Source organism: Homo sapiens, chromosome 9 (assembly GCF_000001405.40).
Source record: "Homo sapiens chromosome 9, GRCh38.p14 Primary Assembly".
In the NCBI taxonomy this organism is placed as follows: Eukaryota; Metazoa; Chordata; class Mammalia; order Primates; family Hominidae; genus Homo; species Homo sapiens.
In genome coordinates this window covers 103,081,789-103,370,146 of record NC_000009.12, presented here as the reverse complement: position 1 = coordinate 103,370,146, position 288,358 = coordinate 103,081,789, and the positions used below count along the sequence as shown (strand labels likewise).

Here is a 288,358-nt window from a genome sequence, read left to right as displayed (position 1 = left end):
GTCTTATAATAGAGTTCAATATCAAGTCAAATGATTAGATTATTACAATCATATGCTACGATTAATCATGTAATAGGCTGTACCGAGGTCAAACAGAAAACACGTCTTTATGCTTTATGATAACAAGCATGCTCTTTCCTTTGTGCTCACAGATACAAAAGTCACCTATGGTTTGCCTGACCCAGGCAGAGAAACATTTTCAGACTCCCTGTGACCTTGGCTTAGCTCCAGCTATAGTTTGGGTTCAGGAATACTTGACATGCCCCCACATTCTCTTTGGCCAAGCAGCAACCCGGACAAGTTCTCCTCATGGTACAAGTCAGAAGCCCAAGTGTAACATCTGATACCTCTCTAGGCCTTGATCTGGAACTGGCACACTTTCACCCACCTAGGCTCCACTGGCAAAAAGCAAGTTGAGTGGCCAAGTCCAAATTCAACATGGGTGAAGAACTATCATTCTCTCTCTGTAGGAGGAAGACATTAGGGAAAGGATGTAGATGAATAACATTAACAAAGAAAAGGTGTGAAGAATTTTTGGATTCAATTCACCCCAGAGGTGGAACTAGAACAGCAGAAGCCCCAACATCTGGAGCTGCTAAAATCTCAAATTAAGTAGCCAACAGTGCCAGTGACCATTGCCATTCTCTCCTTACAAGTTGTGAATCATGGAGGAAAGCCAAGGAGACTATGTTGCTTAAAGTCAATGTCATCATTTTACCTTTGTAGTTCTCTCTCTACATATATATGTATATGTGTGTATATATATATATATATATATATATGCACACATAGATCAATTATATCACAGCCTTAGCTATCAATCATCCTAAATCATGATGGAACCATCAAGAAGTCCTTAGAGGAGCCACACGAAGAGCAGAAGAAATATTTTGATGAAACATCTTGTTTGCTTAAAGTTCACTTATGCCAAAACCTAGTAATCTATGATTAACTTTTCCCATAGTTCACCTATGTTTTCCAGCGTGCACTCTTTTATTTTCTCTTGGATTTTCTTCTTTTTGGCTTTTTCTTATTAGAATTACTCTTTTTTTCCAGGTGATGCACCAGCATTATTTTTCATTCATTTTTTTTTTAATGGCAACTTTGAATGCAAGCAAAGTCAGTGGAATTTCATGGGGTATTGGTGGGTAGAGTAACATGCTTTTGATTACATCAGATACATAAAGGAAAAAAGACTGCTTGGTTTCTTGTTTGGTAGAATCCCTAGGGCATCTAAGTCAGGCAAAAGGCAGTGAATAAGGGAGGTAAATGGAAAGAAAGTGTTAATATATTTTCTTGCTTTCTTTAAGGTTTTTCACTTATTTTTCTTCTAGTGGTTAAATACATGTCATTACTATTCATCATTTGTAATTCCCAGTTTAGCACAGCTGGTTTTCTAATTACTTGAAAAAAAAATCCAGGGTTTGGGTAAGCAGTGACCAGTTTTTGATTTTTTAAAAATAATATTTATATGAGCTTAAAAAATCATTTTCTGTTTTGTTTTACTCACAATAAATTAGAGTAATTGGCAGGCAATAAGAATTTAATGAATAATAAGATATCATGTTGTGGAGCATACATCAATTTTAGCTAGTAAATAGTTGCATTTATTGGTCCCATAAAAGCTCAGTTAATAGTTTACCTCCATATTTTAATAAGTGGGTAGATTTAGGATACCCATAGTTTAGGTAAGAAAGAGTCTCATTCTCAATATTACCTTAGCCTGGAAATTTTATTTAACTATGCACAAGGGGGGTTGTTAATTTCTGGAAAATATTTTCAAATAGAGTCAATTTTTTTTCACAGTTGAAGATTTAAATACTGCTTTAGAATTTTGCTTGTCATTTTTGTTAATAAAGCTACTATATCATAGTTTAAGAATTTAATTTTTAAAAATATATTGTCTCTTTCAGACCCATGAGAAACCTATGAACAATATTATTTTCACATAAGTAAAGTATAACTTAGTAGTCCCCTACTATCTACGTAGATCTACATAGAAACAAAATGATGGTGGGCTGTGAATAAAATTTGCCTTGTGTTATAAAATAATACCCATTCCTTTTCTAATAAAACTGCTTTTGTTTGTTACTAGGAAGAAGTTTATTTTAGAAGACAAATTTTTCAGCACTGTGCTCAAGAAATATATCTATGGTTGAATTTGTGAATGTTCTGAAATCACCTGGAATTATATCAAATGCTTACTTCTAAATGTGAAATTATTTATACAAATTATGCTGCTTCTAGTTTGTCACTTACTAGTTATGTGACCTTGAACATGTTACTTAACAGCTCCGTGTCTTCTTTTCCCTATCCATTAAATTGACCTAATAATTGTATCAATTTCAGATATTTGCTATACAGGTTCTATAAGTCAATATGTAAAAAACACTTCACACCAGGTCTGACACATAGTAAGTTCCACATAGAAGTTAGAGGTTATTATCCATTTTAATACATTTTTAAAGCATGGAGTCAGTACTTGGATCAGGAATAAAGGTTGACATTATGTTTATGTGGTCCTTGAAGACAAGAATAAACGATGAAGTCTTAAAGGAAGTAAACCAAAATTGGTTCCAGAAAAAAATAGGGGAAAGAAAAAGATTATAAGGAAGGATTTAATCTAGGCTTCCTCTTTGTGTCATAAAATCAAAATGAGAAAATATAGATTGCATGTTTATAGATGTCTGAAAAATGGAACAAAGTCTAGATTTAGAATTTATATAATAGTGACTTCCTATTAAATACTAAAGATTTTCCTATGTATATTCAATTTTTGTTTTCTAAAAATTGCATTCAACAAGCAAATATTGATAGGAAAATGGTAACTGGTCCTTAAACACTGGTCCACATTCTCATTATGATGTACATACAAAACAACAACTCATATAAATGTCTCTCAAGTCCATAAAATAGTTAAAAGATCAGCACAGGTAGTTGAGCTTGAAAATGCATAAGGGGGATTATAGACTGCATTGCTCACAGTTAGAACACAGCCATAATTACAGCTGTAGCTCTTTTTTTTTTTTTTTCAGCCGTAGCTACAAACTGGCCTCAATGGTTTTTCTTATTGAGTACACCGAGCAATGACGTAAATTTCCAATTTATTTAATTCTGTGGCAATGTTTGGATTAGTAATAAACCTTTGCAACTTTGTTAGATTTGGAAAAGTATTTTAGAGAAACTATGTGCAACTACTTAAGAAAAAAATAAAACTCCACCTTAAGAAGCAGTATAGGAGTACCAAAGGCAATGAAATAGTCAAAATTGTTTTTTAAAAAATGGAGTTGAGCAAAACTATATGAATTTTTTAAAAATGTCCAGAAAAATATTTTGGTTCCAGATAAGGGTTAAGAGTTAATTGGTTTTTCAGATGTTTTTTTCCCCTAAATGTTTCAGAGAGATCTGCAGGGACATAGGTATAATAATTTTCTCAAAGAGCTACACATGTGCCACCTCTTGAATCCAAGAAATTATCCCGTCCCTCTAGATTTTAATAATTGCCTTTCAATTTTGAATACTTCTGTAGCGAGCATATCAACTGTTTTAGTGATATTGTCCAGGGTTTTGGTAAATAATGTAATTACAGCATAGAAAACTTTATGTACTTTTTGTGTTCCCCTTATTGCTAAAAGAAAGAAGGTAGTAGAGCAGAAAACAGTACCACAGTATTCTCTTGGGATGATCAGATTGTCTAGGTTTATATCTAGTGCTTAATCTTTCCCTTCCAGAGTTTGATCATTTTTATTAAAGAGAAATTTGTCTACCTTGCCATAATCTGAACTCTGATGTTGATTGACATTGTAGCCCAGAGGACTGTAAATCTTTAAGAAAACTTTGAGAGATATCAAGAACATAATATTAGTTGGAATGAACAAGAAAAAAAATAAAACATTCCTGCAGTTTCCCTTGAGAGAGTTCTGCATGGCTGTTTCTTTAACTCATGGCAAAGCAGAAATTTCCAGCTGAGGTATATGTGGCCTGAAAAATACATATTGTAAAAAAAGGATTTAAGATAGTTCGAGGAAACACAGCTTTTCTTATTCAAGAATTCCATTAATATTTTCAAAAGTATTTTTCTCCACTATGCATTATCTTTTGGTATATTCCCAAAGGGAAATACTTTTTTTTGGTTCTTCTTCATTAACAAATGACTATGCAAACATTTAGCAACTCACAATTTCCTTAGCAATGAGTAATACTGAATATTGTCCTGTGATATCTCTACTGTTTTAGTGTCAGTTTTCAATATTTTTCTAATTGATTAATTTATTATTTAAGGAGTGCACTACATTTTCAAACAGATGGATTTTTACAGATATTAATGTGTCTTGCATCCATTTCACAGCCAATTTCAGCCATAGAAAATACACAAAGCATCATTAAAAAGCAATCAGTGGAAATACACACACACAATTATATATTTATATAAACGACATGTAAATATATATTACACATAAATATATAATATGCAATTCAACAGGGTAAATACCATGTTTATTTACTGAATTGGTATTTTCCTTATAAATGTTGACTAAACGCTCATACTTTGCTGCATTTAAAGCCAGTTCTAGTTATTTCTTCACACTGATTGCTGGAAAATTATGTTAGGCATTATGAGGGCATGTGTATTTTATGTGTATGGTACTAGGCATGATGTCAAATTTGTAAGTAAGATTTGACCATCAGACTCTGCGTTATTTCAAATTAGAGTTGTTAATGGGATTGTCTTTCAGACTCACAAATCATAATGATAAAGACATTTTGAGAAGAAAGAAAAGGAGGCAAAAGACAAATATGATAAAAATAAAATGTTAAGGTGGCTGCACCCCATCCTTGTTATTGAATGACAAACACCTTTAGGAATATTACAGAAAAATATTTTTATCAATAGAATCTGGAGGAATTAGACCAAAGGGAACTAAATGGATTATCAGGAATCAGAAGATAAAATAAACATTTGCATAACATTCTGTATTCTATCTATTGTTTTGGCCCTAATAAAGGCTGAATTTAAAAACAACAGGTTGGCATGTAAGGATTGATTTTTTTAAGTATGTGTATGTTTCTTTCTCTCGCCACAGGAATGCCTTCTTTTGCTTCTTTAGCTGCCTTGACCAATGTAGTGATGCTGACAGAGGCTATAAAAAATGTGGCTCTCCAATCTTGGGCACTTTATGTAACCTTGCTCCTGGGAGGCCGAGCACATATTCAGCAGGAAGGAACTTGCTGGCTCAGTTACCATGATTCATGCCAACAAATCAAAGGTATGTATCAGAGAAGGAAATGAAAGATGGTGAGGGAGAAGGAATAGATAACAGCTCAATTGGGTAATGTTGTTCAAAAGGCCTTTGATCAAGTGTCTTGTTTTGGTGAAGAAAAAATAAATAAATAAATAAATAAATAAATAAATAAATAAAATGTTTTAAAAGGCCTTTGAAGGATTGAATAAAAAAGAAGAAAACTAACACATTTTTATGGAGTTGGCAGCTCATTACCAATATTCAGGGGGTGAGGATACTCTCTGGCTTCATCCCCTCTCTTAAAACCCTACTTTCTATATAAACTAGGCCTGGAGAAATTAAAATCCAACATTCAGGATCATGTTCTAGAATGTAAACTATTTTAGAAGGGGACTGAATTTATCTCTTCACTTGAAGCCATAGAATTCTGAAAAAGCTTGACTGAGAGGTCAATATTTGCTGACCTAACCCCTAGTAAAGAATTTTAGATCATGTTATGGAATGAATGTGTGTGTTCCTCTCCTATTCATGTACTGAATCCCTAACTGCCAGTGTGATGTTATTTGGAGATGTGGTCTTTGGGACGTCATTAGCATTAGGTGAGGTCATGACAGTGAGATCCTCAAAGTAAGATTGGTGGCCTTTTAAGAGGAGGAATCTCTCTCTCTTTCTCTGTCATGAGAACACATTGAGAAGGTAGCTGTCTGCACGCCAGGAAAAGTATCCTTTCCAGAACCTGACCATTCTTGCTGTCACTCTCATCTTGGACTTCCGGCCTCCAGAACTATAAGAGAATAAATTTCTGTTTCTTTAAGCACCCAGTCTATGGTATTTTGTTATAGTAGAGCTAAGACAGGACATAAGCAACAATTTGATTAAAGGGCCAGAAGTGGTATACATTATTATTATTATTATTAGATCCTAGCACTTAATTATCAGTGATCTGTAAAGAGAATAGAGATGCTGATATGAAAGAGCAGAAGGTAAATCTGGGAGGGTTTAGAGGCATCCATTGCCAGGGACAAGCTGAAGGTTAAATTATGAATTGCAAGGTATGATTGGACAAATTATTCTGTGGTTACATCACTGAATTCATGATTGGGGATATTCTGGGTAATATATTCAACCAATTCTAGATTTTAAGAGTAGCATCCCTATACATTTAAAGTTAATAGAAATGTTGTATATTGATATAATATTATGTTTCTTTTTCCTAATTTTTATGTGGTCAGTAGTATAGTGTTAATCAAAATGAATGTCACGGTGGGCCAAATGAGTAAAAATGTACTTCTCAAAGATGCCCACACCTTTATTCCTGGAATCTGTGTATATGCTGTATTACATAGCAAAAGAGACTTTGTGATGTGATTTCAAGTTCCATACCTTATATGAGAGATATTATCCTGCATCATCTCAGTGGGAAAGAGTAGAAGATAAAAAGAGTGTCAATTATTGTAGAGTCAGTGTCTATTTTCATTTTCTATTGCTGCCAAAGAAAATTACCACAAACTTTGAGGCATACAACAACACTCATTTTTAAACATCTGTTTTATGGATTTAAAAAATCCCAGTAAGGCATAGCTTACTGGGATCCTCTGATTAGAGTCTTACAAAGTCAGAATCAAAGTGTTGCTGGGCTGTGTTTCTTTGTGAAAGCACTGGGGATCTGCACTTCTAAACTCATTCAGTTTCTTGGCAGAATTCAGCACTATTTGGATACAAGACTAAAATCCTCATTTCCTTACTGGTTGTCAGCCAAGGGTCATTTTTTTTTTTTATTTTTAGAGACCTCCCACACTCCTTACCTCATGCTCCACTTCTTCCATCTTCAAAGCCAACAACAGAGGGACAGTGCTCCTCACATTTTGAATATACCTGACTTCCCCTTCTGCCCCATCTCTCCTATTTCCAGCCAAAGTAAATTCTCTGCATTTATAGGCTCATGTGACTATATTTAGCTCACCTGGATAATCCAGGAAAAATCTCCCCATTTTAAAGTCCATGACCTTAATCACATCTGCAAAGTCTCTTTTGCCATGTAATTTAATGTATTCACAGGTCTGAGGGTTGAGATGTAGATATCTCAGTGGGTGGAGGGTGATCCTGCCCACATCAGCATCAATTCCAGTTATACTCATTTTTAGACTTCTGATGCTGATCATCCTCAGAGCAAGTGGAAGAAATAGACATTTTATCTGTTACCTGGCAAAACTTTGGAATCTTTCTAGGCTAGTGAAAAGTAGAAGAATGAGCAAATATGCTGTTATCGCTCACCCTATAGGAGACCCATACATCTGAGCCCCCTAAACCCAAAAATGTGTGGGTCAAAAGAAGCAATAAATGTAAATGGGGTAAATTATGGGAAACAAATGGATGCTCATAAGTGAGTTTCGATCTCAGTAAAGAATGCCACCTACACTATTTATGCAAAAGTGCCTCAGAGCAAGAGAATAAGAGTGTTAGCCATCTCTCCCAAATCTGGCATTCACTAGTGACAGATGCTAGGAGAAACCTCTGGATCTCTTCCCTTTAGAAAAGAGAAATTGGACTCTTGCTAATTTATGAGCTCTGCCCTGAAACTCCACCTGGATAATTTGGCAAAAAGAAGTGATGCATTACCCCTGATAACTCAACTTATCAATAACCAGCTAGTACTATTTGCTTCACAGTTTATAGTCTATATGTACCTTTCTGGTTATTTTTTCCATGACCTGAGAAGAATGCTGCTAATGAATCACAAAAGGTGGAGAATGCTAAACAGCAATGCTTCTGTCACTCTGTTGTGGCTATTAATCAAGATGATGCATTGCTAAGACAGCTGCCTGGGTATGACAGGAAGCAAATTGCTGTGTCTGCCTGTCAGAAGTTTATTTGCTACTTTGAGTATATGGAACATGAATGTCAACTGAATGTATTTAAAGAAAGTGCAAATTAAACATGAAGATCTTCAAAGGGGTCAGTTTGGATTTTATTTGGTGTCCTGATATTACCAATAATATTTCTCTGGAGACACGCAAGGGAAAATTATGTGATGCCTGCTATCATAGCCAGATGAGGATGTACTGAAGGATCAAATACACCTAAATGACAGTCTCATGGGGTACATAATACTTTTAGGTGCGTACAGTTTCCAAAGTTGTATAAAAACAATAAATATTCAATGGTATTAATATATTCAGTGACTTGATCAGAACTGGCCATGCAGCACAAGATATTCTGTGACAGTTTAAGTAGTTGGTCTTGGAATACTTACCAAGAGCCTTTAACTTACTAACCTAGTAGGAACACTAGATGGACTTCCTATTTCAGGAGAATGACCATGGCTGGAATCAGCCTGGAAGGTTTAACAAAGATATAAGCAAATGAACTAGCTGAATAATAATTCTCAAATAAAAACATACATTACCATTAACCATACTGGGAAAAACATTATACTCTCATATAGAGACAACTAGTGAGTATTCTATCATTTGTGGAATCTCACATAAAGGTCAGTGATTATTAGACCTAGAAAACCAGGACAGGAAGTTGGGATTTGTTCTACAGATAAATTAATGCAGATTGTAATCGGATATTGGGGCTGTTATAGTCGTTCTCCAGTAGCTTTTGTACACAAGATAAAATGGAACCTTTCTTCTCTATGATGCAGCTGGCTGGGATTGGATAGATCATATAAAACTGTTTTCACTATTGCAGTATTACATAATGGCACCTGGAAGCCAGGACCTGTAAAACCTGTATTAGGATATCTAAAACATGATTATGATCATGAAGAATATGGAGTCCAGAACTGACTGAAATAGGGCCTCTTGTCAACACTCCAATCAATGAGAACTTGTAGTACATATAAGAAGGTAACTTCTGCTGGAAAGGAAGTACCATGCTCTTTTTTCTGTTGCATGGTATGTTAAATGCTACTTTTATCTCCCCACCATAGATATATGGTATAACAAAAGGGTTGGTAAATTCATTGACAGAACAAAATGAAAACCAAATTTATGCAGATAATGGCTTAAGAGTAATAACATATTTCAGGAGATAGATTTGAATCACAATATTGATGAAATAGCTATCCATTGGACAGAAAAAAAGGTGACTTCAGTCTTTAGAAAATCAAAAAAGATACCCAAGTAAATGTTTCCTTCAAAATATCTTAAAAAGTTGATCTCATAGAATTAAAGAGTAGAATGGTGGTTACCAGAGGCTGAGGTTATTAGGGGAGAGGAAGAGATGGGAGAATATTGGCCAAAGGATATATAGTTACAGTCAGATAGAAGGAATAAGTTCAAGAAATCTATGTTAAAGCATGGTGACTGCAGTTAATGATAATCTATCGTAGTCTTGAAGAGTGCAAAAAGGGCAGATGAGGTGTTTTACCACAAAAATGATAACACAAAAATACCATGTGAGATAATGTATTTGTTAATTAGCTAGATTTAACCATTTTACAATGCATATACACTTCAATACATCATGTTATAGTTATCAATATCTGTCAGTTAATAAGTAAACATAAGTAAACAAATAAAAATGATATAAGAGGTCCTGTTTCTGCCTAGGATGTAGAAACCTGTGAAAAAACCTTACCTCCCAAAATAATAGCATGGAAGCGATAGATGACATATAAAATGATAACCTATCTTAAACCCACTAGTTAGCTGAAGTAACAAGGAAAACAATTACATAGTTGAGATCCATGAAGAAACAAGATCAAAATACTGACTCATCTCTTGATAAGTTTGGGAAGAGGTGCTGGGGATGATACAACTGGGAAAGAAAAATATGGGAAAGTTTTAATGAGTTACTGAAAGTTTAGTCTGGTCTAGTGTACAGACTTAGAACCCATGAGCGTCAAGGAAACACACGTAGTTTGGACCCACAGGCAGGCCTCATACAGAGGCCTCATACATAGACCTCAACAGATCATGCAGGATAATGATTGGGAGACATGAAGGAGGAGTAGATAAATCATCTGTCAATCATGCATGCCTGAACGAAGGAAACATGGCTGTTAAAGAAAGATACACTTTGGGAGGCTGAGGTGGGCAGATCATGAGGTCAGGAGATCGAGACCATCCTGGCTAGCATGGTGAAACCCCATCTCTACTAAAAATACAAAAAATTAGTCGGGCGTGGTGGCGGGTGCCTGTAGTCCCAGCTACTCAGGAGGCCGAGGCAGGAGAATCACTTGAACCCGGGAGATGGAGGTTGCAGTGAGCCGAGATTGTGCCACTGTACTCCAGCCTGGGCAACAGAGCAAGACTCTTCTCAAAACAGATAAATAAAATTAAATTAAATAAAAATAAAAGAAAGATACAAAGCCCCACCATGACTCTGCTATAAAACAAAAGCCTTAAGCCACTGGGAGAAGAGCAGCAAGACTGTAAACCTAAGCACACAGGTGAAGACACACTGCCCCTGAAGGAAGAATTTTTAAAAATCTCTCTAACTGTTGGAGTGAGAAAGAAAACCATGCTGTGTTTGATTCATTGGACATTTCCTACTACCAGAGAAACATTAGGATCTTTGAGAAAGCCCAATTTTTGGGACCTAGAAAGATAAACATTTTTAAACCATGTTTCCTACCACCAGCTTAGGAAATGTGAAACAAATACCAAGAGCTCAGCTGAGCCTGGGGAGCTGACTCCTCAGGTGTCAGAATAGCCAATTGAGTCAGCAAAGCAGAATGAAGTAGCAGTAAAGCCTTTAATTACTTACGGCAATAGTATTGGCAAGAGGCTAAACTGGAGAAAGCAGCAAATCCTCCCTCTTCCATTTTTCCCCCATGGAATGGCCTGCCAATTGATCAGGCAAATCAGCACAGACACAGGATCCTCTCACTGTGGAGAGAACCCCAAATAAAACGCTGCGACAGCTATATGGACCCAGAAGTGGGGAGGAGCACGGGGAAAAGGCCTAGGAGTAAAAAAGTACTGAGTCCCAAGTCAGAGTGGAGAGAAGGGTATTCTAAGTTCTGCCTCGTCCTCCATGATATGGTTTGGATTTGCATCCCCGCCCAATCTCATGTTAAATTGGAGGAGGGACATAGTAGGAGGTGATTGGATCATAGGGGAGAATTTCCCCCTAGCTGTTCTCTTGATAGTGAGTGAGTTCTCACGAGATCTGGTGGTTTAAAAGTGTGTGGCACTTCCCCCTTCTCTCTTTCTCTCCTGCTCTGCCATGGTAAGACGTGGTTGCTTCCTGTTCTGCCATGACTGTTAAGTTTCCTGAGGCCTCCCAGACATGCTTCCTGTACAGTCTGTGGAACTGTGAGTCAATTAAACCTCTTTTCTTCATAAATTACCTAGTCTCAGGTAGTTCTTTATATCACTGTGAGAACAGACTGATACACTCCATCTCTCTAATAACAAGTTCTTGGTAGAGGCACCTGAGGAAGGCCTTTGTTGAAGGCCCCAGATAAAAAGACCTCTAATGGTAGGCATCTGGATTAGGAATGAAGATTTGTGTAAGACCCTAGTTGGCCACAGTGGGGCTGAATCCTTAACTGAAACTCCCTTTAGAAATGGCAATAAAAGTGACCACAACAAAAAAAAAATCTGAGCGCAGCTCAACTCTAATTAGTTTGGCTCAGCCCACAAACCAATAGCCTAGCACAAGAAAAGAAATGCCCATTTTCAGCAGTAATTATTATTTACAACTTTTTTTTTCTGTACTAATCATGACGTCTACTCTCTTATTTTATTTTATTTTATTTTATTTTATTTTATTTTATTTTTTTGTTTCATTGACCAGACTCTTAGTTTTATTTTATTTTATTTTATTTTTTTAATTCATTATTATTATACTTTAAGTTTTAGGGTACATGTGCACAATGTGCAGGTTGGTTACATATGTATACATGTGCCATGCTGGTGCACTGCACCCACTAACTCGTCATCTAGCATTAGGTATATCTCCTAATGCTATCCCTCCCCCCTCCCCCCACCCCACAACAGTCCCCAGAGTATGATGTTCCCCTTCCTGTGTCCATGTGTTCTCATTGTTCAGTTCCCACCTATGAGTGAGAATATGCGGTGTTTGGTTTTTTGTTCTTACAATAGTTTACTGAGAATGATGATTTCCAATTTCATCCATGTCCCTACAAAGGACATGAACTCATCATTTTTTATGGCTGCATAGTATTCCATGGTGTATATGTGCCACATTTTCTTAATCCAGTCTATCATTGTTGGACATTTGGGTTGGTTCCAAGTCTTTGCTATTGTGAATAATGCCGCAATAAACGTACGTGTGCATGTGTCTTTATAGTCCTTTATAGCAGCATGATTTATAGTCCTTTGGGTATATACCCAGTAATGGGATGGCTGGGTCAAATGGTATTTCTAGTTCTAGATCCCTGAGGAATAGCCACACTGACTTCCACAATGGTTGAACTAGTTTACAGTCCCACCAACAGTGTAAAAGTGTTCCTATTTCTCCACATCCTCTCCAGCCCCTGTTGTTTCCTGACTTTTTAATGATCGTCATTCTAACTGGTGTGAGATGGTATCTCATTGTGGTTTTGATTTGCATTTCTCTGATGGCCAGTAATGGTGAGCATTTTTTCATGTGTTTTTTGGCTGCATAAATGTCTTCTTCTGAGAAGTGTCTGTTCATGTCCTTCGCCCACTTTTTGATGGGGTTGTTTGTTTTTTTTCTTGTAAATTTGTTTGAGTTCATTGTAGATTCTGGATATTAGCCCTTTGTCAGATGAGTAGGTTGCGAAAATTTTCTCCCATTTTGTAGGTTGCCTGTTCACTCTGATGGTAGTTTCTTTTGCTGTGCAGAAGCTCTTTAGTTTAATTAGATCCCATTTGTCAATGTTGGCTTTTGTTGCCATTGCTTTTGGTGTTTTAGACATGAAGTCCTTGCCCATGCCTATGTCCTGAATGGTAATGCCTAGGTTTTCTTCTAGGGTTTTTATGGTTTTAGGTCTAACGTTTAAATCTTTAATCCATCTTGAATTGATTTTTGTATAAGGTGTAAGGAAGAGATCCAGTTTCAGCTTTCTACATATGGCTAGCCAGTTTTCCCAGCACCATTTATTAAATAGGGAATCCTTTCCCCATTGCTTGTTTTTCTCAGGTTTGTCAAAGATCAGATAGTTGTAGATATGTGGCGTTATTTCTGAGGGCTCTCTTCTGTTCCATTGATCTATATCTCTGTTTTGGTACCAGTACCATGCTGTTTTGGTTACTGTAGCCTTGTAGTATAGTTTGAAGTCAGGTAGTGTGATGCCTCCAGCTTTGTTCTTTTGGCTTAGGATTGACTTGGCGATGCAGGCTCCTTTTTGGTTCCATATGAACTTTAAAGTAGTTTTTTCCAATTCTGTGAAGAAAGTCATTGGTAGCTTGATGGGGATGGCATTGAATCTGTAAATTACCTTGGGCAGTATAGCCATTTTCACAATATTGATTCTTCCTACCCATGAGCATGGAATGTTCTTCCATTTCTTTGTATCCTCTTTTATTTCGTTGAGCAGTGGTTTGTAGTTCTCCTTGAAGAGGTCCTTCACATCCCTTGTAAGTTGGATTCCTAGGTATTTTATTCTCTTTGAAGCAATTGTGAATGGGAGTTCACTCATGATTTGGCTCTCTGTTTGTGTGTTGTTGGTGTATAAGAATGCTTGTGATTTTTGTACATTGATTTTGTATCCCGTAGTCTCTAATTTTAAAAAATCCAGAGGCAAAACAAAGCAAGAAAAATCAATGCACTGTCGATACACAAAGCAACAAATAAAATGACAATCAGAGAAAACTCACATATTAATGCTATCAACAGTGAATATTAAGTATCTGTGACTTATATGCAGCATGCTGTAGTAAATGAGAAATTTTATTGGAGAGATGAAGAGTATACAAAAAAAAATCAACTAGAAATGCCGAAAATGAAGAGCAGAGTAACAAAGATGAAGAATGTCTTTGATAAACTCATCAGTAGACTAAACTCTGAGTAAAGAATCAGTAAAGAATCAATGAACTCAAAAGTAGGTCAATAGCAATTACCCAAAGTTAAATACAAATAGAAAACAGAGTGGGGAGAAAGAGCAGAGAATGAAAGAGTTCTGAGAAAATGTCAAGCTCTTTTAGTGGTTGTTTTGTTTCGCTTTTGTTTTTTATTTGAGACAGAATCTCAATCTGTCTCCCAGGCTGGAGTGCAGTAGCCCAATCTTGGCTCACTGCAACCTCTGCCTTCTGGGTTTAAGTGAATTTTGTGCCTCAGCCACCCGAGTAGCTGGTATTATGGGCACCCACCACCATGTCCAGCTAATTTTTGTATTTTTAGTAGAGACAGGGTTTTGCCATGTTGGCCTGGCTGGTCTCAAACTCCTGGCCTGGAGTGATCCACCCTCCTCGCCCTCCCAAAGTGCTGGGATTACAGGTGTGAGTCACCATACCCAGCCAATGTAAAATTAGTTAATGACAGACATATATAAAAATATATATGGCGTCAGAATATCAGGAGGAGAAGAGAGATAAAGGGAGAGAAAGAGATTTAAAGAGATGAGAGCTCAGCTTTTGCAAAATCAATAAAACATGCTAAACCATAGATCTAATGATTTCAGAGAAACCCAAGTAAGATAATTTTTGTAAATGAGCACAAGACACATCATATTCAGCTGGCTAAAGAGCAAAGCAAAGGAAACAATCTTGAAGGCATTCAGAGAACATAAGACAGAATACATACGAAGAAGAAACAGAAGAAACACGGCAGACTTATTTTCAGAATCTATGTAAACTGAATGACCATAGAGTGACACCCTTGAAGTGCTACAAATAAAAGCCATCAACCCACAATGATATGAACAGTGAAACTATCTTTTAAAATTAAAGATAAAATGATATATTTTCAATACAATATAAACAAATTGGAGATAATTTACTAATAGCAGATAAGCACTGCAAGAAATATTTTCAAAAGTATTTCAGGCAGAAGGAATCTTTTTTTGATAAAACTTGAGTTTATACAAAAAATGATGTCTTGAAATGGCTAAATCAAAAGTAAAATTGAGGGATTATTTTTAATCACTTTAAAAGATGATTGCATTTTTTAAAGCAGGGATTACAAACTTTTTCTGTTAAGGGATAGCCAGTAAATTTTATAGCCTTTGTGGACCATATGGTTTCTGTTGCAACTACTTACTTCTGCTGTTTCAGTATGCAACCAGCTGCAAACAATAGGTGAACAAATGGATATGGCTCTATTGTAATAAAACTCGACTTGTGACAGATGGCAGGCCAGATTTGACCCACAGGCCATAAGTTGCTAACTTCTTCTCTAAAACTAGTTTCAATGTATTGTGGATTAACAGCATATGTAAAAGAAAATATATGTCACTGTTAGCACAGAAGATGGGATAAAGGAATAGAAAACATACTATAAGCAGTTTCCTTAACTCTATGTAAACAATATTATGTAAAAAAACTGATTAGTTAAAATACCTATTTTAAACACTAAGGGAACTACTTTTACAAAACAGATGTATACATACTGAACCAACAGTGAACATAAGATTGAATCACACAATTCAAACTAACCAAAGACAGGCAAAAAGAGGAAATATTAAGGAACAAATGATAACTAGAACAAATAGAAACCTGAAAAATCATATGTTTATGATATCTATTATTGTATTATTTGTAAATGGCCTACATGTATCAAATAACATAGTGATAGCCAGAATGTTTATTAAAAAACACAACTATATGCTGACCAAATGTAACCTATTTTTAATGTAAACACATACATACATTAAAAGTAAAAGAATGGGAAAAGATATATTACACAAACATTAATCAAATGAAAGCTAGGAAGCTCTATTAATGTTAAAGTAGACTTCAGAAACAGAAATATCTCTAGGGATAAGCAGAAACATTTAACAACTATAAAGAAGACATAAAAGTCATAAATATGTACATACCCACAATAGAGTTTCAAAATACATAAAACAAAAACTGATGGGACTGAAAATAGATGTGGCAATTTCAGTATTTTTTGGAGATTTTAACATTCCTCTATAGCAAAAGTCAATAGAAAATCAACAATATAGTAAATCTAAATGATGCAATCAAATAATCTAATAGAAATTTATAGAACATCTCTGCAAAATCACAGGATGTACATTCATCTCAAATGTACAGTGAATGTCAATGTAAACCAAATTTTGGAATATTAAAAAAGTTAAAGTATAAGATAATTTATATAAAGGATGTTGGACTAGTTAGAATTATACTGGAAACTATAATCAAAAATATATGGAAAATTCTCAATTATTTGAAAATAAAGCTGCACATTTCTGAATAACCCAATAGTTAAGTAAAAAGTCAAAAGAAGGTAAGATAGCCTTCCAGAGCAAAGAATTATTTGAACAAAAATGTCAGGGCTGAGGTTGAGAAACACTTTTAGAAAATAGAAGAAAAGAAAAAAATATGAAATTTTGATTTGATATTATTCAAAATTATGTCATTAATATCCAAACTGAGGAAGAACTTAGAAGAAAGCCAATAACTTTAAGAACATATACAAATGGAGGCTCAATAAATTTATTAAAATGTAATCTAGCAAAATGTAAAAAAGTTAATCATTATTTTCATGTGCCATTTATTCCAGAAATGCAAAGTTAATTACTTGAAAATAAACTATCATTTACCATCTATAAACTAAAGAATTAAAAATCTGTGGTCACATCAATAGATGCTGAAAAGTTGCTTGCAAAGTTCACACCAAGTAATCATGAAAACTCTGAAAACCAGTAATAGAAGGGAAAGAGCATCTATAAAGTAAATAACAACAAAAATGAATTTGATATTAATATCCTATATGATGGAGAAAGACTGAATGTTTTCTCCTTAATCTTGGAATTAGGCAAGAAGATTCACTCAAAGCATTTCTATTCAAAGATATACTAGAGAAATAAAATAGGAAAAAATACATGTATGGATTAGAAAGAAAGATATTAAACAGTTTCCATTCACAGATTAGAGAATTTATCTGCATAGAAAATCCAAAATAATCTACAAAAACATCAGGATTAATAAGTATGGTTAGTAAAGTTGCAGCATACAAAGTCAATATGCAAAATTCAGTTGCATTTTTATATACAAGCAATGAAAAATTAGATATTGAAAACAAAATATCCTTTATTTAGCAACAAATCACGAGAAATGATTAGATATCACTTTAACACAATATAGGCAAGCTCTCTCTATTGTGCTAAATAATGACCCTCATAGATGTCCGTGTCTTGAAGATTTGATTAAATTAAGGTTCTTCAGATGGGAGATTGCCATGGACTTGCACGTGTTCTTCTAAGAGGGAGGCAGGAAACCACAGTCAATGCATCGCTTAGATAATTCATATGTTATATCTGAAACAGAGTGTTGCCTATGTATCAAAAAGAACTTTGGGAAGAAGATTGGTGGTCCCACAATTTTCCTGTTTTGCTAATGGCTCCTGATTACTTGTATCTTTGAAATTACCAGGATTTGACAATGGGTAAGATTTCTGATTCTTTTGAGTCTGATTTGATAATCCTATCTTTTGTGCTATTTTAATAATATAGGCAAAACAAAATTATCCTTATGGATATGTATTCATTCACAAATATGGCTTAACCTAACAATTCAAACAAATCAAAAGTTTATGTATTGATCTATTTACAAGTGCAGGCAAAGGAATCCCAGATTAAAACTGCATAAATAAATAAGGAAAATTTCTATCACACAGGATAGTTCAAAGATAGAGTTGGCACCAGGATTGCTTGATTTGGCAGTGTATTCATAAGGACTTGGGTTCTTTATGCCCGAATGCACTGCCATTTCAGTGATTGCTGCATCCTCAGGCTGATGTTGAGAAAATTGAAATCCTCAATTATATCATCCAGGCAACATCTAGAGGAAGAAATATTTACTGTGGCTTGCTGTGAAGATTTAAGAAAGTTTTTCAGTTGCTCTGGAGCAGATTTCTCCTCTTTTCTCATTTTCTATATCCAGATTACATTCTCAGTGAGGATAACAGAAATAACATTTGAGCAATTAGATCTATTCCTGATACTGGAGATAGTGTCACCTTCACCAGGGTGCAGGGCGGTGAGGTGAGGGTAGATATTTAACAAAAGCTGAGTTCTATTGGGAGAAAAGAGGAAAGGATTAATGTGGGGCAGACAAACAGTATTATCTTTTATATAGCATGAAACAGATATGCAATTTGTAATTTGGGGGTTGTCCAAAATTCCAATGTTGCACTTTTAAAGCATAATTTGATGAATATGTACCATTATCAAAATTTGCAAATGATATTGAAATGATGTGCTACATACATTAAGCTACTTTTAAAAAATAACTTAGTTGAGATATAACTTACATACCATTCATTTCACTCATTTAATATGTCCAGTTCAATGGCTTTAGTATATTCAGAGTTTTGAAACCATCAAATCAACTTTACATTTCAGCACCAAAAAACTCCCATATCCCTTGGCCATCATCTTCCAATCCTCTTCCCCATCAACCAGACCTGGCAAAATTGTTCTGGATATGTTATACAAATAGACTTATTCAATATGTAACCTTCTTTAACATGCCATAATGTTTTCAATGTTAATTCATGTTGTAGCATGTATTGGTATTTAATTCCTTTTTATTCCTGAATAATATTTTATTTTTGTGGATATATCCCATTTTAGAAACCCTTTCATCAGTTGATGGATATTTGACTTCCTTCCATTTTTTGGCTATTATAAATAATGTCATTATGAATATTCATACACAAGTCTTTGTAAGGACATATGTGTTCAATTCACTTGGATATATACCTAGGAGTGAAATTGCTAGGTCATGTTGTAATTTTATGCTTAACTTTTTGAGGAACTGCTAGGTTGTTTTCCAAAGAATTGCCCTACTTTACTTTCTCACCAGCAGTTTAGGAGGATTTCAATATCTTCAAATCCTGCCAATACTTGCTATTATCTATCTTTCTGATAATAGCCATCCTAGGGTGCTTAAGAAGTGATAAACTCAATGTGGTTTTGATTTGCATTTACCGGATGACTAATGATGTTGACCAACTTTTTATGTGCATGTAGAGCATTTGTAAATCTTCTTTGATGAAATGCCTATTAAAATATTTTGCTCATTTTAACTGAGTAATTTGTCTTTTATGATTGAATTGTAAAAGTTCTTGGTTTATGCTAGATATAAGCGCATCATAAAATAGACATGTTTTGCAAATATTTTCTCCTATATTTTAGCTTTTCTTTTCACTTTCTTGATGTTCCCTGAAGCACAAAGGTTTGAAATTATAATGAAGTCCAATTTATCTATTTTCTTTAGTTGCTGTGCTGTGGTATCATATGTAATACACGATTATAAAATCAAACATTATAGAATTGAATCTCTACCATTATGCCAGTACCAAACTTGATTACTGCAGCTTTGTAGTATGTTTAGAAAGTATGACTTCCAACTTTGTTCTTTTACAAGATAGTTTTGGCTATTCAGGATGCCCTCAACTTTCATGTGGATTATTAAACTATCAATTTTTGCAAAGATTGAGTCTGTACATCAATTTGGAGAGTATTGCCACCTTAATATTATGTTTGTCAATCCATAAAGATGAATTTTAATTCATTTTTTAGATCTTCTTTAATTTCTGTCAATAATAATTAGTATTACTGAGTGTAAGTTTTGCACTTTTTGAGCTAAATTTATTTTTACTTTATTATTTTTGATGAGGTTTTAAATAAAAATTTTAAATTCTTTTCTCTTCTTATTTTTCATTGCAAGAACATAGAAATATGATTGCTTTCTGCATATTGATCTTGTCTTGTGGAACCTTGCTTAACTAGTTTATTAATTAGTGAAGTTTTTAGCAGAATTCTTAGGACTTTCTTGATACTATGTAGTGGAATCTGTGGTAGAGACTATTTTCTACTTCCTTTACCACCTGCATGCTTTTTACTTTTTTCTTATCTAACTGTCCTGTCTGGAAACCGCAGTAAAATGTTGAATAGAAACAATAGAGCAAATATCCTTATCTTGTATCCCAACTTAAAGAAAAGTATTCAGCCTTTCACCATTAAGTATAATGTTATCTGTGGAATTCTCTCTCTCTCTCTCTCTCTCTCTCTCTCTCTCTGTGTGTGTGTGTGTGTGTGTGGTGGGGTGGGGTTGAGGGGTGCATGTGAATTCCCTTTATTAGATTGAGAGAATTCCATTTATTCCTAATATTTTGAGCATTTTTATCACGAACAGGTTTCAGATTTTATCCAATGCTTTTGCTGCACCTGCTGAGATGAACTTGGTTGTTATATTCTTTGTTGCTGTTGTTAAATGTTGTGAAATGCATAAATTGATTTCCACATTAAACCAACCTTACATTTTTGAAATAAATCCTTATTGGTAATCATATATAAACATTTTTAAGTGCTGATGAATTCAGTTAGCTAGAATTATTGAGAATTTTTGGTCTATATTCATAAAAGACACTGGTCTCTAGATTTATTTTCCTGAGATGGTTTTGTTTGGTGTTTAAATAAACGTAGAATGAGTTGGAAAGAGTTTCTTTCTCTTTTGTAATTTGTATGAGCTTGTGAAAAATCATTATTAATTCTTGAAGCATATGGTAGATTTCAACATTGAAATAATCTGCACCTGGGAGTTTATTTCTGGGTGGCTTTTTACCTTCTAATTCAGTCTCTGCTTCATATAGATTTTCAGATTTGCTAATTCTTTTTGAGTCAGTGTCAATAGTTTGGGTCTTCCAAGAATTGATTTAATTTCCTGTAAGATATCTAATCTGAAATGGAGTTTCTATCACACTGAGTTAGGAATAGGGAGGAATGGAGGAAGGAGGTGGGTCATGATTGAAATGCCACATACTTTCACTCTTCTTGCTGAGTTTTTATAGTTTTCTTGTGTCTTCTATTCTCTTTTGCTGTATACTTTTAGGGTGTTATCCAGTGATTTTAAATAGTTGGATTTTTGTATAATTTTCACTAGTTATGCGTGTTTCACTGAGTTGCAGCTCTGTGGAAACTCTCTGGCTGCCGTTCTGGAATAATGGAACTCCCATTATTCTACTTTTAACATACGTCATGTCCGTCTCCAAAGTTCAATAGATCTGTCTTAGATTCAGTGCTCTTTTAGCGACTAAGTTTCTTTCATTTGACTACTATTGCTGTTTATACTCAAAATAGCAGTGTTTACTTAGTCCTACCATTGGCAGTCAGTCATTTTCAGGGTGGTCCACTTTCCTAGCCCTAAACTGACACAGAAAACTCTGAAATCATTAATCTTTTGCCTTAAGATATCTTGGATCATTTTGCCTTTTCTACACTAAGAATCACCATTTTCTACTCCTCAGAGCATTTTTGTTTTTATTCCTGACAGTGTATTAGTCTACTTGGGCTGCCATAGCAAAATACCATAGACTAGGTATCTTAAACAACAGAAGTATATTTTCTCACGATTTTGGAGGCAAGAAGTCCCAAGTCAAAGTTCTAGCTAATTGATTATATTTCTCGCGAAGGCTCTCTTCCTGGCTTGTAGAAGTGCCTTTTTGCTATGTCATCATGTGACCTTTTCTCAGTGTATGTCCATGGGTAGAGACAGAATGAGGGTGAGCTCTCTGGTTTCTCTTCTTACAACAATACTAATCCTATTGGGTTAAGCCCCCACCCTTACAAGCTTATTTAACCTTAGATACTTCCTTAAATGTTCCATCTCCAAATACAGCCAGCCATACTGGGGATTAGGTTTTCAACATATGAATTTTGGAGGGACTCAACATTTAGTCCATAACAAAGTATAAACAGTTTGAGCCACAACTTCTAGTGTTCAATATTTATATTTTTCACAAAATAATTATGACAGGCACCTCTAGTCATGATTTAGCTCCTGGTTTTAGTTTAACCCTCACTTTACTATGTATGTGTGTGTGTATATATATATATGTTTTTTTTTTCTTTTTTTACTGACTTAAGACCTTCTCAGTTCATGTCATTATTTTCCAATTATTCCTTCCAGCATCCCCTCCTTTAATAAATTGAATCTCCCCAAAGGCTGTAGAATTTCAAATACCATATTAGACCACTGGTAGGGAAATACCATATAATACCACCTAATATTTAGAAAAAAAATCATTCAGTTGCTAACTATTATCTGTTTTTCACGAAGCCTCATTGATGTGATATATCTGTTCATTTCTCCGGGTCAATAGGCCAAGTGTTCAGCTTGTTTTTGTACCAGTAATGAGCTCATATTTGTCTCTTAGCCTGAATTTTTCTCCTTTGCCTGTAAGGGAAATGCGCCATCACTAAATCTTGAATCATCTGACAATTTATAAACACATCACAAAGAAAGATATGCAATTTGCCTTTTCATTCAACCAAATTTCTTGCCTCAGAAACTAACCTTCTTAGCCGACTGTTTCCTCAGATTATGTAGTTCCTACATGAAAATAATGCCAAGGGGTCTGCAAGCATATTTTAGTTCCCAGTTCTGAAATAAACATTGAGAAATGTTGAAATGTTGTTTTATATGTTGAAATTCCCCATTATTCTATAATTTAGCCATGGCTTCACAGAACTCTCATTTTCCAAATCCTTCTCCAAAAAATCAGCTTTCATTTGATCTGATATTTCCTCCCTTCCTTTCCTCCTCCCTCTCAAGAGCAAATTCTCTCTATCAAAATTTTCCACTGACACTATTAGTTCCATGTGACTGAAACAGAATTATATATAATCCTTATTACCATCTATTATTAAAACAATTATGGTTGTGCAAATGGAGATCCCTACCTTCCACCCAAGTTCAGAATATAATCGAGCAAAGGGCACAAAATATATCTTCTTGAATAATAAATATTAAATTAATTTTTTGAACTAGTATCTACAGATTTTTCAAACTTATCCAAGGGTCCTTGGAGCCCTGAACTGCCATTTTCTCACATCACTATTATTTCATTCTTCCTATCTGTAGTAATAAGAGCAACTCATCAGGAAAATTACCCATACACATATAGAGGATAAAGTGAGGATCCCTTTGGAGTTCCCACAAAAAGCATCATGTAAATCTCTGTTAAAATATTAAAGGATACTGATTGTATTAATTGCCCCATCATTAAGGGAGAATGTGTTTTAGAACAATATCTAAACAGTTTCCCTAAAAGGAAATGCAAAAAGATCTTTATAAGTACTATTATTAAGGTTATGCTTCAAAGTTAATTTCTAAGGAAGAAATCAAACACTGGAAAAGACTAGGGATTCATTTAAGTGGGAAATATGTATTCACTTTTAGTTGGCTAAAGGTACAGACTATGGGTTTCAAATAAAGTTGTTTACCAGAAATTGTAGATCTTTTTTTTCCACGGGGGGTGGGTGTTGTAGATCTCTTTTTCTGGAAGAAGCCGGTTCTTACATAATTTGCAGTCTTGGTAAGTTTTTACACCATAAGTTCATAAATTTGGTTTTCAATCCTCAACATCCAAAATCAAAAAGTTATCAAGCTGCTTCAAAATCAACATTTGGGGGCAGGAGAGTTCCATCAGGCTTTCTCCCCACTACCATCACTTGATGTAATTGGCTCCAATTCTGTAAAAACTGGCAAGTTATTGCATACATGCCTAAGACCTTGTTCTAAAAAGTAATTCTCTTTGAGATCCTGGAGTAACTTAGAAGGAACTTAAGCTCTCAGAATTTTGGATATTTTATTGGTAATGTGATGTTTAATCTGATATCTTTGTAGCTAAGATACAAATGGACATTTTAAGCAAGAGTTACAAAGAGAGGGACAAAATGGCCTTATCAATTTTTAAGGACTAAATTTTGAACCTCAGTCAGGAGACCAGACCCAGTTTTTTGTGGTAATTTTATTTCAGGCAACTTGTTGCTCATCTGTATTTCTTTGTTCTCATCAGGGACACTTTAGTCCACCCTGATAGGCCTCCATAGGTTCAGATCTGGAAAGCAGACTCTGGAGTTTTTGTCCCTCACCTCTCAGAAGCACTGGATCTATGAATGGTGTTGCATATGTTACACTCTCCCTCTCCACCTTCCCAGTTCCCACAGCCAGCTTTGATGATTAGGGAATGTTTTTGCATCTCAAGTAATGTCCTTAATGAAGTCACCAAAGGTTCTTCCACAGCTTTCTCTGGAGGTCAATGAATGCTGACTCACTCAATATTTACATAATTAAGGGGGATCATTCAAGTGGATACTTGTAAAACACCTACAATCTGATTCAAGGTGATCTCTGTTCTTCCTAAAAGACAAAAGCTCCTGGCAACATAGAGCAACAGTTTTATTACCATTATCATCTGTGCCATCCAAGGTATAGATTCTCTAGGAGAGACGGCAAGTAGCCTGAATTAATTCAACATATAATTGTTGTTCTAGACATATTAGTAATATAAAAGGAATACATCAAATTTTAATTTTAGAAGCATCTCTCTAAAGATAGTGTGGAGAATCAGTAGAAGAAAAAGAAGGGTGATAATTAGAAGGTCTTTGCAAGTACACAAGTGTCTTAGTTTGTGTGGTGCTCCTATAACAGAATATCTGAGACTGAGTAATTTATAATGAACACAAATGTACTGGCTCACAGATCTGGAGGCTGGGAAGTCTAATATCAAGGCACTGGCAGGTTTGGTGATTCTGATTCCAAGATATTGCCTTGAACGTCGTGTTCTTCTGAAGAGAAGAATGATTCATTATCACACGGCAAAAGACGGACTGACAAAGACGTAACAAGGGGCCAATCCTGCCCTTTTATAACAGCATTAATCCCACCCATGAGGGTTCACCCCATCACCTAACCAAATCCTAACTCCTAACACTGCCATAATGGAAACTGAATTCCAACATGAGTTTTGGAGGGGACAAATATTGAAATCATAGAACCAAGTAAAAAAATGGCAAGAGCTTAGATTAGAGAATTGACCGTTTAAGAATATATAGTTTGGAAGAGTTTTAGAAAATAGAAACAACACAATGCATGCATTGATGTGACTGTTGTGGGAAAGGGATATATAACCAATGTAACCATAATAAGGTGGATAATGATGTGATTATCTTGGATATATAATATAGGAGAAGGAATAAATTTGGTAAGAGAATCATACACACTGTACTTCAAACAAGCTGAATTTTACATATCTAGTGGGACATTTGAAATAAATGTTAGGATTTTAGACATACAGAATTAAGTATTCCCAGCAGATTAATTGAAGTTCAATCCATGAGAATTTTAAAAATTTCAAAGACAGATTACAGAGAGGATATAAGGGTCAAGAACAGACCTCTGGGGTAACATCAGCCTTCACAGGGAAAAGAGATGAAGGGATATCCACAGAATTATTAAAAAGCGAGCTTAGGCAGATTGGAGTCATCAAACAGAAGAAAAGAGAGTTTTTTAAAAAAGTGATCAAACACTACTCAGAAGCTGAGAAAGAAAAAGAATAAAAGTGACAAATATTTTTGAAAATCATGGCTATGGTGCAAGTAGTTTTATTAGATTTGAGGGTGGCAACAATGAAAAATTTTTACATAATTAAAGAGCAGAAGTTTCTTTTATATGTCCTTAAATCTGAAGCTTTCAAGGTTTGCTTTTAGAAAAGAAATGGCTTTTGAACAATCAAAAAATGATGAAAATATAAGTAATCTAAATCAATAAAAATACAGAGAAAACATATTCAAGACAAAAAAACTTTAAACTTACATGAATTCTTCAGGTATAAAGAGTAAACTAAAGTACTGAAATGAATCATTCTGAACATTTCGAGAGTGCATTAGGGATCTAAATTTTGCCGTCGTACCCATTATAACCCTCAACTTACGAAATTTGCCAGCAAAAATACTTGATGTATTTAAAATCATAGTCACAGACAATCACCTCTGATTTCTTTTCTTTAGCTACAATTTTAAGAGTGAAACATTCCTCAAAGAACATTTTCTTTTATTCATGACACTTTAAAAGGAATTTATTTTCCTGTGAGTATAATTATATGAGCAGATCACTCAAGCCTTTTCTATGAACAAAATTTTGAAGTTGGTATACATAATGTCACTGTACTCATGTGCATGATGTTACAATGATCTTAGAATCCCTTTACATTGATCATATTTAGCAGTTGGGTCCTGAAAATTTACTTAAAATTTAAACAAAGTAATATATAGATTTAACAAAGAAAAATAGGAATTAATCAAATACACACATTCACTCAATCTTGTGTAACCTTTGACAATTGAGGATATTCATTGACCTGTATCCTAGAGGAAGAGAAAACGTTAATTTGTACCTGTGTTGTCAGAAAAGAGGTGTTACAGAGACCTTAAGAAGGAGGGTGATAGGGAAAGGGGAGAGAGAACATAGTAATTTAATACCTCTATGGGTACTTTTTGACTGAGGGATGCTCTAAGAAAATGATTGAGTATGTTAATGGAGGGAAGAGGACATACAGTTGAAGATACACCCCAAGTGAGAGAATATTCAATATGTTAGAGAGATGAGGGTATGGGTCACATGAATCATGTAGCTGGCCACTCCCAAAAGCTCCAGGAGGTTTCCTATTCCCAACTCAGAGATTATAAATAAAAGGTCAGATATTTACATGACTGGTTGGATTTGTAAGCAACTTGAGCTTCGGTATATCATCTCACATTTAAAATTTGTTTCCACATTTTATTTTTCCTTAAACTAATTTCATATGCTTTATTAATTACTGTTTATGGAGTAGGTGCCTACAGTTTTTCAGGTTATGAAGTGCCTCTCAGAGCATGTCAATTGAAACAAAGAAGCCCAAAAGAGAGCACTAGGCACAAGCAGCAGCAGATTTTTACAAGGAAATCATTAGACATGAAGCTCTTATAACCTTTTTGTCTCTTTATTCTGTGGACAAAAATTCCAGACTTCAGTGAGAAAGATGAATAACAGGAATAAACATAATCTGGGAAACAATTATATAACAAAAACATAAAGTGTGTGGATAGAAAAGCGAGTTTGGTGTTTGTGTACCTGAGCTGAAATCCATGTTCCAGCTGTAGTTTCTGTGACTTTGGAGGAGGCAATCCTCTCTGCAATTTAGACTTCTTTGCATGATCTATTTACCAGGAGATTCTATCTCCCTCCCTCATTCCTTCCTCTGCATTGTAGCTACTCCTTCTAATCTTTTATCTTCTTTAATGAGGCCTGCCTAAATCTCAAATCATAATACATTTTATTTTATTATATTCCTATGACAACACGAACTTTCTGTTTTAACCAATAATGATTTACTGTAATTATGTCCTTTCTTTAATAGTAATTCTGAAACTTTGTAGTATTTGTGAGGGCTAATGCCTGCCTTACTGTTCATTTTTTTCCCCTAGTGTTGGCATGTAAGTGCTTAAGAAATATAGTTAAATAATTTAATAAAGTAATCAAATAAAAATTCTACTCTATTATTTACTTACTAAGGAACATCAGAATAAACGATTATTTTTATACCAGGAGAGGGTAGTAATTACATTATCTAAGATTAATTTTGATTTTGCAATAATCCGTTTAAAGTTAACATGAAAGTTGGAGCACATAGTAGGATGTCTTAAGGAATAATTAAATTTTAATACTTGAATCTTCAACTATATGATAATTATGGATTATTTAACCATTTGTTGAGTATTGAGCGATTTTTTTGTTTGGTCCTGGTTAGGAAATAAAAAATGTTGAAAAATAAGTTATTGGAAAATCAATACTAAATTATAGTTATAAACCAGTAACATCCTTTGTTAAGTCAAGACTTTGGCTTCTTAAAATATGACATTGTCAGGCCGGGTGCAGTGGCTCACGCCTGTAATCCCAGCACTTTGGGAGGCCGAGGTGGGCGGATCATGAGATCAAGAGATCGACACCATCCTGGCCAGCATGGTGAAACCTGGTGTCTATTAAAAATACAAAAATGAGCCAGGCTTGGTGGCACTCGCCTGTAGTCCCAGCTACTCGGGAAGCTGAGGCAGGAGAATCGCTTGAACCCGGGAGGTGGAGGTTGTAGTGAGCCGCGATCATGCCACTGCACTTAGGCCTGGGTGACAGGGCGAGACTCTATCTCAAAAAAAAAAAAAAAAAAAAAAAAGACATTGTCATGTTAAACTATTGATTGCTGTCTGTCATAATCAAATGCTTGAATTTGATGATAGATTATGAGTTAGGTTTTTAGACATTTATTTTAAACCTGTATAATAAGTGGTGTTTGTGTACTGTGTCAGATGCGTGTGGATGAAAGGGGTAAAAGTGGAAATCTAACAGAGTGATTAAGGACTATTTAGCACTTCACACTTTGACTTTATTATCCAAAATCATCTATTCAAATTACATGAGATGAAAGTTTGGCAAACAAAAACTAGGCGTCAGTGGATTTTTTTTTCCAAATTTAGTTTAGCAGTGAAGACAGAAATGACTGGAAAATATTCTGCTACTGTCTTTTGCTAAATTACTAGGGTATGACCTAATAAGCCTTACGAAAGTGAACCTCTTGTACAGTGTCTGGTTCCCAAGAAACTCAGCCTATTACAATTGATGCCATAAATGAATTAAGAAAGTAGATAATGGGGTGATGTTTTGTGGCTGGGTTACTCACTGCCAGGCTGGCAATAACGGTCCCTCACTGACAATTCTTATTGGTAGAATACAGAGAGTTCTTAGTACAAGATAGATGTACAATTGTTAAAATTTTCACTTTTGATGAATTGGTATAGTATACTGGTGGAAGGTGATATATTAATTGGGGCAAAGTATACAGCATTTGAGAAATATGGAGAACATAAGAACTATTAGGACAATGGATTTGGGTAGCTATTTTTAAGCACTCTTGATGCTCTGGACAGAGAAAAAAATGTTGAGAGCAATTAATTGGCAAGTAAATTTAAGTTCAAAATCGAGAGAGTTGTCCTGGTTGCATACAGACAGATTCTTACCCCTATCAAGGGAGAACAGAGTAAACTGAAGCCCAGAGCCTGGAATAAACTATCAGATTGTCTGAGCTCCCAAGGAGGTAAGTCTCATATGTCAGGTAAGTCTGGCATGCTAAAGTCAGGCTCCTGGTTGGGAAAGAATGAGAACTTGACCCACGAAAGGAGAAATTTGTGCTAATGCACTGAGAAGACTTGAAAGTCTATATTCGGCCGGGTGCGGTGGCTCACGCCTGTAATCCCAGCACTTTGGGAGGCCGAGGCGGGCGGATCAGGAGGTCAGGAGATCGCGACCATCCTGGCTAACACAGTGAAACCCCATCTGTACTAAAAAAAAATACACACACATAAAAAAAAAAAAATTAGCTGGGCGTGGTGGCAGGTGCCTGTAGTCCAAGCTACTCGGGAGGCTGAGGCAGGAGAATGGCATGAACCCAGGAGGCAGAGCTTGCAGTGAGCAGAGATCCAGCCACTGCATTCCAGCCTGGGTGACTGAGTGAGACTGTGTCTCAAAAAAAAAAAAAAAAAGAAAGTCTATATTCTTCAGGACCTTCTGAGCCTGCAAAAAAGGACCAATATTCCCTATTAAATGCCGTCTCTACATTTTGGTTGAATGAGATGCAGAGACCTCTCCTAAGACAACATGTGAGACCCTCAGAATAGACCTCAATTCTATTCCTTGCCTGAACTCCAATAAATGGGGTTAAAGTACAACATGTTCTATCTAAATAAAAGGAGAGTCTGATAAGAAATGAAAGAAACTATAACCCAAAAATTTAACATGACCCATCTAGTGCACAGGAACAGAAGCCAGAAGAGAATGTATGGGATATATTTTCAAGTGTACTTGATCAAGGGGTCATGAATAGGAGGTTGGATAAATTAGAGGTTATCAATTTGTGAGTATCTTCTAGAATACAAGAATTAATTTTCTGAAAGAACCCTAGGAGATTGTGTAACATGCTACTAGGGTGGCTTTAAAAGCATGAGAAAAAAAATGGCCTGGTAACTCACAACCTTTCTGGTTCAATTATTAGTTTTAACAAGTTATCTTATAGATTTCCTTGGACTTTCTACATCCATGTTGCCTGTGAGAAAAAAAATTATCTTTTGATAATCAACATATATTGTATGATCCACCAAGTTCATCGCCATCTATTAAAGACTACATTTTCTTCATTGTCACTCTAAATTGTTTATCTTGTCCCTTTTCTTTAAATTGAAGATCCCTTTATGACCTTATTTTTCTGTCTCATCTACTGCCTACCTTAGCTTTCCTCTTTTTCCACTTATCTTATCAAAGGCTAAATCATATTATGTGGCTTGGAACATATACCCTCCTGCATGGAGGTTACTCTCCCAAGCCTTCTTTCTGAAATGGATATTTACTTTTTCTGAAATGGATCTTTTTCATTGCATTTAAGTACACTTAACTCTCTGTACTTTGACACAAAAATAAAAGACTTAAAAAATATTTTCTACTATCCTCTTATACTTCAAGCAACTACCTCATTTTATTTCTTTTTAAGTGAAACTTCTAAAAAATATCCAAAATGTTGGCCTTACTTCTCCACACCTCAGTCAGTCTAAAACTACTATAATGCTAATTCCAAGCCCTATTACTTGCCAGGATTGTTCATTCCAGGTCAGCAATAAACCATGTAACTAAATTCAATGGGGATATTTTATTCCTAATCTTGATACAGTCTCAAATATGAAACTCTCTGTTCCTTGGTTTATATAACAAATAATCTCCCACTTTTTCTCTTCCCTCTTTAACAAATTATTTGTGCTCTGGTTAGATGTGTTTTTTTCTCTATCCAATTACAAAATAGTTTAGTTTTTCAGTATATGTCCTGTGTTCTACCCTTTGCTCATGTTGTGGTATCCCTGGGAAATGTTCATATATGAATGGAAATTACCATTTATCCAAAGATATCCAGATTTTTATCCCCCACATCTATCTCTTCACTGAGCTTGAGGCTTATATTTAATTATCTACTTGAGTTCTTCTTCTAGATATTAAAACGGCAACTAAAATTTGACACATCAAAGCTGTGTTATTTCACTCCACTTACATGATTAGCTTCTTTTCATTGCTTTCTATATTAATCAATGGCACTATCATTCATCTAATGATGCATATAAGTTCTACAAAGATAGATATCATTCTGGACTCCTGATTCAACCATAATCACTGTGCTATATGCAACACTTTGGTAGACTGAATAATGGTTCAAATTCTACATTCATCTGTAATACAATTATATATCCACAACATTTCCCATGTTATTTACAGTGTTTTGTTCATAGTTGCCAACACCCTGTATGTGGTTTAGCTTGCCCTTTTGTACTCTGGTGAACCACCTTAAAAACAGCATGTCTGAAACAGTGGCACACTCTATCCTAAGCCTCAGAATGAAGGCACATAGAGCAAGCCTCAACCCAATCAGTAGTAGCCTAGAGTCCAGTAAATTTCAGACAGGTCGAGTCTAAACTACATAAATGGCAGTTAACTTGCAGACCTATGATCATGAAAATACATGTTTGCTGTGGCAAGCCAGAAGGATTTTGAAATTTTTTGATATGCCACAGAATCTTGATGATTAAAATAATCATTACTATATATTTCACTTCCTGTATATCTCTTGAGTTACTTTTCTTCATCTTTTCATTCCATCTTAGTCAAAGCTACTCTTCCCTCTTATCTAAATACTACAATAATTGCCTAATGACTCTACCTTTATCTATTCTTTTCTCTTTATGCCTTGTCTCAACATGACTTGCAGAGTTATCCTTTAGATGTACGATTTTGATCAAAATACTTTCATTTGCCTCCAATAATCTTTGATACTTACATTCTTTAATTGCCATTCTTTGCTTTTAATAAAATAGACAAAACTTCAAAAGCCTTTTATAATTGGGCTTGTTGGTCTCATTTATGCTCCCTGATACCCTCTGCTTCAATTTAGCTGTCTGTTTCCATCACCTTGTTATGTGTGCCTGGCATTGGAACTGTACCCATGTTTCTTCTGACTGGCACACACATCCAGTTTCTGCTTTTGAAGTTAACTCTCTGTTGCTCTTCAGATCTCAGGTATATTATCCCTTTCTTTCAAAATCCTTCACTTACTTCTTGACTTGTCAAAGCTCTATCACACCTTCTCATAACACTGGTTTTTCTACCATTGCCTCCAGAAGCAGTCTGCCAAAACTTACTTCTGCTACAAACTTTTACATTGATGTAGCACTTAGCCACATCTCATTCATTTTGAAATGAGACAACACATTTTTTGAAATTGTTGCTTGGTTTGCAGGCATATGGATTTGCTACAACTGATCTTGCATATATGCAATCAAAAGTTTTTCCACTTTGAAGATCAGCCAATTATGTGTTATTGTTGCCATTGATTGCATCGGCTTAGTGTTATTCATTTTTAAAAGAACATTTTCCACATCTCTTAAAATATAGCCTAGAGTAGAATGCTAAAACTTGAAGTTAAAGCCTAGTTCATTTCATTTTATTTTCATACCTGTTGAGTCTAAATAAGCTCTCATTTCCAACACCAGAAATATAATGACTTTATTTTTGAAATATTTGAGGCTTTATAACTTTATTCATTCATAAGATAAGAAAAATTTGAAAAGAAACTGAAAGGAAAATTTGTGGAAAAGTGCTATATAATAGAAATACTCACTGAGTATATATATAGACAATATTTTTTGAAATAAATTTTATTTTTATACTCTGTAATTTTTTCTTTTGTCTTTTCTGCTGTAAGATTAATGAGTTTAATTCTGTAGGAGGAAGGTTGATATATGCTAGAACAAAAATGTAACCATTGACCTTAACTGCCATTTAAAATCTTTTTTTTTCAATTTCAAGCAGAAAATAAACATCCTTTTCTGAAATTGGGTTTTAAAATTATTTAGCACACTTCAGTATGAGTCCATCTTATTATTCCTCCATAGTTGAAAAATCACGGTCTTTACAAACTTTAGGATGGGGAAAAAGTCAATGTTATGAGATGTCCCATTCAAATCAAAGTTATAGGAGAAAGTCCATATTTTTTTTTCTATTCCCGTAAGAGTAGAAAAAAAAGAAAGAAAACAACTGGAACAACAAAAATAAGGCAGGAATATACCAACTTATTTAAGCCAAAATCTAGTACAAGAAACAGAAACACTAGGGGGAAAAACGAAAGGAGGGAGGCTTTGGAACCCTGAGGAGGATTACCATTGCTTAAGGGAGCCCCATTTGTACACAATAATGGTGAGTGGTCTCAAGAGAGCAAGAGCAGAGGATGAAAAGTTCGTTGTAGATATGGCTGTTTGGTGTTTAAGAGATCCAGACATCTCTTTGCACTCCAGTGAGAGGAGAGAGAGAGAGAGATGTGAAGAGGGCCATTAGATGATCAGAGTTGTAGTGTACAGGTACAGACTAAAACCAAGCTTAGAAGTGGAGCACTTACTTTTATTTTTACCAATGGGCTTGATGAATAATTTGAGTAATTTACATTCCAAAGGTAATTAGACTTTCAGTTCCAGTTTGATAAGTTTCCTTTCTCACAACCAATAAGCCAAAGAAACTAAAAATGAACAACTTTTCTTAGCTCAATCAGGGAATTGAGGTCTCAGGACAAATCACTACCACCAAAACTGGATAGACAGGAGAATACAGAGAAACACAGTTTAACTCAAGCAGAAGCCACTGCTGGAGCCAACAACTGGTAGAAACACTTAGAGGGTAATCACTAAGTGCTGAAGACTGAGCCCTAGAAAGAGAAAGCCCTAGAAAGCTCTAGAAAGATAAAAACTTTTAGGGACTCTGGCTTAGGGAGGTCACACACTTTTGTGAATTTTCCTTCCAAGAAACTCACCAGTTTCTCAGGTTGACAATGAGAGAAAAATCCCCTCCAGACTCTGAGAAAAGGAAAAGTAACCTTTTAAAATATAGCCAGTTCATTCCGTTCTCCTTAAAAATAAATATTGCCATCAAAAGAGACCATTTTACCAGGGTTTATCTGACCTGGAAAAAGAGAAATACCCAAATTATCAACATGGGTCAAGGGGAAAATTGACTTCAGCCCTATTGTCAAGCCTTTCTCAACTAAGTGTTGGCAGTGGGGAGGGAGAACTGAATAGCACTTGCGAAGATCACAGCCCAAAAGATAAAGTCTTAATGAAAGATTAAGATTTAGCTATACAATTACAACTTTTCACCTCTCCCACAGCTTACCACCACATCAATAGGGCTTTTGTATAATAACAAAATTACAGCTGAAATAACTGCAAAGTTTAGTTTCTATTTAACAATGAGTCTCTAGGGAACTAAAGATCACACAAAAGGCAGAAACGAGGACGCTAGAAAAAAATCATCCTCTGATGCCTACAGCTACAGAAAACACTAACCACAATAAACACAGCCTAATATCTCTCCAGATAAACATAAAAACCTCACACTAAGGACCTATTTACCTCAATTTTTATTTTTCACCTGCTACGTCATACCTAGCTTTCAATGAAAATTACAAGATGTAAAGAAGCAGAAACACAGTCTGTGGAAACAAAGCAAGCAACAGAACTGGACACATATATGTCAGAGATTGAAATTGTCAGAATAGGAATTTAAAATGTCTGTGATTAAACTGCAAAGGGCTCTAATGAAAAAAAGTGGACAACATGTGAAAGGAGGTATGTAATGTATGCAGAAAGAGGAAAATTCTAAGAAAGAGTCAAAGAGGAAAGCTAGAATTGTTTTTTCAAAAGCTGTAATAAAAATAAAGAATGTCTTCAGTGGTTTTATAAGTAGACTGGGCAGAGCCAAGGAGGAATCAGTGAGCGTGAAGATATGTCAATAGTAATTTCTCAACTCAGAAACAAAGAAGAAAAAAATCATTTTTTTAAAAAAGCCCAGTTTATAAAGAACTGTGGGAAATAATATGTATAATGTAAGCACAATGAAAATTACAAAAGGAGAAGTAAGAGGAAAAGAAAACCTATTTCAAGTTATAATGGCTGAGAATTTCCTAAAATATATGTCAGATGACAAACCACATATAGAGGACATTTAAGAACCCAAAGCAGGATAAAATCCAAAAAAAAAAAAAAAATCTGCAACTAGGTATATAATATTCAAAATGTATAAAATCAAAGACAAAATGTTGAAAGCGGGCAATGAAAAGAAACACCTTATGTACAGTGGAAGAAGGGTAAGAGTTATAATGAATTTCTCCTAAGAAACTAGGTAGGCAAGAAAAGAATGGAGTGAAATATTCACCATCAACCTAGAATTTTATATCTAGTGAAATTATCCTTCAAAAGTGAAAGAAAAATAAACACTTCTCAAAAAAAGAAAACTTGAGGGATTTTGCTTTCAGCAAAGAAAGAGGTTTGCTGAAAGAGGTTCCCCTGAGGAAAGAAAAATGATATAGGTTAGAAACTCCTGTCTACATAAAGAAATGAAGAGTGTTAAAAAATATATGAAAGTAAAATAAATTTTTTGTTATTAATTTATCTAATAGATAAGTTTGTTCAAAATAATATTAATAATATATTTTTTATAACTTATCTATAAGTGAAATGAATTACAGCAATATTATAAGAAGTAGAAGAAAGGAATTGGAAATACTTTCACTGCCTTCTTTCAACATTTTCTTTGTATTTAACTTTCTACACTTTGAATATGAAATGCCTACTCATGGAGTTTTTTTTTAATTTATCCTTCCAACAAATGTTTATAGGAGCTTTACTCGTAATTGCCAAAAACTGAAAATCACCAAATGCACATCAATGACTAAGTGGATAAACAACCTGTGGTGTATCTATACAAAAAAAAATTCACCTTTATAAAGAAATGGGCTATCAACAATGAAAAGACATGAAAGAAACTTAAATGCATTTTGCTAACTGAAAGAAGTCAATTTCAACAGGGTACATGCTAATCCAATGTGATTCCAAATACGTAGCAATCTGAAAAAGGCAAAACTGGAGAGAATCAAACTAAAGATGAGTTATTGCCAGGGTTTTGTGGGGGAAAAAAGGAAGGATAGGCAGGTGGAACACATGAAATGTTTAGGATAATGAAATTATTCTGTACCCTGTAATGGTGGATACATGGCATTATGCATTTGTCAAAATCCATAGAATTTACTACACAAAGGGAAAATATGAATGCATACCATATAATTTAGTTAATAATGTAACAGTATTGATTCTTCTACTGTAACAAATAAAATACATGATTGCACTATTATTATATCACTTTTAAGAGTGATATAATAGTGAGGGAAACTGTAGGGAGCAAAACAGGTATGAAGAAGCTTTGTACTTTTCAATTTTCTATAATCTGAAAACTGCTCTAAAATTGTCTTTTTTTTAAGGTAATAAAAGTAGGGTGTCACGAGTAAAGATAGCATAAAAGAGACAATCACTATGGATATGTAAATTTTGTAAAATTGTGCTTCTGGATGAAATGGTAGGTTGGACAAGTCAATGCTCCTACTGGAAAAAAATACATTATAAAAGTAATATTTGCATTGCAATCAAAATGCTTTGGAAGCAATTAAGACTAAAAAGAAATAAACACATGAGTATCATCAGATTTATATAACAATTTAGGCCCTTAGTCATTGTTCTATCTTTTCAAATAGTTTCCTCTGATATAATATGCAGAGACATCCATGGCCACCATCTAACATCAAAGTCTTATAAGGAACCCATTGAAAGATACAGACTGAACTTTCAGTGTTTAATGTATATGGCTCTAATTGTTTCAAGCCTGTAGAACTATTCCACTATATGGGCTGCTTCTTCTGCTTTTTTATTTTTGCATCGAATCTAAATTAATAATTAAACTGTTTCGTCTGGCTGAACACGTGGCTGGAGTAACTCCAAAAGTGGCGGCAGGGATTTCCACACGGGATTGCCCCAAACCATGCCCAGATGGAGCCCGTTGAGATTCCAAAGCAAGAGGCACTAAATGCCAGGGGGATCAGTCCTAAGCTTTTGTTAGGGAAACTTACCGAGTGCTGTAGCAATGCTCACAAAGGACTGAAAGAGAAAAGGGGTGCTCTACCTAGTTATGTCCCTGGTGAGGGGGTCAGGGTAGGGAGTTTATATGAAGGTTTAAGGAGTTTGGCTGAGTCTGGGATGATGTTTGTGCAACAACCTAGATACTTTTATCAGTGCCTGGGAATGAATTGTCAAGGCCTTGTTTGGATTCAAGCCTTCAGGAAAAACCTGTAGCTCACTGGGTCACAGAGTGATCAAAGCACTCTGTGATTTTCAGTCAAGATGACACAGAAAGAAGGCGCAAGAACTGGAGACCCCAATATATAGGATTGAAACCGTCAACCAAATATCTTTATTGATCTGCTGGGACTGGAGAGAACTTTCATTCCAAAGTGAATATAGTGATATTAGACCTGGTTTGGGCAGTCTCTGAATATAAATGCCAGACTTCTGTTTCTCTATTAGATGGACTTTTTTTTTTTTTTTTTTTTTTAAGACAGGATCTCACTCTGTTGCCAAGGCTGGAGTGAAATGACGTGATCACAGCTCACTGCAGCCTCGACCTCCCGGGCTCAAGGCATCCTCACACCTCAGCTTCCTGAGTAGCTGGAAAAACAGGCATGTGCCACCACTCCTGGCTAACTTTTGTATTTTTGGTAAAGATGGGGTTTCACCATGTTGCCCAGGCTGGTTTCAAACTCCTAGGCTCAAGCAATCTGCCAGGTTCGGCCTCCCAAAGTGCTGGGATTATAGGTATAAGCCACTGCACCTGGACAGATTTCTTCTTCTTTAGCATATCATCCTTCCAATCAAACCTGTTAACAAAACATTTTTTGGTTAAATTTAGGGCTTCACTTGTATTGAAATGCCTATCATTTACTTTGTTATTTAAAAAAAAATTAATGAAGGTGATTCTCACATTTTTTCTATCAATAACCAGGTTTTGGAATTTACAAATTGAGATCCTGTTTATATTCAGATTAGAATTTAGAGCTAAACAGAAATAAAGTTTTAGGAATCATTACTGTGAATATGGATCAAAAATGTTACGTAATAAATTCCATTTGTTTTCCAGTAAAATGTGGTTTTTAAAGCAGAAAAAATCCAACTGTGAATAGGACAGTAAGATCTCTATAAGATTTGCAGTATCTTTGATTAAACACCTCCAGTTGGTTTAGTTTTCTACCAATATCAGCTACTCTAGAAAATTTAGGTTTCAAATCCATTGTGAGAGTCGTAGTCCAGCGATCCAGAGGTGCTAGCTTCATATGGAAAGCAAGAATCCACTGGCTTCCTTCTCTCCCCTGTCACTTTGTTATGTGGGTACTTAACACTTGAAAGAATCTCTCCCAGCCCTGTCCAATGATAGCCTGTTTTATCCTACAGAACAGTTTTATGTAGACAAAATCTTCTTTTCAATAGAGCTGGCAGACTTTTCCCAGTTGTTTTTTTCCAGAACCTTATCACTCTGTCTCAATTCTAGGGAAAGGAAAAGACCTTGAACGTGACTGAGAGAATTCCATTAAATCAGGTATAGTATATGGTCTCAGCCCAGAATTCATGGGACTCTCACACATAAATTTAAAAAGAAAGATCCCATGTATGCTTCGGAGTATCACTCTAATTTTTAATGAGGCTAGTAGTAAAGCTCTAGGCCATTTTGACATACTAGGTGGTTGACTCTTGGCCAATTAATTTGTTTATTTTGTTTTTTAGTTTGATTCATTTGCTCTATTTGTCCAAAGGACTATCATAGGAATCTGCAAACATCTGCATAATAGTTATAATAGAAATGAAATGACTTCCGTTGTCTTATTCAATGTGCTCTGGTATCCTAAAAGCAGGAATTACATGTATTAAGAGAAGCTATCACTGTCTGATTATTGGCTTATAAAGAGGGAAAGACTTCAAGCCATCCAGGCATCATGCAACCAGAACTTAATACAATCTCTAACTTTTTGCAAGGATTAGTTTTATGACTAACACCTGATTACCAGTAAAGTTGGTCAGGAAAAACTTTCTGGATTTATTTTGGGAATAACTTATAAGAATTCTGCAAACACATAACACATTTCTTAAATGTTTTGAATAATTTTGTCTTTTTGTCAGGCTTAGTAACAGTCTACTGCCTTCAAAATTCTCCTATAGTCAGATAATGTTGTTGACGACACAACAATACTAACGAAGCAAATAGGAACTGTGGTGTAGAAATTATTTTGTTTAGTAAATTCCATAGTCCAGTTAAATTTCTTTTAGCTTCTTTTATCATCCATTTGTCCATTTTCGTTTGTATAAAATATTTTTGAAAATGAATAAATGTTCCTTACTTTATTAAAAGGTGAATTTCTAAGCTTGGGATTTGCCAAGTTTATCAGCTTCTGCAGTTCTATAGCAAAATTATTGCCATTAGGTATTTCATCCTGTAGTACGTGAGCTGTATAATGAACTACTGATATCCAAGCAGGCAGTTGTAAAGCCTCTAACAACCTACCAATTTCCAATTTTCCAAGAGATACTCTGGTTGTCTTTGAAATAAAAAGAAATCCCCTCTTAAAAAAATTCCTCTCTTGCATGTCGTTGACATAAACCATATATTACTAGAATATATATTTACTTTAAGTCCAGTCTTAAAAAATTACTTTTTTACTAACTGCTATTAACTCATCTGCTTGTGCAGACTTAATTCTAAACAAAACATAAGGTTTTCAGGTTTTATAAGTCACAACTAGGAAGCTTTTATCTGGGCCATGTTATTTTTCCTGGGGGTATTATCAATAACTTATCAAATATGCAATATGAATATGAATATCAAATAAATTAGATTGGGATTTTCCAAATTTGTAACCTTTAAACCTGGTGGAGAGGCTATAGCCTATTTCAATTGTTCAAAAGCCTCTTCAAATTCTAAAGACCAAACCAGAGGATCTGGAGAATTATCAGTCAGTTGCTCCATAGGAGATGTTACCACTCTGCAAAAGTTAAAATTTACTGTCTATAATATCACACAAGTCCCATAAAGTGCTTAAGTTTTTTGTTTGTTTGTTTTTGTAGCAGGACATTTTATCTGCAAAATGAGCTGATTCTTGGACCTAACACACTAAGGCCTCTAGCTGATAACTCATTTCTCAACTACTTTACTTCAGTTTTGTAATATTGTGACTTGTCTAGTGGGGTTTTGTACACCTTTGAAGCAAAGAATTGTAACAAAGCCAGAGTGATCAATTTTGTATTACTCTCTAGTTTCTGAGGCTACTAAGAATCATCCACATATTGAATAATTATAGATCCTCCTGGTGCGGAAGATTTTTTTATTTTATTGTATTTTATATTTTGTGAATGACTAGAGAAAATAGTAGAAGAATCCTCAAACACTTCCAGTTTTTTTTTTCTGTAAATACTGAACTCTTTCATAAGCAAATGCAAACAAGAGTTTAGAGTCACCCATTAGAGGAATAAAAAGAAAGAAAGGAAGGAAGGAACCAAGGGGGGAAAGAAGGAAGGGCAATAAATTGCAGAACACATCTATTACAGAGAAATACTTTGCAGACAATGGTAACAAAGTCGTAAGTCAGAATAGTTGAAGGGTTAGGAATTAAAAAGATTGGTGGATAAAATCTTGTCCAAATGTATGCATTGGTCAACCATGTTCATTAAATTAACCTTTCTTCCTTATTAGAAGTATGGAGGTAATACAGGGCGAGTGCTTCTTCTCTTTTTTTTTTTTTTTTTTTTTTTTTGAGATGGAATCTCGCTCTATTGCCCAGGCTGGAGTGCAGTGACGCGATCTCGGCAAGCTCCGCCTCCTGGGTTCACACCATTCTCCTGCCTCAGCCTCCCGAGTAGCTGGGACTACAGGCGCAAGCCACCACGCCCAGCTAATTTTTTGTATTTTTAGTAAAGACGGGGTTTCACCGTGTTAGCCAGGATGGTCTCGATCTCCTGACCTTGTGATCCACCTGCCTCGGCCTCCCAAAGTGCTGGGATTACAGGTGTGAGCCACCACGCCCAGCCACTTCTTTTAAATATCATTCGTTGTTTAATTTTTTATAACCGGTTTCATTATTTTTTAATTAAGCTCTTGACAAAGAATACTGTTTTACACGTAGGCATAGCTTATACTTTTGCTGAACTATTTTTTATTGGTTCTATATTTCGAATAATAGCAGTATCACTATTTCCTAGGGCCCAAGGTCATGCAATGATTTGTCTTAGATCAGGATCTATGCTTTTCTAGCATAGTGTCAGACTGCTGTTCTCTGCCATACCCCTTTCAGAAGACACCTTGCAACCAAATCTGGGGTATTTTCCCCACGGAGTTTCTTCCATAGACAATCCATCGGGAGTAAAGAATACGACAGCCTTTATGTTGCACAAGTCTCTCTCCAATACATTTACTGGAGAATCAAGAGAAAGTAAAAACACATTTCCTTAATAAGAGAACCTATCTATATGAGAACTAGGGAGGGAAAAGTGGAAAGCTGACCCAAAATGCCAGCCATCTGTGTTGATCTATTACCACCAAATAGAAAATGAGAAATATCCAAGGAAATTACAGAATATCTGTCTATCTATCTATCTATCTATCTATCTATCTATCTATCTATCTGAAAAGACAAAGTTAGATTATCTTGAGGGGAAGTATTGACATATGTAGTTTACCAGTTCCTACCTCCAATATTTTTCCAATTTTGAGCCATATGCCAAGTATTCCCTACTTTAGACTCTTGTCTCTGCAATTCCTACCACCTTTTCTTTAACTTGGGTTTAGATAGCACTAATGTAGATAAGGAAAAATGAGATAAAGGTTGCTAAGACTAGAGCATTATTTTGATCTGCCTTTGGGTTCATACCAGTGAATTTTGAGAAAATCTCAACAAACTGCTTATGGAAGTCAATGAAGGACTCACCCGTCTTCTAGGTATATGGTTGCAATCTCTCCCAGCTCATCTTTGCCAGGAGGGGTTTAAGTATGGCCTCTGGCCACTGCTCTTGAAGCATCTCTAACACCCTTAGTTCTTCCATAGTTGCGGGGATAGTGGATAGCTGGTTTTCCTTGGCCACCAGATTCCTTGATGTAGTGATCTGCTGGACCCCATCACATTAGCTTGCTGGGATCTGAATGGAAAGGGCTGGGTTTCCTCAAATTGAAAAAAAAAAAAAAAGGTAAAATGCATGGCACTTTGGTTTCCCTTCCTGTTATGACATTCATCAGTTTAACACCTAGTTAGCTTGTCTTTTTCTTTTTTTATTTTATTTTATTTTATTATTATTATACTTTAAGTTTTAGGGTACATGTGCACAATGTGCAGGTTAGTTACATATGTATACATGTGCCATGCTGGTGTGCTGCACCCATTAACTCGTCATTTAGCATTAGGTATATCTCCTAAAGCTATCCCTCCCCCCTCCCCCCACCCCACAACAGTCCCCAGAGTGTGATGTTCCCCTTCCTGTGTCCATGTGTTCGCATTGTTCAATTCCCACCTATGAGTGAGAATATGCGGTGTTTGGTTTTTTGTTCTTGTGATAGTTTACTGAGAATGATGATTTCCAATTTCATCCATGTCCCTACAAAGGACATGAACTCATCATTTTTTATGGCTGCATAGTATTCCATGGTGTATATGTACCACATTTTCTTAGCTTGTCTTTTTCTAAGTGAGCAGTGCAGCTACTCTCCATCTTGTTTTTTTCATACAATGTCACAATCTCTGTGCAAGTTCTTCATTATTCCTTCCTTAGGTCTCTTTATCATATGTGCTTTGTAGCTACAAGATGTGCAGATATTAAGGGGCTCCTGGAGAAGGATTCTGGCCTAAGACATGAAGTGGCTCAGGACTAGGCCACAAGGCACACAAAACCATGTCCTCAAGCACAGCAGGTAATTCATTTCAGTTAAAGAGGCTGTGCCCTCATCTCTCTTTACAGAGAAATCTACCAAAGAGGGGAACAATCCATCACCTCCCTCTTCCTGGGAGTTAGCTTGAGACACTGGCAGTGGCTAGAGTTGGAGGCAGTAGGGGTCAGGGGAGACAAGCAGGAGAAGCAGAGGGAGCAGGGACACCCCAAAAGAGGAGCAGGAGATTTCTGTAAAAGAGAAAGTGTCTTTAGTTCTCCAATTTCCTCTCCATTTTTTCTCAATCTTTTCTTCTGGGATTCTATATCATTTTTTTCCCCTTAGAATTCACTTCATCGCATAAATGCCAGTAATTCATTTGCTTGGGATATGGCCTGTCTAAGAATCTCAGTAAATATGTTAATTTATCCACATAAAAGTAACTGACTTTTGTGTGGCCACAGACCTTCAGCTGTCCCTTAGTTTAGGGTGTTTCAGACATCCTTGTCAGAATTGTTGGGGAAATGTAATTAAAACCAAAATTTCCTTCTGGGCACAGTGGCTCACACTTGTAATCCCAGCATTTTGGGAGGCATAGGTGGGTGGATCATGAGGTCAGGAGTTCAAGATCAGCCTGGCCAAGATGGTGAAACCCCATTTCTACTAAAAATATAAAAATTAGCCAGGTGCGGTGGCTGGCGCCTGTAATCCCAGCTACTTGGGAGGCTGAGGCAGGAGAATCGCTTGAAACCGGGAGGTGGAGGTCGAAGTGAGCCACGATCGCACCACTGCACTCTAGCCTGGGTGACAGAGCGAGACTCCATCTTAAAAAGAAAAGAAAAAAGGATAAAACACACACACACACAAAATTTCTTCTCAACCCAGAAAACCTCACCTTAAAGTTAGAAAAAAAGAAAACAATTTTATTATTAAATAAGCATTAATCCAGAATATACTGTGCATCCTGGCCAATTTCCTAATAGATTGCAAAGATATAAAGGATTTTCACCCTTTTATATAATGAAACAGATACAACCCATTATATACATGTTTTCCATATAAACAACACCTAGTACTTGCTGTAAGAAATGGGAGTGTAGAAAGTCTCTTCTGTTTTCAACAGGGAGAATTATTTCTGATTTTTAACTTGTATTTCCCCTTATATGTCACACCATAACTTCCATGCTTTTCTCTTTTTTGCCTTTTATTCTGATTGATTGAATTTACTCTCCTTGAAATTTATCATGCATCTATTAATATACAGTGACTGAATTAATACTTTAACTTCTTCCAGAATAAAGGAGCTAAAATACTTCCTCCTATTATACCCCTTGTGATATATGAGCATTTTAATAATTTTTATTTGAATATTTTAGCAACATAAATAAGACTGCATTATAGCTTGTATACATTCATTGTTTGGTAAAATTTGTACACATGGCAACTTTTATTTCTCAGATATTTATTTTAGTATCTTTTATCTTTTCCATATTACTGAAGTATATTCTTAAAATTCCTTTAGTGGGGATACTTATGTGGTTGTCTCTAATTTCGTTCATAAAAAGTATTTTTGTTTTTTTCTTTTTTAAAATTAGTTTTGCTGGGTTCCTGATTATTTATTGATAAGTATTATAGAATTTTGAGGATATGATTTTACTCTTTTTTATTTCAGTTGATGTTGTTCTATAGTCTGCTGTTGGTTCCTTGCATATGAGTTATCTTTTTCTCTGTCTAGAGTTAAGACAATTTTTTTTCCTAAAATCCCTCCTACATTTTGTTTACAAAATAACTCTAACTGGATTTATTTTTAATTATAAGGCTCTGAGTACAATGTGTTCTCTTTATCTGTTGATTCATGCCTACCATCACGTTGTAAGCAAAGGTGTGACTGTTATACTGTCCATTTAACTGAACTTTTAATAGTATGAAATGCCTCCTTTATCTCTATGGCAGAGTCTACTGTGCCTGATACTATTACAGCCACACAAAGTTTCTTTTGGTTGATGTTTGTGTGATGTCATAGATGGAATTTTGCTACCCTCCGTAATACCACAATGACCTTCACCCCATAGTGTCTAGTATAGAGCTATGTTACATTGAATGGCAAAAGTGACTTTGTAGAGGTAAGTTGTTTAAAAATTTGCTTTATATACAGATAAGGAAGATGTGCTGAAAAGATACAACTACATGGCACTGTAGACTTATTTATTCTGTCTTCTGGGAATATAGCAGACAGTTGGCTTAGCAACTCTGAGTGGTGGGCTCAACAGAAGAACAAGCTGATAGAAGTCCTTGGGCTCTGAGGCTCCATTCTAATCAAAGTACTTCTCCAACCAGAGGACTTCCATTGATCAATAGCCACTCAGATGTTCTGTGTTTGCCATGAGTATCGGACTTCAGTCTTCTGGAAAGATGGCTGTGGTGCCTAAACACATCTGTGCCTGGCCTCACCCGCGGGTTAGTAAAGATTTGGGGGTTGCATGTGTTCTTCTATTTGGGACGAGGCCTATCTAAGAGGCCTCTATCTCCTCTCAAACATCTTTTTTATGTCTGTGCTATGTAACATTTCTGATAAGTGTCTGTGACTCCTCTGCCTCACAGCTATTCACTTTCTCTCTTTATAAAGAGGAGCCCTAATTATATTGTTTGGCTTTCTTTACACTTACGTTAAAGATTTTGTTTGAACAGAGGATTCTCTGGTTTTAAGATATTGAAAAAAAAAAGAACAGTTTATTAGACAAGCAAGACCAAATACAGTGGCTCATTTCTGTAATCCCAGAACTTTGGGAGGCCAAGATAATAGGATTGCTTGAGGCCAGGAGTGGAAGACCAGTCTGGGCCACAAAGCAAGATCCCTGTTTCTACTAAAAATTTAAAAATTAACCAGGCATGGTGGTGGCATGTGCCTGTAGCTACTCGGAGGAATCTCTTGGACCCAGGAGTTTGAGGCTGTAGTGAGCTGTGATCACGCCACTGCACTCCAGCCTGGGTGAAAGAGGAAGAGCCTTTCTCTTATTAAAAAAAAAAAAAAAAAGAAAGAAAGAAAGAAAGAAAAGAAAAGAAGGAAGGGAAGGAAGGGAGGGGAAGGGGAAGGGGAAGGAGAAAGGGAAGTGGAAGGAAAGGAAAGGAAAAAGACACCTGTTTGGTTTGGGGGAGAATGAGTTAGAAAACAAAATTTTAAAAAAGTAAAATAATGACACTACCACCATCTCCACCAAAAACACTAAAAAAGGTTGTGGGAAAATGGATGCAATAGTCCTTTAAAATAAATACATCAAAAGTAGTGACCTCAGGCTACATATTATTATATCATCTTTAATAAAATTTGAGGAAAATATTAAGCACTATTTAAGTGTTTGTAAAATAAAAATTAATAAGTGCATGAGATACCCTAAAGCTTTCGGACCTTTGACCTTCGAAAAGTTTACTCTCATCACTGTCCACTCATCAATTTAATTGTTTGTAATTTTAGTTTCACATTGTTTTTAGTTGCCAGAAAAATGGCAATACTTGTTTAAGTTATTGACCAATAGAATCCATGATATTTTAATATATCAACACATTTATCAAATTCTTTTTTTGACATTGCTTCTTATATCCTCATTTTTGCTTGTGGGTTCATTGATTATTTTTTCCTGAACTATGTCTTTTAAGTATTATTTGAACCATAATCTATGATTATATTAGTCTCCTGAAAGTATTATTGATTCACTTACGCCGTTCAGCTAGAGAGTACAGCTGGGTATACAAGTAAGTAGACAGCTACTTTTTCTCAGTACTTTAAAAATAAATGTTCACGCTTTATGGTCTCTAGTGGGATTTCACTAATTTGTACATATTTTATTTGCTTTTTAAGCTTTACATTCAAGATGTTTTAATTGTAATGATTCATTTCAATTTTATTGTTTTTCAACATTTCTGATTTTTTAAATTACCCTATTTTTCATTGTACTTTATCTCCCTTCTTTTTATTATTATAGTAATTTAAGCCACACTTATTTATTTCAGTTTTTGTTTGTTTGTTTGTTTGTTTTGAGATGGCGCCTTGCTCTGGCACCCAGGCTAGAGTGCAGTGGTACAATCATAGTCACTGCAGCCTGGAGCTCCTGGGCTCAAGCAATCCTCTAGCCTCAGCCTCCCGGTGTATGCCACCACACCCAGCTAATTTCTTTATTTCCTTTATTTTTGAGTGAAGGGGCCTCACTGTGTTGCCCAGGCTGGTCTCAAACTCCTGGGCTCAAGTGTTTCTCTGGCCTCATTCTCCCAAAGTGCTGGGATTACAAGTGTGAGCCATTGTGCCTGGCCCAGATTTTCTTTTACCTCAATTTTGTTTTAGCTCTCTCATGTTGTATGTGTGTGTGTGTGTGTGTGTGTGTGTGTTTTCCATTGTATGAAATAAAATTTTATTCGGAAGCTCCTCTTTTGCACAGTTGCTTTCATCTCCCTCCATATGTTTCTACACAAGTGGGGAAAATATAGCTACAGAGTAATTTTTTTTTCATTGACTTCTGAGAGTGTTGGTTATCTCCAGTACAATTCATAAGCCAATTTTCTTCATCTAGGTCTCTTGACTCATCAGAAATATAAATTGAGATTCCATACCCATGAAGCCATTTTTTCACTGAAGGCATTTTTTTAAAATACATGAATTTCTGAATTATAAAGAGTTTTCCTGACACTTCCTAAGTCAGTAGGTCCTATAATATTCCTTTACAAAGGAGAAGCCAACCTTTTTTGTAAATGTCTACATTTTTTGTGAATGTCAGCCTTTTAAAAGTACTTTAGCAAAGGGTCTTTAGTTCTAACACCCTCCCTTACATAAGCCTAATTCCACCTTTCCTGTCTTCTAATGGGTATTATCTTCTAGTTCCTATTGTTATTATTTGATCCTTATGAGCACCATATAATTAGTTGATATATTTACCACTAACTTACATCTCTCTTCATTTATGGAAGTTGGAGGCATCCTTTTCTTTTTTATATTAATTCATTTGTGGGTTAGACATCTTTACCTTTAGTCTATGATTTCAATATATTTGTATTTAGAGTGAGGGTTGTAGGAGGAAAAAAATGGGAGGAACATCTGTAACATCTCAGTAGGTCCTGGGATAGGAAAGAATCTGTAAGTAATTTTCTGTATAATGTATGGTGAAGCTTTTAGAATCCCTGTGAAGAAGACAGAAAGACCAAGAAAAGTACCACTCAGTTTTGCAAAGGAAAACCAGGGATAATAATTAGAACGAGAAGGGGATGAGGAACTATGATGTGTAGGAGCTAAAGAACTTGTGTAATAATAAAATGTTAAATCTGTTTTGGTAGTGTTCTGTTTTTCTATACTATGTATGTATTTCCTCAGAAAATATTTCTTTCTTAGAATGGATTTAGGCTGTGTTATGCCTGTGAAGTCATATTTATTCTTCTGTAAAGGTGAGTGCTTTGTGTTATATTGTATTGTTTTTGAGCAATTGCAGAAGACTACAGAAACTCTGTTCAGGTCTTTTCGCTACCAGAATCAAGAGGAAAGATTGATGAAAGTATCTGGAGTGGACTTAATAAGGATTGTCTTGACTGAGCAGATATTGGTATTATATAAGCTCTTGAGAAACAGGAAATATTTCTGGAGCTTCTCGCTCTTTAACTTGGAAAGAGTTTCAAATAGAAACTATCAATTTACATTTTGTTTGATTGGTTGAGTTTTTTGTTTTGGTTTTGGTTCTGATTGTGAATAATCTCTTTCCTTGGATTTTTAAAACTACATGATAAATTTGGTTAATATAGAAATAAATATTCATTCTGTCAAATATTTTTGGGACAAGAAATATGACCTGGGAAGTTGGATAGTATTTGAGGGTGAGAAGGAAATTTATTTTCTTCCTGCTTCCTTATTCACCCTGAACTACAGTCTGAGCAGATCATGTGTGCTTTAGGGTACCCAAAGGTGAAACTGAATTTTGACACTGAAAGAGTGACAGGACACAAGAAACCCCTTAGATTGTTAGAAAGACGTCTAAGAAGGTCTCACTACTAAATAGTCCACAGAACATTAGTAAACCAGAAGCAGCATCACCTGGGAGATCATACCCTACCTCAGACCACAAAATCTTCATTTTTCATAAGATTCTACAATGATTTATAATGAACATTTAGGCTTGAGAACCCTGCTGTAAAAACCCAAACATGATGTGTCAGAGTTGTAGATGTTAATTTCTGTCAAATCCGTTTGCTAATCTTAACTATTTGCATAATCCATTTAATAATATCCTTTTATTATCTTAGAATCTTTAGGAGAGTGCTATTAAATTATCTTGGCCTAGTCTCATAAGGACAGAAGAAAATTAAGCTATGCATGTTCAACTGCTTTGGGTCAGAGTGACAAAACTGAGATAAATGTTATTAGAAACCACTATGGTAAGAAACAGGAGCTTTAATAGTCGGTGTTAACTGCCAAAACTGCAGGAGTTAATGAGATGCTGCATGGTCAGGACCCATAGCTATATAGAATAGAAAGCATCTTAAGATCAAAGGTAGTTGCACAGACAGAGATCTGCATTGACTTGATACTGTGCTGTATTAATCTTGATATCTTTGTTCCTTGCACACTGCCATAGTGCCTGTTGTTGGGACTGGATAAATGTTTGTTGAATTAAGCTGAAATATGGTGACTAAAAGCTCTTGACATGATATATTATTTCATATTTTATTCATTTTATTCTTTAGTGGAATTATATTAAATCTACATGTCTGAGTCTTTTACAAATTGATTTTTATTCAACTCTCTGAAGGTTTACACAATAAGCCTATGTTCTTATAATAAAGCAGCCCTAAAATATTACATTATTTATTATGATAGAACAAGCTCAATTGTCCAACATCTTATTTCTTCTACATGTTAACTCCACTTACGTGTTTAAAATATCTAACCACTAGGTGTCGTTTATCCGGATGCTGCATGATTAAGACCACCATACTCTTATCAAGCATACAGGTGTTAATGTCTATTTTAAAGAGGAGAGAACTCAAGAAGTTCTGTAGAAACTGCTTTCTTCATCATATCTCAAAGGATTTGCTGAGGATTTCAGAGGTGCCACGAGTTGAGAGAAGTGAGCCAAAAAAACTCATCTGAAGTGTTTGGACAGATGAAATCAATGGCTGCTGATTAAATGAGAGGCACACAGCAAGTACACTGTAAAATAATTAAATAGTAATTGAAAATACCTGCAGAAAGTTTGATTAGCATCTGAGGAACTAACAAAAGTAGCCAGATAATAACAAATGCATTTCCAAAGCCTGTTTAATTCTATCAATGTACCTTAGTAAATATGTAGTTAGTCTCATTAAACGAATTAATGTAAATGCATTAAACTTTTCACAGTAAAAGTAGTGTTTTGGAAAACCTTGGGTGTACCCGAAGTTATTTTCCTTGGGGTTCCATAGGAATGGGTTTAACCTATATTTTGGAAATGTTTTAATTACTGTATTCGACTCATTATGTCATATTTTGCAAAACTGATAAAGTTAAAATGACATTTTTATTACATGAATTCAAATTATAGACATAGAGATGTTTCAGGTAGCCAGGTTCTATAAAGAATATTCCAAAATATTGTCTTGAAGCCCAGTGTAATTGAAAATTATATCATTGAACTCTGTCAAAATAAAGGCACCAATCTGTATAAAATACAAAGTTAAGTATATAACTATGTATAAAAAAGAGTAAAAATGTTCTAGGCATGATATAAGAAAGTCAAAGATTTAAGAAGTAGCAGAGAATTTCAAATATAGTTGGACAAAGGCAGCAATCAGCTAATGATGGCACTTTTACATGCTCAGACAATGAGAATATTATTAAGACCTCAAATCCCAAAATAAACAAATTGTTTCCCACTTAATGAAATTACAGCCTGTGATATGGATTTTCAAGGATATGAGCAAGAAGACAGAACAAAATGAGCCAAGATCAAGATATATGTATCAGAGACCCGGGGAGAAAGGATGAAAATTACAATCTCAAGAAACAACATAAACATGACGAGTTAATGGGTGCAGCACACCAGCATGGCACATGTATACATATGTAACTAACCTGCACATTGTGCACATGTACCCTAAAACTTCAAGTATAATTAAAAAAAGAACATAAATAAAGCATAGCAACTATAATATAGAAGTTTCAGGTAGACAGTCTTAATCGATGATCATTTTAGGTAGACAGAAAGACCTGGAACTCTACTAGCAAGGACTCAATGGGATGAAAAAAGGAGGGCGCTTAAAGAGGCAGACATGAAGATTAAGGTCCACACATGAATTGGGATTGGGACTGGGGGATTAGTAGTCAGGATATCAGAATTTGGGCAACCATACATGGAGGTCAAAATTTGGGTTCTAAATATAAGTGGAACTGATTTAGTTGTTAGGTACGCTTTTGAAAACTGGCCATCTTTTCAGACATCTTCTGAAGAATGTACTGTCAAGCTTGGTGTGTTCTATGAAGCTCTGGAGTCAATTTTGGCTTGGTCATCTTTATCCGTGTGTCCCTGGGAATGTTACTTAATTTCTCTGTGTGTGTGTGGTTTTTTTGTTTGTTTGTTTTTATGTTTTTGTGGTTTTTTTTTTTTTTTTTTTTTTGGTTTTTGGTACACCTCCAAAGTCAGAAAAATAATGTCTCACTCAAAATTATCTCAAAAGGGTTACATGTGATAATATAGTACCTTGTGAATGTTATCATTATTATGATGCTTTAAAGTGTTTAATGTAAAACACTGGCAAACGCTCTTTATGAAGAAAATTCTGGCATCAATTTCCCCAGAGAAAAAGCCTACTTAGAAAAATGTAAGATAAGCATAGGGAATGAGGGGAAGTGATACCAAGTAGTGATGTTTAGGATGGCTTTCTTCTGAGTCAAATAAAACCATCATAGAATGATCAGAATGATGTGATGGAAGCAAAAACCAATAGGAACAGCCTAATTCTTACTAGAGTAATAGAGTAAGCAAATTATTTAAAGTTTTCTTATGTGAGAAATTGTGAAGATTCCAGCCTGTAAAGTAATAGTATAAGCAAAAGCAAAAAAAGAGGAGAACTATTAATAAACCAGTAAACCAGGCTCAATGTAGTATATGGTAATGGAGATCCTAAAGGTCATGTTGGCTCCATGTGAAAATAGGAGTTAAGAAAAACTTGGTAGTGGAAATTTAGGAAGATATAACACAACACAAAAATTCTTTCACAAGGAAAGAATATTGACACGTCCATATTAAAATTTCTGGCTTATTAAGCACTATCAATCTTAGTTAAGAACATGAATTTCCTCTGTTAAAATTTGATTCCTTTTATGCAGCCTCCATGGAGACATATCCTTTTCTTTTTAATGCAGAGAGAAGTTCTTTTATTTTATCAATCTACTTTTTGATTCCTTCATGATTTATTTGTAGTAATGCATAGATTCCATAATGATGTAACTATAAGTATTGCTTGATTTACTCACCTAGGTTAACTTATTGTCTTATTTATTTAAGCTACAAATATTTCTAGGGTAGAAAAAAGCCTGTAAGAAACGAGTCTAGCAGGAAGAGTGTTCATTATTACCTAATTTACGACAAAATTAATTGTTAATGCTGATCAAAATATCTCTTGTCTTCACAGAAAACATTGGAAGTAAAAAACGTATATAAAATATGTGTTTCCAGCTAGTCGTATTACAATGTTCTTTTGAACCCTTGTAATGAAGACTTATGGGATCAAATTTTCTGTGTTTAACCTCCAATGCCAACATATAGTAGCTATGTGACCTTAAATACTCTATTTATGGCTCTGTTTCCCAATATGTAAATTTGGTATCTACTTCAAATGATTATTATGAGGATTAAATGACATATGTGAACAGATTCAAAGAGTCCATGGCACAAAATAAGTACACAACAAATGTTGAATATCATTATGATTTTAGTAATCAAAATGACAATTTTTATTTCCTTGAGACAAGGTGTGGCTCTATTGCCCAGGCTAGAGTGCAGTGGCCTGATCTCTGCTCATTGCAACCTCTGTCTCCCTGGCTCTCGCCATTCTTTCACCTCAGCCTCCAGAGTAGCTGGAACCACAAGTGCACACCACAACACCTAGCTGATTTTTGTGTTTTTTGTAGAGACAGGGTTTCGCCATGGTGCCCAGGCCGGTCTCAAACTCGTGAGCTCAAGCAGTCTTCCTTCCTTGGCCTCCCAAAGTGCTGAGATTACAGGCGTGAGTGACCACACCCAGACTAAAATTGTTTTTTGAATGGCATTAAATATTTTTCAAAATTAGCTCATCGCATTGTAATATAATTTGAAGAGCCATAGCATATTGAATCTTAACTCAATTTCGTGGCTTACTAAGATTCCCCTAAATTTTATTTAAAGCATTATACCTTATCATTGTTGGTGCCATATTACTGAGTAGCTATAAAATGCTTCTCATTTTCATATTCCACATTCCTCCATTTACAAATAATGAAAGATCATTTCACATTTGAAGCAAAAGCAAAACAAAGCAAAATTTAGATCATGTTTAGTAATTTATCTCAGTTAAAAATTGCTGTGACTGTGCAGCTAGAGCCTCTCAATATTTTCAATGCTCTAGAACTCCAGTTAGGCAATTTAAAATGAACAACAGTAGCTAGAAATACAATTAAGCAAAACTGTTCTGCTTATAGTCAGTTACAATCTCTCTTTCTTTCTTTCTCTCTGTTATACACAAAGACATTTCATGCGTATCTTTTTCTTCCCACTTCTAAATATCATCAGGGGAAATAAGTACTGAAATAATTAAGCATTTTTGTCGAGTGATCTTTTAATTCATTATTTTCTTCCCAGAACTCTAGTTTGTTGGCATATATAGAGCTGTTCATTGACTAATGAATTATTTCCCCCAGGTATCTGTGTGTGTTCACGTATAAGTGGCAGTACATACCATTTTTCCCTTCTTTTTGTACATCACTTTGAATATTTTGTGAACTGTATAGTGTGAAGTACAAAAGAAAAATCAATTAGCATATGTAGCAATATTCCTTAAGTGCCACATTACAGTTAAACTTCATTAAATTCTGACAAGGCTATAAATTTAATTATATTTAAAGGTAAATTTCTCTCTATGTATTAAAAGGGGAATACATAACACAAGTGGTTTTTATTGTTCTCATTGCTATTTTGGTTTTTTTCTAATTAATAAGCTTTAGTTTTTTAGAGAATTTTTAGGTTCACAGCAAAATTAAATGGAAAGAACAAAGTTCCTATAGACCCCCTGTCACCCACACATGTGCAACCTTTCCCACTATTGACATCCTGCACCACAGTCATGCATTTGTCACAATGGATGAACCTACAATGTCACCTCATTATCACCCAGAGTCCATAGTTTACATAAGGGTTTGGTTTTGGTGTTGTACATCCTATGGGTTTTGACAAATTTTTAATAACATCTATCTACCAGTGGAGTGTTTTTGTTTTGATTCATGGAAAATAACTTTCAGGCTGGCATGGGGGCTCATGCCTGTAATCCCAGCACTGTGGGAGGCCAAGACGAGCTGATCACTTGAGTTCAGGAGTTAGAGACCAGCCTCGGCAACATAGCAAAACCCCATCTCCACCAAAAATACAAAAAATTAGTCTGATATGGTGGCACAAGCCTGTAGTCCCAGGTACTTGGGAGGCTGAGGTGAGTCTGGGAGGTGGAGGCTGCAGTAAGCCCAGATCGTGCCACTGCACTCTGGCCTGGGTGACAGAGACCCTGTCTCAATAATAAAGAAAAAAAAAACAGAACTTTCAAAGTTTACACCTATATATTTTTCCATACCCTCAGGACTTCGGACATTTCACTTAATGCTGAAAATTCACTCTACTGCCACTACTCAGGACTTCTGATGGGCATGAAAATCCAAGCCTGCTTTATGATATTAACCTCTGAATTTCATAAACCGCTTAAAACTTTAGAATGTCCAGGTAATTAATTATTATCAGGTAAAAATGTCACAATTTAGTGTCTTTAAGCAATGCTGATTTATCATTTCCAAGATTCCGTGAGCTGGACAGGTGGGTCTTCTGTTGACTTATCTTGAGTTCATTCATTGGCTGAATTAGGCTGCAGAGTTGTCTGGACTGGAAGGTCAAAAATGACCTTGCTTGCCAGGGGCAGTGGCATATGCTTCTAATCTAATCTACTTGGGAGGCTGAAGCAGAGGATTCCTTGAGCCCAGGAGTTCAAGACCAGCCTGGGCAACATAGGACCCCCTCAAAATAAAATAAAATAAAGAAAGAAAAGTTACATTAAAAAAAATGACCTCACTCAAAAATCTGGCAGTGTACCTGGCTGTCATCTAGGACCACTCAGTTATCTTCCACATGGCCATTCATACTTCATTAGGCTCCATCAGTTCCCTTACACAGCATTCTGACTGTCGCATCCAAAAGAGCAAAGGCAAAAACTGAAAGATGTCTTGAGACTTAAGGTCTAGAACTCTCACAACATCACTTCTGCTAGATTCTATTAGTTATGAAAAGTGTTTGGACCAGTCAAATTTAAGAGGTCGGGAAACAGACTTCTAAAGTTAATGAAAAGAACTGCAAAGTACTTGTGGCCATTTAAATCTACCTCTATGCCTTGCTCTTGAAGTTAAAATGTCTTTAGAATGATCTTAGGGAATAATTTTGTGAAAAAAGGGCCAAAATTTTTAATGAATTTGTTTAGAAGAAATCACACATTGTCAAGTCTGTAAACCTCTTGCTGATTGTAAACATTTTTTTTTTTTTTTTTTGAGACAGAGTCTCTGTCACCCAGGCTGGTGTGCAGTGGCACAATCTCATTTCACTACAACCTCTGCCTCCCAGGTTCAAGTGATTCTCCTACCTCAGCCTCCCGAGTAGCTGGGATTACAGGAATGCACCACCACACCCAGCTAATTTTTGTATTTTTAGTAGAGACAGGGTTTTGCCATGTTGGCCAGGCTGGTCTTGAATTCCTGACCTAAGGTGATCCGAACTCCTTAGCCTCCCAAAGCACTGGGATTACAGGCGTGAGCCACCAGGACCAGCTTGTAAACTACTTATTCCATGATTCCTGCCTTCTTCACATTTCTATTCCTTCTGTTTAATATAGTTTTTGAGACAGAGTACGCTTTGAAAAGCACACTTTCAAATAACTGATGTTTTATAAATAACTGATTGAAACATTTATTTAAAATTATTTTTTTAAAAGTCATACAACCTCTAAATACAAAGTGTTGAAGCTTATCTACTCTTCTCAGGCCATAGAAACTCCAATAGTCTTACAGTTCTAGTTAAACCCCAAAAATTAGTAAGTAAAAGTAGCAACTGAATTCAAAAGGATTTCATAAATTCAATAAAATATATTTTAGATGTTTAATGAGTTACTTCAAATAAGAAGCTTTCAATTTAGTTGTCTTTCTCAGGTGGACAAAAATGATTGTCTACATTGGGGAACATCACAGAAGATGATATTTGAAATAAAACGTTCAGCACCCTCATTTAATGTTAAGATGTCACTACAAATGACTTAAAGTGTGTTATCAGTATGACCTAAAACCCTGCATCTTTTTGCAAAATTAATATTTATTCATATTGACTAGGCACGGTGGCTCATGCCTGTACTCCCAGCACTTTGGGAGGCTGAAGTGGGAGGATCACTTGAGGTCAGGAGTTCAAGACCAGCCTGACCAACATGGTGAAACCCTGTCTCTACCAAAAATACAAAAATTAGCCGAGTGTGGTGGTGGGCGCTTGTAATCCCAGCTACTCAAGAGGCTGAGGCAAGAGAATCACTTTAACCTGGGAGGCAGAGTTTGCAGTGAGCTGAGATGGCGCCACTGCACTCCACCCTGGAAGACAGAGTGAGATTCCATCTCAAAAAAAAAAAAAAAACCATATATATAATTCATATTAATATACACAATAGCAGATGATACTTTTTACTTTGTTTTTCTTAAATTATTAATGAATATGTTGGTAGTTACGTAGAGAAATTCCTAACTTTAAAGCTGTTAACAACTTTAAAAGTACAATTAATAAGAATGCAAGATCAGATAGTTGTAGATATGCGGCATTATTTCTGAGGGCTCTGTTCTGTTCCATTGGTCTATATCTCTGTTTTGGTACCAGTACCATGCAGTTTTGTTTACTGTAGCCTTGTAATACAGTTTGAAGTCAGGTAGCATGATGCCTCCAGCTTTGTTCTTTTGGCTTAGGATTGACTTGGCAATGCAGGCTTTTTTTTGGTTCCATATGAACTTTAAAGTAGTTTTATCCAATTCTGTGAAGAAAGTCATTGGTAACTTGATGGTGCTGGGAAAACTGGCTAGCCATATGTAGAAAGCTGAAACTGGATCCCTTCCTTACACCTTATACAAAAATTAATTCAAGATGGGTTAAAGACTTACATGTTAGACCTAAAACCATAAAAACCCTAGAAGAAAACCTAGGCAATACCATTCAGGTCATAGGCATGGGCAAGGACTTCATGTCTAAAACACCAAAAACAATGGCAACAAAAGCCAAAATTGACAAATGGGATCTAATTAAACTAAAGAGCTTCTGCACAGCAAAAGAAACCACCATCAGAGTGAACAGGCAACCTACAGAATGGGAGAAAATTTTTGCAACCTACTCATCTGACAAAGGGCTAATATCCAGAATCTACAGTGAACTCAAACAAATTTACAAGAAAAAAACAAATAACCCCATCAAAAAGTGGGCAAAGGATATGAACAGACACTTCTCAAAAGAAGATATTTATGCAGCCAAAAAACACATGAAAAAATGCTCATCATCACTGACCATCAGAGAAATGCAAATCAAAACCACAATGAGATACCATCTCACACCAGTTAGAATGGCGATCATTAAAAAGTCAGGAAACAACAGGTGCTGGAGAGGATGTGGAGAAATAGGAACACTTTTACACTGTTGGTGGGATGGTAAACTAGTTCAACCATTGTGGAAGTCAGTGTGGCAATTCCTCAGGGATCTAGAACTAGAAATACCATTTGAACCAGCCATCCTATTAATGGGTGTATAACCAAAGGACTATAAATCATGTTGCTATAAAGACACATGCACACGTATGTTTATTGTGGCACTATTCACAATAGCAAAGACTTGGAACCAACTCAAATGTCCAACAACGATAGACTGGATTAAGGAAATGTGGCACATATACACCATGGAATACTATGCAGCCATAAAAAATGATGAGTTCATGTCCTTTTTAGGGACATGGATGAAGCTGGAAACCATCATTCTCAGCAAACTATCGCAAGGACAAAAAACCAAACACTGCATGTTCTCACTCATAGGTGGGAATTGAACAATGAGAACACATGGACACAGGAAGGGGAACATCACACTCCGGGGACTGCTGTGGGGTGGAGGGAGGGGGGAGGGATAGAGTTAGGAGATATACCTAATGCTAAATGACGAGTTAATGGATGCAGCACACCAACATGGCGCGTGTATACATATGTAATAACCTGCACGTTGTGCACATGTACCCTAAAACTTAAAGTATAATAATAATAAAAAAAAAGAAAAAAAGAAAGACTGCAAGAGTGAGACTATGGTTTGGAATCTCAGCCAAACGTTTAAAGTTTGTATGATTTAGGGCAGTTCTATTACACTGTTAAATTCAGTCTGCTCATCTGGAAAACTGGAATGAGAATGGTTACCACAACATCAAGTAGGCTCAAGGAATAAACCAAGATAACTGATGTAAAGATCTAATTGGCATGACTGGAACATCAGTAATTGATACTTTATTTTTGTTGTTGTTAATGTTATATTTGTATTATTAACTCAATGTAGAGGCACTCGGTAAATTCTGTTATTCCTAAAGTGTTGACAAGATAAAGGAAACTCTAAAACAAAACATTTTAGAAGTATGTATTTTAGTTTTTTCTTTTATATCCTACCTGAAAGACAATTCAATAATTATAGTGCTAAGATAATTATGTAGATTAATCAGTAGTATTTGGCAGGCAGTGCATTTCTGAATGATAACAGCATGGCTCAGGTGGTCTTAAAGCATACCATGCTGAAGGCTATCAATTTTACCACCTGAGAAGTGTTCTAATTAACCAAAAATGCAGAACCTAAAGTGGCTGCTCCATTACTGCCAATGAGACTAACAGTTGGGTTCTTAGATTTATTAGCCTGCAAATTGGTGACTCTCAATTCCGAAGCACCAACTGTGCCTACTTTTTACAAATCTTTTTTTTTCCAATATTTATTTGAAATGTAAGGTCAGTTAATTATAAAAGAAAATATATTAAGTGGTAATAGAAATGCTCGGGCACCAGAATCAGACTTATCCTTCCTGAAAATCCACTGTATTTTTGCTTAGTGACCTTGGAAGAGTTAGTTAAAGCATGTTTCCCTACCTATAAATTGGATAAGGATAATTTCTTTATATATTGTAGTGACAATTAGTAAAGATACACTTAATGTGCCTAGAATAGTTTTTACACATGATTATCAAGAAATTTTTTCTACTTTGTTTCTCATCCTTTATGATATACAGAGGCATTTAGTCAAGTGAAGGGTCCCATGTTAGAGGACTGCATATGTTATTTCTATTTTATTAATTTAATTAGAGAATATGATTAGCCAATCTGCAACAGTACAGTGTTATTTCTTCTGTGTAAAGTATAACTATATTTTCAAATTCCCATTTTTCTCTCAACTGTATCAACAGGTTTATGGCATTCTATTGAGGGCTAAAGAATTTATAGTGTTTAGCAGACAGGCCCTTGACTTTCATAATGAAACTTATATTTTACTGAGCAGACAAGATGAACAAATATTTCAAACTTCATATTGCATCTAAAATGTTTACAGTGATACAGTGATACCTTTCCTTCATTGTTGTGTTCAATGATCCATACTATGAAACTATTTTATAGAAAAGTATGCTTTAAAATATTTCCAAGTCTGTAACTAAATCCTATCCTTTGAATGGAAAGTAATGTTCATCTATTTCTATGCTGTATTATTTGGAATAATGAATTCGGTTTTATGAAGTGATGCAAGTGTACTTGATGATCAGGAAAACCTGGAAATTATAGTATTGAGTATAATCTTCAGAGATAAGTAAAATGTGTGGACCTATGTTATGTACACGGTTACCACAGTTGTCATATAATACAATCAGGTTCTATAAAAAGACCAATAGCTCTATTGGAAAACAAAGTGTAATGTTCATTTGTTTTGATTTCATGATAGGTTTTTCATGTTGTTCTTGTTATTTTTAAAGTGAATCTGTTAAAACGCCACTCCCAAGATGGACTGGTATTGTAGAAATACAAAATGCATGCTTATTCTAGATTCCATTGTGTTATGTGATATAATTACTACTGGCTACATGTGGCCATTGGAGCACTAATATGTGGCTCGAGGGTGAGGAGTGCTGTTAGTTTAAAACACACATTCGATTTCAAATACTGAACATGAAAAAGAAGACTAAAATATCTCAAAAATAATTTTCTGTAGTGATTAATTATTGATCCTATATATTTTGGGTCAAGCAAATTAAGTTATTAAAATGGGTTTCACCTGTTTCTACTTACATTTTTAGAAAAATTAAATTTTCTCTACATTTCTAGAAAATTAAAATTACATATTTGCCTCATGTTACATTCCACTTGCAAATATATATATATATTCTTATTCCTTATTTGCAAAGTTTGCACTCTGTGCATATCCCACAGGGACTGAAGCCTGAGGTAGGTGGCTAGTGAAAAATCTGACATTGTAATTCTATGTTATTGTCTCACAATTTCTTTCCATTTTAGCAGTTTGATTTGTGACACCTATAGGATAGCAAATGAAAAACTAAATCTTTAAAGTCTGCAACATCTAGGGATAAAGCATACATTTTATGTATATAATCAATGCTACAGTTCACATGCAGTTGTCTGAATAGAATATTTAAATTACTATCAGAAATGACCTAAGGATGTCTTTCTTGACTGAGTGAATTATTGTAGCACATAAAAAGGACAAGCCTGACATCCATCCTGATGAACTGTATCAAACACTTGTAGATTAACACGTAAAATATCTAAACAGGCTCTGAGGAATGTACAGAAAACGAAAGAATGCTGAAATTCAGAAATCACCAATAAAATATACCCTAAAAAGGGAAGATCCTACTGAGTCAAATCATTGGAAGTGGATCGGACATAACTGCAAATCTGGGAGAAGACTCCAAAAGCATTGTCAGCATTGGAAATTGCTGTGGCACCAACCCTTTGTTTATGAAATTGACTTAAAAAATACAACCCCCCACACAAAACACATACACACACCCACACAGACCCACCCTCTGGACACACACACAAACACAAAACTAGACATTCATTCTGCCTTTTCAGTATGATATATATTCCAAGGTCACAATAAATTGAAAAGGGAAAGAATATAAAATTCCAATTTATAAATTCAGATGAAATGACAGAATAAGAATAATAACCATGGTTGGCTGTAAAAATAATCACAATTATCCAACATGTTCCTTTGTGATTATACTTTACAGACTTTCACATCAACAAGTGGAGTTTAATTTTCCACTCTGAATTCAATCTAGAACTCATGTGGGTTTGCGTACTTTTCTGTTCTGGGTTTGTGTACTCTAACACCAACATATGAACAAAGCCCTACAGTTTGAAGAAAGATCTCTTCCTAGAGCAGCCAGCTCTAGCCAGTCTGGCAGCTGAGCTCAAATACCTGAGCAAGCTCAGCTGTGATCAGTTTTGCCTATCTCTGTAGAACCATACAGCTGACCAAAGGCTCATGAACAATTACGAACGGTTATTGTATTAAGCCACTTGGTTTCGGGATAACTTGTTAAGCAGCAATAGATGACTAATTTAATAACCATTGTGAAACCTCCAATGAGATAATGTATCTAGGAAGTAATCAAATTATTCCGAACTCATGGATATATAATGAAAATGATGCGAGAAATAACTTTTGGGGTATCGGTAGGAATCGTGGGTCTATGTACTTAAATTCAACCATAGATAGTAATGGCTTAAAATATAAATTGGAGAGCTTGGCAGTTGCTAAACAATACTAAACAAATTGCAACTCACATGCGCAAGCATTACTGTTCAGCAGCAAAAATGAACAAACTACTAATACATGTAACAAGATGGAAGCATGTCAGAAGCATTATACTCAGTAAAAGAAACCAGACACAAAAGACTGTGTACTGTATTGTACATAAACTACATTCTGTAGAAGGCAAAACTATAGGGACATAAATCAGATCAATAGTTGCCAGATTCTGAAGGAAAGAAGAGATGGTTAACTTCAAAAGAGTGAAAGAACATGTTATGTCAACTGAAATGTTCCATGCCTTGTTTTTTGGCACTGGATGCTTGAAAAATATTCAGTTGCTAAATATATCAAAATATAGATTTAAGTAAATCTGATCTTAAACAACTAAACAATACAATATTGAAAGTTTCTTGCAGATTGTAATAAAATCATACAGACAAAAGAATAAGCACAAAATTTACCAAAATACCTACCTATGTAAAAGACAAAAGGAGAATGGAATTAGGGGAAATTGTGAATGGAAAGTTATTGGTTAACCTGGGTTTTTTAAGCTGGGTTGTTAGAAAATTATTTTGTTATCATTTTTATTATTCAAATTGTATGTCTTACATATAATAATAATTATGAATTATAATGCATGGAAATACAAAAAAAAGACAATGTCTGGGGTGGAGGTAAAACAGAAAAATATAGAGCTATAAAACCATACTAAGCTAAAATTCAGTAAGCCATGAGATAAACAAGATGGTCCAAAAAGTTAAAGTAAAATAGTAATAACAGTACACACCAACAAAAGTAATTTAAAAAAATAAATACTAAGTATTGACAATGATGAATCCCTCATCATTGGTGATATTGAACATTTCTTCATATACCTGTTGGTCATTTGTATGCGTTCATTAGAGAAATGTCTATTCAAGTCCTTAGCTCATTTAAAAAATCCGTTTTTGTTTTTTTTTGCCACTGAATTGTAGGAGTTTTCTGCACATTTTGGGTAGCTCCTTAGCAGATATCTGAGATATATGATTTGCAAATATTTTCTCCCATTCTGTAGGTTGCATTTATACTCTGTGGATTGCTTACTTCTCTGTGCAGGAACTTTTCAGTTTGACATGTTCCCATTTGTCTATTTTAGCTTTTGTGGCCTGTGCTTTTGATTTCATATCCAGGAAATCATTGCCAAGAACAAGGTTATGATGTTTTCCCCTTACATTTTCTTCCAGAATTTTTATAGTTTTAGATTTTAAATTTAAATCTTCAAGCCATTTTGAGTTGATTTTGTATATTATCTAAGATTAGGGTCCAGGTACATTTGTATGCATGTGGTTTTCCCAGCATCATTTGTAAAACAGACTCTCCTTTCCCTAATGTGTATTCTCAGAACCCTTGTCAAAGATCAGTTGAATATATATGCATGGGTTTATCTGTGAGCTCTCTATTCTGTTGCAATGTTCTATATGTCTGTATTTAGGCCAGAACCATACTGCTTTGATTTTGATCGCTTTGTAATATGTTTTGAAGTCAGAAAGTGTGATGCCTCCAGTTTTGTTCCTCTTGTTTTGGCTCTTTGGGTTTTTTAATGGTTTCACAGGAATTTTAAAATTGTTTTTTTTCTGTTTAGAATTATATTTTCTGTACAAAAAGTATTTTCTATTTGAATGCTGAAAAACTTTTCTATTTGAATTGCCAAAATCTATTGGGATTTTGACAGGGATTGCACTGAATCTGTAGATTGCTTTGAGTAGTATAGACATTTTAACAGTATTAGGTAATCCAATCCATTAATTTGAGATTTATTGTCATTTTTTTAGGTCTTAAATTTTCTTTCAGCAGTTTTCTAGTTTTCAGTGTAAATCTTTTACTTAATTAGTTAAGTGCATTCCTAAGTATATCCTTTTTTTTTTTGATGACATAGTAAATGGAATTGTTTTCTAATTTCCCTTATAGATGGATGATTATTAGTATATAGAAATTCATCTAGCTTTTGGATGTTGATGATTTTAAGCTGAAACTGTGCTGAGTTTATTAGTCTAATGTGTGTGTTGTAATTGATAAAGATTTTTATATATAAGATCATATTATCTGAAAACAGAGATAATTCTACTTCTTCCTTTCCCTTTCCATTTGAATGCCTTTCATTCCCTTTTCTTGCCTAATTGCTCTGGGTAGGATTTCAGTACTGTGCTGAATAGTGCTCTGAGACAGGCAAGACAGAAATCCATTCTTCAGTCAGCCCTTCAGAAAGCTAAAATACTGAATACACATTCTATGCTTCCCTTTTCTTCTTGAGGGTAAAACTGCCAAGTGTTATCAGCCTCTTTCTATTGTATTTTGGGTCCTCTGGAGTAGCATCAAGACACCCAGATCTCTTTTTGTTCTCAGCAGCCTCCAGGCAACTAGAGTATGCCAGGCCCTATACATGGCCCAAGTCAGGCAACACAGAAACAAGTCCCTTAGGCAGCCTCCCCAAAAGCTATACATTTTGACGCACGCTCCAACTATTTCTCTCCCTAGGGTAAAGCCAGGAGTTGGGGATTTTTCTCCAACTCACTTCATTCTGAATCAGGGAGAGAAGCAATGGTTAGTAAATATTTAGTAACTTAAACCATTGCTTTTGTTCTCAGTGATCCCAAATATGGTACAATTTTTTGTCAATGCTTAGATTCAGTCAAGACAGAAAACAGTGCTTTGAGAGTCCCACAAAATCCTAAACATAGACATATTCTAGTCTTCTCCTTCCCTCTCTATGGAGAAGTTTGGAGGTGGGAAGTGTGATATCGATGACATCATACTGTGGTAGGGGGAGGGACTCTGGCAAATGAGAGCCATGAGTTTTCCATGAGTTTACCATGAGAGCCATGGTACAGCTAGTTTTGCATAAGCCTAGTGGTACAGGAACCTCTCAACAGGTTTCAAGATTTCTCACAAAGGAAGTTGCTCCATGTATCATTTAATCAGTGTTGCCATGGGAAAATGAGGTCTAGGGCTTCCTATTCCATCACCTTGCTGACATCACCCCTGGAACTCTGACATGGTATTATTAGGAATTTAGATAGGTAATGGCTCACCTTTTAAAACAAACAAACACACTTGTTAATGGTTAACACTTGTGAAATCTGTGATCCAGCAATTCCATTCTCAGACATAGACACAAAATAAATGCGTACATATGTGTAAAATGTTGACTGTAGGAACATCATTCACAAGTGTCTTAGAGTTAAAATAGTCCATAAACAACAGAATGTATACATAAGCTCTGGAATTGTCAGAAAATATAATTATATGTACTGCTTTGCACTGTAAAACTGATCTATCTTACAGACATAATACGGAATGAAGATAAGCCTGATATTGTATGAATCCATTAGCATAAAATAGAAGTATAGGAGAAGTGAGTTTTTGGTAATAGAAACTGGAACATTCGTTTCTTTGGAAATATGATATTGACTAGAAGAGAAACAAAGACAGCTCTGGTGCTGTATTTTTTGATCTAGGTGGTAATTACACTGATGTATTGACTTCATAAATATTCATTAACTGTGTACTTAAAATTTTTGCATTTTGTTGTATGTACATAATACTTATATAAAAATAAATATTAAAACATTTAAATTTATTTGCAATGGAGAAGCAACATCAAAAGTTTGCTGGTGGTCAACATTAAAACCTTTTAACTATAGAATCACCATTAAAGAATAATTATAATTATATTATAGAAGGCATTATGGACTGAATGTTTCCATTCACCCCCAAATTAATGTCAAAATTCTAATTTCAACGTGATGGTATTAGGAGGTGGGACCTTTGGGAGGTCATTATGATAGCAGCAGGAGACAAATGGCTGGGCAGATAAGGGTAGGGCCCCAGTGAAACCTGACCTTCAAGGTGAAGATGGTGTAAAGCCTGGCTACAAGTTCCAGGTAAACCCATGGACCAGACTGAGAATATGTCTTCCCCTTTGGCATACTTTTCTCTGATTGATCCCCATCCTTCACCTGTATTACATATGCCTACCCTTTCTTAATTGGCTTTCTACATGCTGTGCCCAACTTTGAGTAGTGTCTTTGCTTTAACCTTTTTTTGCATTCTAACAAACCAATCAGCATGCACTCCTCATTCTGGGTCCGTACAAAGCCCTGGACCTAGCCACACTGGGAGAGAAACCACCTGACTGTGGGGGTGCGGGATCCCACGCCCCCTTTCTGCTGAGAGCTGTTCCACAGCTTAATACCGCCCATACTAGCCCTTCAAATCGTCACTCTATCCTCATTCTGTTTTTTTTTTTTTTTTTTTTCTTTTGAGACGGAGTCTCGCTCTGTTGCCAAGGCTGGAGTGCTACTCACTGCAACCTCCGCCTCCCAGGTTCAAGCGATTCTCCTGCCTCATCCTCCTGAGTAGCTGGGATTACAGGTGCAAGCCACCATGCCTGGCTAATTTTTGTATTTTTAGTAGAGACGGGGTTTCACCGTGTTGGTCAGGCTGGTCTTGAACTCCTGACCTTGTGATATGCCTGCCTTGGCCTCCCAAAGTGTTGGGATTACAGGTGTGAGCTACTGCACCCGACCATGTATCCTCATTCTTTTTGGATCCAGGACAAGAGCTCAGGACTGCTGAACATGGGAACAAGCTTTAACACAGGTGAACCAAGTGGGTACGGCGTCTCCAGTGGCAGACCCAGGGCTAAGCGAGGCCTAGGTGGTAGGGGCATACTGCTGGCTGTGGAGATCCCTGGTTAACAAAGTGGCTGAGAAAATCCTGTGTCAATTAGATGATGAGGGTGAAGCCCTCTTTAATTGAATTAGTGCCCTTATAAGATGAGACAGGTGAAAACTAGCTCGATGCCTCTCTCCTCTCTGGTATTTAAAGATATAATGAGAAGACAACCATCTGTAAACCAAAACAAGGTTATTTATCGAGAACTCAAACATGCCTACATCCTGACGTCAGATTTTTGGCCTCTGGTACTGTAAGAAACAAATGTGTGTCATTTAAGCCACTCAGTCTATGGTATTTTGTCAAAGCAGGCTGAACTGAGTCAGACAGAATGTGGTTGCTTAATTTATTTATGTTTTAATACAAACAACACCTAAGAATGTAATAAAACTGAAAAAGCATAGAAGGTATGATAGGATTAGGTGTTAGTGCTAATTTATGCTTCTGAAGTAACAACGTATCAATCAATACTGTCTAAAAATGAATGATCAAATAAAGGAAAAGTAAAACACATAAAAACACCAATATCTCAAGATGTTTGTAGTTAAATTTCTTAAGTTTAAAGGAAAATTTTAAATTAACATCCCCAATTGTGAAGAAAACCCTTATTTGAAATGGAACGAATTCCCCTATTTCACCCGTCTTATTTCCACCTGTAAAATTCAATTATACTTAATAATAATTTTTACATCAAAAGTAGCATAGAGAGTATTGACTCTTTTAAAAAAAGTCTATTTATTCCTCTATCTATATAATATGGAGATTTCTTAGCTAATGTTCCTGTATTTATTGACTTTTTTTACTCTTTTAAATATATACATATAAACACATATATGTATATTAATGCACACATATACACATGTGTATATATTTAAATAAGTCATGAATACAATAATTTGCACAAGATTCTTTGGTAGACTTTTATTAGAACAGTGTTTGTCTTTAATTTTAAATTACTTTAGTTTTAGATAATAGGGTAGAACATCCTATTAATGTATTTATGAATTGGGAGAAGAAGGCATCTCTATAATACATCATACTATAAAGAGAGAATTCTCATCGTTACTAGTATCCAAACACATAAATACTGTTTTATAATTCAATATAATAATAATTTATACAGACCCTCTTCTCACCTACGTTCTTAATGCTATTTCCGAAATCAAAGACGTTGTTTTATAAACTCTCACACAGGATATCAGAGTCTTCACATGGTACGCTTTCTTCATGTTGTTCCTCTATTCATTGTCTGTTTGCTGAATTTCAAGCCTTTCTTCAAGACTCTTCTCCAATAAAAGTTACTCTCTGAAGCTTTTCCTAACTCCATCAGATGAATTAATCATTTTCTTCTTTTTACTCCCAAAAGGCTTTGTACTCACCTCCTTGACTGTAATGAGATTTGTGTAATATCTAGCAAATAGCAGGCACTCAATAATGGTAATTACCTTTTGTATTTTGTGCAAGGGTACTCGTTTTCCATTACCTATACTACACATTGTTAAAAGGTCTTTCTCCCCTGCTCCTCTGTGACCTCTTAGTGTCAGTCTTTTTATTTCCATTGCTTAACCTAGCGCATAGCTGGTTATTCAATAAGTGTTTGCTCAAAAGAAAAGGAAATTAATGATGAATTTACAGAGTGATGAAAGAAGAAATTTATAGAAAACGGATCACCTATATTAAATGACTCCATTTTTACAAGAAATCTGATAGACAAAAAAATGTTATGTTGAAGGGATTTTTGTAAGGATGTGAGCAACAATGCTTTCCCAATTGAAAAAAAAAAAAGAACGTTACGATCTTTAAGAACATGGGGCGAAGCAATCTGCTGTTATTATTTCAATTCAACTTATTTCTGTAAAACTGAATTGATCGTCCATTCAGCATATTACATGTTGGTATCATGCTATTTGTTAGAGTAGGCAGAGAGGCAGGCATGAGCAGGAGAGGGGAGCCCCTGAGAAATGGGAGGTCTGGGGAATCTCACACCCCATCAACCAGCAGGAAACAGGCGTGCTCAATATGAACAGAGGGGAGGGGAGGGAAATGCCTATGCAGGAAGGAATGCCTATTAAGATGCCCAGTAATTACTCACTCTGGAATTAACCTGTCAGAATGTAGCTACTTGCTGATAAGGAGGGCAAAGAAGAAATGCCTAAGATATAGGCAGGCCTAATAAGTGGAATTTAACCACTATACCATCTTCCTGGAGTGGCAGTAATGAGCAATGCTGCCAAAGGAAGGATTTGAATCCAGCACCAGCCTGCACATGCACAGCAGTCGTAAGGGCAAGTCCCACAAGCCTGGTGGGGGAGCTAGGTGGGAACAAGGCAGAGACTTAAGACAGGAGTGGGTAAACTAAACAAAGGAAAAAGGTGGAAGTCTAAGACAGAGGCGGGAATTTTTTAACGTCCGACGTAATAAAAACCCAATGCAGGACCCGCAAGCTGTTGGATCACTCCATTCAGCAGCCCGCTCTGCTTCATCTTTGCAGAGTGTACTGTCCCTTTAATGTACTGTCTCTGCTCGCTATTCTTTTAGCATATTCTCTTTTTAGCTATATCAGTCCCTTGGGAGAATGCTTTCTCCAAGTAAGACAAATAACTGAGGATTCTTGCACTTCCCAGTAACAATATCTTCAAAGTTGAATGATTCATATGTTTTGAAATTACTTCTGGTTGGGAAGATAAGAGACATAAATAAAGGAAACAAAAATAAAAAAAGATAATAAGAGAGTATACTATTTGTATCATTCTCTTCTGCTTATTGGAATACAGAAGTTGATCAAGGAATACAGAGAAAATTAGCCGTAGGCGTTCCTCTTAACAATATTTTTTGTTATCTTTTGCCATTCCTTAAGAAAAGTAGGACTAAAGAGATTACATTAATGGATGTTGCCTACAAACACTTATTTGTTGTGTATATTTCTATATGTATGTATGTCTGTGTATGTGCATATATCTGTTCTTGTGTACCTAAATGTAACTATCTAGCTGTTTAAGGTAACTATTTGATAAACTTTGTGAATAAAGATATACATTTTTTTCAAGATAATATTTTTAGCAAATTACATATATTTTATTTATTGTGTACAACGTTATTTGTTGTGTACAATTAAACCATTAAATAATGTGGATTTGTTATTCTCAACTAAACATTGTGTTGCTTCTATAAAGTAAGATAATCCTTTCAATTGTTGCTATCTTAATCACAGATAGTAAGTTCAAATGACACCCTGCTGTTAGGAACTAGGTGTCCAGAGAGGACAGATTAGGTACTAATAAATACTCTCTTTTCCTTCCTGACAGGGCCATGTGTTATTCAAATGATAGAGATAGGTAACTGAACTTAGGAAGCCAGGCTCACAAGAGGTATCAAATTTAGTTTGTTTCTTAAAAGTTTAAATCCTGGGGAAACATCTTTTCCTCATTTCCTTGGGCTGCAAATGAAAATTACTTATATCCATTTATTTGAATATGCAACATCTGCTCAGGTAAGAAATAAGTATTATTCCCTCTGCCCCAGATAGTTCCAACAAGAATGAGATGGAGTCTCACACAGGATCAGAATGTGCAGGCCCTACAACCATCTGATCAGAGCAGCTGAAACACTCCTTCCAATGCTACTGCTTTCAGATTCTTTGCTGTGTTTAGGAGTCTTCCCCAAAGCATCATGTAAATTAACCTACCCAAAGGCTATTCACTTGACTCTCCCCTCTGTTGTGTCTTCAGTGCCTTAACTCTACAGATATTTTATTCATGAACAGAAAGTGGATACATTTCCTGCTGGATCTTAAATGATAGATGAAGTCATTAGAGATAAAATAACCATGTATTTTAACCTACCCAGAAAAGTTTTAGTGTATTCCTGTCAATCTGTTGTAATTATTAATAATATCCTTTTTATGCTCCAAAGTATCTCAGTTTGGAGAATAAATTACATGGTCACTGTATTTATAGATCTACTAGTGACTTCAGCACTTCTGAAATATGTTTTAAGAGGTGAGAGGCCTCAGTATGTCACTACTTAATTCAGAGGCATTCTTTTTTTTTTTTTTCCCTTTGGGACAGGGTCCTCTTTGTCACCCAGGCTGGGGTACAGTGCTGTGATCTCAGCTCACTGCAGCCAGAGACATCTTTTTTAGTCTACGTCCAAAGATTCCTACTCAAAACATGTCTATGCATTGTTACTAAATTAGTATATCCTAATCAAATCTGATTATGACATTCTCCTGCTTATAAGGATTAAAACCTTCCACAAAACCCATAGAATAAAAGTTTAATTTTGTTCTTTTCATATGAGGATATAAATAGTCTGAAAACATCTAAATGCTTCCTGCTCCATTCCTATACTTCCCTCACACATACACTGAACTCCAGACATGTTAAAATCTTGTGGTTTGTCAGTCATGACTCTTTCTCATGTTGCTGCGTTTTTTTTCTCCTACTGGTTCCTCTGTCTGGAGTTGCCTTCAGTCTCTTGAAGTTCTTTCTGATTCTGATTCTTGCTCTTTTTTTAATGTTTTTGAAACGGAGTCTCACTCTGTGCACACAGGCTGGAGTGCAGTGGTGCAATCTTGGCTCACTACAACCTCCGCCTCCTGGGTTTAAGTGATTCCCGTGCCTCAGCCTTCCAGGTAGCTGGGATTACAGGTGTGTGCCACCACACCTGGCTAATTTTTGTGTGTTTTTTTTTTAATAGAGACGGAGTTTCACCATGTTGGCCAGGCTGGTCACGAACTCCTGACCTCACGTGATCCACCCGCCTTGGCCTCCCAAAGTGCTGGGATTACAGGCGTGAACCACCATACCTGCTGGCCTGATTCTTATTCTTTAAAACTTAATTCAAAAATCACGTTTTTTATTCCTAAGTCAAGCATCTCCAATTTAAAATAATGGCATCATGCACATATTTCACAGTTGAAAACTTGTGATATGACTCAATTTAAAATTTATATTTTGTTTTTCACTCTAAACTGAATGACTTGAGAGACTATATTATTTGTTGCTGACTTTTCCAGAACTCATCATAGTGTCTGACATATGGAGTGCTTAATAAATGGTTCTAAATATGAATAATTCCCTTTCTTTCCAATTATTAATCACAATGAGTTAACGAGGCAAAATATAAAAATGATAGTTATCCATGCATAACCTGAGGGCTGTTTCTGTTTCAGTGGCTTTGGTTTAAAAAATAAAGAAATAAACAAAATAAAGCAAATATATAAAGTAAGCAAAGTTGTTTATTTTTTAGGTACTCTTTTTGACAATGGTAATTTTTAGTTTATTATGTTTATTGTTAATCAACTCACAAACTCTATCTGTTAAATAATTTTTGAATGCTAAATATGGATGAATAAGCTATCTTCATAATGTGTGGAACAAATGGATTTTTCCCTTTAATATCCACTCCGTAATCAAAGAATGAAAAATGGACCATTACTCACAAGAATTGCTAATAATGCAAATATCCTTGAAGTTAATCTTCAAGGAGAGAATATGAGCAGTTTGAAAATGAGAAAAGAACATCAATAGGAAACTCAGAAAGTAATTGTTAAGTCCACAAAAATCATGTAAAACTATGAACACTTCACTTATTAATACAGAAAAGTAAATTATTAGAACTTCATATACGTATCATTTTATTATCTATTAATTTGCAACATTAAAAATCAAAGGTGATAATATACTATCAAGTATGTGGCAAAACTGATGCAGAGTGTTGGTGGCAGGAAAAATTGGTACCTCTTGTGAAAATATTGTGGCAATGTACTTTAAAAAACATGAAACATTTAATAGTTTTTTTTCTCATTAATTCTACCTTTGAAATGTATTTTAAAATGCAATATAACATGAAGCTTAAAATATGAATAAATATGCTCTTTGGGGTGTTATAAAGTCTACTGTGTTGAAATATCTCTGTGTTAGGCTATTAATTGTGAAAAATCAATTTTATAGAATTGTAACAAACCCATTGCACTGTTAATTAGGACTATGTTAAGGTAGTTTTGGGGATAAGGAGAGCTAGAAATACAGAACTAATAATTTACGTTTGTGCTTTATATGGTCATACCTTTTCAAAACATGTATTAGTTTTTGGTTGCTACTGTAACAAACTACAACAAACTTTTTTTCATATGACACAGATTTTTTTCGTATGGCATTACACATGTATTGTTCATATGGCATCACCATCTTCCCCTTTTGCATGTAAAGTCCCCTTTTGATTACATTGGGTCTATCTGGATAATCCAGGATAATCTCTTTAAATCAGCTGATGAGCAATTTTAATTCCATGTGGGTAAAAATTAGCAAACTAGAAAATAAGGCATCTCTCAACTATAATATGCTATGAGAAAAACATATTTGTGCTGGCATAGAATATAAATTAATGGAGAGCAGGGGTAGAAGGGATAGAGACTGGGACTTACTTAGTCCTGTCCAAAAAAAAAAATGTTTTTGAGAAGGCAATAGTTGAGGGGGAAACCTGAAGGAACAGAAGCCTGCCAGGAGAGATCAAATGGAAATCCCACGCAGGTAGAAGAAACAAGGGAATTGAATGTTCAATGGCTTCATGTAAGAGAGTGCATAATGGTGCATTAATCAATTAGGATATAGTTTGGCAGAAATATAAGCAGTCCTACCCCCACCTGATCACTAAAGTCTGTGGCTCAATTACTAATTCAAGAGAATAGTTATAACCTTTGTGATGGCTAGTTTTATATATCAACTTGACTGGCTATGGTGCACAGAATAAACATTATTTCTGTGTGTATCTATGGGAGTGTTTCTGGATGAGATTAGCATTTGAATCTCTGAACTCAGTAAAGTAGTTTTCCCTCTCCAATCCATCCAGGGCCTGAATACAACAAAAGGCAGCTGAAGCAGGAATCTATCCCTTTTTACTTCCTATCTGCCTACTTAAGCTGGGACAATTCACTTTATCTTCTGCCCTTGTACTCATTCTGAATTACATCACCCTTCCTTGGTCTCCAGCCTACAGACAGTAGATTATTTAACAATTTCCCAGCCTCCACAATCTTGTGAGCCAATGCCTCGCAATAAATAAATCTACTGGTTCTGCTTCTTTGGAGAACCTTGACTAATACAACCTTTTTATGATATTTCAATAGCTTAACTGTCAATGATTCTAGTTATGCAGGATTTTATTATATCTATTTTTACATATCATCTTATATAATATTTTTCATGCTGTGGTGATTGGCCCATCAGTGGTTCATAAAGTCAATATAATTTGATAGCATACATTTAATAAAATAGAATATATTATAAAATATTATAAACATAATTTTTTCTTAAAATATCTGTTGGCTGGGTATGTGTAAATGTATATGTACATATGTTTTTACCAGATCATGATGTCGTAGGAGCCAAGGAGAACTTTCCCCTTGGCTCTCTGAAGGTTTGCCGAAAAGTCAGCTTTTATAAGAAAAATACATTAGATAAAAGACATACAAATTTATTTAATGTGGGTACACAGGGGACTCCAGAATGAAGACCCAAAGATACAGAAGAAATTGTCCATTTTTATGCATAGCTTCAACAAAGTATGAACAGCTATGTAGAAATGACAGCCTTGCTAGCAAGGCCTGTCTGTCTAAATTACTCTCCACGTCTGAGCATGCATTCCTTCTTCTCATTGTGGGGAAGGACTCCCTTTGGAATGGAGGCCTTATGACTTACAGGCAAACAAGGTGGGTCATATAATTTCTTTGTGACCAGTTTTTATGAAGAAAGGTAGAGGGAAAATTGAAATAATATTCTTTTGGCTTTATGACTGGCTTTGTGGAAATGTGCATTCTGGTTTCTATGACCTGCCTTGAGGAAGAGAGGTACAAGTTTCTATGGCTAGCCTCGGTAGAGAATGGAACTCAAGAGACAAGAGAATAGAAGGTCAGAGAAAAACTTCTGCTTCTGAACCAGCTTTTGAAGCCTTCATTTTGGAATATTATTATCTGAGCCCCCAAAATTTCCTGGTATAAAAACTATCCCAAGAAGTTTTACAGTCCAGAAAATGGGTTGGTGGATTGTCTTATAAACCATTGAACCAGTCTCTCAGTCTTAAGAATAGACCAGTCCAGTTAAACAGTTACTAGTTTTGTATCATTTCAGGCAGTGGTGTTGCATATGGGCTACCACCAAAGTCAGGCCTCCATGTGATTTGAACAATCAGATATATAATGAAGCATTTCTATGTAAACAAAATAAAAATAAAGCTTAATGGGTAGAACAAGTTGTAAACTCAGTTTTTTCGTCTAGAAGACAGCCCAATCATGTGGGCGGAAGATTACCTAGGTGCCAAGGCAAGAGACTGAAGGCACAAACTATTTCAGTATAATAAAGAAAATAGTTAGAATAAGAATAGTCATATTACAAATTAGATATAGAGATGGTCATGGACAATTATCAGTCATTATTATAAATGTTATTGATCATTAGCTTTTAATATTATTCTTTGTTGCATTACTAATATAACCTAGGAATAACTGGCGGGTATAGGGTCAGGTGCTGAAGGGACATTGTGAGAAGTGACCTAGAAGGCAAGAGGTGAGCCTTCTGTCATGCCTGCATAAGGGCCGCTTGAGGGCTCCTTGGTCAAGCGGTAATGCCAGTGTGTGGGAAGGCATCCGTTACTTAGCAGACCGCAAAAGGGAGTCTCCTTTCCTTGGAGGAGTCAGGAACACTCTGCTCCACCAGCTTCTTGTGGAAGGCTGGATAGTATCGAGGCCCGCCCGCAGTCATCCGGAGGCCTAAACCCCTCCCTGTGGTGCTGTGCTTCAACGGTCACGCTGCTTGTCCACTTTCATGTTCCTCCCGTACTCCTGATTCCTCTTTGAAGTTCGTAGTAGATAGCGGTAGAAGAAATAGTGAAAGTCTTAAAGTCTTTGATCTTTCTTATAAGTGCATAGAAGAAAACGCTGACGTATGCTGCCTTCTCTCTCTGCTTCCGCTACGTAAGAGGGAAGGGCACCCTATCCTGTAATCACGTGACTTGCTTCATCTTGTCAATCACTTAGAAGATTCACCCTCCTTACCCTGCCCGTTGTCTTGCATGCAATAAATATCAGTGAGCCCAGCCGTTCGGGGCCACTACCCGTCTCCGCATCTTGATGATAGTGGTCCCCTGGGCTGAGCTGCTTTCTCTTTACCTCTTTGTCTTGTGTCTTTATTTATTACAATCTCTCGTCTCCACACACGGGGAGAACACCCGCTTAGCCCCGTAGGGCTGGACCCTACCCATCAACATTTTTAGACATTGGGCTTGAAGGACCTTCAGATGAAAGGACAGCAGACAGTGGCACTCTGACAGATTTGTCCTGGTCTGCAGTTTGCATCAGGTCTCTAGTGAAATTTCTGAGTATTCTAGACATCAACAGCCATGAAGGATATTCATATATTAAGTTGCTATAGTGATTTTTTTCCAAAATTCGTATCAAGTTGTCTAGATTCAGCTTGTAGGGCTGCAGAAAAAAAGTAGTTTTAATTTAAATGATTTTAAGTCAGAAAAATAGGGAGAAAATGGAAACATTAGCTTGGAGACTTGTAGCCAGAGAAGAAATCAGAATTCAGTCCAAATTGCAGGCAAATAATAATAACTCAAAACCAATGAACAAAGCTAGAATCTAATAACAGATGTACTATAGTTTCATTTTGAGACATATTTTTTCTTTTTCCAGTTTCTCATTTCTATCAAAGACAAATCACAATAGGACCAGTTTATTTGCAAAATATATTTTAGTCTTATAATCCTCGTCCTGAATTATTTGCATAAAGTGCAGCAAAAATAGTGACTGGTCATATCAGCTTTTAAAAATTGGCTTTGCTGGAACTTTTGTAAGGAATTTCAGATTCGATTTTCAAAAGCCCCTTGAGGCTGGGAAGCCAAGCCAAGGAATTGCCATCAGACTGTGTATAAATACCTGTATGAATTGGTTGAATTTCTCTTTTCTCGAGGTCCCAAAGTAACTTGAGGTTCCTGGTCCTATCAGCAGGTGACATTCTTTACTTACCACAGGTCAGGAACCCTGTAAAGGAACCATGTATACAGGGTATCAGGCCAGTCTTTCCAAGTAGCTTTTTATTGGTTCTATAAAGTCAACTTTAATTCCTCAAAGCAATGTGAGCCTATCTGAAAATATATTGTTCCATTTAAACCCTTGGTAAAAATAACCAGTGTCTCCAATTGTGTCCGGTTATAAAAGAAAACAAATTTTTATTGAACATTTGCAAATAGCTATAGTTCCATAATTATAAATACAAATAGTTTCCAAATACTAGATAAATTGAGGCTATTGTTTTCTGTGCTTCAACAATGTAAAATATTTTTCTTATTTTTGATCACTGTCAAAAGAAGTTTAAGAGCCATTGCTTTAGCATCTATGTATGGACAATAAGGGTGATTCTTCAGAGATTAACCTGAACTATAACGTACTGGCCTCTGTGAAAATGATGGGCTTAGCTTTGTTCACATTGAAGGAATACATTTATAAGAAACTTAATGGATATTATTACTATGTTTAAGATGAAAACATTACCCTCTTCCTCGCACAATGATTATGTCTCTGTATTATAGCCTGAAGGAGAAATTATTTATATGATATCTGTAAAGAGGATAATTGCTACATTTTTTAGTAACTTTTGGATTGACATGATAGTCACAGAAATATTTATTTTTTTCCCCATGTGGCTTCTAGAAATCTTAGGACCAAGTATTGAATAATTTGTTCCAGGTATATAAGATTTCATGGTATTTTGCCTTCTAAATTAATTTATGCCATCCATCTAATTTTTCTATTTGTACTATATTTTTTTTCAGTTTTTTCACTATTTAAAATTTGTTTTTATCTTGTCATATTTTAATTTGTAAACTGCCTTAAATAGTTTTGGACATACTGCAACCAAAAGGCATAAAGATATGTGTTAAAGAAGAAATATACCTCTTTTCAATAATTTTCATGATCTACAAAAGTATCTGTTAGAGAAGAAAGTATTTTCTAACAAAGCAAACAACCTTCAAGTTTCAAGTATTTAAGTCAACCATATAAACATAGTTCATCTTTTAATTGAGTAAAATATATTTATTATTTATTTATTTCAGAAAATAGATGACTTGCCCAAGATACTATAACTAGTGAATTACTGAAGTTAGACTTAAACTAAACTGTTTTATGGTAGGTATGATGATTTGTTGTTTCTAAACGTGGGTAAGTATGTGTATGTTTAAATACTGCTAAACAATTAAAAACTACTCCAAAATTAATTGACATATTAGGAAAATAGTATTTGTGTGTGTGTGTGTGTGTGTATATATATATAGTTGTGTGTTTGTGTGTGTATCTATGTGTCCATACATACATGCACACATGTTTTTATCAAATATTATTGATTGAACATTTATTTTTTGCTCTTGAAACTCAAAATTACATTTGTGAGGTTGATATAGCCTTCTAGTAACAATATATATATATATATATATATCTTTTTAAATTTTTCTGATAACCTTTTTGTTTCAAAAACAAGCAAAGAAGTTGCTAGCTTCTGCCTTCCTTTGTAGTGCCTCTAACAAAACATAGATCTAACAATGTCATTCTACTTCTTCTTATCAGAAGTCTTAAATATCTCATTACACTCTGACTTTATGGTCTCTGCCTATTGCATTATAATTTCTTCTATTGCATGACTCAGTGATGCAAATTGCTATATATCTCTTCTGATTTCTCTTTTTGATTAGAAGGGACATTTTCATGACGAGTGTAAGTGATGCATCAAAATACAAATATAGAACAAAGTTTTGTGCAGAGCATAGGTTGACACACTGGAATGTGTTACATTTATTTCTTTGTGACTTTTTTTTTTTTTTCCCGAGACAGAGTCTCACTGTTGTCACCTGGGCTGGAGCGCAATGGCATAATCTGGGCTCACTGCAACCTTTGCCTCCCGGGTTCCAGCAATTCTCCTGCCTCAGCCTCTCGAGTAACTGAGATTACAGGCACCCGCCACCATGCCTGGCTAATTTTTGTATTTTTAGTAGAGACGGGGTTTCACCATGTTGGCCAGGCTGGTCTCGAACTCCTGACCTCAGGCGATCCACCTGCCTCGGGCTCCCAAAGTGCTGGGATTATAGGCATGAACCATCTTTAACACTACTTTTGCATATATTATTCTACGTTGCTTTAGATACATTGCAAAAAGGATGATTATAAGTTATTAATAAAATTAAGTCATTAGAGTTTCATTTCAATATATAAAATATGTCCTACACTTAGAAGATTTCTGAATATGGGAAAATGTCTGACATGGGGGAAGAGCAGTTTCTGCTCAGAAACTTCTTAAGCAGAGACTTAGATTGCCCGCACTGACAAATTTTTTAATCAGGTAGTGTTTAATGGATGGAATAGGACTGAGTGTTACTGACAAAGAAGTAAGACTACATTCTTGCCAAAATCTTGTCTATAAAACATTTTATGACTTTATTTGTAGAGTTTTTTGGATTATTTTTCCATAAAATAATTAAATATAAATAACCGTTAGTTTTTGCAAGTGAACACTTGTACTCGTCTTTAAATGGAGGAGAAATCAAATAACTAACAAATATTGTCTAGCTTAAAACAGGCAGAAAATATGTGCAAAAAATAAATATTACAACATAGTTATCTGCCAAGATTTCTAGAAGACCTTGTTACAATGGAAGTCATTTATTTATTTGTGTATCTCTAATTGAATTTAAGGAGTTCTTGTATATAGTTAGCTTATAAGAGGTTTTTCAAGACACAAAGGGCTGTTTAAGGGCTGCACATTTCTTATGTTCACATATATGTACCGTTTTCTAATATGAGTAGATGGCATTTACCACCTGCTTTGGGTGGCGTTCCCAAGGCACATTAACCTAGGCAGATCCAGTCCTCGCAGGCCAGGGGGCTCAACAGGCCTCAAAGGGATGAAAGTCTGGGCCTCCATAAGTAGGAGTTGGGCCCCTCCACCAGCATCTCCAGTGAGTGGTTCTTCACATTTCTGGTGGTATACCAAGTGTCTGGGATTCCGTGCTGAGCTCTTCCTTATTCACTCAACATTACTGAGGGAATCCTTGTTGACATATTTCCCTGTGCTGATAACATGCATAAATTCAGCATGTTGCCAAATCTAATCTGAGATTGTGAAACAATTATGTTTATAACATCCAAGAGATAATTATCAAAATTTAAGAAATAAATAAATTGCATTACAAATTACATTGAATTCAATCTTCTTTAATCAACTAAAATATTGATATAAATACCTTTTATTCACATTCAGAAATAGTAAGTAGTAAACAAAAATTATGGGGAAAGATGGCTTATTGGTTTTGGAGTTTCAGAAGACTATTTTTTAAACAAATAAATTGCTTAGACTTATGAAACTTCTAGTTCTGGCTGAGAAGCAAAGAAATGTTGAAAGTCTCTAGCACCTTTAAGTCAGACTGTCTCGTCTCTGTCACTGATCTCATTTTCTAAGTGGTGTAGGCAGTGTCAGTTCTAAATGTTTTATTTACCCTGATTTGGAATTTTAAAAAATCTTCAAAAGTCAGAGCAGCCAGATAGCATAGGTTTTAAGGTAAGTTTTTTTTTTTTTCAACTTTCATTTTAGATTCAGAGATACATGTGCAAGTTTGTTACCTGGGTATATTGAATGATGCTGAGGTTTGGGATACGAATGATCCAGTTCTAAACATAGTACCCAATAGTACCCAATAGTTAGTAAGTTTTGACGTTCGGTGGGGAGTATAAACTATATGAATAATTTCTAGCATCCTAGCCACTGAAATAACACAAACTCAAGGAATTTTTTCCCCTGGTTAAAAATAGTTTTATCTGTAATAGAAAACTTACATATAGTTAGTTGTTGGTGAGCCAGTAAACAGATCAGAAAGGAAAATGAACCACTATCAGAATAAGATCTACATCAGGCTGTTCTGCTACATGTCAGCATTTGCTTACCCTTTCTCTTTCATTATAGCATTGAACTACTGACATGCCCAAAGAAGAAAACCCATTCACAACCACTAAAGTCCATGGCCATTTAAATATGAAAATGGTAAAAACCGCTTACAAACTGCCAAATAGAAAGGCATTCAGAAATTATTACTTTTCTTCTAACCTCCTTTAAAACAATAAATTGTTCTCTTATTGGATGTCAAGTATGTGCTCAAAGCAAACAGTTTAGGACTAGATATTGGCCATGTTGTAATGACAAACTTCGATTTCATAAATCTTTACATTGAAACAAATTATCACAAAACATGAAGTACATTTGAAAGTTTATGTTACCATGCAATTGTTGTTTATTTTATATTGTGATTATTTTTCTTCAAGAAATTTCCACCTTCTCCCTAACAACCCCGCCCAAAATCACCAATCTTATTTCCTTAATAGATTATAAAACTGAGTTAAGAGAAGAATCTGAAAAATATGTAAGAGAGAATATTCAAGAAATGAGACATTTATTGATATCCCCAGGTTGGCTCAGGGATGGCTTTAACTATCACTTGCGAAATTTCAGTACCGCAATCTGCTTGTCAGGAACTAACAGACAGAAGAGATATTCTGAAGAGGCCGTGTATACAAAATTATGTTTAACCTGTGAGAATTATCTCTAATACTATAGGCCTGATTCTTGCATTGCTATTCAGATCACAGCCTTGACATCACTGGAACCTTGGAATTGTTTTTAATTCTGTTCTCCAGCCTTGCCATACCTTTGACATTAGAGGAACTCAGTTCTCTTGTCTTGACCAACCCCAACAAAATAGCCCTAAACTAATGTTAAGACAGAGTATGCAATTATGTGCTCATGTGTATAACTAATGTTAAGTTGTGTATCAAGATAATTTGTTTCTTTAAAATTATGTAATTTGCCAAACTTTATTATTATTATTATTTTATTCAACTTTTATCTTAAGTTCTGGGGTATGTGTGCAGCTTTGTTACATAGGTAAACGTGTGTCATGGTGGTTTGCTGCACAGATCATCCCATCACCTACTTATTAAGCTTGGCATACATGAGCTATTCTTCCTGCTGCTGTCTCTCCCTTGGCTCTCCAACAGACCCCAATGTGTGTTGCTCCCCTCCATATGTCCATGTGTTCTTACCATTCAGCTCCCACTTATAAGTGAGAACATGCAGTGTTTGGTTTTCTGTTCCTGCATTCAAACTTTCCTTTCCTTTTTTTGACCTAAAAAAGTAATAGGAAATGTTATTGCAATTTTTTATGAGCATGTGGAATTGCATACTTTAATGCTCTGTAATTTAAATTCTGCATTCCATGGCATAATATCTGAATTGATACCAATTTATAATAAATCCCTAGCACTGTATACATTTTCATGTTGGAAAACTGATTCTTGTTTCCAGGATTATTATTTAAATAGTAGGACAAATATATCATGAATCAGATCTTTTCTAGCTGGAATCTTTTTTGTGCAGAAGTTTGTTGGGAAAAGCTGAGTGTTGGGAGAAGCTGAGGCAGGGTTTGCATGTCTGACATAATGTAAAAGTCTTTGAACATGTCTGGGGTTCAGGGTCTAAAACCGCTTGTGGCCTTTGGAACACCAAGCTCTGTGCTAAAGGGTGGAAGGCTACCCGGATGTACCATAATCTAAGCCCAAGGCGTAAAACCCGTCGTGGCTTGGATAGAATCCAGGGCTTGTGGCCTCTGGAATGTGTCTACACTGGCTGACTCCTTGCTCCTTGCTCTCCTGGGATTGATTGTATCTTGAGTTAAAAGAACCGGCTCTCCATTATCTCAGGTAGCAGGGCACATGCCAAACCATCAAGCTGTAAATCATGTGCTTAATGCAATGCTCCCTTTCACCCCCACATTCTCACCACCTGTTTCTTTGTTTGATCACCAATAAATAGTCTGGGCTTCCAGAGCTCAGGGCCTTTGCAGCCTCCACACTCGTGATGGGCCCCTGGACCTACTTTCTCTCTCAAAGTGTCTTTTCTTATTCCTTTCACTCCGCCAGACTTCATCACCCCCATGACCTGGTGTTGGGCCCGATCACCCCAACAAAGTTTATTACATGTGTTTTGGAAGTTCATTGTATATACCTAGCAAATTCAACATGTCTGCCATGCTGAAGCCATACTGAAGTTATGACACAATTTGGTTCTAATAAAGAGAAACTGCCCCCTTCCAAACATGAAATGGAATACAAAAGAGACAGTCTTTTTTATTATTATTATACTTTAAGTTTTAGGGTACATGTGCACAACATGCAGGTTTGTTACACATGTATACATGTGCCATGTTCGTGTGCTGCATCCATTAACTCGTCATTTAGCATTAGGTATATCTCCTAATGCTATCCCTCCCCCGCCACAACCCACGACAGTCCCCAGTGTGTGATGTTCCCTTTCCTGTGTCCATGTGTTCTCATTGTTCAATTCCCACCTATGAGTGAGAACATGCCGTGTTTGGTTTTTCGTCCTTGTGATAGTTTGCTGAGAATGATGGTTTCCAGCTTCATCCATGTCCCTACAAAGGACATGAACTCATCCTTTTTTATGGCTGCATAGTATTCCATGGTGTATATGTGCCACATTTTCTTAATCCAGTCTATCATTGTTGGACATTTGGGTTGGTTCCAAGTCTTTGCTATTGTGAATAGTGCTACAATAAACATACGTGTGCATGTGTCTTTATAGCAGCATGATTTATAATCCTTTGGGTATATACCCAGTAATGGGATGACTGGGTCAAATGGTATTTCTAGTTCTAGATCCCTGAGGAATGGCCACACTGACTTCCACAATGGTTGAACTAGTTTACCATCCCACCAACAGTGTAAAAGTGTTCCTATTTCTCCACATCCTCTCCAGCACCTGTTGTTTCCTGACTTTTGATGATCGCCATTCTAACTGGTGTGAGATGGTATCTCACTGTGGTTTTGATTTGCATTGCTCTGATGGCCAGTGATGATGAACATTTTTTCATGTGTTTTTTGGCTGCATAGATGTCTTCTTTTGAGAAGTGTCTGTTCATATCCTTCACCCACTTTGTGATGGGGTTGTTTGTTTTTTTCTTGTAAATTTGTTTGAGTTCATTGTAGATTCTGGATATTAGCCCTTTGTCAGATGAGTAGGTTGCAAAAATTTTCTCCCATTCTGTAGGTTGCCTGTTCACTCTGACGGTGGTTTCTTTTGCTGTGCAGAAGCTCTTTAGTTTAATTAGATCCCATTTGTCAATTTTGTCTTTTGTTGCCATTGCTTTTGGTGTTTTAGACATGAAGTCATTGCCCATGCCTATGTCCTGAATGGTATTGCCTAGGTTTTCTTCTAGGGTTTTTATGGTTTTAGGTCTAACATGTAAGTCTTTAATCCATCTTGAATTAATTTTTGTATAAGGTGTAAGGAAGGGATCCAGTTTCAGCTTTCTACATATGGCTAGCCAGTTTTCACAGCACCATTTTCTTATTTGATGTGGATGAGACTTCTGGACATATGTTAACTTTGGATAAGAAAATGTATTTGCAAATTGTGCCAACATATTTATAAAAGCTATGCTGTGGTGTATTACAAGTTAGGTATACATAGACATATTTGGGCATGTTGTTCATCTTTGGGACTGTCTTATGCAGCATAATTCTTTGCACAACCTATACGCTCAATAAAAACATTTGTTATTTTTTTATGGAAATAAGGATCATGATTTATTTGTATACACTAGAGAAGTGTAATCATTAAATAGTTTGATAAAATTTTCTTGGAAAGTTCATGAGGATAGAATTAGGTAGGGGGAATCAATAGAAGGAAGATATCAAAAAGGACTTTGAAATAATGTAAATGTTAGATGAAGAGAACCTAAAATATAGAAACTATCTTGAAATCAATATGGATTCCAAAACTATGACAATGTAGCAACAGTTCATCAGTTGGACATGAAAACTAAACGGAAGTCATTAAATATTAATTGAACAAAATAAATAGTTATGCAGTATCATTTACCACTCTCTAATGATTCTGAAGAGTATGGGCTTTTTCCTCATTACCAAAATCACAAACTATTTGAGTACAGGAACTGTCTGTTTATTCTATTATCATACATAGTTCATAATAGATATTCAATGATTATTCAATAAATACGTGAATAAAAAGTAAAAACTATATATGTACTATAAAATGTTTCAAAGACAAAAATGAAATTCAGAACAATTATGTTTTAGTGTTCATTCATTCTTGGCACATGCCTTATACCTGTGGAGCAATGAGAGAAAATTCAACAACACTACACTTTAATTAGCAGCAGAATATAATTGTCTTAAAGAAACTCTGAATGTTACGCTGCTCCTGCATTTTGAAAAGCGCCCATACCTGAACAAGAGCTAGTGTTCTTCTGAGGCCCTCATACAATCCTTAGCTGATTAGTGGGCTTGGAGTTTGAGGCAGCTGCGCGGGCAAATTGTTTTACATCTGAATATGGATTTTTATGAGGCTACATAGCTTTTGCAAATAAACCTGAAGAAATGTTCCACCTGTGCTCTTAGAATATTGGGAAAATTCTTAGATAACAGCTCTTTTTGGATTAAAATGTATTATTGCAAACTTGTTTTGAGACAAGTCTTTGCTTTGGCATCATTCCATGAGTTTGAGAAGCATAAACTTTGAAACGAAGTGTTCAGCAAATCTCAAAAATGATAATGACAGGAAAGAAACACCACAAAATTTCTGGGGCAGGATAGAAACATGTTATGTTGGAAAAACGTTTTCAGTGCACAGTGTAAAAATGCAGCTTGAGTAGTATTAAACAAGGAGATTGAAAGGGTTTCGAAAAGCAGTGATTCAGGAAACAGTGCCCAGATTCGGGAGTTAACTAGATTCCAAACACCTGCCATGGGCAAACTACTTTGTGATCAAGTTAAGTAACCTTTCATTCAAAACTTTTGCTTTTTGTCACTACTATGAATACAACAGTTGTGAATATTTTATATTAACTCAAATAAAAAATGTCCATTAAGTCTCTGACTCACAATGATTATCCAATAATTTGCCCGCAGTTGTCCTTCATAAGACTTTTTTTTTTTTGAAACAGAGTTTCAGTCTTATTGCCCAGGCTGGAGTGCCATGGCACCATCTCGGCTCACTGCAACCTCCACCTCCCAGGTTCAGACAATTCTCCTGCCTCAGCCTCCCGAGTAGCTGGGATTACAGGCACCCACCACTATGCCCAGCTAATTTTTATATTTTTAGTAGAGATGGGGGTCTCACCATGTTGGCCAGGCTGGTCTCCAACTCCTGACCTCAGGTGATCCACACGCCTAAGTCTCCCAAAGTGCTAAGATTAAAGGCGTGAGCCACTGCACCCGGCCTATAAGACTTATGTGATGATTTTGTGGTGTTGCATATTTGAAGGGCTTAAACCATGCCTGGCACATTAGTCGAGAGGTATTTATCATCTCTCTGCTGGTTACATCCCAGGGTATCCATGTTACCAAGAAGATATGATTTCTTCACTAGCATGAAGCTTTTATTTACTGATTTATGACAGTGTCCCTCATTTTAGTTTGGAAACATTTTACTTTTGCTTAGCTCATTAATGTTTATATCTTATAGATTGATTATTATAGCTATAGAGTGAGAATATAACTGGTATGTTTCTTCTGTAAATATTTACAGACAGATGCCCACAAATACTTTACAATATAATCTTAATGTTTGCTTAAATGAAACAAGCAAAAAACAAAATATATATGGCATGAATTTCATTTTTAACAAGTATTTCCGTAAGTTGTGCAACTCTGGGTAAGTTGTGTTATTTTTTTTATTTTCTTATTTTCTATTTTTTTCGTTAAGGGTAGCAAAAAGTATTAGAAACATTAACCTGAGATAAGAGACAGTGCTTTGTATTAAGAAGGTCTAATTGTTAATTTAACCAAATCCAATGGATCCATGACTCTATTTTTTAAAAAGAAAATCTATTACCTAAGTATTATAAAAAGTGTAAGGAGGAGTGTTGAGCAAAGAAAATGGTAATTGTGTGAGTTATTTTAAATAAACATTAACCAAATAAAGCAACAATTACATTACATAGTATGTGGAATCAAATAAATTAAATTAAAATAGTAAAAGTGCATAATCCTAGAAAGAATGCCTGGAGTCATATCAGTATATATGAAATAAGTCTATTTGTAAATCATAAGTATTCAAAATTTTATTCAAAAAGGTTTTCAAGCCCCTCAGATAATGTTGGATACCTCTATTAAGTGTTCTCATACACTATATTGCTCTGTTTTTTTTGGAGTATGCATTTCTATTCTCATTGATTATTTAATTAAAATCTGTTCTCACCAGCAGTCTAGACATTCCATTAGGTAGGACTTTTTTTTCCCCTCTCACTGGTATATCCCTAATAAGTGCACAGCCTGTGGCACACTGAAAGAACATCAGAAAAATGATTGACTATGTAAACAAATAAATGGATGAAGATAAATGGGTAATAAACACAACAGAATAATCAAGTTCATTCGGGGTTAGGAAAGGCTTCTCAAAAGAGATAACTCTATTTTGTTTACAATGAGTAAATAAGTCACTTGGGAAGAAGGGGACTAAAGAAGATCAGTGGGAGAAGAGTCAGCGTAGGCAAAAGCCTGCAAATAAAAACTTTCATGTGTTAGTATTGTCAGAGCATAGAGGAAAATGGAAAAATAATGGGACTCAGCATGGCCATGGCTTATTATGGCCAGGACACTGGCAGTTTGTATTGATAGTCCATATAGCTTAGAAAAGACAAAATGCATTATCCGGTGTTGGTTATAGTATCTAGGTGGGCTCAATAAACAAAACTTGTTAATTGTGCTTTTCATAAGGTATTGCATTTCTTTGATTATTCAGTGCTAACAGTGGTAGATTAAGCTTGGGTCAATGTCATGGCATATTTGTTATTTTCTCCTTGTATTTTAGTCATTTTTTTTGCTTTATATAATTGGAAGCTATTTATTAGATGCATTATATATTACTCAAAAATTAAACTTTTTATAATTATACAATGTTTCTCTTTGTCTCTAGAAATGCTTTGTCTTCAACTCTGTTTCATCAAATGTTAATATCATAGCACAAGCTTTCTTTTTGCTACTTTTGTCTGATATATCTATTTTATACTTTTACGTTTGACTTTTATCCGATGTTTAATACTTAGCTCTTATAAACAACAAACAGACACTTTTCTGTTGTTAATTCAGTTTAATCATCTTTGTGTATTAACTGGAGAGTTCATTTCAGTCACATTCAGTTTGATTACTATATAAACTCACTTTTATAAGCTTCCTTTGTCCTTTCTACTTGTATAGCTTTTTCTAATTTTTTTCTTCCTTTCTACTTTTTGATTAATTGAAATTATGATTTTTTTATATTTTCTCATTCTCTTTGTTAGTTATGTACCTTCTTATATTTTAGTGGATTTTTTGAAAATCATAACATGGATTTAAAAAATATGTATGAAGTAAATTAGTGGTTTTACCCCATTCTTAAACAATATAAAGATTTAGAATGATTTAACTCCAGCTTTACTCCAGAGATAAGTGCTTCAACTATTTTAAATTGATTTAATCCCAAATATTAGGCAATATTATCATTAATTTATTTAGCTAGTTTTTATTTAAAGTTACTCACATGATTACTATTTTATTTATTCAATATTCTTTCTTACACTTTTGATTATACATTTGTAAATAATTTTTCTACTTTGTTAAGTCGAATTGTAAACAGCTTTTCATGGTAGGCAGAATCCTAAAATGATTTTCAATGATACTCTCTCTTATATAATCCTATTGCCTCTGAATGTGAATGAAACTTGTAAATATGATGAAATATATTGTTCATGCTTCTATTATGTTATATGGCACAGATTAGGAAGCAGAGATTATCCGGGTGGGCCTAACATAATCCCTTGAGCCCTTTAGAAACAGAGAGATTTATTTAACTGGTTGCAAAAGGGGAACTCAGATTTAAAATATGAGAGGGATTTGATGTGGGAGAGGTTCTTTGTCGGTGGCTTTGAGCTGAGGAGGCCATAGAGCAAGGTTTGAGAACAGCATCTTGGAGATCAGAGCATTACCTAACCAAGAGAAAACAGAAACTATAATGTGACAACAGCAAGGACAGGATTTTGCTAATAACAGAATGAGCTTGGTAATAGATAATTAGATAAAGCTTAGCCCTGTTGATAGGTTGATTTCAGCCTGATGAAAACCTTGACAAAGAACTCAATCGAGCTTACCTGCTCTCTGAGCTGCATACTATGAGAAAATAAATGGGGGTTGTTTTAAACTCCTGAGTTGTGATAACTGTTTATGAATCAGTAGACAACTAAAACATCTTTAGTGAGATTCTATTCATGTTAAATTCTCTGTTTTCTGATACTTATTTCTAGATAATTATTTTCCTCAAAGATTTAAAGATACTTTTTATACCCTTCTGTTTTAAAAGGTCAATTTTGATTTTTTTGGCTCTTTTATAAACATTCTTTCTTGTTAGTTGCTTTAGTAATTTTTTTTTAATTTGTGTCTTTCTTTATGCTACTATAGTAGAATACCAAAGACTGGGAATTCCAGAACTGCTATAACAGAATATGACAGACTGGATAATTTATAAAAATCAGAAATTTATTTGTCATAGTTCTGGAAGTCATAGTTCTGGAAATCATAGTTCTGGAAGTCCAACATCAAGATGCCAGCATTTGATATTTAGTGAAGGCCTTCTTGCCACATCCTCTGGAGAAAAAAGAATGCTATGTCCTCACATGGCAGAAGGTGGAAGGACAAAAAAACAAGCTATCTGATAGATGAATGGAGCCTCTTAATCCCATTAACTATGAAGGATCCCTTATGGCCCAATCACATCTGAAAATCTCACCTTTTAATGAGATGACATTGGCAACACCTGAATTTTGCAGGGGACACATTCAAACCATAGCAACTTGACTTCACGACAATGTATCTAGATGTGGATTTATTTTTCTGTCTTTTTTCTTTCCCTTCTTTTTTCCTTCCTTTCTTTGTTTCTTATCCTTCCTTTCCTCTCCTTTTCCTCCTCTTCCCTCCCTCTTTTTTTTTTTTCTCTCTCCCTACCTGCCTCCCTCTTTATTTCTGCTTTTTGTTCTTTAGTCATTTTAACATTTTAGCTTGGGGATTTCTCTGTCACAACATTACTAAAGGATGGGAACTGTATCATTGCTCAATCTTAATTTAGGAAGGGGCATTTCCAAGTTGAACTTAGTTGCATGCTCATTTTCAAGGTTTTGTTTATAGTTCATTATGTAGCCAAAATAAATGAAGGAGCAGGTCAGTAGGAACTGGTAAGTGTTCATAAGGCAGCTCCATCTTTGCTGCTATTTAACTCAATACATCTATGTGTTTAAATTTGCTTATGGTCTCACAGAATGCGCCTTACTCTCTTGTCAGAACAGTGATGGTTCTATAAAAATGGTTCTCTAGAGTATTGCTTCAATAATTTCATGTTTTTTTACATGTAAAGTTTTTCCAAATATCCTGTTTTCTGTATCACCAGATATACAAGTGGAAAAGGCCTGAGATACCATTTGATTTGTTAGGTAGGTGGTGCAGAAACAATGAAGAGTGTGAGAACAAGGTGTAGCAATCACATTTGCATTTTTAAAAGTTATACTGTTGATAGTATGGAGGGTAAATTGTAGGGTGTAATGAACTGGGATAGGAGACGAAAGCCTCAGAGAGAAATGGTAGTGCAGATGAAAAGGAAAAAAGATGCAAGAGAATCTCAGATAGTGAACTCAACAGGAATTTGTAAATTGTTGGATTTCTTAAAAGGGTAAGAAAAAAAGGTTTGAAGTCTAGATTTTCAATTATTTCTTGCTTGTATGAATGTTTTCATGGAGTTGTTACTACCCAGAAAAGAATCAGAAAAGAAAAGGATAGGTTAGGGCATGGTAGTGGCTCCAAAATAACTATTTTAGCATGAGTGCTTTAAGATTAATTATATGGAGGCAGAACTATTCCACTGGACATTTGGAGTTATTGATTTGAAGTTCATAAGAAAAGAGAACACCCAGAGTTGTATTTGTCTGTTTGTTTTTAAGAAACATCAACAAATAGAAAAACTTGAAGTTCGGTTACCCTGTGATATTACCCAGGCAGTATTTATAGTAAACAGAGAAAGGGAGCACCAAGATGTTTAGGAGTGAGCACGATTGTTATGCTATAGAACAGAAATTTGATCACCAGGGCCCTAGAGAAAATGAGAAATCTCCATGATATGGTTTTGATGTGTGTCCCTGCCCAAATCTCATATTGAAATGTAATTCCCAATGTTGCAGTTGGGGCCTGGTGGGTGGCATTTGGATCATAGGGGCAGATTTCTCATGAATGTTTTAGCACCATTCCCCTTGGCATTGTCCTTGCAATAATGAGTGAGTTCTCTTGAGATCTGGTCATTAAAAAGTTTGTAGCACTTCCAATATTGTTCTCTCTCGTTCCTCCTTTTGTCTTGTGATGTTCCTGCTTCCCCTTCACCTTCTGCCATGATTGTAAGTTTCCTGAGGCCTCCACAGAAGCCAGGCAGATGCCAGTATCATGCATCCTGTAAGCCTGCAGAATCATGAGCCAATTAAAACTCTTTTCTTATAAATTACCCAGTCTCAGATATTTATTTATAGCAATGTGAGAATGGACTAATGCATTCCATAATATGTTTATTTCAGTATTTCAGTTACGCCTGTCTCTCCTTTCTAATTGTCATTGTCAACCAATAATAGATTGTGTTTTCTCCTACATTTTTATGCTATTCTTCATGGAATAAAACAAATCCCAAAAGTTAGTTTCAAATTGTCAGCACTCTTTCCAATTTCATAATGAAAAAACATGAGGTTGTAGGTTTTAAAAGTTGCAACCTGATTTCTCTCAAGAAAATTTTAAACCTAAATAATCTTTTGGAAATGCGTTCTGCCCCATTACTCAGAGTTTCAGTTCTTCTTCACACAGTGAAATCTATGATTAAATTGCACATTTCTGTAGATAGTGATAGTCAACATGTATCTCCAATCAAAGAAACAACACACCAAATTCAAGATGTTTTTCATGGAAGCAATTTAATTCCATGCTTGTTGTGAGTTCTGTGATACAGAATTACTGAAGATTGCTCACAAGAAACAGAATAATACATTCAAGCTAAAAATGCCTTGAAAGTGTTTTCCCCATCCATAATTCATTAAAAATGAGTAAAAATAAAAATCATAGATGAGGATGTCCTAATTTGGAGACAAATATCAAGGGTTTTATTCATTACTGTATGTGAATTCAAATAACTTATATTCTCATGGTATAACTTATTCACAATATTGTCTGGAGGATATTCTAGGACAAAAGTATAAACTTGCCTTTTTGCTGAGTTCCCTAAACCTTCCTTGTTTCTACCTTTTCTGAATTTTGAAATAGTCAAATACTTTAACAGAATTTCCTGTACTTGTCAACTTCCAACTGAAGATCTTTTATAGTAATGAACTTACTTCTCTTTGAGTGATAATGCTCTACTCCTCACAACCTGGAGAAGAGATGTCTGTATGTGTGAATCTGAACAAAGAACAAATGCACTTACAAATATTTTTTATGAAACCAGTATTTTATCATTATACTTTTTTGGTATTTGGTATGATTTTTTGGCATATTTTGCATTTTTCCTGAAATTACTCAGAATTAATTTCTTTTGTTTTTACTTCTTTATTTTGCGTTTCTCCAGAAGGACATCCTCAAGGATGAGAATGAAAGTTATATATTTATTTTCAGAAAACACTGGTAGAATACGGACACATGAGACAAGGCCAGAAAGGAAGTCAATAAAATGTGATTACTAAGCAAATTACCACCAGAGAAGCAGAAGGAAATCCCTCTTCAATATTTTGAGAGACAGTAAAGAACATTCCCTGGAGTTAGGACAAATGAAGAGCAAGAAGTTTGTGCGTATCTGACAACTTTTCTTCCATCACTGGTTGAGGGCTACTTCCAAAGATTTAACGTTCCTGCCCTTTCAGATTAACTGCTCTGGCTTAGTGTACCCACAACAAGGAAGAAAAAAAATCCTTAGGCAGAGAGTCTCAGGTGTTTGTAATTGGCACCATGGATAGATAGAGGTGAATTATGAGACGAAACGGGCAATATCTTCAGTATCTCTTACACATGCAAATAATACGCCTCATTTTTGTTACACAGTAACTCATTTGAAATTTTCCAAATTAAAATGATAAACACATGGTTGTTGTAACAAAGAAAACAATGGAATTTATTCATACCTTTATAAATACACATAATAGACAAGTTGTCCTCTTGGCATGGCTTGGATGAGTACAAGTTTAGACATAATGGTATATTAACTGTGCAGTATAAGTACAAGCTTCACTGCTAGCTCTTCTTTCTAATATTAGAAATAACCATGCAAATGACATATGTGCACCATGATCAGTAAAAAAAAAATCATCTTACTTCTTTTTTAAGAAATTTCATCTTTTATTTTAAATACAGATTGTACAACTGCAGCTTTCTCACATGAGTATACTGCACATAGGTAGTGAGCATAGTACCCAGTAGGTAGTTTTTAAGCCCACACCACCCTCCCTCTCCACTCTAGTAGTCCACGATGTCTGTTGTCCCATGCTTATGTCTATGTGTACTCAGTGTTTAGTTCTCACTTATAAATGAGAACCTGTGGCATTTTGTTTTCTTTTCCTGCATTAATTAACTTATGATTATGGTCTCCAGTTCATCTATATTGCTGCAAAGAACATGAATTCATACTTTTTATGGCTGCATAGTAACCCATGGTGTATATGTACCACATTTTCGTTATGCAGTCCACCATAAATGGGCAACTATATTGATACCATGTCTTTGCTACTGTGAATGAACATACAAGTAGCTATGTCTTTTTGGTATAATAATAATATATTTTCCTTTGGATATATATTAAATAGTGGGATTGCTGGGTTGAATCATAGCTCTGTTTTAAATTCTTTGAGAAATCTCCAAACTGTTTTCCACGGTGGCTGAACTAGTTTACATTCCCACTAACAGTGCATAAGTGTTTTCTTTTCTCTGCAGCCTCACCAGCATCTATTATCATTTACTTTTTTTTTTTTTTCAGCATCTTGCTCTGTCATCCAGGCTGGAGTGCAGGGGCACCATCTCGGCTCACTGAAACCTCCACTTCCCGGGTTCAAGCGATTCTCCTGCCTCAGCCTCCTGAGTAACTGGGGTTACAGGTGTGTGCCACCATGCCCAGCTAAGTTTTGTATTTTTGGTAGACATGGGGTTTCATCGTGTTGGCCAGTCTGGTCTCAAACTCGTGGCCTCAAGTGATCTACATGCCTTGGCCTCCCAAACTGCTAGGATTACAGTTGTGTTCCACCACGCCCAGCCTTGTTATCATTGACTTTTTATTAATAGCCATTCTAACTGATGTGAGATGGTATCTCATTGTAGTTTTTATTTGGATTTCTTTGATGATTAAAGATGATGAGCACTTTTTCATATGATTGTTTGCTGCTTGAATGTCCTTTCAAGAATTGCTTGTTCATGTCTTTTGCCAATGTTATAATGGAGTTGTTTTTACTTGTTAAGTTCCTTGTAGATTCTAAATATTAGACCTATGTTTAGACCTATGTGGGATACATAGTTTGCAAATATTTCTCCCATTTTGTTGGTTGTCTGTTTACTCTATTGATAGTTTCTTTTGCTGTGCAGAAGCCCATTTGCTTAATTAGGTTCCACTTGTCAATTTTTGTTTTTGATGCAATTGCTTTTGGGGATTTAGCCAAAAATTATTTTCCAATGCTGATGTTGAGAAGGATATTTCCTAATTTTCTTCTAGGACTTGTTATAGATTGAGGTCTTCCATTTACATCTTTAATACATTTTGAGTTAATTTTTGTATATAGTAAAAGATATGGGTCCAGCTTTGATCTTCTGCATATGGCTAGCCAATTATCCCAGCACCATTTATTGAATAGAGAGCCTTTTCCCCTTTGCTTATTTTTGTCAGTCTTGTCAAAAATAAGATGGTTGTAGGTGTGCACCTTTATTTCTGAGTTTCTGTTCTATTCCATTGGTCTTTTTGTCTGTTTTTGTACCAGTGTCATGCTGATTTCATTCCTGTCATCTTCTTGTAAAGTTTGAAGTCAGGTAGTGTGATGCTACCAAGTTTGTTTTTTGTTTGTTTGTTTGCTTAGGATTGTTTTGTATATTTGGGATCTTTTTTTGGTCCTATATGAATGTTAGATTATTTTTCTAATTCTGTGAAGAATGATGTTGGTATTTTGATAGAAATTGTGTTGAATCTATAAGTTGCTTTGGCAGGATGGCCATTTTAATGATATTGATTCTTCCAATCCATAAGCATAGAATGTTTTTTTTATTTATTTGCATCATCTCTGATTTATTTCAGCAGTGCTTTGTAGTTCTACTTGTAGAGACATTTCACCTTCTTAGTTAGCTGTCTTCCTAAGTATATCTTTTATTTTTTGTGGCTATTGCAAGTGGAATTGTGTTTTTGCTTTGACTCTCAGCCTGGATGTTATTATTGTATAGAAATGCTACTGACATTTGAACATTGATTTTGTATTCTGAAACATTACTAAAATTGTTTACCTGTTCTAGTAGTCTTTTTGGTGTAGTCTTTAGGGTTTCCTGTCTATAGAATCATATCATCGACAAAGAGAGATAGTTTGATATCTTTTTTTTTTCCTATTTTGGTCCCTTTTATTTATTTTTATTGCCTGATTGCTCTGGCTGGAACTTCCAGTATTATTTTGAATAGGGCTGGTGAGAGTGGGCATACCTCTCATATTCTAATCCTCAAGGGGAATGGTTCCAGCTTTTGCCTGTTTAGTGTGATGTTGGCTGCGGGTTTGGCATGGATAGTTCTTATTATTTTGAGGTATGTTTTTTGATGCCTAGTTTCTTGAGGCTTTTTATCATGAAGGGATGTTGAATTTTATCAAAAGATTTTTATACATATATTGAGATAATCATGTATTTTGCTTTCAATTCTGTTTATGTGGTGAATAACATTTCTTGACTTGTATATGATGAACAACCTTGCATCCCAGAGATAAAGCCTACTTGGTCACAGTGTATTAACTTTTCTATGTGCTGCTAGATAGTTACAAACACCATCAAGAAGTTAGAATAATTTGAAGTTATCAATATAACTTTGCACTTAATGGAACTAGGAAAAAATAGAGGAAACTAACCCCAAAGCTAACAGAAAAAAATTAAAATTAAAGAAGAAATAAAAGAAATTGAGATGCAGAAATTCATAAAAGAGTTCAATGAAATCAAGAGTTGATTATTTGAAAAAAATAAACAGTATTGATAGACCACTAGCTAGATTAACAAAGGGAAAAAAGGGAGGATTCAAATAAGCACAATCAGAAATAGAAAAAGATGACATTACAACAGATCCCAAAGAATACAAAAGATCGTCAAAGAATACAAAAGATCGTCAAAGAATAGTATGAACAACTCTATGGACACAATTTAGAATATCAAAAGGAAAGGGATAAATTCCTGGAAACACATAATTCTCCATGATGGAATCAGGAAGATATTGAAACCCTGAATAGATGAATATCTAGCTCTGAAGTTGAGTGAGTAATAACAAACCTACCAAGAAAAAAAAAATGCTCACAGCCAAATTCTACTAGAATTTGGTTGAATGCACAGCCAAATTCTACCAGATGTACAAAGAACTGGTATCCATCTTACTGAAACTATTCAAAAAATCCAGGAAGAACTCCTCCCTTACTCATTCTATGAAGCCAGCATCTTCTTAACACCAAAAGCTGGCAGAGACACAACAATATCCCTGATGAACTTAGTTGCAAAAATTCTCTACGAAACACTAGCAAACCGAATCCAGCCATTCAGCCCATTTACATTTAGGGTTAATATTGATATGAGAGCTTTTGATACTGTCATCTTGCTGTTAGCTGGTTGTTATGAGGATTTGATTGTGTAGTTGTTTTACAGTGCTTATGGACTATGTGCTTAAGTGTGTTTTTGTGGTAGCAGGTGTCATTCTTTCAGTTCCATGTTTAGCACTCCCTTCAGGACCTCTTGTAAGACTGGTCTACTTGAAGCGAATTCCCTCAGCATTTCCTTTTCTGAGACAGACTTCATTTTCCTTCACTTATGAAGCTTAGTTTGGTGGAATATTAAATTATTCATTTGAATTTCTTTTCTTTAAGAATACTGAAGCCCCCCCGCCCCCAATCTCTGCTGGCATTTAAGTTTCTGATGATAGGTCTGGTGCTATCCTTATGGGCTTCCCTTTGTATGTGACTTGACACTTTTCTCTGGCTACCTTTAAGATTTTTCCTTTTGTATTGACCTCAGTGAATCTGATAACTATGTGTCTTGAGCATGGTCATCTTATATAGTATCTAGGCAGGGTTCTCTGTATTTATTTGATTTACACATGAAAATCTCTAGTGAGATTAGGAAATTTTTTATGGACTACATCATCAAATACAGTTTCCAAGTCTTGTCTCCTTCTGTCTCAGAAAGGCCAGTAAATCATAGATTTGGTCTCTATACATAATCCCATATTTCTCAGAGGTTTTGTTCATTTTTAAAAATTCTCTTTTTTTATTTTTGCCTGTCTGGGTTGATTTGAAGATATGGTTTTCGAGCTCTGAGATTATTTCATCTGCTTGGTCTATTCTGCTGTTAATACTCCTGATTGTATTATAAGATCTTGTAGTGAATTTTTCAGCTTTAGAATTTCTGTTTTGTTCTTTCCTAGAATGGCTATTTTGTCTTTCAGCTGTTAAATTGTTCTGCTAGATTCCTTGCATTGAGTTTTATCCTTCTCCTGAATCTAGACTAGCCTCTTCACCATTAAAATTCTGAATTCTATATCTGTGTTTTCTGTCACTTCAGACTCCTTAAAAAACCAGTGTTGGGGGTGGGGGTGCAAGTGGGCTTTTTTGGAGGTAAGAGAATACTCCGGTTTTTTGGATGGCCAGAGTTCTTGCACTAATTTCTGTCTCATCTAGGAGGGTTGATATTCCTTTAACGGTGGTGTGAGTTAAGTATAGTCAGTTAGCTTCATTTCTGGATGCTTTCAAGGGGCCTGAGCTCTTTACAGGATCTTGATGTGTGGGTGAATTTTTGCACTTCGTTTCACAGGTGTATATGTTAAGAGGATAATTTTTGGTGTTGTATTGTGGGATGTGATTTAGTAGCAGATGATGATTAAGACTAATGGCCAGTAAGTAGCTAGGCAAATACCCAACCTCATGGCTCTTTGATACTCCCTGGCATTCATAGCCATGCTGCCGTTCCCAGGAGCCATTTGAGGGTGGGAACTAGCCCTAACCTTTAAGCACTCTGTGCAGTGTTGCCAAATTCCTCTCTCTTCAACTTTGGCTTCAGCATCAACTCTCCATACGCTCTCTAAACTCGATAATTTCTAAAATTTTTGAGTATAAAATTTACCCACTTTCTTATAACCAGACCAAACAGTTGGTGTTTAAGCATTTAGGTTCCGGAATCAGTTCTTCAGATGGCACAAAAAGCATAGTGCTCGTATCTGCTTGTGGTGAGGACTTTAGAGAGATTATAGTCATGCTGAAAAGTGATGGGGAAGCAGGCGTTTTACATGGTGAGAGCAGGTGCAAGAGCCATTCTTATTTCTAACTTGGCTACAGAATCATTATGTTGCTGTCTGGATACAGATGTCAGATTTCAAAGGATCTTCTTTCTAGGCAATCAGGAATGCAGTTGCAGCTGGCAGTGGCAGGGCCAACTAGAGAGAGACCAAAACCCACCTCTGCGCAAAAAAAAAAATCAGGTTATTTCTTTCAAGTCTGTCAGTTATTGGTTACTGCGCACATTTTATTCAGTTCACACAACAGCAGCAAACCACATAGTCATGCTGCCTTTTTGCATCCAGTAATAAGGTCACATGACATTTTATAAGAAGTTACTCCAAACAGGAAATTAGCCAACAAGGATACAAGCACAGCAATAAAACAAAAAGTGATAACACCAGAAGTAAAATTGGAATTGATGTAAGTAGAGTTAATTGATGAAATAGGAAACCACGGAAATATTGACACTCCCATAGTTTAAGACACTGTGGATATGTTGCTAAATAAATCTAGTGGAACATATAAATGAGAAAGTGCATATGTGGAAAAGGATAAAGATGTTACAGAAGAAGTCATATCAACAGAAAATTTCACATTAGAATCATTCTTGGAGATATCAAATCACATTTAAAGTGCAAAGAATAACATGTTGGAAGTTGATCCAAATTATAAAAGGATACCATAATTCACCAAAGTATATAAAGATATTCACTTCTTATCACAAGTTAAACAATGAGAAGAAAACAAGAGCTCTTCAAACTATTCTTAATCAGTTTTAATAAGGAAATAATTCATAAATGTTTCTAATGTTTTAATTAACATTGTATAAAATAAATGTCAGTTGCACTAATTTTTAATTTTCATATATATTCATAACTACCAATAAGAGTGTTTTTAATGTCTTGGAAAATAATTTTTAAAGACCACGAAACAATTATAATTTTTCTCATTGATTATCAAGATCCCTTTACATGACTTAAGTTTTTACGGTTATTTTTATGGTCCCGCTCTATAGTAATATACAGGACTGCCTACATACACAGATATTACTATGTATGTTTTATTCCTATATGCATAGATAAGCATATATAAATGCATGTAAAAGTAAATTTATTTATTCCCTATCTGAATGACTTACAAGCTTAGATGCTTCTTGTACCCAACTTTTGATAGCCTGTTTTGTATTTTTGCATACATACTTGTTTCTTGTTTTCATATAAATATATGCAAAAATATATTCACATATATTTGTGTTGAGCTCATTTGCTTTTTATTGATTAAACATATTATGGATAAAATATTTATACATACACACACACACGTATAGGATATAGCAGTGAGGCTGTTTTTGCAGTATTTTTTAAATGATAAAAAATTCATATAAGTTAGAAAATATTCTTCTATATAAGAAATAATTAAATTATGATGTAACCATTTGTTTGGAAAGGTAGATATGAAAAAATAATATTTTATATTTATTCCAGTTGCCATAGAATGATTTGTGTTTTCCATGAGATATTGCTGCAGATATTTAAGATATATAGAAGTCTGTATATAATTTCACCTTGTAATATTAACCGTGTCAAAATCATTCTGTATTTGTGTGTGTTTGTTGTGTAGGTAAACATGAAGAAAATTATGAAAAATACAGATGCTTATGATTTTCTGTTGTGATTAAAATGTAACTTAGATTTTATTATGTATTTTATCTATTATGTTATATATAATTACAAATATCTATATATGTTATATATAGATATATAAAATTGTAAATGGTAAGTTTGAAAATGGTTTATTCATGCACCCACTCTCACCATGTGAGATGCCTGATTCCCCATCAGCTTTTACCATGACTGTAAGCTCCCTGTGGTCCTTACCACAAGCATATGCCAGCATCATGCTTCTTCTGCTGTCTGAAGAAATAAGAATGTTTTTATACTGATAATATACATAGCAATCTTGCTAAACTGTCTAATATTATAATTGAATCATAGGATTTTGAAAAATTCTTTTATTCAGTCACATCGTCTCTGAAAACTTGCAGCTTTGCCTTTTTCTTTTCAATGCTTAATATCAGGGTTTTTTTGCTTTTGCTAATCTTAATTTACTTCCTATGGCAATTAAAATATTAAATATTAAATAGAAATGATGGTAATGGTCATGCCTCATTTCTTCACAACATGAAATGAAAACACAAAGCATGTTGTTATTCAAAATTTATACTGACAATGTTGCAGTCAAATGCAGTGAATATATCTGAATTAAGCATAATAATCTTCCAAATTTTCCATGCTTATAATTTTATAAACTTTTTTTTAGAAACAAATGCCAGATAAAATCAAGCACATCCATGTTTTCTTTTTAACTGTGATACCATGACTGTGTACAAAACAAACTATAAAGTTTATAAATTAATCAAAAGGATAATATAAAATAAATAGCAAGGCAGGTAAAAAACAGAAAACATGGTGTTTGCTAGATTAATTCCTTATCTACAATGCTTTACTTTTTAAATTATGAATGAATGTTATATTACAGCAACTACTCCTTTTGCATATATTCAGATCTTAAAATTTTACTTAAAATTTTCATTATATGCTATGAGTATGGTGACTTGTATTGACTGACTTTCTTAGGTTTAAATAATAATGTTCTAGTTATAAACCAATCCTACACATGATGTTTATCTTTTTATATACTTTAGATTTGAATTAATACTATTTTAGTTGTTATTTTATAATTACATTTAATTATTGTCTTGGGATCTTTATTTCTTGCACTGTCCTTACTGGCTTTTTCTCCCTCTAACCTGAATCTACTATCTAGGACCATTAAAATATTAAATAGGAATGATGATAATGGCCAAGCTTCCTTTTAATTACTTCTCTAGAATAGTTTGTAAAAGTTTAGAATTTCGGTAGAACTTGCTAGTGAAGTCATCTGAGCCTAAAATTTTGTTTATGAAAATATTTGTTCAATAATCAAATTTCTTTATTGTTACAGGTGTTTTCAAATCTCTATGATTCCTTCAATTTAAAAAAATATTTTTTTTCTAAAAATGTATATATTTCATTTATATTTTGAATTCATAAACAAAACATTGTTCACAATATACTCCAAAACATTTTAATGTCTTCGGAATCTGAATCAGTCTTCTATTTTATTACACATATTTGTTACTCTTGTTTGTCTTTACTCTTTTTTTTTTCTATCCAACTTGCCAGAGATTTATATATTTTACTAGAATTGTAAAAGGATCAACTTTTGACTATATCAAGTCTTTGTGTTTTTTTAGGAGCTTCTTCTCATACTCATATTGTATACATTCTAATTTATTTTGTTGTATCTTTTCATTCTTTTTCTAACATCTCTGGTGTTACTTAGCCTGTTATCTGTTATCTGAGGTAGATACTTAGCCTGTTAATTTTAAGTATTTTTATAATATATGCATATTAAGCTACATATTTTCTTTTCTGTGCTATTTTAACTGAATTAAAAAGTTTGATAAGCAATATTTAGTTAAAATAATTAGCCCATAGGCTACTTAGAATTATATTCTTAGTTTGTCGAATATATGAAGATCTTCTAGTTGTCTTTTAGATGTTGATTCCTAGTATATTTTCATTGAAGATGAACACATCAAATACAAAGAATCAATGAAATGAAATGTTGGTTCTTTGAAAAGATAAAAAAAATTAATAGACCACTAGTTAGGGTAACCAAGAAGAGAGAAGATACCAATAAACATAATTAGACATGAAAATGGAGACATTACAACTCATACCATAGAAATACCAAAGATCATCAGAAACTACTATGAACAATTATACTAACTAAAGAACCTAGATTAAATTAACAAATTCCTGGAAACATAAAATCTCCTAAGTTTGAACCAGGAAGAAATATCAATTGTTATTTCTAAGTAGTAAGATTGAATCAGTGATAATAATAGTAATAAAAAGAGCCTAGGACCAGATGAATTCACAGCCAAATTCTACAAAACATACAAAGAACTGGTATCAATCATCCTAAAGCTCTTCCAAAAAATCAAGGAGGGAGTACTTCCTAACTCATTCTACGAAGGCAGTATCACCCTGATACCTAAGCCAGACAACGACAAAATTAAAAAAGAACTACAGACCTGCAGACCAATATTCCTGATGAGCAGAGATGCAAAAATGCTCAATAAAATACTAGCCAACTGAATCCAACTGCACATCACCAAGGTAATATGCCATAATCAAGTGGGTCTCATTCCAGGAATGCAAAGATGGTTCAACAAGTGCAAATCAATAAATATGATTCATCACATAAACAAAATTAAAAACAAAAGTCATATAATTATCTTGATACATGCAGAAAAAGCTTTTGAAAAAATCCAGCATACTTTCACACAAAAAACAAAACACCCAACAACTAGGCAAAAAAGGAACATAGATCAAAGTAATAAAAGCCATCTATAACAAACCCATGGTCAACATTTCAATTTTTTTTTTTTTTAGTCATATGTTTGTCTTGTTTTCTTGCACTCCTTCCTAGGCAATGTCTTCACTAATATGCTTGACACCAGGCAATCTCTGATCTGCTCTCTGTCACTATAGTTTTGTCTTTTTCTAGAGTATTAAAAGAATGAAATCATAAAATGTACTTTTTGTGTATGGATGTTTAGATATTTAGAGGAAAGGTTGGTCTGTCACAAATTATTTAATCATAACCAGAAAAAAAGGTCTTCCTTGATAATTTAAAAACTCAATTTTCATAAGGTCTAAATTACATACCATAAAATACACTCACAGCAATTGTATAGTCTCATTGATCATTTTAAACAATCATGTAACCAACTTACTATCCAAATTACAAAAATTTGTGACCAGCATAAAAACGTTCCTCATGTCCCTTTGCAGTAAATCCCCTTCTGTCCCTAGAAACAGCATACCACAGGTCTACTTTTTGTCACCTTGAACCAATATTGAGTGTTCTATAATTTTCTATAAGTCTTATTTCAAGTTACTTTTTGTTTTCAGAATAAGATGAGCATTGTGTTTCATTGTATTCATTTTTGTAACATATGGACATCCATTTGTTCCAACACCACTGCTTAAAGACTTTATTTTCTGTCAGATTCAGTGTTGTTGTCAGTAATCCATTTTGAAGTAACTGCTTTGTTCTATGTGATCTATAAGTCTATATTTATATCAATACCAAGGTGTCTTGAGTATACGTTTTTCCCTAATTTTGAAAGACGAGCTTTTGATAATTTCTTATAATGATAGCTGCAGATTTTCGTAGATGCCTTTTATTGGACTGAGTGTGTTCCCTTTTATTGGGTTGAGTGTGTTCCCTTTTATTGAGTGATGTGAATATTTAACAACCAGTTGTCTGGGAATAGAGATGAGATACTGGTTTGTGGCATTTATGAGTTTCACGGTGTAAATATTCCCAATGAACGCTATACAAAGCTTTCATTGTTACATTAATTGAAATATCTAACAATTTAACAATCAACTGTCTTGGGCTAGTTCTAGCACATCACTGCTTCTGTTTTTAGATTGCTAAGAGCTTTCTATCACTCCTGCTAAACGTGGCTATATTTAGAAATGGTTTGTCTTTTCATAAGTTGGCCTCTTTTTATTATATAGTATCCCTTGTGAAAGGAAAATCAATATTGGGACACCAAAATCCGTAAGCTAAAGGGAAAAGTCAAACTGAGAACTGCTTAGGGCAAACCTGCTTCCCATTCTATTCAAAGTCATCTCTCTGCTCACTGAGACAGCAGCATATCTGATTGCCTCCTTTGGAAAGGCTAATCAGAAACTCAAAAGAATACAACTGTTTGTTTTTTATGTACCAATGACCTGATAGTCCCCTCCCAGCCTCCAGCTGTCCCGCCTTTGCTTGAGTTGTCCTGCCTTTCCGGACCAAACCAACGTTTATCTTACATATATTGATTGATTGATGTCTCATGTCTCCCTAAAATGTGTAAAACCAAGCTGTGACCCAACTACCTTGGGCATATGTCATCAGAACTTCCTGAGGCTGCCATGGGCATGCGTCCTTAACTTTGGCAACATAAACTTCCTAAATTGACTCAAACCTATCTCAGATGTTTGTGGTTCACATTCTCTTTATCCTTTAAGATAATCACTTTGTTTTGTGGTTGATTACGTGTCAATTTTCAGTAGCTCATTTTGGTCTTCTGCTGATGCATCTTGCTATCTACTCAAATATACAAAATTGTTGTAAAGGTCAAAGAAATTGGGAATATTATCATATAATCTATAGCACATTATCCAGAAAAATTAATATAACTTACATTTATTTATTTACTTATACATGCCTTTAATAATGGAAATGTTATGGCTATAAATGTTCCTCTGAGGATAGCTTTTACTATGCCCAACAGAATTAGTTCTCCTTTTTCATTACTTTTCCAGTAGTATAAAGTTTTGGGTTTTGATTTACACTTTGACCAAAAGATTAAACAGGAATAACATTACAATCAGAGACTGCTGTCTGTATGTATATCTTTATTAAATATGTTTATATTTTTCTTAGATATACTTTTAACATTTTAAATAAATTTTCCATGAGCCTGATAAAGACTGTTTACTCTCTCATACAGGGAGTTGACATGTTCTAGCATAAGTATTTTTTAGTTAAGAATTCTTTGTATTTCTGACAAATTTTGCTTAATATTTACTGAACATGTTGTTTGGTGTATTCAGTTTTAAAAGTTCTAGAGCATTTTCCTGTACCTCTGACAAAAACAGATGTACCTATTATACCTTCAACATCTATATAATTTTCAAGAAACAAGCTTGTTTTACAAATATTTATCAAACAACAACTATATCTTAATCTTGAATACAATGTGGAGGGTATTTTCCCTTGATAGTGTTCTTCAATTCTTTCTGGGGGGAGAAGCAGTAATTGCTAGACAAGTCATGAATTTGGCACATAATTGCTCTAAACTATTGTGTTTTAACAGAGTGAATAGACAACCTACAGAATGGGAGAAAATACTTGCAAGCTATGTATCCAACAAAGGACTAATATCGAGAATTTACAAGGAACTCAAACAAAACTCAACAAGAGTAAAACAACCCCAATAAAAAGTGAGTAAAAGACATGGAGAGAGATTTTTCGAAAGAAGACATACAAATGGCAATCAAAAGGCAAAGAGGCATATGAAAAAATGTTCACCATCACTAATCACCAGAGAAATGCAAATTAAGTGTAATGAGATACAACCTTACATCTGACAAAGTGGTTATTACTCAAAAAAAAAAAACAAAAAAAACAAAACAAAAAAAACAGATATTGGCAAGAATGCAGAAAAATGGGAAAACTTTTACACTGTTGGTGGTAATGTAAATTAGTATAAACCTTATGAAAAACAGTATGGAGATTTCTCAAAGAATTTAAAGTAGAACCAGCATTTGATCCAACAATCCTACCACTGGATATCTATCCAAAGGGAAAGAAATTATTATATCAAAAAGATATTTGCATTTGTATATTTATCACAGCACTATTCACAGTAACAAACATATGGAATCAACCTAAGTGTCCACCAACAGATGATTGGATAAAGAAAATATTATATATAATATATATTTTTTATTATCTATATAATATATATACATATTTTATTTTATATATATACACACACATATATATAAAATACTAGTCAGCCATAAAAATAATAATATCATGTCTTTTGCAGAAACATGGATGGAACTGGAAGCTATTATCTTAAGTGATATAACTCAAAAACAAAGTCAAATGTTACATTATATCACTTATAAGGGGGAGCTAAATAATGTGTATACATTATGTGGAATTATGAACATTGGAGACCTCAAAAGGTAGAAGAGTGGGAGAGGAGTGAAGGATGAGAAATTACCTAATAGGTACAATGTACACTATTTAGGTGTTAAACTACAAGCCCAGACTTCACTAGTACCCAGTATATCCATATAACAAAATTGTGCTTATATTTCCTAAATCTGTAAAAATATAAAAATGAAGCATTATTGTTGTTTTAAGGTAGAGAAAAGCATATAAATACATTATCATCTTTTCGTTAAAATGTTACCAGGAACTGCTGGATATAAAATATGCCTGATTCACATTTTTATTTATCTTACCAGTGTTTTCTAATATTTAATTTTTTTCTAATTCTTCCTTTAGAATAATTTTCTTAATTTTTTCTCTATTTTCTATACTTAGATTTTACTGTCTATATCCATAGGAGATATTTTAAATCTAAGACTCTCTATGCCAAATATTAGATTAGTCATTGTATTAGTCGGGGTTCTTTTAGACAGAATTAATAGGATATATATATGTGTATATATATATGTGTGTGTGTATATATATATGTATATATATATATGTGTGTGTGTGTATATATGTATAAAGGGGAGTTTATTAAGTATTAACTTACATGATCACAAGGTCCCACAATAGGCTGTCTGCAAGCTGAGGAGCAAGGAGAGCCAGTCTGAGTCCCAAAACTGAAGAACTTGGTGTCCTATGTTCGAGGGCAGGAAGGCCTGTCTCTCCTTTTCACATTTTTCTGCCTGATTTATATTCACTGGAAACTGATTATATTGTACCCACCTGATTAAGGGTGGATCTGCCTTCCCCAGCACACTGACTCAAATATTAATCTCTTTTGGCAACACCCACACAGACACACCTATGATCAATACTTTGTATCCCTGAATCCAATCAAGTTGACACTCAGTATTAACCATCACAGTCATCTTAAACAGTTTGTGAAAAAAATGTAGAACCTTTCATTCCTTGTTTGTTCCTTAATGGGTCTACTTCTCAATGGCCTTGTTCCCATGTTAGTAAGATTTTAAGACAAAGACATTTCATTGATATCTATCTATCTATCTATCTATCTATCTATCTATCTATCTGGCAAGCTAGCTAGCTTTATCTACCATCTATGTCCAACTTTTTTTTTTCAGATGAGAAACATTTGGTTATCTTTTCTTGGCAATTGCTAACTTGCTCATATTTCAAAATCAGTTTGAAATATAGAAGAGAAAGAACTATTTATCCTAATATATTTGATGCTCTGCAGTCAGCAGCACAGTTAAAAAGTCCATTTCAGAAAATATTAGGACAATTATATTCCACGTCGTTTCTTTCTTTGTAAACATTTAAGTTATATTGTCAAGCAAGTTCTCCCTGGTGGTCAGAGAAAATGCTCTTCTTGATGGAGAGAAGGCGTGTAAAAATAATCTAATCTGCCACTTTTATAAAATTTTTATTCACTACATTTCATTAAGTTTGCTTTTATAACTTTCACTAAGAGTTTTACAATGCATTTGGTATTGCCAAGTGCTTGATAATTCCCCAGCACGTATGGAAGTACAAAATAACACTTCCAACCTTTAAGATCAAACACTTTGGTAAATACCACAGATGCCAAATTGCTCTAGCAGGTGCTAAATTGCTATTGTTGTATCACCTTGGGATATGATGAAGATGAATGGAACGCTGTGCATTTTCCCAGTATTCCACAATTACTGGAACACCTGTGCTAAACAATGTGGTGCTAATGCACCATAAACATGCTCACAATACTCTGAGGACCTTGTAGTTTTACATTTCAACTTGCTTAGCAGGGCCTTAACTTAATGCAGGTGTTGGAAGTGTTTCACCTATCCTTGACACTGCTACTACATAGTGACATATTAGTACCATGCCAGTAAAAGTTGACTTTCTTCACTCTGTGTTTTGTTTTATTTCTTTCTTCCCTTCCTTTATTCACTCTAATATTTCCTTCCACCTGTTCTTATCTCATTGTGTATTGCTATGGGAATACGTAATGTCTTCCTTTGTTTCCCGTGAATTGTCTTCACCCCCTTGCTTTAATATCAAAGATCTATATCATTGTTAGCAATATAAGATGTTGTTATCACTGCTGCTCCAGCACCTTTGTTTTTAAGCAAATCGCTTTTGGCATATGGAAATGCCTGCAAACATATTTGTGATAGTTGTCAACCTGGCAACTGTTTGCAGATGTGTATATTTTAAAAAATTTAACCATTAAAAAACAAATAGCAGACTGGGCATGGTGGCTCATGCCTGTAATCCCAGCACTTTGGGAAGCCAAGGTGCGTGATTCGCCTGAGGTCTGGAGTTCGAGACCAGCCTGGCCAACATGGACAAACCCCGTCTCTACTAAAAATACAAAAATTAGCCTAGTGAGGTGGTACACACCTGTATTCCCAGCTACTTGGGAGGCTGAGTTAGGAGAATTGCTTGAACCCAGGAGAGGAAGGTTGCAGTGAGCCGAGATCACCACTGCATTCCACCGTGGGTGATAGAGTGAGACTCTGTCTCAAAAAAAAAAAAAAAAAAAAAAAAAGAGAGAGAGAGAAAGAAAAAAGGTATGTGTGTGTGTGTTTGTGGTGTGTGTGTGTATATGTGTGTGTCAATGTGTTTATGGTAACACCCCCTTGGTCATTGTGAATTAAGCTTCTACTGTTTCTGTTACAAATTTTAAGAGTTCTTGAGATATGGCCGGGTGCGGAGATACAATTCCCATACCATCCACACAGTTCAACATTTTAAAGCATTTAATACAATGATTTAGTATTTTCCAAGGATTGTGTGAACATTACCACAATGTAATTTTCAAAGACTTTTGTCCCCTGGTAAGAAAATTCCTATATCCACTTACAGTCACTCTCCATTACCCAAAGCCTGCCCTCCTCGTTTTTAGGAATACCCTATTATGTGTCTCTATAGGTTTGTCTGTTTTCTATGACCATGTTTTAAGTTAAACCCTTTATTTTTCAGTAATTTTACTTTTATGTAACTAAATGGAGATTTGTTTTTTCATTTTTTTTCTCCCCATGTGGTTCATAGAACTTTTGTAGTTGTGGCTTCATATTTTTTTTGTCATTTTTGCAGAAGCTATTTTCAGTTATTGCATCTGCCCTTTTTTCTCTGTCTCTCTTTTAGGCTATATTCGTCTTCCACAAGTGTGTGTATACCTTTCTATAGTCTATCTTATAGGCTGAGGTCCCGACAGTAGATTTCTACAAATCTGATAACTATATTTTAAATTGCATCATTTCAGGGTTGTGATATGTCTTCTTACCAATGTTCAATCTCTATCAGGCTTCGGAGTGATATTGGAAAAAGAAAGGAATATTCTGAGGGGCTGTTTTATATATGCCAGAATCCAAACTATTTTTTTGGATTTAGCTTAAATAACATTCACAGTTTGCAAGTTTCTCTGAAATAAACATGAAAGGATCTCTAAGAATCAAAGGCGTTTCAAGCTTGCACCTCCACAACTATATATGGTGTTTGTTTATTTATTTTGTTTCTCCTATCCTGATTGGAAAACACAATGTCCTTGTTACTTTTCATAAAAAGTAAACATGTAAGAGGCATGAACTATTTTATCACAATAGCTTCCAATGCTGTTGAAATATTGAAATCTGAAATATCTTTAGAATCAAGTTCCAAAATCACCATCCAGGCTTGTCCAGGGAGTGGTGACTCCTCAAAAATGATAATACAGAGATATGTAAGATAAAGAAAGATTTAATCATCCATGAATCTTAAGTGTTCATCAAACTCCAAGAATTTTAAACTTTCCAAATATCCTCCTGAACCATAGGTGTGCAAAAAACAGACAGTGATCTATGGAATGGTGGAGAATCAATCTTTTTTATATTATTTGAAGACACCTTACTTTTCAACTAAAATACCTGCCTGAAACTTGCATTGTGAACTCACTGTTAGGAATGAATGATGCTTAAATAAGAAGTTTATTATTAGGCTGGTGCAAAAATAATAGCTGGTTTTGCCTAAAAAATTGGGAAAAACTGCAATTATTTGTGCAGCAATTTAATAGTAAAAGAAATTTTTTTCTGCATATATTCATGAAAACATAAAATGATACGAAATGTTTATGAGAGTTTAATGGATTTTTGTTTGAAGGCACTTATTGATGTTTTCTTGAAGGCAAAGACTATTATTTTAAGAAAATGAGTGGCCGGGAGCAGTGGCTCACCCCTGTAATCCCAGCACTTTGGGAGACCGAGGTGGGCGGATCATGAGGTGGAGATCGAGACCATCCTGGCTAACACGGAGAAACCCCGTCTCTACTAAAAATACAGAAAATTAGCCGGGCATGGTGGCGGGCGCCTGTAGAGACAGCTACTCGGGAGGCTGAGGCAGGAGAATGGCATGAACCCAGGAGGCGGAGCTTGCAGTGAGCAGAGATCGTGCCACTGCACTCCAGCCAGGGCAACAGAGCAAGACTCCATCTCAAAAAAAAAAAAAAAAAAGAAAATGAGTAATAAGGTCAATGCCATCTCAAGCTTAAAACACTAGATAAATAAGGCAACCTACAGCCATTTCAATCACCTCCTCATTTACTCACTAAATTTTTATATCAAGGCCTATGCCTCACATTTTAACAGCTAATTTATTATACCAAATTACTGCCTTTCGAGTCTGCCTTAAGAAATAAGATAACAAGCCAGTTCGTATAAAGATCTTTGAGCCAAAAAGCAAATGACTGAGCTGAGTTGTCAGAGAAGAACTGACAGGACTATCCTGTGTTTTATATCACAGTGCTTATTTTTTTTTTTAATTTGAGAAAACATCAGTTTCCTGAATAAGTTTTAATGGCTTAATTATATTAAAGTATGACATGAGTCAAAATAACCACCTCGGAAAGTTAAACATATTCAACTAAAAAGGTAATGAAGTGAAAAGAAGTGGAAGATGCAATTCTAGTCTGGGAAGTATGCCCAAGTTTTCAATAAATGAATAATAAAAATGTTTGCATAGTAATAATCAATCCTTCCAATAATGAGTTTGCTGTCAGTATACAATCATGTTGAGTAATTAAATTCCAATGAATTCAGTTGCTAAGTCAGGCATATGTTTTGAGTTATCAGCATGGCCAGGGACCTTTCCCGGGTGCCTGCCTTGAGCCACTTGCCTGGGTCAGGTTAGAAGAATTTCTACAATAATAGCTACAATTTCCTTCTGTACAGGCATTGTTCATTAGATCAAGTTATTAACCAGTTACTGCTATGAGAAGGCAGAGAGGAATAAGCCAGACAGACTTAATCTGTTAGCCTGGCCATAGCCTTGCTGCCAGCTCACAGATCCCTGTCCAAGTTTGGGTCCTAGTCCTATACCATGCCTCAGAATGGTGTAAATACTTCCCTCTTAGCATCTTTCCATTCCCTCTAGTGTTCTGCTTCTCCTTCCTTCTTTTTTACTCTCTCTTGTTTTTCTCCCACTCTTTATCATGCACACACAGACATGAATTCACACATGACATTTGTCTTGTAATTTAGTACATATTCTTAGATGCTCACTCTAGAAAGTCAATGGAATTATCTAATGAGAATATATTCCTGGACAAAATGGACCCTACTCAAAGAGAAATGCTGACAGATGCTATCAAGAGATAATACATACCTTTATATGTGATATGGTTTGGCCATGTCCCCACCCAAATCTCATCTTGAATTGTTGCTCCCATAATCCCCACATGTTGTGGGAGGGACCTGGTGGGTGGTAATTGAATCATGAGGGCAGGCTTTTCTCATGCTCTTCTTGTGATAGTGAATAAGTCTCACAAGATCTGATGGTTTTATAAAGGGGAGTTCCCCTGCACAAGCTCTCTTGCCCCTTGCCATGTAAGAAGTGACTTTGCTCTTCCTTCATCTTCCACCATGATTGTGAGGCTTACTCAGGCATGTGGAACTGTGAGCCCACTAAACCTCTTTCCTTTAGAAATCACTGAGTCTTGGGTGTGTCTTTATTAGCAGCATGAGAATGAACTAATATAGTAAATTTGTACCGTGTAGTGGAGCACTGCTGTAAAGACACCCGAAAATGTGGGAGCAACTTTGGAACCTGGTAACAGGCAGAGGTTGGAACAGTTTAGAGGGCTCAGAAGAAGACAGGAAAATGTGGGAAACTTTGGAACTTCCTAGAGACTTGGAGGACACAGAAAACAGGAAGATGTGGGAAAGTTTGGAACTTCCTAGAGACTTATTGAACGGCTTTGACCAAAATGCTGATAGTGATATGAACAATAAAATTCAGGCTGAGGTGGTCTCAGATGGAGATGAGGAGTTTTTCGGGAACTGGAGTAAATATCACTCTTGCTATACAAAGAGACTGGCATCATTTTGGCCCTGCCCTAGAGATCTATGGAACTCTGAACTTGAGAGAGGTAGGGTATTGGCGGAAGAAATTTCTAAGTGGAAAATAATTCAAGAGGAAGCAGAGGGTAAAAGTTTGGAAAATTTGCAGCCTAAAAATGCAATAGAAAAGAAAAACCCATTTTCTAGGGAGAAATGCAAGCCAACTGCAGAAATTTGCATAAGTAACAAGGAGCCAAATGTAATCACCAAGAAAATGGGGAACATGTCTCCAGGATACGTCAGAAATTTTCACAGCAGCCCCTCCCTTCATGAGTCTGGACACCTAAGAGGTAAAAATGGTTTCTTGGGCCAGGTCCAGAGCCCCCTTGCTGTGTGCAGCCTAGGGACTTGGTGCCCTGCATCTCAGCCACTCCAGTCATGGCTAAAAGGGGCCAAGGTACAGCTTGAGCCATGGATTTAAAGGGTGCAAGCCCCTAGTCTTGGCAGCTTCCATGTGGTGTTGAACCTGTGGGTGCACAGAAGTCAAGAATTGAGGTTTGGGGACCTCCACCTAGATTTCAGAGGGTGTATGGAAATGCCTGGATGTCCAGGCAGAAGTCTGCTGCAGAAGCAGAGTTCTCATGGAGAACCTCTGCCAGGGCAGTGCAGAAGAAAAATGTGGTTGGGTCAGAGTCCCCACACAGAGTTCCAACTGGAGCACTGCCTAGTGGAGCTGTAAGAAGATGACCACCATTGAAAGCAGACAGGTGAGGTGCTGTACCCTGCAAACCACAGGGGTGGAGCTGCCCAAGACCGTGGGAGCCCACCTCTTGCATCAGCACACAATGGATGTGAGATGTGGAGTCAAAGGAGATCATTTTGGAGCTTTAAGATTTGACTGCCCCACTGGTTTCCAGACTTGCATGGGGCCTGTAGCCCCTTTGTTTTGGCCAATTTCTCCCATTCGGAATGGCTGTATTTACCCAATGCCTGAATCCCCATTGTGTCTAGGAAGTAACTAACTTGCTTTTGATTTTACAGGCTCATAAGTGGAAAGGATTTGTCTTGTCACAGATGAGACTTTGGACTCTAGACTTTTGGGTTAATGCTGAAATGAATTGAGACTTTGAGGGACTATTGGGAAGGCATGATTGGTTTTGAAATGTGAGGATATTAGATTTTTGAGGGGCCAGGTGCAGGATAATATGGTTTGGCTGTGTCCCCACCCAAATCTCATCTTGAATTGTAGCTCCCATAATTCCCATGGGTCATGGGAGGGGGGCCCAGTGGGAGGTAATTGAATCATGGGGGGTAGGTTTTTCCCATGCTATTCTCGGGATAGTGAATAAGCCTTATGAGAGCTGATGGTTTTATAAAGGGGAGATCCCCTGCACATGCTCTCTTACCCGCCGCCATGTAAGAAGTCCCTTTGCTCTTCCTTCATCTTCCACCATGATTGTGAGGGTTTCCCCAGCCATATGGAACTGTGAGTCCATTAAACCTCTTTTATTTATAAATTACCCAGTCTTGGGTACGTCTTCATTAGTAGCATGAGAACAAACAAATACGATATGACTTTACTGTAAACATGTAAAATTATAATAAATAGCATAGTCTTATGTGTTAGTCACTGTCCTGCAACTTACCAGATGGATGATCTAACAGAAGATATTTAAACGACCCTCAGTTACATTACAGGCATTATTGGGAAAATCATACCATGAATCTTGTATAATTACTTTGAGAAGTAAGAGTGATAATGTCATAGAGGGCCTAGTACAGTGCTTGAAACAAAACTCAGGTATCTAATAATTTATGTAACCATACTCACATTGTATGTATAATATAAACATGAAAGTTGTTCATTAAAAATATAGTCAAATTTTATTTGGTGTTCTTTTTTAGCATTGGGTAGTTGGGGATATTTTCTAAATTGAAATCATCATTAAAAATATTATAACAGTCAATTTCTCTACACTGACCCAGGCAACCATTAAATTACTTTTTCCTGATACTTGATTATGTTTTGACTATTTGGGAATTTCCAATGAATGGGTTTATACTGTATCTGTTCATTGGCAACTGGCTTGTTTTGTTCATCATATGGCAAGGGATGGAGAGAAACATTTTTAGGCTGACGGAAATATTGTATACATTAATTTTGTGGTGATAAAATAGGTGTATACATTTGTCCAAAAGTCATTAAATGCATAATTAAAATGGGTCTATTTTATTATATGTAAATTATATCTTCATAAAGATGATTTTAAAAAATAACCCGGCACAGAAAACTCAAGGCCAAAATGCATTTTGTGATAAAATTCTTTAAAATTTCAGAAAGAAATACTGTAAAGACTTCCCCTTCTCTCAAAAAAAAGAAAAAAAAAGGAAAACGCACACACACAGACAGGGAAATAAAACCTCTCCAAGTTATTCTATGAAGTCAGCGTGATCTAGAAACCTAACCCTCACAAAAAAAATTTACAAGCAAATTGCACTAATAAACATAGATGCAAAAGTTCTAAAAAATAACAGTAAATTAATTCAGCCAACAATTTTATTATATGAAGATCATATGTGTACATGTGTACATACATACATATAATTATTATGACAGAAGGATTTTATTACAGAAATGCAAGTATGTTCTATAATAGATGTTTTAATACTGTAACTCAACATTTTAGAGAAAAAAAATATCATATGACCACATGAAGAGACAGAGAAAGCATTTGATAAAGTTCAATACATTCATTTTAAGCCCTTAGCCAATTAGAATGATAAAAGATCAACTTTAACATGATAAACATTATCTACAAAGAATTTACAGCAAACACTGGACTTAATGCTGAATTACTGAAACCTTCTCATTAATATATGAAAGGAGAAAATTAGGCCTAAAAATAATAATTCTCTTGTTTGACATCATACTGAAGATTGTAGACAGAATGATGTTAGGGAAAAATAATGTAGATCATTAGAAATAAAGATATAAAACAATGTATTTGCCCCCCAAATTCAAAGCAATTATGGACTGTTAATTTGAATTAAATGTATGTTCGCTGTATACAAACTCAAAATAGAAAAAATATTATATCCCCACATATAAGCAATATGCAGAATATAAACATTATTAAAACAATAACATTCCAGTAACCTCAAAAACAACATATCCTTGGGCTAAATTTGATAAAAGTTGCTCAAAATCTCTATATTAAAAATTTATTTAAGATAAATTTAGTATACATATGTAACTAACCTGCACGTTGTGCACAGTAACCTAAAACTTAAAGTATAATTAAAAAAAAGATAGATTTAAAATTACCTAGATTATTTTCAGTATTTAGTATATACATTTTGGACACATTTTGTTTTATATATATATATACCTAATTATCGTAATGTTTGATACAATTTTAAATTTTAGATTTAAATTTCAAATGGCTTATTGGTAGAATTTAAAAATAGAATCTATTTTTTATATTAAATACTCATCTTAGAATAATTTAATATGACGGGATACAGACATTCAAATAATCTTTAATACATATAACAAATTTAAGAAATTAATTGGTAATTTTTATGGATACATAATATTTGTACGTATGTATAGGGCATATGTGATATTTTGATGTAAGCATACAATGTGTAATGACCAAATTAGAGTAATTGGGATATCTGTCACCTTAAACATTTATCATTTCTTTGTGTTAGAAACATTACAGTTTCACTCTTGAAGTTATTTAGAAATATACAAAAATTATAATTAATTATAGTCACCCTCTTGTGCTACTGAACACTAGACTTACTTCTTCTACCTACCTGTATTTTGTACCCATTAACCAACCCTTTAAAACAAAGTCAGATACAGTAGCATACCTGTAGTTCTGGCTACTCAGGAGACTAAGGTGGAAGGATTGCTTGAGCTCAGGAGCTCAAGTCCAGCCTAGGCAACATAGAGAGACACTATTAAAAAAAAAAAAAAGTAAGAAACAAATGAAAGAGGAAACAACAACAACAAAAATCAACAAATATTTTCTGAGAAACTACAGTGTCTCATGTTTCATCCATTCTAAGTCCTTGGAATACACAATTTATAACAAAATGAAAAAACCAAAAATCCTGCCTTTGTAGTGTAGGCATCCTGGTAAGTGAGATCAATAATACCTAAAATACATAATAATATGTAAAATATGATGTAAAGTTACCTGACATCACAATAATTATACCTAATCCTCAAATCTCAGGCAACACTAAACCTTTGCTTCTGATGTGTCTATGAGTCTAAACGGGGGTTCTGATGCTCTCACCTGAATTCGTTTATGTGCATGAGTTAGCTGAGGGACAACTGATTTGCATTATGCTCAGCTGGGATTGGCTTCAATCTGCAAGTCGCATCCAGATCCATTCCTCATGTCTCCCACGGTCCTGAAACCAACAAGCTCTCAGGTACATATTCTTGGGATGGAGATTGCACAGCAGCTAAAGACAAGCTCCACTGTGCAAAAAATTTAAAACTTCTGCTTAATTCCATCTGTTAACATCATCTATTGGCCGAAGCATATCACATGGTCCCAAATACATGCTTATTCTGAAATAATTCTCATATTACCACACACAAAGTCAAGGGCAGAAAAGCATATACTCACATGGAGGCAGGGGGATTTAAAAACATTTAAAGGATAATGTAACCCAGCACAGTTTATACGTGCTTGCAAAAAATAATACATAGGATGAAGGGGATTGGAAATGTGAAGCATGGGAAAGGAGTGGGTTATCACTTTAAGCAGTGTAGTCACTGAAGGAATTAGGAGAAGGATGACATTTGAGGGAAGACTTGAAGCAGTAAATGAGCTATGTAGCTTGTTGGGAAAAAGTATCCCGAGGTAGGAAGTCCAAAGTGGTTTGAGCTTGATAAGTATACGGAAAGAAGTATAAGATGAAGTCAAAAAGGTAAGGGAGATTACTCAATCTTATGGATATTATAGAATGTTATAACTTTGCTTTTTATTGGGGTGAAACTGTAGTGCTTTGATCAGAGAAGTACAATGTCAGGCTTAAAAAGATTATGGACAACTGTGTTAAGGATGGACTTTTGGACACTATTCATCATGGATCTTGTACAAAATAAATGGAATATTTAAACAGGGTGATTTGGACTTTCTTACTAAACATAAAATTTCATAAATTTCAGCTCTCTAATGCTCTGTTCTTTGCTTTGGGTGATTCCTCACTTCTGGTCATCAGTTCATTAATTGCCCCTGTGATCTCATTTACTTTATTGAATCTGCTGTGATTCTGGGTGCTGCTGGATTGGAATCGTTCAGTGCGCAATTAAACGCCTTTAAATTTAACTCAGCTGAAGTTTGTCTTTTATCAGTAGTTACATCGTAGGGGAGTCAAAAGTTACACGTGGATTTTCAACTACAAGGGTCAGTCACCCTAACCCCTGCATTGTTCAAGGGTTAACTGTAGATCTTTTTATATCCCACAGTTCATGGTACTTCTTTTAATTACTTTATGAGTGTTACTCCTTTGTTCATCTTTGATAATTTTAAGTGTACGTATTTAAACCTTTGGAACATGGTTCTGTTGTTTTAAATTCTTATGCACAAATCTGTGGGTGATTTGGCTTTAGTGCTTGTTGGTCCTCTCATGACATTTACACTGATATTTCGTAACTTTTACTGTGCTCAGCTTTCTTGAAAATTTATTTTTCCTTCTCTTTTCATCCCTGTATTAGGCTGCTCAGTATATACAACAGAACTGATATTGTATTAATATCTTGGAGTTTCAGGCTCCTGGATAGATAATACACGTGGTTCCTGAGATTGGGGAAAGCGTAAAGCAGATTCTGAGCAAATTGACTATCCTCACTACTTCCGTCTTTAGGTTTTATGTACCTTGCATCTGGCTGCACACTGGATAGGCTGAATAGGTTGGTGGGCGCCTTTGTAATGACACTACCAGCTTGTTGCTTCCTGGTAACAGGAAGAAAAAAAAAAGCCATGCAGATTTCCTACTACTTGTAGGATATGCTAGGCCTTGTTTTCTTAGGCATCCGAAGTCCTGATTTCCATTGCCTGCTCCTGATTTGGCATCCTGATTTAGGCTTCCAGGTCTTCAGCCCACATGCTTTGATTTGATTTTCTCTTCCATTCCTGGCCTTCGACATTATTATTTTAATCATGGTTATGCATTTTATAGTAAAAATATGAAATATACTTTTTGTGAGGAAAGCTTCATATTTCTTTACTCAATTAAACTACAGTCAAAATTTTAGAGCCCTCACACCAGGAAGCTCTCCCTCTTGCAGAATATGGTAGCGTACACATCTTTCTGAGATTTACTTGAGGGCAACAATGATGCTTTATAAAATAATAACAGGAACTCTAACATAAAAATTATGCACAAATAAATAAAAGAAAAGCATTTAAAATATATCTTTAAAGCTCCCTTCTTTTGTTACTTTAATGATAAAATGAAATCTCTGTCATATAGATTTTTAAAATTATCATATTGAATAAAAAGAGCTGCGTTGGCTACAACTACCTGGATCCTTTTAGAGGAGAAAAAAAAAAGGCCCTTAGATATCTTGCACTTACACATCTGTATTAGTATCCCACAGAGTGCTTTTGAAAATTCTTTGTTGTATTTGTCTGCAGTGAAAATCAATGCAAATTTATCATAACTTTTATTCTTTAAAAAGATATGAAATTCAAGGGTATAACCACTTATATATTACATTCCCCTTCTGAAACAATTAGCATAGATAATGGTTTTTTCAAATTTTTTCTAAGTGATACATTCTAATGTACCTGTGGCAAAAATATATTCACTGATTTAAAACACATGCATCTGAAATCTTTGAATATGTAAAACAGTGTATTTTTACAATTTTACATAAATGTATTCAGTTAAGTGTTAGGCTAAATATAACCTTCCTTGGACAAGGTTAATATTGTAGTTTAATTATAATGTGTAGGAGGAAATTTGATGTGCTTGTTACAATTTTTAAAAAAGATTTTTTACCATTATTATCCAATTATTCCAAATATTCTCATTACTACAAAATAAACTTTTATAATTAAATTATGAATTATTAATTATGAATTGTGTGAATTATAAAATAAAATATGAACAAAGTTTTTGTAATTAATATTCTGTTTTTACTTAAAAAAATTGCAGCTTTTTTCCCCCAACTAATGTTTTCAGGAACCCATCTACTAAATCTGATGAGATAACCAGGTAAATTGTTTTAAAAACTTGTCAATACTTGAATTCTCCCAAATACTGTACACACACACACACGCGCACACACACACACACACACACACACTCTTTTTTGGTTAATCTAATAAGTTCTGTGAATTTTATTATATTGTCCTTTGATTTTTCTTGGTAGAAGCTTCTTTCTCCAATTAGAAGAGCTAAAAGTTAATTTCTTTATTTTTCCACTTCCAGGGAGGTGTACTAACTATACTTTTCCCTATTCCTCCTGTAAAGTATACTTAAATTCCTGGATATTTGTGTGAAGAAAACCAGGAAAGTTATTCAACTAATATTTTTAATGACAATTTTATTGAGATAATTGTAGATTCATATACGATTATAAGAATACCACAGAAAGACACCATGTACCCTTTTTGAGTTTTTGCAAAACTGTAGTACAACTAGGATATTGACATTGATAATGTCATCTGATCTTATTCAGATTTTCCCAGTTTCAGTTGTCATTGTGTGTGTGTATTCTATACGGTTGTATCACATGTATGTGTTCCTGTATCCACCACGATGTTATAATTGGCCTTCTTCACACAGCATAATTCCCCGTAGTCATCCAAGTTGTTATACATATCAATAGCTCATTTCTTTTTATTTCTTTGTAGTATTCCATAGTGCATATGCATTACAGTTTGTTTAACCTTTCACCTACTGAGGGACAAGTGGGTTTTCCAGTTTCGGGTTATTATGAATAAAGCTGCTATGAAAACTTGTAAACAAGTTTCACCCCTCTGGGGAAAATGTCAAAGAATACAATTGCTGAGTCTTATGGTAGTTTCATATTTATTTATATGAGAAACTGCCCAACTGTTTTCCAGAATGTCTGTACAAATTTACATTCCCATCAGCAATCTATGAGTGATACTGTTTCTCTGCATTCTTGCCAGTATGTGGTATTGTCCCTTTTAAAATTATTTTTGTCATTCTCATGAGTGTGTAGCGACATTTTGTTGTAATTTTCATTTGCATTTCCCTGATGACATTTATATTTTTATGTAAGTCTATGATCCATTTGGAGTTAAATTTTATATATGTTGTAAGGTTTCCATTCGGATTCTGGTTGTTTTTTGTTTTTGTTTGTTTGTTTGTTTGCCTATACAAGTCCAATTGCCCCAGCACCACTTGTTGAATAGGCTATATTCTCTCCATTGAATTGGTTTTGTATCTTTGTCAAAAAGCACTTAATATAACATATTTGAGTAAGTCTATTTCTCGCTTCTTTATTCCACATATATGTTTAATGGTATTCAGCACTATACAAGGTGCTAGAGATATGAGAGATGCTAAGGTGTCTCAGTCATGATCCTTGTCTTCAAAGTACTCAAGATACTACAAGTGCAGGAGGCTTAAGCAAATGTGATAGAACATAAAAGACACCGAGTTTGAAATCTGCATCAGTATCTGCTTGGGGCACAATGGAGAGAGGAGGCAATTTTGTGTAAGGAGAGAGATTTCAGAAAGGGCTCTAAAGAATAGGTTTAACGTGATTGATGACTAAGTAGATAAGGAGAGAAGGCATTTCAGGTACAAGAAGAAGCTCATATTTATACAGGCTTTAAATATGCAAATGTATAGAGATTTGAAATGGTCTGGGACATTTGGAAAACTGCAGATAGTTTGGTACAGCCTAAGCATAGAGTTCAAAAGGGCCTGATGAGAGATGAGGCTGAAAGCATTAAGAATATAAACCATAAAAGACCTGTTTAACATTCTAAGGACCTTAGGAAAAGAAAGATATTAAATAATTTGAACGTACAATGTGACATAATTAATACAAAAGGAACCATTATAGACTTTATATTCCTTTCTTAAAAATCAATTATACCGTATATTAGTATTAGCTTCTGCACTTTCTCTCTCAGTTCTTAGAAGTGGATTTTTATTTAGCCCCTGCACTTTCTAATTCAGTTCATACAAATAAAATTCTGCCCATACCCTTAAAAATAAAGTCCCTACACATTACAGATAGGGGAAGAAAAGGCTATTGATTCAGCTCCAGAAGGACAAGAAGTTTCAAAATTATAGTCGTTTAAAATAATATTTTAGATAAAATTAGAATCTAAGCATTTACAAAAATTAAATCTTGTTCTGTATTTAGAATCCTTGAAACAGTCCTCCTGAAGATACTGTCTGTTTCCATTTTGAAGCATATGGACTAAAGTGCCTCCTTTGTAAATGTGCCTTTCTCCCTTGTTATATTAATTGATCTTCATGAATATGACTAATCAAATCAATGCATATAACGTTAGAATCTTTGCTTGTTGGAAGATTCTTAAAATTCTGTTTTTACCTGTTCGATGTTTTAAGTTGTATTTACTTGTTACTGTGAAATCAATTACAATGAAAGCGTTTATAATTATAAACAAAGGAGTTTATTCTGAAATGCTTTAATAAAATATTTAATTTGCATAATTTTCATATATATTTTAGTTTTGTGAGGCATAAAACCAGGTACTGATCTTAGCCAAAACCTACTTAACAAAAACACCAACACATGAGAAAAATAACAGGTATTCTAAAAATATCATGCTAAAACATAGACCAGAATAAAATTAAAAGATTCCTGGAAACTTTCCATGATCAATAGGAGATAAATTAGCACGGAGTGATGGTATGGTAGATGTGTGAGTAGCTTCACAGATCATTCTAATTGCCCTAAGGATGATGTTTTTGTACAGTAATCAGTAAAACAGTGATTAAATTCTTTCTCCTAGTATCAAGGTAAAATCATACCAGACAATATAACTAGAAGATGTAGCATTTAGTAACTATTAGATAAGTTATAACTTTGATTAAAGTAAATTTCTTACCCCTGGATTCTCGGTTTCCATTTTCACATGGATTTTTAACTTTACCTTTACTACCTTCTTTCTTTTAGCTTTTACACATGCTTAAGGACAGCAACTTTTTTTGTTGACTCTGCACTTGCCTCATTTTAGACTTTCAATCTCCCCTCTGCTTAGATCTATCATCAGCGGACTCTGATGACACATTGCTATGGTTTACCTACTCAGATAACTGTTGCTCTTCACTATTTTCTACTGTATTGTCTTCCCCCATCTGCTTTTCAAATCTTGACATTTCTCACAATTGTGTTATAGAACAAATTTTGTTCTCACTTTATGCTCTCTCTCTCTCTCTCTAGGCAGTTTCATCCATTCTCATTGTCTTAACTATCATAAATAAGCTGTTATTTTTATTCTAGCCCATGAGTTGAAAAGCCATATATATTCAATTGTTAATGAACATAGGAGAGGATAGTTTAAAATAATCCCTTTGGGAGCTTATAAAGAATTTTTCATTTACTAGCTTCTTTTGGAATTGTATAGATAAAATGGATAATAATAACAATTTTGCAGAAATAATCTTCTTGGAACAAAGACATAACTATTAGTATTCTCATAAACTCATTCTGTGCCCCTAAATGGGCAAGGCTATATTTTGTTTTTGTTTTTTTCTTTATACAAAGAGAAGACTGAGATGTAGACACAATGGTAGCAGTTAAGAAATCCTCTGACAATTGATTTCAACTTTATGGAATTATCATACAGCTTACAAGTTTCAAAGCATTTTTATTGCTGATAACATACACACAGAAAAGTGCACAAATCCTAAGTCTGCAATATGAACATCTACACATAACTTTATTCAGGTAAAGAAATGAAATATTATCATCATCTCATAAGCTCCTTTTCTGTCTGCTCACAATTATTAGTCTTTTTTTTTCTTCCTAAGTGTAATTAACTACTAACCTGACTTCTAACATTCAAGATCAGTCATGTCTATTTTGGATCTTTATATAAATGAAATTATTCTGTATACATTATTTTTGTATCAGGCTTCTGTTTCTTTTAGTTTAGGAAGTATTTTTTTTAAATGGAACACAGACCTGTAGACTTTTGGCAACAATTATAAAACTCGTAGGTAACTGATTTTAAGCTTTTGTGTCTCACACATAAACCATCATTAGTTTTGATGTGCTGATTGCATAACACCATTGCCGGTTCAAGCTCATTAGAGACAAAACTGACTTGGGAAAAAGAATTATAATTTATCCTCATCAAAATATATGGGTTTTCTTTTTGAGAAGGTATATAGACCAACAAGGACAACTGAAATATATTACTAGGTCTGCATTAGATTTCTGTGTCTATTAGCTAAGGAGCCTGCAGATACAGTAATGATTTTGGACATGCTGTTTCTAATGAGAATGCTGAGGTTGTCTCATGAATTCTTATGCTCTAAATACACAGAGCAGCCTGCAAAGGCCTCAAGTACATAACTCACTAGAAAACTTAAATTAAAATTTGGCCCAGGGGAGTAATATATTTTAAAACCAAATTTTGTAAAATTGGAATTGATTTTGAAATGGTCTGTTGGTGAAACTATAGGCTCAAAACAAAAGCACAATAAATGTGGTCAAGATTACCTGATTGTTCCATGTGATATTTATTTCATCAAGATTATAAAATATTTTTTTCTAGTGAGGGAAAGGTAAACATTATGCTAAGCCCTGTGAGTCACTCTTCTTCACTGCGTACTTAGTAACACAGGACTTTTGTTATCAGCATCTCTAACATTATGCATTACAGTTAAGCACAAGGCAAAATCTGATCATGAGGCTCTTAATGTGACAAGTATAACAATGGATCTCAGGCAGTGCTTGAAGGACTAGAGATCTAAGAGGTTTTGCATATGCCCAAGTGAAACTAGAGAAGCCTGGTGACTCTACATACAAAACTACAGATCTCCTATGTAAAAGAAAGGTATACAAATGCAAGGGAAATTTCAGTTTCTACAGCAGCCTGGACTTTTCATTTTCTAAATAATACATGTCTTCATAATGATAAAAGCCATTTTAATTTTTGAATGAAAAGTTTCTTCTCATCCCTAATTGCCATTGCATCCTCATGCCCAAGTAATACACTACCCATCAGAAGCTATATTTCCTATAATCTCTGCATTATTATGGAATGCCCTGGATTCTACCCTGGGTGATTTAGAATTGATAGCTGTAGTGGTTAAACTATTTTCTATGTAAATTAGGAAGTAATTAAAAATTCAGATTTATTAAGTCATGCAATCATTTGTGTGTTTAAGGAATTTTCGTATGGCAAAGACTAGCAAGTTAACTACACAGATGGTCCCCGATTTATGATGCTTCAATTGAAGATTCTTTGGATTTCTTATTGTACAAAAGCGATAAACATTCAGCAGCTCAGTAACTTAAGATGGGGTTATGTCAGTATAAAACCATTGTAAACTGAAAATATTTTTAAATAGTTGGGGACATAATCCTATAGTAAGTTGAGCATCTGATTATTATCTATCTGACCCATTTTACTGATGAGAAAATTGAGGTTGTATAATGCATGCTGGAGATTATATACACACACACACACACACACACACACACATATATATATACACACACACACAATACATATATATATAAATTTCCATAAAAGGAACACATAATTTGTGAACCAGATAAAAGAAAATTCCTGACCATTATAGTATGATAAAGTACTATATTTCTGGGATATAAAATTCTGACTTGGACAGTGCCAGAATAAAGCTTTTGTTACATGGTATATTGAGCCCATGCAACAAACTTTACTACAGTCTACATAATCTTGCCAGACTGCATAAAAATCTCTGCTATACACAGTTTTGAAAATAAAGATTCTCAGAATACAATTGTCAGAGGCATTTCAACCAGAGCAACTCCATCTTGAATAGAAGCTGGGTAAAATGAGGTTGAAACCTACTGGGCTGCATTCCCAGATGGTTAGGCATTCTAAGTCACAGGATGAGATAGGAGGTCAGCATAAGATACAGGTCATAAAGACCTTGCTGTTAAACAGGTTTCGGTAAAGAGGCTGTCTAAAACCCACCAAAACCAAGATGGCGATGAGTGTGGCCTCTGGTCATCCTCACTGCTACATTCCCACCAGCGCCATGACAGGTTACAAATGCCATGGCAATGCCAGGAAGTTACTCAATATGGTCTAAAAAGGGGAGGCATGAATAATCCACCCCTTGTTTAGCACATAATTTTTAAAAAACCACAAAAGTGGACAACCAGCAGCCCTTGAGGCTGCTCTGTCTATGGAGTAGTCATTCTTTTATCCCTTTGCTTTCCTAATAAACTTGCTTTCACCTTACTCTATGGACTTGCCTCAAATCCTTTCTTACACAACATTCAAGAACCCTCTCTTGGGGTCTGGATCAGACCCCCTTTCCAGTAACACAATAATGAAAAAAGCCTTAAAATATATTTTTGAAAAGCTTTCTTGTTTGGGAAGCTGTACACACTTCTAAAATCATTTAGGTAATTAATTAGGATACCAAAGATAATAATTTAATATTAAATACTTTTGTACTTTGTTCCTGCATGTTTGACGGACAGGAGAAGTTGATGGTGACTGAAATTCTGAAAATATGCAGTCAGCACTTTTGTCTTCATGTAAGTAGTTTGTAAAAGACCGATTTGATAGCTAAGAATGAAAAAGAATTAGGAGAGATAAATTATGTAAACTTTCTTTATTAAAGTGAACAGTATGCAAATATTCAATTTCTCTTTTATTTCAGCTGAGTTAGCCAATGATTGATTGCTTTCTATTTTAGTATGTTAATGAATTTTTTTTTCATTAGAATTCTCCATAGTTCTTCTCAGTATTTAAGAATTATTTTTTTCAAAATTAAGTTGTGGCAGTATAAATTGCAGCTCTCCAACAAACTGAAATAGAGCATTATTTATAGCAAAATATATTATGTGTTTAGTCTTTATTTGTCCTTTTCATCTCCACTTTCCTATCTTTTATGTCTCACAAAGCAATTGTCTAGCACATGATGCTTATTCATTAATTCAATCACTCATTAATTAGCAAACATTAACTGATTAATTACTCTTTGACAGATTTTACACTGCTGTCTGCATAAAGTTTCTGGCATTCTGTTGGAAACAAACGTTAGTCATCTCCTAATTTTCCCTTGACTGTCATCTTCATTCTGTAGGTGCTGCTCTCCTCTCTTACTTCACAGAAAAACTCTTAAATTACAAACGTTGAGGGTACCACACCGTCCCCTTTTCTATGATCAAGCAGCTGGCCAAAGGGCTACACAGGTTCAGGCTTTTCTCATATGTTCTGGATTTAGATGAAACAGTACACCACAGATTATCAAATCTGACATCCTAAGTTCCTCCAAATGGACCAGATGATGGAACCCAGAATAAAAATAAAATCTTCTCCCCATGGGTCCAACTCTGACTGATAGGAATGACAGAAATTCCCCCCTCACCTTGATTCCATAGACCACACCAAAGAATAGTTTACCCTCCTAGTCTAATCAGACAAATCTTGTGTATTTAGTATGCGAATCCTCCTAGCAAGTCTATCTTTACCCTTTATCATTAACTGGTAGCAAGACCGATAATGCAACACTCTACAGTACCTACTATCCTTCTTTCACATCCTATGTCTGACATGTTTACCATTAAATTTTGAGTACTTAACATACTGTCTAGCACACACTAAGTAATCACCTGTCAGCTGACAATTTTCTCTATATGATATTGCCATGTTACATCACTTACTTTATATAAGATCTTTTCTTGGTAGTAAAATTCCACTGTTGCTACTGCTATAGAGATCAGTGTTGTCAGAAAAATAATCTTACACTGGGTCATAGTGACTATCTCTTGCTGTAAAACAGTCGTGTCAAAAATATTACCCAAAAACCCAAACAAACAAAACTTAAAATTTGGGGGGATGTTTTTCTGATTTGATTTACAAAAGATGTATTAAACCAAACATGAGGGCTTCAAGCAAAGACCATTTTTTTCTTTACTCTCCCACATTATGCTGTCCTGTTTCACAGGGCAAAACTCACAGTGGTAGGTGACTCATACAGAGGCCAGCGAATTGCATCTGCTGAATTATCAGCATCCCTCATTCTTTTAATGAACTGTAACAACAGTGTAATGAATCAATCAGCCATGGGGAAAGGATGCCCTGGGGGTGAGCAGCAGAGCCTGTGAGACTGAAATCTTTTAAATGAAGTGAAATCTGTCTTCAAAGCCTACCAATCATTTAAATAACAGTGCAAAGAATCTTAATATGCCTGCATGACTGAAGTAAGCATTTTGTAAGTATTACACCAGCTGTATTAAAGATTTAAGGGTGAGGTTTTCAGATCAGTATGCTTATATATACTTAGCAATACTATATTTAGAAAGTATGAATTGGAAGATATACATTCTTTACAATTATTAGGGGAAAAAACTAATATTTTTATAAATACTACACAGGTTCTTTGCCTGAATCACTTCACATACCTGTACAGTAGCCACATGAGGCAGATATATTTTGCCATTTAGGCGCATTTCTGTTTCATAACTTTAAAATTGCTGAAGCCTGGATTCAACAGTACATTTGTATGAGTCAAAATTTACATTTCCCCCCTATTGTATCCCATAGCTTCAGCATCTGGTTTCTCCTTCCATACTTGCTAGGATTACACTAAATTTTTTAAAACTTTTAAGTTCGGTGGTACATGTGCAGGTTTGTTTTTTTTTTTATTTTTATTTTCTATTTTTTATTTTTTATTTTTATTTTTATTATAGTTTAAGTTTTAGGGTACATGTGCACATTGTGCAGGTTAGTTACATATGTGTACATGTGCCATGCTGGTGCGCTGCACCCACTAATTAAACTAAAGAGCTAGGAGTGGTGAGAGAGGGCATCCCTGTCCTGTGCCTGTTTTCAAAGGGAATGCTTCCAGTTTTTGCCCATTCAGTATGATATTGGCTGTGGGTTTGTCATAGATAGCTCTTATTATTTTGAGATACGTCCCATCAATACCTAATTTATTGAGAGTTTTTAGCGTGAAGTGTTGTTGAATTTTGTCGAAGGCCTTTTCTGCATCTATTGAGATAATCATGTGGTTTTTGTCTTTGGCTCTGTTTATATGCTGGATTACATTTATTGATTTGCGTATATTGAACCAGCCTTGCATCCCAGGGATGAAGCCCAGCTGATCATGGTGGATAAGCTTTTTGATGTGCTGCTGGATTCGTTTTGCCAATATTTTATTGAGGATTTTTGCATCAATGTTCATCAAGGATATTGGTCTAAAATTCTCTTTTTTGGTTGTGTCTCTGCCTGGCTTTGGTATTAGAATGATGCTGGCCTCATAAAATGAGTTAGGGAGGATTCCGTCTTTTTCTACTGATTGGAATAGTTTCAGAAGGAATGGTACCAGTTCCTCCTTGTACCTCTGGTAGAATTCGGCTGTGAATCCATCTGGTCCTGGACTCTTTTTGGTTGGTAAGCTATTGATTATTGCCATAACTTCAGATCCTGTTATTGGTCTATTCAGAGATTCAACTTCTTCCTGGTTTAGTCTTGGGAGAGTGTATGTGTCGAGGAATTTATCCATTTCTTCTAGATTTTCTAGTTTATTTGCGTAGAGGTGTTTGTAGTATTCTCTGATGGTAGTTTGTATTTCTGTGGGATCGGTGGTGATATCCCCTTTATCATTTTTTATTGCGTCTATTTGATTCTTCTCTCTTTTTTTCTTTATTAGTCTTGCTAGCGGTCTATCTATTTTGTTGATCCTTTCAAAAAACCAGCTCCTGGATTCATTAGTTTTTTCAAGGGTTTTTTGTGTCTCTATTTCCTTCAGTTCTGCTCTGATTTTGGTTATCTCTTGCCTTCTGCTAGCCTTTGAATGTGTTTGCTCTTGCTTCTCTAGTTCTTTTAATTATGATGTTAGGGTGTCAATTTTGGATCTTTCCTGCTTTCTCTTGTGGGCATTTAGTGCTATAAATTTCCCTCTACACACTGCTTTGAATGCATCCCAGAGATTCTGGTATGTTGTGTCTTTGTTCTCGTTGGTTTCAAAGAACATCTTTATTTCTGCCTTCATTTCATTATGTACCCAGTAGTCATTCAGGTGCAGGTTGTTCAGTTTCCATGTAGTTGAGCAGTTTTGAGTGAGTTTCTTAGTCCTGAGTTCTAGTTTGATTGCACTGTGGTCTGAGAGATAGTTTGTTATAATTTCTGTTCTTTTACATTTGCTGAGGAGAGCTTTACTTCCAATTATGTGGTCAATTTTGGAATATGTGTGGTGTGGTGCTGAAAAAAATGTATATTCTGTTGATTTGGGGTGGAGAGTTCTGTAGATGTCTATTAGGTCCGCTTGGTGCAGAGCTGAGTTCAATTCCTGGGTATCCTTGTTGACTTTCTGTCTCGTTGATCTGTCTAATGTTGACAGTGGGGTGTTAAAGTCTCCCATTATTAATGTGTGGGAGTCTAAGTCTCTTTGTAGGTCACTCAGGACTTGCTTTATGAATCTGGGTGCTCCTGTATTGGGTGCATATATATTTAGAATAGTTAGCTCTTCTTGTTGAATTGATCCCTTTACCATTATGTAATGGCCTTCTTTGTCTCTTTTGATCTTTGTTGGTTTAAAGTCTGTTTTATCAGAGACTAGGATTGCAACCCCTGCCTTTTTTTGTTTTCCATTTGCTTGGTAGATCTTCCTCCATCCTTTTATTTTGAGCCTATGTGTGTCTCTGCACGTGAGATGGGTTTCCTGAATACAGCACACTGATGGGTCTTGACTCTTTATCCAATTTGCCAGTCTGTGTCTTTTATTTGGAGCATTTAGTCCATTTACATTGAAAGTTAATATTGTTATGTGTGAATTTGATCCTGTCATTATGATGTTAGCTGGTTATTTTGCTCGTTAGTTGATGCAGTTACTTCCTAGTCTCGATGGTTTTTACGTTTTGGCATGATTTTGCAGTGGCTGGTACCAGTTGTTCCTTTCCATGTTTAGCGCTTCCTTCAGGAGCTCTTTTAGGGCAGGCCTGGTGGTGACAAAATCTCTCAGCATTTGCTTGTCTGTAAAGTATTTTATTTCTCCTTCACTTATGAAGCTTAGTTTGGCTGGATATGAAATTCTGGGTTGAAAATTCTTTTCTTTAAGAATGTTGAATATTGGCCCCCACTCTCTTCTGGCTTGTAGGGTTTCTGCCAAGAGATCCGCTGTTAGTCTGATGGGCTTCCCTTTGAGGGTAACCCGACCTTTCTCTCTGGCTGCCCTTAACATTTTTTCCTTCATTTCAACTTTGGTGAATCTGACAATTATGTGTTTTGGAGTTGCTCTTCTCGAGGCATATCTTTGTGGCGTTCTCTGTATTTCCTGAATCTGAACGTTGGCCTGCCTTGCTAGATTGGGGAAGTTCTCCTGGATAATATCCTGCAGAGTGTTTTCGAACTTGGTTCCATTCTCCCCATCACTTTCAGGTACACCAATCAGACGTAGATTTGGTCTTTTCACATAGTCCCATATTTCTTGGAGGCTTTGCTCATTTCTTTTTATTCTTTTTTCTCTAAACTTCCCTTCTCACTTCATTTCATTCATTTCATCTTCCATTGGTGATACCCTTTCTTCCAGTTGATCGCATCGGCTCCTGAGGCTTCTGCATTCTTCACGTAGTTCTGGAGCCTTGGTTTTCAGCTCCATCAGCTCCTTTAAGCACTTCTCTGTGTTGGTTATTCTAGTTATACATTCTTCTAAATTTTTTTCAAAGTTTTCAACTTCTTTGCCTTTGGTTTGAATGTCCTCCCGTAGCTCAGAGTAATTTGATCGTCTGAAGCCTTCTTCTCTCAGCTCGTCGAAGTCATTCTCCGTCCAGCTTTGTTCCGTTGCTGGTGAGGAATTGCGTTCCTTTGGAGGAGGAGAGGCACTCTGCTTTTTAGAGTTTCCAGTTTTTCTGTTCTGTTTTTTCCCCATCTTTGTGGTTTTATCTACTTTTGGTCTTTGATGATGGTGATGTACAGATGGGTTTTTGGTGTGGATGTCCTTTCTGTTTGTTAGTTTTCCTTCTAACAGACAGGACCCTCAGCTGCAGGTCTGTTGGAGTACCCTGCTGTGTGAGGTGTCAGTGTGCCCCTGCTGGGGGGTGCCTCCCAGTTAGGCTGCTCGGGGGTCGGGGTCAGGGACCCACTTGAGGAGGCAGTCTGCAGGTTCTCAGATCTCCAGCTGCGTGCTGGGAGAACCACTGCTCTCTTCAAAGCTGTCAGACAGGGACATTTAAGTCTGCAGAGGTTACTGCTGTCTTTTTGTTTGTCTGTGCCCTGCCCCCAGAGGTGGAGCCTACAGAGGCAGCCAGGCCTCCTTGAGCTGTGGTGGGCTCCACCCAGTTCGAGCTTCCTGGCTGCTTTGTTTACCTAAGCAAGCCTGGGCAAGGGTGGGCGCCCCTCCCCCATCCTCGCTGCTGGCTTGCAGTTTGATCTCAGACTGCTGTGCTAGCAATCAATGAGACTCCGTGGGCGTAGGACCCTCCGAGCCAGGTGCCGGATATAATCTCGTGGTGCGCTGTTTTTTAAGCCCGTCGGAAAAGCGCAGTATTCGGGTGGGAGCGACCCGATTTTCCAGGTGCCGTGTGTTACCCCTTTCTTTGACTCGGAAAGGGAACTCCCTGACCCCTTGCGCGTCCGGAGTGAGGCAATGCCTTGCCCTGCTTCGGCTCGCGCATGGTGCACGCACCCACTGACCTGTGCCCACTGTCTGGCACTCCCTAGTGAGATGAACCTGGTACCTCAGATGGAAATGCAGAAATCACCCGTCTTCTGCGTTGCTCACGCTGGGAGCTGTAGACTGGAGCTGTTCCTATTGGGCCATCTTGGCTCCTCCCCAGTCGCAGGTTTGTTACATAGGGAAGCTTGTGTCATGGGTGTTTGTTATACAGATTATTTCATCACCCAGTTATTAAGCTCATTAGTTATTTTTCCAGATCCTCTCCCTCTCTCGCCCTCCACCCTCTGACAGGCCCCACTGTGTGTTGTTCCCTGGTATGTGTCCATGTGTTCTCATCATTTAGCTTCCATTTATAAGTGAGAAAATGTGCTCTTTGGTTTTCTATTTTTAGAATTACACTACATTTTAAGTGAGATTAACTTAATATATTTTTAAATATAGTGGATGATTCCTTTACTCATTGCCAAGTAATTCTTCCATTTCCATTGAAATAATTATTTTCTCTAAAAAAGTTTAGCAAATTTTAAAGAAATATACTATAGATCCAGGCATTTGCTGGATAGCTGACATTTCTGCAATTAGAAAAGATAGTGCTAAATGACATCATTCTCTATTGTTTTATGCTTTTCTGAAATACAGCATGTGGCTTCTCAGAACCACAGAGGTAAGAGCAGCATGCATTTGCCTGGTTGAGGCTTAGTCCCTATGAGTTATCTCGTCCAGTTTTACGGCTTCAAATACCAACTACATCTTTTTGGCTTCCAATTTGTATCTGCATTCTTGTCCTTACCCTTCCCTTGCAAGTGGTTGAAAGTGTTCTGAGGCCACATGAATTTTTCTGTTCATTCTTAGGTACCAGAAAGCTCTATGCTCATAATAAATTGCCAAAACAATCTCAACAATAAAAAAGTTTACATTTATGTAATAGGAACAAACCTTGAATGAATTCTCCCTCTGCAAACTCCTGCTGCAGGATAGATCTTTTACTAATTGACAGTGTATCCTGTTCTTTACTACATTATATTTCTATCCTTAACACCTGTTGTTTATGCGGAAACAAGGAAGAAGTAGAGGTCAGGAAGGGCAGGGAATACAAGTAAAGGAATTCCTAAGGTTGTCGAACAACGCCATTATCATGCCTGGGTTTGAGAATTGTTTAAATATCACTGTTTTCTTAATGGGGGATTTTATTAGTGTTTTGCAGAACTTCCACCTTCTCCAACACATGCAAGAGCACGTAGCCATGCACACACACACACGCACACACGCACAACCTTGATGTTAGTATATCTGGTTCAGTCTTGAGGTTGACTATGTCTTTCTTGTAGCGATTCACTCCATAGTTATATTTTACTCCTAATGCCCATATCACCCCCCTAGAAGTCTGTGCATAGGTACCCCTCTCTGCTACATTGCCCACAGACAATCCACAAGATCCACTCAAGCATTCTCTTTCTGAGACATATATGGGAGTGAAAATGATTCCCAAAGCCACAGTTGCTTCCTTTGTTCTGCCACCTAAGTGGATAGTCAGCCAGTCTTTCATCCTATACATTTCCCAAGAAGGCGTAAGATTCTGGTCCAGTGTGTTTTTCCTTACTGTTGGACCATATGTCGAGGTCGCCAAATAATTTCATTAAGTCTCTTTTGAGCAAGGATGGGGCTTACAACAGCAACTGTTGAAAGCCTTAAACAGATCTCTCTTAACAACACTCTTAGTTTCCAGCCACACAATAATGTAAATCCCTTGTGAAAGTAAATAATCTAAATAATTCTCTAGTACTTTCTTTTTAGAGTCCCCAAGAAGGTCTGTGTTATAGGTTGTTTGGTATTTGATATCTGCTGAATGTTTGTCTCTTTCAAAACTTTACATTTTAACATGCTATTATGACGACACTTGTTTACCTGATGTGTCCATTTGAGTGATGTTAGGTGTGTTAAAATTAATATTTTTAAAAGATGATTTACTCTCTCTCCTTTCAACCCCATATCAGTAGATGTCATCCCCATCCATCTAATTATGAAGCAAATGATTTAGGATACAGTGTGTGCTCTTCCTTCCTGTATTCCTCCCTCATATGTAACCTATCAGCAATTCTTATTCAGATTATCTCAAAAAGACATAATGAAATCCGTTTACTCTTCCATTTCCATGGCTACCACTCTAGGTTTCTCTCATTGCTTGAATAGGTGACTACAATAATCTTCTCATTGGTCCCCTGCTTCTATTCTTGGCACAACACACCCTACCCTCCTAAAATTGTCTTACCTCATCAATAACGGCTTTTACAAATAGTTTAGATTTCATCACTCCTCTGTCTAAAAACTTGTGATGCCTTCTCATTGCCCTTTTTGATAGCATAATAAAATCTAATTGAAAAACTTCTTCTATGGCTAAATACACATAGCCCTCCTCAATCTCATCACCTTTTCAATCATACTAGCTCTTTTTTCAGTTACAGAAAAATGCCAAATCATCCCAATCTCATGGTCTTTCATCTGCCATTCTATCTTCCTGTACACTTTCCTCCTGCATCACCATGTAGTGGACCCTTATTTATTTTTCTTTTTTTTTTTTTGAGACAGAGTCTTGCTTTGTCGCCCAGGCTGGAGTACGGTGGCGCAATCTTGGCTCACTGCAACCTCCATCTCCCGGATTCAAACAGTTCTCATGCCTCAGCCTCTTGAGTAGCTGGGATTACAGGCACCCGCCACCACGCCCAGCTAATTTTTTTATGTTTTTAGTAGAGACGGGGTTTCACCATGTTGGTGAGGCTGGTCTCAAACTCCTGACCTCATGATCCCCCCACCTCGGCCTCCCAAACTGCTGGGATTACAGGCATGAGTCACCGTGCCTGGCCATTTATTTTTCAATTTCAGATAAAATGACACCACTTCCAAGTAGCCTCCCCTGATAATATGAAACAAAATACCTTCTTGCAAACCAGTTACCCTCCATTGTATTATTCAATTTCTTTTTCTTTCATAAAACCTACTACACTTATAAAGCATTTTGTGTAGTTTTGGTTTACATTGTATGAGTTGTTTCTACACCCAGTCAGTAAGATAGACCCTCAAAGAAATAGCTCTTCTGTTGGCAACTACATTTTCAATTGTAAACATTTCCAACTACAAACTCTACATTTACATATTAATTGTAAACACATCTAATCCATTCATAATATAAAACCTTATTTCACATTACACAAATATTTTCTATGGATACTTTAAAATAATTGTTTTAAAGTTTGATTTTGTAAATTCATTTATTTTTGCATTCACAGGCCTGTATTAATTATGTATTTTTTCATAAATATTATACTAAACATTCGATTTACAATCTAATATGATAAGTACAATGACAAAAATGCACTGAGGCCTGGCACAGTGGCTCACGCCTGTAATCCTAGCACTTTGGGAGGCCACGGCAGGCGGATCACCTAAGGTCAGGAGTTTGAGACCAGCCTGGCCAACAAGGTGAAACCCCGTCTCTACTAAAAATACAAAAATTAGCCAGGCATGGTGCCCAGAGCCTGTAATCCCAGCTACTTGGGAGGCTGAGGCAGGAGAATTGCTTGAATGAGAGAGCTGGAGGTTGCAGTGAGCTGAGATCATCACTGCACTCCAACCTGGGTGACAGAGAGAGATTCCGTCTAAAAAAAATAGGAAAAAAAAAAAAGTATTGCTATGAAAACAAATAGATGGATATGTAATGGTAGAAGGGTAAGAGAAAGGATATAGCTCCTGGGAGTTAGTCAATCAGAACTGATTTCTTTAGAATGAGCATGGAAACAATAATTGGTTAGGAGCATTCAAGGCAAGAGGAACACCATTTATAAAGGCTTAGGGCTGAGTGAAAGCATGCTAGTGTATATTTAAAAAAAAAAAAAAGGAGGCCAGTTGTGGCAGCTCATGCCCGTAATCCTAGCACTTTGGGAGGCTGAGCTGAGTGGATCACTTGAGGCCAGGAGTTTGAGACCAGCCTGGGCAACATGGTGAAACCCCATCTCTACTAAAAATACAAAAATTAGCTGGAAATGGTGGCGTGCTCCTGTAGTCCAGCTACTCAGGAGAATGAGGCATAAGAATCGCTGGAACCCAGGAGGCGGAGGCTGCAGTGAGCCAAAATCATGCCACTGCACTCCAGCATGGGACTGTCTCAAAAAAATAAATAAATAAACAAATAAATAAATAAGGAAACAATAGAGTGATAGAAAGCTGTGGCAGAATATGAGGTTTAAGGATGATGAATTTAAAATGACAAATACAAATTGTGAAATATTTTAGTGCAAATTACATTTGAGCACATTTGCCTTTTAAAAAGATCGAAGTAAGAAATGATTTAAAAAAAAACACCTAATATTGTGGAATGAACATAGATAGAAATTCAGGATAGAACTCTAAGGATAGAAATGTTAAGATGAGGTGAATGAGACCCTATAAGAATGAGGGAAAGGTCAAAGATGACTCATTGGTTTCTAACTGCATGGTAGAAAGATTAAATGGTAGAAGAAAAACGTGTGTAAAAGTTAAGTTTAATCAGAATAATTTTGAAGTGCCTGTAAGATTTCATGATTGAGAAGTGCACTGCATGAGGATTGAGGGATCTGTGTTGGAGGTCTATGATTGGGAGTCATTCACAAACTGATATTTTGAAGACTTGGGTGTAATGACTTGAATAATCAATGAAAGTTTATTTAACTTATATGTTGTCAACAGCCACTTTGAAAAGTTGTTGATGACCTTGCATGTCAACAAGTTGGTATAACTTGAATTGGACAGAAAGACTGTGAGAAATTTGGTAAACTCTTTGATTAATGAGAATGAGTACCTGTAAGTCCTGCATCAACAGGCAGCACAGAAGAGAAAGTGTATTAGTTACAATTTTTAAAGGAAAAGCAGTGTTTGTAGGTAAATTTCTAATAGTAATGGCCTGAAATAAGCATTGGTGTCTTAAATATGTTATTTCTAATCCCAAAACTTGAAATATATAGGGACAAATTCTTGAGAAATTCCCTTTCGAGAGGAGCAGTAGTGGTGCTCTCAGAAAAAAAAAAAAAAAAAAAAAAAAAGCTACTGGTTTTCATTATGGCAATTTATTGTACTATTTTCTAGACAGTTTGGGGATATAAGTGTGCTATTTATAATGAAAAGAGCAATGTAACATAAGGCTTAAGGCTATGAGTAAATAACTGGTCCTAAGTTTTCAAATGGAAACCTGTGGTGGAATGACGCTAAAGCTAGCAGCTGTATCCACCACGTCTGGAAGTGCAAAGCTTAGAAGATCTTCCTGCATAGATTTGTTTTGTATTCTGTTCATAGAAATACATTTGGTGTTATAGGGTAAAAAAACAGATGAATATGTCAATAAGAAACATAGCAATAATTATAATACCAATAATAATCATCACCATCGTAAGACTTCCATTGTAATGAAAGAGGGTTAGTCACTTTTAAATAATTTCAGCTCTCACTTAATAATTAAGGTTTTCAATAAAAGACTCTGTCTAAGTTTTGGTCTTGTTGTTATTCCTTTGGGCAAAGGACAAGAGTATATCCTTTTTTAATTGAAGTGAACGTTACAAAATATAAAATTAACCATTTTAAAGTGAATAGGTGGGCACAGTAGCTCACACCTGTAATCCCAGCACATTGGGAACCTAAGGCAGGAGGATTGCTTGAGTCCAGGAAAATAGTCGAAAATCAGCCTGGGCAACATAACAAGACCCTGTCTCTGTAAAAAAAAATAAAAATAAAAATAAATAATTAGTCAGGTATGGTAGCACATGCCTGCAGTCCTGGCTACTTGAGATGCTGATGTGGGAGGTTTGCTTGAGCCCAGAAGTTCAAGGTTGCAGTGAGCTATGATCACGCCATTGAATTCCAGCTTGAGATGTCTCTGCAAAAAAATTTAAAAAGTGAATTATTTGGTAGCATTTAGTATATTCACAATGTTGTACAATCACCACTTCTATCTAGTTCTAAAATATTTTCATTGCCCCAAAATATAACCCCCTAGCCCTTAAGCTGTTACTCATCATTCTTCCCTTCCCTTGGCTGCTGGCAACCACTAATGTGCTTTCTGTCTCTATAGATTTACCTACTGTGGATATTTTATATACATTGAATCATACATGTGACTTTTGGTGTCTAGCTTTTTTCACTTAGCAAAATGCTTTTGAGGTTTATTCTCATTATAGCATGTATTAATGCTTCATTTCTTTTTATCGGACAATACTGCAATATGGAATAATTTTATAGAGTAATATTTCATTGCATGTGTACACCACAGTTTGTTTATCCATTCATTTATTGATGCACTTTTGGGTTGTTTTCACCTTTGACAATTGTAAATTGTGCTGCTATGACTATTCATGTATTCAAGTGTTTGTTTTAGTATGAGTTTTTAATTATGTTATATATCCAAGTATGGGCATTCTGGGCACTCTGGTAATTGTTTAACTTTTGAGAAATTGTCAGACTGTTTTTCATAGTGTCTGCACAATTTTACATTCCTACCGTCAAAGGTTCTAATTTCTCCACATATTCTTAAAGACGTGTTATTTTCTATTTTTTTCCCAGTAGCCCACCTGGTGGGTATGAAGTACTATTTAATTGTGATTTTGATTTGCATTTCCTTAAGAACTAATTATGTGAAACATCTTACTATGTGCTTGTTGTCCATTTGTATATCTTCATTGGAGAAATGTATATTCAAGTCCTTATGCCCAACTTTGTGTTTTTGTTGTTGAGAAGGTGGCAGGATATATGTAGCCAAAAGAGGACACATACAAAAGAAACAAACGTTCTTATCAAGAAAAATATGAATGAATTTTGAAAAACCAAACAAATATGCAGCTCAATAATTTTTTGTTTTCTTGACTCAGAAAGGATCTATTTTGGAACTTATTGCATTGATTGCATTCTTTGTATTTAAGGGGTATTATAGGTAAGAGCAAGATATCTTTCATTGTTGTAATTTAAACTGCACAATGCTTGTTGATTTGTTTAATTTATCAATAACGTTTAATTCTGTGATCACTGTAGATATCTTCTATAACGTTATTTTTGTCAAGTTGCTGAAAATCAGAGTGCATGTATCTTCTTCATATCTATGTCTGGGTTGAAAGAATAGTTATGGTTGGGTGCAGTGGCTCATGCCTGTAATCCCAGCACTTTGGAAGGCCGAAGAGGATGGATCACCTGAGGTCAGGAGTTCGAGACCAACCTGACCAACATGGAGAAACCCCGTCTCTAGTGAAAATACAAAAATTAGCCGGGCGTGGTGGCGCATGCCTGTAATCCCAGCTACTCGGGAGGCTGAGGCAGGAGAATTGCTTGACCCGGGAGGCAGAGGTTGCGGTGAGCTGAGATTGTGCCTTTGCACTCCAGCCTGGGCAATAAGAGAGAGACTCCAGTCTCAAAAAAAAAGAGAAAGAAAGAATAGTTGCATAGTAGTTACATAGAAGATCTGAAGTACATCAGTGGCTACATTTTGAAAGTTATTTATTATTTATTTATTAGAAACATATTTGGAAATCTTGATGAGAAAATATTGAGGGGTTAGGACATGATTTTTTCACATTCAACATAATGAAATACAGGTGGACAGTGAACTGAGTTAGGACTCTAGCCAGAGTTCACTAAAGTGTTCATACAATACTTACAATTGAATTATGAGGTCTTGTTTAGAAAGGAGAATATTTTAACATTATGCATTTATATTTGAATCAGTAGAAAAGGCTTTGAATTGCCCATCTGTGACAAGTACGGAAAATATAACACTGAAATGAACTCAAACAATTCTTACAGTGTAATTTTCTGAGTTAGCGGAAGCTGTTACATTTTAGTCACCCATGGAAGAAAATCCTTAATCTATTTAATAGTTCTGCCTTTTTTATTTACACCTACCTTTGTTCCTTCGGTATAGATAAGTGAATTCAATAGACTTGCGTATTTCTTCCGTGGCTGTCATTATTATCCAGAATACAATCAGGCTAATAGTAGCAATTTCATTCTTTATTGTCAGAGTAAAATGTGACTGATGATGTGGTTTTTATATGCTTGTGGCTACTTAAAAATGAAATATTTCTCAAAAAATATTAACATCACAGTATATAATTGAGACAAAAACCATTTATTTTATTCCCAAATCTATGCCTGACCTTAAATATGTTACAAATAAGCTCAGCAACTGAATAATGCCTATGAACAAATGGCTAATGTGCCTTTCCAGTTGGTAAACGAGTATACTGCGCTTGTGTGAAAATTTTTGTTCTCCACCTACACATTTGTTTGTTCAAACTACTGCTTTTTAGTGATCATTAAGTGAGAAATCTCTCACTCCCTAAATGGTAAGATAGCAATAAAAGAGCATTATTTCTTAAGGGTGAGAGGTCCACATTTGAATTCCTATTTTTACTCTTTTGTAGCTTTATAACTTTGGCAAGTTCGGTAACTTCCTCAATCCTCTGCTTTTCATTTGACTGTTAGTTTGATTAGTAACTTCCTACAGAAAGATATTAATAATTTCTCTTTTATTCATTATTCCTGCATGAGCAACTGCATCAACCATAAATGAAACTGTTTTAGAATAAATTTATGCCATGAGGATTCCAGTGATTGAAATGATTTAGTCTGGCAGTATTTCATTTTTTTTTGTCATCTATCTCAACCACAAGGGCCAATTCATGATCTCTTGGTTTGAATTTATGACTTACATGTTTACTCTACCTGACTTTGTGGGTGTTTTTGTTGTAATGATGAGTTGTCAATTGTCTTTGGTTTCATCTCTACAACTAGCAGATTGGTTTTGATGTCAGACCATTACTGAGATATAATTTCATGACCTTTTCTTTATAAATGTATGTCATTTTAATCGCTGAGTGTAAGACATTAGCGTCACTACACTTTTTGATTTTAATGGGAGGGTGAGAGAACAATTGTATCTAATGTTCTAGAAATTCCTCCTCATTTACATCTTCTCTACCAGAAAATAGTTATTAATTAATAATATTTTAAATTTATATTGATAACTAACATTTACTGAGTACTTTCTGTGCCAGACCATGATTTAAGCATTTTATACAGTATGTCACTTAATCCTTACATTCCTGAGAGGTTAGTATTAATATTGTTTCTATTTCACAGATGGTATAGAAAGGTAAATAACTCATCCAAAGCCAACATGTAGTAAGAAGTTTTAGTTTCTGGGTAATTATTCCTCAGTGGTTAGTTAATTTATAGTTTTCAACAGCTGAAAGAATGTAAAACAAACAAACAAACAAATAATCTCAAACCCTAAATAATGAACATCTCAGAATTTCATACAAATGTTCATACAAAGGGGATACTGTAAACACTTTAATGTAATAATTCTTTCCAATCATACTGGGAAAACTCTAAAGACAGCTAAAGCAGATGGATCAAGACTCATATACAAAAATAAGAAAGATTTGACTGTTTAATTATTTGTATTTAGTTTGTTCATCATAGGTATACTAGGGAATGTAGGTAACATCTAAAAATTGCTTAAATTCATAGCTTGAGTACTGGATTCTATTTAGTTTTGCAGTTGTTGGCTTTTCACTTAATAATAGAGTCAGACTCTAATCTGCTTGCCTTTTCAGGTTGTAGGACTCTATCAATATCTATTTAAATAAACACAATGTTTGAGAGAACTCTCCCTGTTGCTCAGTTTTATCTGAAGACCAATATTGTTTGATCTAAAATGTTTTCCTTTATGGCATTTTAAAAATTGTTAAATTATTCCAACGTTTTAGAAAAATTACGATATTTCCACTAAAGATTTTATTTTCTTCTTTTTTTGTAGGGAAAGTGAACACATTTGGAAATATTGGCTCAGCATTGCAGCTATACCCTTTAGACAGGAAACACACTTTCCAGTTCTCCTTGACAGAGAGGCTGAAGGTAGGTTATCACTCATCATCAAATGTCTTGAGGATTTTTTAGAGTAAATAAATATTTCCCTCTTTATATGTTTCTAGCAAAAGTTCACAAAGGAAAAACAAATCTGAATGAGCTAGTGTTTCAAAAAAGAGAGAAAGAGAGACTACGTTTCTTTGTAGAAATAAATATTATTATTGTTGTTTAATAGGAAAGCAGAGTCTTTGGTACAAAATGTGTATCTTTTGTCCTATACCTACCCTAACCCTATAGGTATTTCAGTTTGTAACTTCTGGTCTGGAGATATTCAGCCATGTAAATGCTTCTGAATCTTCACTTCTATATTTCTGTCAACTGCAGTTTTACAGCAAAAATGTGGTTCATCGGTTTAACCCAATTTTCAGGGTAGGAATGTCAAAGAAATGCATCAGTCACAGAAAATTAAGAAACAGCCATATAGTACCTAATGGCCTAAGAAACTTAATCTGTTTCCCAAATCACTTGACTTACTGTCTAGGTCTTTTTTTTTCTTTTTTTCTTTTTTTGTCCCCACTGAGGAATATGAAGTTCAATATCTTTTCCCTGAAGACTTCAAATGAAATCAAATTGTCTTTTATTTCAAACATAAATCCAATAATCAATATCTGGTTGGCAGGGTCTTATATGGGTTATTTCTTGAAAACCAAAGACAATAATTGAGTTTTAAATGTGCTTAACATTTCAGGATGATACATGGTGAATGCAATGGAGAATCTTTTTCTGTCAATGTAGATTTCTTAATAGAAATTCACTTAAATGAGGGCCTATCAATTTGTAGTAAATTATTTCACTCTAGTTTAGAACAAGCTTTATTGAACACATGCCTGCCCCTACACAGAATAAATCACGCCTTGGCAGTGCTATTCATTTAAATAAATATTTTCTCTGTTTTAATTTTAAATAAGTCCTTACCATCTGCTCTGTCCTTTAGTTACAAATGTCAAGCAACATAACTTACTATTGTGCCATTTACAAACTGCAGACAGAGAAGTGATTTGGTGCTTGCCATGTTTTTGTTTTTAGTTCTACACAGTCAGTATTTGTTTTTCCTTTTCTCATGCTTCAAATATAATGGGAGATATAATTCTATTCTGACATATTGAAACCTTCCCCAGAAAAAAAGAGACACAGGGAAGGAAGAATGATTAATTGAAAGACTAAACTAAGGCCATATCTGCAGAAATGTGATGTATCTGAAGGATTGTAATCACGTAGATGAGATGTTAAACCTAACTCTATGAGGCAGATGCCATGCAGACTGCATTGTAGCCAAGACCCTTAGTAAAGGAAAACCAATTTGTCTTATAGGAAGAACAAAAGACATTTCCAGAGAAACCAAGAATTAAAGGTGCATTCACCCTGTCTGCATCTTTTGATAGACTTCATATTCTAGGGGCATAGCAAAAACTACTCAAATGTTAGAAAAGCATCACAAACTGAATAGAACAGGAGCGTGATAAGTCTGGTTAACATGAAAGGTTACGTTCAATTCAGCTCAGTGTTCATTAAGCCCTTTCTCTGAAGAAATCACAGCATGAAGCACTTAGCTGAATACATTCATAATGAAAATAAAAACTGCTGGTTCATTTTTTAAAAAGAAAAAGAACAGAAAACCCTTATAACATGTTTATATGAAAAATTCATAAAGAACTAAAATTACTAATTGGAAATTTATGACATTTTATAAAACCAGAGCATAGGAGCCTTCAAAGCCTTGGCTATTCTGCTAGGACAGGCTTCCCACGTTGTGGATGGGAACTCTCTTGAGATGTTTCTTGGAATTTTTCTCTCAGTTCAACATTCCACAGCTATCTGAGAGCAGACTTGGGTCTCTAGGATACTGTACTCTGGCCAAGGCCAGACTAATCTGGGTCTCCTGTTCCAGGATGATACAGTGATAAGGGTGGTCAGTTTTATAGAATTAAAACATAGACATACTTAAGTTTCCTTAGGCACTGAAATCTGTGGTTATGTCTATTTGATTATAGTATTTCCCAGAGATAACGTAAGTTTTCATCTTTTCATTTTTAAACCTTACTTGGTAGTAATTATCTCAGGTAAACTCATCTATTCTACATTTTCCCTGTGGTAAAACCACTCTTCTCTTTCACAACAGATAGAGTGGGAAGAAAAATGTTGATATTTAAAACTAAAGTAAAAAAGCTACAGAAGCTTCTACTATTTCAGATAAGTAAAATAATTCATGCAAGGTGATACTTGTTTTTCTGTTTGATGTCAACATAGGCACATCAGTAGGTAACTTTCCTTGGTCGTGTGAAGTCCTCAGAAGAAACAATAATTTGGAAATAAAATTACAAAGCTTAGAAATGTCACACTATCTACATTCACAATGAAATAAAAAACTAGAATAAAAACAGAATCAGAAAAAAAAATTATATGCCATCTGGGTATATAAATAAGCAAACAAAAAATATTCTTTCTCTTTCAAATAATTTTTTGAGTCAAAGATAAAACCCAAAGTGAAACTGCAGTCTATTTAGTATACTAAAATATAACAGTAATGAAAACAGTACATATCAGAATGCCTAAGGAATAGCACTATGACAGCTCTCAGAGGGAAATTAATTACATACATGCACAAATAAGAAAGAAGAAAACAAACTAATTAAACATTTGATCCAGAAAGTTAGCAAAGGAACAAGAAGATAAAATGGGAATAGAAAAAAAGAAATAATAAAGATTAAAACAAAATAAATAATTGGAAAAATAGTAGAACACCGCCTATTTTATGATGAAACTAGTATTAATCTTCACAACAAAGACGTTACACAGGCAGGACACTTTCAGGGGCAACACAGAACTGAATTGATATATAATATCCGGATATTTACTTTCATTGCCAGTTTAAAAATGTAGGAAATTAATGCTCAAAGAGATTAAGTAATTTACCTGTGATCGAAACATTTCTTTTCTTTGCAGTGCTTCTACTTACTGGTAGATTAGCCATTCTGTACTCCTGTCTATATTTCCAGTGTCTGTCATCTTTAATCTCCTATTTTGATATTAATATACATTTTCTCATTTTCTTTCTCCTTTTTTTCTTTTCCTTTTTGTTTTTTTACAGAGTCTTGCTCTGTCACCCAGGCTGGTGTGCAATGGCAAGATCTCAGCTCACTGCAACATCTGTCTCCCAGGTTCAAGCAATTATCCTTCCTTAGCCTCCCAAGTAGCTGGGATTACAGGCTCTGGCCACCAGGCTCCGCTAATTTTTGTATGTTTGGTAGAGATGGGTTTTTACCATGTTGGCCAGGCTGGTCTCAAACTCCTGACCACAAGTGATCAGCCTGCCTCGGTCTCCCAAAGTGCTGGGATTACAGGTGTGAGCACCACGCCTGGCCTAATACACATTTTCTTTCTCAAATTATTCTCTGAGCGCTAAAATATTTCCCATTTCACCTCCCTTCATTGAGAAGTTTTAAAATAACAACAACTGAACTTCTATTATTTTACTCTCACTAGTAGAACTTCATTTACCAGAGTTTTTTTAATAAATTCAAAATATTAATCATATTTCCATCATAAGAGATCTCATAGAATGGTGGGTATACTTTCATTTATTTTTCTATCCCCAAGATAAGCTTATTTGAATTCTATTTCATTCCAAGTTGAAGATACTGTGAAAAGTTGCCTAAGTGTTACTTTTCATTTTCATCAAAATGTATCATTCGCTACATTTCTTTTTTAAATATATTTAAGGGAATTTTTTTAACTTTTATTTTAAGTTCAGGAGTACATGCACAGGTTTTTTAATACAGGTAAACTTGTGTTGTGGGGGTTTGTTGTACAGATTATTTTGTCACCTTAGTAATAGGTATAAAGTCTAGTACCCATTAGTTATTTTTCTGGATCCTCTCCCTCCTCCCAATCTCCATCCTCTGATAGGCCCCACTGTGTGTCGTTCCCCTCTGTGTGTCCATGTGTGTTCATCATTTATCCCCCACTTATAAGTGAGAACATAGGGTATTTGGTTTTCTGTTCCTGCATTAGTTTGCCAAGGATAATGGCCTCCAGCTCTAACCATGTCCCTGCAAAGGACGTGTTCTCATTCCTTTTTATGGCTGCATAGTAGTCTATGGTGTATATGTACCATGTATTTGTATATGTACCAAAATAGATGCGTATTTTGTTTTCTTTATCCAGTCTGTCATTGATGGGCGTTTAGGTGGATTCCATGTCTTTGCTATTATAAATTGTGCTACAATGAATACACATGTGCATGTGTCTTTGTAATAGAATGATGTATATTCCTTTAGGTATATACTCAGTAATAAAATTGCTAGGTCAAATGGTATTTCTGTTTTTAGGTCTTTGAGAAACCACCACACTGTCTTCCACAATGGCTGAGCTGATTTACACTCCCACCAACGGTGAATAAGCATTCTTTTCCTGTGTAGCCTCACTAGCATCTTTTATTTTTTTGACTTTGTAGTAATAGTCATTCTGACTGGTGTGAGATGGTATCTCATTGTGGTTTTGATTTGCATTTCTCTAATGATCAGTGATATTGAGCTTCTTTTCATATGATTGTTGGTTGCATGTATGTCTTCTTTTAAAAAGTGTCTGTGTATGTCCTTTGCCCAGTTTTTAATTGGGTTGTTTGTTTTTTTCTTGTAGATTTGTTTATGTTCCTTATAGATGCTGGATATTAGACATTTGTCATATGCATTGTTTGCAAAGTTTTCTCCCATTCGGTAGGTTGTCTGGTTACTCTGTTAATAGTTTCTTTTGCTATATAGAAGCTTTAGTTTAATTAGTTCCCATTTGTCAATTTTCACTTTTGTTGCAATTGGTTTTGGTGTCTTCATTATGAAATCTTTGTCTATTACTATATCCTGAATGGTATTGCCTAAGTTGCCTTTCAGGGTTTTTATAGTTTTTGCTTTACCTTTAAGTTTTTAATCCATATAGAGTTTTTTTTCTTTTTTTTTTTTTTTTTTTTGGATATGGTGTAGGAAAGAGGTCCAGTTTCAATCTTTTGCATATGGCTAGTCAGTTATAACAGCATAATTTATTGAATAAGGAATCCTTTCTCCACTACTTGTTTTTGTCAAGTTTGTCAAAGATCAGGTAATTGTAGTTGTGTGGCCTTATTTCTGGATTCTCTATTCTGTTCCATTGGTCCACGTGTCTGTTTTGTACTGATATCATGCTGTTTTGGTTACTGTAGCCCTGTAGTATTGTTTGAAGTTGGGTAGTGTGATGCCTCCAGCTTTGTTCTTTTTGTTTAGAATTCCTTTGGTGATTTGGATTCTTTTTGGTTTCATATAAATTTTAAAATAGTTTTTTTTTTCTGGTTCTGCCAAAAGTCTCAGTAGTCATTTAATAGGAATAGTATTAAATCTATAAATTGCTTTGGGCAGTATGGCCATTTTTCTGATATTGACTCTTTCTATCCATTTGTATGGATTGTTTTTCCACTTGTTTGTGTGATTTCTGATTTATTTGAGGGCTGTTTTGTAGTTCTACTTGTAGGTATTTTATTCTTTCTGATTCACCACATTTCTGACATCCAGATTAATTTATCAATTATTTTAGTAAATTCTTCTTTAGAGAGACCAACTTAGTACTACAAACCATTTAATGTTTTGTTTTCCAGAAATCTAGTAATGTATACTGACATATTTATTTTAAATAATCAAGTACCTGGATAACATGCATTTCTAATGGAAATCAAGTTTTGATTTTTCCCTGCATGCATATTCCAGTTTACAAAATGAAAGTAGTTGAGTAATTTTTTTGAGTAATTCTTCACAAAGAAGAAGAAAGAAAGGAAAGAAGGAAGGAAGGAAAGGAAGAAAGGAGGGAGGAATGAAAGGAAGGAAGGAAGGAAGGAAGGAAGGAAGGAAGGAAGGAAGGAAAAATATTGTTTTGGCAAAACCTCAACCCCTTACTCATTAGATAGGTAATGGTTTTTGTTGTCTTTGTTGTTGTTGTTGTTGTTCTTCTTCTTCTTTTTTTTTTTTTTTTGGTAGGATCCGTGTCTATTGTCCTTGTTTTTTATGTCAATGTTGGAAGAGAAGCCTAAGCAATACTAGAAGAAAATAAACAGAGAGAGTGAATGAAGAAATTCCGTAGTAAAATTAAAAGAAAGTAAAGCCAGAGTGACCTCCAATAAGTGAAAATGAAGCTCCCTCTCTATTAGAAAAATCAGCAAATGATAGTCTGGAATCATAGGGAGTGAATATGATAGGCAACTAGGTGCACTTGCCAGGTTATATGTTTTCCCCAAAATATATTATGTTGAGGGAGATCAGAAACATGTTTTTGTCTAGCCTTAATACTCGTGAATGTTGCTTTCATTGTTAAGCCAGTGAAATTGTGTACTTCTTTTATTCGTTGAATTGTGAATCAGCACAAGTAAATGAAATTTTAGCATTTTTAAGTTGAGAGAAACCAAAAAATCGTACTATGTTCTAGACAACAAAGTTTACCTGTGAATGAATGAATTCTGAAGGTTTGGCATCTCAGAAGTCTTTGGTATGTTTATTTATTCAACATATTTTATATTGGCTCTATGTATAATATTTACATTTGATGTTGATTAAACTTAGCATAATTTGGACTCAGAATACTGATTACGTTTGAGATATTCTTTCATATTGTCAAATAGAAACATGACATCTGGAAATATTTCATGTTACTAGTTACTTTAGAAAATAATAAAACAATATATTAGATTAATATGACAAAAGAACAAAATTATTAATTTTATATATAAAATATCTTATCCATGTGTGAACTTTATTAATTATATAAAATCAATGGTTATTTTTAGTTAAATAACTTTATTATAAGTTCATTGTAAATATTCTTAAGTTTGTTTTCTATGTAAATTTTAAATTTTGTTACATTTATTTAGTTTTTAAAAGCATAGACTTAAATATACTTCATAATTTAGCAAATCCTGAATTGAGTCTGCTTCTCTAAAATAAATTCTTCTTGCTGAGAATATAAAGTGGGTCTGAATTATAGAACCCTGCCATTTTATTTCTAGCTAATTATCCCAGAAAGAGACATCAAACCTAAAAAGGCCTGCTAGAATACTGATATTTTCCCTAATTCATAGGTTGTTGCTTCTGTGTGGTCCTCTGGACCAAGCCAGGCCTGTCTAAGTCCTTCTCCAACATGCTTAGACCTGGAGCTGAGAAAAGAGTCAGTTTTCTCAGGGAAGGAAGCCATACATGTTAAAATTAAGGAGTTCATGTAGGAAAAAGCCTACAATCACTAAAAATGTAGCTGATTCACAGAAAAAGCAAGACACAAGAGACTGAGAAAGACAGCAGTCTAAGATGTTGTTTTATACTTGATCAATATTTGCATCATCCAAGTCAAGTTCCAATTTAAAATTATCCTTTCCAATCCTGAATACAAAATATTCTCTCCTTTGTCCTCTAAGAGGTAGTATTACATGGTGTTTTAAGAATATAGGCATAGAAACTACACAAGCCTTGTCTTTGAAAATACAAACAGATTTCTCTGTTTATGCAAATGCCATTGTTACTCCTTGAGTGAGGGTGTGGTAAGGGGCACTTACTTGCTCAACGTATTCCCCAATGCTATCTTTGGGACACTGGGTCCTGGCTTCATCCTTGGATTGTTGAATGGGTGTGTAAGAGTCTCATGGAAACGATATCTGCTTTACCAAAGATAAAGAGTCTCATGAGATTCTTACATCTCAGACTTTTTGTTTCCAATGCTCCTTCTTCTGTTTCTGACTTTGCTTTGTTTCTTAGATTGACTCAAACATTCCCACCTATAGACACATATAAGCTAAAAAACTTTTAAAATAAGGTTCATGGGGCTAAGGAATGGAGAAGAAAAAAACCGTAGACCATTTGCTAAGCAAGATGATGCTTATGGGTGATGTTTAATATTCATAATTGAACCTGATTATCATTTCCTCTCCCATAATCCTGTATATAATCAATCCCAAAGTATCAATCAGGGTTTCTCCTTCCTAAATATTTCTCAAAGCAATCAATTTATCTCAATTTCCAAGGAACTGATTCCCTGAGGCCTGGCAATTTCTTTCTCTTGTGTTACTTTAATGGTCTCCTAACTCTTCTTGCTTCTAGCTTCTTCCCTTCCACATTCATTCCTCACACTGTAGGAAATGGGATCAAGTAATGTCTCTGCAAAAAATCCCTTTAAAGCTCTCTATTGTGTTTAGTATAAAGTAAAATTTCTTACAATTGTCAGCCTATGCTCCATCTGCTCCTTGTTTTCATCAGTAATTTCATCTTTTGACACCATTCTTAGAGTATAAATTCAGTTCCTCTAATTTGCCATATTGTCTCTGTCTCTGATATGTGTTGTCTAGACATTATCCAGCCCTACCACTACCCCATAATTCTCTTACTCATCTTCACTGCAGTTGCTAGATGACTTATACTGTGAACCCAGGAGTACATCTCTTCTTCTATTGCTGAACAATGTGACCTCAGCACTTATCACACACCATGATCCAAATAAGGCCCATGAATAATATTTGTCAAAAACATAAACCTGAATACAATTTTGATTAAGTAAGGGAAATATACATTAATAAATGAAATAGGAGCTCTAAAAGAAAATTGCTAAAACTTATCAAAGTAAAACAGTGTCTGGAAAACCATAAATCATATTAAAAACCTTTTAATAGAACAAAAGAATAAATGAATAAATTGCAGAATCATAAGCTAACTAAATTATTGTTGTCTCTTTTAAAAAAATAGTAGACTTGGTGTTGAGCACTGACTATGTTTTAAAGAGAAAACTGACAAACAGAATTTAAGTGAATTTGGCAAAATGGATATCAAGAAAATTGGAAATTATATAATAGTTTATTTTCTGTTTTCTGCAGAATAAACAAGTACTTTTTTAGTAATGTAAGATTGACCAAAAGTGGTAACTTTCAAACAAGTATTTTGACACATGAATGTGTTGGTTATCAAAGGAAGATAAAGGGATGGGGAAACAGTACTTCTCCAGACATATTACTTAAGCTGAAATGTGACTGATTTGTGCGGTATTATCTGAGAAACAACTGTTACTATTTAGAGTATTTTACTTAAATAAAAATATCCTCCAGGTGTTGCAATGTGGGTACAAGGAATTTTTTAAAAGAAGGCTGCGAATGCGGACCAAAAACTGCCTAAAGTTTAGATTAGTTCTAATTTTTAAGTAACATAGCTTTATTGAGTATCAGAATTTAGAAATGTCATTTTTATCCTTTTGTAAGCTGAGAGTGGTATGAAAATACAATGAATATGGTGGCAGATAAACTTCTCTACAGACTCACTGCAAATGACTCACAGGGTTTACACACACTGAGTGCTCTTTACAATATACTCTACAAACAGTAAACATTTGAAAAAGAAGACCTATTTGATTATATTTCTATCAGAAATAATAAACCAAAGCCAATTACTGTGGAGTTAAAAGTTTTTAAACTTGTATTTCTAGATTAAGAAATAATTGCCAGGCCAGGCACAGTGGCTCACGCCTGTAATCCCAGCACTTTGGTTGGCCAAGGTGGGCGGATCATGAGGTCAAGAGATCGAGACCATCCTGGCAAACATGGTGAAACCTCATCTCTACTAAAAATACAAAAATTAGTGGGTATGGTGGTGCATGCCTGTAATCCCAGCTACTTGGGAGGCTGAGGCAGGAGAATAACTTGAACCCGGGAGGTAGAGGTTGCAGTGAGCCGAGATCGCGCCACTGCACTCCAGCCTGGCGACAGAGTGAGACTCCATCTCAAGAAAAAAAAGAAAAGAAAAAAAATTGCCTTCTACATTCATCAGAATGAGAACAATAATCAGGAACTCATAAGGATTTTGGAAAAAGAGGCAAAACATGAAGTATTGCATGAAAAGATTTTGGAACAGGATATGGCACATAATAAGCCTGAGTACATATTAGCTAATAGTAGATGGAGTAATAATAGTAGTAGTAAAATCTAGGCATAGCTAAAAATTCATGCAATTTATATCATAAATCTAGGACTACAAATGAAAACAAAAGATAATACAGGCATTATATATTATAGTTCTTCACTAAAGAGTAAAGAAAGCAATATTTAATAGGAATCATTTTCTCAAGATGTGTTGTCAACAACACCATCATTAATGTATGATTTGTGTTTAATTTGCAATAATATGTCTTGCTTACAGATTTTACCAACTTGCTGCAATTCTTTATATTTATGTCACTTTCCATTCTTATCCAAAGCATCCCAAAATAATTTCCGTATACTATTTGAAGCATTTTGCCATTAAGCCAAAACCAATAATGCAAATCTGATTCATTCTTAAACTACTTTTAATTAAGTGGTGATTATCTTTCTTTACCTTTAATATTTTGTTTCTAAAGTGTAATACCACTCAAATGTATCAAATTCCTGGGGTTGAAATAATGAAATTTATAAACACCGGAAGTAGGAATGGAATTCAGATCATGGGCAGTATATTTTGGAAAGCCATCATAGTATAACGTTTTCCATGAGGCACGGAACTTGCACATGCTGGAACACTCTTGGAAAGTCTGAGAAAGTGAGATACAGCATGCATGTACACATCTAACGTAAGCTAAGATAATCATATTTTTCCTTGAAGACTTTAATAAAGCAAAAGAAAATCAGGAGCAAAAAGAAACAGAAACAGTTTAGAATTCATTCTTCTGTTTCTAACAGTAACATTTCAGTAAGTGAGATGTAAGTAGTGTCCAGTGGTGGTGACAGGAGCTACATAGCCACGTTGTTACTATGTACCAGAGTAATCAAATCCAGACATCTTGGTGGAAATGGAGGAGCAATTACATAACACACACAAAAAATAAAAAATTAGAAGAATTTTTTTCATCTATATACATGAAATATATTGAGAATAGGGAATAGAATCTGATGATGCTCGACCATGAATTCAGTTGCTTAGATACCCTGGATTTTTGCTACTTTTCTGAGACAAATTTTCTAGCTTTTTTTCTCTGTAAGACACCTCATAGCTTTCTAACAAATACCATTTTTATTAAAGTTAGCCAGAATTGGTTGATATTACTTCAATTCAAGATTTGGCTATTACAGATAATGGTATCTAGATATAGAGAATTTGGGTAGATTTGCTATCTGGCCATATTAATAGTTACAGGGAGCACAAATGTAATGATCAGGGTTTGAATAAAAGGACAGTCATAATATAGAGTAGAACAATAACCAAATAATCATGTACACTTTTCTGGAAATACTTGCCCAATAAAAATACGTGGTGGAGGATAGAATTGCCTATTTCATAAAAGAGTATGAAGGCAGAAGAAATGCAAGAGTGAGATAGCTGCCAAGATTGAATATAGATAGCTTAAAAAAAGAAATGACCAGTTCAAACAATTAATCACTGGAAGCATGAAACAAATGCTTCACAGGCTTTCCATTTCTATCCCAGTTCATCTCTCATGCTCTAATGTTACAATTTGAAGTTACTGAAAACCTAATGTGAAGTTTTATTCTTCAGATTTTTGAATTAAAGTTTTATTTATTTTACAACCTCGCTTAGGACTTGTTTGTAAAATTTAGGGTCCTGATTGCATAAGTGTTGGATTACAAGAAATGGATACGTGATAGAGATTTTTGTATATGTCAAAATCTTTCCAATCTTACTGAGAGTACTTACTAAAGAAAGTGTTATTTTCTCCTTGAGGATGAGACTAGGTTGCTCTTTATTAAATAAGTAGTAATGTCCTAAATGCAGGAAACTATAAGGGAAGTAAAGCAAATTCTTCTCTTGTTTTGGTGTCACACTTGTTTCTTGTCTCTGCAATTTTATCTAGAATCAAATCCAGACATCTTGGTGGAAAGGGAGGAGCAATTACATAACACACACAAAAAATAAAAAATTAGAAGAATTTTTTGTCATCTATATACATGAAATATATTGAGAATAGAGCATAGAATCTGATGATGCTTGACCAAGAGAAGGATAACATTTTGGATCAAATTGAATTTATTAGTGCAAGTATACTTACCAGAATTTCTGGATTTGTTTTTCTAATTCTAGCAGTGCGGCATTGTTCAAATGTTTGTATATATGTGGGTCTAAAATTGGACTCAGCAATAAATAAAGGTGAGATACCAAATTTTTCTTAATTTTATATACAAAAATGAATCCAATGGAAATAGAAATGATGCAGTGGACTTTAAATATGTGACTCATCTGCTACCCTGCTCATCTAGCAGAGCCCATAAATAATTCCTTAATCAGTGTCTTAGAGAAATATATTGGTATGTAGGAGGTCCCCACAACCATGCCCAGACTCAGTGAATTAACAGGAGGATTCACAGCATTCAGCATGGAGTTGTACACATGGCTATGATGTATTACAGCCAAAGGATACACAGCAAAACAGCAAAAGGAAAATGTGCATGTGGGAAAGTCCAGTGGAAGCCTAGTGCAAGCTTCCAAGAGTTTTCTCCCGGTGGTCACACAGGACATGTTTAATTCTTCCAGCAGGGAGTTGTGACAACATGTGTGAAATTCTGTTTACTGAGGATGCTTAGTAGAAACTCAGTGCCCAGGGTTTTGGCTAGAGGCTAGTCATGTAGGCATTCTCTGCCTAGCATGTATCAAAATTCTATAATCCCAGAAGTGAAACAGGTGTTCAGCAGAAACCATATTGTTAGTATAAACCATCTAGGCATAGTCAGTCATTTTTATCAGTTCTGGGAATGGTAAGAACCCTCCCCAAATATTAAGTCCACAGAAGCCAACCAAATGCCAATTGTATAATTAGGACTTTTCAAAGGATAACAGTCTCGGGTTTGTTATGTTAACTTTTATCTGCTGAATTAGTGAGAGAATAAAATGCTTAAATGATTTTGCTCTGTAAGTCTGCCTTTTGATATGAGATTATGTAGGTGAAAAAAGATCCTTTATTTTAAATGAAGATGAAAGAATTGTAGGGTGTCAGATACTAAGTAGAGGCATTAAGTCCTTACACTAGTTCAGAGGCCAAAATTGCATGGTTTACCTTAATAAGAAAAAGGATAAATAGAGTAAACAAAATAGTTTGACTGCAGTGGATCTTTGTTCACGGAAATTGTTCATGTTGTTTTTAGGAGTAAATGAGATGAAAAGACAAAAATGTTGCTACTTGGCCGGGCGCAGTGGCTCACGCCTGTAATCCCAGCACTTTGGTATCCTGAGGAGGGTGGATCACAAGGTCAAGAGATCTAGACCATTCTGGCCAACATGGTGAAACCCCATCTCTACTAAAAGTACAAAAATTAGCTGGGCATGGTGGCGCTTGCCTGTAGTCCCAGCTACTCAGGAGGCTGAGGCAGGAGAATTGCTTGAACCCGGGAGGCGGAGGTTGCGGTGAGCTGAGATGCACCACTGCATTCCAGCCTGGTGACAGAGCAAGACTCTGTCTCAAAAAAAAAAAAAAAAGTTGCTACTTAGAATGCATAAACAAAAACAAATAGACAAATAAGCAAACAGGAGAAAGAATTCTGTTCCAGTGAATCTGTTTACTTCATCTAACCATCAAAATAGAGACTTACAAACCTTCACCTAGTTATTAATTCAAGGCACCAAGTATCTGTGAATGAAGGGGGATTGGATTCACTTGAAGAAAGATATTGTAATCAAATCATATATATTTTCTTTTTTTATTATACTTTAAGTTTTAGGGTACATGTGCACAACGTGCAGGTTTGTTACATATATATACAAGTTCCATGCTGATGTGCTGCACCCATTAACTCTTCATTTAACACTAGGTATATCTCCTGATGCTATCCCTCCCCGCTCCCCCCACCTGAAAACAGGCCCCGGTGTGTGATGTTCCCCTTCCTGTGTCCATGTGTTCTCATTGTTCAATTCCCACCTATGAGTGAGAACATGTGGTGTTTGGTTTTTTGTCCTTGCGATAGTTTACTGAGAATGATGGTTTCCAGCTTCATCCATGTCCCTACAAAGGACATGAACTCATCATTTTTTATGGCTGCATAGTATTCCATGGTGTATATGTGCCACATTTTCTTAATCCAGTCTATCATTGTTGGACATTTGGGTTGGTTCCAAGTCTTTGCTATTGTGAATAGTGCCGCAATAAACATATGTGTGCATGTGTCATTATAGCAGCATGATTTATAATCTTTTGGGTATATACCCAGTGATGGGATGGCTGAGTCAAATGGTATTTCTAAGTTCTAGATCCCTGAGGAATCGCCACACTGACTTCCACAATGGTTGAACTAGTTTACAGTCCCACCAACACTGTAAAAGTGTTCCTATTTCTCCACATCCTCTCCAGCACCTGTTGTTTCCTGACTTTTTAATGATCGCCATTCTAACTGATGTGAGATGGTATCTCATTGTGGTTTTGATTTGCATTTCTCTGATGGCCAGTGATGATGAGCATTTTTTCATGTGTTTTTTTGGCTGCATAAATGTCTTCTTTTGAGAAGTGTCTGTTCATATCCTTCACTGACGTTTTGATGGGGTTGTTTGTTTTTTTCTTGTAAGTCTGTTGGAGTTCATTGTGGATTCTGGATATTAGCCCTTTGTCAGATGAGTAGATTGCAAAAATTTTCTCCCATTCTGTAGGTTGCCTGTTCACTCTGATGGTAGTTTCTTTTGCTGTGCAGAAGCTCTTTAGTTTAATCAGATCCCATTTGTCAATTTTGGCTTTGGTTGCCATTGCTTTTGGTGTTTTAGACATGAAGTCCTTGCCCATGCCTATGTCATGAAAGGTAATGCCTAGGTTTTCTTCTAGGGTTTTTATGGTTTTAGGTCTAACATTTAAGTCTTTAATCCATCTTGAATTAATTTGGAGCAAGATAAGAGAGTCATAGAAAGTATATATAAATGAAAAATTAATTCATATATACTTTCTATGACTCTCTTACCTTGCTCCAAAGTGACTTGTACCTATTCATCCAAGTAACAGTGTGCAGCATAAAGGAAAATATGAAGATTACTTTGCATAATATTGGATATGTGCTGTGGCAGATTGTAATTGTAACATCCCTGACCCACCAGGAATTGTGGAAGAGGCTTATGATGGGTAAACTTACAGCATTTCTAAGTGAATACTAGAGATACACCTTCTCAGCTAAATACACATTTATACCTGCATTCTTATCGTGGGGGATCTCATGATTGTAAGAAAGACCAAATGGAATCTTCTAGAGTCTATGCTGAATCAAAACCAAAACTACATTGTTCTGAGACTCACACATCAGAAAACTGGAGATTTTCAGAAATGATGATTCCTATTACATTCTCACTTAACTCTTCAGTTTGACTAAGACAAGGAAATACACAGCTTTATCATGAACTTAATTAGGTGGTTTTCCAATTGCAACTACTATCCCAAATATGTTTTCCTTATTGAATCTAATTAATACAGCCCCTAATGTTGTGGGAAGTCAGGGACCCAGAACGGAGGGACCGGCTGAAGCCATGGCAGAAGAACATGAATTGTGAAGATTTCATAGACATTTATTAGTTCCCAGAATTGATACTTTTATAATTTATTATGCTTGTCTTTACTGCAATCTCTGAACATTAACTGTGAAGATTTAATTGACACTTATCACTTCCCCAATCAATACTTCTGATTTCCTATGCCTGTTTTTACTTTAGTCTCTTAATCCTGCCATCTTTGTAAGCTGAGGATGAATGTCGCCTCAGGACCCTGTGATAATTGCGTTAACTGCACAAATTGTTTAAACAATACGAAATCTGGGCACCTTGAAAAAAGAACAGGATAACAGCAATGTTCAGGGAACAAAGGAGATAACCTTAAACTCTGGCTGCCTGTAGGCCAGGTGGAACAGAGCCATATTTCTCTTCTTTCAAAAGCAAATAGGAGAAATATTGCTGAATTCTTTTTCTCAGCAAGGAACATCCCTGAGAAAGAGAATGCCTCCTTAAGGAGAGGCCTCTGAAATGGCCACTTTGGGGATGGCTGTCTTTTATGGCTATAGATAAGGGATGAAATAAGTCTTGGTCTCCTGCAGTGCTCCCAGGCTTATTAGGACAAGGAAATTCCCCCCTAATAAATTTTGGTCAGACCGGTTGTTTGCTCTCAAACCCTGTCTCCTGATAAGATGTTATCAATAACAATGCATGCCCAAAACTTCATTAGCAATTTTAATTGGTCCTGTGATCCTGTGATCTCGCCCTGCCTCCATTTGCCTTGTGATATTTTATTACCTTGTGAAGCACGTGATCTCTGTGACCCACACCCTATTCGTACACTCCCTACCCTTTTGAAAATCACCAATAAAAACTTGCTGGTTTTGTGGCTTGGGGGGCATCACGGAACCTGCCAACATGTGATGTCTCCCCTGGACACCCAGCTTTAAAATTTCTCTCTTTTGTACTCTGTCCCTTTATTTCTCAGACCAGCTGACACTTAGGGAAAATAGAAAAGAGCCTACGTGAAATATTGGGGGTGAATTTCCCCCAATACCCTAGCATCTGGTATGCTGTTATTGATCTAAAGATGATATAGTTTGATTTATGTCCCCGACCAAATCTCATGTCAAGTTGGAGGAGGGGTCTGGTGGGAGGGGATTGAATCATGGGGTAGATATCCCCCTTGCTGTTCTTGTGGTAGTGAGTTCCCATGAGATCTGATGGTTTAAAAGTGTGTGGCACTTCCCCCTTTGTTCTCTTTCTCTCTTCTGCCACCATGTGAAGAAGGTCCTTGCTTCCCCTTTGCCTTTAGCCATGATTGTAAGTTTGCTGCAGCCTCCCAGTCCTGCTTCCTGTTAAGTTTGCAGAACTGTGAGTCAAATAAGCCCATTTTCTTCATAAATTACCCAGTCTCAGGTAGTTCTTTATAGAAGTGTGAGAACAGACTAATACAGAAAATTGGTACCAGGAGTGGGGTGCTGCTCAAATGATACCTCAAAATGTGGAAGAGACTTTGGAACTGGATAACGGAGAGAGGTTGAAAGTTTGGAAGACTCCGAAGAAGACAGGAAGATGTGGGAAAGATTGAAATTTCCTAAAGACTTGTTGAATGGCTTTGACCAAAATGCCGATAGTGATATGGACAGTGAAATCTAGGCTAAGGTGGTCTCAGATGGAGATGAGGAACTTCTTGGCAACTGGAGTAAAAATGACTCTTGGTATGCTTTGGCAAAGAGACTGGCAGCATTTTGCCCCGGCCCTAGAGGTCTGTGGAACTTTGAACTTGGGAGAGATGATTTACAGTATCCTGTGGAAGATATTTCTAAGCAGCAAAACATTTGAGAGGTGACAGAGCATAAAAATTTGGAAAATTTGAACCTGACCATTCAGTAGAAAAGAAAAACCCATTTTCAGGGGAGAAATTCAAGCTGGCTGCAGAAATTTACATAGGTAATAAGGAACTGAATGTTAATAGCCAAGATAATGTGGAAAAACATCTCCAGGGCATGTCAGACACCTTCATGGCCAGCCCCTCCCATTATAGGTCTGGAGGCCTAGGGAAGAAAATGGTTTCATGGGCTGGGCCTGGGGCCCTGCTGCTCTGTGTAGCCTAGGGGGATGGCACCTTGTGTCCCAGCTACTCCAGCTCCAGCTGTGGCTAAAAGGGATTGAGGTACACCTCAGGCTGTTCTTTCAGATGGTGCAAACCCCAAGCCTTGGTGGCTTCTATTTGATATTGGGCCTTTGGGCATGTAGAATGCAAGAATTGAGGTTTAGGAACCTCTGCCTAGATTTCAGAGGATGTATGGAAACAGCTGGATGTCCAGGCAGAAGTCTGCTGCATGAGCAGAGCCATCATGGAGAACCTCTGCTAGGACAGCATGGAGGAAAAATATGGGGTTGGAACCCCCACACAGAGTCCCCACTGGGGCACTGCCTAGTGGAGCTGTGAGAAGAGGGCCACCATTTTCCAAACCCCAGAATGGTAGATTTACCAACAGGTTGCACCGTGTGCTTGGAAAGGCTGCAGACACTCAATGCCAGTCTGTGAGAGCAGTCCTGGGGGCTGTACCCTACAGTGCTACAGAGGCAGAGCTGTCTAAGGTCTTGGGAGCCCACCTCTAGTTTCAGCATGCACTGGATGTGATGTATGGAGTCAAAGGAGATTATTTTGGAGCTTTAAGATGTAACGACTGATCTGCTGGGTTTTGGACTTGAATGGGGGCTGTAGCCGCTTTGTTTTATCCATTTCTACCATTTGGAATTGAAGCATTTACTCAGTGCCTGTGCCTCCATTGTATTTTAAAAATAACTCATTTGTTTTTGATTTTACAGACTCATACGCAGAAGGGACTTATGTTTTCTCAGATGAGACATTGGATTGTGAACTTTTGAGTTAATGCTGAATGAGTTAAGATGGGAGGACTGTTGAAAAGGGATAATTGTATTTTGCAATGTGAGAAGGACATGAGATTTCAGAGGGACCTGGGACAGAATGATATGGTTTGGATTTATGTCCCCGCCCAAATCTCATGTGGAATTGAAGGAGAGGTCTAGTGGGAGTTGACTGGATAGTGGGGGCAGATTTCCTCCTTGCCGTTCTTATGATTGTGAGTGAGTTCCCATGATATCTGATGGTTTAAACGTGTGTGGCACTTCCCCCTTCTCTCTGTCTCCCCTGCTCCACCATAGTAAGACATGCTTGCTTCCCCTTTGCCCTCTGCCATTATTTTAAGTTTCCTGAGGCCTTCCAGTCATGCTTCTTGTAAAGCCTGTGAACTATGAGTCAATTAAACTTATTTTCTTCATAAATTACTGGGTTCATAAAAACCCAGTTTCACATAGTTCTCTATAGCAGTGCAAGGACAGACTAACACAAAAGATATTTTTTTAACCCCCTACAATAAGCAGCAAACATAAAAAGCATTCTGTTATCACCTGGCAATGTCAGAAGCTCATCATGGTATTTCCTATTTTAAACCACCATGTAGTTTTAAAAAATTTGGAAAAACAGGAAGTAGAGCATACTTCCATTACTGATTTTGTTAAGAAAAATTGTTATTCAAGAATGTGTGACAAAGACCCCACACCAACAAGCCCAGTGATTTGTCCCATATTGAGACATTCCCTTTAAACATATAGACAGGTGTATCATAGAACCAACTTCACTAAGATGTTAATAAAATTTTCAATGTAATTCAAATTACATTTGAGTGTGCTACTCCAATTCACTTAGTTGTTGTTGAAAGTGTTTTACATGTAAGTCCTTTACCTAACCTTTAGATTTCAGTTGGAGCAATTTGATAATCAGCCTTGTGATGCAGTGGATCTAATGCTGCTCAGAATTTCTGTAATTAAACCATGGCAAGACCTAACGGAGTAATCATTTTAACAGCTCTGGTTTCTTTCTTTCATTTGTTATTCCCTTTTTAAGAAGCAGTACTTCTTTTAAGAAGGGCCCTTCATCTGTTACTAGGTTACTAGATCCTATTGGATAATATCTTTACACTTAGCCTTAGAGGCAGGTGTGTCCTGCTGCACTATATCATCAAGTGAATACACTTTATAAGAATTCAGACCCAAGAATATCCTGAAAGCACAAATTATTTGCAAATAAAGGTTCTCACATCCCCAATACTTTGGTTTCACTTCTGTGTCCTGAACTCACCCTTAGGAATTTATGTAAAGCATCTTAAGAATAATTGAATGAGGTAGAAAATATGAGTCTGACTTACAAATATATATATCACCTTTACTGATATTGACAGCCAAAAGTTTATTGCTGTGCCATTAACACCCCATTAAGAAGCGTCCTGAACACCTACAGGAAAGTCCTCTTATTAAGAAAAATAAGAAGTACAGCTTATCGCCCCTTTTCCAGGAGGATGAAATGGTTTGAGATAAGAATCTTTAGGAATGCATGAGCAATGGACAAGTCTTTAGTATTATGATCAGATATCTGAGAGGAACAAGACTGGAATAATGGTGATAAATATGTTTTAAGAAGTGTATAGATGGACCTCAGAAAAATTGTAACATATATGCCTCATATATATATTCACGAAATAGCCCACGATGGGGGAAGTTCTTAATGGCAGATGGGAAAAAAACACCTGTTCATATGAATATCAGTAATCTCTTAATTAGTTAAAACTAGGTTTTGCTACATAAAACATACAATGAGAAAAATAAAACAGCAACTTAAAAAATACATTTTTTTTTTCTCTAACAGAAAACACCTTGCAATGTAGTCTATGGCTGTTATGGTATAGCTTCATGTTCATGAGTGAACTAGTTTCTTTCTATTATCTGATTAACATTCTTTCCACTTTCGAGGTCAACTGATGGTCCAGAATATTGCTGGAGCTCCAGCCATCATTTCTGAATGCCAAGAAACAGAAATGGGGAAAAGCTTGACTGCAAAAGGATCCTCTTATCAGCTAAGCCAGCTTACTTTCCACAGATGTCTTGGAAATCTTTCACAACACTTTTATTTTTGTCTCAGTGACCAGCTCTTGCCATGTGGTCACACCTGGATGAAGGACAAAGAAGTACAGCCTTTTGGCTAGGCACATTTCTGCTCTGAATAAAATTTGGACTAAAGAAGAGAAAGCAAATGTATATTTACTTTTGTGAAATACTTTTGGAAAGTAGTAGTCCTGCCACAACCTTTTTTAATTCACCATATCTGTGCTTGTCATTACAAAAAGGAGCTATTTTGACGGAAAGCTAGTATAGGATCAACAATATGGATATTGCCACTGCAAAGCTTGCCTGGTTTCAATTACAGCTGAATGTCTTACAGCAATTTGCAAGAATAGGGTTATATCAGTGATAAGATATACGCCCTTATTCAGCTATTAATATGTGGTTTGTTTCTCCATTAGCCAGAATACTCATGCCTGGGAATCTTGGTGTAGAAGACTGGGATGACATCTGTTTCTATCAAACCCAATCGTCTATACATAAGAAATTTCCAGCCAACAGTTTTTAATTTATTCATTTGGACAAAATGGATAAATGATTCCACCAGGGGATACAAAAATGATTTCTTCTGAATTGGAGATTTTTTTTCTACATATTAAGCTTTTTATGTGGCCAGGCTATACAGAGGCCTAGGAAAGAGCATGGATGGAACAAAGCAGATCATTCCAAGGTTTCAATCTCCTATTTCTACAACAGCCAGGGGTAAAATGCTGATAGAAACTACTAACGCTATTTTTTTTTTTTTGACGGTAGTTTCCCAATTTTATTGTAAGTGGTTTTAAGTTAAGTCTCATCCAAACAAGTTATCACACAGCACTTAACCAAGCCCTGGGATTTACTGACTTGATGACTACATGGCTTTGCAGTCTGAGATGCTTCAGTGTGCAAGGCAGCAGCTGGGGGGGAGGAGGGGGGTCTTCACAGGGACAGCTGGCAAGAGACTTCCCGAGGCACATCAGTTACGTTGGTCAATTTAGGGCACGGTCTGGTTCTGCAGCTTTGAAAGGTGGATTCTTTCTATTAGCACACTTTACAAGAGGGATTGTAAAGGATTAACTCAGTCACCAGAAACGAAACACCATTTCAGAAATTCAGAGACCTCTGATCAACAGAACAGACATTTGGGCTTTAATTGCTAAAGCAGCTACCTACTTGGGGAAACCATGGCATTCTGCTGCCTGGACAGCAGGAATTAAGAGAGATTTCAGAGTTGCTGGCACGAGGACAAAGCCTTTCAGCTCGCTTCACCTTGGCAACCTTAAACAGTCCCTCCTTGGTCTCCATGATAGCAGTATGTTCCTTTGGATAGAATACTTGGTTTGGAAGGATTGTAGTCAAATGTAGGATATGTAAGTACTCCTCAACAGTCACAATCCATCCTAGTATTTAAATAGTGATTTTTTTTTTTTTTAATTTACAAAAGAGGTTTATTGGACTTACAGTTCCACGTGGCTGGGAAGGCCTCACAATCATGGAGGAAGGTGAAAGCCACATCTCACATGGCAGCAGATAAGAGAAAAAAAAGTAGTGATCTTTTAGTAAAGAAACCTGAGACTGGTAGTGGGCTTGGAGCCAGAGGATCACTTAAGTCCGGGAGTTCGAGACCAGCCAGGGTAACAAATTGAGACCCCCCCCGCCCCGCCGCCAACTTTAAAATTAAAAAACGAAAGAAAAAATAGCTGGGTGTGGTGGCTCACACCTGTAATCCTAGCACTTTGGGAGGCCAAGGCGGGTGGATTGCCTGAGCTCAGGAGTTTGAGACCAACCTGGGCAACATGGTTGAAACCCTGTCTCTACTAAAACATAAAAAATCAGCCAGGTGTGGTAGCGTGCACCTGTAGTCCCAGTTACTTGGGAGGCTGCGGCACAAGAATTGCTTGAACCTGGGAGGTAGAGGTTGCAGAGATCATGCCACTGCACTACCAGCCTGGGTGACAGAGCAAGACTGTCTCAAAAACAACAACAACAACAACAACAAAAAAAAACAAAAAAACCTTTCAAAAAAATGAAAAAAATTTAAATTTAAATTAAAAAAAAAATGCTGGGTCTGATGGCTCACGCCTGTAATCTCAGCACTTTGGGAAGCTGAGGCAGGCAGATCACAAGGTCAGGAGATAGAGACCATCCTGGCCAACATGGTGAAACCCAGTCTCTACTAAAGAAGGTACGCGCCTGTAGTCCCAGCACTCAGGAGGCTGAGCCAGGAGAATTGCTTGAGCCCGGGAGGTGGAGGTTGCAGTGAGCCAAGATTGTACCACTTCACTCCAGCCTGCCGTGTGGCTGGAAGACATGGCCGCTCCCGTCGGTGTTGAGCACGGAGAGCAGTCTCAGGCCTTTAGTGATGATGATTAAAGGTGTTGGCTGTGGCCTTGAAAACAGTCATGTGAAAACTCATCACCTTAAGGTGTTAAGTGTAAGGATCTTCATGATGAAATTTCTGTAAATGGTGCAGTCAGCCTCAGTTTCCAAAGCCGGAAAAGGATCCTCTAGTAGCCACGGTGTGGCAGCTGCTCTGAACCAGGACCTGGACCCGGACCCAAAGTGCCATGTCTTTAATGTGTGTTAGCTCCCAGCGATGCCAGATGGGATCAGCACAGCCCTGCCTCTGCTGCTAATTGTTCCTCTAAAGTAATCGCCATGCGTTCTTTGGGCTTCACCTTTAAAGGAATGAAGCAACTGAGATTATTCTGGAAAACCTTTTGGCAGTTAGTGAAATTAGAGTACAACTAAGAACATTTTCAGACCTCCACTGTGGATGACCTGGGTATAATCTCACAAATCGATGGGACTGCAAGGATTGTAAACTGAAATGAACATGATTATACTCTGTTGGAAGAGCCTAAGAGGAAACTGATGCCATGAGTTTCAGAGAGTAATGCTTAACCCCAGTTACACAGGATGCCATCTTGTGTTTCCTCTTGTTTAGTTACCCACTACAGTGATTTTGTGATCTGCTAATGGTTGCCACCCACAACCATTGCTTTAGCACTTTTACTTCAAATCAATGAAGGATTGATAAAAGTTCTCCTGGTGTCTCCTCAGAGTGGCTTCCAGGAACAGATCTTTGCATAGAATATCAGTGGTTTCCTTTTTTGTTTCAAATAGTGGTCAGAAAATACCCAGTGTTGACTCACCAAGGCAATCAGCTTCCTTTTTCCCTTTTTTTTTACATTTTATATTTTTGCTTTACTAACGCTATTTTAAATTATAGGGACAAAAAGTTCTGAGGTCACACAGGAATTAAGATTTGGCATAACCATATGGTAGGCAGAATAATGACACCCGGAGATGTCCACATTCGAATTTGCAGAACCTGGGTGATTACGTTATCTTACACGGCGAAAGAGAACTTCAGTTGTGATCGATGTAAGGATCTTGAAATGGAAAAGTATCCTGGATTGACCAGGTATTTCTAATGTAATCACACAGGCCTTGATAAGTGGGAGGAAGGAAGGTCAGAGTTAGGGTTAGATTTGAAGATGTTATGCAGCTGCCTTTAAAGTTGAGGAAAGGGATCACAGGCCAATGAATTCAGGAATCCTCTAGAATATGGAAATCACAAGGAAATGGATTATCTCCTACTGCTTTCCAAAGAAATTCAGGCCTGCAAACAGCTTGATTTTATCCCAGTAATACATATTTCAGACTTACGACCTCTAGAATTATGAAGTAATACCATTGTGTTGTTTTCAACCACTAAATTTGTAGTAATTTGTTATAGCAGCAACAGAAAATTAATACACACTACCAGGTCAAAAATTCTAAAACTGGTGTTAGCTGAAAGCAAAGGAAATGTGAAATGCTAGTGGGAAAGAGAAGTATAAAATATTAATTACACCTCTGTGAACAGTGTAGAAATGAAGACTACAGCCTCTACGTAGCTTTCTTTCCATGCTGAGTCATGCCTTTCTTTCTTTTAACTAATTTCACTTTTAGTTTCCTTTTATTTTGCTTATCTATGAAGTAGGGGACTTCTGTGGTGGTGAGCCTTTTTTTGTTTATATGGTTGTGGGATATGGAAACAGATTAGTGACAAAACATGAAGGGGAATTTGCTTCACTTGGAGATCTTGTCTTTGAACCAGTTGATGCACCAACTGATGAGATTTCGGTGAGCTCTTTCTGGAATGAAGATGAGTCAATTTTCTGTTATTTTAAAAATGGTTGGCCGGGCGCGGTGGTTCACGCCTGTAATCCCAGCACTCTGGGAGGCCGAGGTGGGCAGAGCATGAGGTCAGGAGATTGAGACCATTCTGGCTAACACGGTGAAACCCTGCCTTTATGAAAAATACAAAAAAAATTAGCCGGGAGTCATGGCGGGCGCCTGTAGTCCCAGCTACTCGGGAGGCTGAGGCAGGAGAATGGCGTGAACCCGGGAGGCGGAGCTTGCAGTGAGTGAGCCGAGATCACGCCACTGCACTCCAGCCTGGGAGACCGAGCAAGACTCCGTCTCAAAAAGCAAAACAAAAGAAAAAAAAAATGGTTACATTATGTTGACTAAGAACAAGTGATTAAATCAATAGAGCCAAGTAACCCTACTCCTTAGTAAATAGGAAACAGACAAGTAAATTAACTTGATCAATCTGATGCTTCATTTGGAATTTGGGATTTGGAGTTAATGACACAAAGGAACAAGGATCCTTTAGAGTTCATTCATGGTGAAGAAGATAACACTATCAAGAGCAATATCCAGCCTCTTTTGTCAGTAGTATCTTAACCAGACTGTGTCCATGATATTGACTGTGTCACCAGCACCAGACCTTCCCTTAGATATTTGTGCTTATGTCAATTTTGTTTCTTCAATCTTTCCATAGATGCTGTGAATTCTCTGGCATCCTTACAATAAAATGTCTTTTGCTTAAATTATACATGGGGAGATTTACATGGAGAGAATCAAGTTTAATTTAAAGAACATGATGATATGCTTTAAAATTACTAGAAGGTAGTATTTTGCCCTGGGTCAGTAAACTTTTGGTCATTTCCAAAAGCTTACCATGGTTTCAGTGAAGTATGCCGTATTATATCTTAGATTCTTTTGCTCTAACCCTATGCATTTTAGACCAATGGCATAGTTAGATCATCTATAAAGATGGTTTATAAAGAGGAATCTATAAAGATCCCTAAAAGTAGAAAAATGACCTATAAAGAAGAATCTATAAAGGTTCCTAAAAGTAGAAAAGTGATCTCCTCAGATAAATAGCACAATTAATAGACATAACCATCATAATTTATATAACACCAGCATTTTGATGCATTCTTCTGGGTTTTGCATATTTATATGTTAGGTATATTTGACCAAATAACATTGTTCAGCTTTAGAGCTGCTGAAAGCAGTCAGTTTTTATGAAAGCAGGACCAATAACCAGATTTAGGCTATGCTAGTTCAGCAAGATAATGGCATCCTGGAAGGTATTTAGATAGTCAGCCTATTTTTTTTTTTTTTGTCTAGTCTGAATATTTCTTTACAAATTTTAAGAATAGGAAAAAGAAAAATATGTAGCATTTTTATTTCTGAGGTCATGATGGTCTAAAGTGCTGCAGAACTCCATCTATCTGTAGACCAGCAGTTTTCAAATTTTTGGTTTCAGGATATTTTTATACTCTTAAATTGTTGAAGACCTCAAGAGCTTTTGTTTATGTTAGTCATAGCTAATAATATTTACTATACTAGAAACTGAAACTGAGAACTATTTACAATATAAGAATATGTAAATATGCATACAATTATTTTCTGGAATGATGATGATATTACATTATAAGGTAACCTTTGAAAATCTCTACCATACAGACGAGAGGAAAAGGGTAAAAACAGCAAAAAATAACTTGGTTTTATTATAAAAATAGTTTTATCCTCATAAACCCCTTGATCTTGGAGACTGTCAAGATTCCACAGACTGTATTTTTAGAAATGTTGTTGAAGGCATTTGTAAAAATAACAAGTTTTTGTGTGTCCAAGATTTTATGAATACTCAAGCATAATTTTATTTAAGCTTTCACAAAAGCCTAAGAGCACTTAATATGGGCCAGTTTTGTGATAAATGTATTTCTGGTAAGTATGATTTACCCTTATGTAACAGAGAAGGAATCTGAAGCCAAAAGACTTAAGTAACCTGACTTGAGTGACAGTTTTAGTGGATTTCTGATGCAACCCTATTCTCTCCAATTTTGTCAAAGATGTTGCTATTTTCACTATACAATCCTTTCATTTTCCAAAAGTAATAAATGATATCTGTAATTAACATGCACTGATGCACACTTGATAACAGTTTTCAGGAAACTAATAATTAAACAAGGTTGCAGAGTTTAAACGACTTTGTGTGCAAAAGCCTTAAAATGTCAGCATCTGAACCACGTGTGGGCAAAAGTACAAAGAAAAAGCCTGATTCAAAAATAGAAAGTAATTTATTTAACAAGCAAGGAGCCAAGGTATATGGCAAACTCAGGAACGGAGAAACTGTTTTTGATATTAGATCAGAAAATACTGCATGGAAGAGGCAGCATTTGGGTTGGACCTCAAAACGTGAACTATCTTAAAGTTAAGACAAAGAAATAAATAAACATTAAAATAGCTGTATTCTATTCCCTGGATATTTGCCAAGCCAGTCATTCCATTTCAAATGGAATATGAAAACAATAATTCATTAGGGTGGATGAAGTATATATTCACCAAGGGAAACTCAGATACTGATACTGATTGTGCAGCTAAACAATAATCAGTATGTAGATAACTAAGGGCATTTTTATTATACATAACAAATATATGTATAAAATGTATTAATTTTTAGGGTTGAATTTTAAGCATGTATTGCTTGTTTTAGCTATCAACTGTCATTATTTTATTCTAACCTCAATAAAAATATCAATGTATGTCAAAAAAAGAAATACAATGTATTCACATATATTAGAGTACAGATTATTTTTGTTCAATAACTCACTATTATATAATTTTTTTAGAATGTTGATTAATGTCCCAAAACATTGGACAGCAAATTTTTGAATGTGTGTTGTATAGAATGATATTTTCATGAATGATAGAGTGAAATGAACTTTTCAAGTTTTTATTTTTTTTCTTTTACAATAAAACAAGAAGTTTCTTTTTTATAAAATAAAGATCTTTAGTGAAAAGAGGACAAAGGCTATTTTGACCTTTAGTTTTTTCAAAGGGTTAGAGTTATATAATCACCAAGATTCCTGTCAAAAAAGACAATTTTATACAATTGGCTATTTAGATGAAAGATTTCTACTTTCTCTAGAATTTCAAAGACCTGTGACCCTACAAGGAAATGGGGACATTATTTATGCCTATTCTTTCCATTCCTAGGTTGGGACACACAGTTTGTTCATAGTGTGTAGAACTTGCTACAAATCGCTTCACTTACTTTTCTTTTGTGTTAGTTCAATAAATGAATAAATTCACATCAAAAATATCTTTAACTCAGTGAGAACTTGTTTAGAATTTCAATTCCACTCCTTAATAGCTAGGTGATTTTTGTTTCATTTTTCTTTAATATTATACAAATTAATTCAACAAACACCAAGTTGAATGCCATTATGCACTTGGCATTATTTGAGCACTGGAGGTAGAGACGTGAGCTGAGATAGTCTCTTCTTTGTTGTGATTGTGATTTCAACATGATAAGAAATGACACATATGAAAAGTCTAGCATCATAATTTCCACATAGCGTATTTTCAATTAGCTATGAGTAAATACTGTTCCTTCTCTTTCTTTATGGGCTAACATATTTTTCAATGGTTAATACATTTGTTTTTAAGCACACCAAGCGAGAGGTTAGATGTGATTATTTTTAAAGTCAAGTTTAACATTATTTCATTTATCTTGAGAATTGCTGTATAAAAATTTGTGATCAAAATGAGTATCTTGGGCATATAAAATTTTATGATAATTCTGTATGTTGATCTATTGGCAAAGTTTTAAATGTGAAGAAGATGGCTGCTTCATGCCAGGGAAACCAAACGGAAGCATTTTGTGGCTTTTTGTATTTCGTTTTGAGTTAATTGTAAGCATGCCTTAAAAGTTGTCTTTATCTTCTATTTTATTATAATACTTCTATGGTTAGGTTATTTTAACTCCCAGGATAACATAGTTGTTTCTGAAAAAATTAAAACCTGCTTTATTGTTTGTGGTGATAGTAATAGAATGGCAGTCATCACTTCAATTTGGGAAATATAGGACTGCAAGATCCTATGGTAAAGACTTACATATCATTTATGTATTCATATATATCTATTTACCTGTATATTATTTATCCACCTTTCTCTCTGTATGTCTTTCTTTTGAAAGAAAACACACACAGACTTATATATACATGGTTTTTTTTGTATCATGTTTTCGAACTGAGGACCATGTCTGTTTCTTTTAGCAAGGTGCCTCCAGTTCTTAGAATGAACACATAGGAAGCATTTAAAAGTGTTTGTTGAAAAATTGGATAGGTGGTGATATGGTTTGGCACTATATCCTCACCCAAATCTCATCTAGAATTGTTATCCCTATGTGTTAAGGGAGGGACCTGGTGGGAGGTGATTGGATCATAGAGGTGGTTTCCCCCATGCTGTTCTCATGACAGTGAATTCTCATGAGATCCGATGGCTTAAAAGTGTATGACACTCCCTCCTTCTCTCTTTCTCTCCTACTCCATTGTGGTAAGATGGGCTTGCTTCCCCTTAAGCTTCCACCGTGATTGTAAGTTTCCTGAGCCCTCCCCAGCCATGTAGAACTGTGAGTCAGTTAAACCTTCTTTCTTTATAAATGAAACCTTCTTTTTTATATAAACCCAGTTATCAGATAGTATCTTTATAGCAGTATGAGAACAGAGTAATACAGTTGGGTTAATGAGTGAATCTAGCTAGGAACAAATAGTGAGAGCACAGATAAGGGAGACATTTAATTTTGCTGTGGAAGTTTTGTTAGGGTAAGTATTATTTGAATTAATACTTAAAGAATGAAAAGATGTGCATTAGAAGAAAAATGTAAAAGGAAACTTTCCTGGTAGAAGGAACAGAACAAGCATATCATAAAATAGAAAGCATGTTGTAAATACTGGGGATAACATGGAGTCAGTTAGTCAAGATCAGAGCATACACAAAAGGAAAAATGACAGGTACACTCATACAAGTAGGTTTATGGCATATTTTAGCATATCTTTGAATATTTTGATAAAGACTGAGTTTTTTTTTTTTTTTTCCTTAAGTGATGAAGAGTTAATCATTAACTGAAAACAAATAATGCACTTTTTGGATTCTAATAGAGAACCCATTACTGGACTTAGTTTCCTCACTTAAAGAGTAAAAGAGTTGGTCTGGCTATAGTCATTTCGGCTTTAATATAGCACTAATATAGTATCATCATTAAAATCAAAACTATCTGATCTAAAATTATACATTCAGTTTTTTGGAGGAACATAAATGACTTCTTGTATCTACTAAGTGGTTTTCTACTAAGTAGTTTTCTGCAATATTCTTTTTTCTTTCTCTCTTTTTTTTTGAGACAGAGTCTTGCTCTGTTGCCCAGGCTAGAGTGCAGAGGCACGATCTTGGCTCACTGCAACCTCTGCCTCCCAGGTCCCACTTCAGCCTCCTGAGTAGCTAGGACTACAGGTAAATCCTACCACACTCGGCTAATTTTCATATTTTTTGGTAGAGACAGGGTTTCACTATGTTGGCCAGATTGTTCTCAAACTATTGGCCTCAAGTGATCTGCCCATCTTTGCATCCCAAAGTGCTGGCTCACAGATGTAAGCCACCGTGCCCAGCCAGTTTTCTGCAATATTCTTTGCAGTTGTTAGTATATAACCAAATTTGGCTAATTTATTTGTTGTCAAACAATATTTATATAGATAACTCAATTTCATCTTTCTTTCATATAAGAAATTTTCCTAGACCTATGAAATCATAAATAATATTCTGATTCAATATTAATGGTTACATTAGGGTGTATCAATTTTAATTTGTTTTTGCAAAAAAAGTGAATCATAAATAAAAGCATAATAATAGATCAATATTTATATTTAAGTACATATTTTATGTATTTTGTGACATGTTCATAAATAAATGGTTCTTATAACAACATGCAATGTATCTAATGACGTTAATAGCCTAAAATACTTTACTATTTGGCAAACCCTGTATATTCAAATGTGTTAACTCTTTCTGACTGAAGCATTTATATTCCCATTGGTAGTTGTGTGACAGTACAGCACAGTGTTTGTGAGTCTCAAAAATCCATGTAATTTTGAGAAGCAGTTTCTTTACTCTGATTTCTACTCAAGACTGAGGACAATGTCAGGAATTAATACTTCATTCAGCCAAATATCAGTACTATCTTGTGGTGTTTTCTTAACCTTATATCAAAATTCTACCCTACAGTCAAATCAACTTGAGGCCAGGTTTCAAAGGCTAAAATGTATAACTGCCTTTGAGCAATGAATGGGAGTCTGAAATTTTAGCCTGGGAGCAATGTTTTTCTGAACTCTGTGATATCTCTAAATCTTGATGTTATGTTGTACATCTGTTTTCATTGTTCCCTTATGCATTACTTTTGGTACAATTCTCTTTAGTCTTGTCTGTTCTTTTAACCATATAATACTTCAAAAAAATGTTGTTTTGCTTTCTTTTTTTGTTTGTTTCAATTTGGGTTTTTGATAGTTTATAGAAATAATTTCAGATGTACAAAGGAGTAGCAAAGTTAATAACGGAGTTTTGTAGATGCTTCACCCAGCTTGCAATATTAATTTTGTGTATAGTCATGATACTATTATAAAAACTAAGATAATTGGTACAATAATATTAGCATTGGTAAAATAATATTAACTGAACTAAAGTGGTAAAATACTAATAAGCAAACTTCAAACAATTTATATTTCAGCATATTTCAACTAATGTCCTTTTTGTCCTTGAGGATCCAATCCAGAAGCCTACATTGCATTTAGTTGTCCTGACTTCTTAGTTGTCTCTGGTTTGAGACAGTTCAATAGTTTTTGTTTGTCCCTCATGATCTTGACAATTTTGCAAGTATTTTGTAGAATGTCTCTCAATTTGGATCTGAAGTCTCTCTGATATTTTGTCATAATTATATTAAAGATTTGGATTTGGGGGAAAAATACCAAACAGGCAATAGGCTTTGCTGAATGAGTGGATTATGTCAACAGTTCAATGATGTTAGTATGGCTCATTAGAGTGATATGAACCTTGATCCCTTGATTACAGTGATATCTACTAGGTTTCTTCATAGTACAGTTACTATAATAAATAGGGGCAAAAAATTTGAGATTGTACAAATATGTTATTTATTCGTGTACTTTTGCTCACAATTTTTTGCCTACAATGATTATTATATGGCATTCTAATGATTATTTTCTATCTCCCTCATTTTTAGAAATGTATTAATTGGAATTCTTGTGTAAGAAAGAGTTGTCTCTCCTGCCCAGTTTACTTATTTATTTATTTATTTATATTACTATGAACTCATTAATATTTACTTTATTATCTGGGTTATAATATAAAACTATAATTATTAATTTAATTGCTCAAACTCTGTTAGCTTTGGTCACAGGAGCTCTTTCAGATTGGCTTCTATGTCTTTTTGATGCAGGTGAGGCCTAAAATCGGGGTTTAGGCCAGGATGGTTTTTGGCTTTGTCCAAGAAAGAACATAAGTGAGCCAACAGAGCAAAGGGAAAGCAAGTTTATTAAAGCAACTGAGTACAGGAATATGGCTGCTCCATAGAGAGAGTAGTAGCAGCAGCAGCAGCAGCCCTCGTGAATGGCTGGCTAGCTATTTTTAGAGAACTGTTCCTTGATTATATGCTAGATAAGGGGTGGATTATTCATGAATGTTCTGAAAAGGGGGTAAAGGGTTCTTGGAACCAAAGGTCCTTCTTCTTTTAAACTATATAAGGTAACTTCTGGGGGTTGTCATGGCATTTGTTAATTGTCATGTTTGTAGTGGGAGTGTCTTTTAGCATCCAAATGCATTATAATTAGTATGAAATAAGCAGTGAGGGTAACCAGAAGCTGCTTTCATTGGCATCTTGGTTTTAGCTGGTTTGGGCTGATTTCTTTGCTGCATCCTGTTCTCATCAGCTTCTGTTTTGTTCAGTGGGGTCTGGTGACTGGTTCTCAGAAAACAAGTCCTACTGATCTCTTGAACCTCATTTTGACATGTCTCATCTTTTTTTCATTTTTTTTCTCCTCTCCTTTAAAATTTTATCACTTATTTACCTCCTGGAACCACATGAAATTCCAGGGTTAACTTGTATTTTTCTTACCCCAGTCCTGGAACCAACTACTTCTCCATTGAGCCTTGGTTCCTTTCATTAGGTAATGATATTTAAACACTCAGATCTGTGCTCTAGTTTTATTAGTTGCTGCTAGGGTATCACTGCTTCTGCAAACTCTCATCAGACAGAGACAGGAAATGTATTTATGTAAAGTAACCGAGGTATACATATTTTTGTATACTTTTTGTATGTATATATTTTTAATTGAAATCATACTGATAACTCTAAATCTAACCCAACGCTACAGAGTTTATTATGTCATTCTCTCTTTGATTATTTCTAACTTATATTAGAGAAACATGGCTTTCATTATCTACAATATATATGCTGATACTAGTAAAGTAGTTCAGAGTTGCTATTTCATGCTCTTGAGAGAAAACGTTTACCAACTAGAGTACCATGCTCGTGTCTATTTCTTTTGTTTATTAGCTGATGATATCTGGTCAAACAGTGTTTTACAATGTTATTCTCTCAGACTTTAATTTGTTTGTTCTTTTTCTACCTCCTTAAATGAGGTAATATTACTCACTGTTAATATAGTTAGATTCATTCTGCATTCTGTCTTGGCTATTTATTAAAATTACATATGGTAGAAATCACTCTTTATGGTATTATATATAGATGCACAGAATTGTGTATCTATATATACACAATATTATATAGAACTATTCTATCACCAGAAAAATTTCCTCTTGCTGTCTTTTTTTGCAATCAACCACTTCCCCAATCCTAACCCATGACAATTAACTGATGTGATGTTCTTTCCTATAGCTTTATCTTTTCCAGAATGTCATATAAATTGAATCATGCATATGTGGCCTTTGGGTCTGGCCTTTTTCACTTAGTCAAATGCATTTATAACTCACCCACATTGCTGTGAGAACAAAGAACTCATTATTGTTTCTTGCTATGTAGTATCCAATTTATGGATGTATGCATTTTGTTTAGGTATTCACCATTTGAAAGACATCTGGTTGTTTCCAGTGTGTAGTAATTACAGCGAAAAAAATCCTGCTATAAACATCCTGGTATCGATTTTTGTGTGAACCATTGTTTCTTTTCGCTGGAGCAAATACAAGTGGAATTGGTGGGTCATAGGTTAGGTATAAGTTTAACTTTATAAGAAACTTCAATATTGATTATAGCATTTTGCATTTCTACAAGCAATATATGAGAAGTCCTATTGTTCCACATTTGCCAACATCTGATACTGCTTGTGCTTTTGAATACAGTGTTTCCAAATGTGTGTGTGGAGATATCTCATAGTTTTAATTTGCCTATCCTAATTAATAATGATATTGAGCATCTCATCATATGCATATTTGCTATCCACTATCTCTTTTGGTGATGTGTTACTTCAGGTATTTCGCCCATTTTTTGTGGGGCTACTTGTTTGCTTATTACTTAGCTTTGAGAGTCTTTTATGGAATAGTTATGAGTTGTCACTCTTTGAATAACTAATTTGCAAATATAATATTTCAGTCCACAGCTAATTCTTTCATTTTTCCTTTTTCCAGCCTTATTGAGGTATAATTGACAGAAAAAAGTTTTAATATTGAAAGTGTACAACTGTAACCCAACTCTAGCTGTGTGGAACCCAATAACAAGAGCAAAATATGGTAGAAAGAAAGTAGCTTTATTTACCATAACTAGCAGTGGTTAAGTGGCTGGATTCACTTCCAAAGTAAGCACTTCAAACTTTAGGCTGGGGCAAGGGGCTTAAAAGGGGAAACTTGGAATGGGAAACATGCAGGAAGGGTGCTGAGTATAAGGTCTGTGTGTCTTATTCCAGTGGCTATCTCAAGCTGTGGTCCACCTGGATCATGGGCTGGTGTCATCTCAATGATGTCCAAGTTGTTGACTAACTGCCTTGAGGTATCTCCGAAATTTTGCAGCTAGTTCTCTATGCCTGAAGGTCTGTTTCAAGATTAGCCACTGAAACTTCCATGTAAGGACACAATTAGAAACAAGCATACAGTTAGATAAATGTGTATAGTGTAAGGGAGTGTATAAGAAAGGGAAGGACATGGTATTTGAAAGAAAGTACATTTCAAGGCTATAGTTTAAGAATAAAAAAAGGTTTCTCTAGCTAGTTTCAATGTTGTGTCTTGAGACTAGAGAAAAAAAACAGAAAAAAGGAAAAGAAAAGTTTTAAAATGCCTTTTCAGGCTAGATTGTTCAGTGACACAATGTGATGATTTGATAATTTGTATATATTGTAAAATGATCACCACAATCAAGTTAATTAACACATCCATCAACTCACATAACTATCATTTGTATGGGTGAGGTGGCGAAGATACTTCAGATCTGCAATCTTAGCAAATTTCAAGTATATAACACTGTATCATTAACTATATTCACCATGCTGTACATCAGTCTCCAATCTTTTTGGCACCAGGAACCAATTTCGTGGAAGAAAATGCTGCCACGGATTGGGTGGGGAGGATGGTTTCAGGATGATTCAAGTGCATTTCATTTATTGTGCACTTTATCTCTTTTATTATTGCATTGCAATATATATATAATATAATGAAATAATTATACAACTCACCATAATGTAGAATCAGTGGGAGCCCTCAACTTATTTTCCTGAAACTAGATAGTTCCACCTGAGGGTGATGGGAGACAGTGGCAAATCATCGGGCATTAGATTCTCATAATGCGCAACCTAGATCTCTCGCATGTGCAATTCACAATAGGGTTCACGCTCCTATGAAAATCTAATGCTACCACTAATCTGACAGGAAGCAGAGCTCAGGTGGTAATGTGAGTGATGTGGAGCGGCTGTAAATACAGATGAAGCTTTGCTCACTTGCAGCTGCTCATGTTCTGCTGCAAAGCCCATTTCCTAACAGGCAAGGAACCAGTACCAGTCCAGGGGTTGGGGACCCCAACTGTACATGCTATCAGACACTTACTTCTTGTTTCTTCTATCTAACTGTATGTTTGTACCCATTAACCAGCTTCTCTTCATTCCCACCCCCAATCCTTCCTAGCCTCTGGTAACAATCATTCTACTCTCTTAAAGCACTGATCTGCTCTTTAACAAACATTGGTAAAGGATTATAAAGGGTTTATGAGAATCTCACCTCATGGTCAAATTGGTTAAGCATAATAGCAAGGGTTATAGGCCTTTAACATACTCGATAGGCTTCCCAAAAATCAAATTTCAGCTTTAAAATTGTCTTTTCTAACCCCTAACTTTTGGATGCTACAGAGGGCCCCTGGAGCATCCAAAAGAGATGTAAACAGGATTATGTGACATGCTTAGTTGCATGGAATAGTCAAAATAAAAATAATGTTTAATCTTCTTCAGGTTATATTTTAGTGAATAATATTAATATATGCTCCAAAATTGCATGGGATTTCTAAAATTCTAATGTCTGAGTATATGCTATCAATCATAATTAAGGTTATTATATTAGATTATTGCTGACCACAGAAATAACCAAATTTCCTTGTCAATTGTGTCTTTATGACTATTTAAAGTCATTTCCATGGTTAATTGCATAATGCTGATATAGTTTCTGAAAAGTTCACTAGCATGCAAAATCCTAGAATATGGTGTCTTAGGAGGTTCATGAAAGGATGGAAAGGACCCTGAAAAGCATTCTTGAATATAGCTTTCTAATAACTTTAAGTTTATATCATTTGGACTGGCTAAGAATTCCTGAAACTTTAACAAAAACTGGTTTATAAAACTGCTAACCTAAGCAGAACAAGAATAAATTGAATACCAAGAAAGTACTTTGCCAGATTTTCATGTTAAATCAGCTGATACATGGTCTATGTCAAATTACCTATGATAACCCATTAGTTATCAGTGCTATGCACTTAAATTTGAGAAACAACAGGCATTCAAGAGGACATAAGTCCAATGTTACACATGGACTCATGGGGAACAAGAACAGTTGCAGCCTTGTCCTTCCTGAGGCTTTAAAGCTTTTGTTTTTAAAAGTTCTGCATTCCGGCAGGGAGTGGTGGCTCATGCCTGTAATCCCAGCACTTTGGGAGGCCGAGGCGGGTGGATCATGAGGTCAGGAGATCGAGATCATCCTGGCTAACATGGTGAAACCCCATACAAAAAATCAGCTGGGTGCGGTGGTGGGTGCCTGTAGTCCCAGCTACTCAGGAGGCTGAAGCAGGAGAATGGCATGAACCTGGGAGGCAGAGTTTGCAGTGAGCTGAGATCGTGCCACTGCACTCCAGCTTGGGCGATAGTGCAAGACTTCGTCTCAAAAAAAAAAAAAAGTTCTGCATTCCATGACTCATGGAGAAGATAAAATGATCCAAATTAAATGTATATATTTTGTGGTGGCTACCAAATTGCTAAAATAGTTTATAGCCAACGTTTGGTTTGTTAAATCCATATTCCTGGGAAGACAATCAAAACTTCAGGTACATTTGGCTACCTGATGGGCCATTTAAACATTTATAAAGGGATTTCATTCAATTGTTACTTTCAATCCATGTTTTCTGATTGTAGAAAAGCTTCCCATACAAGAGGGCTGATGTTATAATAGTAGATTATTATGCCACAGTGTATTTTCACGGTGTAAAGAAAGCTTTTTATGGTTCACTGAGGACAATCAACCTCTTCACAATCTAGAACCTGAAGATTGGATCTGCTGAGAATATCAGAGAAAGACTATCCTTGCCATCCACACTACAGCAAAACTTTGGGAACTTAAACTTTGGGTTCATAGTCTCATAACTCAGAAGGGTCCCTCCACGTTCTTGTAACTGTACACTGATTGGAACCCTTAAAGTAAAGCTAACTAGGAAAGTTTCTCCCCAGAAGAAAATGATATCCTTGATGTGCTTTTCCAAAAATCACAGATCAAGACTTCTCTACTATCATGAAACTCTTATCTTTGAATTTTTTTCCCTTGCTTATGCCTCTATGAATGATAGAAGTGAAAAGGGGATCTCTTATACGTACTTATGGGGTTTAGTTTTATTAGTGAAGGATTTTGCAGACAGCCTTATACATGGATGGCTTATACTTTGATACATAAAGATGAAGGCTGATGCAGGTGAGAAAATTTAATGTACATATACTGCCTCATAATCAGTCAGAAACAGAACATTGGTTCACTCCTCTTAAAACACATTGTGGGTTAAGGAGAACCTTGCCAGAAGGCCTTCACTCCTCTATATTTTTTCCAATACGTTTTTTGGGAACAGGTGGTGTTTGGTTACATAAATAAGGTCTTCAGTGGTGATTTCTGGGATTTTGGTGCACCCATCACCCGAACAGTGTACACTGTACCCAGTGTGTGGTCTTTTATCCCTTATTACCTCTCACCCTCTCACCCAAGTACCCAAAGTCCAGTGTATCATTCTTACACCTTTGTGTCCTCATAGCTTAGCTCCCACGTATGAGTGAGAACATATGATGCTTGGTTTTCCATTTCTGAGTTACTTCACTTAGAATAATAGTCTCCAATATATATCACATTTTCTTTATCCAATTGTTGATTGATGGGCATTTAGGCTGGTTCCACATTTTTGCAATTGCAAATTGTGCTGCTATAAACATGCATGTGCAAGTATCAAGAAGTGTTTAAATCCACCTATGACCTGAAAGCCCCTTCTTTGAGATGTCCCACCTGTCCAGGCCAAAGCAATGTACTTCTTGATCAGATTCTCCCGGGGACTGAAAGCTCGAACGGATGAATAACTCCTCCCTCCTCAGGCCCAGTCCCAAGGCTCAAGGCCATTTGCATCAGCAGCAAAAGCCAGCAAGATAGCAGAAGCAGGAAGAGAGCCAGCAGGAAAACACATACCCTGGCTTGAAGACATACCCCTGAAGTTCGAGAAAGAGGCAGTCCGGGTACGACATAGTAGTCACGTCAGACTGCAACACTTCCTGTTTACAGAGGACTATAAAACCCCTGTCCCATCCTCAGTTGGGGCTGATGCCATTTTAGGCTTCAGCCGGCCTGCACCCAGGCGCTCATTAAAACGGCATGTTGCTCCACACTGCCTTGTGTTGTCTCTTGGCGTGCTCCCAGGGTTCAAACTCATAAAAGAACCTTTCACTTCTTACATGTATTGCTTTATGTATCAGCGTGTAACTTCTTTCTCTCTAAAATGTATAAAATCAAGCTGTAACCCAACCACCTCAGGCACATGTTCTCAAAGCCTCTGGAGATTGTGTTTCTGGCCTTGGTAACTCATATTTGGCTCAGAATAAATTGTTCAAATACTTTACCGTTTGACTCTTTTGTTGACTATTTTTTCTGCTTGTAATTTGTTAAGGAGTTTCAATCTGTTATCAATTCTGGAAAATGTTTACCAGTTACCACATTAAAAAAAATGCTTCTTCACTGTTTTTTACTCAAGATAGTCTATCTGGGGTACAGGCTACTTACCAGAGTTGTCCTACTTGCAGCAACGTGGCAATCTTCTAAATTTGTTTTGGCTTGTGGGGAAGAGAGACTAGAAAATTAACAAGTGCTTTTTTCTGGCTCATGTCAGAAGTGCTACAGTCTCTCTTCAATTAGCAGATCTCGACAATGGTACTGCCTAATTAGAAGGAGGCAGGAAAGTGTAGATTCTCTTATTTTCAGGAAAGAGCAGAACATGGCATAACTTAACACAATGGTTCATTCTTCCTTCATAGGTTTAATACTTTTGGAGTGAATATTCATCATTAGTTAATCTTGAATGTCATTTACGTAGCCAATGTGGTGGAATAATTTTATATATACTTCTTTAATATCTCCCAGGGGTATGTGAAAAATACATTTGAATTGTAAACCAACCTGGGCACTGCACCAGGCCTTATCTTGCTTTTCTAAATATGGATATTACGTATCATTTATTTTAATCTCAACTTGTAATAGTAATTTGTATTTTATACCTCATTTTTAGCTGCTTATGTGTCTGGAATTGGTGGGTTCTTGGTCTCACTGACTTCAAGAATGAAGCCACGGACCCTCGCGGTGAGTGTTACAGTTCTTAAAGGCGGCGTGTCCGGAGTTTGTTCCTTCTGATGTTCGGATGTGTTAGGAGTTTCTTCCTTCTGGTGGGGTTCATGGTTTAGCTGTCTCAGGAGTGAAGATGCGGACCTTCGCGGTGAGTGTTACAGCTCTTAAGGCGGTGCGTCTGGAGTTCTTCATTCCTCCTGGTGGGTTCGTGGTCTCCCTAGCTTCAGGAGTGAAGCTGCAGACCTTCGTGGTGAGTGTTACAGCTCATTAAGGCAGTGTGGCCCCAAAGAGCGAGCAGCAGCAAGATTTATTGCAAAGAGCTAAAGAACAAAGCTTCCACAGTGTGGAAGGGGACCCGAGCGGGTTGCCACTGCTGGCTCCCGCAGCCTGCTTTTATTCTCTTATCTGGTCCCACGGACATCCTGCTGATTGGTCCATTTTACAGAGAGCCGAGTGGTCTGTTTTGACAGGGTGCTGATTGGTGCGTTTCCAATCCCTGAGCTAGACACAAAAGTTCTCCACTTCCCCACTAGATTAGCTAGATAGGGAGTGTTCACACAAAGGTTCTCCAAGTCCCCACCAGAGTAGCTAGATACAGAGTAGTGATTGGTGCATTCACAACCTTGAGCTAGACACAGGGTGCTGATTGGTGTATTTATAATCCCTTAGCTAGACATAAAGGTTCTCCAAGTCCCCACCAGACTCAGGAGCCCAGCTGGCTTCACCCAGTGGATTCCGCACCCAGGCGGCAGGTGGAGCTGCCTGCCAGTCCCATGCGTGCACCTGCACTCCTCAGCCCTTGGGTGATCGATGGGACTGGGTGCCCTGGAGCAGGGGGCGGAGGTCGTCAGGGAGGCTCAGGCCGCACAGGAGCCCACGGAGGAGGGGGAGGCTCAGGCAGGTCCCGAGCCCTGCCCCCCGCAGGGAGGCAGCTAAGGCCCTGTGAGAAATCGAGTGCTGCACCGGTGGGCCGGCACTGCTGGGGGACCCAGCACACACTCCACAGCCGCTGGCCGGGGTGCTAAGCCCCTCATTGCCCGGGCCAGCCTGCCGTTCGGAGTGCGGGGCCTGCCAAGCCCACGCCCACGCGGAACTCCAGCTGGCCCGCAAGCCCCGCGTGCAGCCCAGTTCCCACTCGTGCCTCTCCCTCCACACCTCCCTGTAAGCTGAAGGAGCCAGCTCCGGCCTTGGCCAGCCCAGAAAGGGGCTCCCACAGTGCAGTGGTGGGCTGAAGGGCTCCTCAAGTGCCGCCAAATGGGAGCCCAGGCAGAGGAGGCCTCGAGAGCGAGCCAGGGCTGTGAGGGCTGCCAGCACGCTGTCACCTCTCACTTAGACACAGGAGGTCTAATTAATCTTTCTCTAGCACCTTCACATAATTTTGAGTTTAGCAAATTACTTTGACTTTTTATTTGTTAAGTGTTCTTATTCTTTTTGTTTCTTTACTTTTATTTTCATTTCTCTACTGCATTGATGCAAGGATATTACTTAATTCTCCCTCCCACTAAGCCTTTTACATTTACGTCCCTAGTCTGGAGGTTCACAGGATGTTTCTGTACTTAGAAGTTACCTTAACTTATAAAAAGCAAACAAACAAGCAAAAATGCACGAATGCTATATATAGTGATAATCATCAGCTCTAATCTCAGTAGAGTACAACAATCTTAAGTGCTTCAACTATTAATATTCTCTTCCTGTATACTGTGTCCTTTTGCTTGTATCTTAATATCAGCTTATTTTCAACCACAAAATTATTATTTGTCTTTAACTGTAATTATCTTTATTTTGCTCTTAATCTTGAATGATACTTTAGCTGGATTAAGAGTTCTAAGCCCCTGGGGTTGTTTTTGTTTTGTTTTAGTTTGGTTTGGTTTTCTCTCTTCAATTATTTAGACAATTAAGTTTAATACTTTCTTGTTTTGTTGTTGCTGATAAGTCTATTATCTATTTACTAAAAATTCCTTTATGACATCTATAATTTTTTAGTAAATTTCTGCTTTTAAAAATAGTTTTATTATGATGTGTCTAACTGAATGTGTGTTTTCTTATTCTACTTAAGAATTGGCATGTTGTTTTAATTAAGAACTTGTATATTTTCTTAATTCTGGAAATTTCTCAGACATCTAATATAATTATAAATCTCTGCCAGATTCCTATTTAATCTTTCCTTCTAAAACTTTATCCCATGCATATTGTTTTAAAACGTGTCTCATAAATTGTTGATGAAAAAAACTTCAACTGAATTAAATTTAAAGGAGTTTAATTGAGCAATGAACAATTTGCGAATTGGGCAGACTTCTGAGCCATAGTAGGCTCAGAGACTCCAGCACAGCCATGGGGTGAAAGAAAACTTATGAACAGAGAAAGCAAAGTGAGGTACAGAAAAAGAAATTCAGGTGCAGAAACAACTGGATTGGTTACAGCTTGGTGATTGCCTTATTTGAACACAGTTTGAACAGTTGGCTACATTTGATTAGCCAAAACTCAGTGATTGGCACAAGTGTAGGCTATGGTCTGTTTACACCTCAACTTGTTATGGTTCACAATGTACAGAAAAACCTTTAGGCCAAACTTAAAATATGTAAGGAGGCAGCTTTAGGCTAAACCTGATTTAAAATTGTCATTTTTATTCAGAGAGAAATGTGGAGTTTAACTTCTGCTTTATATCTCACTAACCAGGTGACTTTAGTTCACTTAATCATTTTGAGACTTATTTTTCTCTATTGTAAAGTAAGTATAATAATGCTACCTGATGTTTTTTGAGAACTAAATGGCATAAGTCATTGTATTAATTTTCTGTTGCTTCTGTAACAGATTACCACAAACTTAGTGACTTAAAACAAAAATTTATTATCTTACAGTTCTTGTGGTTAAAAGTTTAACATAGATTGCACTGGGCTAACATCAAGTTCAACAGGCAGTAAAATCAAGTGTTGGTAGAACCATTTTGGAGGGTTTAGGGGATAATCTAGTTTTTTTGCCTCTTAAAACTTGTTGGGTCTGCCTGCATTCCTTGGCAGGCAGGTGGCTTCCTTTCTCCATCTTCAAAACCATCAATGGTGGATTGAGTCCTTCTTATCACTCTAATCACTTATGTGATTACATTGGGCCCACCTGGTAGTCAAGAAAAATCTTCCCATCTCAAGGCCTACAATCTTAATAACATCTGCAATGTCCCTGTTGCCATAGGCTATAACATATATTCATATGTTCCAGGGACTGGGATGTGGACATCTTGCCAGTGAGAAGGAGGATTATTCTGTCTACCACAACATTTATAGAGGACTTGATATCTAGTAAGAATTCAAAAATATTATGAACATATTGATGTCAGAAGAGCTTAGAAGTGAATTTGGCTCTTTGTAACTGTGAACTGTGGGCTCTTAATAGTTTGAGATAATCAATCATTTGATTTCTCTTTTTGAAATCCCTGTAAGATAGGAGTATGTATGGATACCTTAGAAAATCAAGAGGATATTCTGACATAGTATATTTAAAATAGTTGTAATTCATTTATACATTTACTTGAATCATATTGTGTACATTAGCAACAGCAAACATGTTGGTGGGTAGTGACTAGGGGCAGACAGGGTGGCTTTAAATAGCAAACTATGGCACATGAATTAATTTATTGCCAAAAAGCACTACGTGTATACATACATACACACATTTGTGTATACATACACACTGTGATAAGTAATAGCACAAATTACAGCAATAATTGGTAGCTGATAGCTATGTAACAGATGTCAAGATTAAAGGGGACTAAATACATTGGGGATTCCCTGTTTAACCAATGGGTTTAATTAAAAGGTTTGTTGACTTTTTAACTTTGTCAGCTATTTCTTGCTCAGTAATTAAACAGAATCTAGCTAATTCCTTTGAGGGTGTTTTTCAAAGCCTAATAAAAACATGTATCATTTGTAATCAACTTTTAATGTTAGTATTAATATAAGTGTAAGGAACATGGCTGTGCTTTGGTCAAGGAATAGGCTGAGGCAGACATCTGGGCCAGAGTGACTCAGCAAGTTTGGAAAGCAGGTGCACAATTCCATGTATAATGTAAACACAGCCATGTAGCATAGCATGAGAAGGCTCGTCATTTGGCTCTACGCCAATATTGTCTGTAAAAGGTATAATTTGCCCTGCTGACATTGTACAGGCACGCTTGTGCCCAGAGAAAGAGAGAGTCAGAGTTGTCCGTCTGTGCAGAAGACAGGGAGCCAGGACACAGCTCAGCTCACTCGGTCCCAACGAGAGAAAGAGTTAAGCTGCTGACCCTGAAGGCAAGGGAGAGCCTGCCAGGCAGCTGTGTGTGGGAGCTGCCAGACTAAGCAGCTGAGACAAGGTGGACAGTGTGAGAGAACTAGTGTGAGTGAGATGCTGATGGGAGAGCTGCTGAATAAAACTACATTTCACCTGCCTATGGTCTCGTGAGTGTTCTTTCATCTATCTGCTCATCCACCCATCTCTAGATAGTATTAAAATTACTTCAAAACATTAATCTGTTACATTGACAATTTTAGTATTATGTGCTATGTTGTAATTCCTGTTTCTGCTCATCAAATTATTTATTAGCTCAACAGAGTTATTGTACTTGGATGTGCAGAGCTCATACAAGCTGATAAGAAAAATACTAAGACAGTATCAAAAAAATAACTTTAGTGGAAAAGTCACAGGAGATTTTAAAATATGAAAAACTGAAAAAAATATTGAATCATATAAAATTGCCAACATTGTTAGTCAAATTAGTCTATATTGGCAATTTCATGTGTTTCTTGTTTTGTTTTTTTTTTGAGACAGAGTTTCACTCTTGTTGCCCAGGCTGGAGTGCAATGGCACGATCTCTGCTCACCACAACCTTCGCCTCCCGGGTTCAAGCGATTCTCCTGCCTCAGCTTCTCGAGTAGCTGGGATTACAGTCGTGTGCCACCAATCCTGGCTAATTTTGTATTTTTAGTAGAGACAGGGTTTCTCCACCTTGGTCAGGCTCGTCTTGAACTCCCGACCTCAGGTGATTTGCCCACCTTGGTGTCCCAAAGTGCTGGGATTACAGGTGTGAGCCACCACACCCGGCCTCAATTTCATATGTTTAAATCTAGTAGTTTAAGAGATGTTAAAATGAAATGGAGAAAAACGTTATTTGGAGTTTTAAATTACCAAGAATAAAAACTTTCATAATTAATATCAATAAGGAAGAAGAGGGACATATTGAGCAATTTCATCTTAATGAACACAAACAGCACTACTTTACTGGAAGTATATTGGCAACATGTACTAATAAATTTTAAAAAATAATTTAAATGGAGAACAAGAATTTTAATAGAGAACAAAACAGATTATTATATATATGTTTATATGTATAAATATGTTTATGTGTGTGTGTGTATGTGTATGTGTGTGTGTATATACTTATATATAGAGAGAAAAAGAGATAGATAAACTGAAATCTTTAGTAGGCCATGTATTTTTTATTCGTTTTGGATATGTTATTAAATTTTATATGCCTCCATTTTCTCATCTCAACTGTAAAGTACAAATAACATGAAAATTAAATTTTATCATGCATTGTCTGCTATCAAAATATAGCAGTGCCTCATATATAATCAGTAATAAACTATTGGTAATATTCTAAATGAACAGTAGTAAGGAACTTTTTAACTAATTTAGGGTTCTTGTATCACATAAAATAATAAACATCTTTCTGTACTTAATTTATAACTATTGCTGATGAAATTCAATAATACTTTGATATGAAGTTCAGTGAAACAAAGTAGGACATAATCTTTTATATATGGTATTATTTCAACATTGAAATCTTATTCCAAGAAAGATTTATACTGTTTTGAAAATACTCAAAACCTTCAACTTTAATAAGACCACTCTGAAGTGCTGCAAAAATATTCATAAACTCAAGTATTTTGATAGTCTAATAAAAATATATTAAAAAATGAAATTATACCTAAGCAGAAACTTTGGTAAATATTTTTCTGATTACAGGTAAATCTTTCAAACGTAAAATCAATGGTTTTTAAAATTGATAAATTTGATAACATACAATCATTTAAACGTTCTTTCCAAAAATCAAACCTGTTAACATAAACATTAATTTATCTGAGGCCAGAAAATTTAATATCTTTTCAATGACATCTCCTTTATTAACCATCTAAATTATCTTGGAATACTTGGGGAATTTCCCATCATACAAGTCTTGGTGGAAAGCAGAGCTGGTTCCCACCCACAGAAGCTAAAATGGAAGCTTTCTCAGAACATTTGGCAGTTCAGGTAGTGCTTGCGACCTCAGCCCCATCACACGGCTTTATCCACCCAGAATTTTCAATCAAGAACTAATGACAACAAGGTAAATCAACTATGGCTTCTGTGGAAGTTGCCACAAAATTGATTTTTGGAGCAGTGATGACACAAAATTAGAGGTATTAATATTGTTCGTGGTCCAGAGTCAATGAAAAATGACACTCAAAATGCAAACAAAACAAGCAGCCACATGAAGGTTTTTATGCAAGCATATTCAACAGAGAATGGTTCATATTAACAAAATGAGCAAGCCAACAAACCAATTCTACATCTATTGCCATTTATTATTTAAGTAAATTGTGATACACCCACAAAAGGTAAGATTAATAAGGAGGCATTAGTCATCACAATTGAGATTAACCTGTAAGTGTGTGAAAACTGTTGTTACGAATAAAATGTTATGTAAGACACTTAGTCAGAAGGGTTCATTTTAACAACAGACTTAGAACCCAGGAAGGAAAAGGTCAAAGCGAAGCCATGTTCCTCATTTTTTTTTTTTTAATAAACTAACATGGCTATAGGAGAAAGGAAAAAACTATGCCCTTCCTGTGTAGCCTCATAGGCTATAGCGCACATCTTTATCTTTTCCACAGAAATAGCATGGGATTTTAGATCTTACTTTTAAAAACCTTAGATCACTGCACCTGTTGATGTACACATTTAACTTAGAAAAAATACCTTGTAATGTCTAACTAGTGTTAGATTTAGGACACAAGCCATGAATTTCAGGAAAGCATGACCTAAAGTCTCCTAAAATTGGATTATCTTGCATTTCAATTTGTTTTTTACCCTTTTCTCAAGGTTGTCATATTTTGTTAGTTCTTATAAATCAGATTCATAGGGCAACCTGTCATCTTTGTTACATAGTAGGTGAGATTTTCCTATCAGTTTTTCCTACATTGCTTCAATAAAGAAGTACACTTTGAAATAAATAATTTATTAACAAACACCTTGCATTATGCAGGGTTAATTTATCATGTGAACAAGTTTAACACTTTATTAACATAATTATCTTTTTAGTAGGTAAAATGTGTGATTAGTATTAATATATTAATAATTGTGTGTTAATGTGTTCTCGTGTAATTATCTAAATAAGTATTTCTTTGACATATAGCTATGCCTATTAGCAGCCATAAAATTATCTGTTGTGGTAAACAAGTTTGAAAAGGATTAAACCAAAACCGTTTTTATTGCAGATGGGTACTTTTATATATTTAAAATAATGAAATAATTGGTTTAGTACTAAAACTAAGTTGGCCATAGTAAATATACCACGTGGCTATTTAATTTGTGGTAAAGTTCTCAATTTGTGATAAAAGTGTATATTCAAAATATTATTTTTGAGGCATCTGCTTATTTTGCAATTCAGAATACACCAGTTTGTATAAGCAACTGGCACATACATGGATTTAATCAGGTTAGCTACTCAGGCTTAAGTCAATTTAAAATATGTTAGAACGAGATGCTATGTGGAATAGCAGGATATAGTATGGAATTACCTTTGCATTTTCACCATTTTACGCATCATTACATGCATTTAAATATTTAGAGAGCTTAAAACACTTTGAACAAACATATAATAATAGTTCTTGCAATACAACATTTGAGCATAACAAACTTTATTCAGTCTCAACCATGACCCAGGAATAGCTGATTGATCACTGTAGCAGACAGAGCTAGCCATCAGAAATATGTGCACCCCCTTCCACAGCATAGAGTTGTTACTAGATAGCTGCCCATTTTCAATCTTCCTTGCAGCTGAGAACTATGATATGACTGAGTTATAGGAAATGCAATATAGATAATAATAATGTAGAGCAACTACAGGCCTTGAATGATGAGACTCTTCTTAACTCTTCCATGATCTTTTCCCTTCTTGCCAACTTCAGTGTGAATTCCTAGCCTAATCTTGAAATCTATGCATTGAAGATGGCAGTCTCTGTCAAGCTTGATCCCTGAGTGAATGCATGAATATGTATAATCCAGAGGCTGGTAACTTTCCCAGTATTGTTTTGTTAGTAAGAAATGACTTTGTTTGTCTGCACATGTATGGATGTTAAGCCACTAAAATTCAGTAACTACATAGATCCTGCTTATGTTTTACAAGCTTCAATTATACAATATTTACTATTGTATATTGTTTTAAATGTTTAAAGGACTGAGCAAAAGATCTATGCATTGAGTATTTCTAATATTATTTGTGTGTGTATGTGTGTGCACATGCTTTGAAATAGAAAATGGCCAAAATAGTTTTTGCGAATCTAACTAAATCTGACTGGAAAAAAAAATTCTATATGGAACGTAGAAAGGAACAACAGAAAATGGGGCCTATTAGAGGGTGGATGGTGGCAGGAAGAAGATCAGGAAAAATAACTAATGGGTACTAGGCTTAACACCTGGGTGATGAAATGATCTGTACAACAAAACCCCATGACACAAGTTTATCTGTATAATAAGCCTGCATATGTACACTTGAACATAAAAGTTAAATTAAAAAATAATAAATTAAAATAAATAGTTCTAAAGCCTAGGCAAATCTGATGTAGAAGCAAATCCCATAACTTTAAAGAGAGTAAAGCTACTTAATCCTGGTGGCTAGAGAACTGAGGAAATGATTATCCAAGGTTTTGATTGTTATAGTATACTATATTATGTTATAATAAGCACTGGAGATACAGTTAAGAACTTTACATAGACGGGAAATGAATACTATATGGGAAATACTAAATAATGTCTCAGTGGAGACATTGCAGCTAAGTGGAAGGTTAATGTCTTCATCTTCAGGGTATGGCTCCTGGAAAAGGAAGACAAATCCAGGTCAGAGGTGGGCAAAGAAAGATTTAAGAATGGAAATATGAGAGTACCCAAGAAGTCTTTTTTGTTTTCTTGCTGAGGTCTCATGTATAAAACTAGGAATATTTGATTTCATGAAATATATCATCCTTCCAAGCAAGATATCCATGTGTATGGCATACTGCAAATCACCACCACTTGTTATTTATTAACAAATTCATTGAATTTAGTGAAGCCTTGTTTGATTCTTCTAGACTTACATTGATGGCACATAGAAGTATTTTGTTTACACTTCTGCAAGAATAGCAAAGGGAAGAGACATACCTACCAAATAAGGAAATTTTATCAAGTTTTTATATTCCTTTCCATGTAATTTAACATTAACAATAATGTCAGTGAACTCAGGGGAATCCAAATTGTTTGGGAACAATTCCAAATCTCTTCAACATTGACCATATTTGTTCTGAGTAAATTTGCTTTTTTTTTCTTAAAGCATACCATCATTTTATTTAGCCTTATGTCTATGAGCAAAAGAGGCAGAAACCTATATTCCCACGAGAATATCCAAGGAATGTACAGTGCTGGTCTTGGGGTGCATGTAGTAAAACAGAGTTTAGGAAACTTTCTAAGAGGAAAAGATGTAGAAATGGTGACAGGGAGACAGATTCCATCTCAAAATAAGGAACGACTTTCTAACAGTTAAATCTGCTTGGCTTTAGTAACACAGAAAATCTTCTAAATTATCTTACATGATTGTAAAATCATATTATTAGTACTTTGGGGAAGCAATTGGTTCCACACCTGAGTTTCTGATTGTTCCTAAAATCTTTTGTTGGCCAGACAGCCAAGCCTCCTTTAACCATTTTGATGAATAAATCTTGCACTAGCTTACAAAAGGACAAGTATGGTCCAGAAAGCCTGCCTTAGCATGTACTTTGTTTACTGATAACTTCAACTTAGATTCAGCTCACCATGGGTAGTTTCATAGAAACACACTATTAGCAATGTATGAAAGTGCATGACAAGCAGACCTAGTTTTACTACACTTCACTTCATTGATAATATTCATTGATAATATTCACTTCACAGATAATGTTTGTTGTTGTTGTTTGTTTGTTTTTTTACAAATTGAAGGTTTTTGAGAGCCCTGTGTGGAGCTAGCCTGTGCAAGCCATTTTTCCAACAGCATGTGCTCACTTCACGTCTCTGTGTCACATCTTGGTAGTTCTTGTACTATTTCAAACTTTATTATTATTATACCTCTTTTGTTGGTCTATGTTTGGCGATCTTTGATTTTACTATTGTCATTGTTTTGGGTGCAATGAGCCATGCTCATTCATATATGATGCCAAAATTAACTGATAAATGTGTGTGCCCTGACTATTCCACTGACTGTCTGTTCCCCCAGGGCTCTCTTTCTTTGGGCCTTCTTCTTGCCGGATACACAACAATATTAAAATTAGTTCAGTTAATAACCCTGCAATGGCCTCCATGTGTTCAAGTGAAGTCAGTAGAGTCAAATGTCTATTACTTTAAATAAAAAATTAAAAATGTTTAAACCTAATGAAGAAGGCATGTAAAAATTCGAGTTAGATTGAAAGCTAGGCTTCTTGCATCAAACAGCCAAGTTTTTAATGCAAAGGAAAGTCTTTGAAGGAAATTAAAATTGCTACTCCAGTGAACACATGAATGATAAGATAGCAAAGCAGCCTTATTGCAGATATGGAGAAATTTTTAATAGTCTGGATAGAAGACCAAACCAGCCACCAACATTCCTGTAAGCCAAGGCCTAATTCAGACCAAGGACCTAACTGTCCTCCATTCTACAAAGGCAGAAAGAGGTTAGGAAGCTACAGAAGAAAAGTTTGAAGTTAGCAGAAGCTGGGTCACAAGGTTTAAAGAAATAAGTCATCACCATAACATAAAAATGCAAGGAGAGGCAGCAAGTGCAGATTGTCTTTTTTTTCTTTTCTCTTCTTTTCTTTCTTTATTTTATTTATTTATTTTGAGACAGGGTCTCACTCTGATGCTTGGACTGGAGTGTAGTGGTGTGACTTCCAGTCAGTGCAGCCCCCACCTCCTGGGATTAAGTAACCCTCCCACCTCAGCCTCCTGAGTAGCTGGGACTACAGGCCCCTGCCACCATGCTTAGCTAATTTTTAATTGTTTTGTAGAGATGAGGTCTTACTATATTGCCCAGGCTGGTCTTGATCTCCTAGGCTGAAGCAGTCCCCCTGCTTTGGCTTCCCAAAGTGTTGGGATATCAGGTGTGAACCACAGCACCCAGCCAACAACAGATTTTTTAATGTAGACATAACAGCCTTCTATTGGAAAAAGATGCCATCTAGGATTTTCATAGCAAAAGAAGAGAAGTCAAAGCTTGGCTTCAAAGCTTCAAAGGACAGGCTGACTCTCCTGTTAAGGGTCAATGAAGCCAGCAACTTTAAGTAAAAGCCAATGCTTATTTATCATTCAAATATCCTAAAGCCTTTAAGAATTATGCTAAATCTACTCTGTGTGTGCCCTAAAAATAGAATTCATGATTCATGAGAGGGGGCAACATTAACAGAGGTCTGGAAGAAGTTGATTCCAACCTCATGGGTGACTTTGAGTGGTTCAAGACTTCAGTGGTCAAGTAACTATGGATGCAATGGAAATAGAAAGAGAACTAAAATTTAAATGGGAGCTTGAAGATGTGACTGAATTGCTGCAATCTTATGATAAAATTTTAAGGAATGAGAAGTTCTTTCTTTTTTTTCTTTATTTTTTTATTTTTATTTTTTCTTGAGACAGAGTTTTGCTCTTGTTGCCCAGGCTGGAGTGCAATGGTGCGATCTCAGCTCACTGCAACCCCCACCTCCCGGGTTCAAGTGATTCTCCTGCCTCAGCTTCCTGAGTAGCTGGGATTACAGGTGTCCGCCACCACACCCGGCTAAGTTTTTTATTTTTAGTAGAGACAGGGTTTCACCATGTTAATTAGGCTAGTCTCGAACTTCTGACCTCAGGTGATCCACCCACTTCAGCCTTCCAAAGTGCTGGGATTACAGGTGTGAGCCACCGTGCCCGGCCTCGAGAAGTTGTTTCTTACGCAACAGCAAAGTAAATGGTTTCTTGGGATGAAATCTACTCCTGGTGAAGATGCTGTGAACATTGTTGAAATGACAACAAATAATTAAGAATGCCATATAAACCTAGTCAGTAAAGGCACAGCAGGGTTTAGAGGACTGACTCCAATTTTTAAAGTTCTACCATAGGTGAAATTTCTATCAAACAGCATCACATGCTGCAGAGGAATCCTTTGTGAAAGGAAGAGTCAATCATTGTTGCAAACTTCATTGTTTTCTTATTTTAAGAAATTATCACAACTACTCCAACCTTCAGAAACCACCCCATTAGTCAGGAGTCATCATCACTGAGGCACTACCCTGTACCAGCAAACAAATGTACAACTCACTGAAGATTCAGGTGATCATTAGCATTTATTAGCAATAAAGCGTTTTTAATTAATATATGTACATTTTTAGACATGTTATTGCACACTTAGACTGTATTATAGTCTAAACATAACTTTTATATACACTGGGAAACCAAAATATTTGTGTGACTTGCTTTATTGAAGTACTTGTTTTATTGCAGTGGTCTAGAAGCAAACCTGCAATATCTCCAACATATACCTGTATATATACTTCTTATTACTTTTTTTTTTTTCTGTATAGGAGCATAGTGTTCTATTATCTTATTCAGTGTTCTTAGTACTGGTGGTTTTAAAGTCAAGACTTGCTCTAGATACTTCAGCAACAGGGGTTTGAAGACTTTCCTTCTTGTGTCTTGTCACTGACATAATTCACCTACATTTTATGTGCTTCTTTCCAGCATGCCGTCAACAAGAAGGCATTTTATCTATAATCCAAATTAAAATTCCAGACAACATATTTTATCAACTCAGCTAATAAGTATTAGTTGGGTATTGCCTTTTATTCTAGGCCACTTCATAGATCATTGATCATCCTATAGATTAGTCGTTACTTAGGTCTATTGTGCTAACATGCTCCGATATCAATGACTCCTTCTATACACTAACTCCTTGAGTAGGTATCAATGATGAAGCATTTTATGTAAGAAGACAGTATGATAAATAATGGCATAGATTTAGCATAGAGAATTATATTTTACCTTAAATGACAGTTATTCATTTAATAAGCAGTGCTTCTACTGGTGCACCAGGATTTACTGCGGAATGAACAGAACTTAGTATTGAAATTCATGGAAATAAGTTCAACCCCATCAATGGTAAATTGAGTGAAATATTGTGGAATTTCTAAACATTGAAAATTTTATAAGATTTAAAATGAATTACTATTATATCAAGGGACTAGAACATATTGAAAAATGAGGCATCAATATTATTCAAAGTGATACTATATATTTTTCATAAATATATTTAATGAAAAAATTATGCATGAGAATAACATTCTGGGGAGGTGAAAGACATAGGCAAGTAAATTAGAACAGAAGAGACTTTAATTATTTCTCTCATGCTGTGGTTGGTGATGACGGTGGAGTACGAGGTGAATGTAATGTGAGACACATGTGACAACACCTGAACATTTGTTAATTATTAGTGGTAGAATCATAGGTGATTTGGAATTTTCTCCTCTTTATTGTCTTTAAATTATGCAGATTCAATCCTATAAGTTACCTCGGGAAGACATCTGTATTGCAGGAAGTATTAAGCGGTCCTTCTCGGTTATAAAATGTGTGGGAGATAAGTATCCTCTTATTGAATAAGTGTATATGGGAGTTTTTTATATTCTCATATGGATGGGCCAGTAGTGTGCAAAGATAGTCTGTAGGGATCATGTTGAGCCATGATCCATACATATATATATATATGGTCATATATATATATAGTCATATATATATAGTCATATATATAGTCATATATATAGTCATATATATATAGTCATATATATAGTCTTATATATAGACATATATAAATATATATATAGTCTTATATATATATAAATATATATATAGTCTTTTATATATATATAAATATATATATAGTCTTTTATATATATATAAATATATATATAGTCTTATATATATATATATATATATAAATATATATATAGTCTTTTCCAAAAGATTCCCAGATTCCATTGAGCATACAAGAGAGCCTCTCTGGTTCTGGGATTCTACCTTCAAGCGCAGCCAAGAAAGGTGAGATGACATATGGATATATTGACCACCTCACAAAACTTTTACTGTATTCACTTGCACAAAATATCTCTTGCAGTTTCTAATCTCTCCAAATGTCAAGGTGATTTTAAAATCACTAATTCAATAAATGAACTTTCAACTAAAGATGAATATGTGAAGAAAGTAAAGCAAACATTTCTACAAATATTTGCAATTGTTAGATGTGATTGATACTATACTTAAATGACTACATTATGCACAAATCAAATTCAAGATGTAAATGATAATTCAAATACTTCTTAGATAAGACAGTAGCTTTCAAATATTTTCCTTATTCATGAAGAATTGTTTCAAAAAGCTGAGTTTGATATACACTTTTAAAATTATCCTAAATATGCACAGGTACGGTCAGTTGTCAAACATTCTTGAGAATTATAGAAGCCGTTTTGAAGTGAAAATCATGGCTTATTTATACATGAAAAATTCTCTGTACTGTATTTGAAGCAGAAATATTGTGGGGGAAAAATACCAACATGAAGATTCTGGAAATAAAAGGAAAGAACATTACTACTGATAGTTGTTGGCTTTATGGGAATACAGCCATTTTTTCAGAATATTTATAAAATGTCAGCTGTGAGTTATAGTTGAAGAGCATGAATCATGGAGTCAGGTCTTGCTTTAGGCTCTGACTTCGGCTCTGACATATTTACTCATTCATTCAACAAATACCTCTCTTGCCTACGAGGCACTGTGCTGCAAAACTGCAGTCAGATTTTTTAACTTTCTAAGCTTTTATTTAATTACATTAAAAATATGGTAAATGCTGTGTATCTCCAGGATGGCTATAAAGTTATATTAATGCTAAATATAAAAGGACTAACAAAATAAATACAAGATTCCTGCTTCTCTTTGAACATGTGATCAAATGCCCAAATCTTAGCTTAAGAAACAGCAATAGTTTTCTAAAAAATTTGTCTATATATATATATATATATATATAGTCTTAGCAAAGACTACGTTTTATATGTATATTTTATATGTATTATATATAGTAGAATTTTTCCCTTTTTCTATATTTTTATATATATTTTATATACAGTAGATTTTTTTTATTTCAACAAGAAGGAATAAAATTTAACTTGTAAATTCAAAAGGGAAAGGTGTAAATTCAAAAGAGAAAGGGATAATTAAATGATAATACTAAAACCAAATCTCTTGATGTTTGTGCAGAAATTATAAATGAGAGATTACACTTTTGATTGTCAATAGCTTTCCCTCATGATAGATTTGGTTCTCAGTAAAGGTGTTATCAGTTTGTTTACTAGAAGGTTACCAATTATCCTTCCCCTTCCTTATGGGATTATAGCTAGATTACATTTATATTCCTTTCTGCATTTAAGAGGGGCTATATGATTGGATTTGAACCAATAAAATATGAGTCGGCTTGGCCAACATAATGAATTTATAAAAAGTGGGAAGTGGAACAAGGCCGAGGGGTCTTGACTGCTGTACAGATATTTCACAAATATTTGTTTCATATGTTAGTAATGGATAAACTGAAAGAGGTGATCTACTATACACAAGAAGAAGTAGAAAGAATCAAAGCTCTATGCAGTTGAGCTTGTGCTCAGGCATGGGCACTACTGATCCTCAGACTAAAGAGACAGTTTTCCATAATCCGCAGTGAAGTGTTGCCTTAGGCAATGAGGCACTGAGAAAGCTTGCTGCAGAACAGAGTTCTGGTCCCACAAGGCAGGATTTTGAAACAACCACAAAGTGTTCTTGAGAATTAGACATAGGACACAAAAGGAAGGTGAACCTTCCCCTTCACTATCTTGCCAATTGTTTTCTCTATTCACACCCATCTCTCCAGCCTCTGTTCTCTCCTTCTTTCTCTGTAGTCTTTTTTCCAAGTCGAACCTTTCATTATATCACAGACATCATTTTAGTGTAATATTATATTTACTTTGATCTTGCATGGAAATATCTGGTAGCCACTCTAATAACTCACCAATTTCACAGTCTTTGAAAATATAAACTTTCCCAGAAATTTTTACTAAAACTATATATATCTACCTTAAGCCTCCACTGTTCTGAACTCTAGATTCTGGTTATAATGTTTGTTTTGTTTTGTTGACATGTTTTAACTTCAATCAGTTTATCAACATGGTCAGTTTTAGTTTTTGGGTCAGATACTTCTTTTTGATGCTGGGCTGGTTTGCAAATATATTATATTTAGCATACTGATTGGCACCAGCATGATATTAAACATAATACATTTGCAACCCCCCCTCCTTCCTGCGACAGGTAGTACCTTGCTTCTCTCTTGTGACAACTAACAGAATCTCAAAACATTGTCAAATATTGCCTGGCAGGCACAATCATACTATTGTAGAACAATTAACTTAGATACAGAAATTTGTCCCCTATCAAATTCTCCCAAATCATTTATTTGTACAAAAATAATTAATGTGAATCCCAGCTCTTTCTACAAATACCATGAAAGTGACACACCCAGAGCTACTTTGTGTATTGTTGGTTTTCACCTAGCATAACCAGTTTGAGAACTTGGCTTCCTGAAGTGACCATAAGGGCTTTAAAAACAAACAAACAAACAAACAAACAAAACAACATGAAAAGATACTTCTGCTTTGAGCTCTTCTGAAGCCAAGATTTATTGTATAGATATTGGGGATTCCATCTAAGTTTACACCTGGATGACTCTTAAGACTCCCCAATGCTTGCTTGCATTCTCTCTCTTTTGCTATAGCATATCTTTTGCTTTTTTGTTAAAGCTTTACATAAATATGCTTCTAAGAGTCTTGTGAGCACTTTAAAACATTTAAACTTGTGAAATTTTTGCATTTGTTTATTTTGGGTTTAATTTCCACCTTCTTTTTTTCATTGTTTTATCTATTTAGGTTTCCATGATGACTGCAAAAATTGCTTTTGGAGCCTTTTTTAATATAAGTTTTTTATATTTAAAAATGTTTTAATATAAATTTTTGAATAATTTATATCATAAATTATTGTGGAACACTACTTTAAGGGTGTTTCACAAATTTTAATATGTTGTGTCTTTATTAGTATTTCATTCAAAATGTTTCTTCAGTTTTCCTTATATTTTTTCTTTGATGCGTGGACTCTTTAGAAATATATTCCCTCATTTTTGATATTGGTGAATTTGTCTAGATATGTATTAGGTTTGTGGCAGACAAAGTGTAAGTGGACACGAGGATAATCTCCACCAGTTACTGGTCATACACTTTATATTAACCCCCTCTTGAGTGGGGGCAAAATCTGTGACTCACTGCTAGCCAATAGAACATATCAAAGTGAAGTAATTTTGCGGATGTAATTAAGGGCACAAATCAGTTGGTTTTGAGTTAATTAAAATGGAAATTATCTTGGGTGAGCCTAACTTAATAAGTTGAAAGCCCTTAAAAATTAGGACTTCTTGAAGGTAAAACAATTACAATGACTCTTTTAGGGGACAGAACTCGTTTAAAATCAGGTGAGAGATCGTAGTATCTGGTTTTATCATTATGTTAAGGAGAGAGGCCCTGAAGAAGGTAGAAAAGACAGTCTTTAATTGTTGACACCAACGCTTCCTCATTCCCCAGCAGCAGCCACATGTCATGGAGAAATAGTCTATATGCTTAGAGGAGGGAGAGGGCAGTGACTGTGGGACTTTGCATTGGAACACAATCCTGCCCTGTCACAATGAAAAGCAACATGAGGCAGAATCCAGCTGGCACCCACAGAGGGAGCACTGAGACCAACTCTAGGCAGAAGTGAATTGCCCATCCCTGAGATTGGAGCCTGAGTCCTGACAAGCCCTGTCACCATTAGCTAAAGTTTTTTTTGGGGTCCCAAATAAACTTGGAAGACAGTCTAGGCTGCAAGGTCTACAATTCCTGAGCAAGTCCTGGTGTTATACTGGGCCTGAAGCCAGTGGCCTTGGGGTGCACGTAACCCAGTGAGGCACCAGCTGGATGGGCAAAGGCATGCTCATGTCACCCCTCCCCTAACTCCTGGAAGTGCAGATCCCAGTTCTGGAAAAGATTCCTTCCAGAGGAGAAGGAAGAGTAAAAAGACTTTGTCTTGCATCTTGGATGTTAGCTCAGCCACAGTGGAATAGGGCACCAGGCAAATTCCCATGGTCCGCATTCCAGGCCTTAGTTCCTGGATGACGTATCTGGAAACACTCTGGGCCAGAAGGGACTGCATGGCCTCAAAGGGACTAATGCAGTCCTGGCAGGATACATCACCTTCTCAATAAAGTACCATTGGACCCCATGGTGGCCGCAAGGAGAGGCTCCTGTTTGAGAAAATGACAGAAAAGAATAAAGGGAGATCTTTACTCTTCTCCAAATCTTGCAACTTGGGTGCCAGCTCAGCCACAGAGGGATATAATACCAAGAGAGATCCTGAGGTACCCAATTCCAGGACTTGGTGCTTGGACAGCACTTCTGGACCAACCTGAATCAGAGGAGAGCCCATTACGCTGAAGGGAGAGACTGGGGCCTGGTAGCATTCTTCGTAAGCTGACCGAAGAGCCCTTGGGCCTTGAGTTAACATTGATGTTAGCCAGGCAGTACTCAGCACAGGCCTGGGGTAGTGGTTACCATGATGAGAAATCTTTCTGCTCCAGGAAAAGAGAGAGAAGAGTGGGAAAGATTTTGTCTTGCAGCCTGAGTGCTAGCTCAGCCATGGTAGACTAGAGCCACAGATAAATCTTAACGTTTCTGATTCCAGGCCCTGGCTCCCCTATAGCATTTCTCATCCCAGCCTGAGCCAGTGGGGCACTCGCTGCCCTGAAGGGAAAGACACAGCCTGTCTGGGTAAGCCATTTGCTGACTAAAGAGCCCTTGGTTCTTGAGTAAACATCAGTGGTAGCCAGGCAGTGGTCACACGAGGCCTTGAGTGAAACCCAGTGCTATGCTGGCTTCTGGTCTGACCTAGCACAGTCCCAGTGGTGGTGGCCACAGGGGTGTCAAATTGCCCCCAGCTCCAGTATCCTCAACATGGAGAGAGAGAGACTCTGTTTTCTTGGATAGTCTTGAAGATTGTGGATGTTCCTCATGCCTGGGTATTGAAGAGTTGGGTATTTATTGTAATCTTCACACTCTGTGCTTGTTTGTACTCATCCTTCAAAAATGAAAGGGATAATTAGGATGATAATACTAAAACCAAATATCAACCTTCTTGGGGAAGTTTCCCAACTATTCAAAGGAAATTGAGAGTTGTGGTCTAAGTCTTTGGTCACTGTAGTTTTATCTGCATTAGGGGGCACTCCAAGCTCAGTAATGCTTTGACCTTTGCAGACTTTTAGAGGTATCACCCTGGTGGTTTCACAAAAGACCTGGGAGAATCTATCAAGGGGAAAAGCTAGTGACAATCAAAAGTGTAATCTCTCGTTTATAATTTCTGCACAAACATCAAGAGATTTTTAGGTGAAAGGAAGGGAAAAGAACAAGAGTCTTGCCTGATAATCCAGAGATTTCTCCCGTAACTTGTCCAAGACCATCTAGGCAGTACTCTCAGAGTCTGCAAGAACCAGGGCGTTACTGAGCTTGGGGTGATCCCTGAAGCAGATACACTTTAGTTCCCAATATTCAAGTTCTTTAGAATATCTGGAAAGCCTTTCCAAGCAGGACAGGTCCAAAACAAGCACAGAGAGTGAAGGCTACAATAAATACCTAACTCTTCAATGCCCAGACACAGATGAACGTCTACGAATATCAACCCCATTCAGGAAAACATGACCTCACCAAATGAACTAAATAAGGCAGCAGGGACTAATCCTGGAAAAACAGAGATATGTGAGTTTTTAGACAGACAATTCAAAACAACTATTTCTAGAAAACTAAAAAAAAATTAAAATAACACAGGAAAGGGATTCTGAATTCTATTAGACATATTTGACAAAGAGATCGAAATAATTTTAAAAAATCAAGCAAGAAATTCTGGAGATGAAAAATGCAATTGGCATACTAAAGAATGCATTAGAGTGCTTTAATAGCAGAATAGATCAAGCCACATAACGAATTTGTGAGCTTGAAGATAGACTATTTGAAAATATACAGTCAGATGAGACAAGAAAAAAATAAAAAGAAATGAAACGCACCCACAGGATCTAGAAAATAACCTCAAAAGGGCAAATATAAAAGCTATCGGCTTTAAAGAGGAGGTAGACAGATTAGAGTAGAAAGTTTATTCAAAGGGATAACAGATAACTTCCTAAACCTAGAGAAAAATATTATTATTCAAGTACAAGGCAATTTTAAAACATCAAGCAGATTTAACCCAAATAAGTCTACCACAAAAAAGTAAATAATCAGACTCCCAAATATCAAGGATATAGAAAGATTTATGAAAGTTCCAAGAGAAACAAAGTAAGTAACCTACAAAGGAGCTCTGATACATCTGGCAGCAGGCTTCTCACTGGAAAAATTATAGGTCAGGATAGAGTAGCATTACTTATTTAAAGTGTTAAAGCAGGGGGAAATAGCTTTTATCCCAGAATAGTATATCCATGGAAAATATCTTTCAAACATGAAGGAGAGATAGAAATAGACTTTCCTAGAAAGCAAAAGGTGAGAGATTTCATCAACACTCACTCTGTCCTATAAGAAATGCTGAAGAGAGTTCATTTGAAAGAAAAGGACATTAATGAGTAATAAGACATCCTCTAAAGGTACAAAACTCACTGGTAATATTAAGTACACAGACAAATGCAGAATGTTATACACAGTAATTGTGGTGGGTAAACTACTCATATCTTGAGTAGAAAGACTAAATGTTTAACATATCAAAATAATAACTAAAACGAGTTTTGAAGACCTAGACAGTATAATAAGATATACATAGAAACAACAAAAAGTTTAATGGGCAAAAGATCCAAATAGGTATTTCTGAAAGAATACATGCAAATGAGAAACAAGTATATGAAAAGGTGTTTAACATTGTTAATTATCAGATAAATGCAAATCAAAACTACAATAAGATGTCATCTCACCATAGTTAAAATGAGTTCTATCCAAAAGACAGGCAATAAAAAATGCCAGTGAGGATGTGGAGAAGTGGGAGGCCTCATACACTGTCAGTGCAAATGTAAATTAGTACAGCCACAATGGAGAACAGTATGGAAGTTCCTCAAAAAAACTAAAAATAGAACTACCATGTGATCCAGCAGTCCCATTGCTAGGTACATACCCAAGTAAAGGAAATCAGTGTATCAAAGAGATAACTGAACTCCTGTGTTTATTGTAGCACTATTCACAATAGCCTGTGGTGGTGGCCACAGGATGAGGTTCCTCTGCCTTTGGAAATGGGAGGAAAGAATTGAAAGCAACCTAAATGTCTACCAATAGCAGAATAGGTAAAGAAATGCTGTACATATACACAATGGAGTACTATTTAGCCAGGAAAAAGAATGAGATCCTGTCATTTGCAACTACATGAATGGCATGTTAGGACATTATGTTAAGTAAAATAAGCCAGGCACAGAAACACCAACTTCACATGTCATCACACAGTTGTGTAAGCTAAAATTTGAAACAATTGAACTAATGGAGTTTGAGAGTGGAATGATGGTTACAGGAGACTAGGAAAGGTAGTGGGTAGGTAAGGAGAAATGGGCATGGTGAATGGGTACAAAAGTATAGTTGGATTGAATTAATAAGATTTAATATTTAACAGTACAACAGGATGACTATAGTAAAAAATAATTTATTGTATATTTAAAAATAGTTAAGAGTATAATTGGAATGTGTGTACACAAAGAAATGTTAAATGGTTGAGGAGATAGGATAGACACCCCATTTACACTGATATGTTTATTACATATTTATGACTATGTCAAAATATGTCATATACTCCATAAATATACACATCTATTATATTTCCATAAAAATTAAATATTAAAATCTTTATTTGAAAAATGATTCTCAAAATATTAAAGTTTCAAATGTTATGACCAACAATGGCACCAATTCCTTATAAATTAGATGTAAAAATTAGAATTTTAACAAACAATATTTAAAATGGAGCCAAAATTGTGTTTTTATGTGTTTAGAAACATTTAGCTGCATATGCTCTTATAAATGCACCCAGTAAATACTTACAAAGAAGCATTAGTGAATTAAAATACTTGAGAATCCCAAAGTGAAAAATGAATTGTCATAGTAACATCTTTTGATTTATAAACATATTTTGGATAATCATTGTAACATCTTTTGATTTATAAACATATTGTGAATAACCTGAGCAAATCTTTTTTTTTTTTTTTTTTTTGAGATGGAGTCTTTCTGTTGCCCAGGCTGAAGTGCAGTAGCACAATCTCGGCTCACTGCAACCTCTGCCTCCTGGGTTCAAGTGATTCTCGTGCCTCAGGCTCCTGAGTAGCTGGGATTACCGGCATGCACCATCATGCTCAGCTAATTTTTTTGTATTTTTATTAGAGACAGGGTTTCCCCATGTTGGTCAGTCTGGTCTCGAACTCCTGACCTCAGGTGATCTGCTCGCCTCAGCCTCCCAAAGTGCTGGGATTACAGGCGTGAGGCCACCATACCCAGCCCACTACAGAGTAAATCTTTAATGTATCACAATTCATTCCAGCTTACTTTTATCAATATGAATAACACAGTATTATATAAAAGTATTTTCATCTGTTTGGTTTTGGAGGTAATCAGAATATTTAAAATTCTTATATCTCTTTGATAAACTCACATGCTTTTTATCAATGACAACAAACTGAATTAAAAGCATTATTGTGATTTAAAAAACCCAGGATTATCTATTAAAGAGATTCCAAAAAGATAAACATTAATTGAGTTCAGCCTGCTCATTGTTTGTATGTTCACTTGGGGTTATGGTGGATAATAATTACAATTTTCTGCTTTACTCTAATTTTTCTTGCTGTGAATGAAATCCTATACCATTCTCTTAGCCTCTGTAATGACAATTAACACTTTAAAATTCTATTCTTCATCCTGAGAAGACCTGGACATGGTTCTCATGGGTGTTCATTAACAAAAACCTGGTAATATCAAAGTTTTCTAATAAATTAGAGTGCTTTGTTTTATCTTTGTCTTATGTAAACAGTGTTTAGTTATTATCAAAAAATAATATAAAAATTGCACTTAATAATAAAGAAGAAAACACATTACACCATTGTATCACTACAGGATTTGGTTAAAAATGATCTTTTTTATTGTGAGTCTGACATTTGTTAGCTCATTTATCTCATATTAATTGTACTTATTTTTAAAATATCTTCTCAGTTTGTGGTTATACATCATTTACAAGGTGGTCCATTTGTGTTTATTTCTCTTTAATTCTAGAGGTGCCTTGTTTACCTAATTGGTCTATTTAAATAAATTAAATTGATATATTGCTTTTGTCTAATGAATGAAGCTAATTTTAAATGGATTCATCAATTGTATTTACATCAAGTACCTGTCTAATAACCTGACAATCAAGACTGGGTATGATGGCTCACACCTTTAATCCCAGCCCTTTGGGAGGCCAAGGTGGGAGGATGGCTTGAGCCCAGGAGTTTGATAATAGCTCACTGCAGTGAGCTCTGATTATACCACTGCACCTGAGCCTGGGCAGTGGAGCATGACATTGTCTCAAAATATTAATAATAATAATTATTATAACAATTATTATTTCAATGCTTTCATTTTCTTAGTTGAGTCTTTATATTTTTATCTTTATAGGTTTTCCTTCATAAGTGCTACCAGTTTAGCTGTTTTCTTCTATGGCAGATCCTTACCTCCTCTTAATCTCTAGCCATTTTCCAAGAGTTTACGAAAATTTAGCTTCAGAGTAAAGCAGGCAAGTAAACTGAATAAAGAGCGAGGACAATGGTACTTTACTAGAATTAATAAGTAACTGGTTTTGAAAAAAAAGAGGAGAATAAAGATACAAGGAGGAAGGCTTAGAGAATAAAGAAGCAAAAAATTAAAAAAATTGCAACATTGTATACCAAGCCAAGATACAAAGATTGCTCCTATTTTCTAGTTTATCAATTACTGATAGCAATAGTAACAGCAGCAGCAGCATCTGTAGCAACTGTAGTGGTATCAATATCGATAGTAAGCATACAAATAGCTTACCATTATTGGATTGTAACTTCCGGGGGGGACTTGGATAAACTTTTAAATAAATATCATTTAAATCTTGCAACAACCTTATTATATGGATGATATTATTAATATTTATTTAAAGGGGCTAAAGGTTTGCTAATATAGTAGAAAGAAGCCAACACAATCAAATTTGAATCAGATTATACTGAAAAAAGAAACAGGCTCAAGTTGTAGACACCTGTGTGAGTCAAGGTTTGGAAATGATTGAAGAATGAAAAAAGATATAAGAACTTAATACTTAATTTTTCTTGTGTGTTTTATGTCCAGCTACCTTGGATCGTTATACTTCTGTAAGTGTGGAACTGATATAGAAGAGATTGCATAATAAATACACTGGACTCTAGCAAACATATCTAAAACTTCAATATTTCCTGACATGTTAAGATGAGACTTCTAATTAGAGGCATGGCTCAAGTAAATGTTTGGTACCAGAAAATGAGTGGAATTAAATTCTCATTAGTTCCCATTCTGTTACTAGTATGGAAAGCAGCATTTTATTATCAAATTTCAGGTATTTCTTCAGAAGCTTTTTAATGTCTATACCATTCACTGCCCTGTGCTATATTTATACTTTGTACTCTGAGGGCTGTAACTCATTATACAACATATACTCCACTCACTGATTGAAGCAACCAAGCTTAAGTAAAAACAACTATCTTACCAAAAATTAGGTAATAGAAATTTGAATAGTGTAGCATTAGAGTAGGAAAAAATATAAATTCTGTCCTAGGGACTACAAGCGTTGTCAGAAAATTTTTTTTTTTATTATACTTTAAGTTTTAGGGTACATGTGCACATTGTGCAGGTTAGTTACATATGTATACATGTGCCATGCTGGTGTGCTGCACCCACTAACTCGTCATCTAGCATTAGGTATATCTCCCGATGCTATCCCTCCACGCTCCCACCACCCCACAACAGTCCCCAGAGTGTGATATTCCCCTTCCTGTGTCCATGTGATCTCATTGTTCAGTTCCCACCTATGAAAATATGCAGTGTTTGGTTTTTTGTTCTTGCGATAGTTTACTGAGAATGATGATTTCCAATTTCATCCATGTCCCTACAAAGGACATGAACTCATCATTTTGTATGGCTGCATAGTATTCCATGGTGTATATGTGCCACATTTTCTTAATCCAGTCTATCATTGTTGGACATTTGGGTTGGTTCCAAGTCTTTGCTATTGTGAATAATGCCGCAATAAACATACGTGTGCATGTGTCTTTATAGCAGCATGATTTATAGTCCTTTGGGTATATACCCAGTAATGGGATGGCTGGGTCAAATGGTATTTCCAGTTCTAGATCCCTGAGGAGTCGCCACACTGACTTCCACAATGGTTGAACTAGTTTACCGTCCCACCAACAGTGTAAAAGTGTTCCTGTTTCTCCACATCCTCTCCAGCACCTGTTGTTTCCTGACTTTTTAATGATTGCCATTCTAACTGGTGTGACAAATGGGATCTAATTAAACTAAAGAGCTTCTGCACAGCAAAAGAAACTACCATCAGAGTGAACAGGCAACCTACAAAATGGGAGAAAATTTTCCCAACCTACTCATCTGACAAAGGGCTAATATCCAGAATCTACAATGAACTCAAACAAATTTACAAGAAAAAAACAAACAACCCCATCAAAAAGTGGGCGAAGGACATGAACAGACACTTCTCAAAAGAAGACATTTATGCAGCCAAAAAACACATGAAAAAATGCTCATCATCACTGGCCATCAGAGAAATGCAGATCAAAACCACAATGAGATACCATCTCACACCAGAAAATTCTTTGAGGTGAATGTGATGTTTACTCTTCAAGAGGCACAGCTGTACTCTAGGCAAAAGGCAGATAAAATGACGACAGGAAGCAATAACAAAATTTTTACTCTCTCAGCTTTTAATAAGTATGATTTTAGCACCCTCTAAATATACTTATTTCTCATTTACATATCTCTAGGACATAGATATGGGAATATGATATTTGTTGATCAATTATAAAATTTAATTCTCTACAAAGAAAGAAAAATACTACCCTCATATTATTTACCAGAATAAAAAGCTCTATTTACATTTCTTGGCCTCTGTATTGTCAGTGCTCTGTTTTCCTCTTCCTTGTTCTTCATTCCCCACTTTAAAAATAAATGAATAAATGCATTATATACAGAAGTAATCAAAGGGCCAAACTACATATACATATTTGCTTTGTTACTTTCCAATTATTTCCTTTTACTTGGGTGGCAGCTGCACCCCAAAGTTTTCTGGCTTCTTCTTTTTATTATCATCTTTATCATTGTGCTGCTATCTTTCTGTAGTTTTAAATGTGAGAGGAATGCTATGCTCCTGCTCTTAACAGACTAACAGTTTTGTGAAATTTCTTTATTTTCTTTGTTACACACAGGACCTATACTACAACTTTAAATATATTATTTCTTGAAATTATATTTGCTAAAACTGTCACTTCTTATAAGCAAGCATCTAGTTTATGCTTCAGAAGGGTGGGGTTAAAGTAGGTAACCTTTAAGGTTTCTTTCAACCCCAACAGTATTTAATTCTATATAATTTTCCCTGAAAAGGAGGAACTCAAATAGGAGACAACGTTTGACACTTAATTCCCTATAATTTTTTCAGGGTAAATGCAATCTCAAAAATGATGATGGAACTAATCTGTATCTTTGTGAAAGTAAAAGAAAATACTACTTTCAGGCATCAATAAAAATTATGACACACTTTTAAAATGGGTATAATAGAATGTTAAAAGGTAATTACAGTATTTACAAAGTTGCTATCTAAATTACTTAATTGCATATACAGTTTTTTTCCTCAAGATAGACTAGTGTTAACTACCTATACACTTTCTTAAATGACATCTAGATAATTTTAACTCAGGGAAAGTGCAACAATTTAGGATTTGACCTACTTTTAATGTAAAAGCAAACTATTGACCGAGGTTGTAGTTTAGTGTTGGTTTAGTGGCTTCTGAGATCTAAGGAAAGCTTTTTCCTCATCTTCACACAAGTTTTAATCTCCTTATTGCACTAGCTCACCAGAGATGGCTTCTAACAAAATTGAAATGGCTGAAATGAGAAATATACAGTTCTGAATATCAGTGGCAAGGAAGCTCGATGAGATTCAGGAGAAAGTTAAAACTCAATCCAAAGAAGCCAAGAAAATGATTCAACAGTTGAAAAATTACATAGCCATTTTAAGAAAGAACTAAGCTGGACTACTGGAATTGAAAAATTCATGATAGGAATTTCATATTACCATTGGAAAAATTAACAACAGAAGAGAACAACCTCAGGAAAGAGTCTCAGACCATGAATATCAATCTTCTGAATCAACCTAGTCTGACAAAATTGTTTTTAAAATTTTAAAAAATGAACAAAACATCTGAGAAATATCAGATTATATGAAGAGACCAACCCTGTAACCCATTGACATTCCCGAGAGAAAATAAGAGAGAGTAAGCAACTTGGAAAACATACTAGAGTATATAGTCATGAAGATTTCCTCAATATAACTAGAGAGATTGGCATGCAAATTTAAGCAATTCAGAGGACTTCTATGAGTTACTATGCACAATGACCATCCCCATGATACACAGTCATCAGATGCTTCAAGTTCAACATGAAGAAAAATCCTTAAAGGCAGCTAGAGAAAGAGTCACATCACTTACAAAGGGACTCCAATCAGGTTAAAAATTACTTTTTAGCAGAAACCTTATAAACCAGAAAAGATTGGAAATCTATTTTCAGCGTCCTTAAAAAAAGAAATTCCAATCAAGAATTTCATATCCTGCCAAACTAAGCTTCATAAGCAAAGAAAAAATAAAATCATTTTCAGACAGGCAAACACTAAGGGAATTTGTTACCACTAGATAAGCCTTATAAGAGGTCCTTAAGGGAGTTCTAAAGATGAAAATGAATGAATGACACTACCACAAAAACAGTTAAGAACATAGCCCACAGACCCATAGACCTTATGAAGCAACTACACATTAAGTCTACAAAACAATCAGCTAACAACACAAGAACAGCATCAAAACCTCACATATAAATATTAACCTTGATTGTAAATGTTCTAAGTGTCCCACTTAAAAGGCACAGAGTGGCAAGTTGAATGAAAAAACAAGACCCAAACACCTGCTATTTTCAAGAGATCCAACTCACTTGTAATACACACATAGGCTCAAAGTGAAGGGATGAAAAAAGATCTATCATGCAAACAGAAAACAAAAAAGAGCAGAGATTGCTATTCTTATAGTATATAAAACAGACTTTAAACCAACAACAGTCAAAAAGGAGAAAGAAGGGTATTAAATAATGGAAAGGGTTCAATTCAACAAGAAGACTTAGCTATCCTAAATATGTATGCACCCAACAGTGAAGCAACCAGATTCATAAATCAAATCTTTCCAGACCTATGAAAAAACTTAAACAGCTGCACAATAATAGTGGGGGACTTTAACACCCCAGCGAAATAATTAGAAAGATTAACAAGGCAGAAATTCAACAAAGAAACTCTGGAGTCAAACACAACATGAATAATTGTATCTAATAGACATCTACAGAACATTCCACTAAACAATCGGAGAATATACATCTTCTCATCTGCACACAGAACATAATCTAAGACTGAACAAATCCTCAGAATTCAAATACCAATTCTTTGAAGCAAATCTCTATAAATTGAAAAAATAGTGAAATCATACCAACCTCACTCTCAGATCACAGTGGAATAGAAATAGAATAAATACCAAGAAGTTATCCCAAAACCACACAATTACATATAAATTAAATAAATAACATACTCCTGAATGACTTTTGGGTAAACAACAATATTAAAGTAAATATTTAAAAATATTTGGAATTAATGAAAATAGAGACACAACGTATCAAAATCTTTGGGATGTGGTGAAAGCAGTGTTAAGTGGAAAGTTTGTAGTACTAAACACCTACATCAAGTAGTTGAATAGATCTCAAATTAACAATGTAACATCACATTTAGAGGAATTAGAAATCAAGAACTAACTCTAAAGCTAGCAGAAGAAAAAAATAACTAAAATTAGAGCAGAACTGAATACAATTTAGATGAAAATATATCTATAGAAAGGATTAGGGAAACAAGCAAGAAAAAAGTTTCTTTAAAAGGATTAAAAAGGCTGATAGACCACTAGCTAGATTAACAAGGAAAAAATAAAGAAGATCCAAATAAGCACAATAAGAAATGACAAAGATGAATTACAACCTATTCCACAGAAAAACAAAAGATTCTCAGAGGCTATTGTGAAACCTCTATGTGCACAAACAGGAAAATATAAAGGATATGGATAAATTCCTAGAAACATACAACCTCCCAAAGTTGAACCAGGAAGAAATGGAAACTCTTAACAGATCAAGAACAAGTTTCAAAATCAAATCAGTAATTAAAAGTAAAAAAAAAAAAAGCCCTGGACCAGATAGATTCACGGCTGAATTCTTCCAGGCATGAAAAGAAGAGATGATACTAATCTGATTTAAACTATTCAAAAAAATTGAGAAGGGGCTCCTTCCTCACTCATTCTGTGAAGCCAACATCATTCTGATACCAAACCTTGGCAGAGACACAAAGAAAAAAGAAAACTACAGGCCAATATCCCTGATAAACATAGATGCAAATATCCTCAACACAACACTGGCAAACCAAACCCAGCAGCATATCAGAAATTTCATTCAACATGATCAAGTAGACTTTATTCCTGGGATGCATTGGTTCAACCTACAGAAATCAATAAATGTGATTCATCATATGAACAGAATTGAAAACAAAAACCATATAATCATCTCAATAGATGCAGAAAAAGCTCTTGATGAAATCCAACCTCCTTCATGATAAAAGCTCTTAACAAACTAGTTACTAAAGGACCATATCTCAAAATAATAAGAGTTATCTATGACAAATCCACAGCCAACATCATACTTGAATGAACAAAAGCTGGAAGCATTTCTTTTGAGGGCTACAACAAGACGTAAACAGCTACTCTCAGCACTGCTATTTAAAGTAGTACTGAAGTCCTAGCTACAGCAATCAGGCAAGAGAAAATATAAAAGGCATTCAAACAGGAAAACTATCTATATTCATGGACTCTATGATTTGATATCTAGAAAACTCTAAAGACTCTGCCAAAAGTCTCCTAGAACTCATAAATGACTTCAGTAAAGTCCCAGGATACAGAATCAAAGTACAAAAATCAGTAATATTTCCATACACCAAGAACGTTCAAACTAAGAGCCAGATGAAGAATGCAGTCTCACTTACAATAGCCACAAAAAGAATAAAATACCTAGGAATACATCTAACAAAAGAGACAAAAGATCTCTACAAAGAGAATTACAGAACATTGATGAAAGAAATCAGAGATGACACAAACAAATGGAAAAATATTCTATGCTCATGAATGGGAAGAATCAATTTTGTTAAAATGGCCATATTGCCCAAAGCAATTTACAAATTCAATGCTGTTCCTATTAAATTACCAATAACATTACTTACAGAATTCAAAAAATTCTAAAATTTATATCAAAGTAAAAAAGAACCCAAAAAGCCAAAGCACTCCTAAACAAAATAGAACAAAGCCAGAGGCACCATATTACCCAACGTCAAACTATGCTACAAGGCTACAGCTACCAAAACAATATGGGACCAGTACAAAATAGACACAGACAAATGGAACAATATAGAAAACCCAAAAATAAATATGCTCTCCTACAACCATCTGATCTTTGATAAAGTTGACAAAAATAAAAAATGGAAAATGTACTCCCTATTAAATTAATGGTACTGACATAATTAGGTTCCCACATGCAAAACAATGTAACTAAAACTCTGCCTATCACCATATACAAAAATTAACTCAAGGTGAGTTAAAGACTTAATGGAAGATCTTAAACTCTAAAAATCCTAGAAGAAAACCTAGGAAATATTATCTGTACATGAATATTTTTCTGTGGATTATAGTTTTTGTCAGATTCTCAACTTGAAAACCTGTAAATGTTTGAATGTGTTTGCTCTTGCTTCTCTAGTTGTTTTAATTGTGATGTTAGGGTGTCAATTTTAGATCTTTCCTGCTTTCTCTTGTGGGCATTTAGTGCTATAAATTTCCCTCTACACACTGCTTTGAATGTGTCCCAGAAATTCTGGTATGTTGTGTCTTTGTTCTCGTTGGTTTCAAAAAACATCTTTATTTCTGCCTTCATTTTGTTATGTGCCCAGTAGTCATTCAGGAGCAGGTTGTTCAGTTTCCATGTAGTTGAGTGGTTTTGAGTGAGTTTCTTAATCCTGAATTCTAGTTTGATTGCACTGTGGTCTGAGAGACACTTTGTTATAATTTCTGTTCTTTTACATTTGCTGTGGAGAGCTTTACTTCCAACTATATGGTCAATTTTGGAATAAGTGTGATGTGGTGCTGAGAAGAATGTATATTCTGTTGATTTGGGGTGGAGAGTTCTGTAGATGTCTATTAGGTCCACTTGGTGCAGAGCTGAGTTCAATTCCTGGATATCCTTGTTAACTTTCTGTCTCATTGATCTGTCTAATGTTGACAGTGGGGTGTTAAAGTCTCCCATTATTATTGTGTGGGAGTCTAAGTCTCTTTGTAGGTCTCTAAGGACTTGCTTTATGAATCTGGGTGCTCCTGGTCCACTGACAGTGTTGAGTTTCAGAGACCCCTGCACATTCTGGAGATAGCAGCGAATTGTTGTGCAGCCTACGAATATTGGGTGTATATATATTTAGGATAGTTAGCTCTTGTTGAATTGATCCCTTTACCATTATGTAATGGCCTTCTTTGTCTCTTTTGATCTTTGTTGGTTTAAAGTCTGTTTATCAGAAACTAGGATTGCAACCCCTGCCTTTTTTTGTTTTCCATTTGCTTGTTAGATCTTCCTCCATCCGTTTATTTTGAGCCTATGTGTGTCTCTGCATGTGAGATGGGTTTCCTGAATACAGCACACTGCTGGGTCTTGACTCTTTATCCAATTTGCCAGTCTGTGTCTTTTAATTGGAGCATTTAGTCCATTTATAATTAAGTTTAATATTGTTATGTGTGAATTTGATCCTGTCATTATGATGTTAGCTGGTTATTTTGCTCATTAGTTGATGCAGTTTCTTCCTAGCCTCAATGTTCTTTACAATTTGGCATGTTTTTGCAGTGGCTGGTACCGGTTGTTCCTTTCCATGTTTAGTTCTTCCTTCAGGAGCTCTTTTAGGGCAGGCCTGGTGGTGACAAAATCTCTCAACGTTTGCTTGTCTGTGAAGTGTTTTATTTCTCCTTCACTTATGAAGCTTAGTTTGGCTGGATATGAAATTCTGGGTTGAAAATTCTTTTCTTTAAGAATGTTGAATATTGGCCCCCACTCTCTTCTGGCTTGTAGAGTTTCTGCCAAGAGATCAGCTGTTAGTCTGATGGGCTTCCCTTTGTGGGTAACCCAACCTTTCTCTCTGGCTGCCATTAACATTTTTTCCTTCATTTCAACTTTGGTGAATCTGACAATTATGTGTTTTGGAGTTGCTCTTCTCGAGGCATATCTTTGTGGCGTTCTCTGTATTTCCTGAATTTGAATGTTGGCCTGCCTTGCTAGATTGGGGAAGTTCTCCTGGATAATATCCTGCAGAGTGTTTTCCAACTTGGTTCCATTCTCCCTGTCACTTTCAGATATACCAATCAGACGTAGATTTGGTCTTTTCACATAGTCTCATATTTTTTGGAGTCTTTGTTCATTTCTTTTTATTCTTTTTTCTCTAATTGAACGATGAGAACATATAGACACAGGAAGGGGAACATCACACACCTGGGCCTGTTGTGGGATTGGGGGAGGGGGAAGGGATAGCATTTGGGGATATACCTAATGTTAAATGACGAGTTACTGGGTGCAGCACACCAACATGGCACATGTATACATATGTAACTAACCTGCACGTTGTGCACATGTACCCTAAAACTTAAAGTATAATAAAAACAAAGAAAAAAAAAGAAAACCTGTAAATGTTTAAAAACTACTATTTCAGTGAAAAAATATATAAATTTGGAGCCCCGATACTTCTACCTACCTTGCATTAAGCAAAGAAGATAAAACCCTTGTGAGAATCTGTCAGTTCTGTAATTTCAATTATGCTTTTTTTCTGCAGTTATATTATTCCCTTTACCAAGGCATCAAAGTTACCTAGAATAATGATTTTATTTCCTAGCTTTCTTAATTGTGGTTATTTAAAAAAAGGGGAAGTGTTGTATTTAGCATAAAGGAAGTTTCATTAAAGCAAATCATATTGCTCTCTTACTTTCCTTTTCATTTTTCTCTTACTTACTGACTGGGATATGAATATTAGCTGGAGATTGAACAGGTCCCCTAAATCACAGATTGGAAGGTTCTTAATGAGAATCATAGAACAACGAACTATAAGAAATTGAATATCTGCAGCAAGACAGCAGAATAAGAGGTAACTCACTTATATCTCCCCATAACAACAAGAATTTTGCACCCATCCACAAACAAAAGTCTCTCTGTGGGAGCCTTGGAATTCAGGCTGGAGGTTGTGAAACCCTAGTGGAACCCAAGACCAAGGAGACTTGTTTTGAGAGTGCAAATACCCAGGTGGGAGATCTGCTGATTGTGCCATTGGATTCAAGCCTGGAAATGGCCCCATTCCCCAGAAGACATGGCTATAGCAGCAGTTGTCCTTGACTCTGCAACCAAAACTGTCTACCAAAGGGACCAGGAGGAGTTGCACTCATTAATGCCTCAGTGCAGAGGCTCCTTAGCCTGGTAGCATTGGTTTTAGCAACATACCTGAAAGTTGCCCTGTGTTACCTCCAGCTCCCTTCTGCTGAGGTTCCAGCTCAATATACCTGGAAAAAGGACTCAGAGGCAGACTTACCATATTTCCCAACCTGTGACTCTGAACCTCCTTGAAAGCCCTCCAGCTTCCAGCTGACATCAAATCCCAAGGAGTGCCAGCCTCAACCCTGGTCTCTCCTGCTGCAGTCACGGACCTATCCTGTCTGTGCAGAAACCTGAGAAACATATGTCCATTTCAGCCAATGAGACTAGCTCCCACAGCAGATACCAAAGGGGCCCAGACTCAGCTGTAGCCTTTTCTGTTTTAGTTAAAAGTTGGGGAAGTATTTCTTCTATGAAGAAAACTGATAGGAGACATGTGCCCCTCTGAGACAGTGAGACAGGCTATCCAGCTTCTGTCTTACAGTAGATTCCAAGGGGGCCTCATCTTAGCTCAGACCTCTCCCACAGCAGTTGGTGAACTATCCTGTCTATGCAGGAACCTGCTGGTAGATGCATATACCTCTGAGCCAAGAAGACAAGCTCTTCTGTGTCCATCCTACAGCAGATTCTGAGGGGCCTGGTTTTAGCTCCAGTCTCTTCCACTGCATTTGGGAAACTATCCCATCTGTGCTGGGACCTGCTAAGAGATACCCTGCTTTTTCAATGAGACACGTTCACCAGCCTTCATCCCACAAAAGATCCTTAGGGGGCTTGTCTCAGTTTCAGCCCTTCCTGCTGCCATTGAGTAACTATCCCAACTGTACAGGAACCTGCTGGGAGATGCACAGTCATCTTAGCCAATGAAATGAATTTTCCAGCTTTCATCCCACAGCAGATACAGAGTTGGGTGTCAGGGAAAGTGGGGGTGCTGTCTCAACCCCAGCTCATCTTGCTGCAGTCTAGAACCTATTCCACTTGTGCGGAAACCTGCACAGAAGCACATTTGTATGACACCAGGACAGTCTTCTGGGCTCAAATGTCTAGCCATCTTTCTCAAACAGCCCCAGAACTCTCTCTGGGTCTTCCCGAGGTATATCCCATCCTGAAAGTTTTATCAGCTGTTGAGACTTATGTGATTTGTGGCAAGCTTTATTTTAGAGCTCCCTCTTGTGCTTAGATGACTGCAGTGGTTGTAGGCTTAGGGAACACAACAGTTAATCTGCTTAGAATCTCTGAAAGGCTCTCTGAAGAGCAGGCACAAATAAAGCTAGTCTTTGAAAATGGGAATATATACCTTATCCCTCAAGGCATAGGAATTGTCACTTGTCCAAAAGTATTAAGAAAATTCAGAGAAATACTACCTCACCAAGCACAAAATGAGACACTAGACACCAACCCTAACATGATGGAGGTATTTTATCTCTCAGACAAATAGTTTAAAATAGCTATTTTCAAGAAGCTCAATGAATTTTAAAAAATGCAAAGAATCAATTGAAAAGTTTACAAGAGAAGTTTAACAGAGAGAAAACAGAAATCTTGGAGGTGAAAACTGTAATGAATAAAAGGAAAGATGCGATAGAAACGTTCAGCTACATAATTAACCAAACAGAAGAAAAAAATCAGTGAGCTCAAAGATGGGCTATTTGAAATTATACAATCAAAAAAGAATAAAGTAAAAACAATGAAAAGTAATTAAGAAAGCATATGAGATTTATGTGACAACATCAAAAAAGAAATTATTTAATTTATAGGAGTTAAAGTGGAAATTAAGAAAGATGAAGAGATTGAAAGATTATTTGAAGAAATAAAAACAGAATCATTTTCCAAACCTACTGGAAGATATAAATATTCACTATAGGAAGGTGAACAGTCCACAGTCAGATTCAACTCAAATAAGAATATCCCAAGAATATTATGAATAAACTCTCAAAGGTCAAAGACAAAGAGAAGATGCTGAAAGCAGCAAGAGAAAAGAAACAACATATAAGGGAGATTCAATATGTCTGGCAGCAAAGTTATCAGCAGAAACCTTACCAGCCAGGAGTGAGTAGGATGATATATTCAGAGTGCTGAAAAAAAAAAAAGAAACAAAACAAAAGCCTGCCAACCAAGAATACTCTACAGAACAAAGCTATCTTTCAGAAATGAAAGAGAAATGAAGACTTTCCCAAACAAAAGCTGAGGGAATTCATTGCTAGAAGAACATCCTACAAGGAAATGCTAATGAGAGTTCTTCCAGTTGAAAGAAAAAGACACTAACATGTTGTTATTTTAGTATAGTGGTCATGGTATTAAACTACAAATATTTTTAGTATAAACACTAAAAGACAAATTATTAATAACAACAACTATAATACTTGTTCAGAGATAATGTATTAGTCTGTTTTCCTGCTGCTGATAAAGACATACCTGAGACTGGGAAGAAAGAGAGGTTTAATTGGACTTACAGTTCCACATGGCTGGGGAGGCCTCAGAATTATGGTGAGAGGCAAAATGCACTTCTTACATGGTGTGGCAAAAGAAAATGAAGAAGTAAAAATGGAAACCCCTGATAAACCCATCAGATCTCATGAGACTTATTCATTATCACAAGAATAGCACAGGAAAAGCTGACCTCCATGATTCAATTACCTCCCCCTGCATCCCTCTCACAACACAGGAGCATTCTGGGAGATAAAATTCAAGTTGACATGTGCCTGGGGATAGAGCCAAACCATATCATTCCACACCTGGCCCCTCCACATCTCATGTTCTCAAATTTCAAAACCAATCACACCACCCCAACAGTTCCCCACAGTCTTAACTCATTTCAGCATTAACCCAAAAGTCCGCAGTCCAAAGTTTCATCTGAGACAAGGCAAGTCCTTTCTGCCTATAAGCCTGTAAAATCAAAAGCAAGCTAGTTACTTCCTAGATATAACGGGGTTATAGACATTGGGTAAATACAACCATTCCAAATGGGAGAAATTGGGCAAAACTAAGGGGTTACAGAGCTCATGCAAGTCTGAAATCCAGTGGTGCAGTCAAATTTTAAAGCTCCAAAATGTCCAAAATGGTCTCCTTTAACTCCGTGTCTCACATCCAGGTCATGCTGATGCAAGAAGTGGGTTCCCATGGTCTTGAGCAGCTCTATCCCTGTGGCTTTGCAGGGTACAGCCTCCCTTTCAGCTGCTTTCAAGGGCTGGCATTGAGTATCTGCAGCTTTTTCAGGTGCATAGTGCAAGCTGTCAGTGGATCTACCATTTTGGGTTCTGGAGGATGGTGGCCCCTTATCACAGCATAGCTCCACTAGGCAGTTCCCCAGTAGGGACTCTGGGTGGGGGCTCCAACATCATATTTTCCTTCCACACTGCCCTAGCAGAAGTTCTCCATGAGGGCCCTGCCCCTTCAGCAAACTGCCTGGGCATCTAGGCATTTCCATACATCTTCTGAAATCTAGGTGGAGGTTGCCCAACCTAAATTCTTGACTTCTGCGCACCTGCAGGCTCAACACCATGTGGAAACTGCCAAGGCTTGGGACTTCCACCCTCTGAAGCCAAATCTCAAGCTCTACGTTGGCCTCTTTCAGCCATGGCTGGAGCAGCTGGGACACGGGGTACCAAGTCCCTAGGCTGCACACAGCACAGAGTCCCTGGGCCTGGCCCAGGAAACCACTTTTTCCTCCTGGGCTTCCAGGCCTGTGATGGGAGAGGCTGCCATGAAGGTCTCTGACATGGCCTGGAGAAACTTTCCCCATGGTCTTGGGGATTAAATATTGGGCCCCTTGCTACTTAGCAAATTTCTCCAGCTGGCTTGAATTTCTCCTCAAAAAAAAATTTTTTTTTCTACTGCATCATCAGGCTGCAAATTTTCTGAACTTTTGTGCTCTGTTTCCCTTTTAAAATGTAATGATTTTAACAGCACTCAAGTCACCTTTTGAATGCTTTGCTGCGTAGACATTTCTTTGCCAGATACCCTAAATTACCTCTGTCAACTTCAAAGTTCCTCAAATATCTAGGGCAGGAGCAAAATGCTACCAGTCTTTTTGCTAAACCATAACAAGAGTCACCTTTGCTCCAGTTTCCAACAAATTTCTCATCTCCATCTGAGACCACTTCAGCCTGGACCTCATTGTTCATGTCACTATCAGCATTTTTGTCAAAGCCATTCAACAACTCTCTATGAAGTTTCATAATTTCCCACATTTTTCTCTCTTCTTCTGAGCCCTCCAAACTGTTCCAATCTCTGCCTGTTACCCAGTTCCAAAGTCGCTTCCACATTTTTGAGTATCTTTCAGCAACACCCACTCTCAGTATCAATTTACTGTATTAGTCTGTTTTCACACCGCTGATAAAGACATACCTGAGACTGGGAAGAAAAACAGTTTTAATAGGAATTTCATTTCCACATGGCTGGGAAGACCTCAGAATCCTGGCAGGTGTTGAAAGGCACTTCTTACATGGCAGCGGCAAAAGAAAATGAGGAAGAAACAAAAGCGGAAACTCCAGATAAACCCGTCAGATTTCATGAGTCTTATTCACTATCACAAGAATAGCATGGGAAAAACTGGCCCCATGATTCAATTACCTCCCCCTGGGTCCCTCTCACAGCACATGGGAATTCTGAGAGAGAAAAGTCCAGTTGAGATTTGGGTGGGGACACAGCCAAACCATATCAGATAGACAATGTAAAAAATGTAAAGTGTGATATTAAAGGCCTCATATTAACTACAAAGCAAAAACCTATAAATGATACACTAAAAAGAAAAAGAAAAAAAAACATACTACTAGAGAAAATCACATAACTACAAAGGAAGACTGAAAGAGAAAATGAAAGGAGAAAAGCATTTCTAAAACTAGACAACAAATAAGAAAATGGCAGTAGTTAAGCCCTTGCCTGTAAATAATTACCTTGAATATAAATTGATTAAGTCATACAATTAAAAGACATAGCGTGGCTTAAAGAATTAAAAAAACACAACAGCACGACTCCACTAAATCCTAGCTACAATAGATTCATTTTAATGTAAGGATACACATAGACTGATAGAGAAGAGATGGGAAAAGATATTCCATGCAAATGGAAACCAAAAAAGAGCAGGAGTAGCTATACTTATATCAGATAGAATAAATGTTGAGCCAAAAACTGTAAAAAGAACAAATTAGGCCATTATATAGTGATTAAAAAGGTAAATACAGCCCGATGATATAACAATTGTAAATATCTATGCACTCAACATAGGAACAACTAAACTTATAAAGCAAATATATATATATAATATAAAGAAAGATTGAATGCAATATAATAATAGTAGATTTTGACAATTCACTGTCAGCAATGAACAGATCATTGAGACAGAAAATCAACAGAGAAACATCAGTTAAACCACATCGTAGACTAAATGCAACTAACAGACATTTTCAGAACATTTCATGAAACAGCTGTAGAATACACATTGTTCTCAACAATATGTGGGACATTCTGCATGACAGATCATATATTAAGCCACAAAATAAGTCTTAACAAATTTAAAAAGTCAAAATCATATTAAGTATCTTTTCTGACCATAATGGAATAAAAACTAAAAATCAATAACAGAAGGAATATTGGAAACTGCACAAATACATAGAAATTAAACAAGTTTTTGAACAACAAATAGGTCAATAAATACATTTTTACAAAATTATGAGAAAATAGAAATAAAACTACAAAATATACAAAGGTATGGGACACAGCAAAAGTAGGTTTACAAGAACAATTTATAGTAATAAACACCTACATGAAAAAAGCAGAAATATCTCAAATAGACAACCTAGCACAAGCAACTAGAAAAATGAGAATGATTTCAACCCAAAGTTAGTAGAAAAGAAATAATAAAGATTGCAGCAGAAATAAATCAAATAGAAACTAAAAAAAAATCAATGAAACAAATATTTTTTCAAAAGATGAACAAAATTGACAAACCTTTAGCTAGAGTAACTAAGCCAAAGAGAGATGACAAATAGATTAAATCAGAGATTAAAAAGAAGACATTATAACTGGTGCTACAGGCATAGAAACCATCATTAAAGATTATTATGAACAACTACATACACTCAAATTGGAAAACCTAGAAGAAATTGATAAATTTCTGGACACAAACAACTTAGCAAGATTGAAATATAAAGAAATAAAAACCTGTGCAGACTATTAATGAATAATGAAATTAAATTAGTAATAAAACTCTCTCTTCAAAGAAAAGCCTAGAACCAGATGGATTCACCATGGAAATCTATCAAATATTTAAATAATTAATACAAGGTCTTCTCAAACTATTCTAAAATATTCAAATGGAGAGAATTCGCCTAACTCATTCTGTAAGGCCAGTATTACCCTGCTACCAAAACCTTACAAAAACTCAACCATAATCTTAAACCATAAGACACAACACCCGTGATAAAAATAGAAGTAAAAATCCTCAACAAAATACTACCAAGCTGAATTCAATAGTGAATCAGATGATAATTTCCTCATTCACGATGATCAAGTGGGATTCATCACAGTGATGCAAGGATGGTTCAATATATGCAAATCAATAAACATGATGCATCACATTAACAAAATGCAGGACAAAAATCTTATGATCATCTCAATAGACACAGAAAAAACAATTCAATAAAATTTATCATCACTTTGTGATCAAAACCCTAGACAAATTAGGTATAAAAGGAACTTACAGGCCAGGCACGGTGGCTCATTCCTATAATCCCAGCACTTCGAGAGCTGAGGTGGGTGGATAATGAGGTCAGAAGTTCGAAACCAGCTTGAACAACATAGTGAAACCTCATCTCTACTAAAAATACAAAAATTAGCTGGGCATGGTGGTATGTGCCTGTAATCCCAACTACTCAAGAGGACGAGGCAGGAGAATCACTTGAACCTTGGAGGCAAAGTTTGCAGTGAGCTGAGATTGTGCCCATGCACTCCAGCCTGGTGACAGAGCAAGACTCCATCTCAAAAAAAAAAAGGAACTTACTCAATACAATAAAAGACACATATGACAAACCTATAGCTAACATTATACTGAGCAATAAAAGATTCTGTTTTGAAATCATTGAAGTGTTGTTTTTCTTGTAAAATGATTATATCACCAATGGATCATCAATTATCCATATGCTTAGGAATGGTTTTTGAGTGGTGGGTATAGGATTTGGCTGATCCAGCAGGATTTAGTTATCTAGTCTTAAAGTAGTATGACATACACCTACCTAAGGGGCAGAAATGTATTACAACTTTATTTTGCAACCTTAGAACAGATTATAACAGATGGGTCAACACCAGATGAAACCTATCATCTATGCAGTACTGCTGGTGCCTGGTGCCTGGTGCCCATTTTACCAGCCTCAGCCTCTCATGTTCCAGCTGCATCCCTTCTTCAACCCCACCTTCAGCCTCAGCAAAAATAGGCCTTTTACCACAGACTTCATTAACAGAATTAACTTAATTGGTCAAACTGGTATAGCTTTTTCAAAGGCTCAAGCATAAAAACACAATCCTATCAAGCAGAATATTCCGAGGTTTCAGAGGGTATCTTCTAGGAGCCAGACAAAGGCTAGTCCTGGTTTTGAATGTTCAAGGTTTAAGCAACCTCAGCCTGCCAAGTTAACCCTTTCCTGTTCATCTTTGAATATACTAATATACCTGAATTTTCATAATTGGTTCTTTCTTTCCTATGACCCAGAAAAATAGTGCACCTTTTGTTATAATCTAATTCTCCAACTGTATCTTCGCTTGCTTTCATCTCATCACAGACTTTATTTATTCGTGATATCTATTTCTTTGCTATTCCTCCAAATCTAAATTTTGAAAAAAAATACCAATCATAACAAAATGGTGTATATTTTATTTAGCTTGCTTTATATCCATCTTCTTTTATGGTCAATTGCTTGAAATGTAATTTTACATTGAGTTTTTATTTTGTAAAATTTCTCATTCATTTCCTGCTCACTATTGCTCAACTATATTCTGTATTCTGTAGAAATCACCAGTGACTCTCGTTGTTTCTTAATCCAAGAAAAAAACAATTTCAGGATTTTTTTTAGGTGGGTAGATTTGAAAGTGTTATCTACTTTCTGTTTCAAAGTATTTCCTTGGACTGTGTGATACTAATTACAATAATGATATTTATTCATGCATTTAGAAAAGCTAATTTAACTTTTGTGTATTAACACTATGTGTCAAGTGCTATTCTAGGAACTAAGTACACAATGCCCAACAGACAAGATCTCTATGCTCACGTAGCTCATAACAACCACCATCACCACATTTGTATAGCACAAATTATTTTATTCCCTTTAATTCCTACCATGCCCCATTCTCCATTTGTAAAGGAAAGAAATACTTTAGTTAAAAGAAGTTAATTAACTTCACTAAGGCCTTAACAATTAAGTCTTAGGACTTGAATCATGAGCTATAAAATACCAAAGCCCATGCTCTTAATTGTCTGTAACCAAAGACCTTAGCATAATCACTGAAAGAATTTCTTAATCATAGCCACTATTATATCTCAGAGCCTATAGGAGAGATGAATGTAATATACACATTATTTAAATTATCTTTAAAAAATCCATTTAAAAATCTGTAAAATTAAGTTTACAAATTTATCAAAAACCACTTTAAAAATACAAAACCAAGTAGAACCCAGGGCAGAGTGCAGTGGCACGATCTCGGATCACTGCAAGCTCTGCCTCCCGGGTTCACGCCATTCTCCTGCCTCAGCCTCCCGAGTAGCTGGGACTACAGGTGCCCACCTCCACGCCCGTCTAATTTTTTGTATTTTTAGTAGAGACGGGGTTTCACCGTGTTAGCCAGGATGGTCTTGATCTCCTGACCTCATGATCTGCCTGCCTCGGCCTCCCAAAGTACTGGGATTACAGGCATGAGCCACCATGCCCCGCCAAATTTTGTGACCAATAATATTTCCCCAGGATATTTTTAAACGCTCCTCAGATTCCAGTTTGCTATACTACAAATAAAAACCAATTGCAATGATTATTTTCCCCTTTTTAAAGTGGGATTTAAACTATTTATAGGTACATAATAGATAACCTTTCATGTTGCAGAAATCCACAGCTAATTCATAAAAGTAGCCACTTTTTCTTTTCTTTTCTTTTTTTTTTTTTTTTTTTTTTTGAGACGGAGTCTTGCACTCTCGCCCAGGCTGGAGTGCAGTGGCATGATCTCGGCTCACTGCAAGCTTCGCCTCCTGGGTTCACGACATTCTCCTGCCTCAACCTCCTGAGTAGCTGGGACTGCAGGCGCCCGCCACCACGCCTGGCTAATTTTTTGTATTTTTAGTAGAGACGGTGTTTCACCATGTTAGCAGGATGGTCTTGATCTCCTGACCTCGTCATCCGCCCACCTAGGCCTCCCAAAGTGCTGGGATTACAGGCGTGAGCCACCGCGCCCGGACAAGGTAGCCACTTTTTCTAAGATGGATGTGCTATTTCTCTTTGTTTTCAGTGAAGCAATACAGGCATTCATGTCTGGACAAAAGGAATAAGTGGACTACATGCAGAGTGAGTATCCCTTATCCAAAATGCTTGAGATTCAAAGTGTGTTTCAGATTTCAGATTTTTTCAAATTTTGGAATAGTTGCATTATCCCAGTTGAGCATCCCAAATCTGAAAATGTGAAATCTGAAATTTCCTTTGAGCGTCATGTTAGGATTCAAAAAGTTTCAGATTTGGGAGCGTTTTGTATTTCAGATTTTCAAATTTGGGATGCTAAACTTGTATTAATAAATGAAATTTCAGTTGTGCAATATCGGACCCCTTCCGTTATAGGTGCACACCCACTGTAACTTTATAAATAACTTTAAGTATATTTTAAAAAGCCAAAGATTTAAAACAACTTGGGATCAGGGTTAACCGGCTTGAATTACATTTCTCCTTTAAGTTTCATTTTAGAGAATGTTGGCAATATTTTGTAGCTACTGGGTAACATCCTACATTCATTGTGTTCATTTAAAATATGTATAATTTAATATTATGACAGTTAATTTACAAGTTGTGAAAAACTTTCAGTTTACTTTCCACCTGTTCTCAAAAGAGTGATTTAAGAAGTTTTTAAAGGACTGCCACAGGGGAAATTGCAAACATACATAAGGCAATATAGCATAACAGTCTTTGGAATCAGTCATTGTTTCAAATCCTACCTCTGCAATATACTAGCTGTGTTATGAACAAGTTATTGTATTTAATGTCTGTATGTATCATTTCTTTCCATATAAAATATGGGTAATAAAAGCTAGTTCATTATGATAGTCAATACTCGAAGCAATGTGCATAAAGTAGAAATATCTTGTAACAAATTCTTAAAAAAGTATTATTATTAGCACTATTTTTATTATTTTAGTACCATTATTATTAATGTTACAGTTTGCACTTATGCTTTAATGAATGACCTTGGTATTTTACTCTGGCTGATTTAATTCATTTAATACAAAAGCATAATTAGATAATATTCATCAATCAGTTGTAAAATTCACACTAAAATATATGAAGGAAAGCTATCCACTGATTAATTTATATGAATGTTTTTAAAATACAGTTTCATTATTCCAGGGCAGAGTGAGGCTGGAAAATACATCCTGCCATGGGTATACAACCCAAGCTATCTATGTAGATTTTTTTTGTTTTTTTGAGACGGAGTCTCGCTCTGTTGCCAGGCTGGAGTGCAGTGGCGGGGTCTCGGCTCACTGCAACCTCCACCTCCTGGGTTCAAGCGATTCTCCTGCCTCAGCCTCCCAAGTAGCTGGGATTACAGGCATGTGCCACCATGCCTGGCTAATTTTTGTATTTTCAGTAGAGAGGGGGTTTCACCATGGTAGCCAGGCTGGTCTTGCACTCCTGACCTCGTGATCCACCCGCCTCGGCCTCCCAAAGTGCTGGGATTGCAGGCATGAGCCACCACACCTGGCCTATGTAGATTTTTTTGTTGCCTTTTGATTTTTTTTTTTTTTGCTTATTCTGATTCTAATTGTACAAATCAATAATAAAAATGTTAAAAACAGACTTAAAATATTCATGACTATGCAAATGATTCAAATATAGTTATTTAAAGTTTCTTTCTTTTTTAAATTGGGACATGGTCTTGCTCTTCAACCCAAGGCTGGGTGGCATAGGTGAAAGAGCAAGACCAAGGCATGACCAAGGCTCACTGCAGCCTTGACCTCCTGATCTCGTTATCCTCCCACTTCAGCCTCCCAAGTAGCTGGGTATAGGCATGCACCACAGTCCCCAGCTAATATTTTAATTTTTTGTGTGTGGAGACATGGTCTTGCCCTGTTGCCCAGGCTGGTCTTGAATTCCTGAGTTCAAGTGATCCTTGCTTCTCAGGCTCCCTAAGTGCTAAGATTACGGGTGTGGGTCCCCAGCCAAAACAATCTTCCTAGGGAAGCCCTCACATTTTCAAGGGTTTTACCTTTAGTACCTCCATAAATTCGTATCAAGCAACAAAATGTACTGTCAAGGAACAAAAAATATAAAGGGACCTTAAATGCATATTTCTAAGACCAAGAAGTCAGTCTGAAATGGCTACATACTATATAATCCTATATGACTCCTATATGAAAGATATGACATTCTGGAAAAGGCAGAACAATAGAGTAAAAAGATCAATGGTTGCTTGGGTTTGGTATGCATGTGTGTTAGAGGGCAGGGTGGCTGGTGAGAGGAATACATAGGTGAAGCACAAGTGATTTTTATGGCACTGCAACTGTTCTGCATGATACCATAATAATAATAAATGACATTTTTCATTTGTCAAAACACATAGAATGTACAAGAGAAAGAGTAGAACTTAATGTAAATTATGAACTGTAGTTACTATTGATATGTAAATATTGGTGTTCTAATTGTATCAAATGCACCACACCAGTGAAAGACATTAGTAATAGGAGAAATGTGTACGAGTTTGGGAGGTTATATGGCAATTTCTGTACTATCTGCTCTTGTTTTTATTGTAATTTTAAAATTGTGCTAAAATAAAGTTTATTAGTTTAATTTTCAAGAGATTAAGAATGTATGTTTAAATGTAATAATATATATGCAGAGCTTTATGTCTATCCATATACTTCAAGCCAAATCTACTTTTGGTGAGTTCGTCTGTTTATAAAACACACAGAAATAGGAAGAAAAATAATTGACAAATATTTACTATGAAATAACTTTATAAGCAGTAAATTGAAAGCACATACATATATTTTAAAAAGGCATTTATATACTTAAGCAAATTATTTTCCAAATATAGAATATTAGCCAGCCAACAAATAATGTTTAAGAAAGTTTGTAATTTTCTGAGACAATACGGATGATAAAATATTAAGTAAAGAACAACTTTGTTGTAATGTGATATATAACATGACATAAATAAAAAGAAAAAATCTAGATTAATGTGTAGTCAATAAGAATTGCCATGAAACATTGTCAAACTGATATTTGAAATTTATTGTTTTAAAGCCCCTTATAACTAATATTCTGTTTTTCCATATAATCCTATTAATGTATAAATAAAATCTTCTATTTACCAATTGGATATTAAATCAAAATAATGTAAATTAACATCTACAAATCATAACTTTTCTTAATGTTTATTCTTTGAGAATACATAGTAGTTGCACATATTTAAGGCATACATGTGATATTTTGATATGTGTGTATCACGTGTAATGATCAAATCAGAGTAATTGGGATATCCATCACCTGAAACATTTATCATAGCTTTAAAGGGCCAAAGCCAGGATTTAACTCTCTTAGATTCCAAAGTCCACGTTCTTAGAAATATTAATTAAAATAATGACAATGTTTGCCTCTGGGTTATGCTATTATGAGAAATTTAATATTTTTAAAGCAGAAATTGAAATTTTTGTAATAGGAAGATATTTAATAAATATGGAAATGTATAACTGATTTTTTCTCCTATGTCATTATTGTTGAAAGAAAATCTTCATATCTTACGTAAATATATTCTAGATCATCTGACAGATTTTATAATTTCTCATTATAAATTAAGATTTTTTTTTATTATCTTCGGTGGTGAAAAATACGCTCGCCAAACTGACAGGAAAATGTAATGTAATGCTAATTGCTTAATTGATTATTACTAGGAGTCCACAATTTTCAGTGCTTTTCTTTCTATTTCTGTGTATTTTATAAAGAGACAAATTCACCAAAAATCAGTTTGGCTTGAAGTATATGGACACACATAAAGCTCTGCACATGTATTATTACATTTAAACATACATTCTTAATCTGTTGGAAATTAAACTAATAAACTTTATTTGAGCACAATTTTAAATATGAAACTTTGACTTCTTTTTTATTTCATTACCTTTTGTTCATCAGCCTTCATTTTAATCAGATATACACCTATCTATATCAAACATTGTGTTGTAAATTTCATGTCTACTTCAACGTTTCCATATACGGGTGCATAATAACAAGTGCTGATAAGAATGCAAAGAAATTGATGGTGGAAATTTGAAATGGTACAGCTACTGTGGAAAATGGTTTGGCAGCTCTTTAAAGTTAAAGGTATCATATAATCCAGTGATTCACATGTAAGTATATATTCAGATAATTGAAAACATATGTCCTCAGAAAGCATGTTCATTGCAGCATTATTTATAATAGCGTAAATGTGAAAATAACCAAAATATTTATTATCTGATGAGTAGACAAGTAGAATATTGTATATTCATAATATTTTTAGACATAAAAAGCAGTAAAATGCTGAATATGCTAAACATGAAAAAAAGACACAAAGGCCACATATAGTTTGATTCAATTTATAGGAGATCTTCAGAGTAGGTAAATTCACACAGGCAGAAAGTAGATTAGTGGTCGCCAGGGGATGAGGAAAGGGGGAAATTAAAAATTGTGCTTATCAGTACAGAATTTCTTATGAAATTATGAAAACATTCTTGAATTTTTGTATTCTGGTGATGATTTGTACAATCTTGTGAATATACAGTATACTAATATATACTGTATATGTTAAAACAGCGAATGTGACAACGTTATTTATATACCAATGAAATGTTTTAAAATTCCACATCAAACTAGTTTTGAGGTGTAGACTATCGTGAACTTTACAAGAATATTGAATTAAAACTTCCTGTTATCTTCTTTGCTAACACAAATCTGATTGTTTATTGCAAGAAACAGATGCCATTATAAATATTATAAACAAAAATAAATTTAAAAACATACAAAGAATTATTTAAAAATCAATGGAATAATTATGAAACCAAATTAAACTCTAGGTTTTTCATATGACTCCCAGAACAAACAGAGTCTAAAACTTAGGGACACTGCTAATTCCGTAGCCACTGCTGGATCTCTTCTGACATATAAATATGTTATTACCATTTCTGGCCACCAAGAAACACAAGAGCACATTACCACAACCTTTGTAACCAATGATAATAGCCAAAATACAGGGAGATTGCCTTTACCTGATTTTTTTTCTAAATCTCAAAAGAGTTGATCCATGTAAAAAAATATCTAGAGTATTATTTGCAAGGGAATCTGGGAAATTTAGTTTCTAATTTTCTGAATTCCTAACTAGATGGGAATTTAGACAGACAATTGAAATATTTAGCTATTAAAAGTATTTTAAATCTTTAAAATTAAAAAGTGAAAATAATTATTGAGATAGGAAAACTTCCCATCATAATATTATATAATAACTAAAGTTGAAATGTATCTTTTTATAAAGTCATGCTTGATAGGACAAGATGAAAAGTCGAACCTAATATAAATTACCAAGTTTCAGAAAATTCTTCTTCCCAATTGATTCTAAAATTTCAACTGTGAAAGTTCTTTGATCCTTTCAGTCACTTTATTCTGTGAATCTGTAATAATATAATTTTTATTAAGATTATTGTAAAAGCCTCCAGATTTATCTACCTGCTTCTGTTTTGTCTCTGCAATCAGTCCTGCAGATTTAATCATTTCCTTCAACTCTCCAAAAATACACAGTGGAAAAAGCCCAAAATACTATTATACACAGCACAAATTTTGCTTTATTTGATATAAAACCAATTCTGGTGCATCAAATCCTATTGGCTCTTCTTTATTTCTCTGCAAAACTTATGTAGACAGTGCCTAGAATTCTTCCCCAATCACAGGATGAATTTTTCCACTTCTGAAAGTTTCTTCTGCCTGAAATTTACACCTTCACTTCAGAAATGTTAATCTACATATTTTTTCTGATCAACGTAAATATGTGCTTAATTATGAATCCTTCTGTAAGGCTTCTGGAGAGTACATGCTCTCATTTTCTAATTATATGGGACTATTTTAATACAACATTTCTGAAAAGTATTTAAAGCAATGAAAATATTGTACTTATATTTTTATTTCCACCTACCAATATTTTACCTGACACACAAGAGATAATCCATAAATTGTTTTAATATAAGTATGTAAACATAAGAACCAATACATTTATATGTAATTGGTCATCATTTCATGGGTCTATAAATCAACTTATTTCTTAACATTAGAATATAACTCAGTGTCATGGTTTCCATTTGTAAATTTAGGTAAAGTTCAAGTTTCAAATTTTTTGTTTACATTAAGAGCACAGATTATCAGTCCTGCTTTATTTGAATTGGATTCCAACCTAATAAAATAACAATACTACAATCATGGAGTTTCAATTGGAGCTAGGCATATTGGTAGACATGTTAATAAAATAAATTTATCATTGTGAGGTGAAATTACATTCAGAATTATATTATTTAAAATCAATATGTGATGACTGTGAAATGGAAAGAAATTAGTTGACACTGAAGAACATTTTCTCTCATGTGATTTCTCTGACCTACTACTAGAAATAAAAGGTAAAGAAGTACTTCTTATTTAAAGGAGATTTTCTCTACTAAATCTTAAAAGCACACACACACAGACACATATGCACAGGAACTCACTTGGTGGTACTTACTACTTATTTTTAACTTTAGAAATGAGTTTTTATGCCATACATGCCCTTGGTGACTTTATATCATCTTAATTGAGGCCATAAAAAAGAAAGTGACTATAGCAGAGTCCTATAAATTAATACCAGTAGGACCTACAGAAGCACTCACTTCAAACATTAAATTAGCAGACTCGGACATCTGTTAAATTTCTAGTTACTATTATTACTAACAACAATTTGAAAATAAAATATTTATATGCAACTAAAGGCTTTATCTAAGAAGTCCCATAATAGGCGCACTAAGTTCTAAAAAATATAATTATATACATAGTAAAAAATTACTGCAACTAACAACTTATATTACAGGTGGTCAGCTATACTAGTAAGTGGAGTACTCAGAAATAAAGCCCCAATTAAGCAATTTAATCTTGATCCTTAAAAAAATGACCATCTCTTATTGAATATGTTTTGAATGTTTTCCAAATAAGAGCTTTGAAATAGAAAAATAAATAAGCCACATGCCTGTGATATGGTTTGGGTGTGTCCCCACCCAAATCTCATCTTGAATTATAGCTCCCATAATCCCCACTTGTTGTAGGAAGGACCTGGTGGGAGATAATTGAATCATGGGGCAGTTACCCCCATGCTATTCTGGTGATAGTGAATGAGTTCTCATGAGATCTCTGATGGTTTTATAAGGGGCTTTTCCTGCTTGGCTGGGCACTTCTCTCTCCTGCCACCATGTGAAGAAGGCCATGTTTGCTTCCCCTTCCACCATGATTGTAAGTTTCCAGAGGCCTCCCCAGCCATGCAAAACTGTGGGTCAATAAAACCTCTTTCCTTTATAAATTACCCAGTCTTAGGGAGTTCTTTATAGTAGTGTGAGAACAGACTAATAGAGCATGAAATAAGTGTGATAAATTTTTAATAGCAAAAATAAAAATATCAAAATATCCATCAATTAGAAAATATCTAAGAAAATTCTACCCACTGGATTATTACACATACACTTTTTAAGTATACTTTTTATAATATATAAAATTATGTATTTTTCTAATATAAAATGAACACATTTCAACTATTTTATTTTACAATTAATAAAGGAAACACAGGTGTTAAAAAAACTCATTCAAAAGAAAATTCAGGGAATAGATACATATAAAGGCAATCACAAATGCTCAAATGAATTTGTTAATACTTACAAAATTGGCTTCTACCATGATGGTTGGGGTAGAGTTAAATCAGTTGTACCTATATCAGAAACAACAACAACAACAATAAAAAAATTTGCATCTCTAGTGTTGTACAGGCTTACTAATAGAAAGCAATTTCTAGGCTGCATCAGAGAGATGAAAACCTGGAAAAATCCAATGAACTCTCTAAGTTAAGGTAACAAAGCTGAGAATGCAGTGAAGCCATGTCAGTTAGAAAGTTTCTCAGAAAGAAAATTTCACAGAGACTTGCAAGTATTTCTTCTGAGGTTTCAGCCAAGTGTGAATTACTGGATTTTAAGAAAACTACATGAGGCTGGGAAAAAAAAGTAACCAGTATGAACAAAGAGAACAATACCTGGAGCTCAAATAGAGCTGAGAAAATTTTACTCACCAGTAAGAGTGAAACACACTGTTTCTCATAGGGCTTTAGGGAGACTAATTCAAATGGTTTTGCCTCAGTAATGAGAGAAAAAGCAAACCAAAGACTACTGGTGTCATCCCAGAAATGTTAAAAACAAACTAAAAAATGATTTCCAAGCAACTTAATTGTATTGCAAAATATAGGTAAAGAATATAAAAATAAAATACATCCAGGTTTCAACAAGATAAAATTCATAAAATGCATCCAATAAAAAGTCAGAATGCAAAGATGCAAGAAAATATGACCCATATGAGGAAAAAACCCTGTTAATATTAAGAAACTTTGATCGTAGAGTAACGATAGAGCTAGTAGACAAAAAGAGTAAAATATTTATAATATATTCTATACATTCACAAAGGTTGAGAAAGGATTGTATACTAAATGGAGATATGGTAGAAAGAAAAAGGTCCAAATCAAACTTCCACAGATGCAAACTACAATGTCTAAGATTTGACATTTCAGGTAAATAGAAGATTAGGCATTGCAAATGAAAAGGTCAATTAATTTGAAGACATACAAATAAAAACTATCCACATTTAAAAATAAACAAATGACAAACTAGTATTAGTGAGTCATAGGAAAATTTCTGATTGCCTATATCGGTGCTATTGGAGTTCCCAAAGAAGAGAGAAGGAAATAGAAATAGTATTTAAATAAATAATAGTATTTTTTCTAATTTGATTAAAACCAAAAAACTGGACTTTACAAAGTTCAAAATATGTGACCATAATAAACAAATAAATGTTTCAATTTGTATTTGAAATACGTTTTATATTTTGATGACAATACTACCTTAGACTTAAAAAGGCTAAAACATTTCAAAAGTAGCAGCCCCTCACCTCTAGAAATGTTAAAGGAAGTCTTTCAGGAAGAAGAATAAAGTTACTGTAGGGATATTGGTATTACACAACGAAATGAAGAATAAAAATGATAACTATCTGTATAATATATTTTAAAAATTTTGTTTCTTATCTGAAAAACATCATTTAAAAGTAACTAGCTATTTAAAGCAAACTCGACAATATATTCTGTGATTTATACTATTCATAGAAATAATATTATACATTGATATAATAGCCCAAAGAACAAGAAGTGGGGATGAGTTTAGGTGTAGGAGTTTAAGTTTTGTATATGACACATAAAATATGACTTGCAATATACAAATGTAAGTTAAAGGTGTTACTATTGTTTAAAAAAAAACTTAAATAAATTAAATTTAATTGAGCAAAGAATGATTCACAAAACAGGCACCCCCTGAACCAGAATAGGTATAGAGGGGCTCCAGCACAGCCACATGTTGTAAGAAGATTTATGGACAAACAAAGGGAAGTGACACATAGAAAATTGAAGTTAGGTACCAAAACAGCTGGGCTAGTTATATCTTGGCATTTGAATTATTCGATCTAGGTTTGAACAGTTGGCTGCCTTTGGTCTAAACTCAGTGATTGGCACAAGAGTAGGTTACAGTCTGCTTACACATTCAGTTAGGTTACAGTTTACCGTGTACAGAGAACTCTTTAAAATATATAAAGAAGCAGCCTTAAGCTAAACTTAAGACTATAAGCCCTCTAAAAACCAAAATAATCAAATACTAAATAATGAAAAACTAAAAAAGAGAGAAGTAGTTAATAGACAAAAAAGAAGATAAGGTAGAATTTGAACAATATACAGTGAATTTAAAAAGACAAACAGAAGAGAAGAAAACAAGAACACACAAGACAGATAGAAAAACAAATAGCAAATTAGTGAATTTAAAACCAGCCGTATTAATAATGACCTCAAAGGTTAATGGACTAAACATCACAATCCTTCCCAAATTATCAGGTTGGGTAAAAGTGAAAGCTACCAGGAAATGGTGCCTATGGGAAACCTATATTAAATGAGAAGAAACAAATGGTATAGGCAAAATAAAAATAAAATATACAGTTTTCTGGAGGTCAAAGATGCAGTGAACCATAATCATGTCACTGCACTCCAGCCTGGGCAACAGAGTGAGACCCTGTCTCAAAAAAAAAAACCTGTATACACACACAAACACACACACACACACACACACACACACACACATATATACATGTATACATACATATATATACATATATACACATGTATACACACATATACACACACATATACATATATGTACATATACACACATATACATATATGTACATATATACACACATATATACATATATACATATGTACATGTATGTACGTGTGTGTATTATTTATATATATACACACACACACACACATACACACACACGTTTTCAGTTTGTTCAGATCCTTGAGAAAGACATTCTTGGGTTGTGAAAATATTACCTCCCAGCAGGAGAGATCTAGCTGATGATATTTGCCCAGAGCAAGAGCTCAGTTTGGTCTAGCAGTGGAAGTCAGAACATTCCACTTCCATCTTTTTAAAAGATGTTTTTAACATCTTTTAACATCAACCATCTGTTGATTTTGCTTTAAATAGCCAGTTACTTTCAAAAGATGTTTTTAAGAATATGTGTGTATATATATATATATATATATATATATACACATATATGTTCTAGTATTAATCAAATGAAAGCTAGAATATGCATATCATCAAGATACAAAGTATATTTCAGAGAAAGACTGTTACCAAGGTCATTTCTTATTCAAAATGAGTCAACTTATCAAAAACTCATAAAACTCTTAAGCATTTATGTCTCAGCACTTCAACATATTGGTAGCAAAACTGATAGACCGCAAGGAGAAAAAGACAAATCCATAATTATAGTAAGAAATTTCAACACCTCTATCTCAAAAATCGATGGAAACTGGGACACATTATCAGTGAGGATTATCAGGGCAAATACAAATTTTAAAAATGAGGTTTAATTCTTCCCTTTGAAATTAAGGGAAGAGATTCCTTGCCTCGTCTCTTTTCGTAGAACATTTAAGCTAGTAAACTTATAATTTTAAGTTATTTTCCTGTCTCTTTTAAATGTATGTAAGTATTTTTGAAAGCTAAATAAGCTTCTTGCCAGAGGCTGTGGCTTCCACTGCTACAACACACTAAACTCCTGCGCTGGGCAAATATCGTCAGCTAGATCTCTCCTTGCTGGGAGGCAATATTTTCGCAACCCAGGAATGTCTTTCTCAAACATCTGGGAACCACCTTTTAAAATGTAATAATCAGGAAGACAGGGCCCCCATCTCTCAGTTTCTGAGGGAGTTTAAGAGTTTACCATAGGCATTCACCTCACTCAAATTTGCAAAACTGTATCTTATCTTAAAAATATGGATTAACTTTTCTTTTGGATAAAGCCTATTAGCTGAATTTAGGTATGTGTGGCAAATGGTGCTGTCAAGTCTTACACTAGGCTTACTTATTTTTTATCATGAGAACATGTATGTAGTAGGTTGAAAACACTTTGGTTCTTTAGTTACTAATTGTATCAATATTAGTTTAATAACTGTGGCAACTGTACTGTATTCTAATAAGATGTTAATAATAGCAGGAGTATGAGGTATATAAAAAACTCTGCAGTAATTTGCAATTATTCTATAAATTTATAACCGTTTTAAAATTAAAAGTTTATTTTTAAAAAGCTAAACATGAACCTCCCATATGATACAAGCATCCTACTCCTAGATAAGTCAATCAAGATAAATGAAAGCATATATTCATAAAAAATTTTATATACATTTCAGTAGCTTTATTTGAAATAGCTAGAAACTAAAAATTACACAAATCTCCATCAAGAAGTGACTAGATGAACAAAGTAATGACTACCTGAGACAGCCAAGTAAAAAGGGATCCCTGGAGAATCTCCAACTGGCCTGAGTACTTAAAAGATGGAGTGGGGCATCAGAAAGTTTACACCATTTGCAGGGGGGAGGAGCCTGGCCCCTCTTGATCTCGTGTGGTCACGTGGGATTCAATCTGTGAGATGGGGGCCTGTTAACAAGAACCTCTCTCACTTTGCTGTATTGTTTTTCCTTTTTCGTTTTTGTCCAATAAATTCCATAAGCCCCTCACCCTTCAAAATGTCTGAGAGCCTAATCTTTCCTGTTCATGTCACAAGAACCTAGTTTTTAGCTGAACTAAGAAGAAAGTCCTGCAACACTTTTGGCACCCAACGTGGGGCTTGAGAAAGGGTGAGTAAGAGACAAAACAAAAAATTGTTTTTTCTTTCACTCCTAAGCACTTTTTTCCTCAAACTTCTGAAGGTAGATGAAACTGTGCCCCCACTCCCTGTTGCTCCTGGGGATTGGAAATGTTTGCCTCAGTCCAACCCAGCCTTTTCCTGGCCTTTTCCTTCTTTTTTTCAGCATGGTAGAGCAAGCAAGCTGTGGTTTCCTGCCACCTTCCCTGCACCCCAAGCAGGGCTAGGATGCATGGCCCAAGGGCCCCACATGGCTGGCTAGTTATCTCTACCTCCTATCCATGGAGTCTCTTCCTCCCTAGCCAGGGAGTCCAGCTCCATCCCACAGCAAATTAATGTCTCTTGCTAGTGGAGGAACTATTTGCATAAGAATAAGAGGTTCTTCCCCCTGACCCCGGCATCCTTTTATCTTCTCCACCTTGTCAGCAGTTAACTTTGAAAGGAGGTTTTTTCCTTTTAGAAGATGTTTAGCTGGGCCAGGAATGTTGGGGAGCATTGTTTATATCATCTGTAGAGTTTTAATTGTGAGAAAGGATTTGTGAGGCTGATCTTAAACTGTAGCCAATCTGACGTGCTTTGTGTGTCTTTCTGTATGGTCCATAGCAAATTTTGCTGCAGGCCTCCATCTTGTTTTACGTCCTTGGGAGTAAGACCTATAACCATGTGGCAATATTTTGTTCTAGCTTCTGGCAGTTTACAATAATGGCCTGGGATTCAATCCTAGCTTAGGGAATGAGTTCTTTCTGGTTTTTCTTTTCTTGGATCCTGTTTTGCTGGAAAAAGGTTTTTTCTCAGTTGACTGAATTATTTTTGTTGATTTTGCCTTGCCACTTTTAATGCATGCATGAGAGGGGCAGACCTCTATTTTCCTCATGGAACCCCATAAATTAAAAGCACCAAAGGCTATTAATCCAAAAAGGAGATGAACAAATGAAAATTCTTATGGGGACTGGGTTTTCTTCTGCCTGTGTAGTTATTTATGTGTTGTGTGCGTGATATCTGTAAAAAGAGCTCTAATCACTTGATCTAAAGGTAGATAAACACTTTGATCAAATATTTTTTAAAGAGAAGATAAAGGCTGTGGTACCTTTCCATTCATGTGACTTTAATCTTTGGGAAATAAAAACAGCCTTAAAAATTATTGGTAAAAAGCAGATGTCATCAAAATATAAATAAGTGGACTGAATTATGCAGGTCAGATATTAGGTTGGCTAAATGTTTTAAGGTTATAAACTGCTTTTTGTGTTTTGAGAACTGTTCATCTTAGTAAGGCCTGGAAACATATGGAACTAACCACACCCTTAATTATACAGGAAGGAGTCAAACATTGGCTGCACCAAGAACATAATTAAAACAACTTACCAGGTTTTACATTAAGTTAAAAATTTCTAGGCGTTATCATTAGAACATGTAATTGGGAGTACATGAAAGTTGTGTAAGGACAGTAAAATGTGTTTTTAGTAAAAGACTGTAAGAAGCCATGTAAATGTAAATTGTTGCCTAGGGTTAAAGGATTGTTTTAAATTAGATAAGATAAAAAGCTAAACGTTCAAACAAGTGTGTGAAGGATTGTAAAAATTAATCTTGCAAAAATTCTGTATGAACATATTGACTGTATTCTGTATGTGAACATATTGATTAAATTCAAAAGGATATTAGGTGGTTTTTCTGCATATTGAGCATTAAAATAAAAGCACAGCAAGGTTCTCCTAAAGCACTAATCTGCTCTTTAGCAAAATCTGTAAAGGGTCATAAAAGGTTTTTGCTTTTTTAAGTTTCTGAGTCATCATTTTGGCAAAATAAGTAGCATGGTAATTTGAAATTCTGTTTCATAACATCAAGTGTTTTAAACCTCTAACATATTTAACAGACTTCTCGAAATTAAACTTTAGTTTCATAATTGTTTTTCCTGACACCTGTCTTTTCATATGCTTCAAAAGGGCCCCTGGAGTATCCAGAAAAGAGAGGTAAACAGGATTATTTGACATATTTAGGTACATGAGATTGTCAAAATGGTACTCAATCTTCTTTAGTCTATATCTTGGTAAATGATACTAATATATGTTCCAAAATTGTATGGAATTTCTAAAATTCTAATGTCTAAAGTATATGCTATCAATCATAATTAAAGTTATTAGGTTAAGTTATTGTAAACATGGAGATAGCCAAACTTGTTTGTCAATTGTGTTTCTAACTGGAACTACCCTGGAAATTTTGTTATTAACAGACAATTATTGTCTGTTTAATGCTTTTCAAAAGATGGTTGATAATAAGCTGTAGAACATTGACAGATGCACTCAAATAGAGGTTTTTGATAACTTTGGAGGATTGTGACATTAGAATAAATAAAACTGTACAGGACTCATGAAGATGTGAAATGTTCATGAATATCAAGCAAAACAAGAGCTAACTGAATGAACCCAAAAAGCTGAAGCAACCTTTTTGACTTTTGCTTGAAATATTGTTTACTCTTGTTTTGTTTTTCAGAGTCAAGAAAACTTATTTTGAACTCTTTACAGCCTTTAATAATTGAGTAAGTTATACTCCTGTTAACAAAATTTGGAGCATGTTTATTTCTCTCTGCCTGGTTCCTCTAGAATTTGAAAAATATCTGTAAGTATTCTTAACTGATAGCAATATAGTTGTTTGCACCAGAGCAATAAGAATCCATTTTCTTTTTTTTTTTTTTTGAGACAGAGTCTCGCTCTGTCGCCCAGGCTGGAGTGCAGTGGCACGATCTCAGCTCACTGCAAGCTCCACCTCCTGGGTTCACATCATTTTCCTGCCTCAGCCTCCTGAGTAGCTGGAACTACAGGTGCCTGCCACCACGCCCGGCTAATTTTTTGTATTTTTAGTAGAGACGGGGTTTCACTATGTTAGCCATGATGGTTTCGATCTCCTGACCTTGTGATCCACCCGCCTCGGCCTCCCAAAGTACTGGGATTACAGGAGTGAGCCACCGCGTCCAGTCGTAAGAATCCGTTTTCTTTTGCAACAGGCCACAATTGGAGAAACTTGTTGTTTTACCAAGTCTTTGACTGGAAGGGTATGCTTCCCTTTAAGGAGTCAAGCTCAACTTGCAGAGCTGATATAAAGCCCCTTGGGGAAACTGGTCTCATACACTTATCTACACAGTCCCTGTGCAGAGTTTCTGACCTGTGGTCAGTAAAAAATGTCACTTTCTAACAGGCCCAAGAGCTCCAAGCTTATCTTGGAAACTTAAGAGGAGAGGATCACTGAACTCACAGGTATTTAAAAATAAAAATGCATGGCTGGGCTTGGCTTTAAAAGGTCGTATCTGAGATTCCTTGTGGAACAGAGTTCTGACAAAGTCAATCTAAAAGGCCTATGTAGAGATAGTTATTCTTGCTGGACTTTTCATAAATAATCAGGCCAAGTATAAGACTAAAGTCTATTTTGAAAACAACTCAGTCCTATCATTATTTGTTTTTTAACAAAAATGAGGACTGGAGAGACAGAAATTATATTTCAAAACTTATACATTTGTCATTAAATTCTAAATTCATTAGTTGTTTTTATATTTTTGTTTACATTTTTAGATGAATCCTACTTATTCCTGTGAAGGAACCAGCAATCTCTGGCTGCAGCTCAGAAAGAACAAAAGAGATGGATAATGTAGAAATCTGGGTCAATATTCTAGTTCTGAGCAATTATCACGCAAATCCTGCCAGATAAAGGGAATAAGTAGGGTGTCTACATGGAGGTTTCCTTTTTGGGAAAGTAAGACCAAGGGAACTAACCAAAGCCCAAGCACCATGCATCCAAATCTTAGCAAACATAACTATAGCTACAAGTTATCTGGGCTGGCATGTCACAAGACATTCTTTTCTCTCCCTTGTTGGAGGAGGACTAAATTCCTCAGCTTCACCTTAACATTTGGCTTATGCTAAGTAGTCCATGCAACCCCCATCTGAGACACATTTTTGTCCCAAACTCAATTTTAAGCTTCAGGTCATAGCCCTACTAAAGAAAACTGGATCTCGGGGATCCAGAGGCCAACTATAATGAAAGTTAAAAGGCACAGTGCTGGTGAGTATGGCTGTTTCCTGCTCATTAAGCCAAGCTTTCTGTTTCATGGTTTCATGAATAAAGGTCATGCTAGTATCCTTGGCATAAAAGAGGTCTAGGTAATTCAAGGCTACTGACTGCAGGGAAGATAGGGCATACGTGGGTAAGAGTGGATACTCCCACACCCAGGCCCTCCTGTTAACATGGGTGAAAGCTGCTTTGACACCCATGGGCACCCTGTTGCAGTTGCCCAGAGTGGGGATACTAGGTGAGAGGAAAGAAGAAGGAATGCCTGACTTTCCTTCCCTCATGTGCCTTAGGTATTTGCTAGCAAGAGAAAGGAACCAGGATGCCTGTTCCCTTCTTTCTAAATGAGTATTCATCTCCAGTCTGGACCCCTTTTGAATGCATCCTGAACCCCTGGACTCCTTTGAAAAAAAAATTCCTTCTTTTTTCCTTTCTTCTCTTCTATCTCCTCTTCACTGACAGGTAATTGTGTTTCCATACTATAAGACACTCCTCTCAGATGCATCATCCAAAATGAGAAGAATTAATTTCCCAAACTTTAAACTGGTTGGCTTAGGATTGGGCTCAGGGGAAGGGAACCCAGAAGCCCAACATACCAGCAAAAGGGTAAAGGTTTTTTTTACAAGTTGGGTCTAAAGCCCCCCTCTCCCTGTGCAAACTAGTAAAAAGCCTTGGGATTTTTGAGCTCTTCTTACCCTACCCCTGTCCTTCTTTCATTCTGATACATATTTTCTAATAATCTCACCTTCAAGCCATCAGACTCAAAATTGTCATGTAACTGGAGCCTCAGAAGATGTTCTCTTCTGCTGAGAACCTGTAGATAGGCCTCTGAGGGAGATCTGCCGTTTTCCCCAAAACAGCACCCCCTGTCAGCAGGAAGCAGTTAAGATCAATCTTTAGCCTTGTCTTTAACGTTATTCTAATGGCAGTTGGATGTACTTCTTCAGGGGAGGAAATGAGACATCCAATAAAAAGGGCTCCCTGCAGAATCTTCAACTGGCCCACACAGTGGGAGGATGGGGTGGAGCCTAGGGAAGTTCACACCATTTGCAGAGGGGAGGAGCCTGGCCTCTCCTGACCCTGTGAAGTAACCTGGGATTCAATCTGTGAGGTGGGGGACTGTTAACAGGAACCGCTCTCACTTTGCTGTGTTGTTTTTCCTTTTACCTTTTTGCCCATTAGATTCTGTAACCCCCTCACGCTTCAAAGTGTCTGTGAGCCTCATCTTTCCTGGTGGTGTGACAAGAACCAGGTTTTTAGCTGAACTAAAGAGAAAGTCCTGCAACATATTAATTCAATGAAATGCGACTCAGTCACACCAAGGAATAAACTAGTGGTACATAAAACAGTATGAATAAAACTCAAAATAATTGTGCTGAGTAAGATTATTTAGTCAAACCTATTATATACTGCCTGATTCTAGTTTGGGGAAAATCTGGAAAATGCAGAATAATCCCTAGTGAGAAAGCAGATCAGTAGATATCAGAGAATTTTTGATGGGGTAGAAAGAAGGGGAACAGATTGCAAAACAGCAAATGGAAATTTGATAGGTGATGAATATGTTGTTTGTGGTAATGGTTTCACAGGTTTATGGATATATCAAACCTCATCAAACTACAACTGTTAAATACATCACATTCATTGTATGTCAATTTTAACGAGTCTACAAAAGTGGAACAAAGGAACTGATAAAATTGAAAATCAGGAATGAAAAGACATGTATAAATAAGTGATAACTTTAACTCAACTACTAATTGCTTAGAATACAGCTTTATTCCCCCCAAATTTTTACTTCCTATATGTTATTTGGCCTTGACTGAATAAACAATTTTTGCCTAGATGTTTGGATCCACATTTTAATTAGAATGACCACGCAAAGGAATGGGTTTCCCCAAACATTTTTGAAATAATTAAGAGTAACATTTTTCTGTTCAATAAACACAATTATATCTTTCCTAGGAACTTTAAAGTAGATTAGCATTCATAATCTAGCTGAAACCATTACAGTTCTTATTTCTTCACTAAGACATTCTATTTTTCTACTAAGATGCAAATATGTTATTTGGGAAAATAAGCACATTAAATCACTAGTAACCACTAGAGATGTTGTTCAATTAGCTCAATAGTCTCTCTCTATGAGGCTCAGTTGATGGTGTCAGGGTGGGTTGCTCCTCAGGACAAAGAAGTAATTGACTTTATAAAATAAGATAATTCCAAGCCCCTGGGTAAACAGCCAGATGGGAGGCATTAGAGAACCAAATTACTAGTATAACTGAACTCAAGTCTGGCTGCTCACCGCCTGAGAAGCTGAATATACAAGAGGTGAGTTGTGGTGAAAGGAAAGCAACTTTATTTATCAAATGCCAGTGGCTGAGGAGATGGTCAGGCTAAGGCCTCCAAGACACCATCTCAAATTTTAGGCTTAGTGAGGGGTTTTAAGAAAGAAAACTTCGAATGAAAATGAAGGAGTGGGGCAGGGTGCAGGTTCTATATGTCTTGTCCTGATGGCTATCTTAAGTTATTGTTAATCTGGAATGCAGACTGGTGCCATCTTAACAATGGCTGGGTTGTAGATTAACCACCTTAAGGTTATCCCTAGATGGGGAAGAATTCTGCAGCTGAGTCTCCAGGCCTGGTTTATTTCAGGAATAGCCCCTGCAATCTCCAAGCAAGCATATATTTAGATAAGTTAGCACAGTGCAAGAGAGTGTTTGTTGGGAAGGGAGGGAAACAAGGTTTAAAAGTACATTTCAAGGCTAAGACCAGAGACAAGAAAAAAAGTTTTAAAATGCATTCTGAAGCTAGGCCAGTTGGTAACACCAGGAAAGAACAAAAGAATGAAGAATTAGTCATAATCATAATCCTAACTAAAGATTACATGTTCTTGGTCTGAAATTGCTTTTGCTATTTAGACTCATAGGCATATTTAGACATAGAAGGATTTTCATTCTTAGTCCTTTTAAAAGTATACATTTTTTTAAAGTACGGAATTTTTAGCCATCTAAAAGCATATTGGTTATTTTAAATCTGCAAAGTTTACATAAGTGACATTAATTTTTGTTCTTCTACCTATGAATACAAATGGTCTTGCTGTCAAGCTGGAGAGCAGAAAATATTCTGGCAATTTTATGTTACGCAGCTAACAAAATCTTCTCATGACATTTTAGATTTTAGATAATACCATCAATCATTCATTCAGTCAATATATTTATGGAAGGCTTATTAAGCTCCAAGCCTAGGTTAATAATGAAGAAACAAATTTATAAGACATATAGATTAGTTTTCAACCATTGTTTGATTTGAAGGTGTTTAATATTGAAATTTTAATTACGTTAGGCCTGCTCACAAAAAAACATTAAAAATATCTGTCATTGATGTATATGTTATGTTCTATTTTATTTTATATATTAAACTAATGTATTTGATAGAGGAAAATATAGTCTCTGACCACCAGGTCTACAAAAAGTGACAGAAGCAGCGAGGAATAAAACCTTTAGCAAAGTAAATACATGATTCCTAAAGGTAAAGGTAATTGGATAATTGGTCTTGGTTTAGTTTTTCTACCTTGTCCTTCTGCTTTTAACTCTGGAATGGGAAATTGTGTTCTGAAAAGCTTAAAAAATTAGTTTGTGAGGAGTGATTTGCATCTGATTGGTGATGAGCACATGACTCTCTTGGGCAATTTTCCTGCTAAATGTGGATGTATTTTCAGAGAGATATATAAGATAGATCGAAATCTCTGAAACCAATAAGATCATGTGTAAATTTCAGATGATGGCAATATGGGCATTTATTTTAAAGTAAATTAGAAGTTTTAAAAAATTACCAAGTATTGATTTATGATAGTATGTGCTAGACTTAATTAGCAGCTTTATTAATATGCAATTGAATAAGCTGAATCACTTAAGGCAGCATATTTTATTTGAATAAAAAAGGAAAATAATTTGATGTCAGCAATGGAAGATAAAGTATAGGGTACAATCCTGATTAATAGGTACCAATTAAGATACTAAAAATATGAAGAATAAAGATTGAAGGGAGACTAGGAAAACATGCATGCATTTACATGTACACACATGGAAATGCATTTTCATATTATAAGGGCAAATACAAATTAAAACCAGGAGACATTCTCTGTTGAAAATAAGGGAAGAGATTCCACTTCCTTTTTCATTCTTAGAGCATTTACTTCAGAAAACATAAATTTGTGGCCGGGCGTGGTGGCTCACACCTGTAATCCCAGCACTTTGGGAGGCCGAGGTGGGCAGATCACGAGGTCAGGAGATCAAGACCATCCTGGCTAGCACGGTGAAACCCCGTCTCTACTAAAAATACGAAAAAATTAGCTGGGCGTGGTGGCGTGCCCCTGTAGTCCCAGCTGCTGGAAAGGCTGAGGCAGGAGAATGGCGTGAACACGGGAGGTGGAGCTTGCAGTGAGCTAAGACCGCGCCACTGCACTCCAGCCTGGGTGGCAGAGCAAGACTCCGTCTCAAAACAAACAAACAACAACAACAACAACAAAAAACAAAACCCCACATAATTTCGTATACTTTCTTCTCTTTCAAATGTACACAATCCCTTTTGGTCACTAAATAGAAGTTTTATCAGATTTATTATTCAGGAATGTGTTTCTCAGGAACCTGGGAGACATTTCTTTGAAATATAAACATCAAAGATAATATTATCCTTATCTCCTAATTTTTGTGGGACGGTAGAAACCTAACTTAGGCAGAAACCTTGTTCCAAGTTGTATAACTACCTTTTGTTATAAAGATATGAGAAGTTTGTTTCTCCTCTGGATAAACCCAATCAGCTAACACAGATGGTCACCCCAATTACCACCAAATAAATTTAGATGAACTATATGTGATAAATGCTGGTGTCAAGTCCTGTTACCTGAGGACTAGTTATTGTTTATGTTGAAAACATGTGTGTAATGGGTTTTATCTGATTGGCTATACAAAAAGGTGAGATTTCTTTTGTCTTTTAGTAGGTTACCTTTGATGCAACACATACTGATTTAATGCTTATTTAATAATAAAAGTGTTTTCTTCACTGCCTTTGTGGAGAGGATTTATGGGTTGACAAAAAATGTTTATGTTTCCCCAACAATATGCATATACACATGCATTTACCAACATGTGAGTATATGTACATATATATGTTTATGTATGGGCATATATATGTATATAAGTATGTGCATGTATATTTATATGTGCGTGTGCATGCTTATCACCCAAATTTTGCTGTCATCACAACTATTTAATACAGATATTTCTATTTCCTAAACATTTAAAGATTCTGGTTAAATTATGAGAATGAATTCTAGCAAAATTTTACTTTTGTCTTACAAAAACTGTGATTAAGAACAATATTTTTTGTATTCCTGAAGCATTATATAAATTACCGAAAACTAAATATATAGGGTGTGCAATGCTATCTTAAAGTCAGAGATTCTTTCCTCACCTTTGTTCTGTCTGGTGATAAGTTCATCATAGGCATTCTTCATTTCCATTAGAGTGTTTTTATATATTGCAATTCTTTTTTTATATTGTCTTAGAATTTTCATCTCTATGCTTACATTACCTTTCTGTTCTTGTATGCTGTCTACTTTATTCCTTAGAGACTTTAACATGTCACTTATCATTATCTTAAAATCTCAAGCGAATAATTCCAACATCCCTATCATATCTGAGTCTAGTTTGATACTTGCTTTGTCTCTTCAAAGTGTATTTTTTTGCCTTTTGGTATACTTTGTAATTTCTTCATGAGAGCCAAAGATGATGTACCAGGTAACAGAAACTGTGATTAACAGTCCTTTAGTATTGTGGTGGTAAGATGTGGTAGGAGGGAACACATTCTACAGTCCTATGATTAGGTCTCATTCTTTTAGTGGGTCTGAATCTCTGCATTGTGAATTTTACAAGTGCTTCTCAGTCCCATTTCTCCATTCACTCCATTGTCCCTTGGCTGGAGCAGGTTGGCTAGAGTGGGCTGAATTTAGATGTTTCCTTTCCCTTACATGAAAAGCTAAAGCAAGCTTTTAAAGTAGGGTATTTTTCTTCCCCCAAGACAGTAAGGCTCTGATAAAAATCCCCAATAGTTAGGCTCTAGTAAAATAGTTTCTTTTAAGGACAAGAATTGCTAAGAAGAAGAGAATATTGTGGCATAAATCAAAATGGTTTATTTTCCCCTCCCACTATTGGAAGCATAAGGGGATTTTTCTCCAATATTCACTGTGATAACCTGCTCAAGCTCCTGGAGGTAAGACTCACAAAAGCATGGGGACCCCTTATGATTGCCCCTTCCCCCATAGTTCTTAACTCTTAGACTTGTTCATACTGACCTCCAGCAGTTCAGCAATTATAGTTTAGGGATATTTTAACAGCTTTATTGAGGTATAGTTAACATATAGGCACTAAAATACACATACTGAAATTGTCTTAATTGATAAGCTTTGATATTTTATATACCCATGAAGGCATCACGACAGAGTAAGGAACAAAGTCAGCACAGTTGAATGTTTCCTTGTGGCCCTTTATAATTAGTACAACTCTGCATCTTCAATGCCTAAATGAGTACTGGGAACACAAGGAATGCTCCATAAATATTTTTGCATGTATAAATAATGAATGAATGTGCCGTTTTGCTAGTAAGCCATACCTGTCTGTTTTTCACATGTCTAGCTATATAATATTCAAAATAGTAAAACTGTATCTTTGGGCACTTATTCTCTACAGTTGTATAAGGCACATTTACCTAAATGTACTTATAAAGATGAAAATAAATTATATTGTTACATAAATTTACTTGCACCATTGTAGCTAAGGCATAGACTTGAAGTAAATGGATATCAAAGTAAAATGACCTGTACTTTATTAATATGGAAAGGAAACATAAATATATCATGAAAATTTAAAATTAATGTTGTGTTTCTTACAACTAATTCCAATATATTTTCACTTATATTAGAAAATACCAACAGTAGGAACTTATTTCCCCCAAGAGCATGCATTCTGAGATTCTGTCCGCTTTAAATTAAAACTGAAAATATTTCTGAACTAATATTGTTATCGAAATTGATTGCTATTACTAATGTATCTTTTGTAGAGATTCTTGAGCTCATAAAATGAAGACAAAATAAAGAATTACAAAAAAATTAAAAAACAAGGCAGAGTACAAAGGACGCTATTATCTTCCAAGATACTTAGTTTATAATTTCTTTAAATTAAAAAATTTCCTTAGCCCTATCGTTAAATCTCATGGCTTATTCCTAAATCTATCTCTATCCCATAAATATATATCTATAAATCTCTATTTTCTGAAAATCATACCAATACCTGCCACTTCTAATATTCTCCATATACTTGTGTTAATGAGGCTTACTTACTCTTAAAGTTTCAGTAATTTCCTCTATTACTTGCTTTCAAAGTATACTAAATATTTTTCTTTTTCTAGTTCAAGGTCAGCATACTTTTTTTTTTTTTTTCGTAAAAGGCCAGATAGTTTACACTCTCTGCCATGTAGTAGGCACTAAATAGTTGTTGAAGCAATTAATGACTGGATGACTTGTACCTCTGCTATCAGTCAGGTACTTAATTTTTCAAATCCTTGACATCTACATTTGAGCAAGGTGAGGATAAAATAAAATTATTTCTAAGATATAATCAAGCAATTCTTTCAATAATTGTATAAATGGTAGACATTAGTCCTTTACATGGACTGTTATAAAAAGGCCTTTTAAAAGAATGTCATTATTGTGTAGAATGAGAGAAAACAGCACTTCAAAACGACAATTTTTTGATTTTCACTCACCTGACGAAACACACTTATGGAACTTTTTCACCTTTCTAATTTGCTTCAAATGCCGAATGACCATAGACTGGTCAACGTTGAGTTCTGAGGCAACTTCTCGTGTAATCATAAGAGGATCAACTTCGATAATTGCTCTCAACTGGTTGTTGTCAACTTCCAATGGCAGCCACTACACTCCTCATCTTCAAGGCTCTCGTCTTCCTTGTAAAACTTCTTGAACCACCACTGCACTATATGTTCATTAGCAGATCCTGGGCCAAATGCATTGTCCATGTTGCAATTTGTCCCTGCTGCTTTACGACCCATTTTGAACTCAAATCAGAAAATCACTGGAATTTGCTTTTCATCTAACATCATTTCCATAGTCTAAAGTAAATATAAACAGCAAGTAATAAGTCATTTGCAAAAGAACATAAAGTGAGAAGTGCACATTAAAATATGTTTAACATAACCACATTTATTTAAGAATGTATTCTAGTATTAAATGGCAAATTTCAACAATGCAAAAACCACAATTATGTTTGCACCAACCTAATGTTTTGAGTTAATTGAAGTAACTCAGTTATCTGAGTTACCTCAGGACATACATTTTGGCTGTGTTCCCCACCTAAATCTCATCTTGAATTGTAATAATCCCCACAGGTCAAGGGCGAGACCAGGTGGAGATAATTGAATCAAGGGGGCGGTCTCCCCATGCTGTTTTTGTGATAGTGAGTGAGTTCTCGTGAGATTTAATGGTTTTTATCAGGGGCTTCCCACTTCGCTCAGCACTCATTCGCTTTCCTGCCATCCTGTGAAGAGGAGACTTTTGCCATAATTGTAAGTTCCCTGAGGCCTCTTCAGCCACGAAGAACTGTAAGTCAATTAAGCCTCTTTTCTTTGTAAATTACCCAGTCTCGGGTATTTTTTCATAGCAGTGTGAGAACAGACTAACATGCATGCTGTCTTAAGAAATGATACGGATTGATAACATTTTTACCTAGTTTCACTCAATTGTAATACCTTGCAAAACTGTGGTACAATATCACAACCTAGATATTGACCTTGATACAGTCAAGACACAGAACATTTCAATCAACATGTAATTCTTCTCTGCTGCTTTTTTGTCTCAGGAGTTTTTACACTGACTGATACATGAGTAATACTTGTTTCATAAAATGAATTTGGAAGTGTCTCTCCTCTTCCATTTTCTGGAATAGATTGTGTAGAATTTCTATTATTAAAAAAAAACTTTGATAGAATTCTCTAGTGAAATAATCGTGGCTGGGAGATTTTTTGTTAGGGAGGAGGCTAAATTATAAATTAAAATTCCTTAATACTTATATGACTATTCAAATTATTTCATTTTAGGTAAATTATTGTAGTTTTTTAAAAATTGGTATATTATATCTTAGTGTCAAATTTATTTATGTGGAGTTGTCTCTTGATTTCCTATTTACCTTTTGAGGTTGGCGGTGTCTATGGTTATGTATCTTACACTCATTATATGGGTAATTTATCTTGTCTTTTTTTTTCATATTGTTAGAGATTTGTCAGTGTTATTACTCCTTTCAAATAATCAGTAATATGTTTCAATTATTTTCTCTTTTGTTTTACTCTTTTAACTTTTGTCGGTTTCTGCTTTAATCTTTGCTATTTATTTCCTTCTGCTTGCTTTGGGTTTATTGTGTTCCTTTCCGGCTAGGTTTTAATGTGGGAGTTTAGATTATTGACTTGGAATTTTTGCTTCTGTTCTAATGTGCTTATTTCATGCTATACACTTCCATTTCAGCATTACTTTAACCTTGTCTCACACATTTTGATATGTTAACTTTTTATTTTTGTTACTTTCGGTGCATTTTAAAATTTTCTTAAAGACTATCTTTTTGATCAATGAAATATTTAGAAGTATGCCATTTAGTTTCCAGATGTTTGGAGATTTTCAGGCTATATGAGGCCGTATGGTTTATAGCCTATTGCTCCTAGGCTACAAACCTGTACAGCATGTTACTATACTGAATACTATAAAGAACCGTAATACAATAGTAAGTATTTGTGTATCTAGAGAGATCTAAATGTAGGAAATGTACCATAAAATGCAGTATAAAAGATAAAAACTGGTACACCTCTAAAAGGTACTTACCATAAATGTAACTTACAGGACTGGAAGTTGCTCTGAGTGAGTTGGTGAGTGAGTGGTGAGTGAAGGTGAGGGTCTAGGGCATTACTGTACACTACTGTAGGCTTTATAAACACTCTATACTTAGGCTACACTAAATTTATAAAAAGATTTGTCTTCAGTAATGAATTAACCTTAGTTTACTTTCATTTTTTTACTTTATGAAATTTTTATTTTTAAACTTCGTTTTTTTGTGATAATGCTTAGTTTAAAACACACATTATACAACTGTACCAAAAAATTCCTATTTAATATTCTTATTCTATAAGCATATTTCTGCTTAAAGATAAATTTATTTTAATTTTTACTCTTTCAGCTTTTTGTTAAAAGCTAAGACGCAAGCACATACGTTAGCCTAGGCCTACAGGGGTTTGGGATCATCAGTATCACCATCTTCTACCTCCACATCTTGTCCTACTGGACAGTCTTCAGGGGCAGTAGCATACAAGGAGTTGTCATATCCTATGATAATACCTTCTTCTGGAATGCCTACTGAATGACATGCCTAAGGCTATTTAACTTTTTTTTTTTTTAACAAGTAGAAGGAGTACATTCTTAAATAATGAAAAACAGAATAGTATAATAAATACATAAGCCAGTAAGATAGTTATTTCTTATCAGTTTCAAGTATTATGTAGTGTACATAATTGTATGGGTGATATTTTTATACAACTGGGAGCACAGTAGGTTGTTTATACCAGCATCACTAACAAACGTGTTTAATGCATTGCACTATGATGTTATGCACTATGATGTTATGATGGCTACAGTATCACTAGGAGATAGGAATTTTTAGTTCCATTATAATCTTATGGGACCACTGTAATTAATGCAGTCCATTGTTGACTGACATGTTTTTATGCAGTGCATGGGTGTACATAATTTGTCATAATCAACTGGTTTGATATTTTCCCAATTTGAATAAAATATACATTGTACAAATATTACCCCCTTTTATGTCCCTCTACTTACCTTATCATATAATTGCCTTAAATATTTTCTTTATGTTATAAAATAATAATAATAAAACATATGGTGCCACTTATTTCTGGCCCTCTGGTTTATGATGAGAAATCCAATGTCGTTTGAATTTTTTCTAGGTAAGATATCATTCCTCTCTCACTGTTTTCAAGCTATTTTATCTGTATTTAGTTTTCACAAGTGTGACTGTAATATGTCTTGCAGTGATTTTATTGTGTTTATCCTGTTTAAAATAAAGCTTTTTAAATCTGCAGGTTTCTAATACACTTCCTATAGGTCCATGAGATTCTGTTCATTTCTTTTTGCAGTCTATTTTTTGCCTGTTGCTCAGATTGAGTAATTTCTATTCCTATCTTCACTTATTTACTATTTTGTAGCCTCCATTCTGCTGTTCACACCTTTTGTTGAGTGTTTCATTTTGGTTAGTGTCTTTTTCAGTTTTGAAATTTCCATTTGGTTCTTACTGATGTCATATTTCTCTACTGAGACAATATTTTATTGCTAAAAGTTTCTGTTTTTTAATTTGTTTCCAGTATGTGCATATTTGCTTGTTGTAGCGTTTTTATGATGGCTGCTTGCCATAGTCTTAATGTTTGTGGTTCCCCAAAATTCATATGTTGAATGGATGGCTGACAGTACTTAGAGGTGGAGCCTTTGGAAGTTGGTTAGATCATGAGGTTGGAGTGCACATGATGAGATTAGTGCCTTTGTAAAAGAGACCCCAGAGAGCTGCGTTGCCCATTCTGTTGTGTATGATGCAGTGTGCAGGTGCCATTTATTGGGAATAGAACATCTCCAGACACTGAATCTATCAATGTCATGATCTTGGACTTTGCAGCCTCCAGAATTATTAGAAGCAAATGTTTGTTGGTTAGAAGCCACTATAGCAAACTGAACTGACTACGATACTGCTTTAAAATCTTTGTCAGATAATTCTAACATCTCTTTCTTATCTACACTTTGGTGTCTTTTTTATTCAACTCGCAATTTTCTTTGTTTCTAGTATGATAGATAATTTTTTATTCTGGATATTATGTTACAAAACTCTGCAACATATCCAAAATACTTGGTATTATTTGTTTTTCTCTGACACTGTTGTAGCAAAGGAAGTGGGAGAGTGCCACTTTCTTATTGCTAGGTGTGGAATAAAAGTCCAGGTTTCCCACTCAGCCTCTGTTGACACCAGTGGGGGTAAGGTTTCTTCATTATTCAGTGCCAGAGTGGGAGCTCTGGCTTCCCACTAGACCTCCATGGATAATATCTTGACTGTGATGGGTAGGAATACCTTGTTACTTCTCTTCATATGATCTTGTTGAGACCATGGGTATTGTCCTTGTTACTGCTTGATTGTAGAAAGCTCTGACTCTACTAGGTCTCCTCTGAAACCCACCCAGCATGAAAGTAGAGGGGCACCTTCTTACTGCTGGATGAGGGTAGAAATCCAGGTTCCCCACATAGTCTTCACTGCATAGCCTTGTTACTGCCCAGTAAAGCTGAAAATTGAAGCTTCCTAATTAGGCCCTCTCCTACCCCACCCTAGCAAGAAAGTAGGCAACATATAGCCTGGCGAGGGTCCAAGTTCAAGGTCCCCACTTGGCCTTTGCAGGCATTGGAAGGGTGGGGTCACATTTTTCTCTGTGGAATTGAGCAGGTGTATAGAAAATATCTAAAATGTTCCTGTCTTGCTAGATTGCCCCTTCCCTAGTCCTTCAGGGCGTTTGTGGGTTGTTTTGTTTTGTTTTGATGTTTTGGGAATTCTTAAGGTCTGTGTCTGGGCTATATGTGGCAAAATAAAAACCCAGGAAACTCCCCACTGTGTTGTTTCTTAGGTCCCATGGACCTTTGCTGTCAGCCTTCTTCCCAACTTTCAGAGCCTTACTATGTTTGTTTTGTATATAATGTGCAGGGTTTTTGGTTTTACTTAGCATTGATGTTTGAGAAATCTATTTCCACTTTCTTGCAATGGAAGTTGATTGCTTTCTTTTTAAATAAAATGTTACTAATGTGTAGATGTTTTTATATAAGTTCTGAATTATTTAAGTGCGCTTGCTCTTTACACTGATGTTAACCTTTTTACAAACTTCAGATTCCTTTTCGGTGTGCAGGTGTGTGTGTGTATGTGGGCATGCTGATGAGAAATGAAATCCAAATTTCTGACAAAATGATATGCTGCTGTCCAAAGACTGTTGGATTAAAAAAAAGTAGTTTAATTATAAGTGCACTAAAATCTCAACTTTTTAAATACTAAAGTGATGATTGGAGAAATGTCTCTTTGGGCAATATTCTTTTTGGACTGGGAGTTGGGATAATCTGAGTAAACTTTTTTCTTTTAAGTTCATTTTCACACTTTTCCTATTCGTCTCTTATGATGTAGAAGCTCTATGTAAGGAACTTGTTTATTTGCTAGCTAATTGGATGCATCAGTTGGTACAAGGATATTGTCATTTATCTTTTAAGGAATCAATATGTGGCTTATAGTGCTTTTATTATTTTATTTTATTTTTTTTTAGACAGAGTCTCAGTCTGTTACCCTGGCTGGAGTGCAGTGGCACAATCTCGGCTCACTGCCAGCTCTGCCTCCCGGGTTCATGCCAGTCTCCCTCCTCAGCCTCCCAAGTAGCTGGGTCTACAGGCACCTGCCACCACGCCCGGCTAATTATTTTTTTGTATTTTTTTTTAGTAGAGACGGGGTTTCACCGTGTTAGCCAGGATGGTCTTGATCTCCTGACCTCATGATCCACCTGCCTCAGCCTCCCAAAGTGCTGGCATTACAGGTGTGAGCCACACTGCCCGGCTTATAGTGCTTTTAATAAGAAAATACACTGAATACTTTTTGTTGTTACAGGTTTGTGGTATTTTCAATATTTCGTGCTAGAAAATTTCATTGGTTGTATTTTTCACTTACAATTCTAATTAAAATAAATATTTCCTGGGTTCTTTTTAAAGTTACTTGGTTAAAAAAATAGACATATGATCAATCTTTGAGTAAAGCTAGTTTTTCAAAGGTGACATGTCTATGCAATAATTAATGGCTTTATCATTTGATCATTAATTCATTCAAAAAGGCATTTACTGAGTAGCATGCATGCACTCACCATTAAGTTAAATATGAATAATTTATTAGGAATTACAAGTAAGTGTTCCCACTGTTCACATATACAAAGTGGTCCATGACACCTTAAACAACATGGGAATAACATCTGCCTAACCACAAGGTGTTAGGTTTTATATATTTAAGTGTGCACCTGAATAGTAGGTAAATGCTTGTTACCATGAAATTTGACTTCAATTACTTTCTAAAAGGTGAAGTTAGATAATGTTTCTTTTCTCTCTGCCGTATTTCTCATTTAAAAGAACGCTGTGTTCTGAACTTTACTGTTTACGTGATTTTTAGGTGAAACAATGCTACTATTGACTTTTTCTCAAAAGATGCTTTTACATGTTTAATTATTTTAATGGATAACAAAATATGGTCTGATTTAGTAATAAATATTTGTTGGTTCTTTTTATATATCAATCATTTTGCTAAATTCATTGATGTATTTTCTCACTTAATTCTTGGAACCACTCCATAATATGGAACAGTCTTACCTCAGTTTTACAGAAAATACAGCAGGTATCCATAAATTAAGCAAATTTACTAATGTTAAACAGCTAATAACTATTTAAATAACTAAATAAAACTTTGTTTGTTTTATCCCAAAGTCTAACTGTTTGATACCATAATATACTGTCTAATCATCAATCTGAAGGATTAATACAGGACTGTGTTAAGACAGTTTCAAAGTATTCACTCCAAAATGGGAATAGAGTTCTGGGATATTAGACACAGTTATAGTTTGTCCTTCAGCACAGGTTAGAGTCTAATTTACCATGGGTCATGTAAAATATCTAGGAGTAGAAACCAACCTGGAGCTATAAAATAAAGAGTGTCCTTTAAAATCCAATATTAGAGAAAAACAACTTTTGCCTCTGGAGGTTGTTGAAGGACAAAATAGGGATAAGAAAGTTTCCTCTTATTTCCTGATATACATATCACTTTTTCCAGCAAGGGTAGCAGCAGTAGAATTAAGGACTTAGAATAAGTTTTCTACATTTCTGAAGCTTTTAAATAACCCTTAAACATCTCTGCCTTGGAATAAAAAAATAAATCAACCGAAAACAAAATCCATTACTTTTTAATGCTGGTCACACAACAAAGAGGGTCAGTAGTTCCCTAATATGCTCTCTTTTTTTAAATTTTTTTCTGCAATCCCTCTACCCTTTGAAACAAAGCAAATCAAAACACTGGGTTTCAAGAATAAAACCCTTAGCATTATAAGACATCTAATTGGAATAAGATTTATTTTTAAATCTCTGTATGCTCTAAAAGCATACAGAGAAGCTGCTGGCTCTTCTTTAAGTTCTAATCAATTGACAAAATTAATGGCATTTTCCATGCAACCATTGAAATAATTCAACAGAGGAACCAAATTATCTCACTGACAACTTGTATTGTTCAGAACTGCCATATTAGTGAGTACTTGAAAATTATTGGAAGTATATATTTCAAGGATAAGTCTTGAAAATTTCAGTTTCAGAAAGTCTGGGTTGAAGCCTAGGAATGAGCATTTTTAACAAGCACAGCGACAATACAGGTGATAAAGAACTACACTTCGAGAGACAGTGCACTAGGTCAGGAAGTAGTCAGATACTTTGACTGGCTAAGCATAGCCATATACGTGCAACATTTCAGTTTTTTTTCAGTTGGAAGAAATTTTATGTTGTAGTCATAAAACCACATCAAGAGATGAACTGTACTGCCTTCACCAAAATGATGTCAAGCTGGTCAAATTATTAAGTGAAATTGGCATAGTCTCATTTGATGTTTCTAATAACTGTGGATATGTCTAGATAGTACAGACAAGTGCAAGAAATTACCCTTCCCTTAAAACAGAACGCTATTATAGAGTTATGCATATATGCTAACAATATATTCAGCATCTCTTCTGCTCTGTTACTTCAAGTAGGTGACAATACTAAATCAATATGTTAAGATATTTTACTGAAAGCTGCTACCAGACAGACTGAGAAGAAACAGGAAGAGGCAAGAATTGGGTCCAAATAATATTTGTAAAATACTTGACTATTTTACAATTCCTTATAAAGCTCTTGTCTAAAATACCTGAATATATCACAGGACTTTATCACAATAAATTATATTCTTTGTTTCTTACTGAAATAGTGCCTGTTCATTTAACAATCAAAACTGTAACCATGCCCACTGCGGTGGCTAACGCCTGTAATCCCAGCACTTTGTTAGGCCAAGGTAGGCGTTTCACTTAAGGTCAGGAGTTTGAGACCAGCCTTAACAACGTGGTGAAACCTCGTCTCCACTGAAAATACAAAAATTAGCCAGGAGTGGTGGTGCGTGCCTGTAGTCCCAGCTACTCAGGAGGCTGAGGCAGGAGAATCACCTGAACCTGATAGGTGGCGGTTGCAGTGAGCAGAGATCACACCATTGTACTCCAACTTGGGTGACAGAGCAAGACTCTGTCTCAAGAGGAAAAAAAAAAAAAAAAAAAAAAACCTGTAATCAGTCTTCTCTAGCTATCATCTAGCTATCATAGAAATTATAACTGATTTTATTGCAAAAATATTCTGATGTTTAAAAAAATAAGGACAACATGTAAAGAAGTGAAAATCTTTTTTTCCCTAATTCTTCTTCTTTTGTTGTTCTTGTATGTTTTGATTAAATATATTTGTTGGTTATGAAAAAATAACGCAGAATACTTTGGGGGATTATTCATTGCAATGCATAATTTAAATAATAAATTAGTCTAATCTTAATTTTATCCTGAAGGAAAAGTAACTTTTGACTGCTTTGTATGATAAGTCAAGGGAAAGTAAATACAGTTTTGATTCCTAGTTTGACAGTTGTTTTTTATATACTATCTTTCTTATTTTTCTCAACAATTCCATGAAGTGGGCATTATTACCATTTTTTAGAAAATGAAATTGGAATTTATACAGAAAAAGAAAATTGCTCAACTAACTAGTTGTCTCACAACTAGTAAATGACAAAACTGAGATTTTATCCTAGGCCTGGCTAATTCCTAATTTTATGGAATAGTAAATATTGTTCATATATCAGATTGTTACATGAACACAGTGATGAACAGAATATTTGCATATTTGGTAAGAAAAATAATATAAAATACTACATATAGTATGATATTTTAAAAGTATAATGTAGCTTATAAGCAATAACATCACAGTTTATTAAATGATATTATATTAATACAACATCTCATGGAACATGACATTTTATATTTATTAACTGTATTTTAGATTTTTTGAAATAGTAAATCAAACATTTCCATGCTTTATATTTTCCAGTATGTGTCCTATGTTAAGCATGCTCTACTTTGGATTCTAAAATTTGAAAAGAATATCTAGCATGTCATTCATATCAGTGCTTCCAAAAATGTAATGTGCATATGAATCACATAGGAATTATGACAGAATAAGGATTGTGTAGAAATACAGATAGTGATTCAATAGTGTATGTCTTGATATTCTTCATTTTTAACCAGCTTCCAAGTGATCTGATGTTTTCATTCTCTGAATCACACAGGATAATTAGGATTTAGGCCACATGAATATAATAACAGGTAAAGGGAAATAGCATTGGCTTGCAATTTTATTGACTTTTTTTGAATAATGATAACACACCACCTATTGATAAATTCACACATTTAAATATACAAAAAACCTCAGACCCTGCATCGCCACTCCTAGGTATACAGCATGGAGAAACTTATTGTAGCTGCAAAAGTTTTTAGAGCAATATTTTTTGTATTTGCAAACATCTAGAAATAATCCAAAGTTAATAAACATAGCACCATATTTCATTAATTAATACATTAATAATTGTTATTTTTTTCTTTTTCAACTTTTAGATTCTGGGTCTGCATGTGCAGATATTGGGATATTAGGCCTTGAGGATTGCAAAGGTATATTGTATGATGCTGGGGTTTGAAGTACAATTGAACCTCTCACCAAGGAAGTACATATAGTAACCAATAAGTAGTTTTTTAAGATTTTTAACCCTCGACCTCCTCCTTCCCTGCCCCCTTTTGGATTCCTCAGTGTGTATTGTTCCTATATTTATGTCCATGTATACCCAATGGTATAAGAGATAATATGTGGTATTTAGTTTTCTGTTCCTGTGTTAGTTTGCTTGGGATAATGGCCTACAGCTACATCCGCGGTATTGCCAAAGAAATAGTTTTTTTATGGTAGTGTAGTATTCCATAGTGTCTGTGTATCACATCATTGTCTTTATTTAATCCACCATTGTTGGGTACCTGGTTTGATTCCATGTCTTTGCTATTGTGAATAGCGCTTTAGTGAACATAGGTTGTGTGTCTATTTTTTTTTTTTTTTTTTGAGACAGAATTTCTCTCTGTCACCCAGGCTGGAGTGTGGTGGTAAAAACATGGCTCACTTCAGTGTCAACTTCCTAGGCTCAAGAAATTCTCCTGCCTCAGTCTCCCAAGTAGATGGGACTACAAGCTCGTGCCACCAAACCCAGTTATTTTTTAAAATTTTTTGTAGAGATGGGGTCTTGCCATGTTGCCCAGGCTGGTCTTAAACTCCTGGCCTCAAGCAACCACCCTGTCTTAGCTTTCCAAAGTGTTGTGATTATAGGTGTGAGCCACCATGCTTGACTGCCTGTGTCTTTTGGTAGTACTATATATTTTCCTTTGGGTATATACCCAGTAATTGGAATGTGGGGTTAAATGGTAGTTTAACTTATAATTCTTTAAGAATTCTCCAAAAGACCCTCCACAGTGGCTGAACTAATTTACTTTCCCACCAACAGTGTATAAGCATTCCTTTTCTCTGCAGCCTCACCAACATCTGTATTTTTAACTTTTTAACAAAACCATTCTGACTGGTGTGAGATGGAATTTCATGGTGGCTTTGGTTTGCATTTTTCTGATGCTTAGTGGTGAACATTTTTTCATGTTTCTTGGCCACTTGAATGTCTTGTGAGAAGTGTCTGTTCATGTCCATTGCCCACTTTTTAATGGGATTGTTTTTTGCTTGTTGATTTACGTTGCTTATAGATTCTGGATATCAGGTCTTTGTCAGAATCATAGTTTCTGAATATTTTTTGCCCATTCTGTATGTTGTCTGTTTACTCCACTGATAGTTTGCCTTGCAGTGCAGAAACTCTTTAGTTTAATTAGGTCCTACTTAGCAATTTTTCTGTTTAGTCGGTGTTTAGTTTGTGTTTAGTGTTTAGCTTGTGTTTAGTGTTTAGTTTGTGTTTTGTGTTAAGTAGATCCTACTTAGCAATTTTTGTGTGTGTTGCACTTGTTTTTGGGGACTCAGCCATCAATTCTTTGCCAAGGGCAATATCGAGAAGGGTATTTCTTAGGTTTTCTTCTGGGATTTTTATAGCTTGATGTCTTACATTTAAGTTTTTAATCCATTTTGAGTTAATTTTTGTATATGGTAATAGGTAGGAGTCCAGTTTCATTCTTCTGTAGCAGAGTTAATTGAATATACAAAATGTAGTATATCAAATCAAAGGTTTATGCAATAGTATTAATGTATAATAACTTGCATCTTTCAACCTTGACACGTCACAAAAATATTTAGCAAACAAGCAAATTACAGAATACATATATTAAAAGATAAATATAAAAATAATGATACATTTACAACTGAGCACTATGTTGACTTGTAAATAGGTACAGTGGATTGCCATTAATCACAGTATTTAATATTCTATGAATTTTCCTATAATGAATTGGCAATTAGTGAAACACTGCTCCTAGTTGGCCTATAGAGTTAGGCTCTGTGAACCTCTGGTCACAGCATTTCGTCAACTAATCAATATATAGCCTCGTTTTATGTGTTTGATTTAATTGTTTAACATTGAACTCACAGTCAACAACACTATAACTCATGCAGGAAGGAAACTTGCCTAACACCCATATGCTTAGGAACACTAAACAGCACTTTAACATTATACGTGGGGCCCTTTTAAACAGCACAATCACCAATAGTAAAGCCCCACACAAATATGTAAAACTTGGCACGAAATAGGTTGTGAAATGGACACCTGTTTACAGCATGAGAGCCAAAACAAGAATGCAGAACATTTGCTTGTTCAACATCACCTGGGAACATGTGTGCCAGGCGACTCAAATTTGTCACTCTCTGCGCGTGTCTGCAGTTGACCACAAAAGTGAACTGACATTTGATTTAGAGATTACAAATAAAATTTAGTAAGTAGGCAAATTTGCAAATGTGGAATCTGAGAGTAATGAAGATCCATTATATATGTAGAACTATTAAAGAATGCAAGGGAATAGTTATTAGACAAAGAAGTCTTTGCCTCTAGGAGATTACGAGATCTAGAAAGGCATCCAAGTGTCATTGATTCCTGGCAACACACTTTTTATAAAGCTAGGGGGGTGTGTTTATTATTTAAACTGTGGGAATATATACAGTCTTCCATACATATGGAAGTGTCATAATAAAAAAACATAAACACTGCATGCAGAAAAAGGTATGATACTTCTCCGCAGTTTCTTTTCATTTCCAAATAGTTAAAATTATCTTCATTATTGAAGTAAAAACCATTTCTAAGGTGGGGCGTGGTGGCTCATGCCTGTAATCCTAGCACTTTGGGAGGCTGAGGCAGGTGGATTGCCTGAGTTCAGGAGTTCGAGACCAGCATGGGCAACATGGTGAAACCCTGTCTCTACTAAAATACAAAAAATTAGCTGGGAGTGGTGGTGTGTGCCTGTAGTCCCAGCTACTTGGGAGGCTGAGACAGGAGAATCACTTGAACCTGGGAGGCGGAGGTTGCAGTGAGCCAAGATTGCACCACTGCACTCCAGCCTGGGTGACAGAGCAAGACTGTCTGTCTTAAATGATAATAATAATAATTCTATTTCTATTTGTATTTTTGGTCCACTTTATATAAAGATATAAATATATTTTAACTAATTCATCTGCAATATAATTTAGATGTTAAGTTTTATTTGCAACCTGAGAAGCCCTTCCTCCAACATGTTCTGTGAAATGCCCCTTCATTTTCCAATTAAATTATAATGCTTCATTTACTAGGCTTAAAATCCTAATATATGTTCTAGGTGTTTTGCTTTTGTGTTCTCTCTGTCTAGCACACATTTACACTTGTTTTAATCTTTCAGGTTTATAGTTTTTAATAAATGGTCATCATATTCCCACTATTCTAGTCTAATTGTTTCTCCTCTAGAAAATATTTTCTAGTTTGCTTTATAACTAGATTTCTGTGTCTATGTAAAACTAAGAAAAAATCTGTCAACTAAACTATGACATTCTATTGATTGTATAACACAGTCCAATTTTAGAGTTCATAATGTATAAAAAGTTGAACAGCATAAAAATATTTTCTATGTGAACTTTAGAATATGTTGAGTTCTGAAATATATTCCATTGAATAATCCATAGATGTGTGTGAAACCTAAAATTTCATTTTAGAAGAACAATATTTTAACACATTTTAGGCTTCCTACTTTGAAATATAGTACATGACTCTATATATTTTCATCTTTTATAACTCTCATTAAATTTTCTGAGAAACTCATCTAGAGGTAGCATATTTTATTAAGGTTATTCCTGTTGTATACATATATTGGTCTGTCTGTCTGTCTATCTATCTATCTATAGCCCTCACTCAATACTTCCAAGGATTTGTATATTTTTATTATATTTTTCAATCTGGTTTTTGTTGGTGGATAAGGATGCCATTGATTTTCTAATTTTATCTTAACACATTCCAATTGCTTGGACTGACTTTGTAATTCTATTATGCTTCTCTGGATTCTTTTGAGTTTTATAAGTTTATGATGCTATTTTCTACCAATAATGTAATCTCATATCTTTCCTACATTTATGATTTTTATTTTTATTTTGTGGCCTACTGCATTTATTACCAGATAAATTTATTTAGCCTTATCTCTCTCAGAATGATTAGTTATTTTCGGGTGTTTATCAAATCAAATGCTGGTACATTCTAACATATAGTAATACTTTCACTTAGAATTATCAACAAGGAGAGATGGTGTATTTTTAACTAATAGGTTTGCATTCTCTTGTTCAAGTCTATAATTATAGAAGATATACTCATGCAAGACAGATACTGTCATTTTTGGAAATTTATTGCCCAAATTGTTATAGAGTTGGAAGAATGCCTAAGAAATCTTGGCATTATTTTCCAACCACAATTACTAATTTACCATCATCTTTGTTTCTTTATAATCACCCATCAAATAATGAGTACCTGCAAAAATTAGATAAAGAATAGTGGCATGGAATCATAAAGTTTTGTACTTATTTTAGGGACTTGAATCTTCTTCATTGGTGACTTTTTTACTAGGTGGAAAAAATTTCTCTAATATCAGGTTATTTACATGGCTAGGAATTTTATATTCAAAAGTGGGTTTTGGCCAGGCATGGTGGCTCACGCCTGTAATCCCAGCATTCTGGGAGGCCAAGGCAGACAGGCAGGCAAATCACCTGAGGTCAGGAGTTTGAGACCAGCCTGGCCAATATGGTGAAACCCTGTCTCTACTGAAAATTCAAAAAATTAGCTGGGCGTGGTGGTGCACCTGTAGTCCCAGCTACTCGGGGGGCTGAGACAAGAGAATCGCTTGAACCCAGGAGGCAGAGGTTGCAGCGAGCTGAGATCATGCCACTGCACTCCAGCCTGGGAAACAGAGTGACTCCATCTGAAAAAAAGAAGGGGGGAGGTGGGAGTCATTTCAATAAGAAAAAAGGAACAGCTAAGTAGATAGGCCAAAATTCTGAGTGAAACTCTTAACTTTATTTTGAAATTTATATACACCTGCACATCCTCTTTGACATATTGTGTCAAAATAATCATCATGCATTTCTTTTTTAAACTTCTATACAATTTTTATTTTGTTTTCTCACCTAAAATTTGAAGTCGAGAATGAATTCTGAGCTAGAATCCACTAAAAGAAAAATAATGAAAGGACCTTCAGTAACACTCATCATTAGATTGCCCAATATCTGTGACAATGGGAAAATACATTTAGAAGTTGAAACACTTAAAAAAAAAAGGTTTATACCATACTGATGTGCTTGTTTTTAATAAAATATAGTTTAGTGTTATTTGTGGAATTCTTTTTTGTTTGTACTTCTTTTATTCTGGAAAAGAATCTATTTTATATTTTGAATGAGATTATATTTTTCAGAGATTTTAATATGGATTATCTCATGGGCTTTCTAATACATCTTTGGCTATTGTATTTTCAGTGTCATGTTGCCCATATATAAATGTACTTAAATAAAGTATTCCTGAAAGCACAAGACCCTGATTCCTTGATTTCTGTTTTCAGCTAGTAACCTACCATTCCTTGATGTTCTGCAAAGGAACTTACGCTTCTAAATCAAATTTCTCAGTTTCTTCTTTAGCAGTTGTGATTGTCCTCTGGTAGAATTTCTGTGTTCCTTCAATGTATTTAATATTGTAATATTCCAGAAGAACAAGAGTGTCACAGGATCCTTCAGATGTCACTCTTCCAGCCAGAAATCTCTGGCCAGTGGTGCTGTTCCCCGAGTTGCTCAGGCCCACTGGGCTCATTCCACCTACTGGCCCTGGCAGCCTGCGCTTGGCTCTTGCTACTAGCCTGGATCCCATGCCTGCCAAGGGTGACCCAGAAATGAGTGGCGAGGGGTCCATGAGAAAGCGAGCATGGGGTCTGGCCACTGTGTACAGCCAGGCATGCTAGCTGCAGTGGGGTGGGTAGCTCTAGGTGCCAACATGGGTGCCAGCTCCCTGTGAGGCTACGGCTAGACCAGGCATACCAGAGGCAGCTTCCATTGTGGGCACCGGGGAACGTGGTAGTGCCCGGATCTTGGAGACACCGAGAACCACAGAGCCCCAGATTGGGTGTCATAGCCCTAGCTTGGGTAGCTCCTAGGTCTGGGCTCCCTGAAGGGCCATGACACTTCTCTCCTTCTCTCTTTTCCTGAAACGTGGTAAGTGGAGGGCATGTTTCAGCCCTGTTTCTATTACAGCTCTTTCAGCCCTGCCATTTGATGGGTCCCAGGTTCTTGTCCTGCATCCAGGAAGAATGAGGTACATGGACAATGGAGGGTGAGCAAGGCAGAGAGGTACTTTATTGAGCAACAGAACAGCTTTCACGAGATCCAGAGTGGGTAGCTCCTTTCCACAGGCAGGTTGTCCCATCGTGTCTGCAGTCCTCAATGGAGAGAAGACCTGAGGTAGGGAGCTCCTTTCCCCAGGCAGGTCATCCTGTCGAGTCTGCAGCCCTCAGCAGAGAGGAAACCCGGAGTGGGTAGCTACTATCGGCAGGCAGGTCATCCCGACATCTGCCCAAGTCTCGTATGAGTCTGTGGTCTTTATGGGCTCAGAAGGGAGGATGTATGTGCTGAATGTTCTATGGGCAGTCATGGGCTGGCCCTAAAAAAGCATGGTAAGTTCTCACTACAGCCACAGACTCCACCTGGAACTGACAGCCCAGCCTCTAGGTTTCAAGCCTTCCCTGGTCTGAAGGTGGAGCTTCACCAGGGATCAGCCCCTTTCTACCCAGGAGCCTGTCTGCCTCCTGATGCCATCTACATGTCATCCATGGTGCACAGACTGTTCATGACAAGGGTCACCTTCAGGCCTGCACCAAGCCACCCTGAAGTCCCCTTTGCCCTCCCTCTCATGCTCATTTGCACTCAATGTCCAGAGGGGGCCAAGGCAGCAGGGGGCTGATGTGTCAGCACACCCAGCTGGGTTGTGACAGCACCCAGGCTTGGCCTCAACTTTGCTTCAAAATCAGAGCTGGACCTGGGAGCAGGGAGGGTCCAGGCAGTGTGAGCAGACACTTTGGAGCCAGCAGGGGTGCTTCCCAGACTAGCAAGAGTGCAGGGATGCCTGAGTTGACAGCTGCAGCAGTGAGGCTGCAGCTGAGCTAGCAGGGTGGGGTTCCTGCCCCACCAACTAAGAAGGGGGCAGAACTCCTACCTGTTCCCAGCTCCCACTGACTCCATGGAGGATGCAGCGCTGGCCACTCTTCCCCCAGTGCAGCCGGCATCTTCACAGTGGATATGCCAGATGGGCCGCCACTGCCATAAAGAGGACATATAATATTACCAAAGCACCAGCCTTATATTCACAAAATTTAGGAAGCACAATCATGTAGCTAGAATCAAATATGACAACTATAGTTGCTTATACATAGAGATCAACTTTCTCATAAAATGGAATTTACCAAGCAAACAGTATTGTCCTATAAAAAACAATATATACTGTAAACTAGTTTTACTTTTTATTGGTGGCTTCATAATAATTGGTGGAAAGGTAGAGAAAATAGAAGCTGGGTGCTAGAAGACTTTCTTCTTTTTTAATTTCAGCCAAATGCCTGTCAATGGTGACTAGTTGTCTGGAGTTTATAACCTGTGAAATTAAAAGTAAATTGAGTTTGGGAATTGGGGAACTGAACTGTTTAAAGTTTTAGAAAAATATGCATGCATTATTTTTATTTATAGCTATTCTACCTGTTAGAAGCAGTTGTACCAGTATGAATTGGACTTTGTCGTTGTACCTTAACCAGACTAAGCCCATCTTTATCAGTTAGCAGAATTGCTTAGCTCTTTTGGGCCTTCGTTCTTTGTGTTACTACTTTTCTAGCCTAAAGATAGAGCATCAGGCCATTTGTCCTCTCAAGGACAAATCAAACCCTTTCTTTTTATATGTTAATTATAGCATTATTTATTCAATAAAAATGATATAAATCAAATGTTTTAAAATAGGAATAGAATAAATAACACATCAATGTAGCTATCAAATGACCTATATCAAATGAGTATATATTTCAAATATCAGAAAATAAACACATCAAAGTGTTTATAGTAGTTATTGTGTGGTAGTGGGATTGGACAGATAGAACCAAGAAAGACTTTCCTTTTCTTTTTTCCTTTATGAATCTGGATACTGTACATATTTCTTAATAAAATACATGCTATTAAATGTGATTGTTTAATTAAAACATTATTAATATGAAAAACATAAATGTAAAAGCTCAATTGGAGAAACTTTATGTTATCTTTATTGTGTTTCCATGGACTTCTGTTCTCAAAACTTTCTCATGGCCCCAAAATGATGCATCTGTTAGTCTTTCCAGTCATTTTTCCCTCAAATAAAAATAAAACCACAAACAAGCAGACAGTAAGCGTGTGTTTCCATTCATACCTTCATTTTTCATAGCTTTTTTATTCCCTGGCATTCAACTAGCCTTCATAATTGCAGAATAAAAGGTTTTTGATTATTTTCCTGTTGCATTTAAAATTTATTGAGAATTATACCTCAAAATGGTTGAGAAATCAAATAAAGTAGAAAGAAGACTCTAGGTGTCAGGTATTCTACCTATCATGATTGATAACATAAGGAAAGTTTATTAGTAAAAGATTTACCAGTTGAAAGTAATCCCTATCTTAGTGCCCTGAAAAAAATTATAGGCACTGAAATCTTCCTAAATAGAATAAGAATGATTAATATTCAAGAGTTTTTCTCTATATATGTGGGCAGAGTTTTCTAGGTAGCTTGAAGTGTTAAAGTCTAAGACCAACATGATCGGATTTGCCTATAGGTCATTGACCAATGGAATAGTAGCCTTGTTCTGACTTAGGACTTTGTCTAAATGAAGCTGATTTATTAGCTTGACAAGTTTTCAGTGGTCTTCAAAATTTATAATTAATCCCACCAGCAGCTACCTGCAGTTATATGTATAAATAATCTCATTCTAAATAGTTCTCTTCTCTTCTAAGTCCTGGTAGATTTTCTAAGGGTCTGCAGAGATGAGGAAACTTCTTAAGCAAGGAAGAGTCACTGAGAGGGGGAATAGAAACAGAGTGTCAAATAAAAAGATGGATTGGCCTCCTTGATTCTGGCTTCTTTTAATCTTACCAAGTTACTAGAAATAAGTCAAATTTGCTTTAGTACCCATTATTAATATTCTCCCCTTCTGCTCCATTCTCTCAAAATTCATCCTAATGAACATGTTCCATTTATCAATCTACAAAGACATCACTCCTTTTTGGAAGCAGAAGTCCAAAGTTATGTAACATATTTTTTCTTAATTTTGTTTAATACTTATTAAGGACAAAACTAGTGTGCCATGAATTAGATGATAGGGAAGAAGTGAGGAGCTGAACTTGTACTTGCAAATAATTTAATTTCAAGTCATGATACTAATGACTTTTTGTGGTTGTAGTTTTGCTGGTTTGTTTGACTGTCCAATTTTACTTCCTCCTATGACAACACAGCTCTTAAAATCAGGAATTTTAATGATTTCTGGCCTTCTATAATTTACTTTCTGGGTAAACAGTTTTCAAACAATTATTTCTAGCTGTGAAAAGAGGAGACTTGATAATAGATTTTTATAAGATTTCTGAAGATTTAAAAGCCCTTTAAAATAATGCTTCTCCAAACATAGGTTTTATAATAAATTTAAAGCTTTTCTAAAATGACACTGAATTAGTAGAGAATGACAAAGTAAGAATAATGACAAGGAAGAGCATGTACCACTTTATGGTATTTAAAAATGTTGATAAAAACAGTTATTTAAAAATACCTTTGTGGTCATGATTTTACACCTGGTTAATTTACCTTTGAATTATAGGAATGAATGATGATGACTTAACATGGGTTATCATTAATCTTTTAACTGAATGGATGTTGCCTTGTAGTTTTAAAAACAATTCTGGATCATTTTCTCTGAAGGGATAGATACAGTTTTAAATTAATGAGTTGTACAATAGGTAGATAATATATGACCTATTTGTGGATACCAGGGGAAATGTAAATTTTTGTCCTTAAAGGAGCTGATTTTAAAGGGCTGTATTTTAAAATTTGGCATTAGCTGGAGTTGGTTGGCATATACAAAAACTAATCTTAGATAACAAGTTTAATATGTATAATTGCTTAAATAATGATATCTGAATGGAAATTTATAGTTTGCAACGTACTTTCTCATACACTATATTTAACTCTCACTATAACATGGTACAGTAAGTGTCAGTAATACCATGTTAATTTAGAGATGAGTAAAATGAGACTTACAAAGGTTAAATGACTTCCAAAACACAGATAGATTGGTCTCAGATAATTAATTCAAACAACTATGATGTGGTTTGGTTCTGTGTCCCCACCCAAATCTCACCTTGAATTGTAATAATCTGCATGTGTCATGGGAGGGACCCAGTGGGAGGTAATTGAATCATCAGGTTAGATTTTTCCCATGCTGTTCTTATGATAGAGAATAAGTCTCATGAGTTCTGCTGATTGTATAAAGGAGAGTTCCCTGCACATGCCATCTTGCCTGCTGACATGTAAGAAATGACTTTGTTCTTCTTTTGCCTTCTGTCATGATTGTGAGACTTCCCCAGCCATGTGGAACTGTGTGTCCATTAAACCTCTTTCCTTTATAAATTAGTCAGTCTTGGGTATGTCTTTATTAGCAGCATGACAATGTACTAATACAGTAAATTGGTAGTGGTAGAATGGGGTGCTACTGCTAAGAAAACTGAAAATATGGAAGCAACTTTGGAACTGGGTAACAGGCAGAGGTTAGAACAGTTTGGAGAGACCAGAAGAAGACAGGAAGATGTGGAGAAGTGTGGAACTTCTTAGAGACTTGTTAAATGGTTTTGGCCAAAATGCTGATAGTGATATGGACAGTGAAATCCAGGTTGAGGTGTTCTCAGTTGGAGATAAGGAACTTGTTTGGAACTGGAGCAAAGGTGACCCTTGTAATGCTTTAGCAAAGAGACTGGCGGCATTTTGCCCTTGACCTGGAGATTTGTAGAATTTTGAACTTGAGTGAGATAATTTAGATTATCTGGTGGAAGAAATTTCTAAGCAGCAAAACATTCAATAAGTAACTTGGGTGCTGTTAAAAGCATTCAGTTTTATGTATTCACAAACACATGGTTTGGAAGTTATGTTTAAAAGAACAGCAGGACATCAAATTTAAGAAAATTTTCAGCCGATGATATGATAGAAAAGAAAAACCCATTTTCTGAGGAGAAACTCAAGCCAGCTACAGAAATTTGTATAGGTGATGAGGAGCCAAATATTAATTGCTAAGACAATGGGGAAAATTTCTCCAGGGCATGTCAGAGACCTTCATGGTAGCTCCTGTCATCACAGGCCCAGAGGTCTCGGAGGAAAAAATGATTTTGTGGAATGGGCACAGGAACCCCCTGCTCTGTGCAGTTTAGAGACTTGGTGCCCTGTTTCCCAGCCACTCCAGCTGCAGCTAAAAGGGACCAAGGTGCAGCTCAGGCTGTGGCTTCCATGGGTGCCATCCTCAAGCATTGTCAGCTTCCACACGGTGTTGGCCTGTGAGTATGCAGAAGTCAAGAATTGAGGTTTGCAAACTTTTGCCTAGATTTCAGAGGATGTATGAAAACACCTAGATGTCCAGGCAGACGTTTGCTGCAGGGGCAGAGCCCTCTTGGAGAACCTCTGCTAGGGCAGTGTGGAAGGAAAATGTAGGATTCATGCAATAATTCCTGAAACCAAATATCTACAAATCTATATCTATTCCAAGTCACTTGCTCATTCCCTGTTTTCTCTAGGTCCCAAGCTCTGAATCCCATGTTAAAATATTGATTGAGCCTCAATAACATCAACAAAATGATTTTATATTTTGCATTATGTTTTACTATGGTTCACTTTTTTATTGTGATTGGAACACTTAACCTGAGATCAACTTTCTTAACAAAATTTTAAGTGTGCAATATGGCATTTTTAACTAACAGTGTTGTATAGCAGGTCTCCATAACTTATTAATCTTGTATAACTGAAACTTTATACCCTTCGCATAGCAACTCCTCATTCCGCTCTATCTTCATCCTGGCAACTACCATTCTGCTATCTGATTCTATGAGTTGACTATTGTAGATACCTCACAAAAGTCAGATCATACAGTATTTGTCCTTCTGTGACAGCTATTTCACTTAGCATAATGTCTTCAAGGTTCATCCATGATGTTGCATTGGCATATGGCAGATTTCCTTTCTTTTTAAAGCTGAATAACAGTCAACTACATGTCTATACCACATTTTCTTCATCCATTAATCCATCAGTGGACATTTAAGTTGACTCCACATCTTGGCTATTGTGATTAATGATGCAGTGAACATAGGAGTGTAATTATCTCTTGAATACCTTATTTTATTTTTGTGGATATATGCCTTGAAGTGGGATTTCTGGATAATAGGATAGTTCTATTTTTAATTTTTAAAGGAAATTTTGTACTGTTTTCTTTAATGCCAGCACGATTTTATACTCCTAACAATCAGTATTCAAGTGTTCTATATTCTTTATATTCTCACCAACACTTATTATTTTCTGGTTTTGTTTTGTTCTATTCTAATTTTTGAGGAAGACTCTCCTGACAGGTATGAGATGATATCTCATTATGATTTTCCTTTGTAATTCTCTGATAATCAGTGATGATGAGCAACCTTTCAAATAATTGATTGTCATTTGTAGCCTTCTTTTGAGAAATGTCTCTTCAAGTCCTTTGCAGATTTTTTTTTTGTGGACAAAGTCCTTGCTCTGTCACCGAGGCTGGAGTGCAGTGGCATGAACACAGCCCACTGCAGCTTGGACCTCCCAGGCTGAAGCAATCCTCCTGCCTTTGCCTCCCAAGTAGCTGGGACCACAGACATGCAGGACCTGGCTATTTTCTTTCTTTTCTTTTTATCTTTTTTCTCTGTAGAGAGCAGGTCTCACTATGTTTCTCAGGCTCGTTTCCAACTATTGGGCTCAAGCGATCCTCCTGCCTCAGCCTCCTAAAAGGCTGGGATTACAGACATGAGCCACTGTGTGTGGCCCTTTGCAGATTTTTTAATCACGTCATTTTTTTTTCTTATTGTAAAAGTTTGTTACATATTTTGGATATTAACGCCAGACTATCAGATAGATTGCAAATTTCCCCTCCCATTCTGTAGGTTGTCTCTTCACTCTGTCAATTTTTAAATTTGCTGTGTAGAAGCTTTTTTGTTTGCTACAGCTCTATTTGTTTATTTTTCCTTTTGTGTGTGATTTTAGTATCATAGCAAATAAATCATTGCCTATACCAATGTCAGAAAGCTATTTACCTTGTGTTTTTTCTAATAATTTATGTTACCAGGTTGTACATTTAAATCTTTAATTCTTTGAGTTGACTTTTGTGTGTGGTGTGTTAAGTGTCCAATTTCACTCTTTTGCATGCAGATATTCAACTTTATTCTGGCGACACCAATATATAATACATTAGTCCCTTTTACTTCAAAATCAAAATAACTCCAGTCTTGCTGGAATTTCTTCAGCTACCTTCTTCCTATATCTTTGTTATTCTCTTTTATCATCTGAGTTTCAGAAGGCTCAGAACAGGTGGGGAAAGCAGGCCTTTTCACAAATTCAAGTTGATAGCCTGTGTTAGCTTCTCTTGCTGACTGCTGTCCTGAAAGCCTGCCTTAGCTTTTCTTGCTGACTTCCTGCGTTGAAGGACAAGGTTTTGTACTTTAAAAGCCCCAGGAATGTACTCATTGAATGAAATCATTGAATTTAGGATTATTCTGATCTAGAGGTCATCTAAAGATCTATGTATTACATATATATGTATATATGTAATATATATATATAAATGTGTATATCATGTATGTATAATATGTTTGTGTGTGTGTATATATATAGAGAGAGGGGGATGTAGGGAGAGATAAAGAGCAAAAATTATATATGTATGAAGAAGCTGTACAATACATAAGGGTATACTATCTATCTATAAGTAAAGTTTGTGGCTAGACATAGTTTCGCCAAAAAATCCAAAAAAGTCAATGTCTGTGATTGGCTGGAAATTAAGACAGGAGACACAAGGCTTCTAGCAGGAGACTTTCCAGAAGAACTCTTTCATACATCATATTATGAAAGTCCTTATTTCTAAAAAGTAGGTTATTCTTCAATGTTGGTAATTTTTCCTTTTACATTGATAGTTTATATTTTGATTGTTATTACCAATATAATATGTCTCAATGTGAATAATTAACAATCGACTTACTCCATATTACCACTTCAGAATTAATAGTATAATACATATTCTTCTATATAATTTTTTATACTAATACACAGACCTATATATTTGTATTACTATTTTATACAATACTCAACAGCTTGTATCACTTATGTATTTATCACCTGAGCTTTTTATGCTAATAACTATGAAACTATTTGTTTTCTTAATTCATGTGTAATATTCCATAATATGCATATTATGTAATTTATTCTACTATACTTCCTGATTAGCATTTAAATTGTTGTCAGGTTTTTCATCCTCCCACAACAAACAGTGCTATAATTTAGAGATGTTAGAATTTTCAGGCTTTAAAAGACTGATTCAAATTTGAGGTATTGGATTAAGTAATATACTAAATTATAAAATTATTATTAAAATACATTGCAAGCTAATTTCTATAAGTTCCATAAATAATTTCACACTTCTACAATTAAAGTAGGGGTTTGTGTTTCCTCACAGTATTATTAGCATTGAATTTATTTTTATTTTGTATTTTGCCTATCTGATGAGAGAAAATATTGCCCTATCATTGACTTAAATTTTACTAAATACATATTTTGTCGTAGATTAGCTATTTCTATTTCCTCTTCTACTGAAATTCTTGATTCATTTTTCTAGTGAATTAAAACTATTCATGATTCATAAAACCTATTTTTCTCACAAATGCGGCTTAAATTTTTTCCTCAGAATTAAAATATGTATATTCGTTAACTCACCAAATATGATATTTTTTCTATTTTGCATCCTATGTTATCTTCTGAATCAGGGGTTATTTATTTTTTTAATAGTGATACTGGTACCTTCTATGTGTTGGACATTATTTTAAAATTTAACTCAACTAATTCTCATATAAATTCATAGATATTTGTTATAATTATCTGCATGTTGCAGATGAGAACAACGAGGCATGTAAAAATAAACACATTTTTCAGGCTCACACAGCTACTAACTAGACAAATTAGAATCCAAAAATATACATCTAGTTTACAGATTCCTAAATTTAATAACTTTGCGATGTGAGTAGAATACATGATTTAATTTGTCTTTTTTATATATTTTCTCATCTTCTTAGTTTTTAAAAAATATGTTAATTATTCTTAATCTGCAAAAATTATTTATTATCTTACACATTTCCAACAGAAATAAATCCTACTTTGTCATATGAACTTCTCATATATATTTTTACTATTTTTGAGATTGTTATGCTTTACTAGTGATCAATTATAGTATAATGTGACTTTATAATGAGGTAAAGCAAATTTTCCCCCAGGATTATTTTTCATTTGCAGAATGGTGTTGGCTAGTCTTCAATGAGAAGACAATACCAAGATTTCTCTTTGGAAATGAATTAACCAGTATCATTTATACTAGTAAGCTATATACTCGTATTACTTAGAAATTATTAAAGCATAATGTTATTAAAATAAATAAGAAACATATATCTGTATGTTTGAAGACAAATATACTGATAATTTTATTTCCTAATGTATTTTATTAAACTTTTATAATAAATTTTACTAACAGTAATTGAGTTGACTCATTTGACAATCATTCATTTGAATATTTATCAATTTTTAATCAAGTCATCTTACATTTGACTTTCTGAATATTTTGACATAATATTAACATTTTCAGGTTGTTCCCTGAAATCAGTTTTAGTTCACTGTCATGTATTTTGGAAAGTAATTTATATAATTTTCTTAGATGATTTGCAAATCTGATTTAATTTCTTCCCTGAAATAGACATCAATTTTTTTATAATGCCTGTGACCTGAATTTTCAATTAATTGGGCTTCATGTGAGAATAAATTTATAATTTTTTAAAAAATGGATGACTTGTAGGTGGGTTTCCTAAAATTAAAAAGTGATCTGAAAATCTCTATTTAAAATATGTAACAAAGAATACAGAAAATATTGTGTATACCTTTCATTGGGTTATGAAAGAAATATTTCCTCTGTTAATAGAATTTTTAAATGTCTATTTTCTGAGTTTATATACAACAGTAGAGCTAGATATATATGAGTAGGTATGTTCATATTTGCTGCTGATTCTATTAAATTCATCTGTACTAATTTTTCACATCTTGATATGCCAAATTATGAAAAAGTATGTTGAATTACAATAACTACATATATACTTAAAACACAATTTTCTGTTATTTTTAATTTTTTTACTGTATTACTTAGCCATTGCATAATTTGGCTTGAATTTTAATGCTGCTATGTTTTTACTGTATTACAGATTATTTACCTATAATATCCCTTTATCATCAGAAATAATGCTTTTGATCATAAACTTTACCTAGTCTAATATTAATGTAGTGACAGTTTGGGACTTGACTATAGGTGCATATATTTTACATTTTTCGCCTGACTACTTTCAACTGATTATTGTCTCTTAGATGTGATTCTTGTAAAGATCATATGAGTAGATTTTGTTATAATTCAAGTTGAAAGAGACTTTTTTTTTTCTTGAGGCATGGTTGTGCTCTGTCGTTCAGTCTGGAGTGCAGTGATGGAATCATGGCTCACTGCAGCCTCAACTTTCCAGGCTTAAGTCATACTCCCACCTTGGAAGGATCCCAGAGTGCTAGGATTACAGGAAATTTACTTCAACCATTTGCATATTAATGATTATTGCTATTTATAATTCAGAAAATCTTATTTTTTGGGTATCGATTTTCTGAATTTCTTTAATAATGAGATTGTGTAAAGGACCACCAAATTAAACAAAACATAAAAATGCTCAGTATAAATGACCTTTCCAGCATCTCTATACAGTAACAATTAATTCTATCCCTTCCTAGGGTAGTAATGTCCTCATAGTACAGTTCTCTTTTATTCATATTTAGTGTTATTATACAAATATAATGTAAAGCTCTTGAACAATACAATTTAAATCTGATGAAAAATAGCAAAACAATTATAAGAATAATATTACTAAAAATGTATCTAGAAGAAATTGAACAAAAGCCATTAAACATTGTTTGAAAAAAAAATCGTAATAGACTCCTGTCATTTAAATTTGATGAAAAGCTAATGTCAAATGATTCATATAATCTATTCTGTACTTATTTTTATAATTAGTCCATAATTGCTCTTATGACTACATTTTTTAACAAATGAGAACCAAAGTAAATATTTCTGTGACTCATATAATTTTGTTTTACATTTTAAACACTTAATTTTGAAATATATTGATTGTAAAATAGAAGAGATGAGGAACAGTATTTTATGAATAACGATACATTAAAAAGTTACTCAGTACCCAGATTAAGAAATTATCAACATCTTTGGAACTACATTTGTGCCCTACAATTTTATTTTTGTCTGTCCCATGCCAGACTTAATCATTATTCTCACATTTGTGCTATATATTGTATTATTTACTCTGTAGAAATTTTACTAAAAATATATTTTTTAGTTCTTTATATTTGAAAAAATATATCACTAGATGTATGCTTGTGTTCTCTGACTCACTTGTTTGGTTCAATTGTTTTTAGGGATTTATCCATATTAAAACACGTTTTTGTATTTCCTTTTATGAATTATGACAATGTATATTTTCTTCTGGAAATGGTCATATAGAATGTTCTCAAACGTTAAGCTGTTAAGATCAATGCTACTCTGAATATTTATGTACATGCCATCCTGAACATGTGAACAGGAACTCATTCCATGAATAAAACTAGGTGTGCCATTTTTGGTTAATGGGATATTTGAATATTCAGTTTCCTAAGGTGACTCCAAATTATTTTCCAATGTAGTTGTATCAGTTTACATTCCAACATGGGAACTTTTTGGTTGGCCATATCTTCAACAACTGGTAACATCAGGTTATTTTTTATCATGATGATGAGTAAGCAAAAGTAACTTACAATGGTTTAGAGGCGCGGTGGCTCATGCCTGTAATCCCAGCACTTTGGGAGGCCGAGGCAGGCGGATCTCAAGGTCAGGAGTTCGAGACCAGCCTGGCCAATATGGTGAAACCCCGTCTCTGCTAAAAATACAAAAATTTGCTGGGTATGATGGCGGGCACCTGTAGTCCCAGCTACTTGGGAGGCCAAGGCAGGAGAATCACTTGAACTTGGGTGCAGAGGTTGCAGTGAGCCGAGATTGTGCCACTGCACTCCAGCCTTGGGCGACAGAGCGAGACTCCATCTCAAAAAAAAAAACAAAACCAAAAAAGTGAGTTTGAACACTTATTTTCATACTTACAATGATTTTCTCTGTAAAATATTGCTTTTTGTCTTTTGCATATTTTCTATTGCATTGTTTGCATTTCACTTTCTGATTCCTAATGTTTTGTATATTTGGATTACAAATTTTTATTGTTTACATGTTGTGCAAATATTTCTAATTTTTGGATTTTCTTTTCAGTTTCCTTTTAAAAATAATTATATGGCAGTTTTGTTTCCTTGCAATAAAGTACACTTATTTTTATAGCTCAATTCTATGAGTTGTAACAAATGAATTCATGGGTATAATCACCATCACAATCAAACTATGAAAGATTTTTTTGGGAGTAGGCGTGGTGTCTCATGCCTGCAATTTGACTGCTTTGGGAGGCCTAGATGGAGTTTCCCTTGAGCCCAGGAGTTAGAGACTAGCCTGGGCAACATAGCATGACCCCATCTCTACAAAATAATAAAAACTTTGGATGAGTGTGGTGGCCTGTGCATGTAGTCCCAGGTACTGAGAAAACTGAGGCAGAAGAATCACTTGAGCCCCAGAGTTCTAGACTGCAGTAAGCTGTGACTATACTGCTGCACTCCAGGCAGGAGAACAGAGTGAGATCCTGTCTCAATAAAGAAATATTTTTTCCTTTATATCTAAATATTTCTTTATGCCATTGTGACATAAATCCCCTCTAGCAATCAGACTATGGCACTATCCACTATAGATTAATTTTTCCTATTCTAGAATTTCATAAATATGAAATTATAGACACAGATATGCACATGAACACACACACATGTAGTCTGGAAACAAGTCTTTTGCTAAATGTAAGTATTGCAAATGTTTTCTTTCAGCCTCTAGCATGCCTCTTAATTTCCCTAAATGTCTTTTTCAATATTTAGAGGTTTTTAATTTTTATCTCATCTAATTTATCAACTTACTTATGTTAAGTACTTCCAGTGAATATATTTTCTTAAATGTGTATACTAATTAGAGCCATATCCCATATTTTAATGAATATTAAAAATAATTTGAACTCTATTTAAGATTCTTCTAGGTCATAACACCCACCTAGCTTTGATTGCTAAAAACACTCACAATCCTATTATAAGAATGCATCCTATAGATATTCAATCAACACTTTAATATTTAGGTGGTATATAATAAAAATATTCATTTATAATTTTTAAAAATTCCTTAATTTTGTTCTGTAAAATTTCTAGAAGTAAAATTACATAGTCAAAATATATAAAGCTTTCAAAAATTTGTGATAATTATTTCAAAATTCCCATCTTTCAAAGCTTGTGATACAATGGACTTATTCTCAGTTATGTGTCTTTCTGAAAACAATAGACACAATCAAAAACTAATTTAAAAACTAATTCAAAGATGTTTTTTGGTATTTTCAAACACCACAAACATTTCAGGTAGATCGAAATAAATTATAAGATGTTAGTATGCTCAACTATGTAGTATAGTAATAATACTGTCATGATGTATTAGTCTGTTCTGAAATTGCTATAAAGAAATAAGGAGACTGGTAATTTATTTAAAAAAAAGAGGTTTAATTGGCTCACGGTTCTGCAGACTGTATAGGAAGTATAGCAGTTTCTACTTCTGAGGAGGCCTCAGGGAGCTTCCAATTATGGTGGTGGAAAGCAAAGAGGGAGGGAGACATCTCACATGAGGGGAGCAGGGGTGAGGAGAGGGGAGAGGTGCTACACTTTAAATAACCACATTTCAGGAGAACTCACTGCCAGGAGGACAGTACCAAGGGGGATGGTGCTAAACCATTCATGAGAAGCTTCCTTATGATCCAACCAATCACTTCTCATCAAGCCCCACCTTCAACAGTGGGGATTACAATTCTATATGAGATTTGGGTGGGGACATACATCCAAATCATACCACATGTTATATTTTAAACCTGTAAAATGTGGATCCTAAATGTTCAAATTACAAATTATTTTACATATAAGATATTAACAGTTAACATTTTGTACGATATTCTTGAGACTATGTAAATATGGGTGTAAATTAAAATACAGTGTTTCCTCAGTATTCATTGGAAATTGATTCCAGAACCTCCCTAATCTCACCATACCAAAATCTGTGGATGCTCATGTGTCTCATGTAAAATAGCATAGTATTTACATATAACCTATGTACATCCTCTATATATCTTAAGTCATCTCTAGATTGCTTATAATTCCTAATAAAATGCCTACACAGCACTTAATTCACATGTATTCAATGTAGTTCTCCACACAAAGAAAATTAATGTTTTGTCTTTTGTGGAAATTTTTACAAAAGGTTTTGATCTAGCGTTGGTTGAAACCATAGATGTGAGACCAACAAATGAAGAAGGCTGACTGCCTGTTGTAGTTTTAATATTGGCATTGAACTTTATTTTTAATAAAATGAAAATGATGATATAAAATAATATAGACACTTTTATTTAAGTGTTCTTAGCTAATTTTTATGAATAATATGTATCAAATTATTATAAATAATAAAATGGTATAGCAATATTAATACAATTATGGTTTCAAATTTAAAAATGACTTTTAACATTTAAATTACTATACTATGAAATGATAAGCACCGTATTTTGGAGTCTAACTAAAACTGTTTATAGGCCAGGAGTGGTGGCTCACAACTGTAATCTAACACTTTGGGAGGCTGAGATGGGAGGATTGCTTGAGGCCAGGACTTCAAGACCAGTGTGGGCAACATAGTGAGACTCTTGTCTCTACAACAAAATAAAATAAGAGCCAGATGTGGTGGCACGTGCCCGTAATCCCAGCTATGTGGGAGGCTGTGTTGGGAGAATATCTTGAGCCCAGGAGTTCAAGGCTGCAGTGAATTATGATCAGGCCACTGCACTCCAGCCTTGATGACAGAGAGAGCCTGCCTGTGGAAAAAAAAATCATAAAAGCTGTTTATAAAATTTGAAAAGAAGAAAATTGTATAATGAGTTACATTATCTTATAACTAGCTATATGTTCTTAACTATATTGTAAACCATATTGGCATTTCCAAATGCCTGAATTTATAAAATAAATTATATATAATTGATCTTATCTTTTAAAATACATTTTGGTTATGCTTAGTATATATTTTAAAAATTTGATGTAACCATGAATGTATTTTTACCCCTATATATGTATTTACTTAAAATTTATTAAAGATAATAAGTATATGTTACATAAGAGGAAAACGTAACAAAATAATTTTTAAAAATAAATAAAAATTTTCACGTTAGGATATTTTTAATGTAAATCTTATCAGTAATTCTATTAATAAAATTGTCCTGTTTATACATCATGTATTATAAACATGCATCAGCATTACAGGAACAACACTTGGTAGCCAAATGAGACTATTTTATTTGCATTTCATAGTAATTAAGTTGAGATTCTTTTTTTTTTTTTTTTTTGAGACGGGGTCTCGCTCTGTCGCCCAGGCTGGAGTGCAGTGGCACGATCTCAGCTCACTGCAAGCTCCGCCTCCTGGGTTCACGCCATTCTCCTGCCTCAGCCTCCCCAGCAGCTGGGACTACAGGCGCCTGCCACTGAACCCGGCTAATTTTTTTTTCTTTTGTATTTTTAGTGGAGACAGGGTTTCACCGTGGTCTCAATCTCCTGACCTCGTGATCCGCCCTTCTCGGCTTCCCAAAGTGCTGGGATTACAGGCGTGAGCCACCGCACCCGGCCAATTAAGTTGAGATTCCAATGAAATTATACATTGAGTTTTTAAGATACTACCTACAAAGCTATTCCCAAGAAATCAATGACATCTATTAAAATACCAACATGTTCAAAAATCATTTACAATTTAGAAAACATTAAATATACTCAAAATACAGTCATAAATAATATGGAGTTAAATACTTTTATTCATTCTTAATTTATATCAACATTGACATTTGAATTTGTTTGAAAAATAAGTTATTCTTAAGTATTAATCACATGGTTCAGAAACTACAACAAAGGATTAAATTATGGTTTAGGTAATGAGTTCATAATAAAGAAGCAGAGCATATTATAAAGCTATCTTGAGCTAAATTGAAATATTTAAGGTGAGTTGCTGGTATTCAAATGTCTATTTTTTTCTAATATTGGTCATAAAAGTAGCTTTAGAGCAACGTTTGATCCATGTGCTTTCTAAAATACATCAATACTGTATACATTTGAATTTTGCAGTAATACTTGTCTCTCAATGTGACCAAAGCTCCTTAAAGGGTCACTTCTTCTGTTTCAGGCAGAAAAGCAAGAAATTTTCCACAATTTATGGAACTTCACTTAATAGACAACTTAGCCAATTAAAGGATTTCCAACAGCCAGTGTATACCAATTGAACATTTAAATACAATACATAATATATTTTGTTAAAATTAGTTAAGTAAAAGCCCTGAAAAATAGTAATGTATGAAAGAAAAGAAGTTGTCTTTTGGTAAGAACACAACATAACATTTAAACTCTTAAAAGTGTTACTTCTACAATATATTATTGTTAATTATAAGCCAATGTTGTGCAACATACTTCTAGAACTTACTCATTTTGCCTAACTGTAACTTTATGCCGCTTCAACAGCACCTCCTTATTTCTCCCTCCCTTAGGTCCCTGGCAATTACCATTCTATTTTCTGATTCCATGAGTATGACCGTTTTAGATACTCCATATTAGCATAATCATGTAGTATTTGTAGTTGTGTGACTGGCTTATTTCACCTAACATATCTTGAAGGTTTATCCATATTTCAAGTATGGCAAGATTTCCTTCTTTTTGAAAGCTAAATAGTATTCCATTGTGTTTATATCCCACATGTTGACTCTGCACTCATCTGATGGTAGGTGTTTAAGTTTTTTTCATGTTGGTTATTATGATCATGCTGTGATGAACATGAGTACAAATGTTTCACTGAGATACTGATTTCAATTGTTTTGGGTAAATATTCAGAAGTGATCCCACTTCTGAATGCTTATAGCAGTAAAACCAAACAATATAACTGAAAAATGGACAAAGGACTTGAGTAGACATTTCTCCAAAGAAGACATACAAAGTACCTACAGGTATATAAAAAGAACAGATATCATTAATAATCAGAGAAATGAAAAGAAAATCATGATGAGATATTGCCTCATACCTGTTAGAATGGCTACTGTTAAGAACAAATAATAACAAATATTGGTGAGGATGTGGAGAAATGGAAACGTTTGTACACTCTTAGTGGGAAGGTACAATGGGGCAGCTATTAAGGAAACAGTATGGAGGTTTCTCAAAAAATAAATACAGAACTATATTTTTTAAAAAAATTAATATCCCATGTTCTAAAGGATTTATCTAAAAGTGAAAAGTTTATTATTATTTGGAATCTTGGGTATTTTGAAAATAAGACTACTCATTTCACTTCAGCAAAAGTATAAATAAATAGGTAGACTTTCATGTTTTAGTCATGCAAAATCCTGTGTCGTGAAGGAAGAGTACAAATGTTTTCCAGGTCAGTTTATAAAACAGCCATCTTACCTGGTAGCTATTGCCAAATATTATACAAGAAAGTAAATCTCCAAATCTTAAATCTTTCCTTTTAACACGCCCAATTGAGTTTTTACTACACTCAGTGTAATTTAGTAAAAAACATTTTTTATTTATTACGTGATTTAAAATTAATGGCTGGGCATGGCGGTTCACGCCTGTAATCCTAGGACTTTGGGAGGTCAAGGTGGGTGGATCATTTGAGGTCAGGAGTTTGAGACCAGCCTGGCCAACATGGTGAAGCCCTGGCTCTACTAAAAATACAAAAAAAAAAAAAAAAAAAAAAAAAAAAGAAAGAAATTAGCAGGGTGTGGTGGCACATGCCTTTAATCCCAGCTACTTAGGAGGCTGAGGCAGGAGAATCACTTGAATTTGGGAGGCAGAGGTTGCAGTGAGCTTGAGATCGCACCACTGCACTCCAGCCGGGGTGGCAGAGCAAGACTCTGTCTCAACAAAAAATATAATATATTGTCTAATATTAATAATGTGTGTTTTTTTCACTAAAAGTTTAGAACTTTGGCAAAAAACTTTCTGTGACATAAAGGGTAAAGACTGCATCAAGTATTAACCAGAGACATTACACAAATAAGATGACAATACAAGGGTTTAAGTTCAGAAATCCCAGGTAATCTTCTATATAAAAGTTCCAGTTTTCTGTTATGTGTACAACTTGGTACTTCTCCGGCTGATTCCCAAATTTCTGACTCCTATCATTTGTCTCATCTCATTGTGGCCAACTTGAAGCATTAGCCACCGGAAATAAAGTTTGGGACTTCTATTTTCAAAAAAGGAAGACTATAGTAATTTCTTGTCTATTACTTAAAGAAAAGGCAATCAATTTTTCACTGGGTGGGCAAGAGTATTTTTAGAGACCTACCCGATTACAGCAGAGGAGATACTCTCAAAATGAATGTCACTAAGGAATGCTATGCATAACAATGAGCAATCTTCCCATTAGTAATTGCCAGCTCTTTCTAGATGGTAAGTAGTCACAGAGGGTCTAAATCAAGCTGTTGGACCTGTGGCCCAGGATAGTTCTGAATGTGGTCCAGCACAGATTCATAAACTTTCTTAAAACATTGAGTTTTATTTTGCAATCATTTTAGCTTATCAGCTATCGTTAGTGCTAGTGTATTTTATGTGTGGCCCAGGACAATTCTTCTTCTTCCACTGTGGCCCCGGGAGTCAAAAGATTGGACACTTCTGGTTTAAATTAAGCTAAAAAAAGATATGCCAGCCGAGCATGATGGCTCACACCTGCAATCCCAGCACTTTTGGAGGCTGAGGCAGAAGGATTGCTTGAGCTCAGGACTTCAAGACCAGTCTGGGCAACAGAGAAAGACCTGTTCTCTACTAAAAATCAGTAAAATTCACGGGGTGTGGTGGCACATACCTGTGATCCTAGCTATTCAGGGAGGTTGAAGTGGGAGGATCAGTTGAGCCCAGGAGTTCCAGGCTGTAGAGAGCTATGATCATGCCACTCCACTCTAGCCTGAGTGACAGAGTAAGACTGTCTCAAATAAATAAATACAAAAGATATGCTTCAACCAATTGAAATAAAAAAGGCCTTTGCTAAAATAATATATTTAATCATTGCATTTCAATATTTAACAAGTAAAAGGATTTTAAAAGCAAGTCCTTTCTAACACATTAAAGTTTAAAATTCTTTCAAGATTTTGAATAGATTTGTTCTCATATGCCCTATACCATTAAGAGAAAAATATTCATAAGATCAGTATTTTCCAGTAATATGAGATAATGTATGTTATAATAACAGAGGCAATTTAACAGACCAAATTCCCTTAGAGTGAAGGTTGAGCTCTACAGTACTGACTTCATAATTCATTTGGGAATTTAAAATAAAATAACATGCCATGTTTTAATATTGACAATAGCAGGTTATATGTAGGTAGCTGTGTTATTGATAAAATGGTGGTTGTTATATTACTAGGAAAATAGAATTAAGTTCTCTATGGAAAAATGTAAACTGAAAATATATGGCAAATCAATAGAAATAAAAGTAAATTCAATACATAAAACTGCTGCAGACGCAAGTTTAACAAGTTAGAATTTTGAAGAACCCAAAGAGGCAGTTATTGGAAGCTTTTTTTTTTTTTTTGAGATGGAGTTTCACTCTTGTTGCCCAGGCTGGAGTGTAATGGCACGATCTCGGCTCACTGCAACCTCCGCCTCCTGGGTTCAAGTGCTTCTCCTGCCTCAGCTTCCCGAGTATGTGGGATTACAGGCATGCGCCACCACACCCGGCTGATTTTGTAGTTTTAGTAGACACAGAGTTTCTCCATGTTGGTCAGGCCAGTCTCGAACTCCGAACCTCCGGTAATCCTCCCACCTCGGCCTCCCAAAGTCCTGGGATTACAGGCGTAAGCCACCACGCCCTGCCTGGCATGCTTTTTAATTCAATAAATAAATGAAATTAGAAATATGAGTTTCTCCTGTGAGGATGATAATCTCAGCAATTTACATGCTTGTTAGAAATCATGAAGATCAGAAAAGAGGAACTTTGAAAATGAGTAAATTTTCTCACTTTTTTGCTACGTTTCTCAATACGTTCTAAAAGATTTTTCATAAAAGACAATTTCTAATGTTAAATTATTAATTTCTTAATATTTTGTTTTTTCTCCATGGACATCAAAGATTCTTTGTATATTTCTTTCACATTAGTTGAACATTTTTTCAGATACATAAATCATAAAACAATACAAAATAATGTTTTAACATGTTACATATTAGCATTCAATAATAAGCTTAAAAAGTTCTTTTATAATTGTTCTGTGAAATAAGTAATATAAGGTTTATCTTTCAATTGAAACGGAAATGAAATGTCACTCTGATGTTTTTCCTAAATCATTAATACAATGCAAAAATGTTTTTGCTTAATTAAAATTTTTCAGAGTAGACTAAGCAGTTTATCATTACTTTGGGAACAGACATATTTCTAATTTTATTGGTTTTAGTAAATTCCTGTTGTTTTAAATATGGAAAATTACATAGTTTAAAGATAATTTCAAAATGTATTTGTTATCTATACTTTCCTTTTGTTAAATATATGTTTTGGACATTAGCTCATTTATTACCAACTTTTTGATGGATAAATGTATAAAATCCTAAAATTAAAGATATGCTTTCTACTTTAAAAGTTATGGAAATATTTTACTTAGAATATGGTTTTAATGTTTGATTCAAAAAATACATAGAGCATTCACTAAGTTCTAGTACATAAAATAATCAGAATAAAATTTAAATTATTATATCTTGCAGAAATCCCTTATGTTTACACAAAAGAGAGTTCAATTTTATCTTGATATATATCACATGTAGTTTGTAAAGCTAATTAAATTGGTCCCTAGGAAACAATAAAGGAGTTGAAGCTCTAATCTACTGGGGTACCTTCTCGTTTTGGTATTTGTCATCTTAAGAGCAAGAGCAGAGTATAGCCTAAGGTCAAAAATGTAATGTCATACAAGCTTTTGGGGCATAAAACTAATTGAGTCTGTTTGCTTATCTCTGTAAGAGAAATAAAATCAACAATTTGAAGTTGTATTAAATGAGGTAACATAAGAAGATAAAACCTAAAAATATAAATGTGGACTTTATCACTGCCATCATGATTGAAATAAATTTCAATTTGAAGCCATCACTACAGCCCTAAAGTAGAATGTTTGCCAGAGCAGTGCAAAATGCATAATATGATTTTTTGGTAGAGCTGTCTATTTTAAAATATACTTTGCAATCTTCAACACGACATGATAGTTTTTTTTGAAAAAAAAAATGTTTATTGCTCCCAGCCCCAAATTGTCTTTCTTCCTATTTTTGGATGGGCCAAATTATTCCTGTTGCCTTTTTTCTTTTTTTTTTTTAAATCTGTTTGCTTTTATTTAATAAATGACAGAGGAAATTATATGTATTTCCCATGTTCAACAAGATCTTTTGAAACATATATACATTGTGAAATGACTAATTCTTGCTAACATAAGCATTACCTCATATAATTACAATTTTTGTGGTGAGAGCACTTCACATACATCCATTCTCTACTGATTTTTCAAGAATACAATATATTTTTAATTCTAGTCACCATGATTTTATCTTTTTGTTTCTTCCCCTGCTATAACCTCTCCCTGAAATGCTTCTTCAAATGTCTCCTGAAGATGCCAGGGTTCCTTTTCTCTTATCAACTTCAGTGAAAGGTGACCTGTGCAGCCTGTTTGACTCTTAGACTGGAGCAACTTACTGCACTAAGCTCCTAAAATAATGTGTATATACAGCCTCTAAAAGCCCCTATTGTATCCTGTCACTGATATTGGATCATATGTGTCTCTCCACTTTACTGATGGCTCCTCAGGGCAAGAGCTATTCTTGCTTATTTTTGAATGTAGGTATTAAGCCTGTAAACATGCTGAAAAATTGTATACAAGTATAATGCTTTATCAATCATATTCA

The 288,358-nt window shown here is 35.4% G+C and overlaps 2 long non-coding RNA genes across 2 annotated transcripts, besides 7 other annotated features; both read left to right on the top strand.

Annotated features, from left to right (window-relative positions):
• Window positions 28,502–28,671: an enhancer, noted in NCBI's record as "experimental_104292 CRE fragment used in MPRA reporter constructs". NCBI's record gives its function as "activates a minimal promoter by MPRAs in K562 erythroleukemia cells, with activity observed for both the introgressed and non-introgressed 9:106103843 or rs77886141 variant alleles {active_cell/tissue: K562}" and the evidence as "EXISTENCE:reporter gene assay evidence [ECO:0000049][PMID:34662402]".
• Window position 28,586: a transcriptional cis regulatory region, noted in NCBI's record as "Neanderthal adaptively introgressed variant 9:106103843 (GRCh37/hg19 assembly coordinates) or rs77886141 in the experimental_104292 CRE". NCBI's record gives its function as "modulates activity of the experimental_104292 enhancer by MPRAs in K562 erythroleukemia cells {active_cell/tissue: K562}" and the evidence as "EXISTENCE:reporter gene assay evidence [ECO:0000049][PMID:34662402]".
• On the top strand, window positions 45,114–229,619 carry LINC01492 (long intergenic non-protein coding RNA 1492). Its single transcript, NR_121578.1, has 10 exons — window positions 45,114–45,156; window positions 49,961–50,133; window positions 54,866–55,005; window positions 92,648–92,817; window positions 93,999–94,116; window positions 105,497–105,623; window positions 142,336–142,433; window positions 182,031–182,101; window positions 225,781–225,836; window positions 226,884–229,619. It is a non-coding gene; the product is annotated as a long intergenic non-protein coding RNA 1492 (long non-coding RNA).
• Window positions 104,034–104,583: an enhancer, noted in NCBI's record as "NANOG hESC enhancer chr9:106027846-106028395 (GRCh37/hg19 assembly coordinates)". NCBI's record gives its function as "activates a minimal SCP1, AML or CMV promoter by ChIP-STARR-seq in naive H9 embryonic stem cells {active_cell/tissue: H9 hESC(naive)}" and the evidence as "EXISTENCE:reporter gene assay evidence [ECO:0000049][PMID:30033119]".
• Window positions 131,760–132,360: an enhancer, noted in NCBI's record as "H3K27ac-H3K4me1 hESC enhancer chr9:106000069-106000669 (GRCh37/hg19 assembly coordinates)". NCBI's record gives its function as "activates a minimal SCP1, AML or CMV promoter by ChIP-STARR-seq in naive H9 embryonic stem cells {active_cell/tissue: H9 hESC(naive)}" and the evidence as "EXISTENCE:reporter gene assay evidence [ECO:0000049][PMID:30033119]".
• Window positions 132,361–132,962: an enhancer, noted in NCBI's record as "H3K27ac-H3K4me1 hESC enhancer chr9:105999467-106000068 (GRCh37/hg19 assembly coordinates)". NCBI's record gives its function as "activates a minimal SCP1, AML or CMV promoter by ChIP-STARR-seq in naive and primed H9 embryonic stem cells {active_cell/tissue: H9 hESC(naive and primed)}" and the evidence as "EXISTENCE:reporter gene assay evidence [ECO:0000049][PMID:30033119]".
• Window positions 182,455–183,018: an enhancer, noted in NCBI's record as "H3K27ac-H3K4me1 hESC enhancer chr9:105949411-105949974 (GRCh37/hg19 assembly coordinates)". NCBI's record gives its function as "activates a minimal SCP1, AML or CMV promoter by ChIP-STARR-seq in naive H9 embryonic stem cells {active_cell/tissue: H9 hESC(naive)}" and the evidence as "EXISTENCE:reporter gene assay evidence [ECO:0000049][PMID:30033119]".
• Window positions 183,019–183,582: an enhancer, noted in NCBI's record as "H3K27ac-H3K4me1 hESC enhancer chr9:105948847-105949410 (GRCh37/hg19 assembly coordinates)". NCBI's record gives its function as "activates a minimal SCP1, AML or CMV promoter by ChIP-STARR-seq in naive H9 embryonic stem cells {active_cell/tissue: H9 hESC(naive)}" and the evidence as "EXISTENCE:reporter gene assay evidence [ECO:0000049][PMID:30033119]".
• Window positions 229,620–240,967: 11,348 nt separating the features above from the next.
• On the top strand, window positions 240,968–243,406 carry LOC105376191 (uncharacterized). The gene is made up of 3 exons (XR_930192.1): window positions 240,968–241,270; window positions 241,583–242,684; window positions 243,261–243,406. It is a non-coding gene; the product is annotated as an uncharacterized LOC105376191 (long non-coding RNA).
• The last annotated feature ends 44,952 nt before the right edge of the window (window positions 243,407–288,358 follow it).